This window comes from Nyctereutes procyonoides, unplaced genomic scaffold (assembly GCF_905146905.1).
Source record: "Nyctereutes procyonoides isolate TBG_1078 unplaced genomic scaffold, NYPRO_anot_genome, whole genome shotgun sequence".
In the NCBI taxonomy this organism is placed as follows: Eukaryota; Metazoa; Chordata; class Mammalia; order Carnivora; family Canidae; genus Nyctereutes; species Nyctereutes procyonoides.
The window spans coordinates 5,201,037-5,485,177 of record NW_026575052.1 but is presented as its reverse complement, the minus strand read 5'-3'; the positions used below and the strand labels follow the sequence as shown (position 1 = coordinate 5,485,177).

The window sequence follows — 284,141 nt, the reverse complement described above, 5'->3', positions numbered from 1 at the left end:
TTGCCAGAGCAGGTCTCAGAGGCAGCAGCTTTCAGGCTGCAAGTTGAACAAGAAGAAGCCAGCGGGAATCCCATTGTGGGTCCCGGCGAGGGGTTTGGATATTCATTCTGGGGTCCTGGGAAGCCCAGTGGAACATTCTGCACAGAAGAAGGGCATGCTCCCCGTTGCATTTGCAGGAGTTGGCCCCAGCTGCTGTGGGGAGAGCGTGCGCGTCCCCAAGGGGAGCCGTAGAGGCAGGGAGGCCAGCCAGGAGGGTCCTGCAGTAACTCTCGGCAGCCGCACAGGAGGCACAGGAGGATACAAGCACCAGGACGTGTTTGGAGGCCCAAGCACCGCATTTCCTGGTGGATTGAACGTAGGAGGGAGTAAAAGAGATGAACTGAGTCCTCGGGGGTTTGGGCCCGAGCGCCGGGTGGAGGTGGGGACCGGCTCCTTTCCGCTGAGAAGCCCCGAAGAGGCCCTCTCGGCATGGTGAAGCCGAGGGGAGGGCGTGCTGCAGGCTTTCAGTTTGCAGAGACTCCTGGCTGTGCCTCTTCAGGTTTCTTTAAGTTCCACCCGCGGGGTGGGCTCTACAGGGGCCAGACCAATTCCTTGGGCTTCTGTGGCGTGGGAGGAGAAGAGAGACGGAGGAAGAAGAGCCTCTTGGCTCGAGGTTAGGGACTTGGAGACACAGGGGAGAAGCCAGGCGAGCACTCCTTCCAGGCCTGAGGACGGCAGAGAAGGCCAGAGTGCTGCCGTGGTCCACGTGTCCGGCTGATGGAGAAACACAAAGGGCTTGGGATTCTTTTGTAATCATTTCTGGTTGCTGGGCTGGGTTCCTTTGGCCATGGCCTTGCCATGAGACGGGCCCCCGGTGGCTGCTGTTTTATGAGGGTGACATATGTAAGCAGGGAATGATCGCTAGGGGCTCTTCCCAGCGCCACGTGGGGTGGGGGGAGCACGGAACCAACTCCCCGGGAATCTGCACCTCCAGACCCTCAGTGGCGGGTGGAGGTCTGGGCTGACCACTCTGAAGGGGGTCCACCCGGTTCTGCAATGCCCTGACTTCCTCACACCTGGGTCTGGGCAATGTTGAGGACCCTCCACCTCCAACACACACACACACACACACACACACACACACCCCAAAGCCTTAGGGGCACCTGCGTGACTCAGTCCGTTAAACATCCGACTCTTGGTTTGGGCTCAGGTCATGATCTCAGGGTCATGGGATCCAGCCCCTCATCGGGCTCTGTGCTCAGCGGGGAGCCTGCTTGAGATTCTCTCTCCCTCCCCCTCTGCCCACCCCTGCTCATGCACATGCTCTCTCTCTAAAATAAAATAAAATCTTAAAAAAAGAGAGCCTTGGCTTTCCATTTTTATTAAGAGGTTGTAGCCAGGACACGTTTCCTTCCTTGTAGGTTAAGATCGGGAGCCCCCACCGAAGCTGGGGGCAGGTCGGGGAGAGGAGGGCAGCGGGGTATATGGTGTGATGGGCAGGGCAGGGACCAGGGTGAGGCGAGTAAGGCACCCAGGCTCTGCAGTTTCCCCAGGTGCCCACTCTCTGGGGCCTGAACCTGCAGGTAAGAGCCTCCCCGAGGTTCACATCCTGGATGCCTCATGTGCCCTGCTGGTCCCGGTGCTGCCAGTGGGAGAGGAGAGGCACAGTGAAATACCCTCTGACCTGCGGGAAGACAAACGCCTCTCAGAAGTGTGGTTTTTCCATCTGCAGAATGGGGGTGCTGACACCTACCTCTTGGGGTCCTTGTAATAGTTTCTAACCAATGGGAGGCCTCATCAGTGAGGAGAAACGTGAGGTGGGAATTATTTTCCTCTTTTACAGATGGGGAAACAGAGGCAGAGAGAGGTCAATTGACTGGCCCAGGTGTGCACAGCCTGGGGACGGCACGGCTGGGCCTTGAGCACACACTCTTAGCCACTACCGCACGAGACTTCTCTCACTGGGGCAGATGGGAGGAGACGAGGTTCCCCCAGGCAGGAGGGGGCTTTGGAGGTGGCCGGGGGTGGGGGCCCCCAGCAAGAGACCCAGGATATTGTAGGTGCCCCTCTGAGTGGGCCACCCCTTCCTGAAGGCAGGCAGGGGCATTTTGTTTTAGATGTAGGATTTATTGGTGTTCGGAGTGGTGAGGCCAAGGGATCAGGGGGTGACTGCCGCTAGCAGGCACAGTCGGGGCTCCCAGAGGAGGGAGCTTGCCCTGCGGGGCTGTGGAGGGAGTGCCAGGGTGAGCCAGGGGGCAGGTGGGCAGGTGGGCAAGGGGCAAGACTGCGCCACAGGCTTTGTTGTGGTCAGGGAGGAATGCCTGAGGCAGGCCAGGCAAGCTAAGCAGGTTTGGGGTTGGCCAGTAGGAAAAATTTCAGCAGACTGTGGGGCGTAGGGAATGCCCCTGGGTGCCGGGTACCTGACCCGGGTGACTGGGGCAGGGGGTGACATGCAGGAGGCAGCTGGGGGCATGGCTCTTGGTTGGCCCACGTGCATCGTGACAAGCACCCCCTGAGGAGGGCAGATGTTCGCTCCACGAGGGGATGGGCTGGCCCCGGGAGGACCTGCATCTCCGCTGCCAGGAAGGCCCCCAGGGTGTCAGAGCATCAAGAGAAGGAGAAAACTAGAGGACATGGTAAGTTAATGCTGATGCACGTTTCTGAGCCGGGAAGTGCTTGCTCGTCTGGAGAGTTTGAGGAGGAAAGAAGAGAAATAAATGTTCGTGCTGTAGAAACACCTGTCAAACACGGCACATCGTCTGGTCACACTCCTCGAGCATTAATCAGGCTGAGTGGATGGGGACACAGACGGGCAGCAGCAGCACAGGCAGCCAGGGAAAGCGCACAAAGTGGCCCGCAGCTGCTGGTCCCACCAGGTCACAGGCCTTCCGGCCATGCACAGCGGGGCCCTGGCTGTGGGCTCAGGCTCCCTACACGTCCCGTTCAAGGTCGGCAACGGGCTCGTGGTTCTGGAGTCTGGACCAGGCTGTCCGGGTTCCGTCCTCACGTCAACCGTGATTAGCTCGGTGACCGTGAGCGAGGTTTAGCAACCACTCTGTGCCTCGATGTCGTCATCTGTAAGATACAGATGGTGACAGCATCGGTCTCAGGCGTGGTCGTGATGATCGCGTCAGTTCACGTGCAGGAGGCCGTTTATGTGGATGTGGGATACAAAGCGCACCGTGGACACGCGCCGATGTGGGCGGCTGTCATTGTCAGCCGTGCAGATGGCGATCGCTGGGTTGGACGTCCACGGTGCCATCACGGGATGGGGGTCGAGTGAGACTCAGATGGGGTGATGCATCAGCCAGGCACAGAACATTCAGTCCGGGGTCACTAATCTTACAGTCATCATGCCGACACTGACACTGACTGCAGTCGTAGCAGTAATTCCAGTGGCTTCTCTCCCTGGGTCACCCAAAGCCGGCGACTCAGAAGAGGAAGCAAGAGCAGAGCAGCGGGTGCAGGAGAGGCTCAGTGGGGGAGGCCCTTGCCTTTCCCACCAGCAGGAACCCCCTGCGGAACGGCTCTCACCCTCCCAGGGCACAGTCCGAAAGCACAGGCCACTCAGTGGCCTCTTCCTCTTCCTCTTGTCCTTAATTAGCATAGAAACTTCCAGGGCCTCGGATGCTCATCAGTAAATGAGGATCAGAATGCCCAGCTGGCCAGGGAACGCTACGGATGTAGGAGGGACAGAGGAGAGAGCGCACAGCCCGGCGTCTGGCACCTAAGAGCCTCAACAAATGTTCTTTTGGAAAAAAAAGAAAAGAAAAGCAAGCAAGCAAGCAAAGGCGCTCTGTAAACAGGGGTTCTCTGCCCGCAGAGGGGATTGCTGCTGGGCAAGTGGGGAGCTGACGTGGAGTCCCCGGGGGGGGGAGGAGTGGAAGCCGCCCAGTCCCGGATGTTTGGCTCTGGTTGGGCGCAGTGGGCTGCAGCTGGGCCGCATTGTTGGGGTGACCGGGGCTCGGGGGGAGGCGGAGTTGGGGCGGCGGGGTGCCCATCATCTCCCCGAAGATGGAAGGCCTCTGCCGGGCGGCCACGGCGGGCTCCCGGCGGAGATTCCAACATAAGAATCAGGGTGATGCTGGGGCCCATGCCCCTCTGCCTGCTTAGACTGGGCACAGAGATGGGGCTGCTCCAGGGACGGGGACCGCACCTCACCACGACAGCGCTTCTGGGACAGCGGGCTCACCCCGGGGGCCAGAGCTGGGTGCAGCCACAGCTCCAGGACAGACAGGTGCCTGGAGGATGACAGTGAACAGGTGGGACCCCTGATCAGTGGCCTGAAGGAAGACCCTCTGCCTGCCCTGGGCCAGGGAGCTGGAGAGGGAAGATGCCAGAGGCTGGGAGGCCAGCCGGAGAGGGCGAGGGCCTGGACAGCGGGGACAGTGGGGACAGCAGGGACAGTGGGGGCGGAGAGAAGAGGCTGGAGGACTGGGAGGATGCAGATGAAGAGAAGGAAGCTGCCCAGGTTGGCGGCTGGGGCATGGGGGAAGGAGCACTGAGGCTCTTTCAGAGGGGGGAGGGCACAGGGCACTGGGGGTGGTGGTGGTGTTGGAGAATCCATGGAGCCATCGCTTGGACGTGGCAGTGAGGAAGAGAGAGGCCCCCGGAGGGACTCTGCTGCTGGTGGAGCAGTGGCCTTTGACTGAGGTGGGACCTGGGGGAGTGGGCAGGTGGGAGGTGCGGTGGGGGGGACTCCAGTGTTGGCCTATGACGGGCCCATGGGAGCACCCAGGTGGAGGTGGTGGCTCCCGAAAGCTACTGCCTTCCTGGAACCTTGGGGCTTCCTCAGGCCACCAGGTCGTTCCGGGAATCTCTTGATATAAATCAGAACTTCTAGAAGGACCTGGAAGGGCCGAGGGCTTTCCACCACAGGGAGGGACAAAAATGCCCCATGTGGGAGGTGGGAGCATGACCAGGCTGTGCTCTTCCCTGCTCGCAGCAGAGAACCCCACACTGTCAGCCGGTGTCCCCGGGCCCCTCTTTCTTCTTGAGGAAGAACTCGTGGAAGTAAGGTGCGGAGGGGCTGGAGGGCTTTCACGGGGGAGGAGATTTGGGGGGAGAGGGGCCACAGCCAGAGCAGGCTACGAGCGAGTGGGAGGCAGAGCAGGAATGCTCATCAGCTCCAGGACTAAATTTTGGGGCGACCTTGAGGATACCTTGAGAGACTCCAGTCAACAATATAATTACTTTTAATTATCTCTGGCGGCTAACATGAGTTTTGGCAGTTCAGCGTGGCTCGGGGATTAGGCCTGGGAGGTAACGGAATAGTAACAGGGCCCTAGTAATTATAACTACTCCCATTTATTGAGGGTTTTCATGCACATGGCCTCCGGCACCAGACCGCCTCGGACTTCATCCCAGTGAAGCCTCAGTTTCTCAACTAGGAATGGGGGTGATAATACTAGTGTTTTGATTGTCTACTGCTGTGTAGCTATCGCCCCATGACTCTGTGGCACTGAATACCCACCGTTTTATTGCTCTGGGTTCTTTAGGTCAGGAATTTGGATAGGGCAGAGAGGGGATGGCTTGCCTTTGAGATTGTGGCTGGGAAGACGTGAATGGCTGGAGGCTGGCTCCTCTGGGGGTGCTCCGCTTAAGGACACCCCCATTGGCTTCTCCATGTAGCTTGAGCTTCCTCATAGCATGGCGGCCTTGGAGGTACATTTCCTACATGCAGACCAGAGCTCTGGGAGCCAGTATTCCCACCCGTGAGGCAGAAGCTGGCTTTCTTTGGCTGATAGAGTTTTGGAAGCCACATGGCACCACTGTCTATTAATTGAAGGAGTTAGAGGCTCGCGTCTGGATGTCAAAAAATTTGCAGTCAAGTTTTATTTTTATTTTTATTATTTTTTTATTTTTTATTTTTTTTTTTTTGCAGTCAAGTTTTATAATAGCCATGAGTGCTTACCTCATGGAGTTGTTGTGGGGATTAAATTAATTAGTACATGGAACGGACTCAGAGCAGTGCCTGGCATCTAGGAAGAGCTCAGGAAATGCCAGCCATCACGAGATCGTCATCGCTGTCCTCTACCCCGAGGAGGAGATGGGCTCGAGGTCAAGTGCAGGGTGGGTAATCTGTGCAGCTTCCTTTAGCCTGAAGTCCGTCATCCCCAGTGATTCCCTTCAGACCACTCCTCAATCTGTACTCACCCTTGGTGTCTCTTACCCCCTTCTGCCCCCGAGGCAAGGATGCTCTGGGAACTGCTCCTGGCTGACACATCCAATTCCAGGAGCACCTCAGATCTGCAGCATCGTTGCTCCTAATTTTGCTTCATTAAGGCCCAACCATCAGCAGCAGCTCCTGGAGCAGGTGGACAGTGCTGCTCCAATTCCAGCAAATGAAACTTGCTGGGTGGGCTATTCTTAGGGGAGGACTTTGGGCATTTGTCTTCGGCCTCCTGGGCCTCCTTGGTCTCCCTGGCCCAGGGATGGGGTGCTGGGACCCTGGCCTGAGCCGTGCTGCTGGGGTCTGGGCCACACTCATCCCCAGCTGGAGAACCCGGTTCCTGACGGTGGTCGGTGGCTGTGCTATGTGTCCCTGTTACTCAGGGATGCGGGACCCTGGACATTATATCTGCATCTCAGCTCTGTAGCTTCTGAGCTGGGTGAGCTTGGACAGGTTCTCGGCACCTCTAAACTTCAGCTTCCCCAGCTGTGAAAGGGAATGAACATTGATTTCTGACTGGAGTGCTTGCTAAAAATGTAGATTTCCTGGTTCCCACCTCGTACCAACAGAATCGGGTCCTCTTGTCCTGGGACTGAGGGCCGGGATGGGCAAGTTATGACCCCCCTTAGCCTCAGTCTCATCTCGGTGCCAGAGTGTGTGCATAACACCCACCACGGGGTTGTCCTAAAAACTGTAAAAATGTGTGAAAGGTCATAGCTCAGTGCTGGGTACACGGTAAATGCTCTATCGCTGTATACGAGCTGAATCGATTATTGTCCTCAGGAGGCACTGGGAGGGTTCCAGGAAGGAAGGGAACTTTCTGCTGGGTGGAGACACAGGATGGGGGGAGTGGACAAAGGCGCAGGAATCTGGGCTCTAGGATCTAGACAAAGGACATGAAGAGGCTGGAGAAGCACTGGAAACCCCAGAGGACAGGAGCCCGTGGGAGGAGAGGGCCCTCTTTCCCTCTTTCCTATAAATCTAGTTTCGGTTCATTTGGAGACTTGAATGATGGCTGCTGGTAGCCACATGGTCAAGGTAGGTAGGTCCCCCTCTTCCCTTGGGACCTCATCTTGTTTGGGCAGCCAGGTGGCCAATGTCAAAGTGGTTCAATCATCTTAAATCTCCAGCACAACTGGCTCCTCCTCAGCATCCCCCCCCTCCTCCCAGCCGGAGCCCCCTGCCCTTCACACAGAGCAGAGCAGGGATGATCACAGGCTGTGGTGGCTTCGGCGTGAGTCCCAGCTCTGCCACTTTTTTGAGCTGTGGGTGTGGTCAGGTGGGGAGAATTGTTTCTGGCCTCCCAGAGCCTCAGGCTGTTGTGGGGCCCAGCAGACAACAGATGTGGGCTCCCTTAGCAAACTGGCAAGCCCCTCGGGATGAGGCTAAGTAGCAGGGACCCAGTGAGCAGGTGACCAAGGTGAGGGGTCTCACCTCTTGCAGAGGTCACTCAGCAAGCTGACAATGAGCAAAAGTGTCACCTCCTCCTCCCCAAGGTGCTCCTCCTGCCTCCCCGGTCCTGAAACCCCTCCTGGAGGAGGGTTGGGGTGTCATTAACCTGGCAGGTGGGGCCCCGGAGAAGTGTGAGTGATCTCCCAAGAGCCTGATGCAGAAGGAAGGAGGAAACGGAAAGCCCTAGACTCTCAGAGCAGAGGGAACACAACCGACCTAAAGAGCCCCTTACAATCTCAGAGTCGCCCTCGCTGTGCCCAGCACCCTCATGCCGGTCAGTCTCCCATATAAATGTGAACATTATATTGGTGTGCACCAGCTTACCCCAGTTTGCCTGGGATTTTCCTGGTTTAATTGAATGTCACAAGGTGCGGGCAAACCAGACAGCTGGTCACCCTGACATCATAGCACCCTGGGTAAAAGCACAGCTCGGAAGCCAGACTCCCCGGGTTTGAGTCCCAGCTCTGCTACTTGCTAACCATGCAATTTGGACAAGTTACTTACTTGCCCTCTGTTTCCATGTCCTTATCTGTAAGATGAGATAACACACCCACTGCGTGGGGACCCTGCTTGTTGGCCAGACCGCACATGGACCATGCCCTTAGCACAGGGTCTGGCATCCAGCAGCTGCTGTGAAATGTCAGCCGCGGTTTTCTTTCAAGCCCTCCTTCGCCCAGGGGAGATGATATGGATACAGACTCACTCACCTTGCCAGCACCCATGGGTGCAGGCCCTGCTGGTGGGGCCCAGAGACGAGGATGCCCTGATCCCGCCCTCAGCAGGGAATGGAGCGCTGTAAGTGAATCCTATCCATAGCCTGAAATCAATACAGGTCAGGTCGGGGTATAAAAACAAAGGCTTGATCTTTGAATCATTCACTTAGAACAGGTGAATTTTATGACGTGCAGATTATACCTCAGTAAAGCTCTGAGAATAAAACCAAGCCAAAACCAATAAACAAAGGCCCTGGTGGCCTTTTGGTACAGGAGGCGCTGGTTATGACCAGGGGGGTGGTGATCATGGAAGGCTCCCAGGAAGAAGGGACGTTTGAACTGGCCCTCCGGGAATGGGGAGAGAGAATCTGGACGCTGGAGATGATGAGGGTGCAGGGACACGGGACCAGCGTGAAAGTCCAGTGTATATCCATACGCTTGTGTGACCCTGGGCAGACGGCTTTACATCTCTGAGCTTCGATGTCCCTCACCTATAAAATAGAAAAGGCCTTGAGGAGCACCCAGGACAGCCCCACAGAGCACCTGACCCAAAGGTGGCAATTGTTCAGGAGCAGGACAGTCAGAGGAGCCCACGTGGGAGGTGTTTTGTTCAGTCAACGGGCTTTTCTGCTGTGTGCCTGAGCCATGCCAGCTCGCAGAAGCTACATTCCAATGGGCATCCAGCAAAGAGGACTAAATGGAGGAGGGCGAGCATTTCAGATTGGCTGGAGCCCAGGGGTGTATGGGGGGGAGCATGTAGAGAGGATAATGTTGGGGAGAAGCCAGGGTTCAGTGAGGGTCTTAAAAGTCTTGCTACGTAGCTTTGATGTCGCTCTGCGGGCATGGGGGAAGCAGAGAAGCATTTGGAGAGTAGAGGAAGATTTGTCATGAGCTTGAGATCGACTCCATCCCCACCCCACCCCCCTCCTTCCCTCCTTCCCTCCTTCCCTCCTAAAATGTTCCGTGCCAGCCCCGGGGGTGACCAGACACCGTCTATCTTCATGATGCTCACTCCCAATGGGGGAGGCAGACGCTAATCAAATAATCCCTCAAAGAAATGTGAACTTCGTGAAATTGCAACTCTGATTAGCAATAAGAGGAGAGGGGTCTGGTGCTGGGAGAATTTATAAGAGCAGGGGGTCCGGGGAACCTTCTGGCAGACATGGCCACGGGGCAAGATCTGAAGGATGGACATAAGCTACAGAGCAAAGGGGGCTGGGAAAGGGACTCCAGGCAGCAGGTGCAGCGCGGGCAAAGGCTCTGCAGTGGGAAGGTCATGGGCACACCGGGGCCTGGGGGGCAGGGTGCACCTCGGGAGCTAGGGCTGCAGGAGTCAGAGCTTTCGGGCTCCTGGAGGCCGCTTTTGGGGTTTTGCTTTTATCCTGAGAGTCCTGGGAAATCTTGGAGGGTTTAAGTGGGGAGATGACCAGATGTGTGTTTGTGAAGATCGTGAATACAGTGAGGAGAACGCAGCGGAGGGATCCAGGGTGGAAGCTTGGGATCACCGAGAGGCAGAGCCAAGACAAGGACTCGGGGGCAGGGAGGTGATCTGGGAGCGATCCCCGGGAACAGGGGTAACCAACCAGGGAAAGCAGGACAGCAATCGTTGGGATGCTGCTCCCGGCAACGGGGGCTCCATCCTGTGAGAAGGGAACCCCAGGTCTCCCAGAATTGCCCATCCGCCCCTTAGGGGTGCCGACGTGCCCTCACTTCCGTGCTGGGCATGAACACAGACATCCCAACATGAGTGGTGCCCACCAGAAAGACAATTTTGGCGCACACCCTCTGAGAGTGCGGTGACTCAGACCTGCGAGGCCCCCTCCACTCCCCCCCCTCCGCCCCCCGAAACCGGAGGAGAGGCTGAGAGGATGGCAGGAAGTGTCTGCTACCTGAGGGGCCACTGGCATCACCCAGGTGAGAGAGGAAGGTCTGGGGGTGGGCTGGGTGTGTGGGGTGGCCGTGGGTAATGGAGGAAAGACACCTGTTTCCAAATGCTCAGGAGAGAAGGCCCCAGGTCGCGGTGATGGATCTGGGCCAGGAAGCTGCCCGTCATTAACAGGATCCTGGGAGGACCAGTCTGAGCGCAGGCAGGGCAGGGGGCTGGCGAGAAGGTCACATTGAGTTGGAGGTGCCTTTGCGACATCCCTGAGAAGGTGTTGAGAAAGGGGCTGAATATATGGACGGGGAGTTGCGGGGAGAGGTCCTGGCTGGAGCCATAAACGTGTGAGTCATCGGGATCTGGGTGGTAATTGAAGCCATGGGTGAGCATGAGATCACCTGGAGAGAGAACAGGGCGGAAGGAGCCTCCTGGGGGGATGGAGTCAGGCCGGGCTCCCTGCCCCCCCCCCCCGCCCCCCCCACTCCCCCATCCCCCTGCAGCCCCGCCTCCCCATCCTCGGCTCCCCCCAGGCCCCCCATCTCCTGCAGGCCCGCACTCCCCACAGCACCCACCTGCCACCAGCCCCCCACCCGCCCCTGCCGCCCCCCAGGAGGGAGGGACATTTCAGCACTTGTGATTCTAATTGAATTTAATTGTCTCCTCCAAGTTGAGCTAAAACCTTTTCAAAGTCCCCTGAAATTAGGGAACATCGATAACACCACTCCTTGGGGTTTTAATCTGTGTCCTCCCTGAGAACGGTGATTAATTTTTTACAAGCTAATCATATCTCTTAGGCAGGCTGTCAGCAGAGGACCCGTCATCTCTCATCAATAATGAAGCGGTCCCAGCTCCCGCTTCTCCTGCAGCCTCCTGCATAATTCACCGGGAGGGCTTCAAACAAAGAAGCCGAGGGCCGGTCCTCCTCCTCCTCCTTGGTGTCCTTCCTAATTAGGCACAGGTGCTGGGAGGGTGGGGGGGGGCAGGGTGGAGGGAAGGGCAGGGGATATAACAGCGGGTTGGTCAAGGGGCCCCCATCTGGGTCCCCTTTTCATCTGTGCTCTCCTCGCCTCCATCCCTGACCCTTCTGCCCACCTGGTCCTCTCCTGCCTCATCCCTCCTCCTCTCTCCAGGCCCTGCCCCTCACCATCAGCTCCTTTCCTCCTGCTCCTGTGTGACACGACTGCACATCCAGGCTTTGTCCTTGGGCCGCATAGCCAAAGTCCCGTGAGATGTAATGGGCCCCATTTGACCGATGAGTAAACTGAGGCCCAAAGAGAAGCAACTTGCTTAAGGTCACAGAGCAGATCAGAGGCAGTCAGGGCTAGATCTAGTTTGGGGTCTCCCAGGCCTGGGCTCTATTCCCCCAAACCTTAGGCCAAATGAGTGCACAGGCCGCCCCCATCCCTCTCCCAATACCGGGTCTGTACTTGGATGCTAAAGAGGAACCACCCCCAGCTCAGGCCTCTCCTGGGGGCGCCCAACCCAGCCCAGCGTGCACAGCTGGCCTTGATTTCTGTCACTCTTGTGGTCCATCTCTGAGGCCTAAGGTCAGAAGCAAACTTTGGTGGCTGGAGACAGAAACAGAAACAGAAATCGCTTGCCCTTTCTCCTGTCTGGTGCCATCGGACCTGCACAGGTTCCAGAAAGGAGGCAGAGGCCTGCGGAAAATCCCCCATGGGAACAGGATGTCTTGCATCTAAGCCTTGAGCAAATGCCCTGAGGCCAGTAGCTAAGATGTCATCCAAAGAGAAGGGTCTCTGGGGACCCCCTCTTAGCAAGCAGGCTCTTTCTGTGCCAGCCCTATGCTGGGAAAGACCCCTTCCTTGCAATGGTCCCTCTCCTGGTGTGGCTCCTCGGCCGAGCAGATCCCAAGGGCTCCTCTGTTCCCAGTGAGTGAGCCCCAGATCCGGGCCTCTGACCTGACCCAACTTGACATGTCAAAAACTTTGTCCGTCAGCCTCCCTGCCCCCTCCCCCCTTGTCCCTCTGTCCCAGTTTTGGGTCATCACTAGGGCCACCAGTTGTTCTGCGTTGCTCAAGATGAGAGGGTTGCCAGGGACACGGGACTTAGTTTTAAAACTGGGAAAGTCCAAAGCAAAGCAGGAGGAGGAATTTTTTCTTCTCTCCTAGGCACCCAGGCTGGAGATGTCAGGGTCCAAGAGAAGCAGGGCTGGGGGTGGGATGGGCAGCAGGCTCCCCGTGTTTGCCACCCGGCTCCACCTCTATACTCAGTTTAGGTGCAGAAGTGGAAGCCCAGAGAGGTCAAGGCATGTGCCGAAGGTGCCGAAGGTGACGCAGGAGGCCAGTGGCAGAGCCCTGAGTGGGGCTGAGGAGTGAGGATCTCGGATGAGACAGACTTGTTTGAGTTCAAGATCCGACTCTGGTACCTTCTCCATGAATGACCTGGGCAGGTTCCCCAACCCTGGCCAATCTCAGCTTCCCCCCTTAGAAATCAGGATCCTCAGACCTACCTTCCCGGGGCCTGGGGGGACAGGGGTAGAGAATAAACCGGTTTATTCTCCACCTGGCACGCAGCAGGTGCTCACTAGAACGGACCCTATTGCTATTGGCTTGGCTTCAGAGGTAGGTCCTCCCTCGCTTTCAGCTCAATGGCCATTTCCAGGCCCTGCGTTCCCAGGCCCTGAGTGGTGCCACACACGGTGGAGTCTGGCCTTCCTGAGGCTAGGAATTGAGGCCCGGCTCCAGGATTTCCCAGATGTCTGTGCGTGTGTGCATGTGTGCACGTGTGTGCATGCATGTGTGTGTGTGTGACCTTGACAAGGTCATGCTGCCTCCTGGGGCCAGAGGTTAACAGCTGCACACTGACCCAGGCCAGGACGGGGTCGCGCGGGGACCTGCCATCCATCACCGTGGTCGGGTCCCCATCATCCCCTGGCCTGGGTGCCCACAGCACCCCTGGTGTTCGGTGCTCCCCCGCCCAGGAGGCCCAGCCTAGTGGGAGCTACCGGACCTGGTGACTGTACGGCGTTCCCAGGGCAGTGAGGCTGCATTTGCATTTAAATGGAGGTTTGGAAGTCTGTAAATCTCCATTTCCCTACCGCGGAGGCCTAATGGTTGTTTAATCATGTTTAGATGAACCCCCGGAGCACTGGGGGTTGGTGCATCTTAAATCCTTAAGCGCCGAGACAAAGATCAAATAAGGGGTGTTCAGGCCACGGGATCGTCACCATCCTGGCCGTGGTGGGCCCCGTGAGCCAGCCCTGCCTGGGGAGGCGGGAAGGCGGGCAGCCCGGTGGACGTCGGGTGTCCCGCCCCTTCCAGGAAGGCCTCTGGGCTTGCCCACGTGCAGCTGTCACCACAGTTCCCCGCAGCCTCCCCTTCACGCTGCCAAGAGGAGAAACCACAGCTGAGATGTGGCTGCAGAGAGACGGGGCTGGAAGCCCGACCTGCCTCGGGGACCCGGTGGCCCTGGTTCCGCGTGACCCGTTTCCTCCCTAGAACCCGAGGGGAGCGGGCTTCCAAGTCATGTCTAAAGATCCCCCCACACTGTAGGGCTGTTCAAACGGGAAGGCGGTATAACCCCAAATTCCCTTCCCCTGGAGATGGGCTGGCCTGGGGTACACCTAGGGGACTGGACGGCTCCGTGGCGGGGATTCGGGGGGGGCCCCCGCAGGGTCTCACAATAAGGCCCGATGCCACTGCACACAACCCCACGGGGCTCAGAGAAAGCCCCCCAGGCCTTCTAAAGGTCACACAGGGGGAGGGGGGCTCCAGCCTGGTGGAGTCCCCGCCTCCAGGGCGGCTCCTGGGTCCTGTGTCCCCTCACCCGGGGGCTCCTCTAGGAAGGAGCTTTTTCCTTCAAAATTCATTCATCCCTCGGGTGACCTGTGACTTCCAAGCACTCTGTGCCTATTTCTGCAGCTGCTACGGGCGGGGGGGGGGGGGGGGGGGGGGGGGGGGGGAGGGGGGGGGGCTTCAGGGCTCTCACCTCACCTCAGTTCAAGCAGCCGCTCTGCTTCTGTCTGGGGATTTGGCATCAGTGTCTCCCTCCCCCCTTCCCTCTCTCATTCTCCCCTCCCTCCCCCTTCCCTCCCTCCTCCCCTCCCTCCCTCCCTTCTCCCCCCCCCCCCTTTCAGTAGTTCAACAGCAAAGTCGAGGAGACACAGATGTCCTGTATGCTCCCGCCCCGACGCGCGCCCAGGCTCCTCCACCCAGTGGCATGTTCGTCATAACCGATGATCCCAGGCTGACGCACCACCATCCCCCGACGCCCACAGTTTACATCAGGCTCCACTCGGTGTTGTTCATTCCCAGTGTTGACGCACGTGTCATTGCATCATATGGGAAAGTTTCACTGCCCTAAAATCCTGAACCCGGCCTACTCACCCTGGCTCCCCAGCCCCTGGCGACCGCTGATCTTGGTCCTGTCTCCACAGTTTGTCTTTTCTCGAATGTCACGGAGCCAGAATGGCACAACTTTCCGGACTGGCTTCTTTCACGCAGTGATATGCGTTGAACTGTCCCCTGGTGGCTTTTCATGGCTTGAGAGCTCATTTCTTTTTAGCCTCGAATAATATTCCAGTGTCCGGATGGACCACAGGTTGTTTATCCACCTACCTGCCTAAGGGTGTCTTGGTTGCTTCCAATTCTGGCAATGACGGGGAGAGCTGCTACACGTGTCCCCTGTCCCCCAGCAGGTTGAGGGGAGCACAGGTTTTCAGCTCCCGTGGGTAGATGTTGAGGGCTGTGACTGCTGGAGCCACTGGGACGACTGTTTAGTTTTGTGGGAAAGTGCCCCACGGCCTTCCTACGTGGCCGTGCCACTGCGCGTCACCACCAGCCGTGGAGGAGGCTTCCTGCTGCACCCCAGTCTCACCGGCACCTGGCGCTCTGGATTTGGGCCATTCTACTGGGTAGGTAGTGGCATCTCGTTGTTTGGCTTTTCTTTATTTTTAATGAATTTATTTTTTAAAGATTTATTTATTTATTTGAGAGAGAGGGTGCATGTGCATGGCAGGGGGAGAGGCAAAGGGAGAGGGAGAGAGAGAGAAGCTCCAGCAGACTCCCCACTGACCGCAGAGCCTGACACGAGGCTCGATCCCAGGACCCTGAGATCATGACCGGAGCTGACATCAAGAGTCGGACGCTCCACACACGGAGCCCCCCGGGCGCCCCTGGCTTTTCTTTAAATCCAAGTTTTGGGGTCTCTGCGGTTCCCAAAGTCCCCTCTGCTCAGGAATCATGTGGCCAGAGTCTCCAGGCGGGTGGGGTCCTGGCAGCCAGGGACCCACTCACCTCTCTCTCCACCCTGGTGCACAGCCGGGGACGGGAAGTGTTTGCTGAGCTGGATCCACTCGACTCTGTTATTTCAGAAATGACACAGTGAGTCCCCACGGAGGGCAGAACCCACTCAGAGGCGCTGGTGCCTGGAGGATTTTTTCCTGAATGAGAGAGTAAAGCTCCTCTGGCACCTGTTCCCCGAGGGAGGCTGGGCCCTCAGCACAGGCCAGAGCTACGGGGCAGCAGGAAGCCCTTGGACCCCAGGGTTTGGCCAACGGGGGTTTGAATCCTGGCTCCTTGCCCGACTAGTTGGGAGAAGGCAGTGACTTTCTGCTTCCCAGTGTCTCAGTTTCTCCACCTGCAAAATGGGGATCACGAGAGCATGAAGGTTGGGTGAGGTGACACCCGCGGAGCAGGTGGCACAGAGCCCAGCTCCTGTCCTGGCAGGTGGTCAGTGGCGCCCGTGAGTGTGATGGTTATTGCCATCCCCTGGTCAAAGGCCTCGGGGGGTGGAGCAGCATGTGAGGCGGCCTCTCCCCAGTGCTGCCCTCGCTCTGGCTCTCACAGAAATGTTCCCTGAAGGGCTTGTCCCTAGAAGGCTGATCCCAGGGACTGTGCACCGGTCACAGGGGGCTCCCGGGGTCAGATGGGTTTAGGGACCCGTGGGTCCAGGGGCTCAGCGTGGCTAAGCAGTCTCCTTTCCTGCAGAGTCCCTCAGACACCTGCACAGCTCCCAGAAGCTTCCCAAACTTCCTTGGCTGTGGATGCTGCTGGTCTTGGGACGTCTCGTCAACCGGCTCGGGCCCTGGAGGAGGCTGGCACTGGGGAGCAGGAGCGGGCCTCGGGCCAGCTGGCAAGGCCCACCCCGCGTGGCATGACTCCTGCCGCCCTTCCCTCCATGGCCTCCGTGTCGGCCCCACGGCCCCCGTGTCCCAGCCACTGCAGGCTGCTTGGCTGATGGAGGACGTGCTCGTGACGGCCCCCCACCCCCGAGGACCTTCTACACGCGGCTCTGTCACCCTTTTTCCTGCCCGCCCAGTGCTCAGCTCCAACTGAGCTCAAATGTGGCCTCTTCTGCGAAGCCCGTCTTACTTAACATGCACAGAACAAGGGCCCGACAAACAGGGGTTGTTGTTTGGACCTGGGCAGTAGTATTCAGGGACATCGTCTAGCTTTAGTGGTTAAAGGTCTAAATACCGGCATCAGTCAGACCCAGGTTTGAATCTCAGCCTTAACCTTTATTAATTGTACAAATGTGGAATAGTGATGTGCTCTCTCTGAGTCCGGGTCCCCCCATCTGTGAAATAGGGGAAGGACTCCACGCGCTACACGGGGCTGCTATGATCTGTCGCTCACGAAGCGTTGTTGGCGCAGCGCAAGCCCTCGGTCAACCCTGGGCTTGTTGGCTACGTCGGCCCTTGGTCTCGGCGTGCGAGAACCAACACTTTAACCCGCGCCTTCAGTAAATTTAGTATATGCTTCCATTTTCTCACCCGAAAACCGCAGATGGGGGTGCGGTCCTGGGGTCATCGTGCTGACTCAGTGGTTCGTCCGGTGCCTGGCGTAGCGTAAGCTGCCAGTAAATGGGAGATACTGTTAACTCCTGTGGTTATTGTTAGAGATCCGGGTGTAGAGTTTGCACACCCAGCTTTCCCCACCCGGCCCTTGACTCTGCCCTCTGCCTCCCCCCCGGTGGGGGGATGTTGGGGGGCTGGCACCCCCGTGTCTGCAGCATCTCCTCTCCACCCCTGCCTCCTCCCCCCACCCCCAGGTCGGAGTCCACTGCTCCCGGCTCGGCTCCGTGTTCCCAGCCATCAGTTCTGCTCCGCAGCCCTGACACAGCTGATTGGGAATTTGTTTTATTTCTGGGCCTGCCCCCTCCCTCTCTCCCCTCTGAAAAAGCAATTAAACTTGTGTTTACCGGAGTGGGCGGCCGTAATCTGCCGTTTGCCCATCTTATCCTGTCGAGCTGCCCCACTTCCAGCCTGCTTTGCTTAGGCCAGGACTGGAGATTTGCATAATCAGTGGAACTCAGGAAAGGGGGAGAGGTGTGGGGTTTCAGGCCAGCAGATTTCGAGCATTACTCAGGAGACCCGGATGGACCTGGGAGGGCTGGCGGGCAGATGGGGGGGGTGGTCTCCTCTAACTCGGAGGTCACTTTGCAGGGTCTCATCTTCCTGTCCCTATTGGGCAGGGCAGGTCTTCATCTCTGTCCCAAGTTGGTCCATTCCCAGGGGCCAGGCCAAGGCTCAGAGGGGCTGGCATTGTCTGCTGATCATCCCCCTCTCTGCCTATGGCTTTCAATGGCTCCCCAGAGCCCCAGCACCATGTTCTCACCTCATCCTGTCCTCCCCACTGCAGTCCCTCCAAGGGTCAACACGGTGGAATTGAGCATATGGTTGGGATCCCCACTCTCAACTACATCATGGTCCCCGGCTGACCTTGAGACAAGGACTGGGGTGCAGGTGGTGTCTCTGGGAGGGAGTTCCAGGAAGCTCAGTGAGGCAGCAGGGAGAGTGAGCCAGGGAAGAGAGAAAAGTCTATAAAGGACACTTGAGGCAGTGTGCTAAGGGCACCTGGGCTCAAACCCTCCGGGGACTCTCTGAGAGCCCACGTAGAACACCTAAGGACTGTCCCACTGAAGCTTGGAAGATGGGGTCTCCACTGGGGTAGATGGAGGGTTAATACCACCCCACATGACTCTTGCCTCGCTGTGTCCATGACCTGGCCAGAGGCCTCGTCCACATGGATACTTTGACTTAAGAAGCATGTGACCGTTAGGGCTGGCCATCCGGGGACATGCCACCACCATACAGGCCCGGGCTGTCCTGACCGAGGGGCCGTAGGGAGGAGCCTGGGGCACCATCCCCCACTGCTGCGCCCAAGTGCCCGACACCTGGGGCCGTCCCGCCAGGGCAGCTGCCGGATGACCACAGCGGCTGGGCGACAGCCTTCCAGCCGGGCCCGGCCCAACCGCACGATCACCCGCACAAAGGTGACTGCGTGAAGCAGCCAGGTTTGGGGACCTTTATTACTCAGCAGGAGAGAATTGAGGCATCCTCCAGCCCCACCAGCAGGGACTGCGGTCCCCGCCCCCCACCGCCCCTACTGTGCCCAGCCCCTGAGAGTGTTTGCTGCATGAACCACTGAAGTGTAGGCCGAGTAGAATTCTATCAGGTGAGGAGGGAAGCGGGAGACACCCCGCAGGAACAGCACCTGCCGCGGCCAGTGTGGGCCAGTCGGCGTGGAGCGTGGGACAGAGGAGACGGGGCTGGGCAGGGCCTTGGAGACCCCAGGACGCTCCCTGATGGAGGCCTCCTCACACTTGCTCTAGGGAAGGTCTGGAGGGCCCCCGAGCCGGAGGCGGGAGGGAGGAGCCTGGGGAGGCCTGGCTCTCGGGACACCTGCTTGGACGGATGGTAGGTGGGTCCCAGAGCCACCTGGGAGGGGACATCGAAGGTGGGTCGACTCATTAGGAGCTCCACAAAGCTTTGCTTGGGAGCCACCAGCCCCATCTGTCCCTGCCCGCCCTTCTCCCAGATGCACCCCAACAGGGTCTTACCGGGAAGGCTGGACCCACCGTCCCCCGCCGGGTGCCGCCACCCTGGGTCCCAGGGCACTTTGTTCCCACATCAGCTCCACCCACACCTCACCACAGGGTCAGCTTGCAGTGGGGCTGGGCTCCTGGGGGCCTCTCCCTCCTATGTCTCCCTCCCCCTTCCTCCTCCCTCCTTCCTTACCTCCCCACTTCCTTCTTGCCTCTGCATTCCCTGAATCTGGCACCCAGCTCCCGGTCAATATTAACCCCCACCCCTATAGCAAAGAGGTGGTGTGGGGAAGGGGAGACAAAACAGGATTTGGGTCTGGGGTAGTCTGAGTTTGGACCCAGCCCAGCCCAGCCCAGCTGCTTCCTAGCTGTAACTTCCTGTCAGCCTGAGCCTCAGTTTCCACCCTGTAGGTGGCATGCGCACCTTATGGGACCAGCAGAAGGAGAGGCCATAGCCTATGCAGCACCCTGTAGATCCTTAGGCCCAGAAGCCCCGTCTAGTCCTGCCAGAGGCAGATTTGGTCGGATGGGAGGAAGCGGCCTTCCACCTCCTTCCCCTTGGAATGTGCACATCCTGCTTCTCTGAGCTGCTGGAGCATCCCCTTTTTTAAATGAGAAGCTGGGCTGAACCAGCTGTCCTCCTGGCCTGGCTTATGTCCCATTTTCCCTCTTTCCTTTGTGAAGCCAGTTAGGAAAAGGCCGTCTTTTTTTTTTTTTTTTAATTAAATTGGAAAAATTCTACAGGAATCTTTGAAATGTTCCGATCGGTGGCTTTTTAAAATAAAAGGGAAGATAAAGGAAGCTGTCCCAGTCCGTGGGTCACGCAGGAATTGTGTGGCCCCAAACAGTGTTTGAAAGGACAACCGTTGCCGCCAACCAGGGACTGGCTTTGTTGTAGAGAGAATCCTAGGGTTTGTTATAAGGGGTTTGCCCCCCGAGCCCTCTCCGGAGAGCACTTCCAAGGAGCTGTGCATTTTATATCCATTAGAGTTTCACTTGTCAGATCAGGGATGTCATAAAAGCGGTCTCCGATGCTTCACAGAGAGTATTATGTGAGGACAACTGGAGGAAGTTAAAAGTGTTCTACAAATGTGAGGTATTATTTGGTGGTGGCTGGGATGCCCCGAGAGGGCAAGTGATTTTCCCAAGGTCACAGAGCAGGTTAGGAGAGGAGCCAGAGAAAGCAGCAGAGCCTCCTCTTCATCCCGAGGCTCGGAACCTGTGTGGTTTCACACTCATGGTGTCCAGGTCGCCCAACACAAGGTCCGGCGCACAGTGATGCCCCATAAATCTTGTCCAATGGACCAGCGAATGAATGAAGCTCTTACAGTCCCAGGAGCATGAGGGATCACTGTGATCCATCCCTCCGGGACCCTCCAATCCCATAACGAGCATCCTGGACTGGACTTCATGGTCTGCTTCCTCCTCGGCCTCTCGCACCACGGAGCAGCCCCCTTCCCTCCCTGGGGACCACCCGTAGGAGCCTGTGACTCAACCTCACTCCTTCAGCCCTCCCTACATCCACGCCCTTTGCCGTGTGACCTTGCCGTTTGTCCCATTAAAAGGTGGAGGATATCCTCCCCTGTGGCCTTGTGTTGGGCGCAACAACTTGCTTTGGTGGATAGAATGAGGACTCAGGTTCTTTTTCTTCCCCTTGGTCTTCTGCCAGAGTTTCAAGAGAAACATGGCCGAGGTAGCCCGTGGGCCCCAGGAGGAGGCCGACAGGCAGGTGGAGCAGAGCAGCCCTGGTTGGGCCGTCCCTGCAGGTGAGGGAGCTTGATCAGTGCTTTTTGTTGTATATCATTGAGGTTTGGGGGTTGTTTGTTACGCGGCATAATCGAGGCCATGGTTAACTGATACACCACTCAAATCCTCCAAGTCTTCTCCAGCCTGGACCAGTCTTTGCCTCTTTTAGGAAGCCCTCCCTGACCTCCCCAACTGCTTACATTCATTAATGCACTAGTTCATTCATTCACCAAATGCCCACCATCTGTCAAGCCCAATGCTGGAAGCTGGGAGGAATCAAGAGATAGAATATGGAGAAACCCTGAGGATCTCCAGACCCAGGGCAGGGTGCGAGCCAACAGATGTCGCTGTTATTGCTCTGATTATTAATGTTCTTAATATATTAGCTACCATTCGTTGAACATTTCCTGTGCAAAGCACTTCGTATACATTACTTCCTGTAATCTTCACAATAATTCCGAAAGACTATTTTATGCTCCTTTCACAGCTGAAGGTCCCAAAGCTCAAAGACCTTAACTCACTTGCTCAAACGATAAGTCCACAGAGGAGCAGGGATTCCACCAGAGTGAGCCTGGCTGCTGAGTCTGTTTTGCTTTCACGATAAATGTGGTACAGGTGTGCCCAGGGCTGGTGGCCACGGCCGGGAGGCTGTGACTGGCTGTGTGTAGGCCAGTCCGGAAAGGTGTGCAGGAGATAGCCAGGCAGTGAAGGGGGCGACCCTGAGATGGAGGACCCTGCAGATGCTAAGGCCTGGGAGTGTGAGATCACGCAATCCAGGCCTAGGGGGTGTGAGGCCAGGCAGGAAGAACTGACTTCATCCATTGCCTGAGGACCCTGAGGTAGGTGGGATCCTGGGCTCCCCTCCAGGAGAGCTCGGGGCAGAGACTGGGCACCTGCAGTTCTGGGGGCACGGGTGCACCTGTCCCCAGGTGAACCTCCTGCTCCTTTCCACTAAAAAGCCTTTCCACCCTCCCTATGTCAGCTCTGCAGGTGTACCCCGTCCCCTTCTTCTGACCTCTCGTGACTCCTTGTCATCGTCCCCTAGCTTGGCATGCATTTGCTCCCTGAACGTGTCCCAGGAGCCTCTTATCTGGAGCCAGACAGTGGGTCCTCGAGGGCGGGCCTGGGAGGATTGTGCTCATTTCAACTCTGAAGTATCTGCACCTAGCCGGGTTTGTCACTTGATCGCAGCAGTCACAGAGGTCGAAAACATTGGGAAGACCATTTCGAGAGGCCTAGAGTCTGTGTAGGCACCATCGTTGTTTAAAAAAATACCGTAATTATGGAGCGCTCCCCCCCTCCCCCGTTGCTTTAGGTGCATTTTACATTGTATTCATGACTTCATTTCCTCCTTGCAGCCATCTTATGTAGTAGGTAGTAGCTTCCCCATCTGTGAAATGGGGACAGTGATCGCTTGCCACAGTCTCAGATGGAGCTGGTACACCAGAGCCCAGGGCCCCTTAACCTCTGTAACTTCCCTCTGAGGCAGGGGGTTTGGAGTTGGGGACTCCGAAGCAAGGAGCCTTTCTGAGAAGCGTTGGGGTCAGGGGCAATCAGCCTCCAGTCACCCCTGGCTGGAGCTGTTGGATAGCAGGGAGGGCGACTAAATAGGTCAGAGCCCTGAGTTCCAGTCCTGCCTCCATCATTAAACAGCCAGGGGACCCTGTTCCCTGCTTCGGTTCCAGAATCCGAGATAAAGAAGGTGATGATTGCACCAAGGTTCTCCATGCCGACCTTGCAAAGTTCAATGACCTTGCGATGTTCACACTCCCCAGGAGCACCTGGCAATCAGAGAAGAGGAATCTACACACTCTGTCCCTTGACGGGGTCGGGTGCCTTCCCCCGGCCCACCCGGGTCCCTGGTCTGGCCACCTCAGTGTGGGGGACACCACCTGCTCGCATCCCCCATCCCACTGGACCAGCCGCTCTGCCAAGGGCATCACCCCCGTCCACCTCCCTGGCTCACTTCAGCTCTTTGAAACACAGGGCTTAGGTTCGTGGGGAGACAGGTAATCACTTATCTGGGTTGTAGCATCAGCCTCTGGGTGGGCTTGCAGACATGGGTGGTCCTGGGCTCTCTGCACAAAGGCAGGACAGAGGCAGGGTATCATGGACTTGTTGCCACTGGGACCTCTATTCCCTGAGCTCCTTTGCAGACACTGAACTCAGTTTACCTCTTGGTGATCAAATTTGCCTTTTGGCTTTGGCTGGGGAGCCATCCTGCAGATTCGTTGTCTCCCCTGACCCGACTTTCAGGCCACGGCTAGGCCATGTGAGGCTCAGTTGCCCCTTTCAGATCAGAGGCGGTGGAGACCTCACCCATCGCCCAGATTCGGTGACAACCTCCCCAAACTCTATATCCGCCTTCTGGGCTTTGCCTCCCTCCAGAGCAAGTGCTCCTGTGTGAGAAGCCCGTATCACAGGGGTGGGGACGTTGGCCTGTTTTGCTCACCGCTCATCCCCCGAATCTACCACAGTGCCTGGCACATAGCTGGTGCTCCGTGAGCACTCGTTGAATTAATCGGTGCATCAATGTGGCTCTGCACAGTGACAAATAAAAAAGGTGCTGGTGCCGGTGCCCACCGGCCTCAGAAGACAGCTGCAGGGGTGAAGGTAGAGGGCTGGGGGAAGCTCGGCCTGCGCAGAGCACAGACGCCCTCCGACGCACGCAAAAGCTGACAGCGGCGTGACTGCCTCGACACGGCCGTGTATTTCTCTTGGCTGTCTTGGTGCTGATGAGCACCTGGAGAAGGATGTTCATTTTGCCAGAGATGACCTTTGATGGTCCTGGTCCCTCCAGCCCGGGGCAGGGAGGGCGGAGCCCCTGGCCTCCTCCTGTCGCTGCATCTCCGAGGCTTTTCTCATCTCCAGTTTCCTTGGCAGCCACTTAGACCCTCTCCTCCCACCCCTGCTCTCCTCTCACCTCCTCATCTGACAGCTGCCAGGGTGCGATTAGGGAAGGAAACCCTGCCTCTAGCCCCGGTGATGTGCGCCCAGGACGCCGAGGCAGCCGCATCAAAGCGGCGTCGGGTCCAGGCTCTACACTCCCATTGGGAAGAGCAACGAAAGCAGGAAATGGTGCTGTGGTGCCACAAAGACGCCTTCGCCAAGTTTCCTGGTCGATTCTCCTGCCCCACGGTCCTCGGTGGGTGGCTGCGGGGGAGTTTTCAGAGGAGGTGCCTCCCCGGCCCCCCTTGATCCAGGGAGATGTCCACCATAGAACAAGTCAAGGGTGTTTCTCAAAACAAAGTGAGCAGACCCCTGAGCCAGAACCACCCAGAATGTGTGCAAACCTGCAGATTCCGGAGTCTCCTCCCAGACCCAGGGGATCAGAATTCATGGGGTAGGTGAACCAGAATCTGTGTTGCAGTGCCTCCTCGGGTTGGGGGACCCTAAGGCCGTGTCCAGCTGGACGATTCGCTAGGACGAGCCACAGGACCCAACACACAGTCGTACCCGTGGTTTTGACGGACCGTGGAAGGACATAGAGCAAAACTGGCAAAGGGAAGAGGCGCACGGTGGAGGCCAAGGAAAACCAAATGTGAGCTTGGGAGAGCCCTCTCCCCGGGGAGTCACTCACGACGTGCCGAGTTCCTCCAGCAGCGACTTATGAGTACACACGTGACGTGGTGTCTACCGGGGAGGCTCATCAGAGACAGGTTTTTACCGGGAGCGGGTCCTGCAAGCCCCTTCTTTCTGGCTCCTTCCCCAGTTCCAGGCCCTCAGAAGAGAAGCAGGTGTTCAGCACAAAGCACAGCGTTTGCCCGAACCGTTCAGACCCAGCAAGCTGCTCCTACCAGCTGGGGAGGTGAGTGCCCTCCCCAAACCCAAGTTCCCAGATGCTCCCCAAGGGCCAACCCGGCAAGGACGGCATCTCACCCGGCTCACAGGTGCAAACACCTGTCTGCACCACCCGCTTCCTCCCAGGGGATTCTTACACACATCCTCGTGTGAGACTCACGGGTCAGGTGGATAAAGTTGGGTCAGTCAACTCCATCTCAGGCTACTGTGTGACTCGTGAAAAATTACTTGATCACCTTGAACCTGATGTACTGATTTGCACCAGAGAGGATATGTTTCCTCCCAAGGAGCTTAAATTCAAATCTTGGATAATGTCTTCCTCAGCTAAGCAGAAAGGAGGAGACTCCTCTTTTAAGGGGTCCTGCTATGCCTTGGCTGCTGGGGCAGAATTTGACCGTGGGGATCCCTGGGTGGCGCAGAGGTTTGGCGCCTGCCTTTGGCCCAGGGCGCGATCCTGGAGACCCGGGATCGAATCCCACGTCAGGCTCCGGTGCATGGAGCCTGCTTCCCCCTCTGCCTGTGTCTCTGCCTCTCTCTCTCTCTCTGTGTGTGACTATCGCAAATAAATAAAAATAAAATAAAATAAAATAAAATAAAATAAAAGAATTTGACCTTGGCAGGGATGGAGAGAAGCAAGACTCAGGTGCCACCCTTGAAGGCTGGGCCAGAGTCACAGATGGAGAGCTGGCCGGGGTCAGGATCTTAGGACAGACAGCAGGAGGGATGCTGTTCAGGCATCGATGGGACCTGAGACCTTAAACAAAAACCACCTTGTTGAAACCCAGTTGCCTCCTTTTAAAAATGAGTCTCTCGGGCTTAAGACCTGAAGAAAGATTTTAAAAGATAACAATGACTTTTTGAAAAAAAAAACATAAAGCATAATTTCGAAAGAGCTTTATGAATGTGACAAGTGAGTTGCAGAATTATGTGTCTCTGCTCCTCCTGCCACGCTTGACAGACAGTGTAGACATTACGTCTTGGCCACCATGGAGCCCCTGGAAATCATCTAGAGCAGATTTCCACCCACCTGACCTCGGTCCTGAGCAGAGGAAAGAACACTTTGTTCACATTTAGGGCTGGCTCTGTCACTAATTTTCCTGCTGACCTGGCAAGCCTCTCTCCCTCCCTGGGTCTCGGTTTCCCCATCAGCAGAACAGGAACAGTGACACTCCCGTCTATCATCTTATCACCACTGTAGGTTCTTTCCTTTTTCATCTTGTTCCAGAACTGCCTGAGACACTTCTGTGGTCAGGGACTTGGACCAGCATCTCTTTGAGGAACATTCCAGAGTGGGAAACATTATCTTGGAAGGGCCTTTCCTGGGACCTTGTGGGGTTACATTAGCATCATAAGGGCTCTAACAAGTCCTGCAGGAAGGAAATTGTCTCAAGCTCCTATGCTCATGGACCTCCTTTGTGTTGAATACTTATCAGCACCTTAAAGAATAGTCTATGGGGATCCCTGGGTCACTCAGTGGTTTAGCAACTGCCTTCGGCCCAGGGCATGATCCTGGGGCCTTGGGATCGAATCCCACGTCAGGCTCCCTGCATGGAGCCTGCTTCTCCCTCTGCCTGTGTCTCTGCCTCTCTCTCTCTCTCTCTCTCTCTCTCATTCTGTCTCTCTCTGTCTCTCATGAATAAATAAATAAAATCTTTTTTTTTAAAAGAATAGTCTATCTACAGATTTCTCTTGGTAGGTTGGCAAGGAGGACTCAAGCAAGCTGAATCCCAGTTGTGTCCACCAAACCCAGCCTTGCCAGGTTGGTGGCATGCCATCTTTGCCCCTGGCCTCAGTCCCCCTTGGGAGGTGACCTAGAGGCTGGAATCACAGTCTCAGCTCCAGCTTCTTCAGCGCTTTTTTTGCTCCAGATGCCTAAAAGTGCTGCTGGAGCTTAAATTCAAAAGATATGATGAACCAGGTTCATTTTCGTGCCTTGGCAATGAGCAGGAGTCTTCCCTAGTGGGTTGCTTGGATAAATGAGTTAATTTGTCCAAGCTCCAAGTGTCTTGAGAACTTTGGTGCTGAGGGTGTACATATGCGTTGGCGGGCAGGTGTGGGCACAGCATGGAATGTGCTTCGGGGTCCGTGGGGACCCAGGAAAGGGGAGCTGCATACTTGGCTCTGCGAAGAATGGTGCAAATGATGGTGCATGGGTCAGTCCCAGGCAGGGAGCTTGACAGGTGGGGGAACATTCCTCAGAAAAGCCCGTATCAGCAGCTTCGCAGGTGGGAGTCGAGAGAGCCCTGGGGCCTCATCCTGAGGCTCAGCAAGGTGGTTGAGGGCACCAGAGGTGGGAGTGGTGTCCTTCTGGGGGCCCTAAGCCTGAGCAGAGACAAGAACAGGGCTTTTGAGGCAGACTGTGTTGGGTCTGAACCTCGGCTGAGCCCTGAATGAGCTGGGTGTCATCGGGCAGGCCCCTTAGCCTCTCTCCCGGAGCCTCAGTTTCCTCCTCTGCAAATGGGCACCATAATCTCTCTCCCTCTCGAGTAACGAGTGGGATGACTTGGGCAAAGTGCCCAGAAATATCTGGCATATAGCAGGTGCTCCGTGAATGCCACTTCTCTCCTTGTCCTTTGGTTAAGCGCAGACTGGCAGAGGCTTTTTTTTTTTTAACTTTTAATTGAAGCATAACATGCACGTAGAAAAGTGCATAAATCTTTTTTGTTTGTTTCCTAATTTGAAATTTATTTCAACCCTCCTGGGGCTGGAAATGTAAAATCTTCAGGTAAGTAACATGTCTTGCCTTTATTGTTTTTTTTTTAAAATAGCATTAAAAATTATTTTGAAATAATTCAAGACTCGCAAGAAGTTGCAGAAGTAGCGCAGCGTCACCCCGTACCCTTTATCCAGCTTCTCCCGATGACATCGTGCAGAACCGCAGAACGCTGTCAAGGCCAGGAAGTCGGCATCGGTTCAATATTATAAATGAAAATAAAAAACGTGCATGTGTTATGTGTACAGCTCGATGGGTGTTCACAGCCTTGAAACTGGCACCCAGGTTAAGAACGAGAGCGTGACCAACACCCCAGAAGTGTCCCCTGTGCCTCCTTGGGTCCCCTTCCCACCCCCCCACACCCCCCCCCCAGGGGAACCACAGAGGATCCTGACTTCCTGTAGCATAGACTGGCTTTGCAGGTGTTGGAGCTTTGTGCACCTGCGCTCCCCCGTGTCCGTCTCCTGCTCCCCTCGTGTCTGGGCACCCATGGTGGGGTGTGTGTGTATGTGTGTGGAGCTGCCTCTGTGCAAGCAGAGCTTTAGAAGGGGTCAGTCCTCTGTGACTATGGGACAGAGCCCGACCCCCTGTCCTCAGCGAGGTCCTTTGCTGCTCTGCTCCAGGGAAGCCACAGGAGTTGGCAGTGTGGCCTCTCAGTCTAGGGGCTGTTGTGATGGGCTGTCTCGTGTTCCCCACCCCAGAACTCGTGTGAGCGTCCTGACTCCATGTCTCAGTGTCTCTGGATTTGGAGATAGTCCTTTAAAGAGGCAATTAAGATGCAATGAGGTCATTAGGATGGGCCCTAATGCAGTGTGACTGGTGTCCTTATAAGAGGACATTATGGCACAGACACATACAAAGAGAACCGTGTGGACACACAGGGAGAAGGTGGCCACCTGCCACCCAAGGAGAGGGGCCTGCACCCCGACCCACATATTGGACTTCCCACCTCTTGACTGTGACCACATGACTGGGTCCTCGCACCGCCCAGTCTGGGAGCTGAGCTACGACAGCCTGAGCACGCCGACCGGACGTCCACTCCCTGGCTGCCTTCTCCCCAGGTCGTGGCCCTCCAGCCGCTGGGCTGGTGGCCACCGATGACAGGGCCTCGCGCCTGCTGGGCCGGGTGGAGGTGGAAGCAGCTCTTTTATCCAAAGTCCCAGCTCAGCACAGGGGCGGGAGGAGTGGCAGCTTCTCTAATGTTCCCTCGACCCCACACAGGGTCAGGGCCACCCTGCTTAGGCCTCTGGAGGGTCCGCTGAGGCTGGTCTCACTCTGGCTCACCCTGCCCACCATGCTCCTTCCTCTGCCTTCTTCTGACACCTACTCCTGTCCTGTTCACCCCCACCGCCCCGACCCCTCAGATCACTGCGCTCTCTCTTGAGCCAAAGCAGCTGAGATGGCAGAACTCTCTAGGATGCCAGGGGGAACGTGCGCCTCTGGCTTTTTGTGCATCTCCCTGGGTTCCCCCTTTCTCCTGTGGGATTGGGGTTGGGGCAGGGGGGCCGCCCAGCTGTTGGAGGAAGATGTGGAAGGGACACAGGCGTGACCCACATAGGGGGGCAGTAGGAGTGTGTGGGGTGCAGAAAGGCGCAGGCCCCTCACCCCGTCTCCCCCACACCTCCGCCCCCACCTGGAGGCGCGCAGAAGGAGGAGGAGAACCTCAACATTGGGTAGGGCCTCGGAGCGGAGGCGACTAGTGTGTATGGTGAGTCCCAGGTCCCTCCCGAGTTTGTGTGTGTGCTGTGGGATGTGGAGTGGGTGGTAGGGAAACAGATAGGAGCTCAACGCAAGTCCGGGAGAGGTGTGTGGCCCGGGGCTGCGGGCGCTGGGGCTAAATCAGCCAAAGGAAAGCATTTGATGCAGATGTTAGTTAGAAATAAGACTAGTGGTGATTAATAGCAGGGAAGCTTGTGTCGCAAGAGCAGGACTTTGTCCCCTGTCCTACATTTGATCAGGACAGATTGATCTTTGTCTTTTTCAAAGACGGGCGTCAGCTATTGCTGTGTAACAAACCACCCAGAACCTCAGTGGTGTTTAACAAGAAACCTTTCTTTCTTTCTTTCTTTCTTTCTTTCTTTCTTTCTTTCTTTCTTTCTTTCTTTCTTTCTTTCTTCTTTCTTTCTTTCTTTCCTTAAAGATTTTATTTATTTATCCATGAGAGACACAGAGACAGGCAGAGACACTGGCAGAGGGAGAAACAGGCTCCCTGTGGGAGCCCGATGTGGGACTCGATCCCAGGACCCCGGGGTCACAACCTGAGCCGAAGGCAGACCCTCCACCCCTGAGCCACCCGGGTGCCCCAAGAAGCATGTGTTTCTAACTCATGGTCCACTGGGCTTCAGCTGACCCGGGCTGGCCGTGGCTGCCTGGGCTTCCGGCTGAGGCCTGTGCTCAGGTCTGCTCCACGCATCTCTCCCTGTCTTTGGACTCAGGTACCCGAGGCACATTCTCATGGTGATGGCAGGTGTGCCAGGGAGGAAACCTAGAGGTCAAGCATATTCAAGCCCCTGCTCGTGGCATGTTCGGGAGCATCCCATTGGCCATCCCATTGGGCATCACACGGCCATGTCCCACCCCATCAGGACACAGGAAGGGGAGTCCGCGTCATCTTGGAGGTGGTGGGGAGGGAGAGAATATTTGCTGCACAATAATCTGACCTGGACATTCAGTAAGATTTTGCACAAGAGAAGGGATTTTTTTCCCCCTTAAAAAACTCAAAAACCACTGGTTGGGATGGTGGCATCCAGCCAAACTTTCTGGAAAATCATCTTAGGGTCCTTAGCCTGCACCTGGAGTGTAGACGCTTTCCCACATCCCACCAGGCCCCAGGCTCCCTACTCACTCACTGCCTCCCCCTGCTGGCAGAGGAGGGCACTGGCCAGGCCTGACCTGGACAATGGACCTGGGTCATTCCCCTTACCAGCTGTTAGGAGAGAGAGAGACAGAGAGAGAGAGAGAGAGGGAGAGAGAGGGAGACTTTTTAAAAAGCCGCGGGGGGTGGAATGGGGGTGGACAGCCTGGGTGGCTCAGCGGTTTAGCGCCGCCTTCGGTCCAGGGTGTGATCCTGGAGTCCCGGGATCGAGTCCCACGTCGGGCTCCCTGCATGGAGCCTGCATCTCCTTCTGCCAGAGTCTCTGCCTCTCTCTCTCTCTCTCTGTGTCTCTCATGAATGAATAAATAAATAAATAAATAAATAATCTTAAAAAAAAAAGCCACGGGGGTACAAATGCTGAATCTGCCACTTAGTGGCTATGTGGCCTTGAGAATGTCCCTTGGCCTCTTCAAGCCACAGGTTCCCTGTACATAAAATGGGCACCACATTAGAATTTTTCTCTTGAACTTCTCGTGCAGATGAAGTTTGAGCAAGAAGGCGAAGCCCGTAGTCACCTGGTGAGAGTCCAGGGAGCATCCGCTGGGCATGAGGGCACAGCAGTCATGCCCTCCCATCGAGACCCCCCGTGGCCTAAAGGGTAAGTCCTTTTTTTTTTTTTTAAAGATTTTATTTATTTATTCATAGAGACAGAGAGAGAGAGAGAGAGAGAGAGAGAGAGGCAGAGACACAGGCAGAGAGAGAAGCAGGCTCCATGCAGGGAGCCCAACATGGGACTCGATCCCGGGACTCCAGGATCACACCCCGGGCTGTAGGCAGTGCCACCGGGGCTGCCCACTGAAGGGTAAGTCCCATGAGACTGGCATTCACCAGCGAGCTGACTGGCTCCCGGGGGCTGCCCAAACCGCTCCCCGTGTGCTTCACCCAGAGCACTGACCCCAGGGCACCCTGCCTGTGTCAGCTGCAGAGATGCCTCTCCGTGGGTTCTGGCCGTGCGTTCCGGGACAGAGCCTTGAATGCCATGTCCACTTTCAAAGCTGCCCCTCTCTGTGGGTCATCTGGTCCCAGCTTAGGATCAGAAAAGCCGCCTGGAGGCTGCCCGGCACGCACCTGGACGCTGTGGGCAACGTGGCCCGCGTGCCGGAGTGGGCAGTGGTCCATGTGCCCAGCCTGGCGCGGCTCAAATGTGCTGGCGCACTGCAGTAAAACTGCCTTCGACTTAATATATGCTAATTAGATTTTAATGGTATTCAGATTTCCAGCAGTAGTGCAGTGTTAGCCATGGTAAGTTATAATCATATCTAATTGGTAATTCTAACATAACAAATTTCTTGGATAAATTATTCTTAGTTAACAGTCCCCCAGGAACAACCTCAACACGCACGCACACACACACACATGCGCACACACGCGCGCTTGCGTGCACGCACACACATGCCTATATTTTAGGGGGAATTGAGAAAAAGGGAACAAGGTGGGGAGCAGGCTCAGAGTGAGGCGAAGTTGTCATCTAAAACCTGGACTCCTCAGGACCTCAGCCGGAGCCTCCATCAGAGGCTTTGGAGTTGTTAGAATCCAGAGCACCCGGAGGCTGGGCGCGGGGCTACTTCCAAAGTCAGGGCTACTGTCTTTGAGGTGTGGACTCTGGTAGGCACCCCCATCCCCAGGGAGGGGCAGCAAGAGGGCTCTCAGGCTCAGGCCTCAGCCCCTGCTGGGGACATGGACCTTATCTCTGGGGAGCCCTGCCCTGGCTGCAGAAGCTCCTCCCACTGCCTCCCACCAGCAAGATTGGTCCGCCAGGAAATTCCTTCCTGGTACAGATTTCCAGATCGCAAAAGGAGCAAAAGGGGGCCCCAGTGGCTGGGTTAACATTTCCTTTACCAGGCAGAAATCGGTCAGTTGAGTAATTCCAGAAAAAAAAAGGATGGACGGGGCCGGTGCGGTGCGGCAACCCAGCTTCCCCATCATCACCCTGCTGCTAACCTGCAGTAACCCTGGGGGGAACGGGGCTGCACCTCAGCTCTCCCAGCTCTAATATGGGTTGAAACTCAACATGCTTTGCTCTCTGGCCAGAAGGAAGAAGCCTTTTCTCTGGTGTTGTGGTGAGGGGTGGACCTTATGTAGCACGCAGAGGGTCTGCCCTGGGCATCCACTGAGAATGTTCTCTCCTGTTTCTTTCGGGCTGGCCCTGGCCACAGGAGGGTATGGCACTCGCCCCGGCTGGCCTGGCCGAGGCTCTGGCTCCCTACTGAGTGGAAACAGGAAAAGGGGGAGAGCGAGAGTCACCACTCAGCCATAGCTGTGTGATCCCGGGCAAGTTCACTTCTCATCCTACTTTATTAAACGGGTCCAGTTGTATTTATGCGGCTGTTGCATGGACCGATGGAAACAACCTTGTAAAGAGTGTGAGTTGGGGACACCTGGGTGGCTCAGTGGTTGCGCATCTGCCTTTGGCTCAGGTTGTGATCCCAAGGTCCGGAGATCGAGTCCCGTGTCGGGCTCCCTGCATGGAGCCTGCTTCTCCCTCTGCCTGTGTCTCTACCTCTCTCTGTGTGTCTCTCATGAATAAGTAAATAAAAATCTTAAAAAAAAAAAAAGAGTGTGAGTTGGTAACTGAGTTTCCCTCTCCATTCTTTTCCTTCTCCGTCCCCCTTCCCTTGTGCTGGGATGATTTGAAGGCACAGCATGACCTTGGGGAAGGGGAAGGAGCCCCACGAGGTCTCTTTTATCTAGCACTAAAAACTGGAGACTAATGTTAGCATCTGGTGCCAAGTGAGTAACGACAGGTAATATTTACTAAGCACATACTAGCCGCCAGACAGCTTTCTAAGTGCTTTATAAACGCTCTCCTGGTCAGCCCTAAGAAGCGCGGGCAGTTATTATCCTCCATGTAAGGACAGGCCACTGAAGCACAGGGAGTGTGTGTGAAGAGCCTAAGGTCACACAGCCAGCCGAGAGCCAAGCCAGAATTTGAACCCGGGAGGGTTTGGCTCTAGAGCTGACCTCCTTCACCACCCCACAGGACTGCCGGTCGGTTGTGCTGACCAGCTTGAGGTCATTAGAACACGTAGGAGCACCATCTGTCTTGGTGGAGCTTTCAGGGAACAAGAGAAGAAAGGGAACGGAGTTCTCGGTCTGCACCTGGCACCACGCTGCTCACCTGCGGAGGCAGAAGCCCTCGGTGCGGTCAGCGTAGGTCCAGATCTAGCTCTTGGACTTCCTCGCTGTGTGAACCTGAGCAAGCGACATAACCTCTCTGAGCCTCTGGTTCCTTTTTTTTTTTTTTTTTTAAGATTTTATTTATTTGTTCATGAGAGACAGAGAGAGAGAGAGAAGCAGAGACACAGGTAGAGGGAGAAGCAGGCTCCGTGCCGGGAGCCTGATATGGGACTAGATTCTGGGACTCCAGGATCACGCCCTGGGCCAAAGGCAGGCACTAGACCGCTGAGCCACACAAGCTTCCCCCGAGCCTCTGGTTCCTCCTGCAGGATGGAGCTAATGCTTCCTCCGTGAAGTTCAAAGGCGCTGATGCTGCGGAGTCCTCTCAGCATGGGCCTGGCACGTAGAGAACATCCGGAACCGTGGTAAATTCTTAAATACGGAATGTCGGTGTGTACGTGAATTCTTGCTTGTGGAAATGCTGATATTTAATCTATTGAACACATCCTGTAGGTGAAGTGTAATTATCCCCGTTTCGTAGTTGGAAAAACTGAGTTCGGAGAGGTTGAGCAATCGGCTCAAGCCCTCACCGTGGGGATGTGACAAAGGTGCGGCTTGAACCCGCAAAGCTTCCTACCCCGACGTCTTTCCAAACCCTGGCCCTCGCTATGGGTGGGGTGAGCTCGAGAGCCACCTCCCCGGCTCTGAGGCTTCCTCCTGCGGGGCCCCAGCCCACTCCTGCCCCCGCCCTGTGCCTTTGGACCCTCATCTTCCTCCCAATGAAGCCCTTTTCTGGGTGACATTCACTTTCCAGTCTGGACCAATCCGGAGCTTCCAGTGGCTCCCCCTGGGGCTGGGCTCAGGCTTGCCTCAGGGTCAGGAGCTGGTCTGCTAGGCTGCGGGGTGGGGGGCTCCCCGGATGTCATCCCTCTTCACCTCTCTCCCTGCACGCATTCTTGGGTTTACAGCCACTCCTCGCCCCTGCTCTAGGGGCCCTCTCTCCCTTTCCGTAGATCTCAGGGGGGGCTGTGGGGAGCCTGACAAGCCCAAAGACAGTCTAGCAGATGCTGTCCTTGCCCCATTTCAGTCACCAAAGCCCCCCTTCCTCGGGGGAGGCGGAGCCACCTGCGGCTTTATGAGCCTTTAGCTTCCTTGCGTAGCATCTGCTCCTCTCTATAGGGGGCTTCTCTGGCTGCAGGGGTGAGCTCAGCCCTCAGCAGGGCAGCCAGAGGTGCAGGGGCTACTGCTCCAGTGATCGGTGCGTAACCATTCCAGCTCCCTTGCCTCTCAGCAGGGCCAGTCTGAGGTCTGAGAGGTGTGCTTGTACAATCTCAAGGGTCCCATTGGAATAAAGCCCCAGTTGCCCAGCTGGTAGCTGGCGCATGAACCACCCTGGGTGGGCTTCCCTCTCTTTCCTATCCCGGCTGCCTATTTCTCACTGTGCTTCCTGGATCCCTTCCCAAATAAACTACTTGCACCCAACCCTTGGCTCAGGGTCGGCTTCGGGGGGAACCCACATTAGGACCTCCAGCCACGTCAAGCGTGGGTCATCCGTGGTTTGGGGCAATGGCAGGGTCGTGAGCTCTTTATGCAGGCCGATGTAGGCAGATCTCGGAGCCGGGCCTGTGGGCTGTGTGACCTCAAGCAAACGACCCACCCTCTGAGCCTCTACTGGCTCATCTATAGGATAGGGAACATCCATCCACAGAGCCCGTGTGGTGGAGCGCCTGGCAAATGGTCGGGGCTTAATGCATGTTTGCTGCTCTCGAGGCCTATGATCCCAGATCCGCGCTTCTCTTGAGCCCCAGACCTGCTGGATGTCGCCCTGAGCACGGCCCTCCTCCCTGAGGCTCACCTTGTCCAGGTTCAGCTTGTCACTTATCCTCATTCCTGGGCCTTTATTCCTTTGAGTATGCAGGCCAAGGACCTCTGGCTCGTTACCCCCGCCACCTCGTCCTCACTACCCACCATTCCCGGAGGTCGGGGGGGCTTCCTCTGAACCTGCCCTCCTCTAGCCTTACTACCTGGCCCTGCTCCTGGGATCAGACCTGCCTCCCTCCCTCCCCGGTGCTGCTGCATGCGGCATGGGCGAGTCACACAGCCCCTCTGAGCTTTGTCTCTGAATTCGGGAAGTGCAGGGCAGCATCGTTTTAAGGGCTAGAGCATCCAGCCTAATGCGTGGAAAATAATCAAGTCTTGCACCCCCTTTGGCTCCAGCAGGCGCTGCTGACCTTCCTGGAATCTCCCGAACCGCTTACGTGGCCGCCTAACTGGCCTTCTTATGCCAAGAGCAGGCTCCTCAAACTTGATGAGGAGCACAAGCACCTGGGATCTTGTTAAAAATATAGAGTCTGGCTCAGCGGGTCTGGGGTGGGGCCTGGGTTCTGTGTTTCTATCAGGTCCTCAGGGGATGACGGAGCTGCTGGTTCAGGGACCACACTGAGCAGTGAGGATCTAGAAGTCTTCCCCCACCAGTGCTCTCCTCTCGGCTGCTGAGCATCTTCCACGATTCTGATGCTCCCGCCTCTGACTCGAACACTGTGGCCTGTTGCCTTATGAGGATGACGAGCCAACACTCATGGCAGACTTCGGGTGTGCCAGGCCCCCCGCTCCAAGTAGGAGCTTTCCGATCATCCTCCATTTATCTCTCTGGGATGAACGTCACGAACACCAGCAGACCCGTTTCACAGAAGAGGAAATAGAGACCCAGAGAGGTTAGGCCAAGTGCCCACGTCACGCAGCTCATGACAGGGCTGGACTTTGGAGCCAGGTCTTTGTGCCCCCCTCTTATGGGGGGGGTCCCCATCCGCTCAGCCTGGGATTGCAGGGACTTTCCCTGTGGTCAGAGAAGGAAGTTCCCTGCACGAGGTGGAGGTGGAGGCGTGGTGGGGGGGCGGAACACCAGCTTCGGAATGGACTCCTCTAAAACTCTCTCTGGGGCTCCTGGGAACTCCAGGGTCAGCGGGTGCCAGGCATGGGGGGGAGTGCGGGCCTGAATGGGAGGGGAGGGGAGAAGGGGGGCCGGCAGGGGGCACAGGCCAGGCTGGTGGAGGGAAGCTCCACCCCAAGGTCCCCGCAGCTGGCAGCCCGGCTCCGTCCTGTGTGCTGACATTTAGGCCTGACAATTGAAGCCATTTGACAAAAATGCATGTATTTTGCACATCTATTTCCTTCCACCCATCACTCAGGGCTGTCGTTCCCGGAGGAGGCCAAGGGCATAATTGGCAACATAACAGCTTAAGTGCTTTTTGGAAAACTCACTCCCCCACTCTGGTCTGCGCTCCACCTCCCCGGCCGGGCTGCGGGGCCAGGCTCTCCTGCTCCATCTGGGTCCCCGTCTCCTTACTGTCTCTCTCTGCCTCCCTCTCTTTGTGTCCCTGTCCGGACTGGCCTCTCCCCCACCACTCCCCTCCCTCTGTGTGGCTCCTCCACCCCACCATCCCCTTCCCTCCATCTGTCTCTCTCTCTCTCCTCTACCTCTGCTCATCCCCATCCTCACGCTGCTTCTTCCTCTGTCCTCGTCTCTTTTAGTCCTGGCGTTGGTCTCTTTCTGGTTTGCAGGAGCCCCACCAGACTGCAGGGTTCTCTTCCAGAGTCTTCCCGCAGGGATCCCTGTCTCAGTCCCCCCCCATCCCTCACCTCCAAGACCCTCTGAGGAGCTTCCTGTCTCCCCAGGATCTCTGATCCCAGGCGCCCCAGGCAGCCTTCCCCGGGTCACAGCTCCTGTACAGGGGTGCAGCCAGGTTCGAGGGTCAGCCTGAGGCTGGCACCAACCCTGCAGGGGCAGACCCCGGGGCCCTTGGTTTTGTTTTCCCAGCTCTGTGTGCATTGGTGCATGGCATACCACCCACAGCTTTCCTGAGGTGGGGCTGTGGCTCTGAAACCCTGGGTCCCCATCTTGTGCGGCACAAGGGTTCCCTGCCCCGCATCTCCCCACGGACAAGGTGGCCGCGATCCTGGGCAGGGGTGCGGGTGGTGGAGGTGGATCTCCAGATCTGCTCCTGCTTGGCCAACAGCCCAGCCAGGGTAGATGCAGGAAGTGGGGGGATGTCTCCAGTCTGCAGAGGCACCTAGAGCCATGGAACTCCCCTCAGGGGTGCTGAGGAGCAGATGGTGACAAGGGACCCCCAGCAGAGCTGGCACAGACCCTCCTTCCCAGAAGGGGCAGTGTTGGGGTGAATGTCGGGTGACCTGAGGGACGGGGGTCAGCGGTGGGGAACACAGCTGATTACAGCTCGAGAACCGAGGCCAGAGGAGGGTGATCCTCCCACTCGGACCCACCACAGGAGACAGCAAACGACAGCTGCGGGAGCTTCCTATTGGCAAGGCCAGCTCTGAGAGCCCCAGCGGGAGGCACTGACACCCTGACCCATAGGCTGGGGTGGGGCTTGGGAGCGGCCCCCCTGAGGCCCGGCAGGGTCCTCTGCACCTGGCTGGTCGGCTGGGCACAGGGGTCAGTGGGCATCACGGGCTCAGCGACCGGGAAAGCAGTCGACCAGCCTGAGGGTCCTCTGCAAAACCTGAGCACCATGGGGATGGAGGGTCGCCTACAGATGGTGCATGGGGATCAGAACTCACTTGTGGCTGGGAAGAGCAGTGGGCAGAGATAGAGCTTCCAGGGGGTCAGGAACTCAGTGGTCAGGCTTTTTTTTTTTTTTTAAGGCAGATGCACTTTAGGGGACACAATGCAAAATTGCAGCCTCTGCTTCCTAACCCTGCAGCACTTGGTGCTTGAGAGTCAGCTCCAGTACCTGGAGGGACCTGTGGCCCAACTGTGAAGGTTGCAGAACTGACTTCAATGCCTTCTTCTTATCCTTTGAGGCCTGGCTGCAATGTCACCACCTCCGGGGAGCCTCCCCTGAACAATCTTTCACTCCTTCTCTGACCCCACTGTGCTCTCTCACACATTTATTCTGACACGGGACTTCAGCCCTTTCCTCCTCGGCCTGTCATTCCAGATGGACGGGGGGGGCTCTTTGAGGGCACGATCTGTGTCTCCCTGCCTGGCACAGGCCTGGGCCAGGGGGATGCTTAGAGTCTATCAAATGAGTGACTAGGCGAGCAGAGAAAGAAACAAAGGATCCATCTGCCCTCTCAGGCTGGGCTCTGCTCTCCTCATCCCTCCTTCCCTCCCTTCAAACCCAGGTTGAACAACCCCAGGCTCTGAGTCTGCTCAGAGCACAAAGTCCTTAAATTTAGAGCCCAAAGCGGGCAGCCAGCTGGCTTTCTTCGGGCGTGTCCCCTGCCACTTTATGCAGTTCATCCACTCGCTGCTGAGATATTAATGCACTTTAGGGGTCAGTGGAGCCCGACGACCACACTGTTAATAGGGCAAAGCAATTCCAATTTCATGCCTACATGGGCTTTCCTCTATTAAGGCAAAGAGAGGGAACAAATCTTTTTTTATTCCTTCCGGAAAACAGCATTGTGTGAGAGAGGCTTAGGTAAGATTGCTGGAGGGTGGCGGTGGGGGTCGGGTGGGGGGAGGAGTCAGGAGGTTCATGTGAGACAGAACAGAGCTTTGGGGAAGAAGGAAGTAGGATGAGGAGGCTGGTGGCACTATGTGGTTGTCACCTGCTGATCTGGCCTGGATGTTTCTATACTAATGAACATCTATTGGAGAGCCCCCAACACTCGGAAATCATCTGCTTCGGTGTTGCTAACAACCTGCAAAATGCAGGCCGGCAAAGGTTTATTGAATGAATGGATCACGTTAGACGGCAAACCTGGCCCTATGTCTGCCGCCTGCCCTGTGGTCACACACTGTGCAATGTGACTTTCAGCTCTTCTCATCAAAAAGTCCAATCTAGGGATCCCTGGGTGGCGCAGCGGTTTGGCGCCTGCTTTTGGCCCAGGGCGCGATCCTGGAGACCCGGGATCGAATCCCACGTCGGGCTCCCGGTGCATGGAGCCTGCTTCTCCCTCTGCCTGTGTCTCTGCCTCTCTCTCTCTCACTGTGTGCCTATCATAAATAAATGAAATAAAATAAAATAAAATAATTAAAAAAAAAAAAGTCCAATCTAGGGGCGCCTGGGTGGCTCGGTAGGTTAAGTGTCTAACTCTTGACTTCAGCTCAGGTTGTGATCTCAGGGTCATGGGGTCGAGCCCCGCATCAGGCTCCAGGCTCGGTGTGGAATCTGCTTGAGATTCTCAACCTCTCCCTCTGTCCCTCCCCCAACCTGTGCAAAATAAATAAATAAACAAATAAATAAATAAAATCTTTTTAAAAGACATCTAATCTATTTCTCTACCCCCTTGAAGCTGGGCTGGCCTTATGACTTGCGTTGGCCAACACAATGTACTAGAAGTGACAAGAGTGCAGGTTCCCCTGGACCACAGGAGGCCTGTACGCTTTGGCTCTCTCTCTCTTGCTCCTCTGCCTTCCGGGAGCTGGCCTGCTGGAGGATGACAGGTGATATGGGGCAGAGCGCAGGCGGCCACCAGCTGACTGCAGATGCAAAAGGGAGCCCAGCCTCAATCAGCTAACCCTGCCTCAGATCAGCTGCATAATAATCATAAATGACCGTTGCTGTTGATGATTTGGGATGTTTGTTATACAGCAGCATTGTGACATTTGATAACTGCTACAAGAGCCACACGGCAGTGTTCCTAATGAACCTGCAGCATGCATCACACTCTTTGACCCATGGCACATGCTTCGTAAGTATTTGTGGGATCAGTGAATGTACTCTTGGAAGCACTGATATAACTACTTGTCTTTCCCCGCAGTACGCAGTAAATGGTCCTGCCTCTATGCCTTTGCTGATTCTGATCCCTCCTCCACTCTCTGCCTGGCCAACCTCTCTTTTTGCTTCTGGCATCTGTTCTCTTTGGTTTCCTCTGACCTGACCCCCCCACCCCAGGAGAATGAATCTCTCCCACCTCAGTGCTCCAGAGCCCTGGGCAGGTGTTGAACACTCATCACACTGACCCACCTTGGTTAGTTGGGCAAATGTTCTTCCCTCACTGGACCATCAGCTCTTCAGGATAAGAGCACATCTTGCTCATCTCTGTAGCCTGGATGCCTAGTGCAGGGCCTGACCCACAGCAGGCCTTTGAGAGGTGCTTTTCCCTACTTCCTTCCTTCCTTCCCCCTTCCTTCCTTCCTTCCTTCCTTCCTTCCTTCCTTCCTTCCTTCCTTCCTTCCTTCCCCCTTCCTTCCTTCCTTCCTTCCTTCCTTCCTTCCTTCCTTCCTTCCTTCCTTCTTTCCTTCCTTCCTTTTCTTCTTTCCTTCCTTTCTTCTTTCCTTCCTTCACTCATTCATTCACTCACTCACAGTAGTTGTTCAGCACCCAACACCTGCCAGCTAGATCAGTTGAACTGCTTCATCCTGAACATGAACATAATCATAGAGACACCTGGGTGGCTCAGCAGCTGAGTGTCTGCTTTTAGCTCAGGGTGTTATCCCAGGGTCCAGGATCAAGTCCCACATCAGACGCCTTGCAGGGAGCCTGCTTCTCCTTCTGCCTATGTCTCTGCCTCTCTGTGTCTCTCATAAATAAATAAATAAATAAATAAATAAATAAATAAATAAATCTATCTTTAAAAAACATAATCATAAATGCATGTTGTTGCATACCAGTGATGTTTGGGTTGGTTTGTTATGCAGCATTATTGTGGCAAGAGCTGACTATTACACTTGGCCCCAAGGAGCCTTGGATTTCCTGAGAGTATCCAGCCACTTCCCTCATCTGGGCGCGCTAGGACTGGAGTGGGACGATGAGGTGCAGCTCTGCTTCTCTTCCTGGGGGAAGCCTGTCTTCCATCTCTTCCATCACCCCCCCCCCCCCCGCTGTGCTTGTCCAGACACTGGGTGCCAGGGGGTGCCAGTTGTGGCTACAGAATAAGTGAAAAATTCAGAGCCACAGACGAAGGTGGGGAAAATTGTTCTGTTTTAATTAAACTGACTGAAGAAGCCAAGACACAGACAGAAAGAGACTAAGAACATACTGGAAATCGTTTAGAAAAGAAATGAAAACCGATCGCAGAGATGTCAGTGCTGGGCAGAGCGGCGGGAGCAGGGGCTGAGCCTTCACGTCAGCTCCAGGACCACTGTTAGGGCGAGCACCAAGGTGAGCCGGACGCCAGGGGGGCCAGAAGCGGAACCTGTGCCGGGCAGCAGGGAGCAGAGTCAGGGAGTAGGGTCAGGGTCAGGGTCAAGGCCGCCGACCCTGATGGGCACGGCAGGTGCGGATCCTGGAATGGCAGAGCTTCAAAGGGCCCTTGGAAAGTCTAGATTCAGCAACAGGATGTGCTAGGTTCAATCCCAGTACTGCCGCCTGTCCCACCAAATGGTGTATGACCCTTTCCCTGTCCCAGGCCCGCTGGGCTGAGCCTGGTGGCCACTGGGACCATCCAGCGGGGACTAGGTGCAGGGGCCTCCGTTGTGAATGTGCGATGGGCTCAGTGTGAGGAGGGGAGGGCGAGTGGGCTGGGGAGCAGTGTCTGGGCCCTATGCAGTGGTGCTCAGGTTAGGGGCAGCTCAGAGAGGGTGGTATCAAAGTCTCCAGCCGAGGCACATGTCTGTGCTCCCCACTGACCTATGGAGGGGTCCAGAGCCTGGAAGGTGGGGGTCACATGTGGGGCCCATGGTCAATGCCAGACACATCCTCTTGGGGCCAGGGCACTAAGTTCTCTGAGCTAAGACAGCTAGAGTCACGGGTAGAGGTGGGGGGCAGGGAGCACACTAGGTCCCTGGAAATCCCTCTTGGCTGGCTTGGGGTGCTGAGCCCTTCCTTTATTGCCTCAGCACCCACCCCTTATGACCTCTGACCCAGACTGCTGAACTAGAAGACAATCGCCTGCCTGGACTCCAGGGAAAGGCAAGGGCACAGGCACGGGCGGCCGGGGGACCGGGGCGTCCTGATGCCTTGCACATCACACGCTCTTAGGCAAGCAGCTCTGAAAGCGAGGACTTACCATTGGAGTCCTCTGTTCCTCTTGCAATATTTGGGTTTTCTGTTGGAAAGAACAGGATGAGAATCAGATTGGGGGGAGGCATTCAGAGCTCGGTAAAGGAGCTCCCCTGTATCCAGCACCTGCTGTGTGGTGTAATGCATCTGCTTTCAGAGCAGCTGAAAGCCTCCCGGGGTGAGTCGTGTCAGCCCCATTTTACAGATGGAGAAACTGAGGGAAGTTAAGCAGCTTGCCCACAGTTGCCCAGCTGCCAAGTCATGGATCTGGGATTCGAACCCAGAGCTCCCTGGTTTCCAGTGCTTCGTGTAGGGCATCCTCTCAGGGCACATTCAGGGGCCCCAGGCTCTTGATGCTCCGTCCTCCTTGGGACAGCTCCAGCCAAGGCCGCCCCCGCTAGTCCTCCCCACCCCCGGTCAGGGCAGCGTACCGAATACGATGAGCCGGGTGTGGGTGTCGGTGGAGCCCAGGGGGTTCTGGGCCGTGCAGCGGTACATGGAGCCGTTGAGCTCGGCAGGAACCCGCTCCAACACCAGCTCCTTCCCGTCAAACTCGGTGCTGCCGTCCAGGAGGCGGCTTCCGACCCGCGTCCACGTGAACATGGGCTCTGGGAAGACTTCGTTCTGTGTGGGTCGGGACAGGGGAGAGCCGGGTCACAGGAGGAACCAGTCTGCCGGAGCAGGGTGGGGCCGGAGGCCTGGCCTGGCCTGGCCCCAGGGCTGAGAGCACAAGGCCATCTGATGGGTTGGGAGCGGCTGCCCGGAGCCCCAGGAAGAGAGGGGCCCTCAGACCGGACACGACGTCAAGGTCCGCTGGCTGCGCCTGCTCGGAGTTCTGGATGGAAGGGCGAAAATGCGTGCACCTCTTGCCCTTCCTCATCCACAGGCCAATCCTGCCCCACAGACCAGGAGACTGAGGCTCGCTGGCCGCGCTGGGGGCCAAGGGAAGGCTCTTGGAGCACGCTGCCAGGGATGCGCGTGTGCCCTGCTGCCCCCCCACCTCCCACCACCCTTCCAGATGCTCAGAGAGAGGCCGACCTGAAATCCATGGACCAGGATCCTCACTGTGTCCCCGACCCGGGCTCTGCTGGGCGTCATCATAATTTTGGGTCCTTTAGGGGCAACTGCAAGGAGAGGAAGGCCAAGTGAGAGAGGTGTACGTAGGTATGGGAAAGGGGTGGCCAAGCGAGGAAAGGAGGCGCAGGGAAAATGGAAGAGAAAGTTCCAGTCCAGCGCTGTGCATCCTTGGGGTCAGCTGCCACCGAGCCGGGAGCTCTGAATGGAGTCAGGCCCGCGTTCATTCGCACACAGCCCTCGAGCCCCTGCAATCAGCCACACCCTGTGGGACATGGGCGCTCAATGTGCACAGAACAGGATGCCTGCCCTTGTGGGGTTCACCCTCAGTGGGTGACTGGGGTCAAGTCAGAGAACCCAGTGGATGGTGCCATCAGGGATGCCCAGAAGTCTCCCCAGGAATGACTCAGCTGCCATTGGGGGCAAGGCTGTTCCTGCAGCCATGACTGCTGAAGCACCCCCAAACTCCCACCCGCACTAACCCCTCCCTGGGGGGGGGGCTCCACCTTTACCACCCTCCCATGGCTGGGTTAACTAGGCCCAGAGAGGGGACGCGACTCGCCAAAGGTCCCACAGTGTGGAGGAGCGGGGACAAAACTCAAGTCTCCCTTCTGCTCCAGTGCTCCTCCTATTAGGTAATCTGCCCAGCGGGGTTTTTCTGGAATCCCTGGACTGGAGGGGGCGGCGAGGGGAGGGGGTAGACAGGTGTGGAGGGACCATCTCCTTCCTGGGGCTTGGTCCTCCTTGCCCCCTTTCCTCACATGCCTGTACAGCTTCTTTCTGGGCCCTTTACAGCTTGAGTCCTTGAGGGACAGGATGCCGGGGTCCTTGCTGTCCGGTGCACAAGAGAGCAGAAGGGCTGGAAGAGCCGCTGGGACCTCTGAGCCTGTCCCCACAGGTTCAGATTGGGAAACTGAGGCGCATGAGCAACAAAGGGGCTTAGCCAAGGTCATCCACAGAGCTAAGTTTCCTTGTTTCCTGGGGCTCTTTCTCCCAGATTCATTCATTCATTCATTCATTCATTCATTCATTCATTCGGTGATTACTGAGCCGCTCCCGACACTGACTTCGGCGGCGCGGGGGGCGCGGTGGGGAGCAGGTCGGCACCTGGCCGCTGGGGGCTTACACGCCAGTAGGGCAGACGCTTCTCGCACAAGCAAGTGTCCAGGAATGAGGCTGTGGGGAGCGTTAGCGTTTTGCGGACAGGCACCCCGAGGGTGAGCGGTGGCCACAGTCTCCCAAGGAGGCGACATTTCAGCCGGGACAGGAAACCCCCGAGGAGGGATCTGGGGGAGGAGCACCCAGGACCTGGGGCTGGGGCGCAAGGTCAGGGCCAGGGCGGGAGGGGCGTCCCAGGCTCGAGGAAGGGCCTAGGGTTTTGATCAGAGTGCCACGCTCAGGCCTTCTCTGTGAACGTCCTCCAGGGGTGGCAGCTGGAGAAGAGCTTTGTCCCGGGCCCTGGGGCTGGCCCGGGATCTCCCCCCAACCCCTCCCCGGCCTCCTCCTGGCTCCTCCCCGGCCTCTCCTTTGGCCGCTCAGCTCTCGGAGCAGGAATCAGAGCAGCCGGCAGATGTGGGTGGTCTCCCAGGCACTGCCAAGTTCATTCTCTGAGAAGGAAGCTAAAGGACTATTAATTAAACCACGAGCTGGTGTCTGAAGTGCCACATGGGGCTGAGGGAAGACGCATGGGTGGGAAGCAGGGGAGTGCAGGGAAGGAAGCTAGGGCTGCCCGCCTCCGCCTCCACCTCCGCCAGCTGCTGGAGGTCAGGGCAGATTCCGGTCTAACGCGTGCGCCCTTGGGCGAGTCACTTCACCTGCATCCCCCAGGTGCACGATGGCAACACCGAGAACCGTCCCTGACCCCCCGCCCCCATGCTGTTTGTTTGGGCCAACATTTGCCGAGAGCCTGCTGCGTGCCAGGCCAACCCTCTGCATCATCCCTGTAATGAAACCAAGGCCTGGGGTGGGTTGGAGTGGGGCGGGGGTCTAGTAGCTTCCTTGCTGTCTTTACCAGCCCTCCAGGACTGTGAAGCCGGCTGCAGGTGGGAGCTGGGCACAGGGCAGTGTGGCCCTGGGTGGTTTTGTCTACGTCTCGTGTCCCGCTGCAGGCAGCAGAGGGCACACAAGGGCACTGCACCCCGGGGATCAACCCCCTTCCCGGCCAGGTCAGATTCCTCACCACCACCCCCTAGTCCTCCTAGTGACGGAGGGGAGACGGAGCCTCACGTGCACAAGACCCCATTTTAGGCCTATCACCCATCCCGGTGCTTCTGAGGCTGGGGACCATGAAAGCCATTTTGCAGGCCAAGAACCTGGCCCTCTGGGGGGTTGTGGCTTGCAAGAGGTCACAGGGCAAGGAAGTGGCAGGAGCAGGGCTTGATGGCACAAAGGGCTTCAGAGGAGGCCCGGAGGCTGGGGGCCGTGGGGAGGAAGGGGAGAGTGGGAGGCTCTCTTCCACTTGGGCAGCCAGACTCCCTCCCTGGCTTTCTGAGCTGCCAGTTCCCAGGGGCTCCTGTGTGGAGCTGACCCTGAGGGACACTGGGGGGCAGGGGAGGCCTCTGCTCTGCCCTCACTCTGAGCTCCCTCCTGGCAGCCGCTGACCTACCAGGGCCTTTGCAGCAGATGGGCCTCTGCACCCCCACCCCACCCCGCCCCCCACTGCCTATCCAATGCTGCTTTCACAAGCCAGGCCCACTGCTGTCACCCTTCCCACTTCCACTCCCACCTTGAGGGCCACCAGAAGGTCCTGGCAGTCAAATTCTGGGCCCCCTTGCCTGCTCCTATGACACAGCACTGAGAGTGTCCAATAGGAGTGTTCTCAGCCCCTGGACTTCCCTGCTGTCTACCCCTGGGTACACAGAAAGAGAGGGGGTCCAGGGACCCAGAGGTGGGGCCTGGCCTTCTGCTCTCTGATGGCCTGACTTGGATGTGTCAGTTCAAGTCGTTGAGCCTCAGTCTCCTTACCTGTAAGTGGAGAGAATAGGCTACTGCACTACAATATGAAATGTAAAGTCATATGCATCCGACCAGGGCGTGCAAAGATCCTGATTATATGAGCTTCCCTCCTTACCTCTCCTGAGCAGTCTGCTCAAGAACAGCTTTGTGAAATCCCATGGAAAAGCCCCTCTAGGCTTCTCCAGGAATTTTGGGTGCTCACTAAAATATCCATCCATCCACCCACCCACCGACCCATTCACCCACCCACCTACTCATCCATCCATCCATCCATCCATCCATCCATCCATCCATCCATCTATCCATCCATCCATCCAACCATCCAACAACCCAGCCAGTCATCCATCCATCCACTTATCCAATCATCCACCTATTCACCCACTCATCCATCCATCCATCCATCCTTCACCCACCCATCCATCCATCCTTCCATCATCCATCTATTCACCCACCCACTCATCCATCCACCCATCACCCATCTATCCATTCATTCATCTACTACATGCTCATACAGCCACCCATCCATCCATCCATCCACCCACCTACCTACCTACCCATCCATCCATTCATTATCTATACATCCATCCCACTCGCTCATCCATCCATCCACTTATCCATCCATCTATCCTTCCATCATCCATCTAATTACTCACCCACTCATCCAACCACCCATCATCCATTCTATCCACTCATCCATCCACCCACCCACACAGCCACCCATCCATCCACCCACCTACCCACTCATTCATCCATTCATCATTCATCTATCCATCCATCCACTCACCCACTCATCCATCCATTTATCATCCATCTATCCATTCATCCATCCACCCACCCATCCATGCATCCACCCACCTACCTACCCATTCAGCCATTCATCATCTATCCATCCACTCACCCACTCATCTATCCATTCATCATCTATCTGTCCATTCATCCCACTCACTCATCCATCCATCCACCCATCCGCATATTCATCCATCCATCATTTCATCATCCATCTATTTAACCACTCATCCAACCACCCATAATCCATCTATCCATTCATTCATCCACTCATCCATCCATCCACCCATCCACTTATCCATCCATCCACTAACTCATCATTGCCCCCACTCATCCATCCACCCACCCATCCACCCATCCATCCATCTTCCATCTATCCATCCATTCCTCCACCCACCTACTCATCCATCCATCTAAACATCTACTCATCTACCCATCCATCCATCTACCCACTCACTCATCATCCATCCATCATTTCATATCACTCATTCATCCACTCATCTAACAATTTCTCATCCATCCATGCATCCATTCATGCATCCATCCATCCATCCATCCATCCCTCACACCCATACCCATAAACCTACCATTCCACTCATCCACCTACTCATTCATCTGCTTTATACATTTAGTTTTTTATTGACCTAATATATGTCAATTATCCTGCAGGGCAATATAGAGGATACAACGATGAATAATAACAGTAGCTTGGGACACCTGGGTTGCTCAGCGATTGAGCATCTGCCTTTGGTTCAGGGCGTGATTCCAGAGTCCCAGGATTGAGTCCCACATCGGGCTTCCTGCATGGAGCCTACTTCTTCCTTTGTCTAAGTCTCTGCCTCTCTCTCTCTCTCTCTCTCTCTCTCTCTCACTCTCTCTCTCTCTCTGTCTCTCATGAATAAATAAATAATTAAAATCTTAAAAAAATAACAGTAGCTTGTATTTACTGAGTACTTACTCTGTCACTATGCTAAGCACTTTGTACGTATTGCCTTATTTAATCTTCTCAGCAACCCAGAAAACTATGAATTAATTATAAAACAGGTGCTCACTAAGTAATATGTTAGGGATAGTTGAGAGGCTTGCACCCTGTGAACAAAGCAGATAGAGACCCTGCCTGCATGGACTTTAAATTCCAGTGGGGGGTCCAGGGAATAAGGAAATACATTATATGCTTGCAGGTTGAGATAAAGGTGATGTCAGAAAATAAAGCAAGGTGAGCGGTTGATGGGGCCAGGAGGAAGAGGCTGTTTGAGATAAGGTGTTCAAGGAAGGATCTTCTGAGAGGAAGATTTGAACAGAGGCCTCAGTGACAGAGGCCTTGAGACTATCTGGAGCAAGATTATTTCAGGCAGAAAGGAAAGCCAGTGCCAAGTGACAGAGGTGGGCCCGAGCTGGGCATATTCACAGAAGAGTGAAGAGGACCCCGTGGCTGGAGCAGATGGAGCAGAGGGGAGGGATGGGTGAACACCGCTGGGACACTGCTTAATATGCTTATTGGCCCTTTGTGTTTTGTTTTGTTTTTTTAAATTGAGTTGTCGTGTCATTATTGATCTATAGTAGTTCTTTATATATTCTGGATACAAGTCCTTTGTCATATATCTGTCTTGGGAGTATTTTCTCTAGATCTGTAGTTTGCCTTTTCGTGTTCCTAAAGGTGCCTTTTTATGAGCAGAAGCTTTGAATTTTGATTCAGGCTAATTTACCCATTTCCAATTTTTCATTTGTTGTCTTTTGTGACCTTTTAAAGAAATCCTTGCCTACCTGAACGTCACAAAGCTACATTCCCACGTTTTGCTTTCGAAGCTTTATGTTGTTGGGTTTCACATTTAGGCCTGAGATTCATCTCAGATTAATTCCTGTGTGTATGGGAGGTAGGGGACTGGGGTCATTTTGTCCTTAAGCTTGTCCGGTTGTTCAGGGCAGCCTGTTAAAAAGACTTCTCTTTCCCCATTCAATGGCCCGGGGGCCTTCATCAAAAATCAATTGACTCTCTCTATGTAGGTCTATTTCTGGACTCTATTCTGTTCTATCAGTCTATTTGTCTACCACTGGAGAGTCTGGGGTGGGTGTGTATCTGTGTCATGATCTGATTTATATTTTAAGTAGTTCAATCAGGACAAAGAACAGAGAAGGAGAAGAGTGGGAGCAGAAAGACCAGTCTGGGGGCCAATGGAAGAATCCAGATGGGGCCTGGCAGTGCTTGGGTTGAGTGGTCAGAGGGAAAATGGTGAGAAGTGGTTCTGAGCCAGGGCTTGATGCTGGCTTGGATGTGGGCTACGGGAAAAGAGCAGGAGAAGCAGGTGACTCCAAGGGTTCTGACTCCATCAATGGGAAGAACGTAGTTGCCACCTGCTGAGATGGGTTCTAGGAGCACCGGGCATGTCTTCTTGTGGGGAGTGGCTACGGAGCCAGGGAGGACATCCTGGCAGAGGGAACGGAGGAGTCACAGGGAGGTGTGCTCTGATCTTTGTCGGCCTGACCTTCAAAGTCCCCATCAGATGGCTGGATTCTGTGCCCCGGGCTCATCTGCCCGCCCATCCCACTGTCTCCCCACCATGGCCAGAGTGCAGGGTGCCCCCCACTCCCTTGGGAACCCTCCAGCTCATTGCTCTGTCCATGGGTCATGCCAATGCCCACTGGCTCTGAGTGTCCTCACCGCAGCCCCAGCAGGTGGGCAGTAGAGCACAGTGGTGAGGCATGTGGGCCTGGGGTCAGACCTGACTGGGGGACCTACGGGGAGGCTCTCCAAGCCTGGCTCCTATTACTTATGAAATGGGAATGATGACAGCATCTCTCACTGCCCCAGAGGCGTATTGCACAGGCGCAAAGAGATCTCACGAGGGAATCATCTTGCATAGAGCCTGGCTCCTGGCACTTACGAGGTCACAATTATTGGCTCCCTTCAACAGATCAGAAACCCAACGCTCAGGGACCCTGAGGCCTGAGGTCACACCAACACACAGCGGTCAAGGGTGGATGGGAAGCCAGCCCAGGATCTCTACTCCTTCACCCAATTTGGCCCCTGCACATTGGTGGCCCTGCTGTGTCCCCCACTCTGCAGGTCCCTGGGGCGCACACACAAGCCCATGCATGGGAGCCGGCCTCGCCCTTGCTCTAATGATGGGGTGGAGTGCACACACCAACATGGATCCAATCAAGGGACCCGCCTGGGATCAGGGACAGGGCAGGCGAGCCCTTTAGTCTGGCTTGGGGTGTGGGTGGGATGGGGGAGGGACAGGCCAGTGGCAGCACCCCTCATCACCCGGGTGTGAGATGTGAACTGCAAGCTCACCTCTCCAGCTGCTGCGAGGTCCTTGTCTGGTCTTTCTTGCTCTCGGCTGGGGGGTGGGGCAGGGCACCATCCCAGGGAAGCCAACGTTTGGGTCAGGGGGGAAGGACACGGCTTTCCCGGGGTTGAGGCTGCTCTGGCTCCCAGCCGGGGAGGTTCAAATTCCAGAAAGAACAACGGGAAGTGCCGAGGGTCCACAGAGTGAGGTAGGGGCAGGCTCTGGGTTGACCAGGTCCCAGCAGCCAGCACAAGGCCTGGTTGTGGGGGTTCCGGTGAAGTCTCTCCAGAACGACAAGTGGCCAGCACTCAGTTGGCAGTGGCCCATGACACTGGATGTGCGAGGAGTGAGAGGCTAAGAGCAGTGAGAGGCTAAGAGCGAGACTCTGGGGCCGTGCTGTCCGCCTCTGAGTCCGCGTCTGCTTACCTTGAGCAATTACTGGTTCTGCAAACTTCTCTGACTCTCGATATTCTGGATCCCCACTGACCAAATTCCCCTGACCTCTTGCCTTCCTGACTCTGTCCGGCATACTCTCCCGATGCCCCTGTGACCCCCCGTGCACCCCAACCCAGCTCAGCAAACCTTCTGAAGAACCTCAGCTCTGGCGGCGCCTGGGTGGCTCAGTCGGTTAAGTGTCTGTCTTTGGCTGATGCTAAGGTCATGATCTCGGGGTCCTGGGACCGGTCCCCGCATCGGGCTCCCTGCCCAGGGGGGAGCTTGCTTCTCCCTCTCCCTCTGTGATCCCTCTCGCTCTTGCTTGCTCTCAAATAAACAAATAAATCATCCTAAGAACCGCAGCTCTGATCTCTGTGCCTGACGCCCGTCTGCCCCACCTCCTCCCCACGTCCGTGGTGGCCAGCAACCCAAGCACCCCACACCCCCGGCTCCTCGCCACCCAGCTCTGCAGGGGGCCTGCAGCACGGCACCCACCAAGTCTTACCCAGCGTGACCTCTGCCTGCATGGGCATCGACAGCGCTGGGTGCTTGACCTCACAGCTGAAGAGGGCCTCGTTGTCGATCTGCGGGTTGAGCGTCCAGGTGAGCAGGGCGCGCACCTCCACTGTGCCGTCACTGCCTGGGGTGTGGCTGTGGCGCAGGAAGTAGATGGGCTCGTTGCTGTGGACCCAGCGCGGGAACTCGCGGCTCACCACCGTCTCTGGGACGTTCTCGGTGGTGGGCTGGACGAGGGTGCTGGGGTCCGGGGTCAGGCTGCGGGCGGGGCGCTCTGTGTAGGGACGCCCACCCCGGCTCTCCGCGTCCAAGAGGGACAGGGACCTGTGCATCTTGGTGTCATCCAGGTCGCGGTGCAGGAGGCTGCGGAAGGGCCTGCTGTCCTGGAGGGGGCCCGAGCTTGCAGCCGGCGGCTCGGACAGGGGCACTGCCTCGATGGGTTCCCCGTCGCGTTTGAAATAAACCTGAAAAGGCAAGGAGGGTGTGGGAAAGAGTTTGTGGGGATGACCCGGACCTCCCCATGGATCTCAGAGGGGCCGGCCGCAGAACGCCAGTTCTCCCGGGACCTCCCCCTCCTTCTGGATGGACACCAGCACCCCCAGCACGCCACGTCAGCTCAGTTTGGGGGGGACACACAGCCCCTAGCGGCAGTGCCGGAGCCCATCACGGCCTTTGCCCACAGGTGAGCGGCTCTAGCTCCAATTTCCTTACTTTTTTTTTAATTTGTTAAATTAAATTATATTTTATTTTATTAAGATTTTATTTATTTATTCATGAGAGACACAGGCAGAGGGAGAAGCAGGCTTCCTGCGGGGAACCCGACATGGGACTCGATCCCAGGATCAACCCCAGGATCATGACCTGAGCTGAAGGCCGACGCTCAACCACTGAGCCACCTGGGCGTGCCTCCAATTTCCTTACTTTTAAAGGGGACTAAGAGCACCTCTTCCTCGGTGGGGCTGTGGATGCTTAAACGACACAGTGTACCCAAACAGGGGCCGCCCCTGCAGCAGCCACCTGGGCTCCGGGGACCGCCCGTGCCCACCTGGGGCCGGCTTGTGGAAGAGGGAGAAGGTGGGTGGGCCCCGGAGAGTAAACTGAGCCGCTGTCGTTGTTGGAAGAAAAATGAAGAGAAAAGGATCTCCACGTGGGTGCGACAGGGAGGAAGGACACAGGTGCAGGTGTGGGAGCCAGCGAGGGGTGGGGATGAGGCGAACTGGCGCATCTCCTCATTTTTTCTGCTAATGGAGAATTCAAGTTTTGAGAGGCGGCAGTTAATTTAATTTGCTGTCTTTTTATTTTGGAAGGTGTGCCCAGAGGACTGTGGGGATGGGGTGTATTTTTTAATAAATCAGGTAAATAAATGGATGGGAGACATGGAGAGGGGAGGGCAGGAAGCAGCTTTCTGGGGATGCTGGTGCAGGTGAGGGGAGGGAGGGGGCCTTGGGGGAGGGGGAGGGCGAGGGGGAGGAAATGTGGGGCTGGGAGAAGCTGTCAGGGTTTACAGCTCCAACGAGGAGTCTCCTATGCACATAACAACCTGCTTTGGATTTTTCTTTCTTTCTTTGAAAAGTGCTTCAAATGCAGGTTTGTAATTTATACCAAAGATTTCTTTTTAAGTTCTGATCTGACGTCCCAGGCAAACGTAAGATGCCTGGAATGTGGGGAATTAAGGATCTTGTGTGTGTGGAGAGAGAGACAGAGAGATAGAGACAGAGAGAGAGATGTCGTTTACATCTCTATATTCAGCTACATATAGATACGAAATTGAATATTTTACTGCCGTATCTTAAATGTCAGGAACAGGTGGGGGCTGGGGGTGGGGAGTCTTCCCTCAGGCCCGGGGGTAAGGAGCCTTTCTTCATGCTCCTCCAAAAAGAAATTGTTCTTTGGAGAAAAAGACCAGCTTGTCTGATTATGGGGAGGCCAGACCTCTTTTGGGCTCCAAAGGGGGAAATTCGGGTGCCATGTCCTGCTCTCACCAATCGCTGGGTTTGAAATTGCCTTTTTATTTGTCTCCTTGGAAGTACAGGTGGAGGGGGAAGGGCCTCACCGAAGGCTTGTCTCTGCAGCCCTGCCTACTGCCCCACCTGTACCCATGGGCACCTGCCTACTGCCCACCTGTGCCCGTGGGCATCTGCCTACTGCCCCACCTGTGCCTGTGGGCACCTGCCTACTGCCCACCTGTGCCTGTGGGCACCTGCCTACTGCCCCATCTGTGTCTGTGGGCACCTGCTTACTGCCCCATCTGTCCCCATGGGCACCTGCCTACTGCCCACCTGTGCCTGTGGGCACCTGCCTGCTGCCCCATCTGTGCCTGTGGGCACCTGCCTACTGCCCCACCTGTGCCTGTGGGCACCTGTTTACTGCCCCATCTGTCCCCATGGGCACCTGCCTACTGCCCCACCTATGCCCATGGGCACCTGTTTACTGCCCCACCTGTGCCTGTGGGCACCTTCCCACTGCCCTGTATTGAGTCTTTCTGCACCTGTTTACTGCCCTGCCCTGAGAAGTGGATCTATCTGGGCCTAGGCCCTGAGGTGAAGCTGGCCTGGGTCCCTAGGTCACCCCACTGCATCACACTTATGAGACATTCAGGGTCTGCAATGCGTGGTCTCCCCGCCTTGGACTCTAACCCTACCCTCCTCCACTGCAGCCCCAGCCCCTCACTAATCCTAGTGATGGATGGAACTCACAGGGGCAAGAGTAGTAAACAGTTCTCTTGGAGGGGGCCTGGGGAGCATGTAGCCCATGGATCCCAGTACGGGTCAGGGAACCCTAAGGGGCCCACACAGGTGCTCCAGGTATCAATAAGGACAACTTGCCCCTCCTTCACTTCTAAATGTCTTATACATGAGGGTTCATATAATTCATGAGACCAAACAGGTCCTGTTGCTTCTAAAAAAGCGGAAAATTTTGGGGCTCCTGAGTGTCTCGGTCAGTTAAGCATCTGACTCTTGATTTCAACTCAGATCATGATCTCAGAGTCTTGAGATCAAGCCCCATGTAGGACAGGCCACAGAGAAGGGTGGTCCGGCAGGGGGCGGGGAGGGGCTGGGCACTCCAGGGGGACTCACCATGGGGGCTGGCTTCCCTCCGGACACGATGCAGACCAGCGTGAAGTTCTGGGCTTGGTAGCGGCTGAAGGGGGCTGGCATGTCCGCGGCCACCACTTCGATGGAGGTGGGGGGAGCTACCGGGAGGGAAGCACAGCGACACAAAGGCTTTAATGGAAGATTTGGGAGGAGTTCACTGACGACCTAAGATGGGCCAGGTCCCCTGCGGCTGCTGGGAGCAGGAAGGGGAGGAATGCGGCACGACTGCACCGGCATCAACCATAGTGAGAGCAGCGTCGGGGCTGGGCGCACAGATGAGGGTCCTGCATCACGGGGCTCACAGCCTCCTGGGCAGGGTGAGCCCGAATGGAGCCCAGGGCACAGGTAAAGGTGTGAAGGGCTTCAGATCCCGGGAGGTATAATGGGTGTGAAGGGGTCCCCGGGAAAGCCTGAGGAGGTGACTGTGCTGCTACCGAGGAAGCAAGAGCCGCTGGAGGACAAGTGTGGCAGGTGGAGGGAACAGCAGCGCATGCAAAGGAGCATGTTGGCCCAGGGCAGGGGCTGGTGGGAGGCAGGCCGTGGCAGCGGGAGTGGGGATGGGGGGATGTGGTGCCCGGGGGCCTGGGGGCTGCAGGGAAGAGCTGCTGACGGTAGGTTAGCGCTTGCAGGCGTGTGCTGGGGCCGGTTCCTAATGGCTCATGAGGCTCAAATGTGCCATTTTCAGGACTGTTGTCAAGCAGTTGTTGAACCGCTGGTAGCCCGAAATCAGCCACAGCGGGCATCTTTACACCACGGAAATTGGCCGCCACTATAAATCAGGGCTTTTTGTGTCTCTCCTTCTTCTGCCGCAGCCCCCAGAGAGGGGCTTTCCCAGCACACCACTGGTTATGGGTTTTCTTCTTTGTCCCGGGAGCAGCGGGGAGCCATTGAAGGTTGTAGGCAAGAGCAGAGACATGCTCCGAGTTGCATTTTGGAGACTGAAAACACAGAGTGTGACTCAGGCTACACAGGCTGACCATTTAGAGCGGGGTGAGGGCAGTAGAGATTAGAGGACTTTGAGAGCTATTTAGAGTCAAGAGCTGCTTCTTTCCTTTCTTCCTGGAAGTTGCCTCCTTTTGGCTGGGCCTGCCTCCCGCCGGCTCACGCTGCTCTGTTCACCGGCCACCACCGGCTGGTGTGACAAAGCCAGAGCTCCCGGGCACCGTGGGGTGTTGGAAAGGACACAGATGGAGCCATCAGGAACTCCGAGGTCCAAATCCCAGCCACGTCACCACATCTCCATGTCCTTGGGCAACTTACCAAAACTGTGAGCCTCCGTTCCCCCGATTCTCTAAATTGGGGAGCAAAGCCGGGCAGACATATGTGGAAGGACGGGCCAGTGACGAGGCGTGCGAGGGCTCAGCACATGGTAGGGACCTGCTACTCTTCGGATTCCCACTATTAATCTCCCCGGCCCCCTCGCACTCAGCCAGGAGCCAGAATCTGAGAACTCGACTTGGGGAAGTCTGTCCAGCCTTGGGTCAAGTGCGACGGGGGAAGCAGAGAGAATGGATTGCCGTGGGCCTTTCCTTCCTGCAGGGGGTTTTCACTCTGGCAAAGTTTAATTAAGTTCCAGAAACAGTTCCTGACACCTACTAGATGCCGGGCATGGCGCCAGGCACCTGCTATAGGCGCCCCGTGGTGAGACACGGTGTCGAAAAGCCCACAGGCTGGGGGCGGTGGGGGGGTGGTGACAGCCGCCTGGCAACTCTATTTTAAGGCCTAGCGCGATGAAGCCAGGTACGAGCCATTCATCCATTCGGGCCGCCGCCGCGTGCTGTTGTGCTATTGGCAAGGGAAGCGGCGCGAAGGGGAAGCAGTGGGCAAACAATAGACGGAGAATTGTAATTAAGTGTGAGATTGTATGAAACAGATGGTAAGTGGGGTTGGAATTCGGAGAGGGGAAACACACGCCGGAACACGGCCATTACCCAGCAGCCCCACATTCTGCAATCCGACTTTTCCCGGACTCCCGCAAAACACCTGGGGCCCCACAGCCAGAACCTGCCGTTGGCCAACGCTGAAGAGCCAGGAGCGCGCTGTTCCAGGCCCGCCGTGTGGTGAATTCGTTTCAGCCTCCCCATCAGTCTGAGAGGCGGGTTTATTTATGCCCATTTTACAGATGGGAGACGGAAGAGGCCAAGGAAACCGCCCGGGGTTCCACAGAGTCGGGATTGGAGCCCGAGCTCGATGACTCAGACATGGGGCTGTGCCGCCCCGCTCTTCGGAATGAAGGAAGGAGCTCGTGTGTGTCGGCACCTCGAGCCCTAAGGATGCACCTATGGAACCCTCATTTACTGGCACAGCTCAGCCTCTGTGGAAGCCCGGCCATGCAGGTCCCTGGGTCGGCGGGGGGGTCTCCTGTGGGCGGCTGTCCTTGACTGGGCTACCCCAGAGACGAAGGGGCCGTGCCAATTAGAGCTTTAGCAGAAAACTCTTGGCGCTACCCATGGTGGTGCACGCGCAGGTGTAAGTAGACCCTCCAAGAATCCGACAGGCCCAGAAATGGCAGGGGCGTCTTCAATGTCACTCATTTTCCCCTCACTTTCATCGAGAGCCTTAGAACCTTCCTCATAGGACTGCTTTCAGGAGCAGATGACAGGATGCTTACAGGATGCCTTGTCAGCTTACCAGATGCAGTGCCGCGGTGCTCCTTACCGTTTGCATCGCCGTCATCCGGGAGGTAGTACAGGGCAGTGGTTAAAAGCGTGGGCTGTAAATCAGACGACCCAGAGTTCAAAGACTGGCTGTACCACTTGCTACTGGCTGTGTGACCTTGGGCAAGTGGTTGAACCTCTCTGAACCTCGATTTCCCTACCCCCAAAACGGAATCACAGGGTCCCTGCAACGACTGGATGAACGGTGTTCTGAAAGCCCATCCAGTACGTGTCAGTTGTACTCATTAGCGGGATTATTTACTAACATTCTTTCTTGAGGTTCCTTGCTACTGGCCACGAGAATTAAAGATCTCTGCCTTTGGGGCCTTCATGGTTTAGTGAGAAGAACAGAAGATGCCCTAGACTGGCACCTTCCCACATAGCGGTCAGCTCACCCCCATGAGGCTGTTGAGCCCTTGAAACGTGGCTTTTTTGAGCTCCCGTGCGTAATTGTAAAGTACACGCTGCCTTTTGAAGGCCATTTTAAAAAGAAAGTCAAATACATGACAAATATTTTATATTGAAATGTAGATTTCAATATGAATTTTATATGTTGAAACTGTGGGCTCTCCTGGACTTAACACATATATTATTAAATTTAATTCACCTTTGAATACTTTTCTCAACGCGGTGATTAGGAGACTCAACAATGACATATGTGGCTGGCAAGTGACGTTTCTGTTGGATGACACGGGTCTAGACCTTCTATCTGACGAGTAAGCAAACTGAGGTCAGAGAGAGGGACAGACTTGGAAGCCAGTGGCAGAGCCGAGACTGGCACTCAGGACTTCCAGACCCCGGCCAGGGTTCCTTGCAGAGCACGGGTGCCCCAACCCCCCCCCCCGCACATCTGCGCACGCACACATCCCCGTCCTGGAGATCTGCACCCACGTCACGCACGCCGCCCACGCGGGCCCTGATTGGGAGATGTGTTCCTGTCCCTCGTTATATTTCTGAGCAGGTGTTAGCAGTATGTACAGCTAATCAAGCTCATAAGACAATAACAGATTTCAGTTGTATGGACGATGACACAGCAGAGCTGCTAATATCAGCGTGGACAGCCCCGGCTTCCTATCTCCCCATCAACATATTCCTCAGTCGCCGTGTCCTAGGAAAATGTCACTCTGCATCTCGCCTCCTGTCTTGCGGTGGAGGGACCTGAGTGCAGGCAGTCAGGGAGCCGTCTACACCTGGGAGTCCCTGGCTGTTTACGGATGCTTCCCTCCACACATCACATCACCCTCTCCCTGTTCCTCCTCCCCTTCCCGTCTCTCCACTAAGCACAGCTCTCCTCCCCCCACCCCCCCACCCCCGGCTGCATCCTCATCCCTGCCTCCCTCTGCACCTGGTCCACTCCATCCCCAGCTCCGCTCTCTTCCCAACTCGTGTGCCTTCCCATCCTCATCTCTATTCTCATCTCCATGCCCATCCCTCTTACAGATCTGACCAAGGTCAAAGCAAGCAACCCCCTATGTGCCCCATGCCTGGAGTAGACCCTGTGGTCCCGGGAGCAGTGTCCAGTCAAAGGCAGGTGACCTGCGGCATGCACGCACGGGCATAAATTCCACGCAACCGTCTGGAGAAGAGTAATCTCCGAGTTCCAAGCCAGGCTCCAGGATCACCTGGCTGTGATCCATGTGGCATATAAGGCAAAGAATCCACAAAGAACCCAGTGCACCCACTACGAGTGTCTGGTCCCTACGGACTCCGAGGATGCACCTTCAGGGGTGTCTGTGCTGGTGCAGTGCTCTCTTAGGTGGCCGGGGGAGCCCACCCACACCATTTACCCGAAAGGACCCTCCTCAGGGGAAGAGACACCAAGCGGGTGTATTTGGATCGGGGAGGGGATAAATGGTAGCAGTCCTGGCGGCGAGAGCCCACACCTGAGCAGAGCTTCAGAGTTCACAAGCCGCTCCCAGACTCGTCGCACACACTCAGCCCTGGGCAGTAGGAAGCCCCGCACCGGCTCGACACGTCCACGGCCAAATGGGCGTCCCCTGAGTCCCCCCGATCCCAAGTCGAGCCAGTCAACTTCCCAGGTTTGTGTGACTTCGTCTGAAGCAGAGAGGATTGCTGCTGGAAGTTTCTCTGACCCATTCTGTGTCGCATCAGCCCGTCGGCCTCCTCAGCCCATGTCTGCGGCCCCGGCCCACGCTCGTCCCCGGACGCAGGGCTTGCGGTTATTTTATTCTTGACAGTGAGGCAATGGTCGGGTGATGGGTTTTTATGAAATTAACTCTGAAATATTGCCCGTCTTTATCTTGAAAGCAGAACTTCGTTTCGGTCATCGTGACTCGCTTTGAAGATAACGCGATGGTTCTTGGCGCAGTAGATGAGCCGGTGGCCTTTGAAATGTGAGAACACAAACCTGCTCTTACACAAACCCCAGCAGGCCCGTGTCTACCTGCGTCTACGGGAGTTAAGTCCTCTCCTCGCCCGTGAGGTCCTCCCCGGCCCCCGCCGGACTATGGGCTCAGACAACAGTCCCACCGAGGGGCCAGCGCCGGCTCTGCCGCCAACAGCCCGTGGGACCATGGTTGACCCCCCCCAGACGGGCGACGATCTTCCAATCTGCAAAATGGGTTCAATAAACCACAACCTGCTAACGTTTCTGCTTCCGGGATTTTTGAGAAGAGCCAGCAGACAAGAACCCGCTCTAAGGACGACAAAGTGCACAAACGTAAAAGGATTACGTGCATCACCCCTTCGACTGCCCACAGCCCTCCCCGCGCTGAGGGAGCCTCTTTCCCTTCCAGGAGCGGCCAGTGTCTGGAGGAGACGACAGCCGCCCCTGTTCCCTGCATACCACCGAGCGTTGGCGCCGAGCCCACGCCTGCTCTGAGTGTCATTTATCACGGGGTGGTAATCAATTAGATTTGGGGAGGGGTGGGGGAGGGAAAAGACAAGTTCAAAATTATATTATTTGCAAAAATCCATTCTTTCCTCTCAGCACGCCTGCTCTATTGACTGCCTTCCTTTCAATCAGCAACCGGTCATTAACCGTATTTCAAGAAAAAAAAAAAAAGAAAAAAAAGAGAGCCACCCTCTTAATATAAAAGTGTCATGTGTGACTATAAATGTCCCCCCATGTTCCCTATTTTAATTTTTTCCCTTTTTTTTGGGGGGGGGAGATCCCCCATCTCCGTTTCTTTCCATCCTTTCCACCGGTCTCTCTTGCTCAAAGGAGCACCCCCTCCAGGCAGCCGCCCTGCTCCAGCCGGGCTGAGCTGCCCAAGGTTCCCTGTGCACCCCCATGGCCTTCCCCTGCCCTGCGGGAACCAGTCCTTCTGTTGGTTAACTCCGCCTCACCCGTGAGGGCTGGCCTCCGGCGCTGCCTCCTCCAGGCAGTCTTCCGGGACTTTGCCAGTCTGGGTTGGGGCTTCTGCTCGGGATTCCCGGGGAGTTCTGTTCTTGTCATTCTCACGGGTGCTTGTCACTGTGTCCTGGGTCTGCGTCTGTTTCTCCGCGAGGCCGTGCTCCCCGAAGTCTGGAGCTTTGTCTTTGCTCCACCTGACCTCAGAGCTGGCGCAGGCCTGACACATGGTAGTTCAAGTTCAATTCCTGTTTCCTCCCTTTCTTCCTTCCGTCGTCTCTCCCGGCACAGGCAAGCACACAGCCTGCTTGCAGAAGGAATCCCAGGAGACCCTATAATGCTGTGGACCCTGCCTTGCCTGGACCGAGGCCACCTTCCCCTCCCTGTGCCCCAAACACGCCGAGCCTCGGGGGGTGGGGGGTGGGCCATGAACACCCTCAACGCCTTTGAACCCCCGGGCCTTTGCACTTGTTGCTGCCCTCCGCTCAGCTTTCTGCACGGCTGGGTCTTGCTCATCTTTCAAGTATCTTGCTCAGATGTCACCTCCAACCTAGGCTGGGCCCCCCATTTATTCTCTGTCACAACGCTCTGCCATTTCTTCACAAAGCACATTGCATGTTCCATTCGTTCGAACGTTCGTTTGCATCTGGGCTTTCTCGCTGATGCCCCCACTAGAATGAGAGCACCAGAGGGCAGGGGCCGCTTCTTGTCTATGGTCACATCCCTAGTGCCGAACACACAGGGAGTCGCTCAATAAATATCTGTCCCATGAACGAGGGACAGTCCCATGAGTGGGTGGGGAGGGACCCCCCGGGTCGTGCCCTCCAGTCCCTGCCCAATTCGGAGGGGCTGAAATATCTGGGCCTCCGCCCCAGGACCCTCCTTCCGACAGAAGCCCTAGGAGGCCCACCAGTGGGAGGGGGAGACTCCAGCAAGAAAAAAGATCGGGGGAGAAGCATAGCTCTTTGGTTTATGGGAAAATTAAATATTGAACTGAGTAGTAACAGCAGCCAAGGGAGAAAAAAAAAAAAAAAAACCTCGACAAAAAGCCCCCAAATGGAGCCACCATCAGTGACAAGAGAGACAAATGCAGCGTCTGTGCCTCTATGGGCTGCAGCGGGCCCTGCTACGTGGCAGCTGCTCGGGCCCCCACCCCCTCCAACTTGCCAGTGAGTGGGAGCCCACGTGCTGATGATGCCACGTGAGGGGTAGGGACCTGGGGTAGGCCATGGCCAGTGTGGGTGGGCACGACCTGGGACCCTCCCTGCCCGGAGATGGGGGCCCTTCCGAGTGCACAGGGTCTCGAAGGTGGGTGGTGGTGGGGGGGACCTTCCAGCGGCTGCAGGCCTAATCCATCCCCCCACCTTCCCCTCAGCACCCGTTCACCTGCCTCGCCCCTCCCCTGCCAGCTGTTGTGCTCTCGCAGTGTTGGAAGATAAAATTAACAACCCCAAGTGGAGGCCCTGGCTGGCTGCTCTGGGTGGGGGGGGGGAGCCGGGAGGGAGCGGGGAGCCCGGGAAGCAGAGAATCGGTGAGGCTGGGCAGAGCGGGTTCCAACTCGGGTTATTGCTGATGGAGAAATAAAACCCTGCATGCACGTGCGCGCGCACACACACACACACACACACACACACTCAGAGGGGTGGTGGGGAGGCCGGGCCACAGGTTTTAGCGTCGGAGCTGGATTTGTATTCTGGTGCAAAATCCTACACTACACACCTTTAACCTGGTGGCTCTCGAAGTGTGTTCCCTGGACCCGCAGCATCGGCCTCACCCTGGAGCTCGTAAAAGGCAAATTCCTGATCCCGCTTCCAGACCTGCCGGAACCACCCAGGGAGGGCAGGGTGGGGGTCCAGCCACCTGGGTTTTAAGAAGCCTTCCAGGAGGTTCTCCAGCAAGCTCAGTGGGAGAACCACTCCTCTCTGACTTCTGTGAGCCTCCGTGGGTTCATCTCCAGGGTAGGGGTAATACGACCCACCCCCTGGAGGTGTTCTGTGCACCAAGAGCTCAGTCCGCCGCGGGTGCTCAGGAAACAGCGGAAATTATTGCTGGCTGGGAGAGCAAGACTCGGGGAGAGCAGACAGGGCAAGGGGAGCACCGTCCGGAGACTCCAGCTCTCTGCACGCAGCCGAAGGACCTCAAATCCCTGAAGCATCCCCCGCCCACCCCCCCATCACAATCGATTTTAACTTTGGGTTCATGCCCCGATTGGCCGCTGCGCCAGTGCTCGCAGTTTCTGACTGGGCTCGGAGGCCGCCAGTCCCCCGTGGGCCCTCCCGGGGCCCGGGGTTCCCTGGCTGGAGGCGGCCTGCCCAGAAGCCGTCCGCAGCCGCCGTGGGCGGCGGGCTCAGCCCCTCCACGCCACTGTAGTTGATGTGGCAATAGAGCAAATGTGTTCAGGCCCATGATAGGTGCCATTTCTGCAGAGATGAAATCTATGGGGTGTGACATGAATCCGTTCTAAATAGCAGCGGGGCTGGCTCTTCGGAGGATGTTTTCAATGTCTCCCAGAGGTATATATTACACACATGGGCGATTTCACCAGGTGCCACATCCGCCGCTTTATGAAAGACGCCTGCGGAGGCCTGCGGAAGCCTGGGAGGCCCTGGCAAGTGGGAAGAAAGCACGTCCACGATCTGGCCGGGGGCAGCGGCACCCAGCTGAAGTTCTTTCAGCTGAGCTCAAGTTCTGCTGGCTCTATGCCTTCTCCCCCACCTCCGTGCCCCCCGGAGAGCAGCGGGCGGGAGCTCGGAGATGCTTAGAGACCTTCCCTTCCCCCCCTCGCCCGCCCCCGGTCAGCAGAACTGACCAGCCCCCCCCCAAACACCTTTGCATTCTGGGGCTCAGAACAGGGCTCACCCTTGACCTCGCCCACCCAGGGCCCGGGGCCCCTGCCCCCGAAGTCCCCACCCTCCTGTCCACAGTCAGTGTAACCCGTAGGCAGCTGCTAGCTCCCTGGCCTCGTCCACAGAACGAGATTGACACCGGTGTCACTGGTCCACGCGGGTCACTTGTGCGAACGGAAGAACACGGCAGGTGCCACCCCAGCCGAGCTCCCAGCAGAGCCCCAGCACCCAGCTCGGAGCCCTCTCTCCCAGCGGAGGCCTCTGCAGCGGCGTCTCCCTGCTCTCTCAGCATCTCAGGATTGATTTCCGGAGTCAGGGGGCAGGCAAATCATTCTTGGAACTTGCTTCTCATAAAGCAAATTCGGGGGTGGGGGACAAGGTAGGAGGGGGGAGGAGGCATGGAGAATGGGTATTGGGGCCACAGGGATGGTGCGTGTTCTCTCCCCGACATTTTATGATGGAAATTCTCGAACCCAGGCAGAAGTTTACGAACTGGCCAGGGAGCACTCCCACCACCGCCCAGGTCCTCCGGCCAACAGGTACCGGCACCTGTCACACGTCTGTGGGATGTGTCTTTTTTTTAAAAGCTGGGTGAGGCCGAGCCAAGTGTCAGTCCCCACAGGAGCAGCTGTGGGCAGGGGTGGAGGGGCTCAATTTGGGGGAGGCCACCTCTCGCGCCGGCCTGGCCGGGGCCTCATGTGCGGGGCCTCGGCCGCCTACTCATCTCTGGCCCCTCTACCCTCAGCAGGTGCATTCCCACCTCGGGACCTAGTCAAGGTGCTAGTACCTAGGCATAGGCCCTAGTACCTAGACACGGGCCCTAGTACCTAGGCATGGTCTCTAGTACCTAGTCACAGGTGCTAGTACTTAGTCATAGTCACTAGTACCTAGGCACAGGCACTAGTACATAGGCACAGGCAGGCGCTAGTACCTAGTCACAGACTCTAGTGCCTAGTCATAGGCGCGAGTACCTAGTCAAGGCGCTAGTACTTAGTCACAGGCTCTAGTACCTAGGCATGGGCTCTAGTACCTAGTCACAGGTGCTCGTACTTAGTCACAGGCACTAGTACCTAGGCACAGGCTCTAGTACCTAGTCACAAGCACTAGTAGTTAGTCACAGGCTCTAGTACCTAGGCATGGGCTCTAGTACCTAGTCACAGGTGCTCATACTTAGTCACAGGCACTAGTACCTAGGCATGGGCGCTAGTACCTAGTCACAGGCTCTAGTACCTAGGCACAGGCGCTAGTACCTAGTCACAGGCCCTAGTATCTAGTCATGGGCACTAGTACCTAGGCATAGGCGCTAGTACCTAGTCACAGGCTCTAGTACCTAGTCACAGGTGCTAGAACCTAGTCAAGGCGCTATACCTAGGCACAGGCTCTAGTACATAGTCACAGGCACTGGTACCTAGGCACAGGCATTAGTACCTAGTCACAGGTGCTAGTACCAAGTCAAGGTGCTATACCTAGGCACAGGCTCTAGTACTTAGTCACAAGCACTAGTACCTAGTCACAGGCACTGGTACCTAGGCACAGGCTCTAGTACCTAGTCACAGTACCGATGAGTCGCACAGGCATTGTGAGGCTGAGCTGAGCTTGTGTTTGTCAAGTGCTTTACAGGTCGCCTGGTGTGGGCGAGTCCAATTCCCACCGGCCACCGTATTTGTGAACAGCGACTTCCGCCACTGGTCTGGAACAGTAGCTGGCCTTTGCCTACACCGCTCAGCTCACTCTGGCTGCCAGCCTGAGAGCTTCTCATGCTGGGGGCTGGGGACGCGTGTTCATTCTGCTGGCCGGGGTCCCGGCACGGGGAGTACAGGGCAGTTCTCAGCCAGTGTGCACTGAGCGGATGTTTGCAGGGTGACGGGGAGGCGGGGGCAGGTCTGCTCAGCGAGTATCCCCCTCTGTACCCGGCACACAGTGGGCAGGGCTGAGGGCTGGGGAGGGCACTTGACCATCATCCGCACTCACTGGGGGTCACCCGGGGCCAGGGTCCTGGCTAAATGCTTTAATGCATTCGAGCCTCACATAACCCAGGAAGCAGGGGCTATTATCCCCGTTTTACAGAGGCAGACAGGTTTCCAAAGGCAGAGGTCCACAGCCATTCGGCCGGTGAGGGCCAGGGCTAGCCCTGGAACTGTGTCGGGTTCCCAGCCCAGGTCCCCAGCCCGGGCTCGCGACCCTGCGGGCACCACCTGGCCCTGCTTCTCACGTGCCATCGGCTTTTGCTCAAAGCCTTGGTTTCGTCTGTGATGCAGTGATAGGGCCGGATCACGTCCCTGCTCATGTCTGTGGCTCTGAGGGAGCAGGTCTGGAGAGTAGCTACAGCAGGAGGCTTCAAGGTTAGAAAGGAGGAGACAGCCCTGAGCAGCTGTGACACAGGGGGACTGGTTGGCAGAGCAGGGCCAGCCTCCCCCATCTCGGGAGGATCCTCAGGAGTTGGGGTCTCTCCTCTGATGAGCCTGGGGGGGCCACAGGAGAGTCAGCTTGTGGGAGGGTGTGGCTGGAAGCATCGTGCCCGGTGAACACCTCCTCCTCTGCCCTAACTCCTCTGCTCCCAAATCCCAGGTCCATCCGGCTCCCGGGGCATCCCTGGACACATGTCACTGGAGGCAGGGCCCTGCTCTGGCCTCGTCTCTCCTCTCTGCCTGTGGCCAAGCCAGGTGGACAGAGGGCAGGCGGGGCCTGCACCAGCCCAGCATGAGAGAAGAGCCTCCCCCCTGCCCCGACTCCCGCCAGGACTCGGCACAGCAATTGGCTGGATATGGGCTCTTGGAGCCACACTGCCGGGTCCTGGCCCTGCCACCTCTTGGCTGGGTGACCTTAGCAAGTCACTCACCCCCACTGTGCCTGTTTCCTCGTCTGTAGCATGGAGATCATCATCTCTACGTGATAGGGTTCTGAAGTAAGTATTCAGACCCTGGCCTGGCCCCTGGCAAACGCTGAATAAATGTCATTGTCACCAGTGCTGCTATGATGACTGTCATAGCTTAGTGCCCACGCCTTACCCGTGCCTTGGGGTCCTGCCACACAGGAGTGCTCCCCACTTGCCAGGCTTTCCTGCTCCCACACCGTTGCCTACAGGGCTCCTTCTGCCTGAAATGCCCCTGTGGGTCTGCCCCCGGCCTACGAGGCCCAGCTGTATACCACCTCCTCCATGAAGCCTCCCCCTGGAAACTCCAGCATCCCTCAGCTTGCACCCTACTCCTCCCGGCCCCCCTTATTTTCTTCCTCCTGGATTCTGGAAACCTGTGTCCTTGTCTGTCTCCCTCATCCTTCAGGGACTCCTGCAGGGCAGACACTGGGTCTCACATCCTTCCATTGTCCCCGGAGCCTAGAGGTCAGGCTCTGGATGCAGAGACGGGGGCTGAGCATCTCCATTGGTCGCTCACTAGCCTCGGGATCGCAGGGAAGTTGCTTCCTCTTTCAGAGCCTCACGCTCCTGGTCTGTAAAATGGAAATGACTCTAACCACACTCTCACCAGCACGCATGCGCATCAAACAGAAGAATGCTCCTAAGGGACCTGGGACGCTGCCTGGCACGTAATTAGCCCTTGGTGGGTGCTAGCTTTTGCAATTAAGATGATTGCGATTATCAGGATTATTTATTCTGAAGATTAGCACTCCCGGGGTGGGGGGGTAGGTAATCCTGCCTCCTTAGGTACAGATAGGAAAACTGAGTCCAGGGGTGCCCTGCAAGCTGACAGCAGAGACAGGACTGCTGACCCCCAGGGCAAACCAAGCTGCAGTGTGGAGTTGGCCTCAGTTTCCCCTCCTGTACACGAGGCAGTGGGATTCCTTCTGTGTCCCCAGGGGTGTCTGCAGGGAACAGACCCGCGCCAGGGGCCGGCTCACTGCCTCCCACAGTTGCCCTGCCCTCCCTCCCGGCTCGCACACAGCTCTGTTAACACCTGTACCCTCAGACTCACGCCTGCTCCTTAAATCACTGGGCCCGAGGCACTGCAGTTTCAACAGCCACATATCACTTGTAATTAAGGGGCCTGTCCCAGGGAGGGGAAGTTTACCTTCTGCCGGAGACACTAAATCCAGCTCCCGGTGGTGGAGGGGATAAAGCATTGCCCTGACCTACCACTTGTCAAGGTTTAATGATGCACCTGCAGGCCTGCTCCAGTGGGGTCCGGGAGGCTGCAGCCGAGAGGGGCAGGTAGTCGGTGCAGAGAGGCAACCCTGCAACAAGGCCCGAGCCCCCGGGTCTGCGAGACCTGAAAGTCAAGGATGCTGGCGAGGGTCTCGGGGGCGGCAGCCACCTGTCCGGACAGTCCCGAGAGCAGAGGAGTCTCTCCAGCTTGGCTCGGGAGGGCACAGAGGGCCATTCTGTGAGAGGCTATGCAGAGGCTCCTCAGCCAGGCTGTTTGGGGTTTGAATACGAGCTCCGCCGCTCGCTGGCTGGGTGAGCTTGGGCAAGCTACTTAACCCCTCTGGGCCTGTGCCCTCCTGATCATAATGGGAATGATACAAGTACCCATGTCCTGGCGTAGTGAGCATCAAATAAATTAATGAATTCAATATATTGGAGTCACGTTTGGCACCCATAGCTGCAAAATTCACCATTATTCTAGCCTGGCTATCCCACGTGAAGAGGAATGTCTCAGTTGTTCCCCCAAAGCAAGTACCCACGTCGTGGGTACTTATAATAGTGGTCGAAGCAGGACTTGTATGGGTGAGGGACGAGAGGGCGAAAGGTTTGGTTCCCTCACACGAAGGCTGGTGACATTCGCTCTGTGGCCCAGTGGGCAAGATGCAAAAAGCAGCACACGCTGCTCAACTAAGCCCCCTGCTCCTTGCAGCCTCAGTTACGGGCCAGAGAGGTTAAGGAACTTTCCGAATCGCACCCAACGGGCCCTTCGGAGGCCTTGTCTCCACCCCAGCTCGGGGCCTCGGGTCCCCGCAGGGGAAACAAATCAGAGAACGTTTGGGTCCGGGGTCATACTCCAGGCTTCCCTCCACGAGCAGACTCGGCTTTCTCTTCTGTAACATGGGGATGCTGATCTTGCTGACTTCCCAGACGGCTGGGAGGAGCAGCTGACAGGGCGGCCCGAAGGCTGCGTGCTGTCCCTGTGCAGAGGAGCGCTGGTGTCCGGCCCGGGCCCATGCGGCTGCCGTGTTGCCCCACATTCTGTCTTCCTGGCAGCCTCGTGTAGCGGGAAAACCGGGGGCTCCTCCTTCCAGAAGACCCGAGCTCGAATCCCAGCCCACTCACTGCTGTGGGATGTGGGGTAGGTTCCCCGCCCTCTCCGAGCAGTGTGTCCCCTGTAACTGAGGTCGCGTGGGGCCAGCCTGGGGGCGGGGAGCCTAGGGGTGGGACAGTGGGTAATGGAATGTGCTGGGCCTGTGGCTGAGGGCACAGAGTGGGCTGCAGTCAACGGCATGGCTTCTTGGCAGGGCCGTGTTCAGACAGGGAGGGATGGAGGATTCTAGAAGCCTGTCCAGGAGGCGGTCAGCAGGCTCGGGCCTTTGGGGCAGGAGCTGGGAAGTGACTGTCCTTGGTAGATGACCCAGTTAGCTCCAAAGTGCTCCTCCGAGCCCCAAACCCATCTGTCTGGCCCCTGTCTGAACTGGCTCTCAGCCGGTGCCCTAAGCTAGCGGCAGGCCTGTGGGCGGGCAGGCGGGCAGAGCGAGCATCCTTCCTCCGGGTCCCTGGCCAGGTTGGGGCACTCAAGGCACTTAAGCGCACGTTCCCCGAACATGCTCTTCGGTCCGGCCTAGAAGACCCTGGCCACCTGGCCCCGCCGTCTGAGCTGCAGCCCCCTCCAGCAGCCGACGCCTGCCAGCTGTCTCGGGCCCCTGCTGCCCATTGCGCTGTCCCCGCAGAAGCTCCAAAGAGCAGGGAGGAGGCCTGCAGACGTCCCTAGGACGCAGCCCTGGCCTCTCCACCCCAAAGCGCATTTCCTGCCGTCGCCGTCTGCTGAGCAAGACCACAGTTCCCACTGGTGCCTTCTCAAGGACTGTCCCCAGCAGGGCCAGGTCCTGCCATGTTCTCCACAGCCGCTCCCATCTTCCCAGTTGGTCCTCACGTCCTGTGGCTTCTGTCTGGAAACACCTCGCATGTCTGGCCCCTGCGGCCCAAGCCCCGGGCTGGCTGGTGCCATCTCTCCCCCTCTGGCTGCCCGCCCTGCCCTTGGAACCTGCCAGCAGACCCAGGCCACCAGCCGCCACAGCCCCGTGGGCCGGGGACCTCCACACCCCCTTTTCCAGATGCTGTAACTGGGGTTGGGGAGGCTTGGACCACAGCTGGGACTCTGCTCTTGCCCGGCCCCCGCTGCCGGTGCCAGTCTGGGACAGTCCTCGCCGCCCGGCCTGGACAGCTCCCCCTGGCTGGCGTCACTCCCTGCAGCTCTGACCCCGTCCCATGGGGCCCACTGACATATCCAAGGTGGAGGTCAGGACAAGTGCCTCTTTTAATAGCACTCTCTGTGAGCAGAGCTCAGGACATGGGACTTTACGTTTCCTGTCCCAGCAGTGGGATGCTACTGTAACCACCATTTAGCAGATGGGGAAACAGGCCCAGGAGATGAAACAAACCACCTGCCAGTGCAGGGTGGGGGCTCTGCCGAAGGCTCTGGAGCCAGCCTGCCCGGGTTCGAATCAAGTTCTCCCCTTGCTAGGCCTGTGCCCTTGGACATGTGCCGTAGGCTCTCTGCTTTCACACTTGCACAAAGGGGAAGGTAATCGTGGGCCCTCCTTAGGGGGCTGTTAGGCCAGGGAGTGAACAGGTGCAAAGCAGAACCATGCCTGGCTTGTAGTAAATGCTCAATAAATACTTGCTGCTTTTATTATCGGGAGTTCCAGAACTGGGCTTAAAATCTATGGCTGGATCCAAGGCCCACCCCCGTAACCACTCCCCAGCTCTCTAACGGAATAAACACTTTTTCTAGTCAATCTCCCCAAATAGAGGACTAATTCTTCACTGGGGACCACCCAGCCTTCTCCTCGTTCCGATGTGGAGGCCCTTGGGTACTCACTGTCACCCACCCAGAGTAGGTGGGGTGGGGGCCAAGGAGGGCAGGGGGCTCTCCTGCCTGGAGAGAGAAGTGCCCAGGCCTGGTCCTCAGGACCCTGGGGGCTTCTGGGGTGGGAGATGGAGATTTGGGTTTGTGCACTCTCTCCCTCTGCACCCCAAGCTCCTCTGTCGCTCTGGCTTGGATCCCAACCTGTCTCCTCCTCCTATTTCTGCTAGCAGCCTGTGGCCACTGCCATCGCCTGGGGCCAGTTCATGTAATTAGTGTAAGCCCAGCAGGCAGCATCCGCTCAGGCTCCAAGACAGGGAATGAACCGTTCATTTCCCACCCAGCAGGCATCATGGGCTATGGAGAGGGCTTTGTGGCAGCTCCGAGTCTCGAGTCTCGCCTCCCAGACACCCCACTTGGGGCGCCCCAGGGATTCTCAGACCAGCGGCCTCCCTCCATTGACCTAAGCTGTTCCCTGGTCTGCCACATACTCGGGGCACGTGCTGGATCTACCCGGGCACATCTCGCCACGGTTGTCCTGAGCACAGGCAGGCTTCTCAAAAGGGGTTCTGCAAACCGCTGCCTGCTTTCCCACTTAGCGTCCTTCAGAGACGCAGAGCCGCGTTTCTTCTTTTTGCTCAGATCCATGGAAGCAACACCAGATCTTTGAGGGGTGCAGGCTCTGCCCTCAGCCCTCAGAACCCCACCCACCTTGGAGCCATAGACATTTCTCCTTTCCAGGTCAGGAGAGGTCCTTGACACTCCAATTATTGGTCCTGGGAATGCGCTCCTTTTTCTAGAGATGGGCACCAGGCTGGATAGGATTCAAGAATCTGGCGTTAGAAAGCAGAGCTCCAGATCTCTGGAAATCCTAGGTTCTGGCCTGGCCTCATGGAGGTGAGCTCAGCTCTGTCACATGGTGTAGGCTCCTCTCCCCTGGGAGCACTGACCAGCCCCAGGTGAGCATCTCTTCATGGGAAAGCTCGAGGAACCAGCCCCAGGAGGACCTCCTGGGGACTCACTGCCCAAGTCACACAGCAGGGGAGCAACAGAGCCAGTCTGGAGATGGCCAGATGGCTTTAAAAAAGCATCAGAAGTACATACAGAAGGAGAGACGTATAGGTCAACGGAATAGAATAGAGACCAGAAATAAACCCTCACATTTATAGTCAATTGATTCTCAGCACGGATGCCAACACAATTCAGTCGGGGGAAAGGAGCCTGTTCAGAAATTGTGCAGGGACAAGTGGACATCCACAGGCAGTTGATGGAGGCAGATGCCTCCTCCACAGCATGTGCAAAAATTAATTTGAAATACATCATAGTTTTGTCTCTCCTCTAGCATCCAAGATGCCGAAAGGAGGTGAAGGGGAAGAAAGGTGGCCCAGGGGCCCTACTGTTGTGAAGAAGCAGGAGGCCAAGAAGGTGATCAATCCCCTGTTTGAGAAAAAGCCCAAGAATTTGGGCATCAGACAGGACATCCAGCCCCCAGGGGACCTCACCTGCTTCATCAAATGGCCCCGCTACCTCCGGTTGCAGCAGCAAAAGGCTATTCTCTACAAACGTCCAGTTCACCCAGGCCTTGAACCGCCAAGCAGTCACTCAACAAACACAAACCAGAGACAAAGCAAGAGAAGAAGCAGGGACTGTTGGCCCCAGGTTGAGAAGAAAGCTGCCGGCAAAGGGGAGGTCCCCACTAAGAGGCTACCTGTCCTTCGACCTGGGATTCATATGTCACCACGTTGGTGGAAAACAGGAAGGCTCAGCTGGTAGTGATCACACATGCTGTGGATCCCCCGAAGCTGGTTGTCTTCCTGCCTGGGTGGCAACATCCTGATCTGAAGTTGGCGGCTCACATCGCCAAGTTGGAAAAGGCAGAGGTTAAAGAACTGGCCACCAAACTGGGCTGGGTAGACGCCGTTGAATTTTCCGTACATAAAAGTAATAAAAAGTTCTCTTTTGGCTAATGTCAAAGAAAAAAAAAGAAAGAAATAGATCATAAACCTAAATGCGAGAGTTTTAAACTATTAAAACCCTTAGAAGGAAAATAGGAGTAAATTGTGACCTTGGGTTAGGCAAAGCCTCCTCTACTATGACACCAAAAGCAGAAGCAACAGAAAGTAAATAGGTGGAGTGAACTTGGTCCAAAAGAAACCCTTTCGTCCTTCAAAGGACACCAACAAGAAAGGAAAAGATAACTCACAAAAGAGGAAAAGATATGCAAATTGTACATCTGATGGGGCCCTTGTATCTGAAATAAAGAATGCACACAGCTTAATGATGAAAAGACAACCTAGTTGAAACGAGCCAATGATCTGAAGGTATTTCTGCAGAGAAGGTATCCAAATGGCTAAAAAAAGCACATGAAAGGATGATCAACATCATTGGCCATTAGAGAAACACAAAGCACAAGCACAATGAGGACCACTTCACGTCCACCAGGATGGCTGTAATCAGGGAGACAGGGAGTGGGAGCTGGGGAGGGTCTGGAGAGATGGGGACCCCCAATGACGCTGGAGCCAAAGTAAAATGGCGCAGCCGCCTGAAGTCCCTCAACAGGTTAAACGCAGAGTTGCTATTTGGTCCAGCAATTCCACTCCTGGGTATACACCCAAGAGAACTGCAACTAAACGTTCACACAAAAACCTGTCCGTGAATGTTCACAGGAGCAGTACTGATAACGGCTGGAAAGTGGACATGTCCATCCACTGGCGACTGTATTAAAGGACTGTCACGTATCAATGGAATATCACTCAGCCATAAAAAGGACTGAAGGACTGACGTGCGCTTCGATACAGATGAAGCCTGAAAATCTTACACTAAGTGACAAAGACCCCATATTACTGTATGATCCCATTTATAGGAAATGCCCAGGCCAATCCATAGAGATAGAAGGGAGATTGGTGTAAGGCACCTGGGTGACTCAGTCCATTGGGCGTCCGACTCTTGATTTCAGCTCGGGTCATGATCTCAGGGCTGGGGATCGAGCCCCGCATCGGGCTCTACACTGAGCTCCACGGAGCCTGCTTGAGTCTCTCTCTCTCTCTCTCTCTCTCTCTCCCTCTGCCCCTCCCCATCACGTGTGTGTGTGTGCTCTCTTTCTAATAAAAACAAGAAAAAAAGAAAAGAAAGGAAAAGAAGAGGAAAAGAAAAAAGAAAAGAAAAGAAAAGAAAAGAAAAGAAAAGAAAAGAAAAGAAAAGAGAAAAGAAGGAAAGTAGATTGGTGATTACCTAAGCCTGGGGCAAGAGTTGTGAGATGGGGAATCATTGCTAAAGGGCACAGGGTTTCTTTTGGGGGCAGCGAAAATCCTCTAAAGTTGGTCGCACAACTAAAAGCGTGTGCACAACTCGTGAGTATGCTAAAAGCTATTAAATTATATACTTTGAGTGAATTATATGTTATATGAATTATAGCCCAATAAAACAGCTTTAAAAAAAAAAGAAAAAAAGGCACCAGATGCACTTAATAAAAATTCAGTAAAACATACTGAAAAAAGATAAAAAGCGGGCTGTGCAAAGTTCATTAACAACTCTCCTCTGGAGAGGGACCCGTGTCACCTGGCTCCAGAGTTGGAAAGCATTTGGTGTGGTTTGGTGCCATGATGGCCTTGGGTTCCAAAATTCTACCTTTATCTGCTTGGAAGTCTACAGAAGAGAGACGGGGATCCCAAGATAGAACATTTTTACTAATGCTCATTAATATGTTATGACTTCCAGTGGAGCAGAATGGGTAAGTGTGTAGGATGCCCTGGCCCGTCTCTACCCCTGGCGGGCCGAGTATCCGAGGCAAGTGGCATACCTATCACTTCCCTCATCTGGCAAGGAATTGGCAGTACCCATCTTCCAGAGCTTTTGAAATTATTTCATAAGTTAGTATATGAAGACCTTAGCACGGTGCTTGGCACATTAGCAAACGCTCAGTGAAGGGCAACCCGTGTGGTTGGGGGCAAGGGTATCAGCTTCAGAGTCAGATGCAAACCCTCCCCTGTTACCTCCGGGCTCGGTTCCTGTTGTGGGTCACATTGTGTCCCTGAAAAAGATGTGCCGAAATCCAAACCCCCAGCACCTGCGAACGTGATCTTATTTGGAAAAAGGGGCTTCGCAGTTGGAACCAAGTTAAGATGAGATCATCCCGGGTCAGGGTGACCATTGGTTCACGGCATCCTGGAGACGTAGCCCAGATCCCAAGCCTGGGGTTCTGCATCTGTACCGTGAGCTATCGATCTCTCTCGACGGCATCTAAGCTCCATGAGGCAAAGACTTTCCTTGTTCTCCCCCACATGCCCAGCACCCAGAACTGTGCTTGGTCCTGGGCAGCTGCTGAGTAAGGCGGCGTGGGATCAGGTGCATGAAGGTCTCAAGTCCACGTGCTCAGGTCTCACCTTCTCGCAGGGACCTTGCAGAGCACCCTGTTCGAAACAGCCCACTTGGGACACCCGGGTGGCTCAGTGGTTGAGCATCTGCCTTTGGCTCAGGTCGTGACCCCAGGGACCCGGTATCAAGTCCCACACTGGGCTCCCCACAGGGAGCCTGCTTCTCCCTCTGCCTGTGTCTCTGCCTCTCCCTTTGTGTCTCTCGTGAATAAATAAATAAAATCTTCAGGGATCCCTGGGTGGCGTAGCGGTTTGGCACCTGCCTTTGGCCCAGGGCGCGATCCTGGAGACCCGGGATCGAATCCTACGTGGGGCTCACGGTACATGGAGCCTGCTTCTCCCTTTGCCTGTGTCTCTGCCTCTCTCTCTCTATCTCTGTGTGTGTGACTATCATAAATAAATAAATTTAAAAAAAAACCTCCCTTAAAAAAATAAATAAATAAAATCTTCAAAAAAAAAAAAAAAAAACAAATAAAACAGCCCACTTGTCCTAGGCTGTGCCTGCATCTGCTTTGCTCGACCACCCTCTGACATCCACGGGCTCCAGCGAGATCTCCTTGTCGGGGTGCCTCCCTTCCTGCACCGCCAGGTCCACGAGGACCAGGAATTTCGTCTGGCTCATTACTGAAGCAGAATCCAGCACCTACAGCAGCACCTGGAAGGTACTAGGTGCTCAACAGATGTCTGTTACATAAGTGAAGAAATGAAGGATGGAGGAATGAATGAATGAGGTTAGGAATGCCTGTGCGTGGACATCCAAGTGACCTTCTCATCCATTTTAAGAAAAAAAAAAAAAAACGAACCACTCTGGTGTCATTTTCCCTAGGACAAAGGCTCAGTACTGGACTGTCCATGCCACAAGTGGATGCTGACCAGGATTTGGACACAGGTCTGCTGGACTCCAAGTCTGGTGCTCCTTTCAGAAGGTTTGAGTGCCGAGTGCTCCTGGTCAGGGCTCGGACCCATGGAGGCCCGCACTGTCCTGGCTCTGCACACCCCCGCCGGGGCCCCATGCTTGACATTTGCATCAAATGTCAAATATCAAAGGTGGGGACGCGTCCCTTGGGAGCTGGGAGTTGCTGTTAGGTGCATGAGCTCTGGTCTCGGGCAGACCTGGTGGGCGCCCCCAGCTCTCTCACTCAGGTCGGGGAACACTTTAAACGGTCAGAACCTCCTTCCCTCATCTGCGAATGGGGAGGACGGTGCCTGTCTCGGGGGACACCCTTGAAGGTCGTGTGATTAACAGCGCGCCTGGGCGCACAGCGGCGGCCACGCAGCCTGTGCTTGATGGAAGGTGGCCTTGATTATTCGCTGCGGGCTGAAAGGCCCCCTCGGTGGCAGCCGTGTGCAGCGAGGGTGGCAGAGAAACCTTGCCTCTTGGTCTTCCGGGGGAACCAGGAGAGCAGCGTCTTCGGCTTTGGCGGGGGTGGGGGTTCTGGGCTCACATTTAATTGATTGTAACATCGCACCCTGAACATGCTCCCCCGCGTAACCTGCACCCCCAAGAAGAGCCTCTGCAATCCTTCCGTGACTGTGTTTAATGCGTTCCTGGGGCCCAGCACGCAACTTTCAAATTGGCTTACAATTTATCTGCAGCTCGGATAAAAACATTTTAATGACTGTGTGCGGCACGAACCCTCGGTGTCACCCACGGGGCTCCCAAATGTCTTTTCCCACCACATAGCAGGGATGTTATAGGCGTGAAATTACAGCCGCTCTCACATTTTGATCTGCACCCCGAGGCCTGTGGAAACGGTGCGTTAGAATGTGCTGGATGCAGATGCAGGGGCGGCAGACGGGAGGCCGGCTCTCCCGCACAACCGCTCGGCGCTTGTGATGCACGTGGGGCCGTGGGATGTGCCCCGCTCCTCGTCTCCCTTCCCCCTTACTATCCTAGGAAGCTTCCCTTTGACCCCTAAATGGAGGAGGGGGCTAGTTGCCCCACTGTTGGTGGACACGGTCCTTAGGGTCCTGTGTCCCACAAGCTTCCAATGGCCTCCACTTGCTTGGAGGGCGGGTGTTGGCGCGTGGGTGCATGTGTGACGAGGAGGGGTCTATGCCATGTCACAGGCCCAGACAAGGAGCAGATTGTGGTGCTTGACACCCGTCCTGACATATATTTAAAGGCGGGTGTCAGGGAGTGGGTCGCAGAGTCACAGAACCTTCAAGTCTTTCTTATTGTGCCTGACGTGTGACTGTCATGATCCCTACCCGTCAGGAGAGATACTATTTATCGAGCACTCGGAACGTGCCGGGCGCTGGACTCAGTGCAGTACTGTCTCCTGGGGATCATCTCATTTAACCGCCCGAACTTGGCCGACCCACGTCCTTCTCTGACCCTGGGTCTGGGTGACAGGTACAGGGTAGTCCCTGCCGCATAGGCTGACGTGGCTGCAGGAGCACCAGAGCCCCACAGCAGAGGTGACCTCGCACGCAGCCCCCAGTCTCTCCCAGCAACCCCACTACCACGCCCGACCTCCGGAACCTCGGCGAGCCACAGCAGGCCCGAGACAACGGTGCTGAGGACAATAAAGTCCGGCCTATTGAACTTTTGGCTGCCTCGTCTGGGCTAAGTGCTTTGCAAACGTTATTTATTTATTTAAAGATTTATTTATTTATTATTTTAGAGAGAGAGCATGCAGGGGGGAGGGGCAGAGGGAGAGAGAATCTCCAGCAGACTCCCTGCTGAGTGCAGAGCCTGATGTGGGGGTTGATCTCACAACCCCGAGATCATGACCTGAGCTGAAACCAAGAGTTGGACAGCTAACCGACTGAACCATCCAGGTGCCTTGCAAACTTTATTTAAATAAATAAACTAAAAAAAACAAAAACAACAAAAAAAAAAACCAACCTTATTTCCACTCTATATATGGGCATAGCCACCATTGTCCCTATTTTACAGATGGGAAAACTGAGGCCCAGGGAGGCTAATGAACACAATGAGGATCTGGGATTCAGCCCGAAACCTGAGTGTCCTAACTTTGCATAAAAGGGATTATAACACCTCCTGGCTCACAGGGCTGTCACCAGGATTCCGTAAGATAATGCCCATGAAGCCAGAAGCTCATGCACTGTGAGGCACAGGCCGGGGGTGGACAGGAGCTGTGATATGGCTCAGCTGCAGGCTTAGCAGGCACGGGGTGGTGACCTGCCCAGGGACACCCTGAATTTGCAGAGGCCAGAGCCCCTCCCCGAGTCTGGGGCCACTGGGTGGTCCTGCCCCTCCCTGGTCTCCCCGACAGCCTCAGCCTCCTTCGGCCCTACCCCAGATGGCTGCCACCTGCATTGGGAGGAGCCCAGACAGCAAGATCAGAGGAGAAGAGTCTCAGCCGGCTGTGCCCCAGGCAGAGAGAGGAACCTTGCTCAGGCAGGCCCAGCAGGTCAGCGGTGCCATCTCAGTTGGCCCCATAAGATGGTAATGGATGGTACGAATGTCAGGGCGAGGAGGGGGCTTAGGACCATCTTGCTGCACCTCCTCATTGTACGGAGGATGACATGGAGGCCACAGAGGGAGGCCAACCTGCTCAGGGAGCTTTGGTGAATTACTGAGGAGTGTGGGCCTCACGGAGGAGGTGGCTTTTGAGGCCTCTGTTCTCGCTCACATAGAGAGAAACCTCAGCTGGAGCCACGGTACCACTTCCAGGGTGGGGGTTAAGATGCGTGGCTTCTGGTCCTAGCCAGGGCTGCAATCACAGGAAGATTTTGTGATCCCGGCTGTGTGACCTTAGGCAGGTTGCTTGCGTTCTCTGTGCCTTCATATCTGCGTCTGCAGAATGGGGCCAGTAACACTGGTACCCGCCCTCGGGTGGCTTGTGAGGACCGAAGGACATAACATGGAAGGCACAGCCCAGCAGCCCCCGAGAGGTCCTCCTCGAGTCCTCCCCCTGAACTAGCTGTCACCCCACCCACGGCTGCTCTTTATCCCATCACCCGCCTGATTCTCTGCCCAGGATTTAGCACTGCCCACAGCTGCCTCTCACACGCATCAAAGTACGTTTGCTGCTGGTCTCATGCACCGAGACAAGCCCCCAAGGACCCTGTCCCATCGAAGGAGTGTGTCCATTGCCTACTCAATAAGTATCCCATGGCTAGATGATTACGCACGTGTCCCTCATCAGACTGGGAGCCCCTTGACGGCACAAACTGAGTTTTGTTCTTCACCACATTCCCTGGGGTGGCCGGCCTGGGGCTGGGCACCAAGAACACTGTGGACGACCGCAAGAGGGAGGTTAACCTGGCACTGGCCCATCCCCCAGGAAGCCAGAACACACCGCGCGCTGCCGCTGCAGGAATCAAGGTCCCTCTGCAGGTCTGGCCTTTGGAGGTTTTCCATTTCCCCAGAAGCCGTGGCTTTCCACGGGGCCTTTATGCTTTCATTGATTGCCTGACTACGACAAGCTTTGTTTCCCTGGTAAATATCATTTGATAAGAAAATCAGAGAACACTGGGAGTCGGGGCCAAGTCCCGGAACTCCGGAAGCAGAACTGGAGAGCGGGCCCGACGAGGACGTCAGCACCCGCAGGGGTTTCTGAGGCTGCACGGAGCCAGGCCCTTGTCCTAAAGTGGAGAAACCGAGGCTGGGGTGGGGTGGGGGAGACACAGCCAGCCAGAGACGGGCACTCCCATTATTATCCCCACCTTGCAGATGTGGAAATGGACTCACAGATGCAGGGTCCGAACCCAGGACATCCTGACACCCAGGCCACTGCACTTTCTCACTGATCACTTGATGCTTCCGTGTCCCAAGAGAGGCTGTGGGAGGTCCAGGGTCAGATTCACTCTCTGTAGCCAGTGTGTATCGCTCCCGGGTTGTCCTGCCTCCGAGGTGGGGGGCTTGCCCCACTGCATGGTCCCCACGGGCACGTCTATGAATGTGGCTCTTGGCTTCAGGCTGGAAAGGCTCCCCCACAGCTGCCCCCATGCTGCCCAGCACCTCCCTCCCTCCCTGTGTCCTCACTGGGTCTCAGGGCCCGGAGCTGGGAGTCCACGAATGGTCCCCCAGGCCCACCTCCCATCCCTGCCTTACAGAAGTGGACACTGAGCACCAGGACTGCTGCTCCCCCCCCCCCCGCCCCGGGAAGCCCTCACTCCTCCTTCAGCTCCTCATTTGTCCCAGCCAAGGTGTCAGAGCTCCTCCAAAGTGCCCAGGCCACGGGGATCCAGGGCCGAGGTACAGCCCTGCCTTCCTGAGGTTAGGGTATCAGTGCTGGTGGGAGAAGGGCTTCCCGAGATGGAATCCTCGGGTGGTAAGGCCATACCCATCTATCTCCTCATTCTTCCAGGCAAGAGTGGGAAAGAAGAGGGTTCGTTGCTTCCCAATGGATGCTTTGGCAGGTGGTTCCCAGGACAGTCCCTCTGTGCACCCACACGCACGCCCATGCCCACGCTCCTGACTGTGACTCTGGGGCCGGGGGCCCTGTACTCACCCATGACGTTGAGGAAGATGTTGCCCGAGGCCAGGACCACTTTCTCTCTCGTGGCGCGGTCGTAGATGCCCACGTGGCACTCGTAGGGACCGTTGTCTGAGATGCGGACTTCGGGCAGCCTGTAGGGGAGGCAGAGGGGCAGGTTGAGGGCCTTTCATATGGCGTTGGATGGCACAGCGTCCCACCCCCCAAAACAACACCGAGCCCCACTGTTCAGCCTTTGCTCCACAAATGCTTCCAGGACCCTCACATGCTTCTGTGCTGTGCTGGGGGCAGCAACATTTATGGAGCACCGACTGTATGCCAGGCCCTGTGTTCGATGCTTCGGGAGGTGAAGGGTGGGGGCTGTGTGTTCAACCCGAATTGTATCTGTGCTCCTTTCAGCTTCTGAGAACTGCGGATGGTCATGGTGCCCAACCCTAGAAGCTCCGGGTGTGACCAGGGTAAGAGGCACCTGATTCGTGGCACAGGCTCAGAACTGTGTCCTAGCACGTCCCCTCCCTCAGCCCTCTACACAGGATCGCTATTCCCATCGTGGACACTGAGGCTCCAGAGGGGGCACCTCTGCCACCAATATGGCTAAGAAGAGCCATGGTGGGGATTTGAATTCTTCTTTCTACACTGCCTTGCTGTCGCTTTATGTTCGGCCTTGGTGGCTTGCGGAGAAACACAGTACACTCCTTATCTCCAAGGAGCCCCGTCCCAGCCGAGCAGCACTCCCCATCACTCAGAGGGTGAGCCCATCCGAACACAAAGTGGGGAGCAGCTGGTTCTCTCTGAGGTCCTTGGGAGGGAGCTTTGGCCCGGAGGGAGGGTGGCTAGGTCGCTGCCGCATCAGGGACATCTGGGGTCCTCCGGCACATTGCAGCTTTCTCTGGGCCTGGCCATGGGGCCAAAGGGGACCTCATCAGGCTTAGAAGAAGTGGGGTCTCTCGGTTTGGGTCTCAGGTTGTCACACTGCAGCACAAAAGTGAAGAAGCGCTCGGTCATGGTCACGGAGGCCTTACGCACCCCGCTGGTCCCCCCAGGCAGTGCGATCAGAGAGGGCGGGTTAAGAGCACAGGCTCCAGGTGTGGGTCCCGCCCTGCCACCCCGAGGAGAGAGGTTCCTTCCATCCGGCTCTTTGTTCCCACCCCCTTCGTGGACACAGTGGCTCTCAGCCGAGCCACGTGCTCCCATCTGCCTCTGCTGCGCGGTCCAACCTCAGACTCACTCCCTTCTCTCCTGTCCGCTGCCCCCCCCCCAGCTCCATCCGCTCCTGACTCAGTGCTCCCCACACCTGGGCTCTCAGTCTGGGTTCCAGGCGGCTGGCTGGCTGGGTCCTCGGGGAGCCGGCACACATTAGCATAAACAAACACCTTCATTTACATAGACTACAGAGGTTGACATCTGGTCTACCGACTGTCATAAAAGGACTGGGAGAATGGAATTTTCACCAGAGAAACTTTGCGGGGTGGGTGGGTGGGTGGGTGGAGAGGCTGTCTTCCTCTCCTCCCCCACCCACCCGCGGAGGAGCACCCTGTCAGTGGGAACAGCAGGGGACTGTCTCCCCTCGGGAGCTATTTTGTTTGTTTGTAACCCAGCTAGGCTGGAAAAGCAGCCCCTCCACCAGGCTCCGGTGCTGAGTGACAGTCGCCTACCGTGACATGTTTAGGTGACACTCGTAGGTATCAGTCATACGGGCGACCTGTTTAAATGACTTGTGGAGGTGACATGTGTGCAGGCGACATGCTGAGGCGACAGCCCTGTAAAGAAACAGGCTCAGGAGACACGTGTAGCTGGCAGGCACCCAGGTGATGTAATGAGGTAACGGCGACAGGGTTGGCACGCAGGTGGAAATGCGCAGGTAACTGCCATGCGGGTGACACAGGCAGATGTGTTTGTGTGACAGCAACGCAGGTGACACGTTCAGGTCACTGCTACACAGATGACGTGCTCACGTGACAGTAACATAGGTGGTATGTTTGGGCGACTCGTGTAGACGACACAGTGCAGGTGGTTAGAGGACTGCCCAGGGGACACCTGCATGGGTGCCTTGTGAAGAAGGCAGCTTGCCGCCTAGGACTCTGTGCAGAACCAAGTGTTCCTTCACTGTCACTGGGCTCCCTAGCTCCTCCAATGGCCCCAGTCCTGCTCCTGGGCACCGTCCTCCATCTCCCCGACCACACGCGGTGGCCAATCCTGGGTGCTCTACCTCGTAAGTACATCCCGCACTACATCCACTTCCTTCCATCCCCCCTGCCACCACCTTTTCTCACCTGGAACGTGGGGAGGGGTGCGGGGGTGGAAGGTTAACCGGTTTTTCTGCCCCTGCTATGATCCACTCAACTCCTAGAACCCAGATCTTTTCAAATGCCAATAGAATTAATGGCACTTCTCTACCTAAAGCCCTTCATAGACATCTCTCTGCTCTTAAGAGTAAGACCCCACTGCTTATCTTGGTCAACAGCGTGCTTGCCTCCTGCCACATCTCCAGCCACCCCTTAGTAGCCCTGCCCTCTTCCAGCTACAACGGTGTTCCTTCCAATCCTCTCAGGTGCCAACTGCCTTCTTTAAAAAAACAAAAAACAAAAAAAAACCTTAAATTTGGAATCATTTCCGATTTATGGAAGAGTCGCATGGAGAAGAGAGCATTTCCATACGTCCCTCACCCGATTTCCCTCATTGTGAACATCTCACACGACCGCGGTACAGTTGCCAGACTGAGCAGCCAACACTGATAAATCACTATTAATTCAAGTCCAGACTCTTTCCAGATTTCCCCAGTTTTCCCACTAAATGTCCCTTTTCCGTTCCAGAATCCCATCCAGGACCCATCAGAGACGACACAGGCATATTTAGCCCAGTGCCCCGTGTGATGCAGCACTTTGGCCTGCAATAACCCCTTTCCCTGGGAATGATGCATTTTCTTCCCTCTGGCTGCATCCTTCAAGTTACAAGGGGGCGGTCACTTTCTTGGTGACCACCTGGACCGGGTGGGTGTGGTGCATGGATGGCTAACAGCCTCCCGGATCCATGCCTCTGGCAAATTGCCTTTCAGTTCCTCTCCTCTGAGGGTGGAGTCTCTTTCCCAAGTGATTTGCTTTGACCAGTAGTATGTGTAGGTATGCAAATTCCCAGCCAACATCCCAAAAGAACTGTCTCTCTCTCTCTCTCTCTCTCTCTCTTTCTCTGTACCCCTGCTGCTCTCTCCTCCTCTCCCTCCCTTTCCCTACTTCGTCCCTGAGAATAAGCCTCTGATGTGGACAAGAGCGCACAGAGACATGGAGACACCCCCCAGTTGTCCCAGCCATGCCAGCCAAGGCCACATGCGGGAGTGAACCTAACCAACCCCTAGACTCATGAGCAATAATTCATGGTCATTGCTTTAAACCATCCAGGTTTGGGATGGCTCGTTACGCAGCAAGAGCGAACCCATACAGCAGGACTTGTCTAATTGTCACTTGATGACTTACGCCTATGACTCCCGAACTCACCCTCCTCCCCTGCCACGCACAGTAAGCTCTGGGAAGGCGGGGCCTTGCGTGGCGCTTGCTCGCCATCCTGGTAGGTACTCAGTCAACACTCAGTACACGGGCGGCAACCACCCCAGGAGGCCGCGGAGTGCGCACGGAGAACCCTGTCTCCGTGTGTGCTGGAAAGCAGGTGCCAAGTCTACTTCTTACCTACAGACCCAACAGTTTGCAGGGCACAGCTCTGCTTTGGACCAAACGCCTCCTTGTCTGTGCTCTTGCGCTCAGTGCTATCCTTCTAAAGTGGATTAAGCAGCCCAGAGGCCTCCTCTCCCCAGATGTGAGTGACATTGATCTGCATGCTGGATAAAAGGCCGTGCACAGATAGCAGGACCCTGAGGGGGCTGGGGCAAGAAGACCGACTCTCATCAGCAATGGGCTCCGATCAATAAACTATTAATAACTGCAAAGGTTTCTGGCAAAATCAGTGTAATGCAGTTTAGTGGCTGGAATTTACCAACGTTGACGGCGGCCCTGAAGGGCATGTAATCATGTTTTTGAAAAACCAGACAGAGTTGGTGGGGGTCCTATGGGCTCTCCCTGTGGCCCCCGTGGCTCGGGTGAGGCCATGCAAGGGCTGGTCACTGCGGCTACTGCCAGGCCCAGGGGCAGCACCAGTGTGTAGGCCTACTGTGTGCCGTGCCCCGTGCTGAGCCGTAGGTGAGGGGATGATACAGAGCCACAACGACTGGGTTCCTGCCCCCGTGACTTTGCCCGGGCTGTGACCCTTGCATCCACCCATCTTCCTTTCTTGTCCACATGGCAAGGCTCTAGTCAGCTTTCAAAGCCCAGCAGGTGAGTCTCCGCCTGTGATCCCAGCCCATCGGACAGCTGAGAAGATGACATAATCCACAGGGCATAATTCAAGAGTTTAGCTCAGAGCTGATACATCGGAATCCAGGGGACTAGAATCCTCTATGCCTTGCAATCCTATATGCACAGAGGCAACACGACCAAGGTCAGAGAGTAGGCAACTGGACGCCATCCCTTGAAGTCAAGCCTGGAGGACGCCAGAGCCGCAGAACTGTCTTTGGGGCCCATCGCCACACCCCCTACCGCTCCTGGGATCTTCCTTCACCAACTATCAGGTGAGCTTGAGCCTTCTGGTACCGGAACTCGCCTCCACTGCTCCGGGGCGTATTTCTATTCTGAGCCCCACCACTATCCAGGTAATGAGAGCCATCTGCTTCCTGCCTGCTGGGAGACACGGGGAAGGTCTTTTAGTTTCCTTAATTCCCTTCCCCCAGCTTCCGGTGGGCCCCCTAATTCCCTAATTCGGCTGACTGCAATTCCCTGAGCAAGTTGTGTTCACATCCTCCACACCTGACCCGGCCTCACAGCCTCCACTCGTCTCTCCTTTCGTGGCTTTGTCTCTCCACGGGGAAGAGTCCTAGATTCTCACAGAAGGGAGGTGGGGGACTTGGGAGCAGGGGGCAGGACTGGGGGGGAACAGAAGCATCGTTGAGCTTCCCTTCCTGTATCGTGGGGGAATCCGGTGATCCAGAGAGTGGCATGTGCTGACACCGGAAGCCTGGACGGCTGAACAAGGCAAGTAGGCCCTGAACAGAGCCTGGTGGCGCTTGTCAGATTCTTCCCTCTACACTGTTCCATGATTATTACATTTTAAAGAAATTATCAAGTGCTGACCAGACCCCGAGGCACGGTTTGGGATGTGAACTATGGATCCTGGAAGGCAGGGCAACACTTTTCAATAGCAACCCTGCGGCCCTGTAACACATCCTTTCTATCCAGTCGGCCTATAGGTCTCCCCACATCTTAGAAGAAGTCGGCTGGACTTTAATTAAGTTGCTTTCGGATCAAGGTCAGCATGACAAACATCCATCTCATCCTGCCACGTCTTAGGCGTAGTGCCACGAGTTAGGTCGGGTTGCTCCTATACTACATACAGGTCCCCTGGGATCCTTGCCTCTTAATTTTTTTTTTTTTGTCTATGACTTTATTGAGGCATGATTTTTTTAAAAAACTTTATTTATTCATGAGACACACAGAGAGAGGCAGAGACACAAGCAGAGGGAGAAGCAGGCTCCCTGCAGGGGAGCCCAATACAGGACTCGATCCCAAGACTCTGGGATCTGACCTGAGCCGAAGGCAGATGCTCAACCGCTGAGCCACCCGGGCGCCCCAAGGCATGATCAACAAACAATAAACTGTACACAAAGTTTACACATTTGAGGGCTTTTGACATATGTAGACACCATTGAAACCATTCCCACAATCAAGCTAAAGAACATATCTGTCATTCCCCCCCCCAGATTTCCTTGTGCCCATTTGTAACCCCCCAGTTCCCCAACTCCAGGCAACCACTGATCTGCTCTCTGTTCCTATAGATCACGTTTCCTAGGATTTCAGGGAAACGTATCTGCTCTATGAGAAAAGTATGCAGGGCGTTTACTGTAGGTGCTTCTGACCCTCTTTCCTTCAATCTCTCAGGAGAGGGGGTTGCAGGGCAGGCGATGGACACCTGCTCTTCTTCTTTGCCTCCCTCTGCCCATTCTGCTGTGCCCGCAACCTCTCCACCTGTATCCATTCTTGTCAGCTCTCCCTGCCAGAGGCCCCTCCAGGCCATCCCCTCCCTACCCTGCTGCCAGAGTGACCTTATCACAGCGCGATGCGATCTGACGGGCCCTCCCCCAACTCAGAACCTTCCCGGGGCTTCCATCTTCCAGAGGATCAAGCCCAAACTCAGTGAGACCGACACTCTCTCCGATCTGGACCCAGAAAGGAAGGAGGAAGGGATGGAGGGAGGAAAGGGAGCGTGTGGCCTCACATCTTTTGCCAAAACTCAACAATTAAATAAGAAGACTTGTCAGGCCCAAACTTTTTATCATCTCCCCTACTTAAAAAAGCATTTTGTAACTCCGATGTCTTCATTTATCTACGCAGTTCCTCATTCTGGGCTAATGGAGGAGATTCAGGTAGCGACTGGTCCTTGGAGGTTCTGCTTTAATGAAGAGCAGAGAGATCCTTTTCATTTGTGTAACCATTGTTTGCATGGAAACGGAGCTTCCGAGGGGCTGGGAGACAGTTCCTTCGTGCAAGTAGGTTAAACACACCCCCTACAATCTTATTAGCCTAGTGCCTGCCTCAGCTCTGCTCCCTGCCATCCCTGCTGGAAAGATCTCAAGTGGGAAGTAATGAAGTCTTCCAGTTCGTGCATCTGCCATGGCTCCCTGATTGGCTGCCCCCACCGAGAGAGCCCTGCCTCAAACACCTGTTCACTCTCCCAAGCTCAGGGTCACGCTCCCACAACGCTGGGCTAACTCGTGTAGGACGTCCCACTCCATCTCCACAGAGCCTGGAGGCAGGGCTAATAAAAATGGCCATAAAGTCTCTGGCAGCCATGGGTGGTGCCTTTGGGATGTTTGCTAATAAGACACTTGGAAAGGGTTTGCTGCTCTCTGGGAAGGGCGGGGCAGCTATTGGCCTGCCCCCACACACACACCTGTGTGTTTGGCCTAGTGGCCCAGGTGTGCACCTGCTTAGCCAGCTTCGGCTGCTCCCCCTTCCCAGCTGCCCTTGCTGCTTCTGGCTTTCCCTTCACAGCCCTGGTGCCTGCGTGGACCCCCCAGTACTAGGAGATGGCCTGGCTACCGGGGGTCGTAGCCTTTGTGGCAACTGGCAGACGTGGGAAAGCAGCCAGGGACAGGTGAGAAAGGGCCTGGTCCAGGGGTGGGATCCTCTACCGGAGACTCTGGGAAGGTGCGGGGGTTACAGACCTCAAACTTGAATGTACTCAAGAATCCCCCCACTGGGGTCTGGTTGAAATGCAGATTCTAGGAGGTCTGTGCAGGGCCTGAGAAGGTCTCAGAAGCTCCCAGGTGATGCTGTTGCCACTGGCCAGCAAACCCAAGTCTCAGGTTCTCGGTACCTTCTCCCCACCCCATAGGTCCATCCGTCCACTTCACGCTGCCGCCTCCCACCAGACACACTCAGTGGTCCCCTTCCATTGGCTTCACCAAACCCCGAATATCAGAATGCAGAGCTTGGAAGGCCTTGACATGGGTGTGTCCGTAGTGAGTACCATTGAGTAGAAATGATCTGAGGAGAGATCCTGCAGCTCCACATGGGTCTTTAAACCACCAGGGGCTCCCACAAAGCTGGCTGCACACGGAGCATGGCCTCCATCCCTCTCACTCTACCCCCCTGAGCCAGACCCTGCACCTGCTCCTGGTCTTCCAGCCTCTGAGAGAGATGATGCTTTCTCAATCTTTCCTGGTCCCCTGAGGGTGAGTCCAAGCTCAATCTCACCCCAGAAAAGTGGAACCCAGACCTTGGACTGAGATCAAGGACAAGTGGGGTCTCATTCTACTTGGTGGGAACTTGGCTAATGTCACCTGAAGTGATAAGACCTGAGCCACCTGTCGTCATTAATACCTTCCTAGGGAGGCTGCTTGCGGGGGAGAGAAGGCTCAACCCCAATGGGATGGGGATGGGACATTCTGAAACCCAGAAACAATTCCCTCACCTCCTTTTGGTCAATTCCTGGGGGTTCTCCTCCAGCAAGCCCTTGACAGGAGCAGACTGGGGAAATGTGTCCCCTGGGCAGGCAGCCATGGGGACTGTACACGCAGAGACGCTGATGGAGGAGGGAGACTTGTCCTGTGCGCACAGGATGTACATGGAGGAGGCTGGGGGTTTTGCCCCTTTAATATCAGATTTCTTCCTTTTTTTTTTCCAAAGATTTTATTTATTGATTCACGAGAGACACAGAGAGTGAGAGAGGCAGAGACACAGGCAGAGGGAGAAGCAGGATCCCCACAAAGAGATCAATGTAGAACTTGATCCCAGGACCCTGGGATCAGACTTGAGCCAAAGGCTCAAGCACTGAGCCACCCGGGTGCCCCTAATAGCTGATTTCCCAATCCAGCCTGGTCTCCTTAACCAGGGCGACCAATCAGTCCTGGTTCGTCTAAGACTTTGCCCGTTTTAGCACTGCCATTCCCAGGCTCTAGGAACCCTTCAGCTCCAGGCAAATCAGGCTGCTGGTCACCTTATATTTGACAAATGAGCAAACTAAAGAGAGAGGAGAGATCTGCCCTAGGCCACACAGCAGTTCATGGCAGATCAAGGATGAGAGGCCAGGCCACCTGTGCCAGCTGATCCAGAGAGGGACCCGGGAAACGGGCCGCAGAGAGCCCGCCGCATGGGGGCCCGGGGACTGTAACAGCCTTACGGACCCCTCGCACGGCGCACTCACAGGCTGCTCCTGACCTGTGGTCTCTTCGAGCCGGAAGCCTCAGTGAGTCGGGGGCTCAACAAGCCTGAAATACCTGTGCCTTTTTTCACAACACAAAGCTGGAGAGTTTGGGTCTGACTTCTCTTGCCCCCGACCCAGCAGGAGAAGGACCTCTCAGAACTGCTCCCAGGAAGCCCAGAGCCGCCCCCCATCCCCTTCCAGGCACTTCCCCCTCCCCCCAGCTGGGGAGCCAGCCAAGGGTCCGGGCAGCTCCATGTAGTGGGCTCATTTGAGAATCTCTGAGCAGCACCACTTAGGGTTGAACAGGCTGTCTCGAATTGGGGGACCCAGGGACCAGGTGGGGGGGGGGCGGTGGAGAAGGTGAGGGAGCTCCAGGCAGGAGGCCTAGGGCTGCCAGAAAAAGGCCTTTAGCTAAGGGCCGAGCCCCTCCCTGGGCTCTGAGAGTTTCATTACCTTCTTCCTTGTGTTTTCCCCTTTCTTTTCTGAAACTGCCTGAACTCTTTTTTTTTCCAGGGCCTTTGAAAAGCCATTAGTGATTTTCATCCCCCTTTCAATCTGAAAATGGTTTCCATCATAAAATGTCTCAGTGGGTGCAAAACATCTGTGGCTTCCAATCAAATGCAGGGCTGGTAGGGAGGGATGATGGGGAGCAGCGGCAGAGGAGGGGAGAAGTTCCAGAACATGCCAGCCCCCTCCGGCCCTGCCCCCAGCTTCCCTCCACAGGCTGGGGAGTCTGGACCCATCTCAGGCCCTGGCTGGCCCCAGACTCTGTGGGTTGGCAATCCTGGCTGTGAGCACTTAAGGAGGTATAACTGGGACCCAAGTGCTGTGGGTCTCTGGCCAGCCCCGCATTATAGCGACAGCGGAAGGTGAGGCCCCAAGTGAGGTCCCCGGTGAGGACTCAGGTGAGGCCCCATTCTGACCCTCCATGGCCCTTCCAAGGGAAGGGGCTTATCTCCCACTGGTCCACTCCTGAGCTGCACCCTCCTACATTGTAGAATTTCACTCCCTTCCTCCTGGACCGAAAGGCGCTGGGTGCTCATGCCAATCCAGCTCAGGCTGCCAGGTCTGTGTGACCTCAGGCAGGTCACCGCCCTCTTCTGCATCAGGGCTGTAGGGAGGCTTTGTTCTGAGGCTCAGAGGTGGTCACCGTGGAAGGCCCCTCATTCCTGCCGAGATGGCAGCTGTGACTTCCCATTGGGCACCCTGGAAGTGGCCTGTTTCCAAGGTGGGAAAATGCCTCTCAGCAATCAGATTTTATCTTCCAGTGATGCATTCTCAAAGAAAAATCCACAGAGCCTGGCCTGAGATCCCTAGACCGCCCATACTGGGGAGGTTAGTAACTGGGACCGTGGAGGGTGACAGATCTGGGCTCACTGGCCCCTGCCGCTCTGCCTCCTAGACGCCCAGTAGGTGGAAGGTGGGGGTCACTGCACTATCCATCCTGGCCTTTCCCACCGTGTTCAGCTGCTCCCGGGGGCCCAGAAGCCCACTCCATCCCCCCTCTTGCTCCATCCACCCCATTTTCCTGACTCTCCGGCCAGCCGCCTGCCCCTCCCCTGGCCTCCCCTTCTGACCCTCCCTCCCCACTCTCCCTCCCCCTCCTCTCCTGGCCTCTCCTCCCCAGCCTCTTGCTGCTGCCATGGAAACCACTTCTTCCTCCAAGTTCTGATTGATCCCTTTCCCATGGTCAGCATGCTGAACTCAGGGTCTGGGTGGGGAGGTGGGCAGTGGGGGGAAGGGGAAGAGGCCAAAGGTTCAGGATGTTCCTTCCACCTGTCTTTACCCCACACCATCCCAGGCCCAGCAGGCACCGGGCAAGGGACAGGTGCTGCCTGGAAAGACACTGGGCGGTGGGGAGCCAGAAGCCAGGCGGTGAGCCAAAGGGACCACAAAGAAAGCTGGGTGATGGGCATCTAGAAGTGAGGCAGAAGGGTGGGGCACATGGCTGTGCCTGCTGTCTCCTTTCTATCCCTGTGGAAGCTTTACTTTTTAACAGAAATCTCTGCCTCTCTGTCTTTGCCTCTCTGCTTGGCAGTGGACAGTTGGCATCATGAAGACCCCGAGTGTCTTGGAGTCAAGCCCGCCTTGAGCAGAAGTGGGAAGGCATAGAAGGTGGCCTTCCAGGGCTCTGCACGCTTCCTGGCACCAGAGATCACTATGGTCTTGTTTAGTGAACACAGCTGACCTGTGTCAAGGAACTCTAGGGGCCCCGACCATGCATGCCTCATTCATCCCTGCACGTCAATGGTTCATTGAGCATCTACTATGTGTAAGACCCACCACTGGGCACTTTGATCTCTTTCAGCCCTCATAGAAGCCCTCTGAAATAAGATATTAATAGTAATAATAATAATAGAGCTTCCTGTGTGCCAAGTACTCCCAGTTTTCTCATGCTGAAGTTTGAGTGATCTGGGACAAGTTATTCTATATCCGTGCCTCAGTTTCCCCATCTGTAAAGCCCCATTCTCACAACAACCCCATGAGGTAGGTATGAGTAGCATCATCCCAAGTTCACAGATAAGGAGACTGAGGCACGGGGCTGTTGTTCAGAACTTGACGCTCACTCAACTGGAGGATGTCAGAGCTGGACTCTCACCCTGGCAGCCAGGGTTGATGCCCTGAACCCCCAAGCTCATTGCCTTTCGAGTGGCAGTGACACAGGTTTCTGCACGGTCACTGGCCAGTGGCAGGGTGGACGCAAACTCTGCAGCCTGGAAAGAGAGGTGAAGCGGGAGCAGGACGCGCGGGTCCTCGGAGGCAAGCAAGGCGGCAGACTGTGGCTTTAGAGCAGTGGTTTGGGCTCTGGGCCTCCTGCCAGCCGAGGCAGCTCATGGCCTGGCTGTGCCTTCTGGGGACTGAGAACAGACCCCCTCGTGTGCAGGGACCACATTCTTCCTGGAAGCAAACTCCAGCAAGAATCCATCACATGGGTCCCTCTACTCTGGGACCGGAGTGGCCCCGAGGTCAATCTCTCTGACCACAGTTTGACAAAAGGATCAGAAAAGAGGCTCAGAGGCATGGTTCCTGACCCCTGGACAAGCAGGCGGCACGCCAAAGCACTGCAATTCAGAGAGGCTTCGTCCGCCAGGCGTCCTCGGCCCCCCCCACCCCCGGCCCTCCCGTGTGGCCATCAATCAGCCCAGCCTCCTGCAGGGAGACAAGCGGGGGAAATGTCCTCAGAGTCCGAGATGGACACAGCAGCCAGCCGACATTCTATCATTCAGCACCTGCAACCGCCCGGCGAGATCAAAATGACAAACCTCTTAGCAGATTAGGAAACTGAGGCCCAGACAGGCCAAGCAATTTGTCTGAGGTCCCGCGGCCGATGCCGGGAAGACCTGGGGCAGGAGCGCAGGTCTGTCTGGCTCCAAGAGTCCAGCGGGAGGACAAAACATGAGAGGGTGGCCTGCAGCTCCCTCTCTCCTCTGGGACGGCCCCGGGGCTGCTGCAGAGCAGGACCAATTACCCAGGTTGAGTAAACGCAACCTCAACTCTCCCTGCAAACCCGCAGCTGGGCCTGGGGCCTTGCGGGAGGCCTATCCCAACCAGGTCAGCTGATGGGTGACCCGGGGCCGAACCTGATTCCTGCTGGTTCATCAAAGCTGAGCTAAAAACAGCCTTGCTTTGGCAGTGGAAAATTGAAACTCCCAGCTTCCTCTTAAGGCTCTTAAACAGGTCAGCCCACCAAAAAACCCAATCCTTCAATCTGGGTTCTCTTAAAAAGTAGGGCAGGCCAATTATGTTTTACTGTCCTGAGCCATGTGGGGCTGAGTGTGGGGAAGGTCAGGCCAGGGCGCCTGGGGCTGCCGGCAGATGGGAGACGGAGGAGCCAGCCAGCCTCTCCCATCAGCCCCTTTGTCAAAACAAAATTAAAACGCCTGGACTCTCGCTGGCACCGAGATCCCATCCAAGGTAATAGGTATTTATCTTAGCGGGTTCGGTTCTGGGCTCGATGCCACGGGGATGTGGAAACTGGAAGGGAGCTTGTTCCCTGCTCTGTCACCCCAGCGCCGTGCCTTGCACCGAGCAGACATTCTAGAACATTATCTGTTCACTCAGACATTCACCCGGCGTAGGCTTCCTGAGGACCTACTATGTGTCAGGGCCTGAGGTGCCGGGATACGGCTATGAACAGTACAGACAAGAATCACCGTCTTCCTGACGCCGATGTCCTAGACGAGGCACACGGGCCACAGACGAAGCAAGCTTTGTCGCTTGTTGGTGGCTCTGTGCATATGAAATAGACGGGACAGGGATGGGGTGTGCTGGGAGTGGAGGTAGGGGGTTCGATTTTAAGTGTTGAGGTGCAGGGTGGTCAGGGGAGGGGGCCCTGGAGCAGGGACCCAAGGCAGGAGCCAGGGAGCCACGTGGGCCTCGGGGACAGGAATGGATGCGATCGACAATCACCCCGCTGACATCAAGCACCACAAATCTTCCTCGGCACGGTGACATCCAGCATCTCCTTGCGGATTCCTTGGGCCGCGCTTTAGGAGATGAGCAACGGGGTGCAAATTACGGAGAAGTAGCAGAAGCTCAGAGACAAAGTCAAAGACAAAGTCTCCCCTTCACAGGCTGGCCTTCTGGGTGAGGACACGAAAGGATTCAACAGCGACTCTCTTTCCCTAGTAATAGAACCCGCGAGAGCGGAACCCGCGGCTGCTCCAAGCAAAGACTACATTTCCCAGCCACCCCCAGGACGGGGCTGGCCATGTGACTACCTTCTGGCCAATGGGGTGGGAACACAGGTGTTCGGTAGGGAGGTCCTGAGGGCTCCTGGAGGGAGGGGCTGTGCCCTTCTGCATCCCCTTCCTGGTCCCCCTGGCTGGAATGTAGTCCCGAGAGCTAGAGCCAGAGCAGCCTTCCTGCGCTCTGAGGTGACCTGGAGGATGGAGGCCAGGCACCGTGGAGCCCCGGGAGCACAGGAGCCTGAGTCCCTGCCTCCATGGAAGGCCCCGCATGCCCTAGACGGGCTACCTAGACTCTCAGGAAAAAGATACTTTTATCTAGTTTAAGACACATTTACTTTGGGTTTCTGTTGCACGTAGCCCAAACGAATACTAACAGATATACTTTCAGACAACAGAAAGTGGGTGCACTGCGGGGGGCAGGGGGAGGAGAGATGACTCCCGGGTGTAAATCCAGCCACTACTGATGGCAGTAGATTGCTACAATTGGAGAATTAAAGGGCACCTCTTTGGCCTTTTTAAAGAAAAGCCAAAAATAAAGGCATGGATGTGCAATCTCCCGATTTTCCAAAGTTTGCCATTGATCTAATTTTTCAGAATTTTTATTTAAAAAAAAAAAAAAAAAACTCCCAGTGTTGATCAAACAGAACTTGTTTACTGGCTGGCTTTGGCCTGGGTGCTCCTAGCTTGTGCGTGAGAATGCCAGGGGAGGAAAGACTTCCAGGGGGAACACAGCAAGCGAGTGAGGGCAGAGCTGGGGCCGTCCGGGCTCAGGTGAACCTGCTGTTGGAAGCACTGAGGTGATAGCCACCTGCGTGAGCAACTTGCTTCGAGCCTTGTTGGGTTCGAGCTCCCGGAGTGGGCACCTTGGACCCCCACCCAGGCCAAACAGGAATAGTCCTGCTCAGCCCAGCACCCACCCCCACCCCCACCCCTTCTCAGCGGACACAAGGCCTGCAGAAGTGAGCAGTGGCCTGGCAGACGGGCGCATCTGAACGGACACGTCACTCTCCACCAAAGGCTTCACCATCTGTTCCTCGTGCTAACTGCCAGCGGAAGGAGGAGACGGGTTCTTGGTGGTGATGTTGGAAACGCGAGAATGAGGAACGGGGCAACTGTTCACCCTGCTGGGAGCTTGGAGGGGGGCAGGGGCTGTCCCTCAGGCCCATGGCAATGTCATTGAACGGTCGCACTGGCCCAGGACGACACCAGCAGCTGGGTGTGGGGTGGCCCGCGATCCTGGTCTGGGGGGAGCCACCTAGAGCCAGTATGCCCGCCCCCTGACTCTGGGGAAGGCCTTTAGCTTTACAGGGGACCTGTCCCTGTGCATTCTCTGGACCTGCTGTCAGCGCCCGCGTGAATCCCATGGATGCTCAGGGCACCGGCTCTGAACCCCAGCTCCTCCACTGACGCACCGTGTGACCTCGAGCAGGTTACTCTACCCATCTGTGCCCACCTTTCCCCACCTTAAAATTCAGGACAGTAATAGTACGTTTCCTGTGGGCTTTGGGCTTTTGGAGGGTCTAAACGAGATGGCACAGACCAGCCCTGCCCCAAAGCTGCCTTTCTGCTTTTATTCCGTCATTAGCATTGGGGTTTACGCTGCCTGCCAATCACTCGGCCCTCCTCGGCTGCTCCTTGAGAGGCCTGCATAGGGATGTGGACTCATGCCCAGAGACCAGGTGGGGAAAGACAAGGACCAGGAGGTCCCAGAAGACAGCGCCGTCAGGGCGCGCCCGGAGAGAACATGGGTGCACGCTGCTCTCGACAACACTCAAGACCAAACACTGAGAATTCATTTTCTCCAACAGGTTTTGGATGTTCGAGGCTTTGTCCTGGCCTCGAGGTCTCTTGAATCTGGTGGTTCTGATTCTCAGAGTTAGGGAGTTGGCTTAATGGCCAAAAGTACAGGTGGTGGCATCTGAGAGAGGTCACCTGAGGTCAAATCTTAGCTCTGCCACTTGGAAGCGCAGTGACCTTGGGTAGGTCTGTGCTCTGCCTCCCGATCTGTGCAAGTGACTGATAGGATGTGACTGTGGTTATAGGATGCGGAAAGACGGAAGTTCTTTCCCTGTTCACAGACCCTGGAGCAGAGGGGTGGGTGCCGGCCCTGGAAAAAGCTGGCACGAACGACACCACCATGTATGGCGAAGGTACTGGTTCTAAGTGCCTCACTTATTCCATCTCTTAATTGTCACCAAGACTCGGAGGGGCGGGCACCATACCCAGGATGAACTGGGGCTTCAGTGAGGTTCCCTGAGCTGCCCGAGGTCACCCCAGAAGACAGTGGTACAGAGAGATGTCATGAGCCTTGCAAAGTGGAACAAAGGGTGGGCCCCATCCTTTAACGTTAGCTCCCGTCGATGAGCCAATCTGTCCCTGTGTCCCTAACATCTAGAACTTTGCTAGGCACATACAGGTGGTCAGTGAGTTTGCTGAATAATAATACAGAACACACAGCACTTAGAGTGTGCCAGACACTGTTCTAAATAAACACTTAGGGGATGCCTGGGTGGCTCAGTGGTTTAGCGCCTGCCTTCGGCCCAGGGCGTGGTCCTCGAGTCCTGGGATCGAGTCCCATGTCAGACTCCCTGCATGGAGCCTGCTTCTCCCTCTGCCTCTCTCTCCCTCCCTCTCTCTCTCTCTCATGAGCAAATAAATAAAATCTAAAAAAAAAAATTAAATAAGCACTTACACGGGCTGACCCACTGAATCCCCTAATCACCCTGTGGTTGTTATTATGTAGTCTGTCTATGTGTCTATGTGTCTGTCTCATCTCCATTTTACAGCTGAGGGAACTGAAGCACAGAGAGGTTAAGTAACACGCCAAAAGTCACACCAAAACTCACTCTCTGGCCCTCACAGTGCCCCTGCCTGGAGGAAGGGACAATGACAGCTCTGCTCCGACAGGGCCCAAGTTCTCCAGGGCACCCCACCCCCACTGCTCCGCATCATTGGCTGGCACAGCCCAGGCCCAGTGATGGGCACAGGCTGAGGACCCCAACTAGTCCCTGGCATACTTCTGTCTCAGGCTGACTCTGGGTCTGCGTTTCTCATCAGGGGCCTGGACTTTCAGAAAGTGAGCCTGAGAGGCAAGCACGGATCTCTGCACTCCAGAGTGTGGCAAGGCTTTAGGTGCTTCCAACCTCACAAACACTGAAGGACTTTTCTGTTCCAGATACCATGCTGCGGCCTTCTACATAGGACTTTATTAAATCTTCAGTGCATCTGTCTGTCCTTTCACCTACCCATTCATCCATCTTTCCATCTACTTCTCTGCTCATCCATCCATCATCCATCCATCCCAGTATCCACCACTCATCCATCCATCTATCCAACCATCCATCCATCCACATATCCAACCATCCATCCATCCACATATCCAACCATCCATCCATCCAACCGTCCATCCATCCATCCATTCATCCATCCAACCATCATTCATCCCTCTAACAAGTCTACATTAAGTGTCTACCATGAACCACTCAATGTCCTTGATGTAAGCATCACCACTCCCATTGTAGACATGAGGAGAGGCCTCAGGGAAGTTACATAATACACCCTGGTGCTGGGCCTTTCCAAGTTCTTCTCTGGCAAGAACAATATTATCAAACCCTTGGATTCAGGTGTGGCCAAGCGTGCTGGCCAGAGCCAGAGTTTCCCTCTTTTCTTGGTTCTAGGTGATTCCAGGCAGGCCAGCTTGTGTTGGCTCATGGACAGCTCTCAGCTGACGGTGGCATCATCTCCTTGGGGCTGAGTGGGAATAGCCTGGGAGGGTAGAGCTGGATCAGAGCAAACGTGCCCCACTGCTGAGATTCCTCTCACATGGTACTTCACACTCCCCTGCCTTCACTCCAGCCATAGATCTCTGGATGCCCCACTGGCCTTTGTCCCTGCTGTGCCCCCCTGTGACTGGAAAGCCTTCCTCCTAATTCGTTGGCCATTTCCCACCAAGCATGGTCTCTGATAAACCATCCGAGCCCCTCACCCCCCTGCACCTCTGTCAGCCAGGCCCGGTAGATGCTTGTGGACTCCTGGGCTATGAGTGCCTCCCATAGCTCGAGAAGTGTGTCTCACTGCAGCCGGAATTCTTAGCCACTCTCCCAGGCCTGGCGCATCACTGGCCTCTGTGTAAGTGTGCGGAGGGACAGGATGGTGGAGAGATGGCCTCAGACCACCCCAGCTGGGTCCTGGCTCTGCTACAAGTCATTCTCTGTGTGGCCTCAGGCAAGGCACTTGACTTCTCTGGTCTCCCGTTTCCTCATCTGCAAAGCGGGGCTCATGAGGGGGTGACCCTCACAGGCTTATTGTGAGGCTTCAACGAGCTCCTGTACACAGAAGCCGGGGCAGAGGGCCCAGCCCACAGCAGCGCTCATACACACTCAATAAACGTTAGCACCGTTACTACTATTAATGAGGCACGAATCATCTCTACACATGAAGGATGACCTGCTAGCCTCCAGGGAATGAGTCAAATCTCTAGAGCTGGAATGTGGTGAGAGCAGCCAGGCTGGTCTGGAGGGGGGGAGGAGGAGGAGGAGGAGGAGAAGAGAGAGGAGGCGGAGGAGGAGGAGGGGGAGGTGGGGGAGGAGAGGAGGGGGAGGAGGGGGAGGAGGGGGAGGGCCCCGGCTGAGTACACAATGTCTTTGTTTAAAAAAAAAAAATTGAGGTACGTTCAGGAGAAGGCAGATGCATGAGAATAGGTTTATCAAGGTGGTTTTCAGCTCCACTGTAATTTAAAATAAATAAGTCAATTTAATGTTTACAGAGTGAGTTATGCCTTATTAGGGACACGGTGAGCTGAGGAAAGTTGGCCAAGGCGAAATTTGAGAAATTGGCCCCGGCCGTGGGAGTAATTATGGCCACGCGTTAGTGTGTAGTCCTGCCCGATGATATTTTCATTCTGTCTAATTTATTAGTTTATTAGCTTTATGGGGATTGTAGAAAGTTATACCACAACATGGGTCTAATTTGATCCGAGCCCAATTTTCACGTCTTCCCGAGATGGGCCGTAATAAGGCAAGAGACCCCTGCTTCAGAGCCGCTTCCAAGTTTTCCAGAAAGACTCAGGGCACAGTTCCAGGGCTCTGGGCACCAGGGGTGTGAATCAGGACACGACAGAGGACAGGGGTCCGCGCAGAGCGCAGACTGTCCAGTCTTCCAGGCCGGCACCTCTGCCTTCTAGTCACATGACCGCCAGCGCTCGGTGCAGCTCAGTCTCAGTGTTCCCACCTGTGAAATGGGAGCAATAAAGATCCCTCCCCCATCAGTGGTAATGGAGAGCCCTGCGGAAGCAGGGCCTGGGTGGCGTCGGTCACCACTGTCTCCTGAGGGCCCAGCACCATGCCCGGCTCATCACTGGCATTCAGTAAAGGGTGCGGGGTGAATGTGTCAGAGGCCGACTGCTGTGTAAGGTGCGTAGCCCTTAATCGTCACCCGCTTCTACTTCCTGTGCCCTGGGCCAGTTCCAAGAGCTTTATGAACCCATTTAAGCCTCAAGAGCATTCTATGAGCTAGGTACTGTTATCGTCAGTCCCAGTTTAGAAAGGGGGGAAACTGAGGCCCCGCCTAGAGTCCCATAGCCAGTGTGGCGGAGCTGGGATTCAGACACCAGAAGCCTAGCGCAAGGGGACCCTATCATGTCATCTCCTGTCCCAAAGGTGTCTTATATTTGGCTTGATTATGCCCAACAAAGATCCAGTTCCATGATACCCCAAACCCTTTCATTTGGAGCCCGAAACCCGCATGAGCTGGCCACCTCTTCCCTCTCCAGCTGCAATGCCTTCTGCTTCCTCTGCCCCATTGGCCTCCTCCTCCCCAGACGCCCCCCTTCTCTGCCCAGGTGGTCTCCATGCCGGCCCCACACAGCACCCAGTGGGTCTGCTCCATTCAACAGATGCCTTTGAGAGGCTCAGCCCACCAGGCCAGCCCAGGACGGTGGGAGCATGAGAATGGATGGCAGGGCTTCTTGCTCTCAAGGAGTCCACGCCAAGTTCCTGAGCACCTACCGTGCACCAGACCCCGGAGGGGGAACCGGTGCAGAAAAGAGGAAGGGGCTGGTCCTTGCATCCTACACATGGTCAAAGGGCCCTCGCAGATGTGGTTGAGGATCCCGAGATGGGGAGACTCTCCTGGACTATGAAATCACAAGAGTCCCCAGCAGAGAGGGACAGGAGGGGCAGGCTCGGGAAAGAAGAGGTGGTAACAAAGGCACAGGTTGGTGCAATGCCACTGCTGCAGGGGGCTACAAACCCAGGCTGTGGACACTTGCAGTCGCCTCAAGAGGCAAAGAAACAGGCTCTTTCCTGGAGCTTCCAGAAGGAACTCAGTCCTCCTGGCCTCTGATCTTAGCTCAGGGAGACCCATTTCAGACTTCTGACGTCTGGAATTGTAAAATGCGAACTTGTGGCATTTGAAGCCACTAGGTTTATGGTGAACGGTGGCGGAGGCGGTAAGACAGTAATACAGCAGCCACGTGGATGGAGTTAGTTGCTACTGTGCTAGAACCTGACCGGGCGAGATCTCATTTCATCTCCCAGCAGCCACTCTCCTCAGGCAAGCAGGTGCTCTCACTCCATTCTACAGACCCCGTTATTCACTTATTTAACAAGGACTTATTGATTGCCCAGGCAACCTTCCAGGTGCTGGGGATGGAGCAGGAGAGCAAGAGAGGGGAGGAACGGTGATTTCTGGAGGGCAGAGGGACACCATAAACAAGCCTACTTGTACGTATGGATCACATAACACCAGGAAGCTACATAGACATATTCTATGGGGGAGGGGGGAGGCAGAGTAATGATAGTGATGCGTTGCTGTTTTAGACAAAGTGGTTATGGAAGGCCTCTCCGCAGAGGTGACATCTGAGCAGAGACAGGGACGGACCGGAGGAGGAAGACTTGTGGACATCTGGAACATTCCAGGCAAAGAAACTGCAGAAAGGTGAGGTACTTGTTCACCTGGGTTTGGAGACAAGGGAGGGCCTATTTAGCCTGGGTAGAGGTCTCAGGGCCGATTCCCAGGGGCAGAAATGTGTGAGTCTGTTCCGGAAGGATTGGTGGAAGAGGGCAGACAGGCGCAGGTGGTGGGTGGCAGAGAAGCACAGTGGGAGCTTTAAGAAATGGGATCACCCTTGTGGCTGGACCAAGGGTAGGAATGCATAGGTAGTGGGGGCATCTGGAACTTTCAGACCTTGCTGGCGGGGCTCTGAAAAGGGGAAAAGCACTTGGGGAAACAGGCAGTGTCGTAGGTTGAACTGTGTCCTTCCGAAAGATCTGCTGACATCCTAACTCTCGGTACCTGTGAATGAGACATCATTTGGGAATAGGATATTTTGTGGATGTAATGGAAGCAGAGGTCATCCTAGATTAGGTGGGTCCTAATGCAGTGTCTGGTGTCCTTATAAGAGGGAAGTTTGGTCACAGAGGCACAGACCCGGAGGGCAGATGCTACTGTGAGGACAGAGGTGGAGAATGGAGAGAGGCGCCCATAAGCCAAGGCCTCCCGGCCACCACCGGATGCTGGGAAGGGGCGAGGTATGACTTCCCCAGAGCTTTCAGAGGCAGCATGGCTCTGCTGACACCTTGGTTTCACACTTCAAGGCTCCAGACCTATGAACACATAAACTCCTGTTGTTTTAAGCCACGCAGCTTGTGATGGCAGCCTCGCAAATTAATACAGGCTGCCCCACTGAAGTCGGGCCTCAGCCTCCCCTACGCTCCTGCATCCCCTCTCCTAGGGATGCATCCGAGAGATACGAACACCCGCTCACGTTCAAGGCCACTTTACTACTCGTCATTGCTCAAAACTAGAAGCAACAGGGCAGCCCGGGTGGCTCAGCGGTTTGGCGCCGCCTTCGGTCCAGGGCCTGATCCTGGAGATTCAGGATCGAGTTCCACGTGGGGCCTCTCTCTCTCTCTGTGTGTGTGTGTGTGTCTCTCATGAATAAATAAATAAAATCTTAAAAAAAAACCAAAAAACAAACAACTAGAAGCTACAACCCCAACGTCCCCGCACAGGAGAACGGATAAAGAGACTGTAATTTCGCCACACAATGGAGTAGTTCACAGCGATGAAAAAGGATCATCCATGGGGATCCCTGGGTGGCTCAGCGGTTCAGCGCCTGCCTTTGGCCCAGGGCACGATCCTGGAGACCCGGGATCGAGTCCCACGTCGGGCTCCTGGCATGGAGCCTGCTTCTCCCTCCTCCTGTGTCTCTGCCTCTCTCTCTCTCTCTCTCTCTCTCTCTATGTCTATCATAAATAAATAAATATATCTCAAAAAAAAAAAAAAGGATCATCCACTGACACATGACCCGGCCCTGCAGACAGGTCTCCCAGACGTCAGGCCGGGCCAAAGGAGCCGGACACAGAAGGTGCAATCCTATGTGTGTGCAACACGAGCCCGGGAGAAGCTAGTCAGAGTTTGTTCAGAGGTTAGAATCGCGTTTCCCTCTTGGGGGAAGGACACCGTGTGGGATGCTGGGAATGTGTTACGTCCCCGCACGGCGGGCGGGCACTGGGCCATACGTGTGTGGTTCCCTGAGCCGGGCCCTCTACATTAAGCGCTGTATGTGTGCATGCTATATCTTCGTGTAAAAGGGAAATAAATAGATGGGGACCCCCAGGGCAGAGCCTCAGAAGTTGGACGGAGGCATCTGGAGTTGCTTCTGTTGGCCTCTGGGTGGCTGGGGATGGAGGGCCGCTGAGCAGAGGGTGAGGTGCAGGCAGCCATGGCCAGGGCTGGGGGCACTTAGCGGCATCAAAAGGAGATTTATGATGAGTCCAGGGTCCCCCATGGCCCATCAGTAGCCAGAGCAGCTGGCAGGGCCTGCGTGTGCCTCTCCCCACCCTGGATCTCATAGGCTGGCATCGCAGCCTGGGCAGGCGAGGGAGAAACAGAGCGCGGAGAGCTAATGGTGCAGAGACACAGCCCGGGCGCGCTCTCTCCCCTGCAGGCCTGTCCTTATCGGCTCTCTGCTGGGCCCCGCTCTGTGCTCATCAGCTCCGTCCCTCCCGGGGCGCCCTGGTGTGTACGCTCAGGCCTCTGCACCTGCACGCCGGCTGCCCTGGGGCCCTGCCCTCATCACTTGCCTCCTCTGCGGGCCTGTTGTTGGGCAGCCGGCTGGAGGCAGGGGATGGAACGTCACCCAGGGAAGGACTGAGCATCTTGTCATGGGAGGTATGATGTGAGACCAGGTACCATGGCCCGCAGCTCCCAAGGGGCAGCCCTGTGCCCCCTATTCTGGTCCGCTTAACCCCAGAGCCTGGCCCCTTCCTCCAGACTCCCCAGGTGCTTCGCTCACGCGGCACACAAACAAGTGAGTGAACTCACAGGCCAGCAGTGGAAGCGGTGCTGTGGTCTAGCCTGGCTGTGGGCTGCCTGGGTTCAAATCCTGGCTCTGCCCCTTGCCCTGTACTTAACCTGGGGCAAAACATTTAAGCTCTTGGGGCCCCAATTATCCTATCTGTGAAATGGGACAAGTGACATTTTCTCCATGGCAATGAATTTTTACCAGTGAAATACTCGGCCTTGGCACATAGGAGGACCCAGTGCTACTATAATTTTTGTATAATATGATTCGTGTTGTGGCTCCAAAGATGAAAGCAACAAAAGTCACAACTCTGCTTGGGAGGAGCCCTTGGGGGACCCCAGATCCATAGACAGAGCCTTTGTGGGCACCTCCTCCTCTTTCTCCAGGACTCACAATGGGGAGAAGCTGGGGCAGAGGCCAGGGTTCAATGACGGCAGAGGAATGGGAGCTCAGGGGTCACAGCAGAGAGAGGGGCCCCCTCCCCGGGCTGGTGGGCCCCTGACGCAGAGGCCAGACAGAGCTTAGCCACAGCTCCTCCAATGCAGCAGTGCAAATGTGAGGAGCCCTCGCTGCCAGGCACCGAGTGGGATCCTGAGCCCCCCAGCCTGAGCTCCAGCCATTCCCTGCTGTCCTGACCCAGCCTGATACCTGCTTAAAATTCTGGGTGTGCCCTGCGGGGGTCTTGGGTTTGGATTCGGGCCAGAGCCCAGTGTCCTGCCTCTTACCTCTCCTCTGGCTCAGCCACTCACGGGGTGTGACCCTGGGCAAGTCCCTTAACCTCTCCAAGCTTCATCCTCTCACCTACAGATGAGGACAGTAATAGTACCCTCGCACCGAGGATCTGCAAGTCAATGTGTGGGAACTGCTTACAACAGTAAGAGCTTGAAAAACACTGGCCTTGGCTTTACTGTTAGTCCTCAGATCTCAGGGCTCTGGCTGTATCATCACCCTCGTGGGGGAAGCAGAGGTCCAGGGAAATTAAATTAAAGTGCCTGAAAGCCCCTGGCAGGGTTGGCGAGTGGGGGGAGAGTTATGACTGGCTTTAGTCCCAGGGTCCCCACAAAATACTCAACATGCCCAGGAACATTAACTTGCCCAGGGAAGGGAAAAAGAACGACACAACCAAACAAATGCCCTGTCAAGGAAGGAAATATGTAATCAATTAACTGAGCCTCCCCAAGCCTCTCCAAATAATAATTAGGAGTGTCGGCCCAGCTCACAAGGAAATCACCATTGCAAGGACTTGCCGCTCCCCTGAGAATCCAAACGCAAGAACACAGACCCCATTGGGCACCGAGGCGGGTTCCCGGCACGTCTCAGAACTGCAGGCATCTCCCAGGCCCCAGCCCTGGCTGTGCACCGAGCGCCGTCACCCCGGGGACGGGGTCCACCACCGGTTCCCATCGGTAGCACAGAGGGGAAGTGGCAGACAGGGACAGAGCTGGGAGGGATGCCCACCGCCGAGGGCTCCCTCCCATTCGTGCCCTGGAAAAAGGACAGTGAGATTCAGAGAAGCCGAGTCACACGCAGCCTCCCTGCAGACTCACTAGACCGCTGGGCTCTTGTCTCAGTGCCAGGCCTGTGGTCTAATAAGCCGACCCTCTGACCAGGAGCTCATGTGTCTGTATAAGAAGTATTTGCTGGGGGATCCCTGGGTGGCTCAGTGGTTTAGCACCTGCCTTTGGCCCAGGGCACGATCCTGGAGTCCCGGGATCGAGTCCCACATCAGGCTCCTGGCATGGAGCCTGCTTCTCCCTCCTCCTGTGTCTCTGCCTCTCTCTCTCTCTCTCTCTCTCTCTCTCTCTCTCTCTCTATGTCTATCACGAATGAATAAATAAATAAATAAATCATTAAAAAAAAAAGAAGGATTTACTGGCCGCTAGCTATGGAGCTGCCTGGCATCGCCTGGACACTGTGGGAGCACAGGAGAGCTGGAAGGAGCAAGCCCTCACCCCCAGGGTTGCATGGGGGAGGCAAATGGGAAAACCTGGATCCAGATGCATAAATGAGGGAGTCTCACCAGACAGTAGTCAATGCCATGAAAAGCCAGTAGCCAACAACCAGGAACAAAGTGATAAGGGATTGGGGTGAGAGGGAATCCCTGCAGAGGGGGGTGTCGGGGAGGCATCTCCGCAGACATGACGTCTGATCTGAGACCTGGGATGGGGAAGAGCATACTTGGCAGAGGAAAAGCACGAGCAAAAGTCTGGAGGCGGGAATGAGCTTGGCCACAAGGCTGAAGGTCTCAGAGGGTGGCCAGGGAGCAAGAGGGGTGGGTGATGAGGCCGGCCAGGGGGTTGGGATCATCTGGGACCTTGTAGCCCTGAAGCTACAAGAAACTGGGATTCTCTCCCGTGGAGCTGGGAAGCCTTTGCAGGGCTTCAGGTAGCAGGTGCCATGATCTGAAAGCTCCCTCTGGCTGCCGGGTGCAGAAAGCACCTGGGCAGCGAGAGACCAGATGCACCGAGAAAGGACCCAAGTAAACAAAAAAAAAAAAAAAAAAAAAAAAGAAAGAAAAAAAGAAAGGACCCAAGCTGTTGGGAGCTGCAAAGAAGCCGCTAGCCCTTGACTGGACCCCTGGAAGCCTGGGCCCTGGCTCCTCCACTGCTCCTGGACTCTGTGACCTTGAGCAAATCACTCAAGGTCTCTGATTGGCTCTTTGCTTTTTCTAAAATGAGAAAGCCCTCCCTGCCCCGCAGCCTCGCGTGGTGTTGCTTCATCATCTCGGTTGTGGCCGGTGTCACTTGCAAATGGAGGTGACAGGTGCGTATTTTGTACAAAAGGCTGATGGCTTCCACCACCTTCCCATTTATCTCTCTCCAGGGCAAGTGGCAGGTGACTCCTTTTCCCTGACTGAGGCTTAGCTCTGCAACCACCCAGTGATCCGGCTGGGCACTGCCCCACCGTTCACTCATTGTCTCCTCCCCCCGGATTCATTCATTCATTCATTCATTCATTCATTCCATCCTCCATTCATCTGGTCACCCGCCATCACTGCACACTTGCGCGTGCTCAGCAATGCGCTCACGTCTCCTTGCCTGACTTTCCCGGGACCCTTAGGCTCACCAGACCTTCCATTCACCATCAATCCCAACCAACCCTCACCTCCTGGAACAAAATTACCTTCTGAGGCAAAGAAGGTTCTCCCAGAACTTGGGAACTTTATTAGGCTGCAATAATATATTAAAGAGGAGGCCTGAATCACCCGGAGCAAATTCTAATGTGAAGAAATACCACGGCGACAAATACTTTGTTCTGAACCGTTTACTAAATTAAGCCTTTCCTGGACATTCTTAGCCTTCAATTTTTTTTTAATACTCGCAATAAAGCAGTTGCATAATTAGTAATAAAGCTGACAGCCCAGTTACTGATTTTTTACTTAGAAGGAAAAAGATGTGTGTGTGTGTGTGTGCGTGTGTGTGTGTGTGTGTGTAGATAATTTCTAACAGCTCTGGTTTTCTGACTGCAGATACATAAATGATTTGTCTTCTCAGCAACTCTGTCCCACGGGCTGGGGTCCAGGGGAAGCCGCGCTGAGCTCCGTGGCACGGAAATGCTTCCCCAGGAGCCAGAAGGTGGGCCCTGGTTCTAGAGCTGACTTGGCTGTGTGACCTCAGGGAAGTCACCCACAGCCTCTGGGCCTTGGTTTTCTCATCTGGAGAATGAGGGGGTTGGTCTGGGTGATGCCGGAAGGTCTACTGGCAGGTGTATCCTGAGTCTGGGGGGGGGGGGGGGACGGTGCCTTTAAATGGCATCTGTGTGCGGGTGGCTCCTGAATCTGTCTGTTGATCTGTCCCTTACCCTGTGTTTCCATCGACCCACTTGGCGTCTTTGCTCGGGTGTCTCAGGGACACGTCTCACCTGGCGCAGGTCGAACTTGAGGATTCTGCACCTGCCCCAGCCCCAGCCAGTCCTTGCTGGGCTCCCGTCTCAGGTCTCAGGAGGGAGCATCCCCCGCCCCCCCGCCCCCCCCCTCCCAGCTACGTGCTCTGGCCATGGTCCTGATGGCCTCCAGCTGCTTCTCTCCCTGTGATGGCCTCACCCTCCAGTTCGTCAGCTCTGCTTCCAGACCCTTCTCCCACCCCACTGCTCCGGCCTGGCCAGCACACCCCTTACCTGCCCAGCTCCCCAGTGACAGGTGCGTCCTGCCTCCACTCCCGCATCCTCCGCAGTAGCTGAGGCCGATCTTCTCACAACCCCAAAATAGGAACAGGACCAACTCAACGACTCCTCATCCCTTCTAGGATACACCCCAAACTCTCTCTGATCGCCCAGAATGTGCTACAACAGTGGTTCTCAAACTTGCCTGCCGCCGGGAATCCCCTTGGGGAGCTTTGGCAAACTGAGGCCTGTGTCCCCGAGGTTCTGACGTCACCTGGGAGATGATCAGAAACACAGGCTCACAGGGTTCCCCGCCCCCACCCACAGAGTTTGAGCCAGCAATGCCTGTGTGCAGTCAAGTTCAAGAGGCCTGGTCCCCGAGATCCGGCCTCTGCAGACTTCCCACCTCTCCTCCCCCACACTCCTTGCAGGGCTCATCACTTGACAGCCACTTGGCTTCTCTCCGCCCTTCAATGACACATCAAGCTGGCTCCCAGCTCAGGCCCTAGCTTTCCGCCTCTGCCAGAATACTCATTCCCTGAGCTTTCCTTTGCGTGGTTGCTTCATCTTTCCTCCAGACCCCAGAGGGAACCTCCCCCGACCTCTCCCTGTGTCCCCCAGGCACAGCCTGGGGAATGTCGGCTCCAGGGGCACCGGGACCCTACCTCCCTTGTTCATCTCTGTTTCCTTTTTTTTTTAAGTTTTTTTTATTTTTTTTTATTTATTTATGATAATCACACACACACAGAGAGAGAGAGAGAGGCAGAGACACAGGAAGAGGGAGAAGCAGGCTCCATGCACCGGGAGCCCGACATGGGATTCGATCCCGGGTCTCCAGGATCGCACCCTGGGCCAAAGGCAGGCGCCAAACCGCTGCGCCACCCAGGGATCCCTCATCTCTGTTTCCTGATGTCCACAAACAAACACTTTTTAAATGGCAAATGAATAATTAGGGCCAGCCCTACCGGAAACATCACAGTGCACGGGACACATCATAAGAACTACCTCTCCCCCACGACCCGGGGCATTGTCTGACATGGGTCTGCAGTTCCTCGTGGCTGGCAGTGAAGACGCTGTCTCGGGAGGCCCTTGGTAGAAGGCAACTTGTTCCCCAGAGGAGGGGAGGGCTACCCGGGAGGCCCCCATTCCATCAGCTCGGGCCCCATTCACTGCGGAAATCGCCCAGGCCAGGAGCTTTCTGCGTGAGACAGGGGAGCTTTCCCAGCTCTTGGGCTCTTCCCCTCCCTGCCTCCCTGGGCCGAGCATAATCTCCACAAATAGGGTCTGAGATCTGCACTCTATAGGTCTGTCGTTAGGGTTTAAGCAAATGATGGATGGGAAGGAGTTTTGCTGACCGTTTGAAATAGTAATTCCACATTTGGGTAACCTGTCAGATCATTAATTTAACAAATCTCTGCTGACATTCTGTGCTGGGCACTGGTGCCCTCGAGATGCAGAAAGGAAGGTTCCCGTGCTTAAGGGATAAGACCTATCCTGGGTGATTGGGGGGAGGGGGCATAGGCCGGGGACCCCCCATTGCAATACCCCAGTGCATCACCAGAGGGCAGCAGACAGCTTTGCAAGCACTTCCCTTGGGGTGGGGGGAGACCTTTGAGAGGGGCCGTTCTGGGAGCCCCAGGGGCCCCCCCATGGGCAGAGGGGGTGGGCAAGGAGAGAATGGGGGCCGTGGGCGGGGGAGAGGCTGCTCAGTGGAAGCTGCCAACTCAACAGAGCACATCTCTGTCCCCTGCATCAAAGCCGTCCACTCGCTACCCCAAGACCCAACCATGGCGAGGTCCCTAACCCCTCACCTGCCCCAGTGTGGCCAGCGTGGAAAGAGGACCCACTAGAAGCTCCCGAGGCCCCTGGGCCTTGAAATCTGAGGTCCTTGCTGCTGGGGAGATTCTGGGGCCTCTGCGGGACTCCATCCCAAGAGATGTAAGCTATGTGCAGGGGGAGGGAAGCAGAGTGTGGTGTGTGTATGTGTGTGTGTGTGCATGTGTGTATGTGTGTGTGTTTGCGTGCATGGTACAGGAGGACGTGGGAAGTGCAAGACCGGAAGGGGACAGAAAGAAAAGAAGAGATTTGAAAAAAGAAAAATTCTTTCAGAAGGAACGACTGAATTCAGGGAACAAGGCAAGAGGGCCTACCTTTACCTGCAGGAAGTCAGGGCCCCAGGGAGACGTGAGCTCAGGACCAGTCTGTGGGAGTAGGCCCTGCTGGTCTGGGCGGCCGGGGGCCTGGGTGGGGGCAGTGGCGGCATTTGTGTGCGTGGAGAGCGGCCACCTGGCACGGGAGAGCAGAGGTGTGATGCACCGGGTGCTCCCGCCACATCCCTGCCAACGGAGTGCTTCTGCCCCAGGGAGGAAGCTGGGGTGGGGGTGGGGATGGAGGGGTGGGGGCAGGGGGTGCGTCCCGCTCAGGGCAGTGGGAACACGTCAGGTTAAACGGAACTCTCAGCCAGTCAATGGGGTTGATGCCGCCGGCCGAGGAGACGGGGGTGGCTCCTGGAGTCCCACTTCTAGGAGCTGGGATTGGGCACCACTTGGTCTCCTTGGCCAGGGCACCCAGGGGCCTACAACCCTCGGGCAGCAGCCAGTTTTAAAGTGGAGGCTGACTCTGGCAGCTTCCTACCCAGAGGCACCAAGCATCTTGGGCAACAGATACACCGTACGTGCGTGCGTGCATGCACAGGTGCATCCATCGTGAGTGTTGGGAAGGACACACAAGGTCACGTGCCCTCCCTGCTAAGTTACCTGGGTGTCTAGGGCCTGGCAGCGGTCCTGGAATGGGTGGGCACTCTGCTCCCAATGGCCCAGAGCCCCATTCTGGCTTGGTGTGTGAACCCAGGCTTCACCACGTGTCTACCGTGTGACCTTGGACAAGTGACTGCACCTCTCGGTTCTTCTGTGTCATCATCTATACAACAGGATTCGATGAGGTGTACTCCATGGGACGGTTGTTAGGGTGAAACCAGATGATGGGTCGGAAGAAAGTTCTGCTGGCTGCCTGAAATGGTCATTGCACATTTGGATAACCTGTCAGTCTACTGCTTCAACAAACCTTTGCTGAGGCCCTGGGCTTCCACCCTAGGCTCTGTGCCAGGCACTGAGACCTAGAGGGGAAGGAGGGTAGGTACCCCCGCTCCCCCAAATGCGTCCCCGCCGAGAGACGGGCTCAGGGCCTGACCCAGGCCAGTCTGGTAACTCCTCCTTCTCTGACTGGTGCTCTGGGGGCCAGAGGCCTGGGACTGGGTCCAGGGGGGCTTTGGCTCAGAAAGCACCCTGCCTTGGGGGAAATGCCGGGGGGGCTGCTCCTGGGCCCCCTTGTTCCAAGTCAAGGCCTCATTTTCTGAGAAGCTTAGACAGGGTCATGCATAGACCAGCTGTTCTCATTCCACCAGTAACTAACTTCCAGCTGGGCGTGGGGGGTGACCCAGGCTTGGAACTGGATGGGGCCTGGGAGATCACTGCCTGGTCAACTATTTTGTCGTCTTCAACCCAAATGAGTCTGGTCCCAGGGGCCTTAGGACAATCGTCTAGTTGCCAGCAGCAACTAGCATGATCTGTGTCTGTGGCTTCCCACTGAATTCTTAGGTCCCCTGGGCACGTTGCAGCAGGTGGAAGGTGTTGCACAGAGCGGATGCCCCCAGCAACTTTGTCTGGAAGACTTTTTAAAAGATTAATCCCCCAGGCTCCGCTCCAGACCCCTTAAATCAAATTCCATCTTGGTGGACTCAGGAACTGATGTTTTAAAGCAACTTCCAAGGTGATACTAGTGCAGGTGGTCTGGGGACTGGCCTGTGGTGTGGCCAGGCCGAGGGAGGCTTGTTGCTCAGGCACCCTGCAGCCCAGGCTCTGAGAGCGGAAATCGCCCCCGTAGCTGGGAGAACTGCAGTCCTCGCTCCTAAAATAATCCCCTAGTTTTTAGATGGGGACCCTTGGGGTGTTCAAGTCAGATGTGACCAAGAGGTATAATCTCTCTCTTTTTTTTTTAAAGATCTATTTATTTTATTTGAGATAGAACGCAACAGAGTGAGTGAGAGAGCATGAGCAGGGAGGAGAGGGAGAAGCAGGCTCCCCACCGAGCAGGGAGCCCGATGCGGGGCTCCATCCCAGGACACTGGGATCATGACCTGAGCCAAAGGCAGACGCTCCACTGATGGAGCCACCCAGGCGCCCTAAGAGGCATAATCTGTTCTGAATAAACTTCAGAAAAGGGTTCAAGGTTGTCCTCACAATGTCATTCTGGTTCTTTCATCGTCCTGGAGGCTCAGTGGGTGCGAGAGAGGCGGGGGTTTCCGGCCGGTCATGAACTGAGGGTAACCTGGCACAAGCCCGGCACATTCCAGCTACTCGGCGTGTGTTTGCCGAGGGGTCAGATGAGTGAACAAATGAACGGCCGTTTCTGTGCAAGCAGCAGGTGCTCTGCATATTTCGGAGGAAAAGGATGCACGGCTCACGATGACATGCAGAAGGACAAGGAAACCGTGGACCTCAGACTCAAAGCCCCCGGGGCCAGATGGCCCTTTGCTTTGTACCAGGACCAGAGAAGAAGTTTGCCCTGGACCTTCACAGGTGAGTCTGCAGAAGGGCCTAGGTGACCTTTCAGAGGGAAGCAAGCCCCTCTGCTCCTTGGACCAAACAGTCAATGTGTCTATTTAAAAACCGGCACAAGGGCGCCTGGGTGGCTCAGTCGGTTAAGCACCCGGCTCTTAATTTTGGCTTAGGTGGTGATCTCCGGGTCCTGGGATGGAGCCCGGCGTCGGGCTCCGTGCTCATCGGGGAGTCCGCTTGAGGATTCTCCCTCTCCCTCTGCCCCTTCCCTCTCTCTCTCTCTCTCTCTCTCCAATAAATAAATAAATCTTAAAAAAAAAAAAAGAATAAACCGTAGCATAACAGTCCATCCAACAGATTCCAGGGAGCCTCCACTTGGCAACCTCTGTCTGCCCGCGTGGAGTGGTCCGCACTCCTGGCCGCGCCTCCCGCCCTCCGGGCCTCTGTCCACGCGGTGCCCTCCGCCTAGCCCGTCCGCTCCCCACTCCGCCTTGTCTGAAACCCACGTACGCGCCCAGGGCCACTTCGAACGCCACCTCCTCTGTGATTTCCCGGGTCTCTCCAGCTCCGATTCCTCACTGCATTACACCCGAGTCTCTGCTACGACAGCTATCACTTTATTACTCGAATTGTTAGCTATTTATCTCCATGTTTTATCTCCCCTTTCTCTCCCTTCCTTCCACAAATATTTATTGTTCGTCTCTAAATGCCGAGCAGGGTCTGGGGGGTTACTGAGATGGAAGAGATGGAACGGAGCCTTGGAGGAGCTTCTGGGCACTAGGGCATGGGGGGAGGGGCAGGCTGTAAGCTCGGAGGAGGAGGAGGAGGAGGAGGAGGAGGAGGAGGAGGTGGGGGAGGAGGAGGAGGAAGAGGAGGGGGAGGAAGAGGGGGAGGAGGAGGGGGAGGAGGAGGAGGGGGGAGGGGAGGGGGAGGAAGAGGGGGAGGAGGAGGGGGAGGAGGAGGAAGGGAGGAGGAGGAGGGGGAGGAGGAGGAGGGGGAGGAAGGGGGGAGGAGGAGGGGGAGGAGGAGGAAGGGAGGAGGAGGAGGGGGAGGAGGAGGAGGAGGGGGGAGGAGGGGGAGGAAGAGGGGGAGAAGGAGGGGGAGAAGGAGGGGGAGGAGGAGGAAGGGAGGAGGAGGAGGGGGAGGAGGAGGAGGGGGAGGAGGAGGGGGAGGAGAGGGGGAGGAGGAGGAGGAGGAGGAGGGGGAGGAGGAGGGGGAGGAGGAGGAGGAGGAGGAGGGGGAGGAGGAGGGGGAGGAGGAGGGGGCCAGGGCTGCATCCTGACCACCTCGGAGCGCTGTGCCCCAGCCCTGTGCCTCGGATGCAGCAACTGTTCCATATGCGCTGTGGAGCGAATATGAGAGCGAGCTGCATCTCGAAGTAATAAAGGAAGTGGCATTTCTTTCCGTGTCCTCTTTCCTCCAGGCTCTTCCTTCATTCACTTGATTTCTCCCGCGTCTCCCTCTCCTGATAAATATGAATTAGGGAGGTGTAACTGTGTACTCCCGCTCTCCATGAAGCCCCCCAGCTCCTCCACCCACCCAGCTGTTCTCTACCTCCTGCTTGCGGCTCCTGGGGATGGGCACGGAAATCAGAGCGGGGTGGGGGGGCGGAGGGAGGGAGAGAGAGAGAGAGAGAGGCGGTGGCTCTTCCGGCACCCCTTTGCCTCCTGGTGCCTCTGCCAGCCCTATACTGTGGTCCAGCGCCCTCTCCCACCTTGCTTAGACTTGGAAGGTAAGTCCTGGGGCCTATGGGGAGACCACTCTCCCCCTCCCAGTTGAATCTGGGGAAGCTTTGTCCTCCTTCCCTGGCGCCTCCAATCCACCCTCCACGTGGTAGCCAGAGTGAGCTTCGCAAGACCCACGTCGCATCAGACCATGACCTCCAGCAGCTTCCAGGACACGCAGAATAAATGCCGGCCTGCTCCCTAAACTCTGGCCACGCGGGCCCTCTGGTAGCCCTTAGGTCACGTCCAGCTTCCTTACCTCAGGACCTTTGCACTTGCTGTGCCCTCCACCTGGAATGCCCTCCCTACCCCAACCCTGCCAGGATAACTTCCTGTTATCCTATAGATTGCGCTGAGATGTCACCTCCTATAAGAAAACTCACCGCCCCGCTCACCACCCTCCCACCACCTACTGCATTATTCTTGTCATCCTCTGTCACGTAACCTTATTCCTTCACACACTCATCACCGACTGTCAATATTTTTCCTTATTCTTTTAAACATATTTTTATAGTCTGTCTCTCCTCACCCCCTACGCTGCAAGCCTCACAAGAGCGGGTCTGATTATGTCTTCCTCTCCATTTTATCCCCAGCACTGTCCCTGACATACAGCAATTGCTCAATTCCTTTGTGATGAATGAAGGATGAAAACGTCGGAGAAGGCTCGGGGTGGGGGGGGTGGGGGTGGCGAACTGCTCCCTCCTCCGTGTCTCCAGCAGCAGGGAGGCTGTGATGGGAGAACTCCATAGCTTCCGCCACTAACTCATCGGCCCGCAAGCATCTACACCTTGTCCTCAATGCTGTGGGGTGGGGGTGGGGGTGCTGGGCCGGGGGGGCCGGGGAGACCACGGTGAAGGCCTCAGGCCCAGTCCCCGTCCATGGGCTTTGAGTCTAGAGCGGGAGGGGCAGACCTTGAACACCTAGTGTCAGGGCAGTGAGGATGTGGAGGGGATGAACCCTGGGGTACGTGACCCAGTCTCGGCAGTAACGACTGGCTTCCTGGAGGAGGCGGCGTGCAAGCTGAACCTGGATGGATGAGTAGGGCCTTGGCAAAGGGAGGTGGGCAAGGCATGGGAAAGGCACGTACCCCCTTGAGTTTAGACTTCCCTCGCTGCCAAATTAGGGCCAGTGAAGGCTGCTTGGTGCTCCTCAGGACATCCTGGGCACACGGAATGGGACGAGGGACGGCAGAGGACTTTGGAACATGGATGGGCACACTCTGCAGAGATTAATGGGTATGTCCACACAGTAACCTTCCCCTCTGTGGGGGACCCCATCTGTTTGCTCCACCTGTTCTTGGCCTGGTGCAACAGGTGTGGGGGTGCCGAGCTGGAACAGGTGTGGGGGGGTTAAGGCGGAACAGGTACGGGGGGGTCGAGGAGGAACAGGTACGGGGGGCTGAGGAGGAACAGGTGTGGGGGGGCCAAGGTGGAACAGGTGCGGGGGGCTGAGGTGGAACAGGTACGGGGGTCGAGGAGGAACAGGTGTGTGGGGGCCCAGGTGGAACAGGTGTGGGGGGCTGAGGTGGAACAGGTACGGGGGTCGAGGAGGAACAGGTATGGGGGTGCCGAGGTGGAACAGGTGCGGGGGGCCGAGGTGGAACAGGTACTGGGGGGGTTGAGGGGGAACAGTTGCAGGAGGGCGGAGGCACAGGCATGAGGGGGGAGAGGAGGAGGATGGCGGATGGCGATGTGCAGGCCAGGGGGCAGGACTGTCACCCAGATCATGCCTCCCCTACTCAAGGGGACCCCAGGGAAGCAGAACCTAGGACAAGGATTCAGGAGCCAGTGGCTGGCTGATTTGTGAGGCGTCCCAGGAAGCTGGGAAGGGAGTGAGGAATAGTGGGGAGGAAGAAGCCAATAGGGATGCATCACAGAGGTTACTCTGGGGGAGCCTCTCAGCCTCCGTCCTGCTGGGGAGCTCAAGGAGACAGTGACCACCCATCTGAGTAGTCCCACCCAAGGGCCGGGGGGGCTGGGAGAGCACCCAACATCTCCATCCACAGGGCTGCTCTGGGAACGCCCACCCTCTGGGGATGCTCCCTGCCCCCCACCCCGCCCCGTGAACAAACTGAGTGGGGCTCTGGTGGCCCCAGAAGCCCGCGGAGGGGTGGAGGATGCTGCAGGTGGGTGCAGGGCAGGCCTCTGCCACATGGCCCTCCTCCTTACCATCGTGGCCTCCTCCCATCCCTCAGGCCTTGGCCAACCATGTGGGGCGCCCCAGCACGGTGGTCCTACCCTGGCATTGCACCCCGCTCTCCCCCCCTTACACAGTTGCCACAATTCACACCTCTGTGGAATGGGTACTGATAAATTTACGTATGCCTCCCTTGCCTTGTTGACTGTCTTCTCCCCATGAGAGTTCAATGCCGGGTCTTTTTTGTTCCCCGCTGGATCCACCATGCCAGGCTTCTAGTAGGTGCTCAATTAAACATCCTCTGAGGGAATAAATGGCTGTCAACTCCAACCCGGGAGGCTCACTCTACAGACCTTTGATAGATGGGGCCTGGGGGGGGGGGCACTGGGAAGGGGTGGCGACTTGCCCAAGGTCATGAACTGGGGTGGCACACGTGCACCCCACCCCCAGGACGCAGAAGCCCTGTCATGCCGCCCGCGGCCCACCCCTCCGGGAACCCCACCAGCGGGAGGAGATGCCCTGGGAGTCCCTGGAGCTCCTTTCAGCTGCCTGCGAATTGCTCTCTGCCAATTCTCAGTGATCTCAGCCTCCTTCTCCCCCTGACTTTCCCCAGCTGAAGAGGAAGCGGCCCAGACAGCTGTGGAGCTGGGACTCTCTCTAGTTGAGATGCATTAATTTGTAAATATCTTCATTTATATGTAAATGCGGAGTCCCGCGCCCCGCCGCCAGCCCTAATGGGGCCCTGCAGCCTGGAAACGCAGCCTCCTTGGCTAGGAGGCTCTCCGGGATCCGATTAGATGCCTTCCCTCCTTCCCTTCCTCCCGCCCGTGGCCTCCTGGGGCTTCTCTGCCCCCGTGCGCCGGGCCTGGGACATCAGCCCTGGAGCAGAGGCCAGGGAAGGAAGGAGCACCGGCCACAGGTCAGCACTGCCATGTGACCTTGGGCGAGTCTCCCGTCGGTCTGGGCCTCAGTTTCCTCAGCTGTAAAATGAGCAGGGCCGCATGGTGGAGGCTCCGGGGGAGGGGGCGTGGGGTCTGCTGCCCTCTGTGTCATTCCAGCAGCGAGCCCTTGGGGCAAGTCCCTCAACCTTGCTCAACTTTGACCCTGCCTGTACAGGGAGGCTCGAGCCAACAGTGACACCTGTGAGCATTTACAGGGATGTTCATGAGGATTCGAAGAGCCAGAGGACACACAGGGGGCCATTATGGGATCTGGATAAAGGTGAGGAGAGCTTTGTTTTGTTTTGTTTTGTTTGTTTTACGGTGGAAGAAGGGGGGGTTTTCCTGGGCAAGGACAGCAAGCATGCACAGCTCAGCGCCTGTGGCAGCACTTTAATACGGATTAAGCAGTGAGCTGCTCGCTATTGTCATTCCCTTCTGGAGATCGTGCCACTCGGGCACAGAGTTTCCAAGCCTGGGTGACACTAACACAAGGGGGCAGAGGGGCCAGGATTGGAACTCAGGCCAAGGGCAGAAATCTCACTTAAATCCCACCATGATGGTGTGAAGCTGATCCTATTAAGTCTGCTTAATTGGAAGAAGGAGGAGAAGGAGAAGGTGATGGAGGAGGAGGAGAAAGAAGAGAAGGAGAAAGAGGAGGAGGAGGAGAAGGAGAAGAAGAAGACAACGACGACAGAGAGGTTAAGGACGACAGAGAGGTTAAGGCCCTCGTCCAAGGTCACCCAGTGGGAAGTGGCTGAGCTGGTTCTGCACCAGGTCTTCTGGTACGGGCTCGGGCTCGGGCTTGGGTGCTCCAGTGAACACAAGAGGGTGGGGGTCAGGGCTCTGCTGGTGGTCTTGGGCCTCCTTCCTGGCTTAGGGTGCTGGTGGGGGGGGGATGATGGGATAGGCTGGGGGGGCGCTTCTCAGAGACTATGGTAACCATGTGGGGGTGGGTGGCAGCAGCGGGTTTCTGGGAAGCAGGGTAGTGATCTGAGTGCTCACTTCTGCAGAACCATCGGTGGCTCCCAGGACGATTATTTTCTTCTCCAAAATGAGTTTTTCATCTTGATTGTAACGGGCTTGTCTTAGGTGTGCTTTAATATTTTAAGGAGCCCCAGATCCTTTTTGGAAGCAGGTACAGGGGAAAGCATAGGCATGAATGAAGGCATCTGTGCAGCCATTTGCTCGCCTCTTCCGCGTCCCCTCGCGCCCACATGCTCACCAGATTCCCCCAGCAAGGCCTGGTGCTGAGCTCCTGGCACAAAGCCCAGAGAGGAGGGGCACCCAGAAAGGTCGTCCAGGGGAGCACAGTCACCTTCCATCCTACAAAGCGTGCAGGGTAGGATCACCTGCCAGGTTCCTGGGTGAGCCCCGTGCAACCTTCCCATCTCATTTCCTAATTTTTTTTAAAGGTTTTTATTTATTTATTCACAAGAGACACAGAAAGGCGGAGACACCAGCAGAGGGAGAAGCAGGCGATGCAGGACTCAACCCGGGATCACGCCCTGAGCTGAATGCAGACCCTCAACCACTGAGCCACCCCGGCACCCCTCATTTCCTAATTTTACCCATAGGGAAACCGAGGCCCAAAGGGCCGAAGAGCATACCCAAGGCCACCTAGTCAGTGTGCAAATTTCACTGTGCACCTACTACGTGCCAGGCCTCCAGACTGCTGCTTTCTGCCTGGAAACCAGGCAAAGCATTTGGTGTGTAGCATGGAAAAAATGCACATACATGTGTCTGAGCACATGCGTGTGTGCAAGACTGTGCCTGGCCAAAGGCTGTGTGAAGCTACTTTCATTAATGCAGTGAGACTCCCCCCAGCTCATGGGGGGGTAGGCCCTGGGGGCCCAGCAGCATCTGGCTTTGGGGGACAGTCGTTCTGCTAGGGTGCAGGGGAGTGTAAAGAAGGAAAGCCACAGGAAGGCCTGCTCGGGCGGGCCCTGAAGATTGATGAGGAGTTTGTGGGGGGCACCTCAGGGAGGGGGGCACGGCAAGCGCACACAGGGCCGGGGCCCTTCAGAGAGGACACAAGTAGGGTGCGGGGCCGTGGCACCCTCACACCTAGAACATGGCAGGGCATGGACTGGGATCTGCCACCTTGAAGTTTTCTAGAAAAAGGCTAGAAGTGGAAAATATGAAGTATCTCCATCCCCAAGGGTGCTTCCCTCTTGTCCTGCTGCCCCTCCTGTCTTGGGGTCCTGTTGTTCAGGGTCTGTTTTCCTGGCTGGGGCGGGGGGCTCTGGGGGACAGAGGAGCGTGTTGTGTGGGCTTCGAAGCCAGGCAGGACTGGCTCTCGTCCCCAGCTCCGTCCCTCCTGGCGGCAGGACTTTGGGCACACTGCTCACCCTCTCTGGACCTCAGAGTCCCCACCTGGAAAGTGGGTTTGGAAGACCCACCGTGCAAGGACTGGTGGAGGAGTGGGCTGGGGAGGCCGCTGCGGAGGGTCTGCTGCCTGCGGCGGGCGTGCGACTTGACCCCTCCCTGCCCTTCTTTGTGTGTGTGGGGCGCCCCTCGAAGCACGGGGTGCCCTTCTGCAGCACCGCCCCCGCCCTGCCTTCCAAGCCCGTGGAGGGTGGCCCGGGGACCCCCAGGCATCGCAGGGCAGGCGGGAACGGGCCGGGGAAGTGGCCGCGGCCGCCGGCGCCTCACCTCACGGTGGACTGATAGACCAGGTCCTCTCTCTTGCGGTAGTTCTCCATGTGCGAGTAGTTGGTGGAGAACATGGCATCGAAGGTAAAGATCTTCTGCTTGATGGTCCCGCCGTCCGTCACCTACAACAGAGCACAGAGGCAGCTACAGGGGGGCGCTCAGCCGCCCAACACCCCGGTGCCCTGGGAGAGGCCTCTAGGGGACATGTCACTGCCATCACCAGAGCCCTCCCGGGTCATCCCCGCTGCACTGAGGTGTAAACCGAGGCTCTGGAGTGACTCCCCGAGGTCCTGGGCCAGGAAGGGGCAGAGCTGGCTCTTCTCTCTGGCAGGAATTTCTGGCAAATTCTGTCAGGGGTAGGTAGGCATGGGATGGCAGGGGAGCCCAGGCAGGCAGAGGCAGGGTAGTCCCAGGGGGCTTCCTCGGGGAAGCGAGGTCTAAGTTGCCTTCTGGCAAAGGGTGGGAGTGCTCCGTAGGCGGAGACAGCAGGAGCAAAGGCCCTGTGGTGGGAAAGAACAAGTATGTGTGGGGAAAGAAGCCGGCGTTCAGAGTTCCGCGGGGGCAGAAAGGAAATGGTGAGAAAGCAGGGGCGCCAGAGCCTGGAGGGCCTGGTCGGCAACGCAGCTCAACGGTCCCTGAAGGCAACGTGGTGGAAGGTCACCTTGGATGGTATTTCTAAGCTCCTTCAGGCCCTAGGGCGAGGCCCGTCTGGGCGCAGCAGGTCCTCCAGGAGCCTGGGGAGCACCCAGCCTACAGACCTGGGGGTGGAGGGAAGGGGACAGCCCTGGGGACAGGCCAGCAGGGAGGCCCAGAGAAGTCAGGACCTGGGGAGGTGACAATAGGGCCTCTGCAGGAAGACAAAGGCCGCGGGTGCCGGCTCTTCTCGGCTGATTGGGCGTCGGACCCCAGCGTCCCGCGCTCCCCGCCGCCCGCCGCCTCCCCTCGCCCGCGCTGCCTCCAGCTAATGAAAGTGTTACTCCACAAAGCAGCAAGGTATGTGTTGTCACTGTTTCAATTATTTATCTGTTTACTCGGCTGCAGTTTTCCCTACAGTTTTCCGCCTGCGTCAGCAACTCTATTATAGACCGGAGCTTGCAGCCTCTCGCTGCTCAGCTGGGCTCCGCGCTAACAGCCTGCGACCGGGGAGGCCTCATGCCTGGGCCTGGAGAAGTGGAATTAACTCCCCGCGGCTCTGCCTGGCGGAGGCAGGGGGCCGGCTGGGAGGGCGGCGGCCGGGGGGCTTCCTCGGAGGGGCTGGGGGTGGGGGGGGATGCGGAAAGCTGCTTGGATCTGCAGCCTTCCCGAGACGACCACAGGCCTGGGAGCGGCTGGGCCCCTCCGGGCACCTCTGGACCCAAGCTAACTGGCACCACATCTGTCTGGCCTACGTGGCGTTGACGCTGGTTTAGGGGACACGGGCTCAGTGCAGTGCAGCTAGCATATATCGAGTGCCAGCTGTATACCAGGCACGGCCCATGTCAGTATGTGTCACCACCACCCCCGGCCTCAACCCCCACCATGATCTGCAAGCTCATAAGGAGTAAGGAGGCCCTTGAGAGTCCCAGGGGTTGGGGGGCGGCCCAGGGAGCCCCACAGGCTGGGTTAGAGTGGTGATAATCTCCAGGACCCCGATGGGGGGGATCAGCGGTGGGACTCCCCACTGCACGGTTTCTCCTTACTCCTCGCCAAGCTCACGTCCCTCTGACTCCCCTGGGTTGATCTCCAGCTCACTCTCTTCACTTGTTTTTCCCTGTGTGGCTGTGTGCTCTCAGCAGCACCGGCTTCCCGGCGTGGGGGGGGGGACCCCGACACTGGGGCACGAGGGAGGAAAAGGAGCAAAGCAGGGCCCTCAGCAGTGGTGGCGGGAGGGATGGTTTGACCCACTCCCTGGGCCGGTCGGCAAGGAGTGGAGCCATCCTGGGGTGTCACAGCCTTGGTGGGACGGCGGCTCGGTCCAGGCATCTAGTGACAGAGCAGGGACGCCATAACCATTCTACGATGCACAGGATGACCCCGAGAATGATCTGGCCCCAGATGAGAAATGCGCCATCGCTTTGTGCAGACCTACAGTACCCCCGGGGAAGCAAGTGGAATGGACCACAGCTTGTCCACTTTGCAGATGAAGAAACCGTGGCTTGGAGGGGAGATTCAGCTGAGGGCACACGCGGGGGCTCCTGGTGTGGCTCTGGCTCCCGTGGTGGGGCCGCCCCCCACCCGCTGGTTTGGGCCCCCAGGGGCTGAGACGGACAGAGCAGGTGCAGCTGCTCTCAGCGCCCCTTCTCCTCCATCCCTCCAGCTGGGGGAGCCCTGCGGAGGCTTGAAGAATTTTCTCCCCAAGTCATAAAAGTGGAAGGTGTCCTGCCCTGTGACTTGTGGCCTTGCCTCCTTCAGGTACTGCTTTTTTATCTCCTCCTAAAATACGGCAGCCCTTATCGTCCCAATCTCAAATTTCACTCCATTTTTTTTTATTATACAAAGGAGGAAAAAAAAATCTGTCAGTAAAACTGTCTCCTCAAATTTATTCACCGGGACGGAGGATTTTATTACTAGGAAAATACACCTGCACCCCACACGTCCACACATACCCACACACCCCAGATAAAGCACTGAAGAATGATCTCAGCCGTAAATCACTGTTTTGGGGCCGAGGCACAGGGGAGTTTCAAGGACGCACCTAGTTTTCCTTTGGTTTTATTTACATCTTTTTCCTGGGGCTGCGTCTGGGGCCTCCCTGTCAGCTTCGAAGTAAATCACTCCTTCCCCTTAAAGTGGCCTCCGGCAGCCCAAGACAGGTGCTTCTGTCCCCAGCTGTGACAGCCCTGCAGCTGGCTCGACGCCCTCCCTCCCTCGGCCTCAGGGAAGGCCCGGCCTTGGAACACACCCTCAGGTCCCAGGCCAATGGGCCAGTGGCTATTTGCAAGGAGGTTATTCTGTGGTTCTTGGTGGTGGCAGCACCAGATGGGACTGGGTTGGGGACAGGGGTTATCACAGGCTGTGGGACAGCAGGCATGGTGAGGGACACCGTCTCTCTAATTCTAGAAACACTGCTGCAGGCCTCAGACCTGCAGAGGCTCCAGACCCCTGGGGAGAGGAAGAACCAAGTTTCAGACACGCGGTTGCAGCCGATCCGGAGCCAGCTCACTCACAGCCTGCTGGGGAGGCATGGCCCACAGGTCACTGAGACCAGAGCCTGGGAAAGCACGGCTGTAGCGACAGATATTTGCCAAGTGCGATCTGATGCCCATGGAGGAGCCAAGGATTCTTTTGGGGGGAGGGGTGGTCACAGAAGGCCTCCAGGTGGAGGTGGGCCCCTCTCAGAGGGCTTAGTCCCAGGCCGGTGCTCCCCGCCTCTGGGAGACTCTCGAGCAAGCCCCAAGACTGATGTCATCCACCCTCAGTAGAATTCTTGATTCTGTTACTAACTCTGTGCACGTCACATCTCCAAGCCTCCACTTCCTCGTCTGTAAAATGGGATAATGCGGTACCTCTGAACCTCTCGAGAGGATTAAATGAGATGAGGTTTGTAACAGCACCCGATGTGTGGTAGGCGCTCAGCACAGACAGCTATTTCTATGCATATTAACATGTTTTCTCGGCCATCCCTTCTTCTGGGGCCCTTGCCACCCTCCAGGACTGGGGCTGGGGAGCAGAATGATTCTTACTGGAAAGTCCGAGGATGCAGAATGTCCATAAATGAAAGAAGGGGGCCCACCTGGCGAGCAAGGACTGGAGGGCTGGTGGGGGAGTGGGAGCAGAGACCGGCGGTGGGGGGCCTGGGGTCTGGCTAGCAGTCATTAGAGCAGCCCAGGGAGGGAGCTGCAGGATGCTCTGGGCCAGTTCCTGGAAGCAGGCTGGTCCCAGGGGCTCTAAGATGCTCCCCTGGTGCCATAGTGGCCTGAGACCATGGGGTCGCGGCAGGCAGAGGACAGCAAGGCTGCCAGGAGCGGCTGAGATGCCGTCCTGGAAAGCCGGGGCCCAAGGTGTGGGGTCTCCCTCTCAGACGGAGTTCATTGACTCATGCAACAGATTTCTACGGACTCCATAAATAGGTCCTTGAATGTGAGCTACTCCTCGAACATAAACTCTACGAGGGCAAGGTCTTTATCTGTCCTGTTCATTGCTCGGTCCGCAGAGCCTGGCACATGGATCTCACTCAATATTTGTTGAATGAAAGAATGAATAAATGAATGAGTGAATAAATGAATGGAGTTGGGTCCTTACCACGTGCCGGGCACTGGGATACCATGAAGAGCTAGGAAGACACTTCTGCTCCAGGACAGCCCACTGCGTCCACACCACGACCTGACTGCGGCTCCCCGGGAGGAGCGGCCTGGTCCAGCCGGGAGGGCGCCTCGACCATCCCCGCAGCCACCATCCGGGAGGGATCGGCAGGCACCTGAGCCGCAGTTTCTCCAAGCTCCACCACTACAGGAAGGCATCCCCATTGTGCAAAGGGCACACCGGGGCCAGAGAGAGGACGCTGCGCACGCGCTTGTGCCAAAGAATCCAAGTCCTAACCGGCATGTGCCTGGCTTGACGGTGTACACGGTGTCCGTTATGTTGTCCGGGTTCTCAGGGCCACGCGCTATAGGAATCGCCTCCCAGCGCCTGGCATGGGGCCTGGCACACAGTGTGTGCCCAACAGGACCTGCCCGGGAGACCTGTGCATCTTGCAGATAAAGATACCAAGGCCGAGAGAGAGAGAGAGAGAGAGAGAGAGAGAAAGAGAGAGAGGCAGGTGAACTGCCCGGGTCACGAGGGCCGGAAGTGGTGGGGCTGAGCCCTCAGCACAGATCGGTTGAAGAGAGACGGGTGGGGGATCCATTCTGGGGTTGAGGACATGGCAAAGCGCAGAGGCGTGGGGGTCACGCGGCCCTAGACACTCCGGGGCCAGCTTTGCCACTTGTGGCTTAAAGCTGTGTGACCTTGGAGACGTCTCCGTGCCTCCACCTCCTCACCGGCCACATGGGAGCACCCGAACCTCCCTGGAAGGCCCCCGTGTGAGGATGCGGCGCACACACGACCGCACGCACAGCACCCCCAGGGGCTCGCCTGGCACCTGGTGGTAGGAAGAGCCACAGCCAGCGTTCCTGGGTGCTTGCCGCGGGCCACGCACTGTTGGCAAACATGAACTCGGGTAATTATAAGAAAGCATTCGATGCATATTGACGGCTATTATTTGTTTCACTTGGGTACAAAGCGGGGCGGTTGGTTGGTCGGGGGGGGGCAGACTCCGGGGAAGGCCGGGGGCACACAGTAGGTGCTCAAGAATAAGCGACCTTCCCCCACCCCGACCGCGTCTCAGCCACGATTTCCCAGAATGATCAGCTGTGCTGCCTGGAAGGGATGGAGGACACAGAGCCCCGGGTTCTGTATGCCACGGGCTGGCCCCCACACCGCCCCCCTCTCTGAGCCTCAGTTTCCCTAGGTGCTCAACGAGGAGACTTGGGGCAGGGTGACCTCTGAGGACCATTCCTACTCTGAATGCCCAAGTCCTCTGATTCTAGAACAGCCAGCCCGGAGACCACAGCTACTCCCGCTCTGGCCTTGCTCACGGGGGCTCAGCAGCTGCCCAGACCCTGCCCCAGCGCCCTGCCTGCCCCCCACCCGTCCACCCCCAGCAAATCTGGCCTCAGCCGGGCTGGGGGCTGGGGGTGATTTTCAAGCGGAGCCACCAAAGCGTGGCAAATGGACGTAGTCCAGCCAGCAGCATGGCCCGCAGGCCGGCCGGGGTTTTTCATTTGAAAAACAAATGCCTCCAAACTCCGTGTCCTCACCAACGTCCCCGGGTGCCATCATCCGGAAGAGAGAGGGAGAGAGAGAAGGGGGGGAGATCACCTCCTCCACCCCCAACCTCCTTCTCTTTGTGTTCCACAAAACCAATTACAGGTTGGAAATAGCTGTAATAAACTTGATATCCCACTTATGGGCCAATCCCGCCGCGGCTGGAAAGTGTAATAGTGGCGGGGAGTGAAAACCGCTGGTGTATTCGCCCGAGCTGTTTAAATTGCCTGCCTACATTAGCCCGGCTCCTCTCCAGCCGGGAAGGAATTTGCTCTCCTGGAAATGGAGCAGCTGAGGTCTCTGGGGCTGGGCAGCGAGGAGGGGGCCGTGCAAGGAGGGTGTTAATGAACTGATTAGACACGGGAGAAGGAACGGCGCCTGGGCTCTTGGAGCTGGGCGGCCCGGGGTTCGAATCCCCGCGCGGGCAGCTTATAGGCAGCACGGCCACCACGATGAGCACGAGCCATGCCAGCCCTGCAGGGTGTGCTGTCGGGGGCAGGAGGGACATTTAATTGGCCAACGCAAGTGTGCCCAGCACCGGCCGGCATGCTGCGCCCAGCGAGAGTCTCCGGTCTTGGGTCTGCGGGGATCGCGGTCGCTGCCTGGCCTGAGTCCGTTTCCTCATCTGCAAAATGAGGGATGTTAACTGAACCTGTGCCCCAGGGTTGTTGGAAACACTCACAGGAAGGAATATCTGTGAACGCACCCCATAGCATGTGGACTGACTGCTCTGTTCCTGGCACTGTGGTAGGTGCTGAGCGTTCCAGAAACTTCTGCCGTGAAACCATCGCCTAGGAGTCCCTTCCTGCCCGCTCAGCAACACATGCAAAGAGGGCAGCAGGTCAACTAGCATTCCCAACCGGCTTACTTAGGTCAAGTCAAGAGTAGAGCTCAAGCCGTCGCGCACTGGAGCATTCCTTTATCGACTGAGCTCTTTGCTGAACTGCGCTTGATTCGGGAGCAGAGCCGTGAACACAGCACAAGTGACGGCGAAGAAACGTGACCACCTCACTTACATTTCTGCAGCGGGGTGTTTTCTGATTCCTCTGCGGAGCCTGAGCTCAGGCGGCTTGGCCTTCATCCCGCTCCATGCCGTACCCCCGACTCCCAGGGCCCCGACTGTCTAGCACCCAGGGGACTCTGGGCCAGTGTTTTTATAGGAATGAGCAGCGTTTCGTTAGGCGCAAAAACTGGGGTCAGGGAAGGGGCCGCCCCTAGCCCAGGCTGCCCAGCTGGTAAGCGGAGGAGTGGAGATTCGAACCTGGGTCCAGAGGGGAAGTGATCCGGACAGCAGAATGGGATGAAGTGCTGAGTCGGGGGTGGGGGGTGCATGGAAGGGAGGGGCGTCTTGGGCGGAGAGAAAGGAGGGCAGGGGCACAGGGCAAGAGGCCATCTGCTCAGGGAGGAGGGGGAAGACAAAGGGGGAAGGAAAGAGGGGCCAGGGAAGCAGCCTCCCCATGGGCTGCCGTGTAGGGCAGGGGCACAGGGCGCCAGGCTTCTTGGTTGCCATGGTGACTTGGGACCACTCTTCCCCCCCACCTCAGACCCTGCCCACCCGCTCTCCACGTCGAGTCTGCTCTTGTGGCTCCTGGGCCAGAGAAGCAGCCCCAGAGAGGGGAGGGCAGGCTCCCCTGAGGCAGGGGGAGGAGGACACTGGGGTCCCCAAGGACAGAAGGGAGGGACATCCCCGAGGCCGGTGCCACCTACGTCTCTGGATGGCCAGATGCCACCCTGCTCCAGCCCCCTTGTGAGCCCAGGCTTCTGGCAGGGCCGGGCTTGGGGTAATTGGCTTCCCCCATGTGTGTGGCAGCTCCGGTTTTGACAGAGACAGCTGGTGTCATAAATTGCTCTGTCTCATCTGGTTACCGTGCGATGGCAGACAGCAGCTCAGGAAGGGAGTGGGGCGGGCTGGGGGCTCGGAGGGCCAGTGAGCATGGCAGGCGGGAGAGCGGCTGCTGGCTCGGTGGGCAGGTGCATATGCACGTGTGAGTGTGTGTGTGCAGCTAGTGTGAGGACAGGGCTGCCTGGGGCCTCGGAGGCCAGCTCATGAGGGTGAGCACCCATGTGAACAAGAAAGCTTGTGGTCCAGAGGCTGTAGGTGTATATGTGCGTCAGCAAGGGGGAGTATATGAATCCACATGCTTCTGGGCTGCATGTAAGGATGGGTGTGCATGCGTGCATGTGTGTGTAAAGCAAAGTACTGGTGAGAATATTTGCTGTAGTTCTTTTTTTTTTTTTAAAGATTTTATTTATTTATTCATGAGAACACACAGAGAGGAGAGAGAGGCAGAGACACAGGCAGAGGGAGAAGCAGGCTCCATGCAGGGAGCCCGACGTGGGACCCGATCCCGGGACTCTAGGATCACGCGCTGGGCAGAGGCAGGCGCTAAACCGCTGAGCCACCCGGGCTGCCCTGTGTGCTGTAGTTCTAAATGTGTGGGCTTGTGGGTGTGTAAGAGAGACAGTGTTCCGGCTCAGGGGTGTGTGTCAGTTCATGGATTCATGGGGTGTGTGCACTCATGTGTGCATGAACCATGCCTGCACCCACCGCATAAGGCCAGTCCACACACCCTGCTCCCTGCCCTAGCCCAGGGGGCTGGAGGATGTCAGCGAGGGCGGTGGGTGCGGTGGGTATGTTGCTGAGAAATGCCGGGCCGGGAGACACCATCACGCCAACCCTGGCCCCGTGTGGTCTCCCAGCCCCACCTGCCAGATGCAAAGCCACAGGTCAGAGCCCGACCACCTGAGCCCCCCAAACTCCGCCAGACACAGGCTGCTCCCTCCGCATCTCCTGTGCACCCCAAACCCACGCTGTGGGGCTAGCAGCCGAGAAGCGAGGGAGGCAGGGAGGACCCGGGTACATGCTAGGTGCTCAGACTTCTATGCGCAGCAGAATCACTTGACTGGGTGGGATTAGGGTTTGAAAATGTCCATTTCTTTGAGAGCCACCCTCGAGGTTGAAATTCAGTGAGTCCTGGGTGGAGTCTGGATTTTGCCTTTTTTTTTTTTTTAAAGCTCCATTGAGCCAGTTGGATGCAGGGGCTGGGGACCACGGGAGGGACACTCTGCCCTAACCCTGGTACCTCCCCCAACTAGGGCCACTTTGCAGCTTTCACGGGCGGCTGCCAACCACCAGACCCATGGGGCCTGGGGAGCAGGAGGGACCCTGACTGACCCATCTGGACCTCTTACTTTACAGAAGGCTGACCTGAGGTCCACCGAGGAGAGGGGCATGCCCAGGGTCACCCAGGGAGCAGGTGCCAGGGCCAGAGGAGCCAGGCCCTTGACTTTGAAGAACCTCCTCTTTGCACCACACACCTTTGATGCTTGGAATCCAGACCCCAGAAAGCAAGGGTCCCCACTGAGTGCTGTGCAGCTGTGGCACCTGTGACCTTCTTGTCAGGGTGTCATATCCTGCTCCCTGCTGCCTCCTGACAATAAGCCCGAGCATTAGAGATGGGCTTCGGGGTCATGCGGATGGTCTCTTTCCCAGCACAACTAACGCCCTCCTCTGCTGCATTCTGGACGGTGGTGCTGGGATGGAAGAGGGAAGAGGGATTTCACCCCATTTCTCTCTCCCCAAAGGCCACTCCTCACTCCCTGCCCTCGGTCTTCAACTCCTCGTTTGTTCATTCATCTGTTTGTTCATTCAGCACCTCCTGCGGGTCAGGCCTGTGGACAGTGGGTGGCATCGGACGCGGGTCTGGCCCTTGAGGAGCTCACAGGGAAGGGTCGGCAGGGGCATCGCAGAGAGAAACACAAACACCAGCCACCTGCGCTCGCCCCGCCACGGCTGCCCGGCGTGCAGTGAGCTGTGCCTTGGCGGGTGGGGGGAGCCTGCAGGGCAGGGGAGAGAAGCAGGACCCTGGAGCCCAGGAGACAGCCCTGTAAAGGCACCTGGAGGATGAGGTGCAGGCGAAGAGTGAGCGAGAGAGCGCGGCGTGGGTTCCAGGGGACGCGGTGGGGGTGCAGGGACTCGGGAGCCTGGCGGGGAGGCCGGATTGGGGCGGGTGGTGCTTCACACACATGGGATCTGGGGTTGGTGCTGGAGGTCAAGCCCCCAGGTCTAAATCTCACCCAAGTCATTTCTCATCTCCCTGCCTCAGTTTTCTCTTTTATAAAATGGGGATAAACCTTAGTGCCGCCTCATCGGTGGCTGGAGAGTGAGCTCAATTCTCCTCGGTAAAATGCCTGAAAAAGCGGCTAGCGTGTGGTCAATACGATAATTACGCGTTAGCTTGTTAGTTGTAAAATGCTTAGCATGGGGGATATTACATAGTAAACATTATTATTGCGATGATTTTGTGGGAGGGAGATAGGGAACCCTGGAAAGCTTCCAGCAGGGGAGGGACGGCTCCCGCCAGGGCCAGAAAGCCCCCCTGGTGGGAATGCCAGGCTGCAGGGCGGACAACAGATCCAGGGGCCAGCGGGCCTGCCCTTGGAAGAGGCCACCAGCAGAAAGAGAAGACGTCATCTTCCCAGGCCCCTTTCCAGGGTTGCAACTTGACCTTCGGGTCCCACGAGCCCAGGGCGGGGTGGGGGGCGGCAGGTGTGTGTTGGGGTGGGAGCGCGGCCGAGTCCAGTCTGATCCCCACGTCTGGGTATCCATGTGGGAGGCTTGGGCCCCTCCCGAACCCTGCCGGCGACACCCCGTGACGTCCCTCAGGGGCTGCGCTCAGCACTCGGAGCCCCTGCCACCTCTGGGGCCACGTGCCAGCGAGCACACCCGTGGGCCGGTGGCAGGGCTGGGCGCCCACTTGAGCTCAAGTGACCAACCAGGGCAGGTGGGCAGGGCTGCTGGTCCTTGGGGGGGGTCCTCGGCGCTCCACAAGCGCCGCCGACCCCCCGGCCTGCATTGGCATCACCAGCCGCCGGTGCCAGCCTGCCCACCTGCTCAGCGAGGGCCGGAGCGTGCCGGCCGACCCTCCCTGCGAGGCTGGCTTATCCTGCCCGCCGTGATTAGCGGGGGCCCGTCCCTCCGCCTGCCGCCAGGAGCCCGGGCCTGCCTCTGCTCAGCCGCTGACCCGCCGTGGGTGCTGCAAGTTCGCATTCCCTCTCAGCCTCCGTTTCCTCATCTGTTAATGGGGTGGAGACGGCTGACCTCTAGACCCGCTTCCCGCTCTGCTGTGCAGGTGGTGCTAGCAGCAGGCCAGCTCCGGCCAGCGGAATTCTGCAGGCAGGCTTAGCCGGCAGCGTTCCCCTGTCCCCTCCTTCAGCCAAGGCACGTTGAGTCCCTACTGCGGGCTTGAGGCTGTCTTAGGGGCAGAGGACAACGCCAACAGCACGAAGTCCCTCTCTGCTGGAATCTGCACTCGGGGGCGGGGGGGGGGGGGATGGAGGCACGTAGCAGATTGGGATACGTGTCCTGCCGACAATTAAAGGAGCGAGTGTGATGGGTGCAGGGGGTGGGGGCCGCGGCATGCAAGGTGGCCCGGGAGGCCCGTTTTCAGGACGCCAGATTTAAGCTGATGTTCCACTGAGGAGCAGGGTCAGGCTTGCTCAGGAGCTGCTTTCCACCAGCTCTCTAGGAAGTTTTCGTTGTTCAGTGCTCCTGGCTCCTCATCTGGTCCCGAGAGAGGCCCCGATGGCGCTGCCTGCAGTTTACAGCCCGGGCTCCAGGGGCTCGGGGAAGCCGGTGGGTTTGCCAGCGGGTCCCCAGTCCTGACCCCGCCTGGCAACTGCAATCCTCCTTCTACTGCGCCTTTACAGCTGACGATCACCTTCCCAAAAACCAGTCTTCATGTTTGTGGAAGACTGAGTGACCTTCCCTAAGTCACTGGGGCCCTCCTCCCTGGCTCGGTCCCATCGCCTCATGTTTTATTCCCCCAATATTTGATGGTGAACATTTTAAAACATACAGGACACTGTAAAGGATTAAAGACCAACACCCGGGGGATCCCTGGGTGGCGCAGCGGTTTGGCGCCTGCCTTTGGCCCAGGGCGCGATCCTAGAGACCCGGGATCGAGTCCTGCATCGGGCGCCTGGCATGGAGCCTGCTTCTCCCTCTGCCTGTGTCTCTGCCTCTCTCTCTCTATGTCTATTATGAATAAAAAAATAAAATCTTTAAAAATAAAAAATAAAAAGATAAAAATAAAAACCAACACCCCTGCTGCCTAGGCCATGCTCGCTGTGTCACAGACGGCCCCCTTCTCCTCATCCCTCCCCGTCCACCTGCCTGTGCTCCTTTGAGGCACTCCCAATTTGCAGGCACCCGTACCCTCCTCCCCGAAATGCTTCAGCACACATATCACCACTTAGAGCTCCGTAGTTATTTACCGTTCTCTTTTGTGAGGGTTTGAATTTGTGTTCTACGAACTGCACCGATCTCAACGGCAACACACACACACACACACACACACACACATCTGCGTAACCCGAATCCCTCTCACAATGGAAGACATCACCATCATTCCAGAAACTTCCTTCTTCCCATCCTAGTTGATCGTTGTCCCCGGAGGCCGCCATTATTCCAATTTTTCCATTTTTCTCATGCCATGTTTTCCGGTTCTAGAGTTTCATAGACGTGGGATCGTACCGAGCATGGTTTTTAGTGAAAGCTCTGGGCTCCCAGCATATTTCTGAGATCCACTGGTGTTACTGTGTGTACTCACAGTCCATTCCTTTTTATCACCAGGTCATCTTTCACTGGAAGAAGACAACACCGTCTGTGTCCTCTTGCTAGGAGACACCTACACAGTTCCCAGTTTGGCTCTCCATGCACACAGCAGCTAAGGGCATCCTTGTAACCTGGTTTCTTGGTGGACATTTGTGTTTATTCCATGGGTGCTTTTTTGGCCAAAGGGTCGGTTCAATTCAACAAGCGTTTCCCGAGAACCTACTATGTGTCAGGCCCTGTGCTAGACCCCGAGGGGAGTGACCCCAGCCTAGGGGCGGGGGTCTTGGACTCTGATAGCTCCAAGCCGTCACAGCAGGCCAGAGTGCATGGGACTCAGTGCTCTGTGCCTGTCACCGCATGCCAACCACTCAACAGCTCTGTGGGGTGCTTATTGTGACCCCATTTTTCAGAGGAGGCAGCAGAGGCCAGAGTAACAAAGTGACCTGTCCAAAACCCGTCCAGACTTGGAGTGACTCTAAGCCACGCTCTTTCCTTTGTCCTGCATGAGGCAGGAGCAGCAGCCCCAGGAGGCCAGGTGGTCTTTTCAGGGTCACAAAGGCAGTGTGGTGACAAAAACATAGGGCTCTTCCTCAACACCATGCTGGCCCCATCTTGGGGACCTTCAGCTAAGGTGCCCGCATGTGCTGGGCCAGCATTCCCTTCCAGAAACAAGGCTGGGAGAGCTGAGTTGTAGAAAAGCCTTGACTATTTGGGTGTGTCTGTGTCCCAGTGCATGAGCCCATCGGAGCAAACTTGTCGCCTCCACCCACCTTACTGGGAGCATGAGGTCAAGGGCCCCAGAGTGTGAGCCTCTGGCAGACACAGGATGTGGGGAGTCAGTGTTGGGATGGAGAGGCTGTGCAGGCCCAAAGCCATTTCTTTTTTTAAAAAATATTTTATCTATTTATTTGAGAGAGAGAGAGAGATTGAGAAACTCGAGTGGGGAGAGGGGCAGAGGGAGAAGCAGACTCCTGGCCGAGCAGGGAGCCCTGACTCAAGGCTCGATCCCAGAAGCCTGCGATCATGAGCTGAGCCAAGGTCAGATGTTTGACTGAGCCACCCAGGTGCCCCGAAAGCCATTTTATTAAAAAATAAGCCCCCCGTCTCCGTGTGTATCACACCGACACAATCAACAGGGCACATTTGGCCCCAGACAATGGCTTTGTGAACCCAGCTCTAACCAAATGATGAAGGTGATGATAATTAGAGGAGGGGGGTTAGAGATGGAGCCACTCCTTGGACACCCCCACGGAGAGACACAGGCATCTGGGCTCCCTCCCTTTGAAGCCGGGGACGTTCTTTGCCCAGTGGAATATGCAAAAGTGGTGAAAGTGTTCTGGTTTCCACGTCCACGCCTGAGGAGGCTGGGAGCATCCACTTCTGTCCCTGGCTACAGTCCTGCACGTGGACAGGGACAGGACCTTGCCGGGCCAAGCCTTCCAGCTGTGCTCCACATGCCGCGCACATGGGTGAAGCCGCCTGGACCCTTCCAGACCAGACCGCTACCAACTGCATACTACCCCGTGCCCCCAGCTGACGCCTTTGAAGCATTAGAACGGCCCAGCCGAGCCCTGCTTGAATTCCTGGCCCGTGTAATTGCACAATACAATAAAGCAGTTGTTGTTCTTGAGCCGCTGTGATTTGGGATGGTGTGTCTGCAGCGATCCCCAGAGCTGCTTGTTCAGCCTCCTGCAGAGGGGGAGCCCGGTGTGAGCACCCACCTGCACAGGAAGTGCCGGTCCAGGCTCCATCTGGGCGTGAAAGCCTCTATTTGGAGCCCCAGTGGGTGGTGGGGAGAGATTGTGTCGGGCAGGGTCCGGCAGGAAACAGATGGTGCGTGCACAAAGGGGACAGGGCGGGGATCCCAACAAGGCCTGGGTGGCCCCTGGGTGGGGGTCAGTGGGAGATATTGCTTCTCTAAGGAGCAGAGGGAAAGGTACAAAGGAGTGGGAGTTTCACTCGCATCAAGAGAACAGCAGCTGAAGCAGGATGCACCCCCTCGCCCCCCGGCACAAGCTTAGGTGGAGGGACCCGGATCTGCCCCAGAAGAGCTGCGTGAAGACCCTGCCCTCCCATCACCCGCAGGTGCCTCCCGGCTGCCTAAATGCAACTGGAAGCTGGCGGGCAAGGAGGCCCAGTGATGCCGCCGGCCCAGGTCTGCCTCCCGGTACAAAAGGGGACAGAGAAAGATGAGGTGAGACCAGGAAGATGTCCACAGGGGGACAGAGGGCACGGACCTTAGTGTAGGGCCCCAGGGGGCTGAGCCCGAGTGGCCACCGAACTTGGCGGTTTCCAGTAGATGTTGTTCCTTGTCTGGCTGTCCCCGGCTGAGTAGAGCAGGGTCCCTTTCCCCACTGCTCCCCTCATCTGATGGTTCCTGATGAACACGCTGAAGTAGCACCATCAGAAAGATGCCCATAAACCATCATGTCTCTTCCCTGCCTTACATCTGATCCCCATGGGGCCCCCCACCGGGGAGACAGAGGCAGGCCCATCTCTGCCGTTTCATCACAGCCAGGCCCTGCGAAAGGGCGATGCAGGAGAGCCGATGAAGCTAGGCCGGTCCTCCACCCCCTGGGCTGGGGGCTTGGAGACTCAGAACCATGACATAGAGCCCCAGGGTTGAGATTTTTCCCAGAACCCCTCCCAGGACAGTCTTTGGGTGTTCCATGGGGGTGGAAGGGTGTAGCTCTGCAGCACCCATCCACGTGCACACATGGTTGACTGCTCTGCCACTGCCTTCCTGAAATCTGAAGTCATTTTTGAGGGAAGGACTCCACGATTTCTTTTCACACCAGGCCATGCACGTTAGGTAGGCGATCCTATTTCTGAGCAAGCAAGGGGTTTCTGGGCCTTCCCTTGGGCCAATTCTTTTACCTATCCTGGGACCCCCTGTTTAGCAAATCTTCTGTGCTTGTAAATATTCTAGAATTTTCAGGCTATCCAGTCTCTGTCACACTCAATCAGCTTTGTACGCACGGCACAAGAGTGGCCATAGACAAACTACCAACAGATGAATGGACGGGGCTATGTTCCAACAAAATTTTATCTGTAAAAACAGATGACGGGCTGGATTTGGCCTGTGGGCCATAGGTAGCCACCCCCTGGCCTGGATTGTAAGCCCCTCCTCTCCTTGTCCTCCTGTCTCATTCTGGCTCATTCTTTCTGACTCAGCTCAAAAGTTTTCCCTAACATCTTCAGGGAGAGAGTTCCGCAAGCCCTCCCGCCCCCATCTCCACCAGCAACTGTGCATATTTATTTCCTGAGCCTGAGCTAAAAAGCAAGCTCTATGCTAAGCCCTGGGGTTACAGTGGTGAGCAAGGAAGCATGGTGGCAGCCTTTGGTGGAGCTTTGTAGTCAATAGCTGGGGAGTCCTAGGGTAGATGCTGCAGGAGTGCAGGGCTGCGGCCAATTTGTTCAATGCCCTATATCCCTAATCTTAGCATAATAATGTAGCAGCAAACTGAGTGAACCAATACCCAAATGCACGGCCACATGCTCACAATTCTGTCCTTCGAGTTGGATGGCTTAAGCCCTTGAATCATCTCTGGGATGAACCTAGAAAATGTCTTCACCATACAGGCTGGGCAACTTGCCCTAAAACACACACAGCAGCAGACTAGTGACAGAGGTGGGATCCAGACTCTCAGGCAGCCCCATTTTCATCACACCCAGGAGTCGGACTTAGGCACTGGGTTTCCTGACAGAGCCAGGAGAGCAACACGGGCACCTGCTTTTTCGGGTCCCAAGGAGGGTGTGTAGATAGTCCCTCTCCCCAGTGGGTCAGTAGGAGGGCTGGGTTATTTCCTCCGAGGGAAAGAAAATTGAACTCTGGTGTTGGGTCTTATTACAAGGAAACTGTCCAATAAAAATCACCCAGTATATTAAAAAAAATCTTTACCTGTGTTGAATGAGCACTTGATGTTATTACATCAAAAAAAATCCCATTAGCTTTTCATTATAGATCTGGTTGTGTTTTGTTTTCTTGTCCCCAGAGAGCATGGATTTCACTGGCTGGGTGATTAAAAGAGAAAAAAAAAGAAAAAAAGTAAAAAAAAAAAAAAAAAAAAAAAAAAAAAAAAAAGAGTAGGCTTTGGAGTCAGAGAATTTTGTGTCTAAACCCCAGCTTGAGCCCAGACTCATTGAGGGACTTAGATCATTTAATGTCTGTGAGCCTCAGTCTTCCTGCCTATAAAGTGGGGCTACTGCTCCTGTTTCCCAGGATGGAGGGAGGGTGAGATGAGGATGTGGCCAATAGTGACCACTCTGTGCCAAGCACTTCTGTGGGAGACGTGGCCCCTGTTCTCAGTGAGCACGCGTGGTTCTGAGAGCCCAGTCGTGCACACGGACGTTAGAAAATCCAAAGAGCGAGTTGGTTTTGAGCAAACAAACCAGAGCGTCAGGGGCCAGAAGGCTCTCCTTGCCCTGGCGGGGGATCTGGAGAGTCCAGGGGGGGGCCTCTCTCAAAAAACCTGAATGATAAGAGAGACTCGGGCTTTGGAGAGGTCAGGAAGAGGAGGACGCCACGCCGGGGTCATAGCAACTGCAAAGGCCCTGAGACAGATCAAGCCAGTTATGAGGGGAGAGAAAGGCAACTGGAGGGTGGAAGTGGAGTGAGCAAGGTGGAGAGCGGCCGACCTGCGGTTCGGAGAGCTACCTGAGGCCAGATCACGTAAGGCCTTGCAAATTGGGAGAACTGTATTTTTGTTGCAATGGAAAGATGGAAAGACATGGGAGGACCTTAGGCGGAGGGGGGGTGGTGGTGGTGGTGGTTGTGGTGATCTGACCTGATTTACAAATTTAAAAGATCCCTCTGGGCAGCCCGGGTGGCTCAGTGGTTTAGCGCCGCCTTCAGCCCAGGGCCTGATCCTGGAGACCCGGGATGGAGTCCCACGTCGGGATCCCTGCAGGGAGCCTGCTTCTCCTTCTGCCTGTGTCTCTCTCTCTCTCTCTCTCTCTGTGTGTCTCTCACGAATACATAAATAAAATCTTTTAAAAAAATAAAATAAAAGATCCCTCTGGCTGCTGGTGGAGAAGAGATTGCAGGGCTTGGCGGGGTGGGGCTGGAGACCCCGCCGGAGGCTCCTCAGTCATGGAGCAGAGAGTTTTCATCTGAGCATGGAAGCCAGGCCCCCGGATCTATTCCTTTTGTGGTTCTGTTGTTTCCGCCTGCATTTCCCTGTCATTCAAGAAAGTTTTTTTTTTTGGTGGGGGGGAGGGAGGTGTTTATTTTAAGATTTTATTTATTTATTTGAGAGAGAGAGAGAGGGCATGAGCAGAAGGGAGGGACAGAGGGAGAGGGAGAAGCAGGCGCCCCCCCCCCCCGGGGCAAGGAGCCCAAATGAGCCTCCCAGGCGCCCCTGAGGAGGTTCTAAAGACCAAATGGAGAAGGTCCAGGAGGATCTTCAGACCTCAGGTCACTTGGGATTAAAATGTCTCAGTTGTCCAGTCAGCAAGACTCAGAAAGCCCCTCCCTGCTCTAGGCAGCCAGGCCCCCAGCAGGGGACCCAATTTCCTTCAAATCACTCATTCCAATGCTAGAAAATGCAAGAACCAACTGGCACGGACATGTGGGCGATGGGCCAAGCAGCATCGATGTCGCAATGACGCGACAGCAGTAATGACAAGGGCAGAGACGTGCTGCGTCCCGTGAGCTTACCCAGGGCCGGGCACTGTGCGAAGCACCTTATGTCACTTGCTCACCAGATCCTCCAGTTACCTTGAAGTTCCCACATTACAGACAGGGAAACCGAGGCCTCGAGAGGTGAAGTGACTGTCCCAAGGTCACACAGCCAAGATGTGGAGGAACTGGGCCTGGAGCCCAGGCGAGAAGGGGAATGGCACTGCCCGACCTGTCACTCAGGCCCTGGTGGTGCATCCACAGTGGCCTCCGTTTGCGGCCTCACCTGCCAGCCTCTTGGGAGGCCCTCCTCTTCTGCCGAGCAAGGGCCTGTCTGATTCTATGTCACTCACAAAGCAGAAGGAACACTGATGAGTTGAAGTTACCAGGCGACAGATGCCATCAATGTCAAGACAGCCCTTTCTAACTGTCAGAGGCACGGAGATGGAACGGGGTGTGGACAGTGGCTGGTGAGCTCCCCGTCACGGAGGCATGTAAATGACAGTTAGAGGCTACTTGGTAGAGAGCCCCGAAAGCCCGTCCTCTGTCTCTGACTGTGAAGTGGGCCCAGAAGCGGTGTCTCCGAGCCGGGCTACACAGCCAGGACCCCTCCTCACCACATTTTAGCTTCCCTTGGGCCTGCTGTCAGAAGTCGACTCCATGCCTGCTTTTCGCCATGCCTCACCGGCCCACTAAGTGAGGCCTGAAAATTACTTGCACGGTCAGGTAAATATTACAGCAGTCAAAGGTGCGGCTTTGGTGGGGGGAATGATGTGTAATTTGCAGAAATGCTACCAGTGCATCAAATTACACACGCAGCCCAAGAGGGGAGAGCGGTGATTGGCAGCTTCGATAGCACCAGTTTGGGCAGTTGGGTTTTTTTCTTTTTCCTTTTAAAAAGCGCTCATAGACACTGATATGTAGGAGATGGGAGCTCACCCCTCTGGGGAGTGGGGGGAGTGTGCCCAGAGGGCAGGAAGCCTGTTCCCACCTAGCCGGGCACCTGTTCCCAGAACAGCTGACCTTGTGTGCTCCCTGGTCCTGACCGTAAATCTGGTCTCTGGTTAGCGGTGGGCCCTGAGTAGCCCAAGGGCGCCTGCTTCAGGCCCCCTCCGTGGGGAAGTAAAACACCTACTAGGTGCCAGCTCCGTGCCGGTGTGCCTCGACCTGAGTGATGACACAAAGGGCCCCCTGTAGCACCTGGCCGCCCCGGAGAGGGATCAAGCAGGTGCCCATTGTTAGTAGAATCTTGGGGGACGTGAATCATCCAGGTACCCAACCCCAATCCTCTTCCCACCCTTCCTAGAATATCTGAAACCGGGGAAGAAGGAAAATCGAGAGACCTCGCTGAGCGAGTGGACTTTCTCAGGATTGTTTTCTCTCTTGATTAAATTGGGGGCTTCAAAGAAGCCACTTCCCCGAGCTTTGGGCGGGTGAGGGGACAGATGGGGTTTGGAGCCTCTTGATTTGGGCTCCCTGCAGGGCTGGTAATTCAGCCACCAGGAAGGCTTGGAGCACAAAGAGGTGGGAAATGAGGCTGCCGCCAGCCAGCGCGAGAAAAGATGCAGCCAGGCTCAGCCTGGGAGCCAGAGTCCTCGAGGAGGGAGCCGCATGAAGGTGGAGGGTGGGGGGCAGGTGCTGCAAGCAGGCTTCCTCCGGAGGAGGACGAGTGGCGAGTGGCAGGAGTTCACAGAGCCAGAAGTGCTTCTGGAATGCTGGCAAGCCTCTTGTGAGTGCATGGGGGAGACTGAGCTCCAGAGAGGGGAGGGGATGAGCTTCAGGTCACGTGGGAAACAACAGCTGCTAACTCCATGGCTGTCCTTGCCTTCTTGGAGGCCCTCTACGCTTTCTCAATGGTCCTGTGGCCCTGCAGGGAGGTGAGGGCCTGGGATGGTCAGCAGAGAGCAAGGGGGGGCTCTCCTTGCTGCTACATGATGGGGGAGATGCATCCTTGACCGGGGAGACTCAGCACCTGCCCTCTGGAGGCTGCTGGTCTGATGGCACATATGCCCTCCCCAGTCCAGGGGATTTGTCAGACTGATGGTGAAAACACAGCTCTGACTCTAATGGAACTCCCAGTCTGATGTGGGAGACAGAGTTCTGTATGCACAGGTGCAGCCTCTGGATTTGGGGAAGTTTCCAGGCTGAGAGAGGACCTTTTGTCCAGGGCTGAGCCTCAGCAGAAGGGAGCCCGCGGTGACCTCTGCCCATGAGCTTCCTGATACTCCTCCTCCGGGAAGTCCTCACCAAGACTTGCATCCCACCCCTCAACACATGATCTAGGTGGTCTGGATTCTTCTTTCTCCTCTAGGAAGGGACTGATAGTGACCCCAAAGCCTGGGTGAGTGCCCAAGCAGTCCTTCGGGGTGCCCCACATGCCCCAGGTATTCTCTTGACCTGTTACCAAGTCCCATCAGCATTATGCAGCCTCCCCCACCTGCAAATGACGTTAGAGCCCGTCAGAGGCTGCAGTCACCCCCATTCCACTAGACTCCCCGCCCCCCCCGTAGGGTGTCCAGGCCTCACAGGCGCCTGAAACAACCACTCCTCTCACACCCTGACATGTTAATTTACAGCCCGTTTGCTCCTGGACCAGGAACTTCATTGGAGGAGCTGGGGACATCAAGGACAATAGGCCAGCTCAGGAAAGAGATGGTTCTGAATTGACACAGGTGAGGGATTCACGGCACCGAAGGCCCGGGAGCTAACGCAGCACGAGGCACACCTGCATGCATTTCAACCTGTAGAATCTGCCATTGAGAGGACCGAGGAGGGTCCCTGGCTTGCATGGCACCTGTGTGACAAATGACTGTCTTCCACCCAGATAAACCTGGGCGACATTATCCAGCTGCTTCCCCTGCCCCCTCCACGCAAGTCCCCCCAGGGCTAAGGCTGGCTGCAGGCTTGATGCCTCCTGGACTTCTGTCTGCTTCTAGCTCTGGGAAGAACTAATTGGTTTCTTGTTTTGTGAGTTGGTGACAAGTCGTTTACTCCATTCCTAAGTCATATGAGCGGCCGCCCTAAGCAGGGCTGGAAGAGAGACAAATCACAGCCCGGGCCTCAGGGTCTCCCACCTGAGTGCACCCCACGGTCTTCTGGACGTACCACAGGCAAGCTCAGGGACCCATCACTGCTCCAGCCTCACTCCCCAGGAACCCGGGGGTCCCTAATACCCCCCCGCCCCCCAACAGCCCCAGAGGATGTGCACCCACTGGGCACCTCCTGTAAAACACCAAAGAGGGAAACTTCAAAGGCGATCGCTCAGTCAATGGGGAGGGAAGCTTTAGAACCTTTGAGGGAATATTCTAGGAGATATGAGATGTGGGCCAGGAGACCTGGGTCCCAGGGCTGGCTCGCTGCTGACCGGCTGGAAGACTAAGGCTGTTCACCTTGACCTCTTCAAGTTCTGTTTCCTCACGTGTGAAATGAGGGAGCTGGGCAGGCAAGGGGGCAGCATGTGTTCACGACACATTGATCAAGCACCCACTGTGTGCCAGGCACTATTCTGGGCGCCGGGGACAGATCAGTGACTAAAACAGACCAAGATCCCCACCCTCGTGGAGCTCGCGTCCTAGAGCAGGCCACAGGGTTCTCTGTAAAGAGCTGGGTGGAAGCAATTTTAAACACTACAGGCCACGTGGTCTCTGTCACAACTACTCGCTTCTGCTGTTGATGAGCGTAGACAACATGTAGTGCACGAGCATGGCTGTGTTCCAATAAAATCTTAGCTACAAAAATAAGCGATGGGTCGGATTTGGCCTATTTGCTGTGGTTCCGTCTACTCTAGAGGCTGCTTTGAGGGGCCCAATTGGAGAATTAGCTCTCGTATCTCCAACTGATGGGGCCAGGCACAGCCCAAGGAACAGAGCCTCCACCCTCTGAGAGCTTGCGTCTTGGGGGAATTAGCAGGTTCCAGCTGCAGGGCCTGCTCCCCTTTCCCTCCCCTGCCCTGCCCTGCTGCCCCCTCTCCTCCCTCCATCAGGTTTCACCAGGGTGCTTGGGGCCTCCTTCTCCAACCCCTCCACACTCTCCTTCCCCATAGTGGCTGCTGGGGAGAGAGGGAGGTAGAGGGAATGCAGAAGGCCCCGAGAGCATGGGGCAGGGTATGTAGGGAGCCCCCAAAAGACCAAGGTGCTGAGAAATTAGCTCCTCCATCCTCTTCCCCTGCTCTCCCCGACTCCACCTTCAACCTTGTCCAGCTGGGAGTTTCTCCTGTCTCTCTGTAGGCAAGCCTCATCCTACAGGATGCCCACCCAGAGTGACTCTCTTGGACCAGGTCTTTCCTGTACGTCTCCCAATCAGCTGACCCTCCAGGCACAGTGACATTTGTTTTCTGATTATATGAGTGTCCCACCTCGCCCTTCAGCCCACTAGTTCCCATTAGGGTGAGGGCAATGTCCAAGCCGGCCAGCAGTCAGCCAATGCCCAGAGCATGTGAGCAAGCACAGCCAAGAAAACAGAGCTGCCTTGCTCATCACTCCAGATGTATGAGCGAAAAATGCTGATTGTTGTAACCACTGGAGCTTCGTGCTTATTTGTTACATGGCATCGTCACAACAATAGGCTGCTGATACATTTATGGTGACAAATGTGGGCTCTGGAGTCCAGTGGCCTGGGATTGGCTCTTGGCTCCGCCACACACTAGCTGTGTGACCTGGAGGGAGTTATCTAGCCTCTCTGGGCCTCAGTCTCATCATCTACAAAGTAAGGGTAATGATAGAGCTCACCCCATAAAGTGTTGAGAGGACTGAATGTGATAGTTCATGTAAAGTGGTTAGAACAGAGCCTAACACATAGCAAGTGGCCAAGAAATACTCACTCGGGGAGCCTGGGGGACTCAGTCGGTGAAGCGTCTGCCTTGGGCTCAGGTCAGGATCTCAGGGTCATGGGATCCAGCCCCACGTTGGGCTCCCAGCTCAGTGGGGAGTCTGCTTCTCCCTCTCCCTCCACCCCTCCTCATCGGTCGTGCACATGCTCTCTCTCTCTCTCTCTCTCTCTCTCTCTTTCTGTTGGTCTCCCTCCCTCTCAAGTAAATAAATAAGTAAAAATCTAAAAAAAGAAAAAGAAATATAAGCAAAATTGCTGTTCCAGAACTGTGCCAGAACCTGCAAGGATACATATCCAGGTCCTTCTGGCCTCCGCACAGTGACAGGAAGGGACTCCCACGCCCTGCCGCTCGGGGCTCCACCAGCAAGGCCCCGAGGGACGGAAGCCCCTTCCTCAGTGGCTGCCTCAAGCCCTTAATCTCCGTGGCTCAGGAGAAAAGCCTGCGGGACAAAGTGCCAGGGGAAGAGGATCCCGGACCTTGGCCGGATGCGATTGGCGGGGCTTCCACCTGCTTCTTTTCCGTCTGGGAGCTTAAGGAAGGCAGCAGGCTCGCCGGGGAAACGCACACCTCTGTTGTGAGATCCCCGGCTGGCTGCGTGGACCTGGTGCCAAAAATTCTCACGAAGAGCAGGGACTTCAGCCAGCGGCGCCGCGTGGGGAAGGCAAGCATGTGGGTGTCACGCAGGGCAGAGGCCTCCCCTTCCAGCCACCTGCTGAGCATGACCAGCGGTCTAGAAGTGGCGATGGGGCAGCCTGGGAAGACGGGGACCCAGCACCCCGAGGAAGGGGCTGCCCGGGGATACAGGGCTGCCTAGTGCCTGTCGCGTGGCAAGGAGCTGTGTGGGTAGGGGCCCTGAGCTGGGTTTCCATGCATGTGTCAGCGAGGGGACAGCTGTCGGAACCACGATCTGCCAAGAGCAGAAGGTTGCAGGAGGCACCCAGAGAACACACAGGGCTGAGGCTCTGTGTCTGACTGCAACCCCAGCCCCACAGTCCCCATCCGGGACCTTGGAGCCAGATGTGCGTGGGACTCAGGCCTCGTTCTGCAGGAAGGTGATGTGGTTCTTTTTCAGTACATGACATCATTCCCCGGGGTGGGGGTGCTGAGGACTCGCTGTAATCACCCGCATCAATATCTCTGCAGTGAGACGTCTGGATGGAAACACTAAATGAGACACCATAAATAACCTCCCATCGGCCCAGGTGAGGTTTTGCCACCAAAGTGGTTCATATCGGGTTCAGTTTGGCCACCAAATGGATCACGAAAAAAAAATTAAAAATAACCCCCCCAAATCTTTCAATTTTCAGATCTTTTTGGATTTCCAGGTTGCAGGTAAGGGGCTGCTTTGCAGGCTTGTGAAAACAAAGTCAGAATGAAGAGGTTATTTCAGGGACCACCTCTGGGGGCTCCATGTGTGTGGGGGGGTCACACCCACCACGAGTTGGCCCTGCACATAGGTCAGCTGGAACATTCATCACGGCCCTAAAATGCGCGCGTGGACTTTTCTGCTTGGTGGAGAAGGGGAAAGGTAAAGATGCCAAGGTTATGGGGGCGCCTATGTCGACACAGCTGGTAGGAAGACGCAGGAGCGTAAAAGAAGCAAGTTGCGCTCAGAGAATCATCTAGAATGACGTGCCCAGGAAGAGACAGGTTTAGTATGAACTAAATCGTCCATCAGTTGGATTTGCACCTGCCTGTCTGCTTCTGTTTCTATACAGAACATACAGAACACGAGGAAGACGAGGCCCTAAAGACATCAGACCCCTTCCCCGGGGGCTTCCTACCATATCTCATCCTCCTGGAAAGACTTGCCAGCCCACCGACCCCTCCTCTGGGCTCGCTCTGTCCATATCTTCTCCCCCTACTCGCAGCTGGAGAAACTGAGGCTCAGTGTACGGCGTCCTGAGGGCACACGCTGTCTTAGTGTGACAAAGATCATGGCATTCGAATGTCCCATCTACCACATTATTAATAATAGCGTTATGCATTAGTTGGGCACTTATATGCCCGGCCTGGTTCTCTGTGCCTTACGTGTATTATCTCATTTAATGTGAGCGCTGGGGATCGGACCGGAAGCAAGCTTGCTAAAAGCGGTTTATACACGCGCGGCTTCTCGCTGGTGGGTTTGAACAGGACGCTCGCCAAACAGGAGATGAATCAGAGATTAGACCCCAGGAGACAGGGGGAGAGGGGGGAAGAGGACCGCCCCCTCATTCAGAGGGAGGGACGAGGGAGGGCCGCGCAGATTCCTGGCAATGTAAGATAAATGAACAAGGAAAGCAATCACTTTCTTTAAATGAATTGAAGAATATTTGGCTTCACTCTGTAAGAGGAAGCCGTTAAGGGGTTTTATTTTATTTTGGGCCCTAATAATATTACAATCTCCAGGCTGGTTATTATCTGTCACTTTCCAGAGAAGATTGAAAAGAAAATAGTTTTATGCCAGGCAATTGTAACCCGTTCCGTTAGATAAGTTGTTGTTCCCACTTAGAAATTACATGCACCGGTGTCGGTGACCCGGCCCGGCTGGGTGGCTTTGTTTAACTGGTTACAGAAGAGAGGAAGGGAGAGAGAGAGAGAGAGAGAACATTCTCCCATCTTTTCAAGAGGAGTTCTCAAAATGTGGTGTGTGTGATAGTCCCAGGGAGGGGCGGGCAGGGAAAGTCAAAGCAAGCCCCCCCCCCCGCAGGACCTGGGAATCTGCACTTTTCGTCGGGGCTCTGGGTGCTGCGGCTTGGGGCCCTCCCTGAGCCCGCCTGGCGGGGGGCCGTGTAGGCTCTGAGAGGCGTCCAGAAGGTGACGATTCGGAAGCTGTCAGGGCAGGAAAGGGGTTCAGAGAGAACCCGATACATTCACATCATGGGTAGAAACCAGAGCTCCGCAGTCCCACAGCAAGTAAGAGGCAGACTGGGGCCAAAACTCCGAGGTTCAGAGCCACGGTGGTTCCAGGCGCCAAGACACCTAGTGCGGGAATGAGAGGCCCTACATTCTTCCTTCTTCTCGCTCAGGCTCATCTCAGCAAGGTGGCCATACGTGAGGGCAGAACCACTCCGGGAAAGCACAACCCATCCTGGGTATGTGGGGCCATCCCCCAGGCTGGCTCTGAGCAGCCCCCGAAGGGGATGTCGGTCGGTGCTGGGTTCCCGGCTCTGCCATGTCTACCCCCCCCCAGACAGACCCACACACCTGGCCCATGTCTCGCAGGTGCTGACCCCCCACCGTACAGCTGTCCAGAACCCTCCCCTTTATGTCTCCAAGATGCTGAGGGCAGGGAGGGCAGAGGGATGGCTGTGGGCTGGACGGGGGTGGGAGGGCAGGTGGCTGATTTGTCCCATTGCCACATCACTCACTGTGTGGCTGCAGCTGCGAACCACCACTCAAGACGCAGACGCGCCTCAGGAGCCCCACTGAAAAGCACGCCGGGTCAGGAGGCTGGGTGTCTGCTAAAGCTTTCCTGAGATGGAATGGACTTGGTGCTTAGCCCATAAGAAGACCCTCCCTCAATGCATGATTTAGTGCTCAAGGCGGTGAGGAGCCAAGCAGGAGCACAGATGGCACTTGCACTGGTGTCTGGCTTCCAACCCTCTCTAGGATCCAAAGCTTGCTCATGCCCATCCAGGCACAGTGCTGGTACGCAGTCAACAAACACATATTGTGCACCTACTATGTGCCCCCCACACACACACACACTAGACTAACCTCATCAATCCCCATAATGACACTAACATTGGAATTACCAGCCCATTTCCTGGATGAGGACACCAAAGAGACTTAAATGTTGCAGGTCATTGGTGATAGAGCCAAGATTCAGACTCTGACTTTGCAGCAGATGCCCACTCGCTCCGTGCCCACATCTACATGCCCATTTGCTGCCACCCCCTGCCACCCTCTGCTCCAGCTTGAGTCTTTGGTTGCCCCAGTTGCGGAGTGTTCATATCCCGGACACTGTCCTCAGGAACGGCAGGCAGGGAGTCGGCAGACAGATACCCAGGGTCCCCAGCCCTGATGGGGCAGGGTCACCCGGTGTGTGGTCTCCACCTCTACTCCACGTGTGGTCTCTGCAGTGCAGTGTCAGCATCACCCGGGAGGTAATTAGACACGTGAACTCTTGGCCTCTGTCCCGGACCTAGAGAATCAGAATCTCTGGAGGTGGGACTCCAGAATCTTCCTTTAAAATCCTCATCAGGGGAGCACCGGGTGGCTCAGTTGGTTAGGCAACTGCCTTTGGTTCAGGTCATGATGATGGAGTCCTGGGATCAAGCCCGCGTCAGGCTCCTTGCTCAGTGGGGAGTCTGCTTCTCCCACTGCCCCCCTCCTTGCTTGTGCTCTCTCTCTTGCTCACTCACTCACTTGCTTTCTCTCTGAAATAAATAAATAAAATCTTAAAAAAAAAAAAGTAACCCTCATCCAGGGATTCTGATGCACACTAAGGTTTTAGCAGGTCCTCCCCTACAGCGTCTCCTGAACCCCTTGCAGGGGGCGGGGCTGCTGAGCCTCAGCGTCCACCTGGTCAACAGCACCCTACTTACTGGCAGGCCTCCCTTCCCTGAGCCGTGTCCCCACTCTCTGAAAACACCTCCTGGGATCACCTCCGGAATGGAATGACTTGTAGTCCAATGGTCCCGCAGGGGAGCGGTTCAAGGGAAACCCACCTAAGGCAGACCCGATACCCAGCTCTTTCTGTGGCATCTTGGAGACCAAGGTGAGAAGAGCCATCTGGATGCTGGTAGTGAGGATGAGTTCCGAGGGGTGCTAGGTCCTTGCAGTCCAGCCCCGAGTGCCCTGACTGATGCTCCTCCTCCTCCTCTTCCTCCCCCACATCTGACATTTACGGGGCACTTCCTCAGGGCCAGCTTCACATGTATCACCTCCTTTAACTAGGCCATCGAATCCCTGGAGGCGGTGCAGCGATTGGCCACCTGATAGGCAGAGGCTGAGGCAAAGTGAGGTCAGCTGGCCAGGGTCCCCCAGCTGGGCACCGCAGGGTCCCCCGGGGCACAAGGGAGCAACAGTTCGCTGTGAAGTTGCCTCTGGCTGCTTCTGGCCTGAAGGCAAGGAGATCACCCCAATCTTTACACCTGGGCTCCACCTACTGATCCTCAACACCTTCCCTCACGCAGGTGACCTCATGAGCATCGCGTGGCCGAAGCCCACACTAGCCAAGGCCAGCCCGTGTACGTGAGCTCCAAGCTCGAAGCAGAGCCCCTGCCGGCTTCTACTGGGCCTCTTGGTTCTTGACTGGCCTGGGGCCCCCGGGACCGATCACCCGGGGCTTCCCCTTGACACGGACAGGGAGTCATGACACTGGGCTCTTTCTTCTCCTGGGACCACCTCAGCATCGTTCCTTCCTGCCCCTTTTGTGACTCTTCCCTCACCCGCTTCCACATTCCTCCAGCCCAGAGAGGAAAGGGAGCTCACCTTTTTGGAGAACATTCGAAATGCCAAGCACCATACCAGAAGCTTCTCTGAAACCCACCCCAAATGGATAAGGCGGTGGCTGTTCTCTCCATTTGAGAAGAGAGGAAGTTGAGGCTCACAGATGACAGGGATCTGACCAAGGCCACACACCAGCATGTGACGGAGCTGGAGTCTGGACCAGGTTTATCTGTCAGCAGAGTTGATGCGTTGCCCAGGGCGCATCCTGCCCTACTGTGCACGCTCGCATCCCTTCCCACGGCCACCTGTCCGCGGGGTGCTAGAGGGGTCCTTCCCTACACCTGCTGGGGCCCTGCTCCTCATCACTTCCCACCTTGGCCACCAAGCGTTCCTGTCCACTGGCTCCTGCTCCCCAGCCCACAAACAGGGGTGGGGCCTCCAAGTCCTAAACACACACACACACACACACACACGCACGCACGCAAACCCTCACACTCTTGTCCTTCCTGCTCTTTAATAGGAAATGTCAAGAGAGCAGACCCTACCAGTGGCATGGGGGAGGCTAGAAGCTTCCGAGGAGATGACGATGGAACGTAGGCAGCTCATGGGTGGGCTTCCACCAGGAGCTTCATGGGCACCGAGTCCACTGGCCTTTTTCAGACCTCCTCTTTGTCCCCTGAAGTTAACACAGATGATTTCATTTACAAAAAGCCCCTCTTTTGTTCTGTGGTCTTGGGGGCTCCTGGGAGAGGGTGAAGTACTTGCTTGAATTGAGCACCGTGAACTCCAGAAGACACTTTCTCTCTAACCCTGACCACTGTACAGTGGGTATGGATCTCCTCATTTCACAGGTGAAGAAACTGAGGCCTGGAGCGGTCCCCTTCAGCATCACAGAGATGCCCAAAAGGAAGACTCAAGAATGTAAACTCGGGGCGCCTGGGTGACTCCGTCGGTTAAGCGTCCGACTCTTGATTTCAGCTCAGATCATGATCTTGGGGTTGGGGGCTCAAGCCCCCACATTGGTCTCCACACTGAGCGTGAAGCCTGCTTAAGATTCTCTGTCTCTCTGTCACTTCCCACCATGTACTTGTTCTCTCTCATTCTACAAAAAAAAAAAAAAAAAAAACCTCAAACTCAGGCTAGCTTGGCCCCAAAGTGCCTGGTCTTTGCAATAAGCTAAATTTTCCCTCATAAACTGGCCTCAGCAGTGCGTCCCAGCCTCAAGGGGTTCTGGCGGATGCCCAACTCTGGGGCGATCTTTTCAATTTTGCTATTTTATTTATTTATCCAAAGACTCGGCAGCCAGGCCCATTTCCTTTCTTTCAACATTTATTACTGTTTTACCTGCTTTCCAAAGGGCCTCAACAGCGGCTGAGGGGAGAAGGGGGGAGGAAGGGGCTGCGCCTGGCTCCTTGCCTGGTTCTGTCCACCGTGGAGCTCAGGTGAGCACTCAGGTCTGGGAGCACCATGGGATTTGGTTGCAGAAAGCTTCTCCAGAAACCAGATGAGGAGTCTTGAGCTCTTACCAGGTACCAGAAACTTGATATCAGTGTGCACCCAATCCTCACAAAATCACATGGAAGGAAGTATCTCCCCACTTAATTGATGGAGAAACTGAGTCTTGAGGAAGTGGCACAAACTGCCTGAGCTTACACAGTGGCAAATGTGACAGCCAGACTCTACTGTAGGTCTCAACTCTTCCTGCATAACACTCCCTGTACACATTCTTACCCTGGAGTCTTCATTTCACACATGGGGAAACTGAGGCTCAGACACGCCCAAGCTCAAAGAGCAACAAAGATCAAGGCTAGGTTTCCCAGCTCCCAGTCCTGTGCTCTTTCCACCATCCTTTCTGGCTTTGCCCAAGGCACCGCCTGCCAAGGTCAGGGTTACCAGAGTCCCAGAGATGAGAGGGTCCACTTGGCCCTTAAGGGTCATTGAGCCCCTTCTCCTGCTTCTGGAACATTCTGCCTCTTAATCAGCCTTGAAAGAGAAGAGGAGCAATGAGTGTGGAGGACAGAAATCCTTTTAATTCCCAAACATCCCCTGGAAAGGGTTTTGCAGAGAGCAAAGCCCAACGCAAGCCCTCTCCATCCCTTCCACCTTCGCTGGTGCGTCTTTGGTGCGTGTGCGACCTTAGGGAGCTGGTGGGCTTGAGGCATGTCAAGGAGTGTGGCTGTTCTGGGGGATGGGCAAGGACCAGCTGAGCTGCTCTGCCTCCCCACACAAAGGGTTCCTGGGTTTTGCAGGAGAGCCTGACACGCTGATTTACAAGTTGTACAAATACAGCTCAGCAGTCCTGCAGCCTCAGTTCCATGAAGAGCGTCATTCACTTGGTAAGCGAGCTGGAGACCCTCAGAACACGCAGAACATGCTCAGGGGGAGGGGAGGGGAGGGGAGGGGAGGGGGGGAGCAGGCTCCCATATCCTCCATCCTGCTACTGGGCAAGAAAAGGACACTTTGAGCTAAGAGGTGCCTTCCTCTTGACTCTTTGTCCATCCCCTTTTCAGCAGAGGTCTGTGGTCTCCACTAAATCCCCCGGGGCTGTAATGTGTGGATGGACACACAGTAGGCTCTCACTAAAAGGCTCACTGCCTGCAGGCTGGGTGCCTCTGCCACACAGCAGGTTGTGGGTGAGTGTCTGTTGATCATAATCGAGCTCGATGAGTTGGCATCAGTGTCTCTATTTCTGGCTCTATCCACACCTCAACATAGGCCCTGTTTGAGCTTCAGGGGTCTGGACTGTCACTTGGGAGAGGTGCCTGTCCTGGGTGCCTATTGTATCCCATGGGTGAAAAAAAATGAGATGTGCTTTATACAGATAAAGTGTAAAGCATTGTCCTTACCTAGGGCTTTCATATGCATTTTCTCTTCTTGCACTGTGAGGAAGCCCTTCCTAAGGTCTGACTTCCATCCTGTCTGCTTCGGTTTAGTTGGGATCTATGTTTTCCAGGAGACGTAGGCTTAGTGCACCCAAAATGGGTCTGCCACTATTGGTCAAAAGGAATGTGGAGATAAAAATAAAATGTGTCTTCTTTTAAAAAAAAATAGCTTCCTCCACTTTCCGCGGCTGTTCAGAGTAAAGTGTATAATTTGCTTGACTGCCCTGGCCCATCGGCTTATCACCGAGGGCCTAGCAACTCCGAGAGGGGAGGATTATGCAAATAGAAATCAGCTTTCAAGAAAGTGGGCTAATCCAATATTACAAAGAGGGCTGGGTTTGAGAGGAAAAGGGGAAAGCAACTGAGATGGGTGAGTTATAGAGATAGCGAGCCGGTTCCTGGCACAATGTGGAGCTGACTGGAGAGGGGGCCCTAGCTGGCCCCTGAGCCAGGGTTGGAAGAAAGAAGATCTGGTCTCCATTTCCCCGATACTTGGTGGTGGTGGTGGGGGGTAGGCTAGTGGATAGAGAAACTCTTAAATTATTTGTTGCTGGGATGGCCCCCTCATCTCAGAAATCTGGCCAAATGCCAAGAGGTAAGTGCGGAGTCAGGAGGCTTGAAGCTCTCCCACTGAGCTTTTCACATAAAGGCAGACTCACATTCACCAGGTGGAGCAGACTGCGAATTCAGGTCAGACCAAGGCCTTTCCCTCCCCCGTGGGAAATATCCAGGAGCACAGGGCACCTCCAAGAGGACATGGGAGCAAGGACATTAATGTCCTTAATGACACAAGGGAGCCCGCAGCACCGCGGACAGCTCCCAGTAATGGCTGTAGGACCCGGTTCCTCCTCCACTGGGACCCTGACATTAGGGATCCACCCTAAAGGGCTTTCTTTTGGGAAATTGGAAGCCTATTGTACCCTAAGCCCTTGTGAAGACAGACAATAAAACAGGCAATTCAGATTCACTTTGGTAAGTGCCCTGATTTAGAGGAAGTGGAGATCGTGGAGACACAGAGCAGGGCATCTAACCTAGGTTTGGGAGGGGAGAGGAAAGACTCAAACTGAAGGGCAAATCGGAACAGGCCTGGTAAGAGAGGAGAGTGAGTATGTTCCAGGGAGAGGAACAGCACAGGCAAAGGCCCAGAGGTAAGGGAGGGCGTGGCTTATTGAAGAGCTGAAAGAAGCTCCTTAGGGCTGGAGGTCAGGTGGGGGGGGTTGCTGCTTGGGGGCTGGCACAAGACGGGGTGGGGAGGTGGGCAGGGGCGGGATCCTGTAGGGCTCTCTATGGCATGGAACAGAGCTGGATTCCATTTGGAGGCCAACAACAGGCTGCCTTAGGGCTTTCGGCAATGGAAGGGTATGATTAGATTTGCATCTTGAAAGTTCCCTCTAGCTGCATAGATTGGGGCCAGGCAAGCCCATACTACTGGGCAGGTCAGGAGGTGACAATCATTCTGACCAGGCTGATGGTGCAACAGACTAGCAGATGGGGCCTCAGATGGGAGGCAGTGGACATGATTGAGAGAGATTTGAGAAATAGAATCGGCAGGGCTTAGTAGGAGTGAGGAGGAGGGGGCTTAAGGATGAGCATCAGGGTGTGTGGGCACAAATAAGAAGAGGGATGCAGAAAAGGGAAATGGGGTAGAATCAAGGGGAAGGTACAGAGAAAGAGAGGGAGTAACTTAGAACTGAGATGGACGTGGGCACAGAAATGAGAGTGAGGAACACAGGGAAAGGGGAAGGCCATGAGAAAGTGTGGGGTGTGATAGCATAGTCAGGATTAGTGACTTGAGTCTTTATTTTGTCACCTGTGTGTCCCATCAGGATGTCTGCCCATAACCCACAGGGCTTGCTGTGGGTCTGCACAGAACTGTGTGCAATATCGGGCTTGACAAAAGCTCCTCTGCTTGGATGTGTGAGAAAACCCCCATAAGCCCAGCAGAGGCACCAAGCTAGGTGGGCACTGAGCAGATGGCCGGGGGACTGAGTGGGATTTGGTTCTTGAATGCTCAGCCCCCCTCTTCCAACACTCTATAATATGAGGGTGGGGGGACCCTTCAACCACTTCTCTATAGCAGAAAGGGCTAGAGACTCTAAGGTCAGTCTGGACAAATCCATGTCTGTCATTTGTCCTGGGGTCAGTATATTTCACTTAGTTGTTCAGAGCATCTATCATTTGATAAAACATAAAGGGAGATGGACTGTGAACTAACTTCTCCATTTTCTAGAAGGCCCTCGTCTACAGTGCCAAGGGTTCAGTGTAAGGAAGACAAGCTCAATGGCTCAAAATATGTGCTGGATAGATGGGTGGATGGATGATGAATGGAGGATGGATGGATGGATGGATGGATGATGGATAGATGGATAGATGGATGATGAATGGATGGACAAGTGGATGAATAGATGGATGATGGATGGATGGATGGATGATGAATGGATGGATGATGGATGAATGGATGGATGGATAGATGAATGGATGGATGGATGGATGGATGGATGGATGAAGTGAATGGATGGTCAAACACCTTAATGGTCACCACATTTTTATGTGCTCTAGACATAGACAAAGTCTCTGGAAGATTCCATACATGGGACAGAGCCACTGGCCTTAGCCTATGTCCAGCATTAGTATAGGCAACAGTCTAAAGGTCTATTTGGTGGTTGATGAGAAATTTCAAGACCATCAACCACAACCACTTGGCTCAAATTCCTTCTCCTTTGAGAGTAATACAGTTTCCAAAGGTACCTGCTAAAACAGCTAGTAAGAGGAGCTGGGGTCTATGCCAGGTCAGTTTAGATGGTAGATCTAGATCTGGTGAATGGATGGATAGAGAGATAAATGAGTGGATAGCGGCCCTTGGGAGGCTAAGAAAGAGGGCCATAGGGACCTCTGGGCTTCAGATAAACACAACTCTACCAGCTTCACGAATCCCATGCTCATGACCCTGCCACACCTCTCCTTCTACTTCTCAGCCCAGGGGTTAAAAGCAGAAGTGTGGGCCATCTGTCTGGGGTCTAGTCCGGGTTCCAGTCTAAGCCTCAGTTTCTATACATCTATATCAATAAAATGGTGACAATAACAGAACTTACATCACAAAGTTGTTGGAGAGATTAGAGATCATTTATAAAATGCTCAGCACAGTTCCTGGGACACAGAGAGAGCCCCCAAATGTTATCATTTGGTCCATTAACCCTGCCTTTCTCCCTGTAGGGCTTCTTTCCACTTTGCCCTAACTGGATCCACCTTTCAAAGCCCAGCTTAAAGCCTGCCCCTTTCAGGACACCCTCACTGACCAATCTCACTCCACTGTCTCATGTCTCTCCAGTGCTCTGAGAGCTCCTGAGGATAGGGACAAAGTCAAGGAGTCTTTTGGCTTCTCCATGGAGCCTTCGGTGGGAGGTGCCTGGTAATTGTAGGCAGCTGTCCTGTTCAGGGAAGTTAAGATGCCTGCCCCAGAGTCTTCAGTGCCTGCACCTCCCCTGTGCCTCCTCTTCAAAGATAAAATGCTAGTAATAAAGTCATGTTGAACTGGCCTGTACCTTTAATTGGTGCTTTGGCAAAGGCTAGATTCCCTGCTAAGCATTAAAAGGCTTTAAAATTCTCTTTATTGAACTACCTCTAAGAGCCCATGCTGGATCCCAGGGACTAGCAGGATCCAGCCTGGAAGTTGGCTGGTCAGGACCATGGAGAGATGAAGGGGCCCCTGCACCTGCTAAGAGGATCCTATACCCTCTAAATTTGACCCAGTGCAAACGACAGAAGCCTATCTAAGGACATTTGGGTGCCAGAAAATAATACAGCCCCTTAGACAACTAGGGAAAGTTTGGGTTTGGCCCCTCTGAGCTCTAGACATGGTGGCAAGGATGCTCAGTCGCATCTTACTGCAAGGCCCAATGGATCCCACATGGTGGATACTTGGGGAAGGGGGAAGCATTCATCATGGCAGAGTGAGGTCCTAAACTTGTTCTGGTCCTAGAGGAGCTTTGGCAAGATGATACAGAATCAGCACCCAGGGTCATGGGTGTGAGGGGTAGGGACAGAAGGAGGCTTGGCAATTGTTCCCAGTAATTATTCCCACCTACCCTCTAGGTGCCAAGCTCTGAGCTTAGGCTTTTTACCTATACTATCTCAACAGTCTTAATGACAACCCCATGAAGCCATATCATTAGCTCCCTTTTCTAAAAAGGTTAAGTAACCAACTGGAGATGTCATGGTGAGGAGGTGACGGAGGGCGAATTAGAACCCATGGTCTTTCTCACACCCCATGTTGTTTCTCAGGAGCACAGGGACAGGGAAGAGAGCTTCAGCAGACCTGGGTGAGCAAGCCCCAGCCCACCCCACCCCCTGTCTTTCTCCCCTTCCACTCAGGTCTCACTCCTCCAGCTCTGGAAGCTGAGGAAGGAGAAATCTAGATGTCACTTGATTGCATAGAAAGACACATGGGGTATGCAGACCTGGGCCCTGGCTCTGCTTAGCTAATGACCTCCTCCACAGCTTCCTCTGGGCCACTCTTCCACCTAAGAAATGCAGAGAATGGACTTGGACAACTCTAAGAGCCATGCCAAGGCTAAGGTTCCAGGGTCTTATGATATGTCTTTTTTTTTAATTTATTTATTTGAGAGAGAGAAACACATGTAGGGGGAGGGGCAGAGGGAGAGCATCTCAAGCAGACTGCCCACTGAACAGGGAGCCCAATATGGGGCTGGGGCTCAATCCCATGATCCCTGAGATCATGACCTGAGCTGAAACCAAGAGTTGGAAACTTAACCAACAGAAGTCACCCAGGCGCCCCATAGGATCATGTCTTTTAAAAGCGTTGGTCAGACAGTATCTCAATCTATTAGCCTCTGGAATCAGAGAAAAGGACACTTGGGAGAATGTGACTCCGTCCTTTGAAGGAACATCTAAATGTTTTCATTGTAAGGGATTATAATAAGGGTGATGGGTTAGTGGAGCTACTGGTCCAGCATAGTACCAGCTATTTTACCAAAGTTACACTGTCTGTCCACTTCTCTGCATCCCCATCACCACCACCCACATCCAGGCCACCACCGCCTCTGGGAGGCTGTGAGAGCCTCCTAACCCTCCTCTCTCCTGGATCCTGTCCTTAGCAGAGACAGTGCAGGATGATCATCAAACCTCATTGTGCTGTTCCCTTCCTGCACAGCCAGGAAAGCTACACTTCCCAGCCTCCTGTGCAGCTGCAGGTATGCGGCTGGGTGCTAGCCAACGGACTACGAATAGAAATGACCTATGCTACTCCCAGACTGGCCCATAAGAGCAGTCTCATGACTCTTTTGCTCCTGTGTGTCCCCCTTTGGTGGTAACATGCACAAGGGGAGGGTAGAACCACAATATGAGATGAGCCTGGATCCCTGAGTCACCTCATGGGGGAGAGCTGCCAGGGAGAGGTGAGACCCACACCCAACTTTCTGTGAAAAAGAAACCTTTGCTACATCAAGTCACAGGGCCTGGGAGGTTATTCTGTTAATGCACCACAACCAAGGCTATCCTGACTCACACGCTCTCCTGTAGTCCGGTTTCTGCACAACAGCCAGAGAATTCTTTTCAAAACATAAATTTGGATCTTTTTCAAAACATGTTGCTCCCCATGTGACACTCTCCATAAGTCCCACATTCTACAGAAAATCTACAAAGTCCTGGAAGCAACCTGAATATCCACCTACGAACAAATAGGTAAAGAAAATGTGGTGTGTGTACACCCACACCCACACACGCACACAGGGGAATATTACTCAGCCATCGAAAAGAATGAGATCTTGCCATTTGCAACAACATGGATGGATCCAGAAGGTATAATGCCAAGCGAGACGAGTCAGACGGAGAAAGACAAATACTGAATGATTTCACTTATGTGCGGAATCTTAAAAAAAAATAAGACAAATGAACAAACAAAACAGAAACAGACTCAAACACAGAGAGCCAACAGGTGGTTGTCAGAAGGGAAGGGTGTGGGGGGGTGGGGGGTGAAGGGAATTAAGGGGTACAAACTTCCAGTTACGAAACAAATAAATCTCCAGAGAGGAAAAGTACAGCATAGGGAATACAGTCAATAATAGTGTAACCGCGTTGTAAGGTGATGGAGGGAACTACACTGACGTGGTGAGCATCTTGCAACCTATAAAAACGTCGAGTTGCTATGTTTTACACCTGAAGCTGACGTGATATTGTACGCCAATGATAATTCAATGAAAAACTCTTTTTTACATCCACAAAGCCTTATGTGAGGTGTCGCTGCCTCCTCTCTGACTTATGTTCTCTCTTCCCTCTGCCCTCCAGGTTCCAGGCCACAGGTCTGATCTCCGGAGAGAGCGCCCCTGCTCCTCCCCTCCGTAGGAGTCCTCCCTGCGTCTCCTAGGTCTTTGCGTGTCTTCTCGTCCTACAAGCTTCAGTGTCACTCCCTAAAAGGCACCTTCTCGGACGAGCCAACCTAAGAAGCCCCAGTTACCTTCTGCACATCATCCTGCATTACCTATACCGCACTTATCACTGTCTGATATTTTCTTGCTAATTGATTAATTAATGGTCCGTCTCCCCACCCCAGTCCTACCGGAGCAGGGACATCATTTGTATTGTTCACCATTAGATTCCAGTACCTAGCAGAGTGCCTGGCACCTGTAGACGCTCTGTGTTTGTGGACTGGGAACATTAATTTTCAGAGCTCTGTGAGGCGGATGTCACTACTGCCCTGTAGCATAGAAGGAAATTGAGGCCCGGAGAGGTTGAAACCAGTAAGCGGCAGAGCTCAGAATTCCACCTGCAGCCTCTAATTCCACGGGCATCCTCTTTCTGCTCCATAATTTTTGCTTCTTTCAAAGGTATTTTAACTACGCAGGGTTTATGATCCAACACGAAGAGAAGCATCTACTCTGTCTTTAGTAATTTCCCTTCATTAAGTCCTTGCCCTCACGGGTTCCCGGTCTGATGGAAGAGACGTGGTCCCTTTCTCCTGAAGGGACACACGGTCTGAGATTGAAGCCAGCGGCTGAATCACACGAGCATTTACAAAGCAACACGTAGGGGAGTGCCAATGGGCAGAGCATGCGGCAGCTTACAGGGCCTCCCCAAAGTCTCATCTGTGCAAAATGAACTGAGAGAGAGAGAGAGAGAGAGAGAGAGAGAGAGAAGGAGGAGAGACAGAGGGAAACAGAGAGACAGAGAGAGACAGAGAGACAGAGATACAGAGCCAGAGAGAGACAGAGAGATGGAGACAGCGCTGTGAGCCCTGGGCTGCCCCCCCCCCCCCCCGCCGCCCCGGCAAGGAGAGCACGCAGGGTCACAGATGAGCCTGCAGTCTCAGAAGCGGCCGCGGCCTCCCAGGCACAGCCGTGAGTGTGCGGACACGAGGGGAAGGAGGTTGGGAGCCCAGGCCCGGGCTGCAGGCTCTGAGCACCGTGGACCATCACAGCACCAGCTGCCCCCACCCCTCCTCCGTGCACCAGGGTGGGGAAGGGGAAGCAAAATCTAGGATGAGGACGTATGGTGACAGGTGTTCTTTTTTAAGCCTGGAACTTCTCTTGCCATGTGGCTCCTGGCCCGTTCTGGGGTGTCAACCAGACAGATTAGGCGGGACAGGGCGGGGAGACATGGGCCTGGGTCTCCAAGCGGCCACCCAGCTGTGCCGGCCAAGCCCCCCTGAGCTCTGAGAGGCTGGCCCAGACAGCCACATGCAGCTGGCCCTGCCTGGACCCTCTCTCCATCCCCCCCACTGTCTCCGCCTGGTGAATTGGTGGAGGCGCCCACGCCGCCAGCTTGCCTCAGCCACCACCTCCTCTCTTCAGGTCCCCCCACAGCAGCTTTCTCCCCCAGCTGGGCATCCAGCGAGCCCCTGGCCATTAATCCACCCCCTGCACTCCTCCCCACCTCCCCACCCCCAGCCGATTGCCTAACTCAGGGTCACATCATTGCTCCCCTGGATGGCTGCAGGAGCCTCCCACCGCCCTGGGCTCCCCAGCACCCCCAGTCCTTGTTCGGTGACCGCACAGCAGCCAGCAACCATATAGGACTGTGCACCTCCTCTGTGTCCAAGGGGGTGGCTCCTTTGCCCTCGGGGTTAATTTCAAGCATCTTAAGTTGATGAATATGTGGTCTAGGCCCCGCCGTCCCTTCCAGGTGTGTTCTGCTTCTTGGCCTCTCCTGGCTGGCTCCAACCAGACAGCCCCCACTTTAATTTTCGGGGTGCCACAGTCCCTCATCTTTGGAGGCTTGCCTAAGTTTTCTTCATTCTTCAAACCATAGCTTACATTTCTCTTCCTCTGGGGAGCCAACCCTGACCACTCGAGTCTGGATTGGGGGTTCAAACAACACACCTAACATTTGACAAGTGACTCCAGTCCATACCCTCTGTATCTCCCAACACGGTGGAAGCTCCTGGGGAGCAGAAAAAACTCATCTGCCTTGCTCAGTGCTGTATCCTTAGCATCTAGCACAGGGCCTCTGGCACCCCTCATGCGCCCAGAAATATTTGCTAAGTAAGCGAGCAACTTGGGATGTTGGATAGCGAATGAGTTTCGCCCAGAGCACCTTGCACGAGGGAACTCACCATGTGGCATCACTGGACCTCGTCCTACCAATCCCTGTGTCCAAGGGACCATGGCAGGCAAAAGTGAACCCCGTAAGTGAATTCCCAAGGCCCCACGGAGGAGGCTGTCTGTCTCCTTTGGTAATATTTTCTCAGGCCCCTACCCTCTGACCTTCTAGAAAGCCACAACAGCAAGCTGCCCCGTTCTAATGGAAATTCCCAGCATCGCTTTTCTATCAAGGCAATCTATAAATCACACGGCAGAGCTACACCAGCTCTGCAGAAATCAGCCGCTGACCGTCTGCCAAAGCCCCCACGTTGTGCAAAGTTTGGAGCTGCACAGAAGGGTTTAGTCCAGCTGCTCGAGATGAGCTGCAGTGTCTCCTTCAAAGTCAAGTTGGCCAGCACAGGCAGGGCCCCAGTGTGTGCGCAGCCCCAGGAAGGGAGCACAGCGCTGAAGGGATGGAGCAGGGGTGGGTGGGGGACCCTGACTCCACTTGCAGGAACCCAATCGTCCCAGCGAGCTGACTGCCTCCTCTTGGGGCAGGTGGATGGGGGCATCTCTCCCCAGGGCCGGGGAGCAATCCTCCATGCGGCGCAGACACGTCTATTCCTGGGCTTGTCCATTGGAGTGTTTACTTTTCCTGGCTCCCGACTCCATCTGTCTGGGCAGGCGGCGTGGGGGGAGGACCTAACATGTGAAGTACTCACTAAAGAGCAGCGTGGACGCCGAAGCCAAACCGCCAGGGGCCGAATCCTACTTCTGTCGCTTACCAGCTGCATGGTCTTGAGCGAGTTTTGGCTTCTGAGCCCCAGCCCTCTCCTCTCTAAAGCGGGACAAGGACGGTGCCTACCCTCGGGGTTGCTATGGGGATTAAAGGAGCCAGTATGTGCGAGGCGCTTAGCGTCTGGCCTATTGTCAGTGGCCTATAGTAAATATTAGCTTCTTTTATTACTGCTGTTGATACTGTTTGCCAGACACTCCAGCAAACACTTGTCGGAACCGTATCATTTCATCCCCCACAATACCCCACAGGGGGCTATTCCTTCCCTCATTTTCCGGGAGGGGCCAGTGAGCGGCCACCAGACACCCAGGCTGCTTCCTGGCTGACGGCTCGTGGGCTGGGCCTCGGGAGCAGCGCAGGGAACTCACTCCCTGCTTCCTGGCATCTCCCGGCGCCCACCTCCGCCAAGCGCTCTGGAGGCTCGTCTTCAAAGGACAATGCCCTCGTTCACTGTCACCACCCAGGATGACAAAGACAAGCAGTGGGTTCTGATGAGGGGGAAGGAGGGGACACACCTGCTGCTCCGACCCGAGGCACGGCCCGGAGCACCGTCTCCAGGAGCCTGACCAAGCCGGCTCCAACCTGGGGCCGTCAGGGCCAGCAGCCCCTGTGAAGGGGACGATTCTCACCCTCTGAATGTCTCCAGGGAACAGGAGAAAGGCCAGAGTGGGGCTCCAGAGTCCGAAGGATTCGGGTTCGAATCCCGACCCTGTAGCTTTCGGGAACTCATGTCATAAATCCGAGCCTCAGTTTCCCTATCTATACAATGGAGCTGCTCATAGCTCTCGCTTCGGGTGGCACGTGGACAGCTCAGCTGGCAGGACGTGAATAATCAAGGAGGATTCCTTCTGTCCTGCTCGAGTCCCACGCAGCTTCCAAACCTGGCTTCAGCAGCTGCTGGATTTCCCACAATCTTCTGGGAGCCTGGGGGTGGGGGGGAGCTGAGCCCAAGGGCTGCCTGGGACCCTAGGAGGCTCTCAAGCCTGTGGCTTGTGTGGGCAGGACAGCTCTTTGGTGCCACATGCGACACAGGCTGCCACAAACCCACACAGCGGTTTGGTGTGAATTAATAAAAGTGTCTGAAGCATGGGGCTCGCTGATTAGAGCCCACGCCGCGTCAGGCAGTGGGTAGGGCACACGCCTAAGGCCTCCACTGTAGGAAGCCCAGGAGCAGGGGGCGTGGAGGTGAGGCTGCAGAGGGAGCATCAGGAGGCCAGGGCCGGGGCGCCTGCGAGGATGATGAAGCTGTCCGGTGGAGGTGAAGGGAGAACATGGGGTACGTGCTCCTAGGGGTGCATCCGTCTGTGCAGGATGAGGTGGGCTAATTGGCTAAAACACAAGGGCAAGATGAGAACAGGCAGGAAGTGCGAGGCCTGGGGCGAGCCGGGCAGGCACTGCAGCCTGCTGGGCACCGAGATGCCAACAATCTCTTAGGGACACTCACTCGGGGAGCAGCGGAGGGTCACCCAAGGCTTGGGTCGGTGGTGGGGGCGGGAGGGAGGGTGTTGGGAAGCCAAGGGCCCAGGCATGCTGCAGCTCCAACTCATGCCTCCCACAGCTGAGATGCTGCTTGGAGGGAAAAATCAGAACAGAGACATTTGCGCCTTTTTAGTCCAAGCAAGTCCCAGACGCAAAGGCCAAGAGGGACGGTGAGCTGGCCCGTTCAAGGCCAGGTTTGAGCGCAAGGGCATCTCTCTCCACTTTCTCTTTGAGAAATGACCCGTGTTTTTCAGAGGTCTGGCTTCTCCTTGGGGTCAAGGTTAATTCCTCCTGCTAACCCCCCCCCCAAAAAAGGAGAGGAGTCATCCTGCAGGAGGCCGCCTGGCCTGAGGGTTAATGGGGTTTGAATCTCGATCAGAACCAAAGGGGCTTGGGGACCGGAAGGGATTCATTCTCTTCCTCAAATCTCAGAGGAGAAGGTACCCCGACCACGTCACCTGCCAAACGGTGACAAGAGTCAAGTCATTGAGGAGACAGAGGCTAGCTCAGTGCCAGGCACATAATAGGCAAGCAATACGTACTTATTCAGGGATGAATGCAATATATCTGAAAAGTCCACGAAGGAAAGAAATAAAAATGTCAGGTGAAGAGACTGAATGCCCAGACAATACAAGGAAAGCCACCACATGCTTATTAGAGAGAATAAATGAATTCATCTAATTTGTAGGATGCAAGATAAAGCCACAAAAAAAAAAAATCAATTGTATTGCATTCTTACATCCCAGAAACCCACAGAAAATCCAATGAGAAAGATTCCATTTATAATAATAAAAAATAAATACTTGAGAGTTCTTTTAATTTGGGACACAAGATATTTGTTTAAAGAAATTATAAAAACCCCATGGAGGCTTGATATTAGGAAAACCATCAACATAATTCATTACATTAGTAAATTAAAGGAGAAAAACCATATGATTACTTCAATGGATTCTTAAGAAGCATTTAATTAATTTTTCTTTATAAAAACTCTAGGTAAAATTGGAACAGAAGTGAACTTCCCTTATATGACAAAAATAGTATTTATCAGAAACCAGCAGGAAAATATCATATATGTGCGACGTTAAATGCAATCCGACAAAAAACAGAAACAAGACAAACATTTTACAAGTGCCCTGGAGGTTTCAGATATTAGAATAAGGCAAGAAATTATAGTAAGTTCAATAAGCAATGACAACACCAATATTCCTGTAGTGCCGGGCACCATCCTAAGTTTATTTGGGGAAATGAGAAAAATGGGCGCAGAGAGATTCAGTAACTTGTCCAGAGTCACACAGCTTCTACCTGCCAAAGCTAAGGCTTGAATCTAAGTGATCTGGTCCCAGGATATGTCCTTTTATATATCATGAGATACTGTGTCTCGGGTGTTAGAAACGTTCCATTATTTGCAGATAATATAATTGCATTATTTAAAAAAATCCAAAAAAATGAAATAAAATAAAGCCTGTGAGAACTGACACGTCAGTAAGATGTCTGCATAAAAGACAAACATGCCAGCGTCACCAGTTTCCTTTATTCCACTAGGACAGAACTTCTACAGCAGCGCCTAGCACCCTGCCTGAGACATGCTGGGTTCCGGACAAATATTTATTGAAAGACGAATCGACGGGGAGCACGCAGCTGTTTGGAAAGAGCAAACTAGGCCAGCGGTGCAGCTGGGTCTCTCCGAGGGATCCACTGAGGGACTTCCCTCCGGCCTCCAGCTGGACCCCCTCTAGCACGTGCTCTCAGATGCGGGGCGGGGGGGTCTCCCCAGGGTCCTTGCAACAACCCCTTCAAACCTGCCATCCCTCCCCGTCCCGTCTCAGCCTGACAGCTGGGTGGGATCACAGCACGTTGTCCCTGCTGGAAGGGGGGAGGAGGGTGCCGTTCAAGTCCGCACCCTCTTAGTCCAGGCGGCTAGGCGCCCTCCCTTTTTCCACCAATGCTCAGTGTCCAAGGACCATTGGCAACGCATGGGGCGCCGTCCTTGAGTCTGTCCCACAGCTTGTGTTTTCAGAGACCCAGAGGGCCATCGTGAACGCTAACACAGGAAAGGTACGGGGACACCTGGGTGGCTCAGCAGTTTAGAGCCTGCCTTCGGCCCAGGGTGTGATCCCGGGGTTCTGGGTTCGAGTCCCGCATCGGGCTCCCTGCATGGGGCCTGCTTCTCCCTCTGCCTGTGTCTCTGCCTCTCTCTGTGTCTCTCATGAATAAATAAATAAAAAATATTTAAGAAAAATTTAAAAAAAAAGGAAAGGTACTTCCCGCAAGCCCAACTGGCAACGGTGTGACTTGTCATCCAAACCAGGATACTTTTGAAGCAGACAGAGGGCTGCTCTTCACAATTACCCTGGGTGATGCCCGGCACAGTCGGGACGGTTCCAGGCAAACTGGGCTGCGTGGCTACTCTCCCTGCCCTTCCGTTTTACAAACACCGATAGGGAGGCTCAGAGGTGGCGGGGGCAGAAGGGGAGCCTGGGACTGACCTCCGATCTCAGCCTCCAGCACCCTCGGCTCAGCGGCTTCTTCGCCTCTGGTCCACACCTTCCTTGGGGCACAGGCTGCTTTTCTTTGAGACACCACCAGACACAAGGTCTTGCACACGAGGAATCGAATCGGGTCGGCTTGGACCTTAGGAGCCGTGGCCTTTTGGGGGTGTTTACAGAACCCTAGGCAGGCTGCGGTTGTGGAAGGCGGCAGTGGGGAGGAGGTCAGGGCCCAAGTGGTGCCTCAGGGGTGATCCTGGGGTCCCCGCGTCCCCCTCTGCCTCTCTCTGTGTCTCTCATGAATAAATAAAATAAAAATCTTAAAAAAAAAAAAGCTACGGAATGACTTGACCTGGTTCTGTCTCTAAAAGGGCATTCTGGGGGGGGGGGTGGCGCCTGGGTGGTTCAGTCGTTAAGCATCTGCCTTCAGCTCGGGTCATGGTCCCAGGCTCCTGGGATCGAGTCCCGCATCGGGCTCCCTGCTCAGCGGGGAGTCTGCTTCTCTCTCCCTCTGCTGCTCCCCATGCTCATGCCCTCTCTCTCTCTCTCAAATGAATAAATAAAATCTTAAAAAATATATAAAAGGGCACTCTGGCTGCTGTGTAGACATTGCGAGGGATAAGACTGGAAATGGAGTGCAGTTAGGGGGCTGCCAATTCTAGGTGGTGAGTGATGCTCTGCAAGAGAAGGGTGGCCAGGATGTGGGAAGAAGCAAGTGGATTTAGGGCATGTCTCTGAATTGGGTAAAATGGGAGGGCTGTAGGGTGGGGTAGGGGAAGCGAAAGGAAAGGAGGAAGAGGAGGAGAGATCCCTGGGTTGTTGGCCTAAGTAACCTGGTGGATGATGACACCATTTACTGGGATGGGGAAGAATGGAGAGGAATGGATTTGGAGGAGAAATCCAGAATTTTCTTTTGGCCGTGTCAAGTCTGAGACGCTTTTCAGATATCTGTAGGGGGAGTGTCCCAAGATTTGTAAAATTGTCTTCTGCTGCTCTGTTGCTTAAAATTCTTCAAATGCTCCCCCTGTGGCTATAACCCAAGTTCCATTACACGAGACCCCAGACGTGACACGTCCTGCTTGAGTCCCTGACGGCCAGCAGCCTCCTCCCCCTGCCCGGGGCCCCCATCCTTCACCAGCACCTGATGGGATTCCAATGGGCCAGTCCTCTGGGCCTTTGCACCTGTTCTTCCTCTGCTTCCCATACCCTCGGTCCCCTCCTCCTTCCAGAACAGCTGCAGACCGGAGTGGGGGCGCCTCATCTGTGCATCTGTGACATCCTGTCTCTCCCGGCAGAGGGTGAGCCAGGGACAGCACCTCTGTGTGGCGCCTGCACCCTGCATGGGTTTCCAATGGGAGTTCGTTCTATCCCAGAAGGAAAGGCCTGGAAACCTCAGTAAGTCAGCGTGCACGCATTCAGACAGGCTTCACTTCTCTCTGTCTCCCTGCGTGATTTGATATTCATAGAATAAACAGGGTCAAAGGGGAATGTTTCAACCACTTCAGGAAATAAGCAGCTTTCCAACACCCTCAATTATTTTGGAAACACCTGCTCACATATAATTAATGTGCCAATTAAAATGATTATTATCACCATTAAAGCAGGTCCCCCAAGAACCACTACTTGACAACACTTGTTTAGATTCATTTGCATTCCTCTACTGCTTGCAAAATAATAATAATAATAATAATAATAATAAAAAATTTCATTTCTTGAAGAAGAGTCTCCAACTCAGATTTCCCACTGCTCCAGGCTGCCCGTCTCCCTATGAACATGGTTCCCAAGGGCTATGCACCATGATTCAAAGAAGGCCTTGTCCTGGACGGGACCACCAAACACTTCCCCGCATTTGCCAGAGGAACTTGGGCAGCTGCCCTGCGTGACTGAAGAGCCCCAGGGGGAGATGGGCTCCACCTGTCTGCTCTGCACACACCTGTCTGTCGCGGGGTAGGTGAAGCATGCTGCTGCATCATCTCTGCAAGTGGAAATTGTTCTCCCTGGGGTCCTCCTTCCAGGGTGACAGCCCCTGCATGGCTCTGCAGACAGGCCTCGGCTGTGTCACGATGAGGACAGCCCCAAGCTGCCAGACCCAGGCTGTTCCCGCCCACTCGGCTCACCTGGCCAGCCTTCTCCCTGTGGAGGGGTGGGGTGCTCAGAGCTTCCCCAAGGGGGATCCTGGTGGCCCTTGCCAGCTCCGTGGACCAGCCCTGGCACGGGGAGTGTCGAGCTGTGGGGGAAGTCAGATGGGCCGGTGTACAAACCCGCTCCATCTTATTATCCTTGAGGCTGGGGGCCAGGTGCCTAACCTCTTGGATCTTTGGTGGCCTCAGTTCTAAAGTGTACAATGGTACCAGCATCCAGCGGTTTCTGCGAGAACTCACGGGGGTGACCATGAGCAGCCCTGACATGCCTTGCCCTGTACCACAGTGATGGCATTAATGGTGATGATGGGGAAGGGACAGGCTCCCCAGGCCCCCAGGGCTCAGCCTTTCTGAGGGTCCAGCCCTGAGGTTGCCTATCACTGGGGGGAAATCCCTCCCACTCCCCCGTATGGCATTTATGGCCTTCACTGGAGCATCCCAGAAAGTGTTGCTCTGGAGTCAGGCAGCTGGGTTCAAAGCATGACAGGCCACTCTGCCCTAGCACAAGTGTGCCTAATCTCAGGATCCCAGGCTCTGAAATGGGAACGATGGTGTTCAGGCTGCAGGGTCTGTCCTGCCCTCCCCCAGGTCACCCTCTTCCTCCCGAGAGCACGGGGAGACCAGCCTGGAGAGGAGGCAGGGGGCACAGCCTCCAGCCACAGCCGAGATTCTGGTTTCCATCCTGAGAGCGATGGGGACGCTTCCCTGATGTGCAGCAGGCAGGGTGACATGGGCAGAGGGGTGCCGACAAGAGCCTGGGCTGCACAGTGGTCTTCTGGATCTGGTCTTAGCAATTTCCTTCACATTCTTCCCCTCTTTTTGGCTCCCTGCTGCTTCATCTGCTTTGAAGGCTCACTCAAGGGTGGGGCACCCACACGAGTGTGATTCTCAGAACATCCATAATCCACCCCCCTCCCGGGGAATCTAGAACTTTCCGGAACACATGTGGGACCTCACCAAGTTGGGTGGATACTCCATTCCCAACCTTGTCGTGATGTCCTTGCTGGGATAGAATTCCAGAGCTGGAATGGGCAGCGTCGTCCCGCCCTGTGCTCACTTGGCCCACAAGCCAGAAATCTTTTCTATTGCATTTTTGACCTGTGACCACGCTAACATTTGCTTAGAGACTTGCAGGGCTGGGGGATCTCTCCAGTCTCCAAGACACTCCATCTATTGTTGACAAGCTCTAATAGAATATTTGTTAGCTCGTCAGCTTAGAGTTTACTTCTGTGTCCTTCAGAACCGCATAAGCCATCACTCCCTCGCCCACTCACTCACTCACTCACTCACTCACTCACTCATTCATTCTCTAGGTATGTGCTTGGCTACAAAGACAAACAGGACATCTGATCCTTACCAAAAGGGGTTATATTCTTGGAGAGAGAGAGACATTCCACTATTATAACTAATCACCCCCTTGTGAGCTCTCAGCTACCAGACACCAAGCCTTTTTTTGGGGGGGGGGCACAATGACCACAATTTCAAAGCATTTCTTTGATAATCTTTCACATAACACCCATTTCCCCGCTGAACTGCAAGCGCCGTACACACATGGCCATGTTGTTAGGTTGTTCTTACTCAGTGCTCTGTTCCAGGTCCTTGGTGCATAGTGGGCGCAAGAAATACCTGCCTCATTAATGAACACCTGAGTCCAGGGTGCCAAGTCTGGAGGTAGACTTGTGAGTATTTTGAGGTTTGTTACGAGAATCTTACTCAACTTGGTCACGGGTTGAATGGGGAAAGAGGCTGGAAGGGGAAAATAGATGGGGCAGGGGGAGGTCTCTGGGAATGACCTTGTAGCTGACCTTGGTGAGCAAGTGGAGTTTGCCAGATGGAGCAGGCCCAGGATGATACAGCGTGTGCATCAGCACGGGGGTGGGAACGAGCATCGGCACCGTCCGGGGACTGCAAATAGGCCATAAGATCGGGTGGGGGCCCCACTTGGGAACGTGGCAGGAAGCACTGCTGAAGAAATCAGCCAACAGAGATTGAATCACGAAGGACCCAGTGTGCTGAGCCAGTGACCTTGCACATTGTCCTAAAGGTGATGGAAGCTCTTGCGAAGGGTGGGGTGAGAGGTGGGAGTGCAGTCATGCTCTCATCAGCGATCAGCTGTGTGTTTTGGAGAAGTGCCAGGCTCTGCCTGTCTGCAATGGGGAGACTGAGTGACTGCCCACGGGCGTCTCTGAGTCCCCTGGAAAGAAGGCACAGTCCCCCTTTCCATGGGCCAGGAGGTGGGCTGAGGACGAGACCCGGGGCTGGAAACATCCCTCATTTCAGCCACGTTACTTTTCATCCCAGGCGTGCTGGAGCACAGTTCACCTTTAATCCTTCTGCGACAAGTTAAGTCAGCCCCTTGTCGCTGAAACCCAGCAGGGCTTAAGGCAGGCCAACGCCACTGAAACCACACTCTGGGCTCAATATAGCTCCCAGCGTCCACTGGCTCAGAGCCTCTCCGCCTCTGATGAGGAGCACCCTGAGCAGGGAGCGCCAGCCTCTTCCCCAGCTTAGTGTCCTCTTAGGGAAGGAGGGAGGCTGGTCGCAAGGTGGGAAAGAGCATGTTCTATACAGACCTTCCCACTTCACCCTTTTATTTTACTGATGGAGATCCTGAGGCTCAGAGAGGGAAACTGGTTTGCTCAAGGTCACACAGCAGGATGTCTGGCCCCAGTCCCCAGCTCTTGTCTCTTCTTTGCACTTGGTAAGTGAGGACAGACGCCCCAGACGGAGTCAAGTCATCAAAATGTTCACCTTGGGTCTTCCAGCCTACCGTGTCTTTCACAACCATCCGATGTGACGGTTTATAGCTGGGGGTGTCCAAGTGGGGCCTAATAGGACATCTTGCTATTTGGGTGTCCCTCTCAGTAGTTTGGGAGCCAAGGGCTCTCATCAGTCCTGTATGAAAGCTTCCGGGCAGAGAAACAGTCTCATTGCCAATATCAGAAATTTGATCTTAATTCCCCAAAGAGGATGGATTTCTCTGGTCAGAACATCCCGCCTTGGGCCAGGAAGCACAGTGACGCGCTGCCACAGCAAGCCTCCTCCCTTCCTCCATCCAAGGGCGTCTGTGCACACATCCAGATGGACCATCCTGCGGCCTCTGGGCTGAGCCCAACTGCCGGATGCTCTTCTCCCATAAGGCTGTCTATGGCACCCTCTTCCCACCAGATCCCCGGAGGGCTCGTGGACCACGGGCTCTTCGACGCAGGCTTGCAGCCCCTTGGTCTCCTAGATCTGTCCTGAGTGTGGTCCCATCTGACCCGAGGGTGGAGGCCCTGCACATTTCATACTCACGAGCACCTGGACACCTGCCGCTGTTCTTGAGCTTTGCAGGGGGACGTCACACACCCCTCTGAGGACATTCAGCCCCTTTTCTCCCCCCCCCCCCAGAGCCATGTACAACATTTTGGACATATGCTCTGGGGTTTCAAGCAGAAGCCCCAGAAGCTTATCCAACTACTCCGTGGGGATCCAAAGACTCCATGTAAGGATCCTGGCCCAGGGTCTGCCAGCATCACAGCACATACTGGAGAAGCAGATAAATAGAACTCCGCCACAGACACAAAAACGAGATGAATAAGTAAGATACCAAGTGACATCTCTCTAATGGAAGTACGTACAAGATGCTGGGGAGCTTCACAGGAGGATCTCTTAATTCCATCTCGGTGAATGAGGTCAGAGGCCTCACAAAGGTTTGGCCAGGCACAAAGAGAGGATTTAGTAAGCTAAGCGAAGCCTCTTTCCCCTGCTCTGTGGGTGAAGGAAGCAGCTTGTCTGCAGGGCGTCTCCTCTGTTTCACACAAATCCCTGTAAGATGCTTGGGGGACGGCCATCAAGCCTGTTGGCCAGATAAGGAAACAGATCTTCACGATTTAATGAAGGCTGACCGGACTGGAAGCTCTCCCCTTGGGGTAACTGCGTCCACCTGGCTCTTTTGGTCTCCAGCCTTGAGTACCATACCGAGCAGAGCCTCGGGGAGGTTGTATGAATGGCTTTCATCTGAAAGCCACCGAGTTAATTGGGTGGTAGAGCTGGATCTCTGCTCCAATACCACATGCATTGCTGAGTTACTCTGGGATTCCCCCAAGCTCTCTGGGATGCCACCTTCCCATTCTCCAAGAGGAGAACAAGGATGCCCCCAGGTCTGGGCTGCAAGGCTGGGCAAGATTGGAACAGATGAAGTAGCTGGTAGCTTAGGAAAGACATACAAATGGAGAGGGACCCAACAGAAGCGATCGAGTCTTCATATTACGGCAAAAGTTTGTCCAGAAGATCAGAGTCAAATCCACTGAATCGTCGAAACCTCAGGGCCAAGCTACCACTAGCCTCAATGTCTCCTTCTGCCCCGCTAACTCCAAGGAGGCTGCCCTTGTCCAGACCCCGTGGGCTCCATGTCACAAATGCATGGTCATTTCTTTGTTCTTGTCCTAAGTCGTCTTGTGGCACATTGGACACAGCTGGCTCTTCTCCCTTGGGACCTGGGATACGTACACACTTTCCTCACATCCTGCTTGCTGCTCCTTCTCAGCCTCTTCCCTGGTCTACTTTTCTACCTCTAATTTTTTTTTTAAGATTTTATTTATTCATTTGAGAGAGAGAGAGTGCGTGCACAAGTGAAGGGGAGAGGCAGAGGGAGGGGGAGAAGCAGGCTCCCTGCTGAGCAGGGAGCTCGATGATGATGTGAGGCTTGATCTCAGGACCCTGAGATTATGAGCTGGGCCAAAGGCAGACGTTTAACCGTCTGAACAACCCAGGCATCCCTCTATCTCTAAATTTTGAGCACCCCAGGGCCCAGCGCTGAGTGCTCTTCTCCTGCCTTCCTCCCCACCCCCTGCCCCGTCACCTCGTCCAGGCCCACCATCCATAGCTGTGACCCCCAAGTATAAATCTCCAGTCCTGACCTCAGTCCAGAGCCCCCAACTTGTAGGCTCAGCGGCTGCTCTGACAACTCCATCCCCATGTCTTAGAGGGACCTGGAACTTAACACAGATAGCAGAGAATCCCGGCCAGCCTTCTCCTCCCCTCCTGTCTTCCAGGTCTCAGGGAATAGCACCCTCCCCACACCTACCTGCTGGAGCCTGAAAGCCAGGAGTCACCCTCAATCCTTTTCCCGCCAACACATTAGCAAGCCCGTTAGATTCCACCTGCAGGGCATAGCAGTACTTTCCTTTCCACCGACTCTGCTGCCACCACCCTAGTCCTTACCCAAGCCGCTGTCACCCCTTGCTTGTCACTGCTGTGACAAGCTCCACGCAGTCCCTCAGACTCTAGTCTTGTCTCCCTTACAATCCATCCCCTTCCCAGAAGTGACCTTTTAATAAAGTGAACCAGATCCTGTTACTCCCTCTTCCAAACCCTCCAAAGCTGCCCTTGGAGTAACCCCAGGCCCAGCACCCCGGAGCCCTGCTGGTGGACTCTCTTTCTGTTCTTTGAACATATGAAGCTTGTTCCCAGAATAGCTCCTTTCAATGTACTTCTCTCCTCTGCCCGGAATGTTCCATCTCCTTCCCCTGGCAAGACAGGTTCCTTGTTGCCTTTGAGGTCTCAGCTTGAACAAGTCTTTTCCTGACCACTCAATCCCTTTCTATCCCACCAGACTATTTTAACTCTATGCACTTGCCCCTATCATTGTCAGGTACACAGTACCACTGTCTGGTATTTTCCCTGTTTATCTTTTTTTCACCTCCTCCCCCCAGCTAAACTTTGGGAGTTCAGGATCTTGGTGTCCTATTTCCTGATGCACACCCAGTGCCCAGAACCATCCTGCTCAGTAACTGCGTGCTGAACTAATGGAGCAGCCAGCTCCTATCAGAGTTTCCCATGTACCAGCACATGGTCCCTGGCTGGGCCAAGCGCATTGCAATCACCCAGGGAACTGGTTAAAAGTAAAATGCCCTGAGGTCCCTAACCTCAACTACTGGCATATTTTTATGGACATTCCATGGAGCAGCTGCAGTGGGCAGCTCCTACCCGTTTCCTGCCAAAGTGATGCCAAAGACCTGGGATTGGGGCCACAATGCCTGCAGCCCACACTCTGACCTCTAGGGAGAGCCTCCCGGGTTTCTCCATCACTCCACCCCCAGAAGGAGGAGCTGGGTGCAGAGGGTCTGGGATGCATTCAACCCGTCCTGAGTGTGGCATAAAAAAATTGCAATGGAACTAGACGCAGAAATGTATTCTTACTTCCTCTTTATGCGTTAGAGTTCTTCAATAAGCAGCTGTCCTTTGGCAGGCCCACTCCCTGGCACACCGACTTTCCTCTTACTCAACTGGGGAGGTGAGATTGGGCATGGGGCATTCTTCATCGGAGACAGCCTGCCCCTTTGAAAGGCCAGGGGCAAGGGAGGGAGGCCTAGACAAGGCAGCTCCAGCCAGCTTGGCTCTGGTTCTGTGAAGAACGTGTCTTGTCTTTCTTACTCTCTTCCTCTTCCAGATTCAGGAGCTGTCAGGATGTGGATGTGAGTCCAGGGGAGGAACACAGAGCAGCCCGGTTGGGTCCAAGCCAGGGGGGGCGGGACAGGAGGCAGGGGAGGCACCATCCGGCTCACTTCTCCAGGACTTAGGTCTGGTCTCTACTCATCACCAAGAGTGTACCTGCCTTCTCACCCTTGATGACATCATTGGACCGTAATGTCCCCTTATGCTCATCACTTTCTATTTTGGTTTCAGACAACAAAGCATTGTCAAGGACTTACACTAAAAGCGAGCCAATGCCAGTAAAACCATTTCGAAATGACTTCTTGCTTCAGGGAGAGAAGAGCTAAGATATACTGCAATGGCTTAACTGGATGATGACATTTCCATGAGCTGAAATCCGGCGTGTTCACCAGCATAACCACATAGACACAAGGAATATACCATTTTAAATTGTTGTCTCCGCCTATCTGCCTCGGGAATGTAGGTGGGAGGATGCAATTCAAGGAATCCGATGATCCTTGGTGATCTTCCGAAAACATCTTCCACTCTCAGTTTATAATTTCCTTTTCTCCATCCCTTTGAGCTACCAAGACACGTGCTAGGACAATGGCCACCATTTTGAATAGGTGCCACAATGAGTCAAGCCCTGGGCTTATTTGGCTGCGGACCTTATCTGTTGAAGCCTACAATGTAGGTGTTTTCATGCCTAATTCCACATGAGGTTGCTAGACTGCAGAGAGGTTAGGTCACTGCCCAGACACATACCCTGAACTCATATGCAAGTATCCTGACACCTCAGTTGTCTATCTTCCTACCTCATCCTTCCCAGCCTCCTGGGCCAGAGCGGCCACAGCCCCACTGCAGAGGCATCGAGCAGAGGGCCTTGGGGTGGGAGCTCGCCCCAGCCAGGTAGCATCATGAAGGAAGCCCTCGTACCACAAAACAAACACCCAGGTGCATGCTCCCCGCAAGGTGAAAGAAGCAAGATACCGGATGCTGAAAGCAGAGCATTATCACATTGTTGATCAATCTCCTCCTCTCTCTGTCTTCCTCTGTGGCTCTCTTTTCTGTGGCCTTGTAACCTGGACCCAGCACAGCTCTTGGGAACAGATTGTGAAGGAAAGAGACAAAACAAAGGAAAGATGATAAAAACTGCTATGAAAGGTTAAACTCCCATGATTCTCTGTGGCTGTTTAATGGATTTCTATGATATAAACAGACCTTTGGCTTTGCCTGCTGGGCAGGTGACCTCCAAATAAATGAGTTTAGACAGTATCCCCTAATAAGAAATGTTCCTTTTTTACCCCCCACACTCCACAAAGCCCCTTGAGCATACAGAGACCCTCTCTCCCTCTCAGACAGATACCATGGGCGGCACACACACGCCCATCTGAAATACAAGTGGGCTGTGTGGTATGGGTCCGTCAAAACAAGCACATGCATTTGCATTTATACCTCATTTGTTCACTTAACAAACATTTACAGAGGTGACTCTGCACTAGACGTGGTGGATACGGTGGGGAAAAGGTCTGGCCTTGGTGCTTGTGATGTTCACAGTCCAGCTGACAGACGCGGAGAGGTAGGTAAGAGCCAGAGTATAGACCCGCAAAGAGCAATCATGGAGGAGGGAGTGTCTAGAACTCTGCACACGTCAGAGGAGGCAACATGAACTGAGACACGGTCTCTTTGGATGGCCTCAGTTTCTTCATCGGAATGTAGGCGTAACAAGAGACACGACCTCACAATGCCAACGTGGAAATGAAAGGTAGTCACGTATCCAGGGTCTGGCACGTGGTAATTCATACTTGCAGCATTACTAGATGAGCCCCCAGTTAGAGATGTGAATGGATAGAAACGATTAAGCCAAGGATAGGATCATTCATTTGTTTTCTAGAACCAAGTCCTGACTTTTATGTGAAGGGTAGTTTGCTTTTTTGGTGACCTTCCCCCTACTGTCCAAGTATGGAGTCGCACCCCTGCTCTTTTAGCCACTGCTGCATATTTCTAGGGAAAAAGCATCAGTCTCCGGAAAGTCAAATGTGGGAGAGGAAGCCATGCAGCAGTGGGGGAAGCACGGGGAGATGGAGAGGAGGGCTGTGAGGCATCCTGAGGATGAGCAGGGCTTTGACAGATAACTAGGATGCCCAGCACATAAGGTGCCTGACAACCCTCTTGACATCTCTGTCTTCAAAGAAGTCTCCTGAGAATGACAGTCCCTCTGCCCATCCCTCTCAGTCTAATGATGAGACTGAGACCACCGCCCCCCAGTCTAATGATGGCATGTTACACAACAAATACAATTCATTTTTTTTCAACTTCACATTAGAATAAGCGTGCCTGGAAAATTGGCTCTGTGACCAGTCACTGTTCTTCCCTCGCCAGGAAAGCACAGTATATTCTAGAGGTCTCAGAAAAACTGCCAATATCTATAGCGGGCTGTCTTGTAGAACTTTCTGTGATGATGGAAATATTGCATCCCTACTCCATCCAATATGGTAGCCACCAACTGCATGTGGCTAGTGAGCTCTGGAAATACGGCTATTCTGACTGAGGACAATGAATTTTGGATTTAATTCAATTTGATTTAATTTAATTTAGATTTAAATAGCCACATGTGACTAGTAGTGGCTGCCATACTGGATAGCACAGACCCAGGGGCTCTCCTTGTATACATTTTCTTGAGTCTCTTCTATAGTTCTGGCATTTTCTTCTACAAACTGGGCAGGCTATGGGGCAAAGTGCCCATGCCCAAGGTGCAGGCCCTGGCCACCTCCTCCTATCCCCTGCCCCCACCCCATCCCTAAGATACCCACATGGCAAGACCTTCCCAAATGTTCAGCCAGAGGTCTTGTTAGCCCCAAGGGAGTGAGTCCTTTTGCTTCAGACAATTTCATCAGCTCTACTAATCCACCCAAAGAATCCAATCCGTTCATTACATTTCTGAAAGCTCAGGACGATTCCACTGCTAAGATAATGTCTTTAGGGCCAGAGGGGAGGCTGCTGGGCTGTACACGTCTTGGGCCACTTTGTGCCCACTGGGCTGAGCGGGCAGTGGCAGCCTCCCCACAATGCCCTGCTTTTCCCTTCTAAAGAGATTGGAGACACAGCCCTGGCTGGGCCTGTGTAATCTATTCATTTCCTTCCAAGCTGGGCTCTGTAAGCTCATTCACAGAGGACGGGCAAAGGAAGCTGGGGAAGCAAACAGACGTACAGAAAACAAACAGTGCTGGGCAGCTCCTTGTTTTGGGGGGGCTTCTCTGCTTGGGGGGGGTCTGACTGCAGGAGAGTGGGGCTCCCATTGCTGCTTCTCCTGCATCCTCTAGAAGCTCTGCCCTCCTCCCCCCACCCAGGAGCCTTGGTCCCTGCAGCCCCCATCTTGGTAAGCTCTTATCTCTCTCCTTTCAGCTGGCTCCTTGGGAAAACAGGCGATCAGTGAGGGGAAGGCCAGAGTGGCAACAGGCAGAGAGAGAACGGGCAAGCATGGACCACTTCCCTGCAGTTTCCCCCATCCTCACCATCCCAGACGGGGCATGCGAGGTTCCCCTGGTCCCAAGGAGACTTCCAAGTCAGCTGAGCCTGCTCCCTCAATCCAGCTACAGAATCACAAGGGCCCAAACATTTGGCTCTGGTGGGCGATTTGCATGTGATTTGCATACATCTGCATACCCCCTCCCCACTCCAGAGGCGTGCAGTCAAAGGATGTGAAATGAAGTAAAATAAATTAATTAGTGCAGCCTACCATAGCCCAATACACAGGGCCTGACACCGTAAGAGATGCAACTGATTTTCAAGGCAATCAACATGATCGCAGGCAGGCTAGGGTGGAGAGAGACGGTGAGGTTGGTGATGGGGATTTCTCAGCATTGGCAGCAGAGAAGGGGAGGGAGGGAAAGACCGTGTCTGAGCCAAGAGCTGGGCATCTTCGTCCTGCTCCGGCCCTTTCCCCCCATCTTCAGGGGACGCAGAGTGGAGCCGCATGGAAGCCAGCTTCTGGTTTCTTACACCTGGGCCTGGCGCTGGCATTGCCCCCACCCTGGCGGCCACCTCTGCAGGCAGGTTTTCACCACCGACACAGAAATCCCTTTTCCAACCAGAGTGAGGATAGTTGCTTCAAGGGCTGGCAAGGCAGTGAGGTGTCCACTGGTAATTCCCTGTGTGCAAGTGCCCTCCCACCATCGCCCCCATAAACTGTGCCCATTGGGTCTCCGTATTTCTCTCTGCCAGCTGGGCGGGTCTTTCACTTCCCCTCACTCCGATCCCATGTACGGATGGTTGAGCGAGAGACAGTCCCATCGTTAGCAGCGAGCTGCAGTTAATTTAGCACAGTCCTTCTGCCAGGTGCTAATGAGATGCTCGCAGTGTGTCAGCCAAGCAGCTTCCATATCATGTAAATACGCCTCTTAGTGATTCAGTTCATGGCACTGTTTAACATAGGCCTTGACTTTCTCTAGGCCTGTTGATCTATCCGGGATGGCAATCTCATCTAAACTTGGGGCCCCGCGGGGTGTCGAACGTCAGGTTCACACCTGTGGGGCTCAGGCGGCTGCCTGGAGAGCTTGGGTACTGGGGGGTGGGGCCCTAGAGGCGATTTTAAGTGGGAGGGGCTACAATGCTAAGATGGAGAACGATGATTTTGGTTAAAAGGAGCCCAAGTCACAGCCAACAAACCAGCAAAGGACGAATCAAAGGCCAAGAATGCAAGAAGGACCAGCAAGGACAGGATGGTCCAACCAAGGCTGGAGCCAGAGCAAGACTATTGAGGAGCAGGGAGCCGGGTCAGAGTGGTGAGTGTGCCCCCCGGGGGATCCTCTAACACAGGGTTTCCTAGCACTGCCCTGTGCAAGTGGTGGGAGTGTGAAGGAGCAAAGGAACCAGTTCTAGAAGCTTGATCATCAGGTTGCCAATGCTACCCCCCCCCACTCCCCGCTCTGCACCCCCCACCTGCTCGCTCCATCCGCTCCATGCAGAGCAGTTCCACTCGACTGTGTCACCTCCTGGTTTCATCTGAAGAAAGGGCAATGCAGCAGACAGAGGTTAGAGAAGTATTGTTTTAGATCAGGGGTTGGCAGACCATGGCCGGTGGACCACATCAGCCCATACAGCCTCTTTCTGTACAGCCCACGAACCAAGAATGGCTTTTTACTTCCCTAAATGGTTGCAAAATATACACGTATATATATATAAAAAGAGGAGTATTTTACGACATATAAAAATGGTATGAAATTCAAGTCCCAGTGTCCATGAATACAGATTGGAGCCCAGCCATGGCCTCCCGGTGACACATTGTCTGTGGCTGTTTTCACACAATAACAGCAGAGCCGAGAAGTTGTGACAGAGACCATACGGTCCCCGGGAGAGGAGGATATTTACTCTCTGGACCTCACCGAAAAGTGTTGCCAAACCCTGTTTTCTTTCTTTCGATCGTGGAAGGGGAGCTCTCTGCCTCAACTCTTGCTCTTGCACCTTGCTCTGCATGGACCTGAGTGTGGCACTGCAACGCTCCAACCCGAACTTCTCCTGAGCCCGGCCAGCCCTGACTCCCTTGTGGCCAAGGGACACCAGGCTGGGGTGCCCGGTTGAGACACATGAAGGCTCCTATCAGTGCCTGAAAAGGCCAACACTTGTGCCAGTACCCAAGCCGGTCCGCCTGTTGCCACCAGCCGGGCGTGGACAGGTGGGCATCTGTGTGCCTCTAAGAGCCCTGCACCTCGGACCCAGCTCAAGGTGCCAGACACCACGAGAGTCCTACACGTAATCGAAGTAGAAGGAGGACCATCTCTGGAATTAGTTTCAAGAAGGCAGGACGCCGTCCTGGTCTTCTCTGTGCTCTGCCAAGAACATTACCCAAAGCCTCATGCCCGGAATTGCAGCCTTTGACGTTCCCTGGTTGTTACACAGCACCTAGGCCCCACGGGGTTCTTCATGACTCCTACTTGGTGCTGCTGGGGTTTCCTGAGCACAGGGGCATATTAGGGACACAGAGGAGACCAGAAGGAGAGAGAGACCCCAAGGCTGGAACGAAGTGGTCTTGGAGGAGGGTTTGGGCAGAGGATGGGAACCTGGCTGAGGGCACAGAACAACACAGAGCTGGGTTAGGACCGAGGACGCAGCCAAGCCTGCAAGGGTCTCCAGAGGGGCTCTGGGGACTCTACCTCCAGCCCTGGTTGGTGGCGCGGAGGAGACAACTGCGGCGACTTACCCGGTACCACACGATCTCGCGCATGCGACCATCGGTCTTGAAGTTACACTTCAAGGTCACGGCATCACCAGCCACCACGGGTGGGAGAGGCTCAATGTTGACAGTCAGGTAGCCTATGGGGAAAAGGAGAAAGCGGAGGTGAGGGCATGCGAGCACCAGAAGGGTTGGGCCGAGTCGGGCGGGGTGGGGGGAGGGCTGGCACCGCGGTCCGGGGTGCCGTTCGCACTGGAGCCCCTGCGATTGGTGCCGGGCTCATCGCTCCCTTCCTCCTTCTCATTGACCTCTCCACCCTGAGGACCTCCCTGGCTCCTGTGGGTCCCTCCAGTCCTGAAACATTTCTTCTGGGCATCAATTTTCCCTTGAAAGTAAGACCCGCTGGCAGCTGGGGGAAATGCCTCAATGTATTTCTACGGGTCGTCCCAGAGAAACAGTCCTGCGGTCACACACTATCCCTCCCTCCTCCCTATCACGGAGCCTCCCTACGCATTGGCCAGTTGAGCCCCACGGGAAATGAGCGTGCCACAACCCATCTAACCCGGCATTCCCAAACCTACGTGACTACCGGCCTCTTAGGCATCCCTGAAGCCCCATCGGCAACCGGTGCAGCCAGGGTCCCATGGAACCCACACTGGGAAACTATTCTAGCGCCCCGGACTCCTCCGTTCCCAGCCTCATAACCAAATTACTCCTGGTGAAAGGGGACGAGCTCCCTGAGGGGCCTCTGAATCTCCCATCTCACATGCTGTGCCACCCAAGGGGGAGGGAGCTCCACCCCAAGCCCACACCGGTGGAGGGCTGATTATGAGCTGACCGCCTAGGGACGAGCCCAAACCACTGCAAGCACCAGAGGCTGAGTCTCGCCCACCAGCAGCCCCCGGAAATCCCAGGAGCGGGCACCCTTAACCTGGAAGCCGCACCCTAGGGAAACACTCCTGTCTCCACACCGGAGTCCAGCCTGGTGAGGCCTCTGACCCTCTCCGCCACCTCCCGCAGCCCCATCCCAGAATCCCAGAAGGCCAGGCCCCGCTCTGGCTCGGCCGGAGGGGACCTCATTCTTGGGCTGATCGTCCGGGCCCATCTGATTGGCCTCCCGTCGGTTGATGTCCAGCCATTGATCTGATGGATCAATCCAGTCCGATTGTCTTAATGAGAAAACTAGCCAGGATGGTTCAGGGATTTCAATTGTGCAGGCAACCTGAGCACACGGAGCTCAGGTGCCTGACCCCTGCCTGGAGCTTAATAGTTACAACACTCCCCGGGGGTTAAAGAAAAAAAAAAAACAACCAGAATTGACCTCTTCAGGATCAATTTGGAAGCGGGAGTCAGGATCGACTTGTGTGGTACCAGCCTTCAGGTTCCAACAGGCCGGGGAAAGGGGAGTAAGGCGGGAGGTTCACCTCTAGGGAGCCCCAACCTTAGGCTGGAGGTCAGACTCCCAGGGAGCCCCGAAGAGCCTGTGTGGTCCTTGAGAGCAGCGACAGGAACCAACTGGAAGGACATCTCTGCCTCCCGCTCTCGTCATTCATTCAGCCTCAGTTTGCTCCCACCTGCTCTGAGCAGGGCGGTGACCCGGGGAGCAGGATGTCCCAGCATGGCCCTGTCTACTACGCATGCACGGTTTGGGGACAGATTCACAACCTGGTCACACTCCGTGGGCGGGTGGTGGTGGGGGCCGCGCAGGGGAGGGAAACTTTCCAGTCTGGACCATCAGGGAAGTCCCCAAGCCCAGGCGTGTCCCAAACCATGACAAACGAGGAGTTCGCCCCTCAGAGGCTGGAGCCCAGTGACAAAGAGGACTCTGGGCAAGCCAATCCTGAGCAGGACGTAGTAATAATGGGTGACATTTCCAGGGCACCTACTCCGAGACAGGTGCTGGCCTAAGCGCTCATTACACACTCATTTCAGTGTCCCGACAATCCTAGGGGAGAGGAAGCAGTATTATTCCCACTTTCCATAGGGAAACAGAGAGGCAAAGTAACCTAGCAGGGTCACACAGCTGTCAGGGACAGAGCTGGGACTGAAGCCCAGCCTGCTGATCCGTTCTGACTGCCACGCAGCCTCTCTGATGATGGGAGGGGAGGGCAGGGCGGTGGACACTCCACATCCAGCCCTGGGGACGAGGGGGACGTGCTGCTGGCGGGCCGTGATGGAAGCCCAGGACCTGATCCTGCCTGCTGCCATTCCCAGTCCTGGGCAGACCCCCTGGCTCACCCGTCTGGTGGGGGGCGGGCGGCTGCCCTCCTCCAGGGTCTCACCTCGGAAGCTACAAGCCAGATGGCTGAGAGCTCAAGACCAGAGAAGGGCCCCCTCCCACCGGAAGGAGGTGGGAAGGACACACTCTGGGATGGGTAAATCCTGGGTGCAGATGGTGTGTGCATGTGAGGCGGGCCAGGGAGGGATGGAGGTGCCAGCTTGCAGGGTCGCCATTTGTTGGCAAACCACGGGGGAATTATAGGTGTGACTCTGGAGGGGACCAGGGGGACGAGCAAAGCTCTGGCAGCCAGTGGTTGTGTTAGGAGCACCACAAGGTGTAGCAGATGTCCGGGGCGTGCATGGTGAGAGCTGTGAAGAGCCCCCTGCACAGCAGCAGGGGTGGGGACAGGGTCACAGGGGACACACGAAGAGGAGATTTAGAAGGTGAGCACCTGAGTAGAGTGGTTTGGATGCCTTTAGACCACATTTTCCGGAGTGTGGAGAGAAGAGGGAGCTTCTGATAGATGTTTCAGGCAAAAAGACTTTTTTTTTTCTTTTAAGATTTTATTTATTTATTCATGAGAGACACAGAGAGAGGCAGAGACACAGGCAGAGGGAGAAGCAGGCTCCATGCAGGGAGCCCGATGTGGGACTCGATGCCAGGACCCCGGGGTCACGCCCTGAGCCAAAGGCCAACATTCCACCACTGAGCCACCCAGGCGTCCTGCAGGCGACAAAATTTCATTACCAACACTGCGCTGAACAAAATTAAGCACGTTCCTCCCCTTCAAGACTTCTCTCCTTCCAGCTTCCTGTCTTGCCTTCCTTCATAAAAATAAAAAAAAAATCATTTGGAATCTACGCAGTGCCGGGCACTGCTCCAGGCACCGGAGACACAGCAACGGGAAGGGGCAAGTCCTGCCCTCACGAAGGTGACGTTCCAGCAGAGGGGGCAACAGTCAAATAAGCGAATGAGGGGACATAAGGCAGGTGGTGACAGATGCCACGAAGAAAACAGACCAGGGTAAAGCAACAGGGACAGCGGGGCAGGGGTTGCTCCAGACCGGGTGGCCCTCGAGGCCTCTCTGGCGGGGTCAGAGGGAAGGCAGGTGTCTAGAGGGAAAGCACTGCGGACGGAGAACGCCAGGTGGGCACACGCCCGAAGCGGGAGTGTGCTCGGGGTGCTCACTCAGTGTGGCCCAGGGTAGGAAATTCCTTCCTAACCCCGCAACCACTCTGGATCCCATCTTCACCTCAGCATCTTGCATGAGTAGAACCAGGGCAGGGGTGAAGGGGAGGTGCCGGGCTGAGGGAGCGGCTCACCCCACCGCAGGCCCCTGAGTCCCACCTGCCTCCCCTCCTCCAGGAACGGGTCCCTAACCCCAGGCGGGAGGGACTGTGTCTCACATCCCGAGGTCCCCCTGCTTGGGGGTGGGAGCTGGGGGTGCGGGCTCCTCGCCTGGCCACCCTGGGAGCTGAGGGAGGGGCTCCGGCCACCACGCAGTGCCTAAAACCTCCTCCCTGGGCATATGGCCCGTTCCCACCGCCCCAGTGCCCGGGCTCCTGTTTGTGCAGTCACCAGCTCTGGCAACAGCCCATGAGACGCGGCGCCGCTCGCTGCGTGCGTCGCGCTGGAGTGTAGTTGTCTGCGCATCTGCCTCTCCTTCTGGAATGCGAGCTCCATTAGTATCAGTCGGGTATGAAAATGAGATTCGACAAGTGCTGCTTTCGGAGCTTTCCGACGTGCAGGCGGTGCCGATCCTGCCACCCCCCCACGCGTGCTGCTCCGTCGCGGGGGAGGACTGCGGTTAGGGGTGCCGCCGCTTCCTACCCGAGGCCAGCACAAGGCTCGGGTGACGTGCGGTGTGTGGGCATCACCTTGGGTCCAGAGGGAGGACCACTAGCTGGGCGGTGGGGGCGGGGGGTGGCGGGGAGAGGCAGGTGACAAGGCAATTTTCTGAGAGATGTACCAGGCGAGGACGGCGTCAGCGCCAATCAACACCTGGATCACAGGTGAGAAGTCACCTTCCCCGCCGCAGACGCACACACGGGAGGGGACGGCGAGGGCTCGTAGCCAAGGAGCCTTTTGCAAAAGAGAAACACCAGAAAAGTTCCCCTTTTAGGTCGGACGAACACTGCTCCAGCTCCCGTTTCACCAAATTCCCTCGCCTTCTGAATGCCTTGCCCTGGTTCCTTCTCCGAAAGTTCCTCCCTCCCTTCCCTTGCTTCTCCCGCCCACAGGCCTCCGACCAATGTGAAGCCAGTTAACCTGGTTCAAGTTTCTTGCTCCACCACTCAGCAGTGACCTGGGCAAGTTGTGCGGCCTCCAAGGGACTCCGTTTCCCCATGTGCGATGTGGACATGGGACTAAATCCCAGGGAGGTGAAGCATGTTCTAGGGTATCGTTCCCCACGAGCCCTGCCCACATGGGGAGGCGTCCCTGAGCAGGGCAAGCTGGCACCAGGCCTCCTGGCCTCCCAGACCTCCATTCCTTCCCGTTTCCCACCGGCCAGCCGAGGAAAGATGGTGGGAAGAGTGGAGTCTGACATCTGGAAGTTGGTCAAGGGGTAGGAGAGTCAGAGGTGACCGGGGATCAGAGCCAGGAGACCCACGTGGCATCCTTCCCCCAAGGCAGAGGACAGAAAACCGAAGAGAAGAGATGCGAGCAGGACCCAGGACCCATGCCCCCTCCCTGCTTCCTGCTACCGCCCAGGTCCGGGCAGGTGGGAAGGGGCAGCTCAGTAGGTAGGGGTTGGGGGAGACGGGCTCATCCCTCAGCCAGGAGGCCGCGAGCATAGTCGGAAGAGCCTCCGAGACGTGAGTTCTGGTCTCAGCTGTGCTGCCAACCAGCTCTGGTTCCCCTCTTTGGGCCTCAGTGGCCTTGTCTCTAAAATGAGGAGTGAACTGGATTTTTAGGGCCTTCCAGCTCCAATCAATCCCACGTCAGATGTTAACTGAGCCCGGTTCTTGCCCCCTTCCTTCCTGGTACGTCTCAACACCATTTCTCCGACAAGTGAATCCATCAATTAATCAGCCACCAGCTAAAGACGGAGCTCTGTCTTTCTCTGCATTAAATTTGCCACCAATCAGCCTTTTGCGTGAAGGCCCCCAAGCTCGGTATCAAGAAGCAGGATCAGGAGTGGAGCTGGATCCATCTTAACTAAGCAGTTCATTATCCCGTATGGGGCCATCACTCTCCCCCTCTATCTCTGACAGCATTTACACCGCTCCCGTTAAGATACATTTAGCAAAATCGCAGGCAATATTTAGGAACCAGGTGCCCTCCCCAACGAGGTGATGACAAATAGTTCCTCGGCCCGGAAGCTCGCCTTGTCATCTCCCAGTGCTCCTCCTCTCCCTTTTCCCTGCTCCGAAGGGATGCTTCCACAAAGCCAGCTCACGTCTGGCCCCATGGGCCAGCGAGGGTTGCCATGGGAGGGGTCCAGACCTGCCTTGATGTAGAGAAAGGAGACAGAAGTTATATTAGGGTGACCAGATGTTTCAGTCTGGATTTCCTAGGACAGGGGTTTTCGACACCGACCAAACCAAACCACAGGGGTCACCCTAGTTACCGCCCCGCCATGGCCCATGGATGGCCCTGGTACGTTGCTTAAACCTCTCTGCCTAGTTCAACAATGAGGGTGACCACACCTCCCTTGACCAACTCAAGCACTGGTGGAGTGAATCTTGTCTCCTCCATCCTGGTGCCTGACTCCACACGGGTTCAGTAGACTTGGGTTCTAAAGGGAGTAACTTGTGGATTGGGGTCCGGCTTGGACTTCCTGCATCCGTTCATGCCCTTCCAGCATCCTCTGCCAGCAGCCAGGCCGCTTTCTCTAGAACGCACACCCCTGGCCTTCCTAGGGGCCTTCGGAACTGCCAGTCGCTCCATAGGAAACATCTTGCATCCTCCCCGGGGGAGGAGGGTCTGGTGCTCGCCCGGCTCCAGCTCTTCCTCACGAGCACCCCGTCTCTCACTGCTGGGTCCTGGCACTGGTGCTCCCCTGTCCTGAGCCCTCACTCTTGGCTTGGGATGCTGCTGTTCATCCTTCAAGGATTAACGGAAATCTCACCTCCTCGGATGACTTTTCCTGACTCTCCAGGCTTTCACAGTCCCCGACATTCCCCCTTCCTCCCTCCCATTAAGGCCCCAGAAGAGGGCTTGTAATGATGTATTGAGGGACACCGCCGCGAACCATATCTAGGTGCTGTGGCACCCATGTGCCCGCAGCAGGGCCTAAATCAGAGTCTCTGTTGGATGAAGGAACAGATTAGCCCCTGCCTGGGTCTTAGGCTGTTCCATGGGTAGAGGGGGTGGTGTTCCCAGGAGGGCCCTCGTGCAAGCAGCTTGTCTCTGCATCTGCATGTGATGCACATGCCCGGGGCCAGGGTTCTCCATGGACTCAGGTGCCTTCTGCACCTGTGTCTCCGGCCACATCTGCCTGGACTGGCATCAGTGCCCCCTTAGACTACCCAGGGGCCTCTGGGGGGTCCAGGCAGGGGGACTCTGTCCAAAAGAGGAAATGAGCAGTGGGTGGATGTAAGACACACCAACTGGGTCGCAGAGAGTATGACCCGGGGCCCCAGAAAGGGGGTGTCCACACAAGCAGGGTGACTGCCAGGACTGGCAGGCTCGGTGTCGGGGGACGGAGCTACTGCTGCGTTCTGAGCCGTGTCCTGCTTGTCCTGGGAACACTGTGCTGAGCAGGTGCCCTGTCTCCCTTGCTTCTCCTAGGAGCCTGGCTGTCAGTGGTGGTGACCAGGGACCTCGCAGCGGATGGGGTAGGGACCCGGAACGTAGGACACCACACTACTGCTTCATGCAGCCTTGCATGCTGCAGCTACCTCAGACAAACAGGTCCCAAATGGAAGCGATGGATCCCCCCACTTGGCTAAGGGGACACCCGCACACACGGCAGTCTCTATCCAACTCCCTCACCCCTGCACTACTACCTCTCTGGGTCCAGCTGCAATCATTTACTGCTGGCCCACCGCAACGCCTCCCCACCAGTGCCCTTGCGCCCTTGCTCCCCCACCGTTGCCCAAACCCACCTCTCTGAGTTCATCTCGCCCCCTCCCCTTTCTCCTTTCCTCCACCCACCCACAATGAACCCTACCCCTCCCCGAATACTCCAAGTATATCCCCACCTCAGGGCCTTTGCACTTGCTGGTCCCGCCTCCCAGAACAGCTTTCCCTCGATACCTACGTGGCTCAATCTCTCAGCTCTGCTGCTCAACTGCCATCTCCTTAGGGAGGCGCCTTTTCTAACTATCTTTAAAAAATAGTATCCCTGTCATTGTCTTGCTCTTTTGCCCCCTTTTATTCTTTTTTAAACATTTATTTGGTTTATACTGATTTGGTTATTGTCTACCAATATTCCCTCCCCTTATCCCCAAAGCCAACGAAGCTCCACGAGAGCAGAGCCCTGATGTATGCACGTGTGTTTCAGTCTCTCCCTCCCCCAGAATTCAGACTGGATGATTTCTGTTGATCAACTTTAAGCTCATGGACTTTTCCTCTGTCATCTCTGTCCTGCTACGGAGTCCATCCCGTGAGGTGTTGTTTGTTTGTTTGTTTGTTTTCAGTTATTATATTTTTCAGCTCTAGAGCTTCCATTCGGTTCTCCTTTTTTACCTTCTACTTTTTTTGCCAAGCATTTCTATTTTAATATTTGTTTCAAGACTATTTGTGATTGCCTGTCCAAGTATTTTTTTTTATATATAAAAGCTACTCCAAAGTCCTTGTCAGATCATTCCAACACCGGTGTCACCTCATCACTGCTGATTGTCTCCTTGTGTGAATTGAGATTTTCATGGTTCTTTCTGTATCGAGTGATTTTAGTTTGTATCTCGGACATTTTGAGTATTACCCTATGAGAGTCTGGTTTATAGACTTGTTTATACTCATTCTTTCCAGGGCACTTCAAATCCTGGTGTTCTTTCCCCAAGCCACCTGCTAGTGTTTATGTCTCTGATTTTCCACATAGGTGTCCACACATTCTGTCCAGGTCTCACAGTTGTATAAGCGGGAGATAAAGGGAGGCTGGTCTTCATCACATCACACCAGAAGTCCTTCACTTGTGTGTGTGTGTTTTTTTTTTTTAAACCATGACTTTATCCCTAGAAACTAGAACAGTTCCGGGCATTTTATTTTATTTTTTTTTAAGATTTTATTTATTTATTCATGAGAGACACAGAGAGAGAGGCAGAGACGCAGGCAGAGGGAGAAGCAGGCTCCATGCAGGGAGCCCAACGTGGGACTCGATCCAGGGACTCCAGGATCATGCCCTGGGCCGAAGGCAGGTGCTAAACCACTGAGCCACCCAGGGATACCAGTTCCTGGCATTTCAATAGGAATTGCCATATATATGTGTTGAAGGCACCAAAGCTGAGCAAATACATGTGATTAGTGTTTGGTGATTTTCAAAGGATACCTGTAAATATTAGCTCACCGATCACCATGGCAGCCCTGTGGGTCGGTGTACCCATTTTACAGATGAGGAGATGGAGGCGCTGGGATACAGAATGACTTCCTCATGATCACACGGAGGCAGGCTTGGCAGGCCAGCCCTCTGATTCTGAATCTGGTACTCTTTTGCCATCCCTCCCACAGGAGCCCCCTGCCCATTGCTCTCAAATGGCAAGTAAGCTGAAGACAGGGGTGAGTCGGAGGGTCAAGCGCCCACAAGGACCTGGAAACCTTGCTCTGGGTGCGCAGGGTCAGACGCCAGGCAAGATCAGCAGGACATAACACCTCCACAAGGGACAGCAGGATGACTGGCAGGCAGCTGAGGCCATATTCAAGTTCAAAGCCAGCAGATGATGCTAGGAAGGCCAGGGAGATGTGTCTGAGACCGTTTCCAGGGCAGTGAGAGACCCAAGCCTGGATGGATGAATTTATTCTATCACAACCCTAACATACAGTCCCCGGATCCCAGCTCCAGACATTTACCTTAGTCTGAAAATGCTGGTTTGGTGTCACTCAAACCATCACTTTTTGATGTAAAGTAGCTACAGAAGAATCAAAGGCCATGCACTGTGACTTTTCTATCAGAGGCAGGGGCTGCACCTGCCATCAGACTAGGAGCTCCCTGAGGGCGGGCAGGGACAGTGTCTCACCTCCTTCTGTGGGTATGAGTGCAGAAGTGATGCAGGGACTCATGGACCCCACTCCCTTGGGAGAATCAGCCTAGATTCCCAAGACGTTCCTGGGGCAGACAGTCAGGTGGTAGCAGCAATTCCACCAGCTGGATTTAAGACCCTGCTGGGGTAGATGATGGGAGTCGGGGTCACATAAATTCCTGATGACACCCTCCTCTTTCTGTGGGGCTGGGATTTATCTCCATGTGATAGGGAGCTCCATGCACCAGCACTCATGAAGAAAGGAGGTCACCCCATCTCATGAAGATAAATACCATAGCGTGGCACTGACGACAGCCTCCCTGGGCTCCCTGTGCCGCATAATTACTATCGTAATAAATATTATTACAACAAAACAATTACTGCAACCAGATCTTTCAGGCAGGTACAGAGGGTTCTGTGAAATACACTTTCCATGCTGGGCTAACAGGTGCTCCCAGCCGGGGACCACGGTGAGAGGGTGGAGGGGGCCTTTTAAGAAAAGAAAGCCTCTGAGCAAAGAGGAGAAGTTAGCAGCTCACCTGTTTCTAGGATGGATCAATTCTTCCTCTCAAATAGCTCTCAAAATTGTGTCTGCCCAGCACCAGTGCCTGTGGTTTGGCCCCTAAAATTCCTCCCCAGCACCCTGTGCAGCCAGCTTGCTGGTGTCCATCCTCCAGCCTGGGTCCTCCAACGTACCACCACCTGGGGTCTCACTGGTGTCTCTAAAATGCAAATATAATGACGCCACCTCGCTGGCTAATGCCATTCAATTTCCCCACCCCATTGCCTTCCAATTCAGGATCAAGTTCAGACTCTGTCATGGCCAACCAGGCCCCTAATGATCTTGCCTCTCTCAGCCTCTCCAACTCAATCAGTCTCCCGCCGCGTCTGTGCCGCCGAGCAACCCCATCCGCCACCCCTTCCACAGCCCCTCGGGTTCCACTTTCCTCTTCCTGGAATGCCCTTCGCGGAGTTCACCTAGGGAAATCTGTACATGTCCTTCTAGGTTCAGTGCAACGGTCACCCCTTCCTGGATTTATCTGAGTCTGAAACTCCCTCTTCTGGGCTCGTACACCCTTGTAAACATCTCAATCATAGCCATCCACACCAATCGTAATGTAACACATGGTCCTCTGTGTATGTCTCTGCCATCAGACTGGAAGCTTCTTAATTCTTAAGGTCAGGGGCCTGATGTGCATCTCCAGTTCCCTGCATGATGTTTGGTACGCGGCGGGTGCTCAACCAGCGTGCTGCACAAATGAGGCAGTGAATGAGCCATCCCACGAACACTGCATGTGACAGTGCTTGGTGAGCTGTGTAGCCCTGGACAAATGAGGATTATGCTATAGCTTAGTGTACTGATGTCACGCCCTGGACCCAAATCCTTCTTTGTCTCCCTACTGCCATTGGGATGAAGTCCAAACCCTTTCTCCTCACACTCCTGGCTTGCCTCCTCCTCAGCTCATCTCTGGTTTGTCTTCTATATGCTGAGCCTCAGCCATCCTGAATTACTTAGTGCTCCGCAAATATGCTAGACCTCATGTGGCTACTGGGTCTGCCCACATGCCCTGCTTCCACCTGCAACACCTGCCATCATTTTACCCTCATCATTTTGATATGCCCTCAGAGCTTAGCTTAGAGACATCACTTACGCTAAAGGCCTCTCCTGACACTACCCCAACTTCACCTAACTCAGAGCCAGCACCCCTAAGCTGGGGTTCAGTGCCTCTCTCAGAGCATCTACCATAGCCCTAACACACTGTATGGTGACACCCTTTGTGGCTAATCTGTTTCCCAATACCGTGGATGATGAGCTCTTGGAGGGCCAAAAGCATACCTCAGTAACTGCATTGTTAGGGCTTAGCATGCTATTGACTACACTGTTGGCATTAAAGGCATATTTACTGAATGAATGAATGAATGAATGAATGAATGAATGAATCCATGGCTGAACAAATAAATTCTACCAATAACTTTAACTAGTCTAGCCTTGGCCATAACATCCAATTCTGTTGGGGCTGGAAGGTTTTCTCTGCCTCAGTGGGCTATGGATTTTTATCCTAAAATTTGGGCCATGAAAGAAAATCTAGAAGGGAAGTCCCTACGCTCAGACTCCTGGTTCTCACCTCCCCCAGCCCATCTTGGAGCCACCAGGAGCCTCAAACATTTTGCAGGCTTTGCAGGGAGATGTGCTTGCTACTTTTGGGCGTCCATCCCGTGCCCCAGCCTCCAGGCTCTTGTGAAATATTCCCACTCTGTGATCTCCAGCCAGCTAATCAAATTCCCCTCCGTCAGAGGCAATAGATGCTCAAAAGCCTTGTAGTATTAATGTATTATTCATGACCTATGTATTATTTATCATTAGTTTGTTTATTTATTATTAATTTGTGTTTCATTATTGATAATGATGTGGTTATACTATTAATAAGAAGGTTGGAGAAAGCTGTTCTGTGACCCTTTGCAGGCACCTGATGCTCCTCCAGTTCCCTAGAGAGCCATTTTTCTTCCCATTTTGTGGATGGGAGACACTGAGGACGGAGATAGGCAGGATTTGTTCAGTCAGTCCCCTTGCCTCTGAGATGTACGTCGGAGAAGTGATTGGACTGGGGAAAGTTTCACGAGGCAGCATGTCCTGGGTTGACAACAGGACACTGACAGCAGGATGCTGATGCTGGACCAGCCAAGCAGGTCTCCATCTGGAGCTTTGTGCTCTGCCCCTCCCAGGCTCTTCCACCCGAATCCACTCCAGGGTCCAAAGCTGTCTTTGCTCTGTCTTGTACATGGTACCTGTTCTGCATGTGTGCATGCTCACCAAGCCCTCTCTCTCTTCCTTTGTGTACCCAGATGACACTTCCCTGCCTCCCTTGCAGTATGGTGGGGCCATGTGTCTAATGGCAGCAGAGTGTGGCGCCTAGGCCTGGGCCCTGGGAATGGCCTGTGCCATTCTCCACACCATCTCTGTGCCAGCTGCCTGGATGGAGGGGACACGGAGGACCTGGAGGGAGGTGGAGTCATAAGGGGGAAGAACCTGGGCCCTTGAATGACAGCATGGAGGGACATCCTCCCGCAGTCCCCAGTGGACAATGATATGAGCGAGGAATAAAATCTTATTGTGTTAAGCCGCCGAGATTTTGTTATTCCCACTAGTACAGTGCATAGTAGGTACTCAGAAGGTTCTTGGTGGAACCAAAGTGAAGGGGCAGGTAAAGAAATAAGCAACAAAATCAATCGATGGTTCTAGCCACACCGTCATTGAGCTGGGCTCCCAAGCCACGCTTCTCATCACAGATTATCACAGGGAAGTGGTATTCTTCATCTCGAATCAAAAACTTTCTGTTATACAGATGAGTAAACTGAGGCCCAGAGAAGGGAAGGGCCGTGGCCAGGGTCACAGAGACAACTGACAAGCAGTGGAAGACCAGGACCCAGGCTTCCTGCAGCATGGTCCTGTGACCCCTCTGCCACAGCATCGTCTTCCCTCCAGCTGCCTTCATCTGACAGCCTGCCACCCCCCCGCCCCCCCGCTCCGGAACTTTCTCTGTATCCTTGGGTGTGGGTGAGGGAATCACCATCCCTTTATCCCTGGGTCAGTCCAGCATCCAAAGAACAGCTGGACCTGCTGGGAGGCGGGAGGCCGAGAGATATGTGATGTAGGATGCCCACGGGATGCCCGACAAGCCGTGGCTGCCTCGCTGTGCCCTCTCTGGGGACCAGGGCCAGCCCCGTCAGGACTGGCCGTGCAGCTGCCGATGTGGAAGCCGCAGGCAGCGGCAGGAAGAAAAGGAAACAGTTCTAGGCTTTGAAGCTGAAGACTCGGCTTGTCCTGCCATGGACACGGAGGGCAAGTCCCCATCCATCTCTGGGCCTCAGTGGTCTCCTCTGATAAAGGGGCTCATGATGCTTGATGCTCCAGGCCATGGCGATGCCAAACATAAACCAGGGGCGAAAGCGATCTGAAAAGCACCATTGGAAAAGGCGGCCTCCTTTGTATGGGGATGTTACCAGGAGCCACTGGTGTTGAGAGGTTATAGCCTTGGGCTTGGGAACCAGGCAGCTGTGGGGACAGCTTCTGACACTGTCACAGCCAGCTCTGCAGCCGAGTAAGCTGTTTCACTGCTCCGGGGCTCAGTTTCCACCTCTACCAAATGGAGATACTCATTCTTCTTTCTTAGGGTTGGGAGGGGTGGGGACAAGTCATATACAGGGAGACCCATCCTCCCCCTGCAAGGAGCCCAGTACAGTGCCCGGCACCTGGGGCAGGAGCAGGTGCCTCCAGCCTGGCCATCGCCCTCCTGCTTCGGCCGCCCTACTTTCCCACACCCTCTGCCCTCTTCCACCAAGCAAGACTGCTCTGAGGACTTTGCTAGAAAGCTTTGGGGCAGATGGCCCGTTTTTCGTTGGCTGTTTGATGAGCCTCAGGAGCACCCGGGCCGAGCAGCACTAGCCGATGCCTCCCTGTTTCCTCTATGGGGGTTTTTGAAGCAAAGCACACAGAGGGCCTGGCAGCCTTGCTTCCTCCGACATCACTCAGGATCACGAGGACAGACTCGTGAGCCACAGGGAGGCTTCTCTGACTTAGAATAAAAGTTAAAATATGGATGATAAGTTATTAAGGAATATTTTAAAAGAAAAATAGTTATTACTCAAGGAACACAGTCTAAGCTGGGTTATAAACTGGTCTTAATCAGTAAAACGAGGCAACTTAATGAAAAAAATTACAATTTAAAATAGGCCTCCATTAAATAATAATGCCTCATAAACACAGAAGTCCTTTAGCATCTAAGAATTAATTGCTGGGCTCGGAAGCTAAAGGCACAGTAAAGGAATCCTTAATTTTTTGATCTTTTATTTTTCTCTGCCAAAAAGGCATCCTGCGTTAAGGACTAGATTTCCTCACTTCGGCACCGAAGGATCTGGAAGTTTGCAAAGGGAATCTGCTCAGTAACAACCGATTCCCTCAACCTGTGATTTGATAATAATTTTTTTTAATTTATTTACGATAGTCATACAGAGAGAGAGAGAGAGAGAGAGAGGCAGAGACACAGGCAGAGGGAGAAGCAGGCTCCATGCACCGGGAGCCTGACGTGGGATTCGATCCCGGGTCTCCAGGATCGCGCCCTGGGCCAAAGGCAGGCGCCAAACCTCTGCGCCACCCAGGGATCCCTCAACCTGTGATTTGAAGGCATGCTCTGAATGGGTGTGGCTTTGCTCGCTGGACCTGCGCCGGTGTCCCACACGACAGAGTTTCGCACTCATGACTTGGGGAAATGGGTTCATTTTGCTGAATCAAAGCCCCTACGTTAAGATTCTTCGGTGGGGCGGCTCCGTTGTCAGGCTCCCAGCCCTCCTGGTCCATGAGATTTCAAATCTTCATTCCGGAAACCATTAGAAATAGTCCCATAAAACAGAGCGGTCTCAATCGGGGCAATGTTTGTACCCCCCTCCCCTCCTTGGGGGACATTGGGTGATGTCTGGAGGTGTTTTTGGCTGTCACAGCAGGTGTGGGGGGGTTGCTACTGGCATCCACTGTGCGGCGGCTGGGGATGCTGCCAAACATCCTACAGTGAATGGGATGATCCCCTACAACCAAGAGTCTTCTGGTCCCAAATGTCAATAGTGAAGAAAGCAAACTTCTAGAAGGTCATGAATATGCACTCACAAGTTTGCAGCCACGGGAGACCAAGACCAAGAGAGTCTCCAAACATCCAGCCATCTGAAGCCGGGGATGTAGATGGTCGAAAAGTTGTCCCTCAACATGCCCCCAGCACCAGCTGCGCCTAACACCCGACTTTCACCCAAGCTTCCTTACCACCGACATGGATCAACTCACTCCGTCAGAGCATCTTTCCTGCCCTCCGGAACCTCTATTGATTTTCTGATACAAGAATCCTAGGAGATTCTCCCTCTGCCTGTGTCTCTGCCTCTCTCTCTCTCAATCTGTGACTATCATAAATAAATAAAAATTAAAAAAAAATGGGGATCCCCGGGTGGCGCAGCGGGTTGGCGCCTGCCTTTGGCCCAGGGCGCGATCCTGGAGACCCGGGATCGAATCCCACGTCGGGCTCCCGGTGCATGGAGCCTGCTTCTCCCTCTGCCTGTGTCTCTGCCTCTCTCTCTCTCAATCTGTGACTATCATAAATAAATAAAAATAAAAAAAAATAAAAAAAAAAAGAATCCTAGGAGAAAGTTCTTTACGATCACTCTTGGCAAAATGCATTTATTCCGCAAAGTAAAAGAGTCCTAGCCTCACGGAGGAGAGAGTCTTCAGGGCTCCTTCCTCCCCGGAGACCACTCAGAGCCTCCCTCCTTGCTAATCTCGCTCTGCTGCTTGGCAGGAGAAGCAATCTGGTCTTCATATTAATACTTTATTAAATGCACACGTCTTGCAAGATAAACATCAGCCTATTACAGCTGTTCGGTTATGGAGTGACTTCTTGTCACCCGAAGGCTATTCGGGCCTGATTCGTTCACCATCTAACTTCTTCTTGCTGCAGGCCAAGGTACAGATTGTAGGCATCTTATTGAGTGGACGGGTTAGGTGGGGAGCAAGTGGGTCGGCGCCGGGTGAGCAGGAGACACTTTATTCCCACCCTCCAGGGCTCGAGGCTACCAGGGGAAGACAGAAAGGCCTCTGGGGAAGAGTTGCATGGACCACGTTTGGGGCCAGTTTGTCACCAGAGATAAAAATGCAAGAACAGAGCAGAGCACACGCCAAAGATGGTTCTAGTTCAGCTCACACAAGAACGGTAAACCCGCTGTGTGCAGGCACGGGGCACGCCTGCCCGCCTTTCTGGTAGGATCGGGCTTGAACACACATTGGCATCTTGCTCGGACGCTTCCTGGCTCTGGGAGTGCGAGGCTCCAGCCTTTTATCCAACCAGTTAGGAATCCGGATGCCTGCCTCCCGGGGTTGGAGGGAAGAGATGTACAGCGCTAATGCATCACTCAATTCTTGGTTGACACTACCACGGTGGGCACCATTTTATTTCTTTTTATAGGGAGAATTTACGGTAAAATGCACAAATCTCAAGTGAACAGCTTGATGAATTTTTATATATCACACACTCCTGTAACCACCACCCGGATCAAGATACAGAACGATCCCGGCCGCCCTGGAGTTTCCCTCCTGCTCCTCGCCAGGCCCCCACCCCCACCCCAAGGATAACCTCTATCCTGGCGGCTCCGTCTCAGATTAGCTTTGCTTCTTGGCCCTCGTATAAATAGAATCATGCGAGCTGTGCCCTTTTGTGTCCGGCCACTTTGTCTCAGCACGGTGTTTGTGACATTCATCGCTGCGTTGCATTTATCAGCACTTCGTGCTTAAGAAAAAAAAGAGAAAAAAAAATGTTCCCTGGGTAACATTCTGTTGTATGAGAGACCACAATTCATTGATCCATGCTACCATCGAGGGATGTTTTAGGTGGTTTCTAGTTTTGGCGTATTATAAATAAAGCCTATTGTGTCATTAAAAAATTAATCTTAGCCCCAAAGGGACAACTGGCCAGCCCCCTGTCGTCCCAGGGGGACTGCTCTCTGTCCTTAGCCAGCTCTGGGCAGGGAGGCCAGCTGGTAGGTAATGAAGAAGACGGAGGTAGCCTTCAGCATGCCCAAGCGGCCCCCTGGACCCCTGCCCTTCCTCCCAGGGGCCCGTCAAAGCGGATCTCTGACACCTCGAACAATAGATGGCAGGACATTTGAACCCGCTTGGCTTTTTGCAAACGGAGGAGTTCTCCTGTGTCTGATCTTCGCACAACCCTCTGGGGAAGCGTATGTCCCATTTCCCAGGGAGGAAAACTGAAAACACGTTGATTCATCCACTTGTTCACTCCCTGGACAAATATTCATGAAACACCTGGCAGCTGCTGGGCCCCGGCATCTGAGCAGAGCCCAGGAATCAATTTGGTGGGAGATGCGTAAACACAGAACCATACCTCCTGGCAGATTCTTCTGGCTTCTGCATGCCTCAGCGCCGAATGCCCTTGTGTTCTACAAAATCCACTGCTTGCTTTCTGCACCATTAATCCCAGCTCCCCGGAGAGATGAAATTTTCTTTTTTTTTTTCCCACCCATAATCCTTCTATATTATACAGCAAGTCTTAGGAGTACAGAAGTGTCTAATAATTGCTCAGCAAGAGGGTCAGGGAGACTGGAATTGTCGAACTGACTTTGTGATTCTGGATCTTCAGGTTCTACAACTAGGGAGACGCCTGCATCTACCCATGTAGCTTCCCTGCAAGTAGACATCACATGTGTGTAGGTAGAAGGTCAAGGTCCAAGAAGGGCTCTGCATGACCCCTGCTGGCCGAGGAAGGAGTGCGGATGGCCTGCGGGAGCAGAGAGCAGTCCCCACGGTAGGCCTAGGCCGGTAGGCCGGCAAGCAGACACACACCTCAGTCCCACACCCACAAGGCACTGAATTCTGCAACCACCTGAATGAGATGAGAAGCGGCATCTCCGCCAGGACGCCGACACGTTGGTGTGGGCCTTGTGAGACCCGGAGCAGGGAGACGAGCCCAGCCCGTGGGGCGGGCTGGACCTACAGAAATGTGAGATAAGAGATGGGTGTTGTGCTAAGCTGCTGATACAACATGCTCATTTGAGGCCACAGCAGCCGGGGAGCCTTTTGAGGGATCAACTGGATCACGCCACTTCCCTGCTCCAAGCACTCTCCCGGCTTCCAGCTCACTGGACGGCAAGAGCCAAGACCTTCTCATGGGCCCGAAGGCACCTTGCTTCTTACCGCTCCCTCTGGCTCACTCCATTCCAGCCACACCTGCCTCTTTGCTTTTCCGTAAATACCCCAACTTCATTTCTGCTTCAGGACCTTTGCACCTGCTGCTTCTTCTCCCTGGAACCCTATCACCTCCCAGCTGTGTGTGAGGCTTGCCTACTGGTTTCATTTTGATCCCCGCTCACTGTCATGCCCGAGGCCTTCCTTGACCACCCAGTCTAAAATTCTCTAAAATTCCCACCTATCTTCTTTCTCTCCTATCCCTGAAACTGCTTTACGTTGCATGACTCTGTCGCCCTCTGACACGATGTTTTAATTTACGTGTAATTTGTTACCAGTAACTAGAATGTCAGCCCCTCGAGGGGGTGGGCTTCGTCTGTCTGTTTGCTGCAGTGCCTCCAGCACCGGGAACGGTGTCTGGGAGTCGCCAACGTTTTACAGCACTCACGGCGAGCAAGGCCCTGCATTAGATGCCACCCGCTGCTTTACTGAAAACAAGTCGACACGACCGTTCTTCAACATTAAAACAGATCATCTTACAGAACAAGCTTCAAGAAGAAAGATCCCATAGGTAGGAGCCTGTACCTTCCTCAAGAGCCCTTGACAGCACTCGGGGTTTTTCCCGGACTCGGATGCGGGACTCCATCTGGATTAGCATCCTGTGTGTAGGTCACCTTGAGTCAGCCAGTGTTCCTGGGGTTCAAATGGGGCTCCAAGGTGTCAGCAGAGCTTGGAATCAAAATGCTCGAGAGACCCCCCCGCCCCGCCCACCACCCCAGCTACAAAGCCGAGTCTTGTGATTACTTCTCTTCACGATGGGGTTGCTTGAGTCATGCTCCTGTGAGCTTCACTTGCTCAGAACCCCCTTCTTCCATCCTTCTCCTCGTCAGCAAGATAAGGAGTCGGGGAAAGGCCGGGATGACAAACACCCCCTGCACAGATGGGATGGCTTTTCCACGGAGAAGGGAACTTCCCCCACTGGGTTCTGAAAGGAGAGACGCAGCCTGCTCTTATCAATATTTTTATCTTTAATGACCTCCTGTTGGTGACTTCAAGAACATTTGTTTATTGGAGAAAATAAACAATACCAGTAAAAGTACAGAAAACAAACAAACAAACACCCATCCCATCCTGTAAACCAGCCCATGGAGAAAAGCATTACAGGAATCCCAGCCTCTATCTCCCCCATCAATGTTTTAGTGGCTGGGGGTGGGGGGGAGGCGCCTTAGTGGCTCAGTGGGTTAAGTGTCCCCCTCCTCTCTCTCCCTGTCCCTCTGCCCCACTCATGCATGTTCGCTTGCTTGCTCTCTCTCTCTCTAAAAAAAATAAAAATAAAAATAAAAAATAGTGGGACTCTGTGATACTGGTATCCCTGGACACGCAAATGGTAATCATCTCCTGCCCAATTGTGAGGGTTACGCGCATGTGTCAACTTGGATGGGTCATGGGGTGCCCAGATTAAACAGTATTCCTGGGCCCGTCTGTAAGGGTGCTTCTGGATGAGATTAGCATTTGAATCAGGGGACTCAGTAAAGTAGCTTATCTTCCTCCTCCTCCTCCTCCTCCTCCTCCTCCTCCTCCTCCTCCTCCTCCTCCTCGGTGTGGGTGGGCAGCATCCAATCCATGGAGGCCCAGAAACACAACAAAAGGCAGAGGAAGAAGGAATTTGCTTCTTTATCTCCTGCCTCACTGGCTCAGCTGGGACATCTCCTCTCATGTCCCCCTGTCCTTGGCCTGGGATTTACACCACCACGGGCTCCCCCCAGTTCTCAGGGCCCTGGACTCGGACTGAATCACACCACCGGCTTTCCTGGGTCTCCAGCTCATTGACAGGCAGGTCATGGGATTTCTCAGCCTCTGTTTCCCTGGGGAACCCTGACTTTCACAGGTTTCTAAGCCCCATAGGGGTCTAGAGGATGAGAATTTTGAGGACGAGTTTTCTGAATTGGTTCTGGGGTTTCTGGAACTGGCTCTCTAACCTGGTTAGATGCAGAGATGCTAAGGACGCTATTTATTTCTGTCCTAGGCTGTTGGGACTGCTCTCGCGGAATACCATGGACTGAGTGACTTTCAAACAACAGAAATTTGCTTCTCCTGGTTCTGGAAGCTGGGAATTCTCCAATCAAGGCTCTGACACATTCAGGGTCTGGTGAGGGTGACTTCCTGCGGCCTCCATGGGCTCTTCTCTCTGTGTCCTCCCCAGGTGAGGGAGCTCTCTGGGGTATCTTTCACAAGGACGCCGATCTTCTGATCTTCATGAGCACAGCACCCTCCTGACCTAACCCAGGGACCCCCACCTCCTGCTACCATCACCTGGGGGTGGGGGGAGGGGGTCAGATCCCAATATACGAATTTGGGGCCAACACAAATATTCCATCCGTAACGCCAATACCGTAATCATCTAAAATTTTTCCAGACTTGCCCAGAGAGAGGAAGCTTTTGTAAAGCCTCTCAGATCCTGTATCTCCAACCTCAGTCTGTTTTAAGCAAAATTGAACAGGGGGGTTTTGAACACTCAAACTGTAAGGAGAACATTAAGACTGTGAAGTGGTTTTTCCTGCAGGCCACACACTCCCAGCTCAACAGGGAAGCAGGATGCCTCCCAGAGAGAGCAATTTGTCCACTGCCCTGCCTCCTGGATGAAACCAGGCCATGGATTGGACGTGCATCCCATTCTTGCACGATCTCCCTCCAGTTTCTGTTCTTGTCCTCCTTGCGTCTTTGTTTTCAGGACGGAGAGAAACCAGTTCTCATGCTCCAAAGGCGACCAGACTCCGACCGCTTCGTCTGCACATTTGCACATCTGAGTGACTCTTTTACGAGGCTCAGCCTTCCCCAGAAGCCTCCTCCCCATCACCTCCCCTCCGTCGTCCCCGCCGAGCTGGTGCTCAGAGATGTCACACCAAGCAGGTGTCACTCAGGATGGAAATTGGTGGCCGAATAACACTAACACATGGACAGCACACCCAGATAGGGGGCTTGTGGGTCGCCCGTTGCTTGGAGGTGACCTGTGTCCTTAGGCCTTCCTAAGTGGGAAGGTCTCTTTGAGCAGCAGATCATGATGGTTAAGTGCACGGTCTCTGGAGCTCAACTCTCTGGGTTCAAATCCCAGCTCTGTCTTGGGCAGGTGACTGTGCCACTCGGAGTCTTGGTTTCTTCATCTGTAGGATGGAGATCATAGCAGTACCTACTTCATAGGGTCAGAGGAGTTCACGAATTCATATTCTCAGAGCAGTGCCTGGGACCTGGTAAGCTGTTCAAACCACAGAGCATTTAGGATTGTGTTGTTCTCATGTGCTAAACACTGTCAGAGAAACACCTTGTATCCGGACAAGTATCGCCTTGTATGGACTCTCCACGACCGCCCATAAGACAAGGCCTGAGCACATCTTACAGAATCAGGACACAAGGCTTGGAGCAGCACTCACCAAACCATGGCCCCCAGGGTTCAAATCCTGCCTGTCGCCTGTTTTGGTAGGGCCCACCAGCAAAGAATGATTTTTATATTTTTAAATGTTTACATTTAAAATGGTCATCTAAGTCCCCACATAATATCTTCAATTTTACGTCTTGGCCTGCGAAGCTATTTGGTTCGTTCAGAAAGTTTGCCAACCCCAGGCTTAGGAAGGGTTTAAGACTGGGGGTGGGATGCTGAGCCCCAAACGTGTCCCCTTTCATAGAGACTCTGACGCACTAGTTCTAGTGAAGGAAGCCCCTTCAGCCCACATGAAGGGGATGCAAACAGTATTCACCCATTTATTCACTCATTTATTTAGCACGGGGGTCACGGACAGGGCCAGCCATGTCCCTGTGCTCATGGGGCTTATGTGGCTCCATGCCCAGGGAGCTGAGCCTTACCTCACCCGAGCACTGCAGGAAGGAACAAGGGTTCCCTACTGAAGCTCAGATTGACCAGAAAACTGCTCTGGTGGTTGATATCTTATGTCCTCCAGGGAAAGCCCCCTCCCCCACCAGAAGCTCAGAGATTTGGGGTCACCTGGGTGGCTCAGTGGTTGAGCGTCTGCCTTCAGCTCAGGTCATGATCCCTGGGTCCTGGGGTCAAGTCCTGCATCGGGCTCCCTGCAGGGAGCCTGCTTCTCTGCCTCTCTCTCTCTGTGTCTCTCATGAATAAATAAATAAAACTTTTTTTTTTAATTTTAAAAAAAGGAAGCTCAAGGATTTAAAATTTCACCATCACACGTCAGCCCAATGCATCCTGTTCCTTTCAGGAGCCCTAGAATCCCAGAGAACTGCACGAGTGGTCATGCACAGCCCAACCCCACGTGGGGCCAGTGGGGCGACCAGGGCTTAGGGGATGCCTGCCCTGTGCCCTCCCTTAGAGGGTGACACTGCTGCCATCTGTCCCTTGCCTTGACTTAGCAGCCCTGCAGGTTTTGATGGTGCCGATCAGAAATGGGTATGTGACTTGGGCACCGAAGAAGAAGGGCCACCAAAGTGTAACGAAAGTGGTCGTCCAATCATGGAATGAATGATAAAGGCAACGCGGATGAATTTAGGCACCTGATGTTCGCCTTGGGCCGACGTCCTGTGCCAGCCCCCGCCAGCCCCCGCCAGCCCCGCCAGCCCCCGCCAGCCCCCACCAGCCCAGGGAGTGTGAGATACCATCACTCAATCTACTCTGAATACATGGAGAGCTATAATAGGCTTATGAAAATATGGGTGTTTACAGCCTTGTTCTCCTCGTGGGAAAATTGACATTAGGAAAGTGCACGATAGAAATCTTACATACTTTTCAGAATGTAAATAGAGTTAGGAGTGAGGCGGTCGGTCGGGAGGCGGCGGGGCACGGGACAGAGGGGTGGGTGGGCCCGGAGCGGGGATGCTCCAATGCCCCATGCTCTCCGGGACCATACTGGCCACTCTCCTGCGGGGCAGAGAGGGAGGGGAGGGGAGGGAGGAGGGAGAGCCGAGACCACAGATTTAATATCTGGCTCATTTGTGGGTGGGTTTAATCAAGGTCGGAGGACAGAAATAAATGATTGCACTTATGTACAGGGCACAGAAATGGATGCCCGGGCCTTTGGGGCCTCTCACTGCTGGCTTCCGGGAGGTTCCACCAGGAAAGCTGAAGTTTGGAGATAAAAGTGAAAATTTGGGGAGTGGGATGGAAGAGGGTGGCCCATGAGGAAGGGCTGATCCCTGTGGCCTGATCAGGGGCAAAGGGGACAGGCCCCAGGGATATGTGCCCCCCTGGCCTCTTTCCTGAGGACAGAGGACAGCCGGGCCCCAGCTCCTGGATGTCCTGGGTCAAGTCTGATGTCCACCGTCGACGTGCAAAAGGAGCCAGGACCAGAAGGCTGAGTTGATGCGGCTTAAAGACCTGCTGGCAAATTTCTGGTCGACAGCCTTCTCTAGCTCTTTCCATTTCTAGTGATAATTATGTCCCTAGGTAGGAGAGCCTTCCCTTGGCAAAAGCCTTAAAATGTTTTTGGCACTGGGTTAGTCCTGTGAGCCACAGTTGTGATGCCACCATTTTTCTTGCTCCACAACCTTCTCCGGCTCCCCAGTGCCTGCAGGCTCAAGTCTGCACTTCTCAGCCCTTCCAGGTGTCAGTCCAGCTGCACCCCCATAGCCTCTCCTCCAGGGACCTCCCTCCCCCTTCCAGTAAACATGCAAGTCCCAGCCCCGGCCTCTCGGGGCGCCCACCCCCGACCCGGACAGCTCAAGTGCATCCCTTCTTCCAGCCCTTTGCTGTTCCTCTGCCCAGAATGCCCTTCTCATCCTTCTGTATTCTTCTGGGCTCCATTAATTGGTCCCTTGAGAGCTTTCCTAATTTCACTTCCCCTTGATGCAGAAGGAACACCGTGTCTCTGCCGCAAACGCTCGTGTCTCTGGCAGGGCCCCCGCTGCACGTGAAGACTATTATCCGTCTACACCCCCCTGCCTGCAGAGCACGGAGAAGCCGCCGAGGAGGGGATGGGGAGCCCGTAGCTGCATGTCCCCCACGGGGCCACGGTAAGGTGGATGAGATGAGGACGCGACCCTGGCAGCGGGGCGAGGCGGGGGATGTGGGCTGGCTCCAAGGGCACTAATGATCCCTCCCCTCGGAGGAAGGTCTGGCCAAAGAGTAGCACTGGGGAGATGGGGGGTGAAATGTGTCCCCCGGGGAGAGATGCAAGGGGTGCCCTTACCCTTGGCACCTGTGAGCATGACCTTTCTTAGAAACAGAGTCTTGGCAAACACAATCAAGCTCCGACGAGGAAGGACTCCAATCCGGTGTCAGGTGTCCCTCCAGGAAGAGGGAAACGGGGACAGGAGCACACAGACCCTCAGAGGGAGGCCGCCAGGGGAGGACGGAGCCAGCGCCGGGGGCCGCATGCCCAAGCCAAGGACGGCCGGCAACGCCAAGGAAGGATTCTTGCCCAGGGCTCTCAGGAGGAGCGCGGCCCCCACACCCTGATTTTGGACGTGTGGCCTCCAGACCGGGGACAGAACACATGTGCGCTGTCCTGAGCCACTCTGTTACACCAGGTCTAGGAAACTAATACAGGAAAGAGGGGTGACGGGTCACCTACAAGGCACCAGAGGCTGATGCTGTTTTTCTTACTTTCTGGGCCGACCAAGAGCCAGAGAAGGGAAGAGACGCGTGCGCATCACACGGTTAGGAAGAGGCAGAGGCAGCACTCGAACTCAGAACCCCTGCAAGACTCCCCACCCCCCCACAGCCGGCAGAGTCTCCAGGGGCCCCGAGCCCGGAGGGGGTCTTCGCCAGGAGAGCCCCCCAGCCCCCGCCCATCCTGCTGCTCTCCCTCTGCCGTCTGTGCAAAGGCCCAGGGGCCCATTCCCGAGGGAGTGGCTTCCCCAGCACGAGCCCGGGAGGGGGGCGCATCCTATCTGACGAGGCAGGGAGGGGAGCCTGGCTCCCAATAAAACTCTGCCCACTTGTTACTGTGTGTTCCAAGCCCAGATTGCAGGCGCCAAGCAGACAAGGTGGACCATGGCCAGTGCTGTGGCTGTGCCCGCCTGAGACGAGAGGTGGCGACCGGCGGGGTGGTGGGAGCCCGGGGAGGGGCTGCGGCCCTCTCCTTCTGCTCATCACCACAACCACGGGCAAGGTGGCACAATTTCCCATCACGCAAGGGCAGCGTCGCCCAATTAGAGACCCCTGGAGTCGCCGGGTCCGGGATGCTGAGGACTTTAGAGCCACAGGGCACTCGAGGCGACTGTCACTCTGGGAGACGGGTGGACCCAGACCCCGGACCCAGGGGACCGGGGAGGGGTCGGGACACCAGGGAATCCCCGTTACTGTGGGGGACACTGTGGTCGGGCACCTGTTCTGTCTTATGTCATCTCCGGTGTGTGAGATCAGTTCCAACGCCGTCTCCATTTTACAGGTGAGCGAACAGGGGTCAAGTTATCCTAACACCTCCCCCGCCAGCCAGTGTCAGGACCTTGGGGGGCACCTCACAGATGGGATGTGGAGCCCCCGAATCCCTCTTTAACTGGAGCAGCTCCCTGATATCTGTCTGGCATGTTGGGGTACCCCACAAGGCTCCACGCACAAATGTGTGCTTCAGGAGGTCATCACCTGGGTCACGTGGTGCGTGAACAGGCACAGGGGCACGGAGCAACTGCCCTGGGTCGGGGCCTCCTCCCCACCGACACCCCCCAGCATCTTCGCCCCCAGAAAGCTGCTGCAAGGCCTCCTCTCCTCGATGCCAGGATGTCCATCTTCTGTTGGGCACCGTCCCTGTAGGCTTCTCTGCCCTGTATGCTGTGGCGTGGTGCCCGCCGCTCCCTCTCTGCTCAGCCCTTGGGTGCCCCTGGACTGTGCTCCTTTGTGCTCCCTCCAGGACGCTCCTGTCTGAGAGCCCCACCCAGCTACCCTCACCTGTCCCGTGGAGCCTGTCACTGCAGGATGCTTCTGCTCTTGGTGAGCATCCGTGGGGTGGGGGGGCTGGGGCATTGGGGGGCCACAGGGGCCTTCCCATTATCGGTCTATGCTACTTCTTTGCAAAATGCAAAGCCTTTTTCCTCCATGATCTCTCTAGAGCCTCACAACACCCCAGGAGTTAGGTGGGGCCGGGAGGGAGGTGATAGGCCTGGGGTCACCCAGCTATGAAGTGATGCCCTTTCCTCAATACTCTGCTCTCCCTCTTGATCCCACACATTTTATACTGCTGGCCTAACTCCCTAATTTTAGAATTTCTCCCAGCCAGGGAGGGCCAGGGGTTTTGCAACAGCATGAGGGAAGTGCCTTGGCCAACATCACAAACTCATCTGGAGACCGTCCTTATTTTTAAAGTCCTGGCTGTTGCCTTCTCTGTGTTTTATAGGTAGGAAAATAAAGAGAGAGAGAGAGAGAGAGAGAGAGAGAGAGAGAGAAATGATGAATGTCCTCCCCTTAGTAGCCTGGGGGCCTGGCTTGTGCTCTCCTGGGTCTGGCTGTGGCAGCCGCTTCCCTCTCTGTGCAGGTGGGGGGTCACCCTCCAGCCCATTGGCATTCCAGGAGGAAGGGAGGGTGGGGCCCCTGCCCTAGGGGCACTGGAGCTGGACATCCGAGAATGGGGCACATGCTACACCCTGGAGCCTACTCTGGGCACTCTCGCCGAGCCTTGACCTCCACGGGCTCTCACTCCGGTAAACAGACACCCCCTCCCCCAGTTGACCCCTATCATAGCCACGCAGAAAATGGGACATTCTAGTTAATCCAATACTGATATTGAGCTACTTCATCCTAAATGGTCAAAGATTACAAAACATCATCACCACTTAGAAGCTGAAATTTCATTACAAACCATCTTTGTGCACAAAGCCCGAATAACGTCCATACGGGATTAGGAGCCTACTAAGTGCCAAGTATTTTAAGTACTTTGACCTTTTAAATCCTTATTCCCTCCTATGGACGAAGAAGCCGAGGCTTGGGCAGGTGAGGGGGTCTTCCCATCGCTGAAAAGCAGTCATCAGGACAATACCCAGGCCTGCTGAAGCCCCGTGCACCTGCCAGGCATTGTTCTAAGCCCTTTGCTTTCACCACAGCCCTCCCACGAGGTAGTCTTGGTCATTTCCCCACTTGCTAGATGAGGAAACAGGCTCAGGGTAGGGAAACCACGAACCCATCACACAGCTCGAGTGGCAGAGCCAAGATGGGAACCCAAGCAGGCTGCCCAATCCAGATCCTGGATCCAAGCACCGCTCTGGTGAGCTCCGAGCCCACCCTCTTCCCCTGCACCCAGTGGCCTCTCGGGAAATTCTGCAGCCTGGGATTCCGAGTTGTCAGTTGACATCAGGCAAGCCCACTTATTAGAACCTCTGGCTGGATGCAGGGCAGAGCTGAAGACGGCGTTCGTGGGGGGCTATGTCGACGGAGGGATTCCCAAAGGTCCCGAGAGGCTAAGTAACCTGCCCAAGGTCAGCCAGCTTACTGCAGGCGGACGGAGACCTGGAACCCCAGGCCACCCCTCCCCTGCGGCCCCCACAGCCTCTGCATCCAAGGGACCCCTCCTGAGCCCAGAGCCCCCCTGGGCTTGCCGTCCGGGGCCACAGCACCTCTTCCCTCTGGGCCTCGCTGCCCTCCGGGTGCTGACAAGGCCGGGTTGCCTGCCCGTGACCTTGGGAAGGGACGGGAGTGGTGTTAGCAATCTAAACACACTCCTTCCTCGCATCAAGACGCCCGGGCACTGAGTGATTTGTATGCTCTGAGCACGTCACCTCCTTTCGGGAGACAGAGAGGCTGCCTGAAAAGTCATTTTTCAGCATTTGACACAAAGTCTCTTTCGCTCTCTCGTGAAGCCAGATAACCATCAGCAGCCAGGCCGATTAGAAAAAATATATACTTGGTACCGGGAAGCCAGGGAAAGAGAGGAAGCCAGCCCGTCAGTCCTCCCTCACTCATTTGGATGGGACGTGGCGCGGCTGTCCCACTCGGCTCCGCGGCTCCGGGCAGAAGGTTATCTTGCGGACAGATCACCGTCCTCGGAAAACAGCATCTTCCAGGGGTGGTGGCACAGACCCCGGCTTGGGAATCACGAGAACAAGGGATCCAGTCCCGGCTCTGCTGCTCCCTGGGGGTGCGACCTCGGGCAAGTCACCTCCCCGCTCAGCGCCTTAGTTTCTCCCTCCGACAAATGGGTATAATAACGGGGCTCAATGAGATGACGCCCAGGGCTCTTGCACCAGAGTCTGGTGAATAGTGAGTCATCGGTAAATGTCAGCTCCGACTGGGATTCTCAAAGGGGGCCCGTGGGGTCCCCTGCTAAGCTTTGGCTGTGAAGACAGGCCCCAGGCTCTCTTCCTGACGTCTGAGTGCAGTGGCTGTTGAGCTCCGGGCCACCCACACCCCTGGATTCTACAGACACAGCTGCGGGCCTCATGGGCAATGGAGAGGACCTGACCTCACCGGGAGTGGCAAACGGAGACCATTTCCCTGCCTTCCCCTTGCACACCGCCACCCCCAGCCCCACGACAGAGAGGACCCCCTACACTCAGCAAGGACCCAGGAGGCGTCCAAGACATGGCCCTTCCTCCTTGCAGGGAGGTCACATCGAGTCCCGCAGGTCAATATAGAATTCGGTTCAATGGGGATTTAGTAAATACCCAAGTCTCGCCCCTCACGTTCCCCTACCACTACTGGCATTTTCTATGGGACCACGGGATAGCCTCCTCCCTGCCTCCCTGCCTCCAGCCTCGCTCCACTCTGCCACCAGTAAGAGCTCTCCAGACCCCACTTAGACCCCCTGATAGCGACCCCCACTCTGATGTCTGTCTCAAGGGGAGGGCAACTCCAGGAGAAAGCCTCCATGTCCTCATCCAAGCTTCTCCACCATCACTTCCCCTTCCCACCTTCTCTCTGGACACACCTGCCAGCCTCAGCGAGTGCCTGCAGTTCTGGAAGGCTCTGAGCTCTCACTGCTGCTGGCAAGAGCGATGCACCTGCTGCTCACCCCCCTCCCACACAGCGACCTTCCCTCTCCTTTCCCATCACCGCACTGCCTCACCTGTCACCCTGCCCCTGGACCGGGCTCCCCACTGGCTCCCACGATCTCCTTCGCGTCCCCCATGGACAGTGTCCGTCTTTGTGTCTGTCACCTCACCAGACGGTCTCTCCTTCCAGGCTATGTCTTCAGTTTCCAGCACCTACCTGTGCTCAGTAGCTATGTGCAGAATGAGTGAATTTACGACACACCTGCAACGTGCCGCTCCTCCAGGGGGTTAGGGATTCAAGCCCAGCGCCTTGCCTGGAGGTCAAGACTAAGCACCAAGGTGAACGCGACTTCCCGACACAGAACGTAGGGTGCAGAGAGAAGAGAGTTGGCTCCAGGGAGACACAGGCAACAGGGCGGGGGCAGCTCAGAGCAAGAGCTGACCCAGCCTAACAGGGCGAAGGGCGTCTGGGAGGCTTCCCAGGGCAGGTCCCTGGTAGGTTTCGAGGGATCCAGGAGGTGGACAAGGAGGGGCCCTGGGAGCCTGCGCCAGTCCTCACTCCAGCTCCCCCGCAGCTGACGTCCCGCCCCGGCTCGCTCCCGTCCACCCGTGCAGCTGCACGCACCTCTGGTTTCCACGGGCTGTGCCACCGGCGGGCGTGCCAGGCCCACCAGGGGAGCCAGCCTCGTGGTGCGCAGCAAGAGCGAGCCCCGTGGAAGACGCTCTTGGGTTCAAATCCAGATCTGCCACTTGGTCCCCGTGTGACCTTGAGTGGGATGTTTCACCTTCTGGAGGTTCTGTGAAACCAGAGTGATGCTCTCACCCCCTTCAAGAGAGTGGGCGTACTGGGTCGAACAGCGTCCCCCCCTCCAATGTTCGTGTCCACCCAGCGCATCAGAGCGTGCTCTTCTTTAGAAAGAAGGTCTTTGCAGATGTCATTTGTTATCATGAGCGTCCTTATAAGAAGAGACAGAGACGGCCACACGGGAGAATGCCACGTGACAACGGCAGAGAGGAGCACGCAGTGACGTGTCCACGAGCCGAGGGACGCCAAGAACCGCTGGCAGCCACCAGGGCTGTGGAGGCAAGGAAGCCTCCCTCCCCGGAGCCTCTGGGGGGAGCGCGGCCTGCCGACACCTTGATTTCAGACTTCTCACCTTCACGGCTGGGAGAGAATAAATTTCTGTTGTTTTTAGCCACCCAGGTTCGGGTAATTTGTTAGGGCAGGCCTAGAAGACGGATGCAGTGGGCGTAAGAGGCAGGAGATGGAGTTCATGGGAAGTGGGACATGGAGCCTGCGCACAGTAAGCGCCCCCAACACGTTAGTGCTCACTGGTTCTTTTTTTTTTTTTTTTTAAGATTTTATTTATTTGACAGAGAGAGAGCAAGAGAGCACAAGCAGGGGGAGCAGCGGAGGGAGAGGGAGAAGCAGGCTCCCCGCCGAGCAGGGCGCCCGAAGTGGGGCTCGATCCCAAGACCCCGAGATCATGACCCAAGCCAAAGGCAGATGCTTAACCGACTGAGCCACCCAGGTGCCCCTCTCGCTGCTTTTAATTAATTCAGCTGCCACGCCTCCTTCCTCTCCCTCCTCCAGCAGCAGAGACCTCAGGGTGGAGGAAGGCAATTCCCACGATTCCCCTGCCCCGACCTGCCTGCACGGCGAGGTCCACACGGGGCTTCTTCCTAACATCTCACATTCGCTCATGGTCCGGGGCCTCGGGAAACAAGCCTCGGGATCGTTTCTTCCTAAAATGAAAGTCTCTGGGTCACAAGGCATCTCAGAGGCTGACTCATCCAGTTCTTTTCTGACTCACGAGTGTCCTCTAAACCACGGCACCATCTCCGTAGGCTCACAAATACCCTCCCTGCGTGTGCCTGTGTGCATATATGTGTGCACGCGCGTACGCGCAAACACACACACGTGGGAAAGTTCATTTTCCCCCAGCTCGTCCCATGGTAGGCTAACTAATACTCGTGTATGACACGAGCACAATGGACAGACATCCCATCAGATCGCGCCCGCCTCTAAAGCCCCCCATGGTTCCCATCTCCCTTTGAGCCGATTCCAGCCTCTGAACCTGGCCCACAAGCCCGTGCACACCCACCTCACCCCACCATGTCCCTGAACAGGCCCGCCCTCCCACCTCTATGCTCCACGTCTCTCCACCCACATGCCATTGCCCCATAAGTCTGCGAGATTGTCCCCGTTCCTTCAGCTGTCATGTCGATGTCACCTGCTCACACTGCCCACCCTGATGGCCCCTCTGGTGTTCAGCACTTATCTTAGCAGCGTGAACTTGAAGAGTCCACCCCTCGGCCCAGGCCATGCTGCCTGCAGCCCTGTCTCGGGCAAAGGCTCTGTGAGCACAGGGATCCTATCTGTCCCGCTCACCCCGGGGTCCCCAGCACCCAGGCGGAGCGGCCCACTCGGTAGGTGCTCACTAGCCTGGTATCGAGCAATGAACCGAATCCGCCTATAGCACTTGGTTTTCTGAACAATGTTCACGTTTATTTTCTTGTTTAATTCTCATAAATGCTTCATGGGGCAAAATCTCAATGTTCTAGCAGAAGGAAATAAAAATTGAATTTACAGTATAGAAGTCACCAGCTGGAGTCCACCCAGACAGTTATCAGCAAAGGGGGAGACTTGAATCCAAGTCTTCTGATGCCCCCGCCATCGCCATACACTCACACACGTGCATGCACATGCACACACACAGATTCAAATCATAAGTAGCAGTACGAGCCTAGCCTGATGGCTGGACCTCCTTGGTCCTCAGTGTGCCCGCTGCAACCTGGGTCGTCGCCTCTGTCCTCTCCGGGCCCCAGGGCAGCCCCAGGACAATGCTCCGGGGCACTAACGATGCTGACGGTGACCATAACTGCACCAGGTGCAGCTCCAGGCACTTCACAGACACAGAACCTCACTGACAGCTCCCATCAACTCTACGAGGATGCTCATTCCCATCTTGTGGATAAGAAAACTGAGGCACAAAGAGGTTAACTAACATGCCCTGGTGGAACCGGGATACAGCTCCAGCACCCGGCCCAGGGCTGTGCTCACCCTGCGTGCTCATCACAGGCAGGAAAGCCCTGCAGGAGCCCTGGGCAGGTGAAACCATCCCCACTTCAAGGAGGCAGGACACAGGCCCCAGGACGCTGAGCTTAGGGAGACTCAGCTGGTGAGTGACAAAGCCAAAGGGCACACCCAGGCTTGCCAGCTCCAAAGCCAGCACTTGGGTGGTGGGGGCCTCTGCTACCTGAAGCCTGGTGAAGGACGGGAGGATGCACCCGTGGGAGAAAGGGAGGCCCACGTGGGCCCGGGGCGCAGGGGAAGAAGGGAAGGTGCCACATGCCCGGAGTCACACAGGGCCAGGGCCTGCCACATGCGACTTTTGCCCTGGCCCCACCCATCTCCCCCGACCTCATCTCCAAGACCCTGGGAGGGAGCCAGAAGCATCTACTGCCCCAAGACCAGATGCCCAGGTTGTAAACAGATCTGAGCATCAGAACACAGGAGGCGGGGACCGGATGGAGCCCCCAACAGATGCCAGGTTCAAAAGAGAATCACAGGGAAACAGTGACAAACGGGGAACTCAGCACAAAAGCATCCAATTGATGGGAGAAAAACAGAGCCAGATGGGTCCGGCCTCCCCAACCAGCAAGCCTGTCACAGGCCAGCTCGGCTCAGGCCGCCTGTTCCCACACCACTGGGGAGGGCCCGCCCCGGGTGCCCCCTGCCCAGCCGGCCTTTGTGGGGACCATTCCCGTCGCCTGGAATGTCCTCTCTTTATTTAATTCCCTCTCTTCCCCCAGAGTGTTCGGCAAGCCCTAGCACGATCGGCTTCCACTCACGGAATCCTGCTCTGGTCCCTGGTCTCCGTCATCCCTCTCTGTGTGCAATCCACGTGCAAGCGTATCCTTGGATCCCACCCTTCCTATGGGCACAAGACCTCAGTTGTCAGGGCGGCTCTTTCACAGTCACTGGTGAGATGTGTTCTTATCCCCATTGGACACACGGGGCTCGGAGAGGGCAAGTGACTGGCCCGAGGTCACACAGCGAGAGGCACAACGGGAAGTCTGAGACTTCACTTGAAGTCCAGCGCTCTGGCCACCCCGAGAAGGGCCTGGCACACAGCAGGTGCTCAATAAGGAAGGGGGAATGAAGGGGGTCACTGAGGTTGATGCAGTCCTCCTCTTATGCCCCAGATTTTCTCCTTCTGGGTTCTTGGAGCTTCTCAGGGTCACCCCACAGTCTGAAACCCTATGGCAGGGAAGAGAGGAGGGAAGGAGGAGCCTTCACAGTGCTATCCGCCCCCCCCCCCGTGGGCCAGCCCTAATGCCCTCCCCCTGCCTCCCCAGCGGCCGTGCCTGCTGCCTGCCCGGGACAACCCCAGCTCTCCCCGCAATCACAGACCAAGATCACCCCATGATAAGGTCCGGCTGAGAGCACCCTTGCCCCAGGGAGATGGCGCGATACCGGTCATGTTTTACAAGCTCACAAATCCGCGATAAGAGCGGGCCAGTCGGCTGGCTCCGGGGAGATAAGGAGATGCCCACCTCTCCCTCCCTCGGCTCGCTGAGCACCCACGTGGGGAAGAAAGAGGCAGCCGGAGCTAAGGCCCCCACGCACCCCCCTCCACTGCCCCGGGCAGACGGACGCTACAACGGCCCCCCAGGACAGGCGGACAGGCCCCAGGCTGCAGATGAAAGGAGGCGCAGTCGTTTGCTCCCCCTCCGGGAGGTCCACCATCAGGGATCTTGGCACGGGTTGCTGCGCCCTCACCGCGCGCAGGGAGCTGGACTAAACACCACGCACGCCAGCCCTCGCTCGCCTCCAACCAGCCCTGGGGAGCTGTGGTCACATCCCCATTTTACAGATGAGGGACGAAGGTCTGAAGAGGCACACGAGGGGCTGGGGTAGGCTGGGCTCCGGGAAACAGACCATGAGGCTGAGAGCCATGTGCAGGGGGCTGGGGGGGGGCCTGGGGGTGTCCTGGGACGGCCCCTATGGGAGCACAGGAACTGTGGGAGGGAAGGCAGGCAGAGGGGAGGGGACTGTGGGTCCCCCGGGGTCCCCCTGGTGGCTCCAGGGGTGAGATGACTCTGAACTGAGGCAAGAGGACAGGGCTCTGGTGTCCCATCAAGCAGCCATTGGGTAGGGGATGAGCCCAGCTGGACCCCATGTCCCTGTGGGCCCTGACCCTGGGGTTCTCTGTCCCGATCCTCACCAGGGTGATCCAGGGGCACCACCAGCCTGTCTCTGACTCTTGCAGGGTTTCCCACCCCTCATCCCTACGACACAGAGAGCCTGTGGGGAACACAGGTCCCCAGCACCACCGAGGATGGCATCAGCTCCACCAACCAAAGGGCAGCGGTGACGGGAAAAGTCTCGAGGGGCAGATGACCCAGGTTCAAGTCCCAGCTCTGACACATTGGGGCACATATGCCTGAGCAAGTGACTTCACTCCTCTGTGACTCAGTTCCCACCTGCCGCTGGAAACGGTAACGACGTCACCTTCTTGAGAACTGGAAGAGCCAACCTTCGGGGAGCATTCGGCGCCGTGCCTGGCACACAGGAACCTCCCGTACGACAGCCATCACCACCACCAGTGTCGCCCCGCCGAGGACGCTGCCGGCCTTGGTGGGAGGGTCTCCACGCCAAGTCCATCCCCATCCCCGGGCCTCACGCTGACAGCCTCCAAGAAAGCCCATGTTCCAACATGTCACTGTTATTAATTTACCTTCTCCACTTTCTCTTCCTCTCCATATATTTATATTTTACTTTGTGAGGATGTGGTAAAGGTCCCCACACCCAGCTAGCGTCTCAGCCTTCCCTGCAGTGATCTAATCAAAGGCCATATTTTACCAGTATGCACTAACCCGAAGGCCGTATTTCATGGGGGCGATCTAATCAGCAAACTGTATTTCCAAGGTGGAGATCTAAACCCTTGGTTATATTTCATGGCTTGAGATCTAATCACGGGGTAATATTTCACAGCGGGGATCTAATCCCAGGGGTATATTTTACGGTTGGGAGATCAGAGCTGTTCATCGTGACTTTTTACCCTTCTTTTTTAAAAAAAAAATTTTTTTTTAAATTTTGTATGTTTCAGGAAAAGGGAAAGTATCCTAGCAAACCCCAAGTTTGCCAATGGTGAGGTCACTGCTAATAAAAAGGAGGGTTTTTGCCAAATGGTGACTCGTTCAGCCCTCTCTGATGTCACAAAAGCCTCTTGGGACCTAAGTGGGTTGACAGGGCTCCTCTCACATCTAGAGGGGACGTCCAGATCCAGTGTCCAAGCAGGACTACAATTCCTTATTCATCCTTTCACTCATTCATTCATTCATTCATTCATTCAGTTTATGGATGTTCTAAGTGCCTGGAATCACAGATCCAGAGGGAGCAAGATATATACCACCTGTATACATACCACCTGATGGTGAACCCCTGAAATTCCTATGTTGAAACTCTAACCCCTGGTGTGATAAGTATTTGGAGGTGGGGCCTCTGGGAGATACTTCGGCTTAGATGAGGTCATGAGGTAGGCCTCCGTGGTGGGATTAGCTCCCTCCGCCACCCCTGTCTCTGTCCCACGAGGAGATGGTGGCCCAAGGCAGGCCAAGAAGAAGGATCTCACCAGGAACTGAATCTGCTGGCTCTGTGGCCTTGGAGTTGGAGCCTCCAGAGCCCTGAGAAATATATGTCTGTGGCATTTTGTTAGAGCAGCCCGAGCTGGCTGGGACGCCTGCCTCGCCATCAGATGTCACTCTACCGGGAGAGCCAGATACTCAGCACGCAGTCACCAGGGGGGTGATGGCTGCATCAGGAGAAGCTCCCTGAAGAAAGGGAGAGAGGCTGTGAGCGTGCAGACCCCAGACCCAGCCAGGGAGGTGAGCCTCTCAGCAGGTGCCCTGGGAATGGTGACCGGAAGGTGGAGCAGGAGCCACCCAGCTCTAGCAGATGATGTGAAGCAGGGTTAGAGAGACCAGGAGAGGAGGGGAGGGAGTTCTAGGTGGTAGGAAAGGCACATGCAAAGGCTCTGAGGTCACACGGAGCCTGTTCAATCAGAAGGACAAGGAGAAGACAGTGGCTGGAGAGGCGGATGGACCCAGGCAGCTGGGGGACTCACCCAATCCTCACACTTCTCAGAGCAGGGACATGGGGCCAGAGACACTCCCCTGGACTGGACTTCAGTTTCCTCACTGGTAAAATGGGATCATAACAGTTACCTACTGCAGAGGATTTTGAACTCTTTTTTTAAGATTTTATTTATTTATTCTTGAGAGAGAGAGAGAGAGAGAGAGAGAGAGAGAGGCAGAGACACAGGCAGGGGGAGAAGCAGGCTCCATGCAGGGAGCCCGACGTGGGACTCCATCCCAGGTCTCCAGGTTCATGCCCTGGGCTGAAGGCGGCGCTAAACTGCTGAGCCACCTGGGCTGCCCCTGAACTCCTTTTTTTTTTTAATACACAAAGGGAAGCCTCCAGAGGATGTGGGGAAGGATCAGATTCACATTTTTCAAAGACCCTGCTAGTGGCCACTTGAAGAATAGATTCCAGGAGGGCAGAAAGGAAGCAAGGGGTCCAGCTAGGATGCTATTAGAGACATTCAGGGGAGAGACACTCAGCTCTGTGGCCGAGGAAGGGGGTAAGGGGGGGGGGCACAGCCATGAGTGACATTCTGGAGAGCTCTTACAGGCCGTGGAAGTTGTATGGAGAGTGAGCTCCAGGTATCTGGCTTTGACAGACAGTATCCATCTCACTCCTCCATCATCCCAGGGGAGGCAGGAAGTGTGCAGAGAGAGAGAGAGAGAGAGAGACTGAGATCCTACGACCCATCTTCTCATCACCTGGCAACTCCCTGCTGAGAGACTCACAACCTGTCCCTTGTGCCCTGCCCCGACAGCTCTGCCTTCCCCAAGCCAGTTTCTAGCAAATCAGTCTCCCAGGTAGAGAACAGAAAGCTCCGAGATGTTCCGACACAATACGTGTTTGGGGACGGGGAATAAAGGCTTCTGGGAAGCCTAGAAATTCTCATTAAATATCACAGCTCATCACTCACCTCATTGCCAGCACATTCACATCACCGGCGCTGTAGTAATCTTTCCAAATGCATAATGCCTTGTCATTTTGCAAAGCGCTTTACACACTTTATTTCACCTGAATCTCACCTGGGAGACAGGTGGCTGTTTGCCTATTCTACAGATGGAGAAACCAAGGCTCAGAGAAGGCAAATGACCTGCCAGGCTATGGGAGACACAGTGGAATGGTCGCTACTATACCAGTGGCAAGCGGGTCCGAGTCCTGGTACCACGGATGCATGTGTAGACATTTCATCGACTCACACTGACAGCAACTTTAGGAGACAGGTATTACTATAATCCTCATTTTCAGAGGGGGAGACTGAGGCACAGAGAGGCAAAGGTGCTCGCCCAAGGGCACACAGCCAGCAAGTGGCAGAGCTGGGATCCAGGAAGTCTCACCCCGAGATCTATCTCTAGTCGCCAGGTTAGGCGTCCTCAGAACGAGGCGGGAGGAATTTAGATTGATCTGCCCCGTGTCGACGTCACAGCACCCCAGATGCCCATGGGCCACACAGCCTGTGAGTTAAGCGCCTGAGAAAGGGCATTAGGAATCACAAAACTGTGTAGATCTTGCTGCCTGGAGAAACTCGGGCCAGACACGTGCTACGTTTCGGTGTCCCTCTGCGATCACTGACTCACTCTAATATTTGGAAACCATGCGGAAGCTCAGTCAGGGGAGTATTTCCTAGGAGGTCGTAGAAATAAGCAGCCAGCTTCCAAACCTGCATTCCAGAGAAAGACAGAGGTGTGGACCGGGCGTGCACCTGGCTTGCTGCTGGTCCCCAGTCCTGGGTGTAGCTCCCAGATGGGCCTGTGGGCCCCACCTGCTGTCTAGTTTTGGGGACACCTAGGTCCCTTTCTGCAAAGGTAACCAGGGAGTCGGGACCTCCCCGGTTTTGGAGTTGTCCAAAGAGATGGGTTCTCAACATTTTGGAGCTCCAATGGAGGGTTAGACACGTTTCATCCAAGACAGGCTGCTTGCTGGTGGCTGACGGACACCAGGGCCTGGGGGAGGGAGCATGCGTGGGTCCACCCACCCCCACAGTGGAGAAGGCACAGGGCCAGATGGTCCTTCCTTCCACCAGGGGCGGGACCCCAACAAAACCGTGGGCAGCCCACCTCTGGGCTGGTCTGGGGTAAGGCTCCTGAGGCCCCAATCTTCTTATCTCGGGGCAGCCTCCCTGCAGGGCGAGGAGCCCGACAGCACGACAGCCCATCACCAGACTGCAGCCTATGTACGGTGGGAGCCCAGAGATGTGTCTCATTTGAATCTCGTCGAGGAAAATGATTAAAGGTTCAGAGGGATTAATTTGCAAGGAAAGATTAAAGGAACTAAATCTGTAGAGCTTGGCTTAACCATGACCGAGATTGAGGACTTTGGGAACATTTCCAAATATTTGAAGAGAGTGGAGACCCCAGGGAGGGGAAGAGGACAGGAAGGAAATGAGGGGAAGGGGCATCGGAGATGATGATGACGATGACATTGGGAAAATCTCTTGCCCTCTTTGAAACAGTGGGTGGCATAGGTGCTCCCTGCATGTGAAGCTTGATGGACATTCCATAATTTAGTAGGCCATGCTTGGTATCAGCTTTCCAGATGGGGAAACTGAGGCACAGCATAATGTCACATGGCTGATGAGTATCAGAACGGGAGCCCAAGCTGACTCTTAACTATTACCCTGCGTTACCCTGGAATCACCCGGACCATCATTCGCCAATCCCTTCTCCCGTTCTCTGTGAGCAGAAGACACTTCCCCACCCATTAATCCAGGGCACGGTCATTTGACTTGTTTTGATCCTAGGGTGTTAGACACCAGCCCAGATGAGTTGCCCCATCTCCCCCTCTCCAGCCACAGATCCTTGGATATTGGGATCAGTGATTGTTTTAAGCCACAAAGTCTGGGGCCGGTTATCACCAGTTACGGATCTCAGGATCATTCGAATACTGCCGAAGGCCTCCCGTGACCAGGACCCCTCCCGGGGTCATCTCTGACCTCGTGTCCGCTGGTCCCATAGGCAAAGATTCTCATGGTTCCTAGAACATTCTTTCAACGGCTGTATATCTTGCTCGCCCGCCTTCATGTTCCCCCCAACTATACTGAGGCATAATTTACACAAAATAAAATCCACCAATTCATAGAGATGTTCTGTTCTCATGGACTTGATGATGTAATGGGGAAAAAGTCCCAAATCTCAGCGATGGTTGGTGCCTCCAAGTTTGTGGAATGAAGCTCCTTTATTTTGTCATCAGTGGGGACACTAAGCCTCGGGTGGGTGGGGGGGAGCACGACAGAGCGGGGTGGCCTGACTCTTACTTAGCTCAATGGTCCTCGCAATGTCCCTACAGCATCCACCAGACTGCCCAGGGAGGAAGCCTCTTCAGCCAGCCAGCCAGGTTCCACACAGGTACCAGGTAAGATCACGCGTCAGCCTGGGAGTTACCCGGCCGCCTCTCTCAGGGGCTTCCGAGTTGCCTTTAGACCATCACCGAGGGTTCAGGTCACTCTATTAGAAAAAGGATATTACCTGGGGGACCGCAGGATGGCTGGGGAGGGGGTGGGATGGCTTCTGGCAGTGGAGCGCACCCAGGGTGCAGCAGGTGAAGAGGGGCCAGGTCGCACCTGCCGGATAAGATCACGAGCGCTCATGTGATTCATCAGAAGGACCAGAGATGAGGACACAGTGGGTCAGGTAGATGGACACAGCGGTGACCCCCACGGGCAATGTCGCCAGATGGAAAGGCCTCCAGCCCCGCTCAGCACACAGAGCCCAGTCCTTCCTATTTGTACTGAGGACCCCCTCCCAGGCAGTCATCGAGGCAGGACAGCTGGATGGCAGTTGGGGGGGGGGGCGGAGGGTGAGAGGAAGGGATTCAGGAATGAGTGGCATGTTTCACTCAGGCATGCACACAGAGATGACCAAGACAGACACACAGAGCCTTCTTTCCCCTGAGACTCACGAATGACCTAATCACAGCTTTGGCAGCTGCTCGGTAGGAGCATACAGGTGTCCCGTGGCAGCCTGCAGCAGGTGGGTGGGACCCAGGCCACCGGTCCAGGGAAAGCCTGCGAGAGACCCTTTCTGGTAAAAAGGAAGCATGGCCTGCCAGACGTTCAGGGCTTTGTGCCCCAAAATAAAGGGTTTTAAAGGACAGAAATGGGGGTGCCCGGGCATTGGGCAGACCAGGAGGAGAGGGGGAGAAGTGAGGAAGGCATGTTTCTTCCCCTGGTGAGAGGGGAGCGCTGAGCCCACGGCCAGTGCAGGAGTCACAGGTGAGGAGTGAGGCCCAGAGACCGGAGACCCGCTCAGGTTCCCCGGGGCAGCTGCTGCGCGGCATCCCCAACTTCCACAGGAGAGCCCAGAAGGCTCCGAAGGGCGCAGGAACTGAAGTGCTAACCCTTGAGTAGGAGAGGGAAACTGAGTCAGCCTGCTGCGCCTCACCCCTCCCTAAATGCACCTCCCAGACCTTCTTGGTTCACACCTTGGACTTTCCAGACTATTGTTTTATTGAGGGATGCTGGATCTGACCGCGTTGCTTTGGGGGCAGGCTTGTTTGTTGGGTTTCCAGGCCCCAGCACCCCCTCTGGGGAGTGAGGCAACACCCCCCTCATATGGGGCGGCAAGGACTCAACACCCCAACGTGAGTTTTGGACCTACCACGTGCCAGAAATGCCTCATTCCCTCATTCATTCAGCAAACATTGTATGGGGCACCCGCTATAAGCCAGGCATTAAGGCTCTAGATCCTGAAGACACAGGATGGATGATGAGACACAGCCTCCGCCCGCAGGGAGCTTAGCGTCTGGTGGACCACAGCCGAGGAAACACGGACACACGTGTCATATACGGCGTCTCCTGCATTCTCTGTTTATATCTGTCACATAATGAGGTTCGAGGATCGAGAAGGGCTATGGAGAAAACTTAGTAGGGTCGGGGGACACAGAGGGAAAGGGCTGGGGGGCTTTGTACATAGAAGGGCCAGGAAGGACCCCACCGAGGCAGTAACGTTAGAGGATAAATCCCCAGGAGCTGCAGGAGGGGGCATCATCCAGATGCTAGAAAAACTGGGTTCCCAGCCCGGGGGCGGAGGGGGGAATGTCAAGCCCGCAGCGTGCGTGCGGCTCCTGAGTACCCAGGAAGCCCAGGCGGCAGATGTGCAGTGAGGTACTTGGGGCCATCATTCTTACTTTTGCTATTCATCGTAACTTATTACTGTCCATTAATACAATGTGATCTGGGCCTGAAAGATAGGATCTGAGCTCCCCAGTCCTCGCAACCCTCCGGTGGCTCTGCTCTCCTGGAGGACCCCTGCCTGCAGGCTGTCCCCTCCTCACTGGTCCTGCTGGGGTCTCTCTCTCTCTCTCTCTGTCTCTCATGAATAAATAAATTATATATATATATCATGCACCTGGCCTGGAATGTATTTGTCTTTATATCAATGTGGCCATAAAACACTTTCTTTAAAAAAATATTTTATTTATTTATTCATGAGAGAGAGGCAGAGAGACACAGGCAGAGGGAGAAGCAGGCTCCACGCAAGGAGCCCGATGTGGAACTCGATCCCGGGTCTCCAGGATCTGGCCCTGGGCTGAAGGCGGCGCTAAACCACTGAGCCACTGGGGCTGCCCAAGACACTTTTTTAAAAAAGAATTTACAACTTTTTTTTTTTAAAAAAGATTTATTTATTTATTTATGAGAGAGAAAAAGAGAGCGTGAGCGGTGGGAGGGGAAGAGGGAGAGAGAGAACCTCAAGCAGACTCCCCCTGCTGAGCATGGAGCCTGATGGATGGGACTCGACATCACGACCCTGAGATCACAACCTGAGCTGAAACCAAGAGTCAGATGCTTAACACACGGAGCCACCCAGAAGCCCATAAAATGTTTTAGACAAAGGAGGTGCCCATGGCCGCAACACTGGTAGGCCTGTGAAAGTCACGGCGTAGGGGATCCCTGGGTGGCGCAGCGGTTTGGCGCCTGCCTTTGGCCCAGGGCGCGATCCTGGAGACCCGGGATTGAGGTCCCACGTCGGGCTCCCGGTGCATGGAGCCTGCTTCTCCCTCTGCCTATGTCTCTGCCTCTCTCTCTTTCTCTGGACTATCATAAATAAATAAAAATTTAAAAAAATCCATATTTATAAAAAAAAAAAAAGAAAGTCACGGCGTGGCTGCCCTCTGCGGGGTGGGGGGGAACACCTGCTCCGTCCACCTGTGGCCGCCCCCAAGCTGCCCCTCTGCCCCTGCCCCTCCCCGGGAGAGCCCAGGAAGGCTGGAGCTACCTGTTGAGCTGCCATGAGCCTCTGCCACCTGCTCATCCCCTCCCCGCTCCCCGGGGCTGACAGGGGGAGCCCCTGCCCAGCAACAGGAACCCGAGACCGGCGGCCTGCGCTCCATGCTTCGCTTCGCCAAGCCACGGGCAGCTGTGTCTCTGGGAGAGCCACTGCCTCCATTTCTTACTGAGTCCCCCCTTCCTTCCTCTTAAATCTAGGGAAGCAGTGATTTAATATTAATATTTATTCATGTACTCAATTCTTTCCCTGTTAAATAATTTCTCAGCTGTCGGAGGCTTCTGAAGGCTAATTTAAAACAGGTGTCACGGTTATCTAACTTATGCCCTCAGATTCTCAGAGAGAAGGGGTGGGGGACCCGCATCCCGGTGCCCACCACCCACACTGTTCCACCTGCTATGAGGGGTCTCAGTCGTTCATGAGGCCGAACCCCTGGGTGGGAGTTGGGGGCTGCCCAGAGCCCCGGCCGGCTGGAGAAGCTGACCCCAGGGCCGGACTCTATAAGGAGGGGGCACTGGCAGGAAGGGGGAGTTTGGGGAGAAAGAGACGAAAAGGGCTTTTGGGGCCGTGGTGAACAATCTACGCACGTAGAATAACAATAACAGACTAATGGCTAATCCTTGCACGGAATTTACTGTGTGCCTGGCACCGCTCCACGCATGTCACATACATTAACTCATTTAATGCTCAGATGACCCCAGTGGGTTCTGACGTATTAATCCCATTTCACAGGGGAGGAAATCGAGGCGGCAATGGAGGGGTTAGATAACGCGCCTGATATCACACGCCGGTAAGAGGCAGATTAGGGATTTGAACCCAGAAAGACAGACAGGGGGGCTCGAACCTGAGTCTCCCCCTGGGCAGCCAAGAGGCCTCTCTAAGGGCCCAATTCCCCACTGAGAAAGCACAGAGCATCATCGCCAGGAGGGTGCCAGGCCTGAGCAGGCCTCCGGGAAATGGCTGGACGCACAGTAGGTGTTCCCAAGACAGCCTGGAGCTCTCTCTCTTTCCAGCCAGCGTCCCCCTCCCTCGCCACCACCTTTTGCTTTCCCCAGCAACCCCAACAACCTCACAACCTCGCATTTCCAGGTTACATCTGTTACAACTGAGGGAAACCTAAGCGATCTCTTTGAAACTGGCCAGTGAGAGCTCGCCACACAGAGGAGGCTGGTCCCGTGGTGGCTCCGTTCACCTCCTTGCCAGGCTGCAACGCCTGGCCTGTGACTCTCTGGGAGGCTTCTCAACCATCACCCCTTCCCCTTCAGCTAAACTCACCTACCTCAGGGGCCTTCCATCCACACATGCCCAACCCCCGGCAGCTCCAAATCCAGACTTTCATTGTCTCCTCCACCGACCAAGGAGTTTGAGTTGCTGTAGGATATGTTCTGGAGATGGCTCTCCAAAGGACACGTGCCACCTCCCCCAGTCCCGTCTCTAAGACACAGGCATCCTCCCCTGCACGGGGTCATTGCTCAATCAGCAGCGGGACTGAGGGTAGAGGAGTAAGACCTTGCAATCCTTCCACGGGCATTATGCAAACCCATGCAAATGAACAGAATGCAGACCACGCCAATGAGATGAGCGTGTTTGTAAACCAGAGATGAGGGGCCAGAGCAAGGCAGTAATCAGCTGGGCAAAACATTTCGTTCCGGGAAGCTTTGCAAATTTTATGCATGTGTGAGGTGAGCACAGGCAGGTTCAGGAGTATGCACCGTGTGTGCACACACACACACACTCACGCGCCCACGGTTCTCACCAGCCATCCCTGGTTGGCGTGTTCGAAGCTCTGCTGGGACTTTTCTGGGCAGAAGCAAAAGCTCAAGTCCTGGACCTCCAGCCCTGGGATCTGGGCCCTTCAGAGAGTGCCCACTGACTGGAATACTCCCGGCCCTCGGTCCTCCGGCCACCAGAGCCCACACAATCTTTAAGTTTATGGAAGGGTCTGTGCCCAAAGTTCACTGACAAGTCAGCCTCCTGGACCAAGCAATACATCTTTCCAGAGAAACAGCGTCACCGGACGCGATGAACAAGGTCGCGGGGCAAAGCACAGACTTTGAGGAAGGCACACTTCAGTAAATCATTGAACCACTCTGCTTCCTCATCTGTAACAAGGGGGAATAAAAATATCCACCAACCTCAAATGGGTTGGAAAAAAAAAACAAAAACAGGACATAATGCATGTCGGTAGCCCGGCACCTGACAAGTACTTAATAAACCGAGGGTGCGGCCCCTGGCATCGCTGCTAATGCTGTAGCTCGATGCTCTCCCCACCGATGGCTGTTGGAGTCCCAGGGTGGCCCCCAGAGCCCTCGGAATGCCAACGGTAGCTGGCGAGGAAGTTCTATTTGTGCTTGTGGTCACCAGTGATTGAAAACAGTGTCCTGGGGGAATTGAGCTGTGTTCTATGTTCTCTGTTGGGTCTCTTCCTGCCCGGCCCGGGGAAAAGGAGGCAAGCCCTCCAGAGCCTTGCGGCAGGGAGAAGGACGGGGGTAGAAACTCGCAAACACTAGCTCTGTGTTAACCCACCATCTGGATGGAGAGCAGGATTTCTCCTTGGGAAATTCATCCTCGCAGAGCATCCACTAGGCGCCAGGAGGTGCCCTACTTACATCGTCTCCTTCCATCTTGATGGCATCTGGGGGGGTGCATTATTACCCCATTTTCCAGATGGGGCTGCTAAGGCTCAGAGAAGTGGGGTCAGTTAGTGTCAAGATCACTCACTAGAGCCTGGTAGAGGCCAGGCTAGAATTCACATCTGTTTAGCTCCAGAGTCGACGCTCTTTGCTAATGTCACCACGATGCCTCCAGGGGTCTAAAAAAACGGAGTTCCATGTGCCCGGGGCCTCACAACTCAGGAATCTGTAAGCTGAGGATGTCTCCCACCGCCCCTCCTGAAGATGTCTGACCAGATGAAGAATCCTCTTTTCCAAAGTAGCTCCCCCATAGACACAGCTTTGAAAATCCTTCTTGTCCCCTCCCCTCTGGACACACGGGGGACCAGAAGCCTGCTTCCTGAACAGACCCCTTGCCATGTCATGTCCATCATTTGGGCCTTTGATGTTTCTGATCCTTGTTCTGTGGGTTCCTGGGATGGACCAGGTCAATCACCAGATCCTTCCTCCTCCACAAGGTGGGGGGGGGTGCACACCTGGGGGGTGAGCCCACAGCCAGGGGGTGCTCAGGGCCTGGTAGAGAGCCAGCATCCTACAGACTCACCGGTCTGGTGGGCATGATCCGGCCCCAGGGGCAGGGAGCGGGTCCTGGCCTCCACCGGGGCCCCCGGCACCCCTCCTCTGAGAGGGCTGGCGGCATTAATATTAGCACAATCATTTTAATCAGGGCATGATTAACAGGCCCATGCATAATTCACCCGGCTCTTCCCTCTGCCTTGCTCTTTGCTTTCAGAGGTGGAGGGAACATGGCATTGGCTCATTAGCACTCCCGCCACCTCATCTGCTACTCTTCTGTGCTGGGGGGAGACAACCTCCCCCCAGGGAGTGGGCTGCCTTGGGAAGGAGGATTTAGAGCAGCCTCTGTTCTAGGGACCCCACATAATGGATGGAAAAGAGAGACTTCTTCCCCGGGTTCTCTCCAGGACACCTCCAGCCAAGAGAGGGGTGCGGAGAGGTTGGTTCCAGGCTGACCCTCCCACGACAACCTTGGACGTCTACACCACACCCCCACCCCCGCTATCTCTCTAGGAGCTGCTTTTTTACTCTATGGTCATCTTCCCCTAAATCCTTTAAGACTCTCTTTTCCCTTCCTACCAACTACTAGGATTAATTCAACATATTTACTTAACCACTAGGTGAAACCTGGTGGCCTGTTATCTGTCCTAAAAGTGCCTTCTTTAACCTTGGACTTTTACCAAATGCTGGAGCTAGAAGGGCCTATTTACATCAAGCGATCCAGTCCCTCCAGACTATAATGGGGGAAACGGAGGCCAGAAAAAGGCAAGTGACCTTCCCAAGGCTCACTTCAAAGCTCCCTGGCTCTGCCACAGACTCCCAAGACAGAGCGCCTAACCCAGCCTCCAGATGAGGGACACACAGATTATCTGAGTGTGTGTTTCAGGGGTAGGGTAAGTGCTGGGAGGTTGAAAACTGGCTTGGCCACTGGCTGTGTGACTTAGGACAGGCTCGTCATCCTCTCTGGGCATCGGTCACATCATTGGCAAAATGACAGTCAAAGGTTGGGTCCCACCTTGGGGCACTTAAGGAGTGATAAGCCTCTCAGGAAACGACAGATGTGGCAAGGTCACAGAGAAAGGGGAACCCTCTTACTCTGATGGTGGGAATGCACGCTGGTGCAGCCACTTTGGAAACCAGAATGAAGTTTCTTCAAAAAGTTGAAAATAGATCTGCCCTACAACCCAGCCATTGCACTGCTAGGTATTTACCCCAAAGATACAGATGTAGTGATACGAAGGGGCACCTGCACCCCGATGTTTATAGCAGCAATGTCGACAATAGCCAAACCATGGAAAGAGCCAGATGTCCATTGACAGATGATGGATAAAGAAGACGTGGTATATACACAGTGGAATACTACGCAGCCAGCAAAAAGATGAAAACTTGTCATTTGCAACGACGTAAATGGAACTAGAGGGTACGATGCTAAGTGAAATAAGTCAATCAGAGAAAGAAAATTATATGATCTCACTCATATGCAGACTTTAAGAAACAAAACAGAGGGAAAAAAATTAAAAAAAAAAGAAAACAGAGGAACATGGGGGTAGGGAGGGAAAAAGAAAACAAGATGACATCAGAGAGGGAGACAAACCATAAGAGACTCTTGATCGTAGGAAACAACCTAAGGGTCGCTGGAGGGGAGGGGGGTGGGAGGATGGGGTAACTGGTGGGCATGAAGGAGGGCGCGTGATGTCATGAGCACGGGGTGTTGTATGCCACAGATGAATCACTGAACGTATCTACCTCTGAAACTAATAAAACACTATATGGTAATTAATTGAAGTAAGTTTTTTTTTTTAAAAAAAAAAAAAGCATGCAGAAAACATCTAGCCCCAAGCCTATGAGACCAGAAGGGCTCACTGAATGGTACCGTCTGGCTCAGGATGGGTCCCCGGAAGCAGACCAAGACAAGGATTCGAGTACGTGCCGTTTATTTGGGGGGCTGTTCCTGGAAACACGGTCAGGGGCCCGGGGGAAGCCAGAGGGAGTGTGTTATGAGGCAGCTTCGGCTGTGGGTGACCAGGGCTCAGTCCCCTGGTGACCCTGGGAGCCAGTGGGGAACATAAGCCTCGGAGCCACCAGGCCCGAGCAAAGCGGGGAAAGGCGGCGGGGTAGCAGGTGGGCAAAAGGGGCTCCGCCAGCCAAAGACGGCCCTGTAGGCAAGGAAATGCACGAGCTGCTGGTTGGGGTGGGCGGCGTGCTCTGAAGTTGGGGGGGTCGGGGGGGAGCTCAACAGCTTCTGTACAACCAGGGACGGGAGGAGGGGCTCCTGGGTCGTCTTATCAGCTCTTCCCCTTGTGCCTTCAGAGCCACGCGCCTCCCTCACTTCAAAGCTCCCGTTCTGTCGGCAGCCGGAAGGGCGGTAATGAAGCATGAAGGTTTGGGACCAGATAAAAGAAGAACTGCCCATCTGTGAAGATGCTTAAACACTGGCTAGGAGGATGTGGGGGGGACACGTAGAGTTGTGTCCCCACGGCGCTTCACGGGCTCTCTGGTGACACCGGGGAGCGGGGGCTGCTGAGATGCAGGGGGTGGAGAGCCACACAGACCCCACAGCCCCCCGCCCCGCCCGAGGCTCTTCCTGCTACCTGCACCCCCCACAGGCACGGGCTGCGGAGAGGATACGCGAAGCGACAGAACACACGGGGCTGCACTTCCTGGAGCATCCACATGCGTGATGCATTATTTTTATATTCGGATGAACCGATCGCTGGTATATCCTTATCACAGAGTAGTACTCAGCAGTGCACAGGAACGAACGACTGCCACTGGCCACCATCGGAGTAAACCTCAGCACTGGGCTGAGTAACGAAGCCCGACCTGGAAGACACAGACTGGATGGTTCCATTCATAGGCAATTCCAGAACAGCGACTGGTTGCAGGTAATGGTTGCCTGGACCCAGGGTGGGGACACTGGGGTTTGAAGGGACTTTTGTGGATAATAGGGTTTTTTTTTTTTTCCCCTGTATCTTGACAGTGGCGGTGTTTGCACGAATGGACACATTTGTCGAAAGTCCTGTGCTTGGACGATTAAAACTAGCGATTTGTGTGGGTAAATTATACCTCCACTGAAGCTGACTTCACCGATAAGAAAAATTAATAAACCCCACGTATCTTAGAGCGAGATGACTCGGGAATCAAGGGCACACACAACACACACGCTCCCCAGAGGTACCTGACAAGTACGGAAGGTACACACCTTGGAATTCAGATTCACGTTCACACCCCAGCTCTATCCCCTCGCAAACTGGGAGACTTTGGATGAGTCACGTCACCTGTGTGTGCCTAAATGTTCTTGTGTGCCCCGTACTGCTATGGACTAAATTGCGTTCCCCCCAAAAGTACTACGTGGAAGCCTTGGCCCCCGGTATAACTGTATTTGGACATGGGGCTGTTCATAATAATTAAAAAAAACTGAGGTTAAGTGAGGCCATAGGGTCAGGTCCTAATCTAATAGGACAAATGGCCTTATGGGAACACGGGGAGATCTCTCGCCACCCCTCTCCACCCACGCCCCGCCGTGAGTGTGCAGAGACAAGGGTGCATGGGTGCAGAGAGAGAAGGTGGCATCCACAAGCCCTTCATCTACAAGCTCTTCAGAAAGCTTCACCTGAAACTGGTCATACTGGAGACCATGAGAAAACCAATGTTACAGCAGCCCCAGCTGACTAAGGCATGGGGCGGGGGGGGGGGGGACAGGTGGCAATTCTGCTGTGTCATTGTGAGGATAACACGAGATCATATGTACATAAGCGCCTTATTCCAGGACACTCATTCGCTTAATAAACTTTAATTATTTAATCCAGGGCGTTAGGTGGGTAATTCCAGCTCAGACTTGGCTGAAACAACGTTGCAAATATGTGATCTCCCATAAGAAATCCTGAGTGAGGGGACTCCTAGGCCTGACTGGTTCAGTGGCCCAGGCCCTCCCTGAGGTCCCAGGTCTCATTATCTTTCTTCCCTGCCCACCTCCCCCCGCCCCCCAGCCTGTTAGCTTAACTCCCCTCATGGTTACAGGATGGCTGCATCCATTCCAGCCATCAGCTGCCATCCTGGGATGAAGAGGGACCATTTTTTCCCACGTGCCCTCTTTGGTTAGTTGATTGACATAAGCTTTTCCCAGAAACCCCCTTGCAGACTTCCTCTCATCGGCCAGAACCGTGTCAGGTTCCTGTGACCCCCTCAGTCCCTGGCAGAGGGATGGGGACAGCTGAGATTGGCTTAGCCTTAGACCAACCGTGGCTCGGCCCTTGGGGCTGAAGGTGGCACCACCTTGGTGAAGTCCACGTCCACATGGAAAAAGGTGGATTTCTGAACAAAAAGTCTTCTTAAAAAAAAAAAAGAGTAAAGCGTGACAGCGGTTGTTAGGCAGGTGGCAGAGAGAGTTGGCGACAAGAAACAGTATTAGCGGGTTTGGTGTAGTGAGCGCCCGTGATGAGGACTGTGCATCAGCTCACCCCGGCGGGTGATGTGAGTTCCCCGTTTTGCAGCAGGGGAAACGGAGGCTCAGAGAGGAAGAGTCAATGGAACTGGCCACGTGGCTAGTGTGTGGCGGAGTCAGAACTAGAATGTTCCACCTGAGGACCGGGCTCTCTGGCTCCAAGGGAACCAAGGAGTCCTTGTGGAGAGAGATGCTTCTAAGTGAAGGGACAGGTGCTCCCATGCGGGGCTGGCCTTTGTACCGTGCACACATTCTCACACAGGCTCGGGAGATTCTGGAGAAGAAGGGGGTCTCGAAATCCCACGATGACCCACTCGGGTCTCCGCATGCTATGCATGGACCAGCGTTTCTCCAGGGCATTTGAAGTCTGCTCTGCGCCCAGCCTCGCCTTCCCTGGAGCCTCCACGAGCCTCTGCCATTGCCCTGAGTGTCCGCTTGCCCTTGGCTTTGCTCACCTGGAGTGCCCCTGACCTGACCCCCTTAGGTCCACCTCCTCCAGGAAGCCCTTCTTTGTGACGCCACCTTCTCTGACCTCTCCCCTCTCTGAATGCAAGGGTGCTCTGCAGACCAGCGCCAGCGGGTCCCCGGTCTGCGGCCCGTTAGCGTCACGGAAGGGAGGGGGGTACAGTAAAATTTCCCCCGCCTGCAGAATGGCCAGGACGGCAGTGTGATTAAAAGCATGAACTCTGGAATCGGGCAGCCTGGGTTCAGGGTGTTCTGACGACTGCTGCTGCAAACTTGAGCAAGTTCCTTGACCTCTCGGTGCTTCACCCGGAGCCCGCCTGTAAAACGGAGACACTAATAGTACCTATACCCGTAGGACGATGGCGAGGATTATATGAGGTTAAAAAAAAAAAAAAAGTAAAGCACCTAAACTAAAGCAACTAGAAGACATCCGATACCTAATGGGTATTTTATGGATTGAACCAGACTCTCTGAAACCTAAACCCTGTATTTTTCCATCTTGTCCCAAATGGGTCTTTTGTGGCCAGCCAGCAAGGGTTCAGGGTTGCCCATTAGAGCATTGCCACTGTGTCTTATCCTCAGAATCCCTATTCAGAGATGGTCATTGGCTCCCCTCTGCCTCCAGGACCCCATTCCTCAGCTAGACAGCTGGTCCCCAACCTCCCACTGCCACTGGTCCCCGCTCCCTTGCCCTCTGTTTGCATCCTCTCATGCTGGATTAGGATTCCCCAGATGCGGCTTGTAGGCCCGTGCTGGGCCCTCTAACTGCCTTCCCCATGACAGTATCACCCACTGGCACCACCACTTACCGGGTGCCACCTAGGCGCCCGGGTTCGCGATAGAGCCTGGGTCTGAGCACAGAGCTCCGCAGCCCCGAGGCCCATGCCCTTGGCCGTTAGCCATGCCACCTCACTGGCACATCTGCTCTGTTGAACCCCTCTGGGTCCCAGCCCCACTCCTGAAGACCCTGCTCCGCTCCTGGCTTGGAGCCCGCACACTCCCAGCCACCCAGCAGGCAGACTGCTCGCAGCGATAAGCAGCAAGCACGCACCCTGTGGACTCCAAACCCTTTAACCAGGAGGCCCATCTGCAGCCTCTGCCTCCCTCCCCGGCACTCTGGGGTTGGCAAAGCTGCTTCTCCCCACCAGACAGGCGGCCGCACATGTCCCCTGGCATCAAGCTCATCTTCCCTGTTTGTCGATGAGACGTAACGAGCTCTGTGAGAACTCCCTACCCTGGGTTGCGGGGGCCCCCGTGGAGGGGGTAGAGGTATTCCAGCCACAAGTAAAGATACCTGCTAACGTGGTCACCTGTGCCACTGTCCACACGATGGTGGCAATAACAGAGGAGGCAGATGATTTCCCTGAGGTCTTACGACGAAAATGGAATGGACTCTTGCACCCGTGCGGTGCTTTTGTGAAAGGGGAAAGGCGGGAGACCCCAGCATAACCAGGCGACCCTGGCATCTCAGACGGTGTTGGAGGGAGGGCTGGAGGGGGACTGCAGGAGAGCAAGAAGGCGGAAAACACTGTCTGGGCATTGTCTTCAGCAGCTCCCGGGCAGAGACGTTAGTCCCCAAGCACGGTGACCGGACTCCAGCCCTCTGTTCTTTGTCTGGCGGGCACCTAACTCCGGAGCCGGTGCCCCAAGGCCTGGCGTGCCTGCAGACACGCCTTCATGTGGGCCTGCCTGCAGGGCCCGGGGCCCTCCGCAGAGGGAGGTCAAAGAGAATGGCTGAGTAAACAGCAATTCTCCCCCAGCCAGCATCGCTCATTAAATATTAACACTGTCCATTGGCTCGCATGAGAGTGCACCTGCTGGGTGAGCGGCTCCCTCGGCTGCAGACCCACTGACAAGCCCTGAGCTCTCCCTTCCTTCCCGCCTCCTGTCCTGCCTTGGTAACCCCCACGGGGCTCCTCGAGCCCCCCGAGCTGTCCACCAGTACCCGCCCCCGCCCTGGCCCCAGCCCAAGAGCCTCGTGTTTCTTACAGACCAGCTCCAGGCAAGGCACAGAGGCAGGTTCAAACCCCAGCTTGGCCACTGAAGAGCTGGGTGACCTCGAACCCCTCTCCTGGTGTTACTGGACCAGACACCACTTCTGTGTAAAAGCAAGGCTCTGGGGCGGTAATACGCGTGCAGCACCTGGCGCACATGCATCAACTCCAATACAGGCAGTGCCTCTTCTCTTCCACCCCGTCCCTCGTGCTGAATGAAGGGTAATTGAGGACAAGGAGGGGCAGACCGAGGAACAGGGTCTCCAAGCGCATCCAGCTGTGGTGACCTCATGGAGATCCAGGGGCCTGGTTCTAGGCCAATCTCTGTCTTCAGTGTCTCTCCTCCAAGTGGCAGTGACTCGGGGCACCGGGAGGGGTTCCGCGCTGCTGAGAGGCGCAGATGCAGAGTTGAGTGATGCTTTGATATCACAGCGATTCTTATTTATGCAACAATGTGTGTGTTCAGCGTGCTGCTAAGTCCTTAAGCTGCCCAGTACCAGCCATAAAAGCCTCCATATATCACCCTGAATTCCCTTCCTGGGTAGTTTAAAAGAATGAGAGGTGACTTAATGGCAGTGTTTAAGGGTTATTATATATAAGTTAACGGCCAGATGCTCTTCCGTGGCGGGCAGAGGGACACGGAGGGGGCTCTGGCAGGAGCAGCAGAGACCCTCCTCGGAGCTCAGAGGGTCTCCGGTGTCTTCGCCCCGCCCGCATCCCATTGGCAGCAGGGCGGCCCCGCTGGACTCTCAAGGCCTCCACCAGCCCTGGGAGACATTCCGGTCCTGGGTGCTGAGCTGGGGGGTCGCCTCCCGAGAACGCGATCTTTAAAAGGAGAGATGTTCCTGTAATACATGTGACGAAGGTGCCAACGCGGAGCAGGGAGGACAAGGGACATGTGGGAGAAGATTCAGCCCCAGGACCCCGCAGCCAAACAAAATTATTCAGAGGGGCACCCAGACCCCACGGAGAGCAAGAGCTCCCTGCCCACCCAGCGCCTCCCGCCATGGGGAAATGGGGAAAGCGGGGCCCTTCCTGGCCTCCGTATCAGCAGGGAGGGGAGGCAGAGGAGAGGCCCAGCATGTGCTCCCCCCATCAGCTCACGAGGGTGAAGGTACAAAGTAGAAAAGAAGGGGTCCTTTTCTCCTAAGAAGGGAGCCATACAGGGCACCCCATAACCGCACACTTGCTCAGCCAAATCCCCCTCCGGGGGAAAGGAGAGGGTGTAGCACGGCAGGTGGTTATAGTTCGGGAGCACCAACCCCCCTGACATGAGGATTCCTGTCCTGACAGTCACTCTCCCTGCCCAAAACCCTTTCCCCAGCCAGCACAGGGGTGCACGGAGAGAACACAGGCACCCTGGTTCTGAGACCCGCTGCTCCATCCGTCCCCTAATTTGACTTTAGGCAACAGTTTCACCTTCGCATCAGTTTCCTCCCAGGTACAACAGGACCCGTAGCATCCACTCTGCAGGCTGGAAGCAAGAGTTGGATGAGATAAAGTGCCAGGCACTGAGGTCCCTTCCTTCTCATTGTCTTGTTGAGCTGCCTCTACCCAGTGTGGTCCCCAGCACCAGTCCCCACCACCCTGCCGATGACTCTGGTCATCCTTTACTCCTGCTGCGACACACCCTGCTCGGGTCCTCAGCGGTTGGTGCCAGGCCGTGCTCCCCTTCGTGAGGGCTCCCCACCGATATGCTGAGCACTGATGCATAACTTGGACATTTGCTCACCCAGCAAGCAAACTCCATCAAGCACTCAGGTGGTCGGCTCACTTCGGGAGAAGGGGGCTCTGTTTCTCCCAGGGACTCCCCCACTTGCAACCACTTCCATTCTTCCCAGCGTGGAAAGAGACCCCCATCCCACGAAGGTGGTCTCCACCTTCCTGCCCCCTGCTCTTGTGCCTAAGCGGCCCTCCCCCTGGCACCTGCCTCCCACCTGCAGAAACCCTCCGCCTCCTCGGAGACTCAGAGCTCAGCCAGCACGCCCCTGAAGGCCTCCCCTCCCTGTTCCAGCTTTGCAGAGCAGCAGGGCCCGGCTGCTGTGTTCCAGCTGCCCCTCCAGACCAGGGGCCTCTGAGGGTGGACACCTGGACACTCTGCACATCCTGGATGCTTGGTAAACATGGGACATCACAACAGCTACCGCACATTGAGCCTGTTGTGGGCCAGACACGGAGCTCCACGTTTTACAGACATCATCTCGTTGTATCCTGAGCCCAGCCCTGCCCGCCAGCTATGAACAGCGTCGTGTATAGGAGTGAGGTCTTGAGATTCACGGAGAGTGACTCGCCCAAGGTCATCCCGCTGCCTGTAAAGCGCCAGGACTTCAGGCCAGGTCCAAGTGACCCCCAAATATGCCACACCCTTCCCCCTGGACCAAGCTCTCTCAGAGGACAAATTGGGAACTTTTCCAGATCAGTCCTCATTTCAGATACTCAAATTCAGGCATTTGAGGAGGCTTCACAATACAGTAAGAGAAAATATACATGGTTGAGAAAGAAGAAAGAAGAAAGAAGAAAGAAAGAAAGAAAGAAAGAAAGAAAGAAAGAAAGAAAAGAAAGAAAAAAAGAAAAGAAAAGAAAAGAACGGAAGAAAGGAAGAAAGGAAGGAAAGGAAGGAAGAAAGAAAGAAAGAAAAGGAAGGAAGGAAGGAAGGAAGGAAGAAGGAAGGAAGGAAGGAAGGAAGGAAGGAAGGAAGAAAGAAAGAAAGAAAGAAAGAAAGAAAGAAAGAAGAAAGAAAGAAAGAAAGAAAGAAAGGCAAACTGGGAAAAAGTATGGAAGACTCTGTGATGGGCTGAATTATGTTCCCCCAAGAACCAAGAATTCATATTTGGGAAACCCTTACCCCAAGTATCCCCGACTGTGACTATAGGAGCCTTTAGGAGATGTTAAGTTCCAGTAGGGCTGTTAGGGTGGGCTCTAGCCCAATCTCATCGCTGTCCTTATAAGAAAAGGAAATTTGGAAACACAAGGGGATGTGTGTGCACGGAAGAAAGACCCTGTGAGGACCTAGTGAGAAGTCGGCCATCTGCGAGCCACGGGAAGAGGCCTCGGGAAGAATTAAAACTGCCGACACCTCGATCTTGGAATTCTGGCCTCCAGAACCATGAGAAAATAGATTTGTGTTGTTGAGGCCACATCATCTGTCGTATTTAGTCATGGCAGCCTGAGCAAACCCATACAGTCTCCTATTACAAATACTACCCTTCACATCTAAAGAGTTCCTAGAAATCAATAAGAAAAAGACCAACACACTAATATCAAAAATGGGCAAATATGATAGGCGTTCGCAAGAAAAAGAAATACAGGTAGCTCATAAACCTATGAGCTCCAGTCCTTCCCCCCACCCCCATCCCTCAAGAGGTGCTTAACCTCATTCACAGCCAATTCAAACTGCGCTGACACATCATCTTTCACTCATCAGACGGACCAGATTTCCAGAGACCTGCTAACGTCACTTATGGCATGAGTGTGAGAGAGCGAGGAGGGGCTGGTGGCAGTGTAAAGTGTGCAAGCCTGTAGATGGCAATTTGGCTGTATCTGACTGAAAGAATGAAGGAAAGGAAAGGAAAATAAAGGGAAGCGAAGGGAAGGAAGAGAGAAGGAAGGGGGGAGGGAAGGCTAAGAAAAGGAAAGAAAAGAAAAAAAAAGCTTGTGTCTCGGATTCAGTCAAGTCTGGGTTCAAATTCTGGCTCTGAAAAAAAATAAATAAATTCTGGCTCTGCCACTGTTTAGCTGAGTAACCTTGGGTGGTTACTTAACCTCCCTGTGCCTCAGTTTCCCCATCTATATAGGGGACAGTAGTAGTGCGTTCCACACAGAGCATCATACAGACGTAGCTGGTATCGTTCTATTAGCGTGACCATCACTGTCCTTTAGTGTGACGTCACTGGGACTTCCTATCGGTGGACTCTGCCCTTTTCCTCTTCTTTGCTTTTTTCCAGTAAAGCGATTTACCGAATCAGTGACTAAGCTAACGGCTATCACTGTATTTCCCTCTGGATTCCTACATGGATTTCCAGGAATCAGGAAACATCCCCTGTTAGGTTCCGAGCCCTGATTTGGGGTTTGGGAGCTATGACCTCCACTTAACCCCAGTAGCACCCCCAGATGTCCTCAGGTGACCTTGGTGAATGCTTGGGCTCCTTCCCCTCTCTGCGGCCCCCCCAAAGGGTGCAGTTCCCCACCCATCAAAGCTGGCGGCACCGGTGGGGCTGCAGGGGAGCTGGCGGCATGCAGGCCTTCAACACGAACCCGAGTGGATGCAAAGTCCAGGCTTGTCTCACCCAGCCTTTGCCTCCTGTTGGGGAAACTGAGGCCAACGTGTCTGACCTGGGCAGGCTTGTCCAGAGCTATTGTTCCCATAAAAGGATCTCCTCCCCAGTGCCAAGGAAAGGAAGGCTTCCTTAGAGACCCAGCTACCCTCCCGCATTGCACCTGCACCTGTTGCTCCCCCTGTCCTCATCCTCTCTTTTTTTTAGAACTTTTTTTTTTTAGGATTTTATTTATTTATTCATGAGAGATGCAGAGAGAGTGAGAACAAGAGGCAGAGACACAGGCAGAGGGAGAAGCAGGCTCCATGCAGGGAGCCTGACGTAGGACTCGATCCTGGGACACCAGGATCAGGCCCTGGGCTGAAGGCAGGTGCCAAAACCCCTGAGCCACCCGGGCTGCCCTCACTCATTGTCTTTGAAACCCTTCCTCCAGCCCTTCCCCCCACCCCCATCCCTCACCCTCACCTCCCTGCCCCCGCCCTGGGGCCATCACTGCCAGCAACACACTAAAAACTACTATTTTCAGAGCATTTACCACCTGCCTGGTACTCATCTTTCCTTTTTTCTTTTCTTTTCTTTCTCTCTTTCTTTCTTGCAACAAAACTACAAAGTAAGCAGTATTATGACCCTTGTTTTACAGTTTAGGAAACAGCCTTGGGGAAGTGAAGCAGTGTCATCCAAGGTCAGCAGAACCACACTCAGAGCCCAGACCTTCTGGTACCAGACTGTGGCAGCACCCGGTCTCTGCTGTGATGTCCCCAAGCGCCATGGAGACCGACCTCTTCAGTTCTGGGGTCACCCCGGAGTGGCCAAGGAGTCTCCCCTCATCTACTTCCTCCCTGACGGCCTTCAACTGGCCTATCCGGTTACCACCCCGCTGGGCCCCTCCCCCAGGGTTTCACCATCAGGGGGTCCTTCTGAGCCTCCGCCTGCCTGTCTTGGCACCCCAAGCCCGAAGCCTCCTCCGGGATGTAGCCCTCCTGCCTCAGGATCTCACTTTGTGTCATCATTCTTTCCATCGGCCTGATCTATAGGACGAACACTGGTTAAGTTTCATATCCTTAGATTGCTGAAGCCTCTACGATATGGGGAAGGAAACAATTTTTCCTGAGTACCTACTATATGCCAGGACCAATGCCATGTCCTATTATATACTAATAAATCCTATAAGATGGGTATGATGGGGGCACCTGGGTGGCTCAGTGGTTGAACATCTGCCTTCGGCTCAGGGCATGATCCCAGGGTCCTGGGATCGAGTCCCGCGTCAGGCTCCCTGCAGGAGCCTGCTTCTCCCTCTGCCTGTGTCTCTGCCTCTTTCTCTGTATCTCTCATGAATAAATAAATAAAATCTTAAAAAAAAAAGATGGGTATGATGACTGTCTTCTGCAGCACAGAAAATCGAGGTTCAGAGAGGTTAAGTGACACAAGGTCACACAGCACTCAGAGGGGAAGCTGGGACTGAAACCCAGACCTGCTTCACCGGCTTGGTCCTGAAGTGTCTGTGCCTTTGGTCATATCACTTTGCCTCTGGCCGCCAATGCTTCATCAATATTTGGCCACTTTTCCCAAGGACAAGAACGTGTCCCCACCACCACGTTAGACGGCTGCCGTGCGAGTTGGGAGCACATCTGTCTGGCATCTGCTTTCCTTTCAAACAAATGGTTTTGGTTTTTGTTGTTGTTGTTGTTTTTTTTTTTAATGCCCATTTCATGGCTTTTCTATCCTTTAAATACCCTGGCAGGCCTCTCAGCCAGGGGATTCCTGAGGGCTCAGCCTCGTTTGTTCTCCTGTCACTGGCAGGGCATCTGGAACAAGTATTTGCAATGTGAGCAGGTGCCTTGGCGTCTGCCTGAGAAGCCCCAGGAAGTGGTCCATAAGGAAGGCAAATAAGGTTCTTGGTGGCTTGGGTACACTTCTGGCAGCCAAGCAGGTGTCCGTAGGCCCAGAGCGGAGAGCACAGAGCCCAAGTCAGAGGGCCTCGGTGGGACCCCCAGCTCCGCGATCTCAGACACGACGCCTGTTTCCTCGTCTGCAGCATGGGGGTGATTACAGCTCCCACAGGACTGCCTGCTGCATACAGAAGGTGTGTAGTAAATGCCCGCTGTCCCTCCCTCTCGGGGCTTGGGAGGACCCCAGGGGCTGTGGGTGCAGAGAGGGTGGCAGCGGTGGCAAAAGAGCTCAAGGCTTTGTGCCCACGATCTCCTCCTGGGGTCCACCTGGGTGTGGGGAGCGCAGGAGGTCACAGCCACCTCCCGGCTGGCCCACCTGTCAGCTGCCAGGAACTGCCGCCTGAACCTGGCACACCCGCCCCGGCGTTTTACAGGTTAGAAGACTGTGCATTGGTCCCTTCTGCCATCTTTGCAATGATCCTGAGCGAGCGTGGATGCCGGGATCCTAGATACCGCGAGGGAGCCGGAGCTCACGGTGGGAGAGAGGCCGCGTGGTTCCCCGGGAGGGGTTGCAGCCCACGCAACAGGAGCACACTCTGAGCGCCAGGCACCTTCTGCACAGTTCGTCATCTAAGCCTCCCCAGACCCCGCGAGGACAGGGCCAGAGGATTCCCAACTCCCCAATAAAGAAATTACGACTTGGGGAGGGCAACAGGCAAGGTCACCTGCGAGCACAAGGCAGAGACAGGCAGGTGCGCCGTAAGTTGAACACCTGTGCTTCTCCCCAGGAAGCTGCGCCCAGGAGAGCCAGCCTGGACTTCTGGAAATTAAGCTTTTTTTTTTTTCCCTCTTTCTCTGTTGTGCAAGACCTACGCACGACACCCCCTATCATTTGCCGATCACATACAACGGGCCGCGAATCTGAACTACTTTGCGTCATTTACTCGTTCAGCACACCCTGTGAGGGAGGTTCAGCCCATTTCACAGATCAACCTATGGAGGCTCGGAGGTTGGCAAAGTCTCAAAGCTAACGTTCAAACTCCGGTGTGTTCTCCCGAGGAACCTGGGCGGCAGCGCTTCTGCTTGCCGGGAACGCGTCTCAAGCCAGCTCTGTGGAATTCCCGGTGAGAAGAGCTTTCCTCTCTCTGCTTGCATCTCATTCACGCTCGGCCTGGCCTTAAGAGGACCCATAAGCGCTTCTGGATTTGTATTCTGGACACCGGGAATCACATCAGGATTCAGATGTTCAAAGGGGAGGGAGGGAAGAGAGAGGAGGCGCAGGGAACCCGCAGAGATGCCACACCACAGTGGCTCATCGGCTCCCTGTTGAGTCCTCCACGGCTCCCTCGTGCCTGGCTTCTCCAGATTCCAAAGGGCACCCTGCCTTGGAGCACCTGCCGCAGCCAGATCCAGCCGCAACCTGGACCCTCTTGCGGATCCTTCTTTCATCGGACAACTCAGCCTCGGACAATTTAGAGGGTCCCGGAGCCATGCCGGACCCAGGCTACCCGGCGAACAAACAGAACAGCCTGTGCCCCAGGGAGCTCACGACTGGACGGAGGGTGGCTCACGCTAAATGTGCAAGGAGAGCTGCGTGTGACAGACGCTACGATGGCAGGGGGCAGGCAGAGAGGCCATCAAACCTGAGAGTTCTCCAACAAACCCGGGGCAGGGCCCCTCGACCAGGTCCCAGCAGCCCCCTAACTCAGGCAGCGCTGAGTTCCGATGCACCCAAACACCCCACATGCCCCTTTTCCTCCAGACTCCCCCTGGGCCGCCCCCTCCCTCCACGTCTCTTGGTCAACGTACCGCTCAGGATCCCCGCTTTTCTGAGAAATGTCCTGTAACTGCACCACCCTGCAGATTTCCCACCGCCGCCCATGCATGCCCTTCAGCACTTAGCCAAGGCTCAGAGAGGGGACAGGGACTTGCCCATGGTCACACAGTAAGTAAGTGCACGGTGGGGCTCTGAGCTCAAGCCCCAGGGCCTCGCAAAAGGCAGAGAGAGAGAGAACGAGCTTCCACGAGCATTCCAAAGGCAAAGTCAGAGGGATGGCCGGCCTGACCCCTGTGCAAGGACAGGCAGGCAGGCTCACAGAGGCGCCGTCTGGCCGCGCCGCCCTGGAACAGGTCGGCAGACACCTGGGCCTGGGCGGGTGGGCAGCACCGGCTGACATCCCATCAGAAGGGTATTAACAAGCCGTCCATCCAATTAGGAGCCAGTAATTAAAATTCATCTTCCTTCCGACCGCACAGTATTAAACCACAAACACTTCATTATATGCCTCTTACCTCGTTGATCTGCATTAATGGGAAGAAACACTTACCAGCGGCAACTCTAATGAATACCCGGGTGCTCTGTGGCTTAGTGGCCTGTTGACAGCCTCTGCTTGGGCCGAGGGCGAGTCGTGCGCGGGACACGGGCAGGGTCACGGGTGCCACTGGTCCTCGGGGTGGGGTGGGTGAGAGGCCACGGGCAGGGATGCTGAGGGACTTCTGGCTTCCCTCTGCCTTCGAGGAGCTCTCACTCGGATGGAGCAGGCACCGAGCTTGCCCTTAGGAAGATCCCAGTCTGATGAGGGGGGAAAAAGACCCACGCTAGGGTCTTCCTGGCTCGGTGGGGACAAGATCCCACCTTTGGAGAGTCCCAGGCTGCCGGGGGCTGCACAGCCTCTGCCCCAAGGAAGCTCACCCGCCTAGTGGCGGAGACAGAGTTTCTGCACCAAGCAAGGGCCTACTTTGTTAGAGGAGCCCCAGCCCTTCCCCTGGGGGACCCTGAGTCTGATAGGGGAAGCAGCCCTGCCCTGGAAGATCCATCCATCCAAGAGGCAATCTGATAAAGTGGGAAAATCAGTGTTTGGAGGCAGGCAAACCGAACACGGGACCCAGGCAAAGTTACTTAACCTCCCTTAATTGCAATTTCCTCATCTGCAAAATAGGCACTTAGCATCCCATTAGTGGCTGCAGCCAGAGAGGAAGCACGGGGCATGTGCACCGCAGCGTCACGGGAGGTGAGTGTGCCAGGCCCGGCCGGGAGGCGGGAAGGAGACCGTGGAGGCCGACGGATCCCCTGCCTGGGTAGTGCCCTGCCCGGCATGGGGGCCGCACTGGAAGGAGGTTGAGAGAACCGGGACTTGCCTGAGCTCACCATGCAGGGGAGTCACCAGGCAGGGGAGTCACCGGGCCTGGGGTCCTGCTCAGCCCAGGCCAGGACACAGACCAGGAGGCAGCGTGAGAGCTCCCAAGGTCAGGTGAGAACCCTTCCTGGCCCCAAAAGGCCCTGGAAGGGCAGAGAAGGCCGGAAGGCTGAGGAGTTCTGGTCTGGGAAGGCACAGCTGGTACCAGGAGGGCCTCCGGGTGCCTGACTCCACGGCCTCGACCCACCCACAGCCTCCTGGCCCCACTCCCGCCGCTCCTCACGCCCCTTGTGCCTCCTGACCGTGCCATGCCTCCCGGGCTACATGAACTGGCTGCCCGAGGAGGCTAGAGTTGCCTGGGGTCCTCCCCAAATCTCTCTATGAGAGCCAGTTCCTACACTTTTACATTAGGGAGAAAGACCCGGAATGCAGCAGACCTCCCCGGGCGTCTCCATTGTAGGGGGTCCCGGGCAGGGGGTGGCTGGTGGCCGCGCTCTCGCCTTTCCCAAGAAAGAGCACCCGGGCCTGGAGCCTGGGCCTGCACCCCAGCTCTGCAGCCCACTGGCTGTGCATCCTCAAGCGAGGTCCTCACACTCTCTGAACTTGTTTCCTCGTCCGCAGAGAGGAGGGGATGAGCTGCCAAAAGGAGCATGAAGCGGAACAATGTGTGAACAGCGCTTCGCCGGCAGCGAGGGTTCGGCCCACCCTGGCCTTCCTCCCTCCCCGGCTGCCACCTCTCAGAGGTCGATGAGAAAGAAATGACCTTCTTTTCCCCCCACCCAGCAGAATGGTCCCCGGGGGGTGCGCGAAGCCAGGAAGAGCCCAGCTCCTCCCGACAGGGTGGCAGCTGGCCTGCTGCGCCGGAGAGGGCCCGGCCAGCAGCCCCGGCCCACTTACCCGGATTAGTTCCCAGCTGGGTAACTATTTACACAGGCTGCCAGGCCGGTGGTACATCATAATTATATATTATATGTATTAATACTTCACCTTTCGCCAGCACTGCATCTGGGCCCGTCAAAACATGAACCAACATTAATCAATTAAGCTTCCAGCCTCCCTGACCGACCGCAGTTATTAGCTTTCCCTTCCTCCCGGAGGGGGCGGGCAGCGGGGGCTCCTCCAAGGTTACAGCCTGGCGCTGGCGGGCCCTCCTCTGGCCTGTCCCTGCCCCACTCGGGGCGGCACCGCTCACCACCAGCCCCCAGGCTGCTCGGGCTTTCTCGATTTCAGGGTTGCAGCCATGTGCTTATACCCTGGTTTCTGGCAGGGAGCTAAGTCCTTCTGTTAGGTACCCCGGCTCTTTGGAGATCCTGGGCCCCACAGGCCCTGTGCCCTCCCCCGCTGGGGGCTCAGCAGCATGGCCCTGGAAGCGTGCGGGGGAGCCGGCCAGGGTCGGGCCCTCTTCCTCTGTCTATGCTACAAGGTACTTCTGGATGCATCCTTAAGACGTACCCAGCCCACTGTACACAGATGCCAGATCCTTATTCCCATGGCAACCCCATAGAGCAGATTGGTATTGTTACTTCCATTTTGTAGATGAAGGAGCAGAGGCCTTGGGAGGCTAACGGCCCATCCAAGGTCACAGGGCCCCAGGACTGAAACTCGGGTCACTCCTGGGACAACCCCAAAGACCGGGTGATGGTCTCTCTGTGCCATACCCTGTGCTGGGCGCTGGGGCAAAGGTCAGCTCTGTCCTCCAGGGGGTCACGGTGTGTGTGTCTGGTCGAGGAGGACACAGATGACAAAGGTAAAGAAGGAAATCCAGGCACATGCAAAGTGCCACCGGGCCGGAGAGCAGAGGGAAGGGGAGCAGGGAGGCAGAGCAGTGGCTTCTGGGCTAGAACTTGGAGGACACACGGAGGGCTTGCAGGGGTGGGGGTGGGGGTGTTCCAGGCAGGAACAACATGAGCTAAGACATTTAGGCCCAAAGAAAATGAGGTTGCCCTTAAGAACATCCCAGTCTCATGAGAGGGGAAAAGACCCATGCTAGGGATTGGCAAAGGTCCTGGAGGGCTGCCTGGAGGAGGAGCGAATCTAGCCATCTTGATCTCTTGGTTCTATCAGCCTCGGCTGGGACCTCAGGAGCAAGAGTGAGGCTCCCACGTACCCAGCCCCTGCCACCACCTGCCCCTCGCCGCTGGCCCTCCCCGGGGACAGAGTCCCTCTCTCAGCTCTGACCATCCCCAGCCCGGGCATCATGCCCAGAGACGTGTGTGTGCATTCTCTCAGCGCAGGACCCAGCACAGAGTCAGGGAGGTGACAGGGCGGACCCCAGCCTCCCCCGTCCAGGCATTAAGGTCAGAGGAGAGAAGCCCGCACGGCCGCTAGGATCTCTCCTGTGCTTCCTCCAGCGCCGAGCAGAAGCGGAGAAGCAGAGGGCGTGGGGCTTTCAGTGGGAAGGTTTTCATGTGGGAGGGAGGTCGGAGCAAAGGTGTAAAGTGCAAGTTGGGGCTGACAGGCCTGAAGGGGCGATGGTGTGCTCAGGGAAGGGAACCGCACAAGGTGGGGTGCTGCCAAGGTCCCCTGGATGGAGGGCCGAGCCAGGGAGGCAAATGCAGGCACTCTGGGACACAAGAACCCGTCGGGGTGGAGGCATTAGGGAGTGGTGGGGACTGGGGTCAGATGGGGAATGTGGGCTCTGCCTAAAGGTATGAAAATTAATTAACACAGACAGATGGTGGGAACACGGACACCCAGGGTTAACTCACCATGCGGTGGTGGCCTCGGTGTCCCCATCTGCTGAATGACTGTGCAGGCCTGATGCTGTGCGGGCACTGCCGACCTCTCAGCAGTCAGTGAGATGGGATAAAGCACTGGCTCCCTGGGTCAACCGTAGCGTGTCATGCAGACGCCGTGGGGGGGCGACTCGAGCCCTCTCCCGGCCGCCATCCCCTCGCCATCCCTAGCTGCGGCATCTCAGAAGGCAGCTTCCCCTCCCTGGCCCTCAGCCGGCCGCCTCGTCTGCAGAGACGACCAGACACACACACGGCAAATGAGGAGCGAGGAAGGCAGTGCCCGTTTGGTACCTGCCTCGGAATAAACACTCCTCCATCCCTGGGTCTCCTGGACTCGCATGCGACTGAGACCATTCTACTGGTCCCCCGCCCCGTGCCCCCTGAAAGGAACCCGGCCACCAGGGCTTGGCTGAGCGAGGACAGCGTGTCCAGGCTGGGGACTGGGCGGTGGAGGCCGCAGCTGCTCAGAGCCCACCCCATCCCGCCGGTGGGGCCTCCCCTGCCGAGGAAAGGCGTGCGTTGGCATAGGCCTCCCGAGGCCCAGGAATGCTACCTGCGGATGGTCACGGGACGGCCGGCTGGAGAGAACGGAAGCACCTGTGGCTGTGACACGGACGGTGCCCAAGCCGAAGCAGCAACCGGGGGTGGTCCTCACCTCTCCCCACCTCCTCACCACCGGCCGCCTCTCCCAGCCAGCAGATGCTTCAACATGCCCCCCTCTCCCTCTGGTGCTCAGAGCCCGCTGCTGCCACTGCTGGGAGGGCCCTGGTGCTCCGGGGGCTCTCACACAGGACCCCCGGACCCAGGGCTGTCACACTGCTGGCGGTTACACCACGAGTGATCAGGGCAGGTCCGGCTGGGGCTGCTACCTCATCGCGACGCGGCAGGTGCTGTGCTGGGTTCTTGCACTGGAAGACCCCTTTAGTCCTCCCCTTCGCCCCGTAATAGAGCCTTTCCTGTTAGCACGTGCATGAACACAGCACGGGCTCTGCGGGGATACATCGGGAGCAGGACAGGACCTTCACGTCCTCTACATGGCCAGAGGCCAAAATACATGGTGACGGAAGCCAAGTCTGAAACCTATGTAGGAGGGATAACGGGTGACAAGCAACACTGTCTGCTGAGTCCCTGCCGCCCGGCCGGGCTCATTCTGACAACACAGCATTCAGACATCGCCTCCACCCTGCAAGGGTACAGGGGCGTGGCCTCGCTCACCACAGGTGGAGATTAAGGTTCAGAGAGGCCAAGCAGCTCACTCGGGCTCCCACCGCACCTAAAAGGCCATACTGGGCCGTGAGCTCAAGACCGTTTAGACCTGAGACGGTGGTGTCTGCTTTCTCCGCACCGCACTGTGGAGGTGTGGACATCACCTCCACAGTGGAGCTGCCCCGACCCCACCTGGAGCCCCTGAATTGTACTACCCCCGATTCAAAATCTGTTTGCCCCCCTAGAGTTCAGCTCTGGGAGGCTAGGCACATCGTGGGCTGAGGCATAGCTGGTCCTCAAACTGAATCTGTGGGATGACCGAGCAAATCCACCCACCCATCCATCCATCCATCCATCCCAACCATCCAACCATCCAACCATCCATCCTGCAACCATGTGATGAGCCCATTATGTGCCAGGCCCCGTCCTAGGCACCAAGGAGATAGCAGTGTATGGCCCCCACCGAGCATGCATCCTAGTGGGGAAGACATAACAAAGACGTGAACAGGGACATCAGTGGTAAATGTGCTGGGGAGACATGAATGACAAAGCGGGTCGAGGGGACAGACAGTGATGAGTCGGGTGACCATGTATCCTGGGGTAGTTGGGCCAATCACATCCAGTGGATAATAACCCTTATTGACCCTTCTCACCTTAAAACTATCCCATTTAGGGGCACTGGGTGGCTCAGTAGGTTGAGCATCTGCCTTCTGCTTGGGTGGGATCCTGGGTTCCTGGGATTGAGCCCCACATTAGGGTCCCTGCTCAACGGGCAGTCTGTTTCTCCCTCTCCTTCTGCCCCTCCCCCTGCGCTCATGCTCTGTCTCTCGCTTTCTCTCTCTCAAACACATAAAATCTTTTAAAAAATAAATAAAATAATCCCATTTGGGTGACACCCCGGTGTCACCCTTGTGACAGGAAACACTATCCAGCTGTCTTTGATTCGGTTGCGAGGCAGAAACTGTTGGTTTTGCCAATATCCAGACAGAAGTGTTTCCCAGCTGCCCTGAAGTTAAGGAGAGCACCTGACTCAGCTATGGTCACCGGAAGGAGGTGCTAAGTGTCACCTGCCGCTTCCGGGCCTGGCCCCGGACGCCCTGTGAAACACTCGGCCACAGTGTGAGTGATTGGTCAGCAAGTACTCACTCCCCTCCCCGGCCTGGCGTGAAGCGACTTCCCTTCCCCGCTGACTGTGATGTTGGGCTTGGCCACGTGACCTGCTCTGGCCGCTGGGATGTGGGCGTAAGTGATGCATGCCGCTCTGGACCTGGTCCCCCGAAAGACCAGTTGAGATGCTTTCTGGATGCTTTCTCCTCGCTCTGCAGCAGGCTGAGTAAAAAGCATCCGATCAGGGGACATCTGGGTGGCTCAGCGGTGGAGCGTCTGCCTTCCGCTCAGGTCGTGACCGGGGTCCCGGGATCCAGTCCTGCATCGGGCTCCCCGCAGGGAACCTGCTGCTCCCTCTGCCTGTGTCTCTGCCTCCCTCTGTGTCTCTCATGAATAAATAAATAAAATCTTTTTTAAAACCCCACAAAGCATTCAGTGGAGAACCCCAGAAGGCCCAGAGGGTGACAGAGACACAACATGGAAGAGCCTGGGACCCTTGAACCACTGTTGAGAGGTGAGTCAACCAGGGGAGTAAATGCAGGAATAGATACTCTCTGACTTTGCCTGAGCAAGAAATACACTTTCATTAAGTCACGGAGAGTTGGGAATTATCTATTACAGCAGTTTGCGTTCATTAACCTGACAACAAGCAGTCGGTGAAGGCCTCTTGGAGGACAAAGCATGTGAACAGAGACCTCAGGAAGTGAGAGAATTGCACAGCGCAGGCAAAGGCCCCAGGGGCCCAGAAGTCTCATCCTTCGCCACCTGGCCCCACTGCTCAGGTCACATACCCTGCCTGGAAGTGTTTTCTGTGGTGTGAACAGGGATGGGCATTGCCCCAGCTTTGTCCCCTGAGGGCGCCAGGTGGGGAGGCTGATGCTGCAGTAGATGCCAGGGGGCTTTGCAGGCGGGCCTCTCCTGCCTCAATGCAGACTCTCCATTTGGAACAGTCCAGAACACACTGGCATCGTGACCCCGCCGGGTGAGACCACGTCGTGGTTGCATTTGCCCCGGTGACGGTGCTGGTGGCCTTGATGGGATAACTAGATCACCTGGTACTCGGAGATTGCAGCCCCCCAGGGAGTGCTACAAAATAAAGATAAACCCCTCGGGAATCCAGGGAGGAGGGAAGGCCCAGGTGTCTGTGGACTGCCTCGTCCCCAACTAGGTGCTTACACATCTGTCCCCCCACCAGCGAGGCTTCAAGGAGGCCAGCATTCCTGTCCCTGGCCACACTGCCTCCAGCACCCAGACCTAAAACAGCATCCGGGGACAAGTGTCTCCAGGGCTGGGCACAGGGACACGCGTAAAGCTGAAACCCAGCTTCCAGTCTCCTTAAGTAGCTTGAGATTCCCCTCACGCCCGGTGCCGGGTGTTACGTACGCACCATCTCTGATTGCCCCCACCACCTCCAGGGTAGGTATCATCCCCATATTCCCGAGGAAGAAACTGAGGCTCAGGGAGGCCCAGGTTCAGAGTGAGCGGCAGCAGGGGTTTCTCCCCTAGATCAACCTGGTTCCAGAGCCTTCATGCATTCTTGCTGCTGCGTAAATGAACACGTGAGTCACTACGGGCACCGCAGCACCCATTTTACAGATGAGGAACTGAAGGCGGGAATGGCTTACCCACGGTCACACGGTTAGCCAGATGGAGAGACGGGTAAATGAAGCCTGCGTCCTACGGAGCAGCACCCTTAGAAAGACGCCCACGACTTCCCTGGCCTGCCCACGGCCCCACGGCAAGCTGGGGGGCTGGCGCCCACCGAGAGCCCATGGTGCGTGGACCAGTCATGTAGCTGAGGGCTGCTGGGGAGGCAGGTCGGTCTCTGGGCACCCAGCCAGGGCGGGGGGAGTCGGGATATATCACCCCTTATTATTAACAACATTAGCTCCGTGATTCGCGCGCATCCACGGTATTGACTCTAGTGATTAGCCCAGCAACGAGTCTGAGCCTGTGGACCGTGCCCGGCCCCTCCCTCCGGGAGTGTCATCCCAACCTTGCAAGGCCCTCGCCCCGAGGCTTTAGGGGCTGTCCCAGCCCCGGTGGCCTCCCTGAGCACCAAGTGCTCCCCACTCTGGCCACACCACCCCCCACCACCACCCAGAGGCTTGCTAGTCCTGACTCCCAGGCCTGGCTGTCGGTTCAGGTGAGGGGAGCCGCCGGGCTACTTCAGAGGACGCGGGGCCCTGGACCCCCTCCACGCGCTCAGCCTGACATGGGTCCCGGGATGGTGAGCGTGTCTCACTGATGCCGTAAGAGGTCACAGGGGCTTAGTTCAGGTATTGGGTTTATCGTCCGGCTTTCCTAATGGGTCTGCACCATTAACGTGTCTGCACGGGGGCAGACGGGCTACTTTGTGCCTGACTAGAAACAAACTCACTCACTCACTCACTCAAGGATGAAACATTCACTTTCTGAACTATACAGGCGTATTTTTTCCACTTTTTATTTCCCCTTATCTTCTAAGCAATGCAATAAGCTGTAAACGGGGGCCTCTCGCTCACTGTGGCCTGCACTTTTTCCCACGACAAACCTGTCTTGTGTGCCTTCTCCATGCCAGACCTTGCACCAGGCACTGGAGATGCGAGGGGCAATGGGGTGGGGATGGGGGGAGTGGAGGGAGTGGACAGGAAGGCCCCCGGCCCCTGCCCTGGTGCAGCTTATCCTCTGCTGTGTGGCCAGAGCCTGCATCCTAGAGCTAGAATGCCTGGGCTCAAATTCTACTTTGACCGCCAACCAGCTGTGTGGCCTTGGGCAAATTACTTGACCTCTCTGGCTTCGGTGTCCCCATGTGTAAAATGGCTGTGACAACCACCTCTCTTGCAGAGTTGTGAATTTAAATGAGTCGTGTATCAACTCCTAGAACAGTCTTGGTATGTGGGAGGGAGAAAGTTTTCAATAATAATTCTAGCAGGGAATCAGATGATGAACAAGCGGACAAATGACCGAGCAAAATATTAATGAGAGCAAAAAGTGCCCTAAAGGATGCCTCAGATGTGTTCATTGAGGGAGAGTGGGAGAGAGTGAGAGAAAGAGAGAGAGAGCATGTGGTTTGATGGGGTGGCTGGGGAGGGCATCTCCTCGGCCTTTTTACTGAAATTGCAGAAAAAGAAGACAACAGTTATGGGAAGATCCTGCTACGAGTGATCCAAGCAGAGGAAAGTCCAAGTTCAAAGGCCTGCTGGCTGGGCAGCTCCTACCCCGGGGAGACGAAAGCAGGAGGGCCAGAGTGGCCAGAACAGCATCAACGTGCAGGCGAGCGAGCGAGACAAGGTGAGGTCGGAGAGGGCGGCCACCGCCGGAGGAGGCAGGGTAAGGAGTGGGATTTGGCTTCAAGTACAATGACGAATCTTGGAGGGTTTTAAGCCTGGAAGCAATCTGATCTGATTTACATTTTAATAACATCTCTCTGGACACCGAGAGGAGCTGAGCGCAGGAGGGTGAGGGGTGGCAGCCACGGAGACCAGCTGGGAGGCCGCGGCAGGCGCAGGCTCAGGCTCACGGTGGCCTGGCCCGGGGGTGCCAACGGCAGCGCAGAAAGGCAGCCAGACCTGGGATGTGTTGGGGGGAAGAGCCGCTAGGACTTGTTCTTAGGCCGGACTCGGAAAATGAGAGGAAGAGCAGGTGACCCCTTTTTTGGTTGTGGTGGTTTTGGGGCATCTGTTAGGAGACACACATGTTTATTTCCGACCCTGCCATTAACTCACTGCGTGACCTTGAATATGTCACCTGACCTCTCTGAGCCTCCTTTCCTCACAAATAAATTCAAAATAACGTTTCTGGCCCCTTACAGGGTTTGCTGTGAGGATCAGTCAAGACATGCCAGAGAGAGATAAAAGCTCTGAACAGAGAAGCAGGGAAGACGGGTTGGGGGTGGCCAGCAGGGATGTTGGACCAGATTCTGGTCCCGCCTGGCACCCTCGGTGGCTCTGACCTCGACCAGAAACGAGTTCCAGCTCCCTCGCCCAGCCAATGAGGCTGAAGGGAATGACCCTCTAGCTTAGAGGACCCACCCCCACCCGGCCCCAGAGCAGGATGTGCCCCCTGCAGGTGTGCGGGGGCAGCCGGGGTGTGGCTGGGCTGGCAGGTGGAGCGGCCTGGTCCTTCCCCGCCACAATCCTTCCCTGCCTTGGAGCCACCACAGTGTGTCCCTGCTCCCCCAAGGGCCCAGGGGAGGGGACTCAGCCAAGGTCACTCGCTGAGTCAATCAGAGGGGCAAAGTAGGCTTGAGTTATCCCACCTCCACAGCCTCTGTCTGGAAAAGAGGGAAGGGCAGTCCCCAGACTGCTCGAAGCCTGCTAGGCCCGGGGCTTCCAAACCCAGGCGATCTGCGACGTATGTGGCGAGGGACCCGCCCTCCCTCACACTTTACCAGCAATCAGGAGAGGATGAAGGGTGGGGAGGACCTGCCATTTATCACGCTTGCCCCCCAGCCCAGCATCTCACTCCCGTGCTGTGTCCACTGGCCTCGCAGAAGCTACGCGTAATTCCACTAAAAGACTAAGCCGGCCTTCTGTCTCTTTTTTTTCCTGGGTGGGCTGGGGCCAGAGATAGAACACAGCCTGCAGAGATTTACTGAAGGGATGAATAAAGGAATGGCTGGAGTCCTTCCCGGTTCTGGCCTCCATCCCCTGACACAGCCTTGACCCCGGCAGGGGAGCCCAAGGAGAGCCCAAGGGCAGCCGGCGGCTGGATTTATCTAACCTCCGTCCTCAGGCTAGCGAGGGCCCCTGCACATTATGAACCTGCTACGCGCCTGCCCTGAGAAGCCGACATGAGGGATGTCATTTCATTAGGTCCCTCCCCACCCCTGTGTTTGGACTCCAAACATCTACATAAATTACAGCCCCAATATTTATTGCTTCTGTGTTGTGCTGGCAAGAGCGTGTGTGTGCGCTCCGTGTCCTGGCAGAGGGGAAGGTCACCCCCAGGACTCTCTCCCTGCCTCCAGGCCTGTCCCAGGGCCCAGGGCTGGCTGGGGCAGCCCAGGAACGGGCGGCCTCGCAGGGCCCGGGAGGGGCAGAGGCACTCGGGTGCCAGGGAGAGGGGGAGGCGGGTTTTATGGCAGAGTTTTCACATGGTTGGTTTTGCCATTAACTTTGAATGTCTTTGTGGGTCTATAAAGTTCCCCATGGTGGTTTATAGGGAGTATGAATCGAGGAAATTGGTGGCAAAAGCAGGGTCACGGGCGGCTTTCAGATACTCATACCCGGGTCAGGGGACAAAGGCAAAGAAGTGCCAGCTTAGCCACAAGAACCACTGCAATGCTAACTTAACAAGAAAAAATTCACATAAATTCCTTTCTGTTTTGCCCTCCAAATTCTGCATCTCCACGCACAGAAACGGCTGGCAGGATAATCACCGCAGAGTTAACAGCGGTCATCTCTGAGTACTGGGATTTTCTTTTTTGTGCCTTTCTAAATGCTCCAAATTATTTCCAGCTTTCGGGTATTACGTTTGTAATTGGGGGGGAAAGTGATTTTTAAAAGTCAGATCATCCAAAACTGCGGGAAGGAACGTTTTCTGAGGCACCCACGATTCACCCACAGAAATAACCCATCGCTGGGACGCCTATTTGAGCATCTCATTTTGTTCTCAACGCGATTCTCCGGCTTGAAGGGTGGGGGGAAACCGAGGCACGGAGAGTTGAAATGTCTGATGCAAGGTCACTCAGGGAAAAGGCCCCAGCAGGAGCCGCCACCCTGTCCACTCCCAGCGCGGCCTTCACCCCTCTCCGTCCACATTCCCTGCTGGCCCGGAGGGTCGGAGGTTACTGCTAACCATCCTCAGATGGGGTGAGAGGCGTCCACTCACCCCGGAGGGTCCCGGGTGTTCTTTTTGGGTGGTCTGAACTAGCTGGGTTATCTTGCATTAATGGAGTTCCCGAGAGATGCCGAATCCAGAAACAGGGAAAGGCACAGAGAGCATCCAGGAGGGCCTCCCTGAGGAGGTGGTTTCTCTGAATGTCCAGCCCAGCTCGGTCAGGCTCTCGGGTTATGGCCACTAACCAGACCGGCTTCCCGCCCCCAGGGAATTCATGGTGTGGAAGAGGAGGGAGCCTGACAAGGAAAGCAGACACTGGACGCCCATGTAAGGGGTATAGGCGAGACCAGGGGTTTGGACTTGATGCCCGGGCACTGGGGAGCCATGGAAAGTTTTAAGCAGGGAAGAGAGGGATCAGATGTGTGATTTGAAAAGATCAGCCAGGTTGCCCGGAGGAAGAGGCCTCGGGGAAGGAGTGCAGGCAGGAGGCCGGGGCCAAGACTGCTGCGGTCATCCAAGCAGGAGGCGACGAGGGACCCGGCCCGAGGGCCTGGAGGTGGAGGATGCTGAGTGGAAGTCCTGAAGCTTTGCACCTCGAGCCCCGCCTGACAGAGGGGTGAGGAGGTTCAGTGCCTGCCTCTGAGCAGCTGCCTGGCTAGGCTCAAGGACACAGCCCTGGGGTCCTCTGCGGAGGCCCGCTGGCCTGCAGGAGCCCTCACAGCTAGACAATGGGCATCTGGCCTGACTAGGTGCACGTGGGGCCAAGGTCAGCTTCGTGAAGCCTGTGCCTGGGAGGAGAAGGCCCAAGGCAGGCCCCGGGATATTCCGGGGTCCCCCAGATGGGGAGAGCCAGAGAAACATCAGGCCACAGCCTCCGGTTCCCCCCATCAAAACACTCAGGTCCTGACTGGACCCTTCAGCTGCCAAGGCCACGGGCCACCCCAGCCTGCTGAGTCCTCCATCTGGTTGGGCGTTTGTCCCACTGGCGAGTGAAGACTTCAAACCAGGCCGTGCAGGGGTCAGGCCGAGGCCCGAACTGACCCATCTGGGAGAACAGCTAATAAGCCCCCCATTTGCATATATGCAAACAAGGCTCTCCACTACCAACAGAGCAATTAGCATACTCTGGGCCTGGCTGCCAGGATTGGCTGCAGTGCCTGGGATCTTCCCGCTGGGCTGGGGGCCTGGCTGCCCGGGTGGGTGCTGGAGTCCCAGACTGGGCCTACTGCTCCCTTCCGGAGGGCAAAGGAGCCCGTGCACAGCTTCCCGAGGAGCCACAGGAGCCGGGCCATCTCCGGCACAGGGAGGGGGCCGTCGGGTCATCCGATGAGCCTGGGACATGAGACCATCCCAGCTCTGCTAATATGGCAAAGGCAAACGAGCTCAGGCTTCGACCCCGAGGAATGTGAGTTCTAATCCTTGATGCCGGGTGACTCTGGGTCAGTGAACTGACTTCCTTGGGCCTCAGCATCCTCATCTGTAACATGGACGCGATGCCTCCCCCTAGGTTATCAGGAGGGTCCCGGGAGTCCTTCCAGGTGAAGCGCCGGGTATGGAGCCGCTGCTCACGGAACGGCATCCCCTGCCGCTGGGCACAGGGACAGAGTGAGAAGCACACCCCCGAGTGTCCTCCGCTTCTCCTCCCCTCACTCTGTTGGTGTTTGTCTGCTTGGTTTTTTTCGTCTCGACGGTGTATTTCCATCCGGGAACTTAGGAAAGGGCTGGTGAAGTTGGCGGGGGGTGGTGGGGGGTGCCCATTTTACAGATAAAGAAACTGACGCCCAGAAAGGTGAAGCCACTCGCCTAAAGTCACCCAGCAGGCTGCCAGTGGCTCAGGGCACCCAGTCTCCAGGCCCCTCACTCTGAAGCGCCTTCGAGCCACAGCACCCTGCACATCTGTGCACCCCCTCCCCCCCTCCTCCCTCTGGCCCCTCTAGCCATCATTCTGCCCCAGGGTCTCTGTTCCCCGCTGTTTTGAGCTGAGGCTGCCGTCCTGCTGACTGCCTGCTGAGAACCTGATGACAGCCAGTCCTGCTCAACCACAGAGTGGGAAGATCCCCCTTGTGTCTAACTGCAAATTCCCTGCTTTAAAACCAACAGGGTTTTGTGTGTGTGTGTGTGTTTTTTTTTAATCATTGGCAGATGGGGAAAACCTTGGCTCAGCGTCCTCCTCATTAAATAACCATTGTTATCATCGTAATAAATAGAACGGAAACAAAGCAGGCCTCAAAGCTTTCAGCTCCCTCTCCCTCTCTGTCTCTCTCTCTCGCTCTGTCTCGATCTCTGTCTGTCTCTCCCCCTGGCCTCCTCACCAGAGGAGACCTTGGTCTTAGGTCCTTTAACCCTTCCTCCCCAAAGCCAATCCTCATCACCTTGGGCGCTCATCCTTCTTCGGGCTTCCCTTCGCCCCAGGATCCTGCCCCACACGGTGACCCCAGGAGGTGGTGAGGAGGGAGGAAGCGTGGGCTGTAAACCATCAGTGCTCCAGGCCTGCTGGGCACCTCGTGTGCGTGCAGACACGTGTCCGGGGCTGCGAGGAGCAGAGGGAGGTGCAGGGCACACACACAAGTTCCCCTCCTCTCCCCCAAGGAGGGACGGTCAGCAGAGGATTATAACCTTGGGTGGGAAGGAAGGAAGGAAGGAAGGAAGGAAGGAAGGAAGGAAGGAAGGCAGGCTGTGGAAGCATGGAGTAGGGATCCCCTCCCTCGCCAGCCAAGTGCCAAGGGTGGTGAAGGAAGGCTTCCAAGAAGAGGTGACTTCTGAACTGAATCCAGAAGGACATCTTGGCATGGGCCAGATGAAGAGGAAGGGAAAGGCCGGGCAGGCGGAGGGAACAGCAGGAGCAAAGGCACAGAGACTATGCAGTGTGTGGTGTGCTTGATGAACTGGGGTAGTAGTTACAAGTAGCACTTGCCTGACGGCACACTCTGTTCTGGGCTTTACGAAGACACACGAAATCCCCACTGTGGCCCCAAAGGGAGGCACTACGATGGCTTGGTTTGGGGTCCCCAAGATGTAGACTCAGATGGAGGTAGCTTCTTTGGGAGGTGATGAGGGAATGTCAGTGAGAGAAGGGAGCCAACGGTGGGCATCTCATCACGCCAGCCCCCGGCTGCCATGTGCAGCTGGAGCCCCATCTCACTGGGGTGCGCCTGGAGCGTCAACGCAGGGCATCCGTCCTCCCACTTCTTGTCCATCCTGGGTTGAGGGCGCTTTCAGGGACACTAGCTCTCTAGAGAACTTTTGGCCAGCCCTGTGCCCAGACTGGGGCTGCTGTTCCCAAGCCGAGGGTCCCTGCGTCCACAGTGAGCAGACACTGGCTCTCTGGAAGGTGGTGGATGGGCTCTGACAGCTCTCATGTTATCCCCACTTCACAGAGGAGGAAACTGAGGCCCAAAACATGTCAGGTCACAAGCCAGTACACTGTGGGGTCAAACCCAGGGCCTGCGATCATAACCACAGAGCCACGACGCCCAGGGGTGGTCTACCCCCAACAGGAGGGCAGGGGCTTATGTGAATGATGAAAACAGATGAGAAGGAGGCCAGGAAGGGCAGAAAGCCAAGACTTGCTGGGCGGAGAGAGGGCGAGGTACCTTACCTAGGGAGCTCCGAGATGTTCCAGGCCCCGGGGAAGGCGTTGGGGAACCCCAATGACCTCATTTAGTGAGGCTCAGGCAGGGCTTCCCCGGAGCCCGAGGTTCTGAGGCTCAGTCAGGCTCCCTGCCCTTGGGTTCGATGACCGCATTTTCCCAGCCCCGACTACACTTTCCTGTTAGAGACATGGCTCCTCGGTGGGAAGGGAAGAGCATATTTATTCATGCAAAAAGTCTCAAAAGGTTTAAACATTCACATGTATTTGATTATGTCACAAACTGTATTGAAAAGGATTTAAAAAAAAAATTACTTGCAACAGGGACCATCCTGGAGAATCTGGAAAACACAGTCTCTGTGCTCTGGAGGGATGAGAGCCCACGCGCACGTGCACAGAGGGGTGCTGAGGACAACGGTTATGGACGTGGGGTTTGTTGTCCTCGCCAGGATGGAGCACACAGCAGGTGCTTATCAGGTGCCTGATAATGGAGTGTCTGGGTCTGAATACCACTGTCCCACAGACTCTGTGCCTCAGTTTCCTGACCTGCAGAAGGTCAGTAAAGTCCATGGAAAGGGGATTTAGGTGCCATAATCCAGGGAAAGCCTTTAGCAGGAGCCTGGCTTGTTGGAAGTGCTCAGTCTACAGCAGTGGGTGAGGAAGCAGATGCAGGGCTGGCGTCCCAAGCGTCCCCACCACAGAGGAGACCCCCCACCGTGAGCATGCCTGGCCCACATGGGTAGGCCAGAGCAGCGACACCCCCAAAGAGACGTGCATTCAGTGATGGAAGGGGACTGGTGGATGCATGTCCCAGCTGCTGCATCCTGGGGAGGGCCATCCTTGGGTACGGCCCACACTGCCTTTTGGGGCGGTCGGGTGGCACCTTGTGCCGGGGCTTCCTTCCTTTTCCTGCCTCTCTCCTTTCCTCCCTGCTGGCGTTTCCTGGGCTTGCTCCCAAATAAATTACCAGTATCCAAATGCTTGTCTCAGGCTCCGCATTGATGGGAGCCCCTGAGGCAAATGCTACAGCCCTCAGCACGGAATACCTGACGCACAGCACCGCCCTGGCTCCCACTTACTTCTCCGGCCATCCAGGGAGTGAGCAAGATAAACAGCAGGACAAAGATGAGGAACAGAAGAAAGAGGCCACATATCCCTCGAGGGATTATTAGATTTCCGAAGTGAGATAAGGGTCTTAAAGCTCACCAATTCTGCAGCCACCACCACCACCCCACCCCCCCGTGGGACGCAGGCACAGCTCTGGCTCTGCTAATCCCACTCGGCCGCCATGCCTGTCACTTAGGGCCCCATTCCCTTCCGCCTCGACCCTGGGCCAGAGGAATGCTCCCCTGAAACGGATCCAAGCTCATCGCCTTTGCTGCGAGACAAAGAACACCCTCCACACGGGGGACCTGGTGGCCCCGGGGCAGGGGGCGGAGGGGTGTCTGAACTAATGGAGGTGACATCCCAGCTCTGCCACTCACTAGCTATATGGCTTAAGTCAGTTCCTCAACCTTTCTGTGCCCCCACTTCCTCATTTATAAAATGGGGGAAAATGACAGAGTCTACCTCGTGGAGTTTTTAATGCAGGTTAAACACATTAATATTTATAAAGTGCTTAGAAGAATGCCCGGCGCACAGTACGTACTGCATAAATATTTGTTAAATAAATACCTATATTGCTTACCTCAAAGGGTTGTGGGGGAATCACCAGGTGATACCTGTATGAAAATCCCTTGTACGTGGTAGAAATCCAGGCACGTCTATTATAGTTATGAATTCTCCTCCGTTTCCCCAGAGGAGCTTCCTTCCATGGGCTTTGTAGTGCGGTACACAGAGACGGGACTTTGAAGTCCCCCAGAGCCAGGCAGGAGATACGGTGCTGCCCCTACGCCATGGGACCTGGAGGGCGTGGCTGCACACCTCCCAGCCTCAGGGGTAGTGATGGTGCCCATCTCTTAGGGTGAGGTGAGCACTGGAAGACAGGTAAGGGAGGCACCTGGCCCAGGGCCCACTTCCCCTCCCCAGCCCTCCCCTCCCCCAGCCCCGAGGAGCCCATGCAGTGTGAGCTTCTTTCCCCCCATTCTCCGAAGGAAGTCACCTGGCTTCTTTGAGGCTCGGGTCCTCACCTGTGATGGGAGCCCCAAACGCCAGTTCACTGGGCTGGTGCCTGTGAGAGTTTGAGCCCAGGCCCAGAGGACAGCATATGCTCAGTGACAGCCCCATTTTCTTCCAGAAAAATCTGTCTATCAATCTAAATCGCAGAGAATCCCCTAATCTCCTAGGCATGGCCGTGGAACTCTATGTAGGATTTCTCTGCCTCGCTGTGATGGACTGAGGCCCTGTCAGAATGTGTCTGTCTAGTTGAGCAGGATGGAGGGGGGAGGTCCAGTCCAGAGCTCGGTCTTGCTGAACAGGGTCCCAGGGGAGGGCTGAGTTCAGGTGCCTGGAATTTTCAGGACCTGTGGGTCAATCCTACAGGTGTGGGCTGGACAGGCCTTTGGGGTCAGAGTCCAGCGAGGAGCACAGGCGAGTGTCTGTGTCCATCCTCCACGGCCGAGAGAATCCCAAAGATGTTTGTCAAAAGGCTCTGGTTCCCAGGTGCCTGGCCTGCTTTGGCCTAATGTGTTTGCCTAAATGCTTATGTCCCAGATAAGAGGCCTGGGAGATGAGCAGATAGTGCCTGTGAGTAATTAACCCTCCCCCTGGGAGACAGCCGGCATCAGAGCCAGACCTACAAAAGAACCAGACCAAGGAGGAGGAGGGCGGTGACAGGATTTCTATCCTGGAAGCTTCCGAGGCCCCTGTCTACAAGAGACTAGAACATCTCTCCCAAACCAAAGGGCATCTCCACCTTGCAGGTGGGAAAACGAGGCCCAGAGAGGGTGCAGCACCCAGCAGGGCAACACAGCCAGAGCGGAACCAGGTCTCTAAACTGTTAGCACAAAAAGTAACTCCCCAGATAACCTGTAGTGGAAATGTTACAGACGGGACTTAAGGGAGACACAAATGGAGAGGATTCTCCTTCCATTCATCCATTCATTTGTTCACTCCACATTCAGTCATTCATTCACTCATTAGTCAACCAAGAGCAACGGGCGGGGCGCTCTCCTAGGTGCTGAAACCTACGTTCTCTCCCGCTAGGTTTGTAGGACCACAGGTTGAACCACACCTGTCCTGTCACTCCTGCCTCCCCGAAGCCCAGAACCTAATAAGAACTTGATAAAGATCTCCCAGATATGGGATTTATCGCACTTAATACCCCCCTGCAAAGAATACATTTCTTACTCTCATTTTACAGTTAGGAAGTGAAGCCCCAAGAGGTAAGGTGACAGGTCCATGGGGTCATTATGAATTCCTTCCATGAGGAATGAAATACAGCCTGCGCACCTACAATGTGCCAGCAACGAGCAAGCTGATGAGATGCCCCGGGGGCTTCCAGGCCAGTGGAGGAGTGGGCTGTGGCCAAAGAGCCAATACGCTGACCGTGTGTGATTACAGAGTGAGGTGGGGGATTGCAGGAGATGGGCCGTTACTTCGTATTCTGAGCTGTATGGATCCAAAATCAGGTAGAAGAGGGAAGGTCTGAAGGTGGGAAGGTGGCATTTGTCTGATACAGAAATCAGGGGCTCAGAGACGTGAGATGGCTTGCCAAGGGCCACACGGCAAGCGTGTGGTGAAGCTGGAGTTCTAGCCCAGTGGCTCTGGGAACTCACTCTCCTTCCACCATATCAGGAAATCAGGAAAGGCCTGAGATGGGCGTTGGAGCAGAAAGGATGTGCTGGTCGGCAGAAGCCAGATAGGGCTGGAAGCCGTGGCTCCCTGAGCTCTGGCCCACACAGGACAGAGGCCTGGCTTCACCCCCAGCCTCAGTGAATGAATGTCTTGAAGCCAGATCCAGCCTTCTCCTCCCCCTCCTCCTCCTCCTTTATGGAGACACTAATTTTAGCCAGCCACAAAGTCAGCCTGAGCTTTTAAAAATGGACTGATTTATGCTTTTCCTTAATTGCTCCAAAAAAGCGCTTTGCATCTAGTGAGAGAGAGAGAGAGAATGAATATAACTCTATTTAGGTTAAAAATTTAAAGCCAAATTCTCACTGGCCTGGCAAGAAGAGAGGAATGCACTTAACCCTGTCTCAGTGGACTCCCCGCCGCCCTTTCTCTGCCTGCTCAGAGCCTCTCTGTCTGCATCACAGGCCCTGCCTTTGCCAGGGAAGAGAGCGGAGAAACACCAGCCGCCTCAGTGGCACTCAGGACAGGGCAGGGCACTTTTTAATGATGCTCTGGAGAAACATGCAAAATCTCCTTTTGTGAGGCCCCAAGAGCAGGGGACCAGAATCTATTGATGGCGGAAAATTCTGCAGTCATTTCCCAGTTTGGGGAGTTTGCACACACCCAGGTCTTCTGGGCCATCTCTCTGCCTGCCCATTGGGGCTTCTAAGCTCTGCCCAGTTTCAAATACTGACATTTTCAGAGGATTTCTAAGAATTCCATTCAACTGAAAACCACTTGCCACCTACCATGCTAAGAGATGGGAATCTAACAGTTGACAAGGCAGGAACGCCCACAGAACTAACCATAAATATTTGGGTTCCCTAGTCTCAGGTCAGTATGGTTTGATTCACTAATTACTATTTCATCCAACCATGTATCCACCACTCATCTATCCACTCATCTTTCATCCATCCACCCATCCATCCACCTATCCATCCATCCATCCACCCACCCATTCATCCATTCATCCATCCATCCATCCATCCATCCATCCATCCATCTATCCATCCATCCATCCATCCATCCACCCATTCATCCATCCATCCATCCATCCACCCACCCATCCATCCATCCATCCATCTATCCATCCATCCATCCGTCCATCCATCCACCCACCCATCCATCTTTCATCCACCCACCAATCCAAATACGTAATAAAAACATGTTCTGTGCTCACAGAATTCTGTGTCACAGAAATTAATAAGACAGGGTAAATAAGACAAAGAGGAACCCTGTCCTTGGTGATTTCATGGAGTGAGTGAGGCAGGTGAGTAAATGGGACATTTACTGAAGCAGAGACAGCAGCTGGCTACCCAACACACATACACACACACACACACACACACACACACACACACCATGTAGCTGACTCCAGGATGCAAATGCCACCTCTCCATAGACAACATTTCTCAGATGCTTCTCTACTTTTCTTTCCTCTCCCACTGGCTGGAAAGGAGAACTATAAAGCCTCAAAGGAGAGGAAGAGCTACAAGATGAAAGGAGCCTGAGTCCTTGAGTCTCCACACAGAGGAGAGGCGCCTGCCTAGAAAGGCACCTGCAATGCAAGCTAAAACTAAACTTCTACTGAGTTTGCACCAGTGAAATGTGGGGGGCTTGTGTGTTACATCAGCAAGTGCTACCCAAATACAAGAGCATTCTGCAAAGCAACTTTCTGTAAGTGAATGAAGGGATAAAATCATGTCATTTGATTCTTATAACTACATGTGGTAGGTAACTGTCACCCCCATTTATGGATGAAAAAAAATTGAGGTTCAGAGAGGTGAAGAAACTTGCCCAGAGTCACACAGCTGGTAGGTGGCAGGCCAGGATTCGAACCCAACTCCCACATCCATGTGTTTTATATGACAGTATGCTCCTAGCTGGGGATACAGACAGGGAACCATGGTCTGGGACAGGAGGAGTTGATGTCTTCGTCTGGGTGTTTATCCTGGAACCACCAGGATGGTTTCTGTTACCAAGACACATGGAGGGAAAAAAAAACCAAATTTGCCTCTGGTGTTTCCCTTCCCCAAGCAGGGATGACAAGTCCCCAGGCTGAGCCCCCTTCCTCTGGCACTTGCTGTCTCTCTGGAGGGGCTTTTCTCAATCCATAAGAGGAGAGAAGAGGACAAGAGGAAGCAAGGACATGGACACACGAGATTACGGCCGCAGGAAGCAGCCGGCTCCTTCAAAGGCCTGGCCCAGGCCCTGGCAACCCAGGCAGACCTCCAAGACATCTTCATTGGCCAGACTGAAGCTGCCAGAGGCGAGGGGCGCTCTGGGTCCCCCATCCAGGCAGTCAGAGCCACATCAGGGGCTGGCTCGGCCATCAGAGCAGGCTGGCGGACAAGGGGCAGCCACACACAGACAGGCCCCAGGGGCAGGTGGGGGGGCTGGAAGCCCCACTGCACGCCCACAGCAGGGCTGCTGCTCTTTACTGCAGAAAGACAGTCTGGCCATCAGACAAGAAGATGGTGTTGCTGTGAAATGAAGCTTTTGAAAACAGATCGGCCTGAGTTAGAATCCAGACTCCGACGCTCACCAGCTGTGTAACCTTGGGCAAGCAACTCACCCTCTAGGAGCTCCTCTGTTTGCCTAACTGGAAAATGGGGTTAACCATGCTTGCATCACAGGGACGCTGGAGGAGAGTAAATCACATAGCAGGCAACTGATCATTTGAGGAGAGAAATATATAGTCTGAGAATGTTCTAGCTGGCAGGGGCCTCAGAGATCTCGTGGAGAAAACGAGGCCCAGAGAAAGTAGTTGTTGCTTGTCGGGGGTGGAACAGAAAGGCAAGTGCTAGGAGTTAATCTGACTGCTTTGGGTTTTTTTCCACCTTCTCCTCTGCATCCCAGGCTCCCTGGCACAGACACCTCCGGTCCCAGTGTGCAGAGCACAACTGACCCCACAAGAGGAGGAGAACGAAGGTGCCGAATCTAAGACCCTGTCACACGTCGAGGCTGGACTTCAAGGGTCTTCCCCCTGCTTTTGTGGGGGTGGTCTGGTGTTCCAGTGGAAAGGACACAGGCTTTGGCCACCCAGAGATGGGGTCAAATCCCAGCGTGGCCACAGTCAGAGTCCCATCCACGCCCAGTGGTTGAACCAATGTCCAACACGGAGCCCCCCAACCCCCTGTTCATGGGGAGGTGCGGGAGGGGTGCAAGGCTGCGACACAGACCTTCAGGAAGAAGGCAGGCGTCCCCCTCTGCTGACTCAGGACAGCTTTCCCACCTCTTGCCCCCTGCCTTTTCCCAACAGGGATCACGGTTCTCCATCCTGATGCCCACCGCCCCCAGATGGTCCAAGCCCCTGTCACTTCCCACCGTACTTCCCATCCGGCCTCGCAAGTGAAGAATTCACCCGCCTTGCTAATAAGATTAAAACATATCTCCCTCTTACAGTATCGATTCATAGCACTGATTTACTGTTGCTTCTCAGCTGCTACAAAAAGGATGCACAGGCCGCCACCTTAATCTCTATCCATCTCCTCACTGCCAGGGAATAACTGCTAATTAATACCTTTTTGCCTCCTGACACCTGCCAGCTCCGAGGGCCATCAATACTCTGGGCTCCCTGCCCTCCCAGCCCACTCGACCCCACTGACCTGGGTTCCAGCCTCAGCCCAGAGGGGCTCCCGCCCCAGCCCAGAGGAACAAGAGGAGGGGAGTGGGCCTCCCACTCCTCGTCCCACTGGGCTCACCAATGTGTACAGCTGGCGAGTGCAAGGTGGAGGCTAACTCAGGGGGATGGGCCCAGGTGGCGCCCCCTCCAAACAGCTGTGACATTTTTATGCACTCTCAGGTTCCTCACCTGCAAATGGAAAGAGCCACGGATCCACCTCCTACGTGGGCGAGAATTCAACGGGAACAGGTCAGGAAGGTGCCTAATGCCTCCTGCTGCTTAGGCCTCTCCCCCGGGGAGAAGGGGCTGCGGTCACGGGCCAGCTGAGTTTGCAGCACTGGTGTCATGGCACAGGGGTGGCCTATTCCTGGCACTGGAGAGCAAGGTACAGAGACAGCCCCGTCAGGAGGAGTCAAAGACAAATGCAGGACCTGGCCAGAAAGACACAACTTGTCCTGCTTCTCTTCTCCTCCCTTTTCAGCTCCAAAGGCACCTCCTCCAAGAAGCCATCCTTGATCACCCAATCTGGAGAAGCCACTCTGCCCCCAAGCCCTGCACCATCCCACCACCCTGTGGCCTTGTCCTCACAGCATGGCACCATCCGGAGGTAGGTTATATGTCTGTTCATTTCTGCCTCACCTACCAGGATGGCAGCCCCATGAGCCCAAGGCTCTGACTCTCTTGTTCTGTGCCATGTCCTCAGGCATACAGCAGGAGATCGGTAAGTCCTTAATAAACGAATAAATGCCTCCTCGCCTATAGTGGGGGATCCCACTAAAAACCACTGCCCCCATCTATAAAACGTCTATTAGGCATCAGATCTCCCCCAACAACATAGGTGTCATCACTCCCATTTTATGGATAAGAAACTGAGGCTCAGAGCAGTCACGTGTCTTGCCCCAGATGACACATCCAGCAGGTGACTCGGCTGCTGTTCGGATCCAGGTGGGCCACGCTCTAACCACTCCACCTGTCCCCCCGCCCCGGGCCCTGATACGGCACACACAGCACCTCACACCTGGAGGATGGGGATGCCGCTTCTCCGCCGGAAATACCCGGACACCAAGGCTTTCCTCCCAGCACCCAGAACGAAAGTGGCAGCTGCTGAGAGCAAGCCATCTCCTGTGGTCGCCGGTGGATATGACATGACCGGCCTGCCGAGGGATGTCAGTCTGATCTGGGATTTGCGCAGGGGAGGGGCAAGAACGCAGGCCCAGGTGCTGCGTGACTTTGGACTTGCCCCCCCCCCGCCGGCTCTCTGCACCAGAGCCCTCCAAGGGTAGCAGCAGGGCCAGATGGGGTTAGGGATGTGTGAACACACAGGATTAGGGTTCTAAGCCCTCCAATCTGTCCTCACCTGCGGGATTCCCCGTTATCTCATGGACACCTGACAGCCCCGCCGTGGTCTGGGAGGGAAGGGGCGGGGGGAGGGATGGGGTGGCAGCTGTCTGCCTCCTCCAGCGGCAGCGAGGGGTGGGGGTGGGGAGGGAGAGGAAGCCCCAGGACTGGGCCTGGCAGATGTGCCAGCGGAAGCCAGCACGGGCACTTTTAATAAAACATAACGAAGCGTGGGATCATAAAATATTTCATCTAACTCCAGGCCCCCACGAGGGTGGGGCAGACCAACCAGGCCGGCAAAGGAGAAAGGTTTACGGGGTGCTCTGGGGCTGGGCGGGGGGACGGGTCTCCCCTCCAGCTTGGACAGGCCTTCCTTCCAGGTGTGGCCCCTCCTGCTAGTGACCCGGGGCCACTCACATGTGCATTTGGCCTCTGTTTCCCCACATGTAGAATGAAAGGAGGGTTGAACCTAAACAGGAAAGCTCCAGAACCTCCTCCAGCCCCGACGGTCCCTCTCCGTCATCCAAAACACTCATTTTCCAAAGCTTCCATTCGAAGGAAGGTTTAAGCAGAAGTAGAGGCGCAGGCTGTAAACCTGGCATAGCAGGGCTCCGGGCTTCCTCTGCAGACAAGGGCCCCCTAGTCTCGACTCTCTCCGCCACCCGCATCCTGGCCTCCCAGAGCGGTGCCAGGGGTGCTGCTGCGGGATGCTGGGGTTCCAAGCAACACGGTTTGAAAACTGACTGCCAAATCTCACCTAGCACCTCCCACCCTCCGAGGCCCAGTTCTGGGTGTGGGCCCCCACGCGTCCCTGCCACACATTGACCGCAGTCCACGATTAGGCTTCTTCTGAGGGCTTCGCTGCCCCAGGGCCTGCACAGGGTCATCAGGGCCGCCCAGACCCCGCACCTCTGCGCGTGGCCACCACCGTCCCCAGGTCTCACGTTTCCTCCCGGCGGTTATCACTCCCTGCCCTTCCGTGGAAATTCCTACTCAGGCTCATGCTAGGCACGCGCTGCGGAAGGTAAGTGCCAGAAGGGTGGGCTTGAGCTCTCCACCCCCCCACCCAAGGGCTCAGGCTGTCGGATGGATGGACGCTCGAAAGGAGGAAGGAGGAAGGAGTGACTTCTCCCTTCCTGCCCTGAATGAGTACAGCCCCGCCAGGCCTGAAGGGCTCACTCGCGTTTCACGGTGTCTCCGGTAAGGAATTCCAACAAGAAGCTCCCAGAAGGCAACCATACCCTCTCTCCAGATCCCACTGCATCGGTGCAGGGCTCTTATTAGTTCCACGGACACATGCTGATGCCTGCTCCGCCCCAGGACCTGTGCCAGAGGCAGGAGGCATGAAGATGGGTCACAAGGGGCCCCCATGCCCCAGAGTGCTGTGAACACGGTAGGTGCACAGAAAATAGTTGTAGAATGAATGAATCAAGCCATGTCCAAGGTAAGACCTGAATAATGAACAGACCTTCATCCAAAGAAGGAGGTGGCTTCCAGCAGAGCAGAAAGCATGTGCAAAGGCCCCGGGGCAGCTAGGACCACAGTGTCTTGGGTGCCGAGGAGGATGGCAGGAGGATGGAGCTCTCTGACCAGCTTCATGTCTCCCCAGCGGTTCCCCGCAGCTGGCATCCGTCCTCCTCTTCCCTGAACACTACACGATAGGCTCTCTCTGGGGCTGTGCTTTCCGGGAGCAGGAGGGAGGGCAGACCAGCTGCAGACACTCCCACTGCCACACACACCTCTCCCGAGTCACCTCCAGGCCCACTGAATGCTCATGTGCTCAGACCCACACACTGCACTAAATATAACCACCACATATGCCTCTTCTGTCTCCTTTCTGAGGGAAATAACGTTGTTTAAGTAAAGCCTGTAAAATTTTAAAGAGCTGGGATGCATGCTCTCCGCGGGAAGCATTTAGCAGCATGCTGGAAAGAAATAATAATAATAACGAGGCCAGAAACAACAAGAGCAGAACCGGGCTGCCACCCCATGCCTGCCAGCGTCGGGAGGGGCCAGGCCCGTGGCCCTCCACCATGGTGCAGCCGTGAGGCCCAGGCCTAGCTCCAGCTGGAGTCCCGGAGCCCCTGAGAGCCGCGGAGGATCAAGGTGGAAGGTCTGGGATCACAAAACGAAAGGATCTCTGGCAGAGAGGCAAGAAGGCAGAGGCCACAGAAGGCCATTAAAACGTGAGACATTCTGGATTCAGAACAGCGCGGCCACTTAGTAGCTGTGCGACCCCGAGCAAGTGGGTTAACCTCCCTGCGTTTCAGTTTCTCCTACTGTAAAAATTGGGGATTGAAGCCACACAAACCTCCCAGGAGGGGGTTAGGAAGACGGTGCAATGAGTCGTTAACACAAACAGGAGCTTCCACGGGGCCTGTGCATGCACAGTGAGTGTTCGGTCCCTGTTTCCTACTATCACCACTTTGTAGGCGACATCCAGAAGGTGCAGGCAGAGAGCTTGGACTACCCGGCCACACAGCGCTGTTGACTTCGAGCCCAGGAGTCTTTCCCTGGATCCACGCAGCTGAGAGAGGCTGCTTTGTAACCAAGTTGCTGTCCCAGCGTCTGAGCCCGGGTTAAGAGGGGCGGGGGGCATCTTTCAAAGAGACCAACTGGGATAAAAATGCCTGTCTGCTTCCAGCCCTGAAGTCCTGTCCCGCCACACACAGCCCACGGCATTTCCCCCTGTCTGTATGTGGCCAATGGCCCCATGAGGTCTTTTCAGTGAGAAAGGACAGCCTCTTGCTTCCCAGAGTGGGGCCAGCAGGCTTCTCCTGGCCCCTGTGAGTGGGTCCAGGCCTCCAAAAGCTCCCTCGTTGTGAGGCTAACCTGCCTCCAGCAAATGCACTTGATCTGTCCCCCGTGTCACCTCCAGCCTTGCTCCTTTCCAGCAACACACACTTTTCATCACTGTCTCCCAGCCCCTCCCAGAAGATCCAGGCCCCCTCCAGCCTATGAGTCTTTGTCCCTACTGTTACTTCCTCCTAAAATCTCTCCATCTCCTTAGCCTGGCAAAATCCTATGCATCCTTCAAGACCCAGTCATGTGTCACCCCTTCTAGGGATATATCACTTCCCCCTGAACCTTAGGCAGATTAGTTAATTCCCTCATCTGCCTTCCTGCAAGGACTTGGTAAGCGATTTCAATTTTAGCATTTCCAATACCACAGCACAGTTTATTTGTCTGCCTGCCTGTCTGCCCCAGGGGACTGTGAACTCCTTGAAGACGGGCCCTGAGTCTTACTCATCCCTGTAGTGCCAGCCCTTGCACAGGGCCCAACCCAGAGCGATGACCGCTGGATGGAACTGATTTGAGGCCGTGTGTGTGCACCAAGGAAGTGAGCGACCATCGGAGGGGTCCCTCCCTCGCGGACTTTGCCGTTTCTTAGCAAGCTCCACTGGAGGCAGGATGCTTCCAAAATTCCCAAAGGCAGAAATTCGAGGGTATTTCAAACATGTCTTAAAGGAGACACCTTGGATGTAGATGAGATTCTCTTTCCCAGTCCTATTACCCATCACGGGATCTCAGAACTGGAATCGTCCAGACTCACCCCTTTGTGTTATGGAGCTAAGACTCAGAAGAGGGGGAGAGCCAGTCACGCAGCAAGTTATTGGAGGAATTGAAATCAGATCCTGGGGCTCGTAAGGCTGAGGCTGGTGCCCCTTCTACCAAACTGATGTTTTCCACTGAGGCTCGTGATGCTGCTGCTGGGCAGTATGAGTAAGCTTTTTTCAAAATCCAAATAGTTACGTGTTATTTTACCACAAATTAAGGGGGGGGGAATACACTTTGTATAAAAAACCTATACATTACGTCTTTACATAAAACAGGTCAGAAAAAAAAGAAGAAATTGATTCAAATTTGATTTTAAGAACATGATGATGTAAATAGTAGCAGGGATGGGATGTCGCCAGGTGGGACAAATGTCGTGAAGGGGTAGCTGAAATTTGGCCATCACGGCAGGGAGCGGTTTGGAGCTGGCCAACCAGAAGGCATCAGCATCCAGGGAGGGAGATAAGATCCAGGGGTGACAAGAGCTCCTTCGGAGACCCGGGATCCCACCCAAGAAGCCAGAGGTGGCACCCTGGCGCTAAGACAGAGGCCCCAAAGCCAGCACAGAGGAAGACCTGGCCTGTGGGACACGGCCCCTATTCAGCTGGAAAAATGAGTTCTCGTCAAAGCCAATTTGGACAGCCAGGTAGACAGGAAGCAGGGGAGGCGGGGCGGGGGGGACAGAAGAATGTCACTGGGGCCAAACTGGAAACTGAGAGCCAAGGGGGCTGTTGGTGAAGTTCTCCCTAATGAGTGTTTATCCCCAGGGAGCAGCGAGTCCCCCTCCCACCCCCCCTCGGAAGGGTGCTGCTGCCACTGAGCCAGAGGGCGGGGCTGAGACCGACCTGCGGCGGGGCTGGCAAAAGACGGCCGTGTCGCCAGATGGCGTGTTGGCGAGGGGCAGGGGCACTCTGTCTTGCCCGGAGCACATTAGAGAACGAGCCAGGGAAGAAATTGCCACTGGTATTTGTCACAGCAATTTCAGCAAAGCACTGAACGTGTAAGCGTCTCATGAATTTCAACGGACAGCATTAGTCCCCATCAAAGTCATTTTGAACAGTCAAGGTAGATGGGAAGAAAAGGGCCAGACAGAGGAACCTGGAGGGCCATAAGGAAAGTCACCTCTGCCAACCGAGAAGCCGGAGGGGGACGGGGGAGCTGATGGAGGGAGCTTTCCCAAGACACAGTTGTCGTCTTGGAAGCCGGCTACTCTCTGAACTCCGGCGACCCCTCCCCGCTGAGAAGATGCCGCTCAAAGTGGCAGTGGCACGTTCAGCTCTTGGCTGAAAGATAAAGAGCTGGGGGTCCAAGGGGCTCACTTTACCCTCCGGTCCTCCTCCCCCTCCTCCTCCACCTGCGAGGATGGAAGCGGCCTCCAGGGCGAGAGGCCAGCAGGTGGAGAGCACCTGCCTTTCCACTTGGAAGCAGGCGAGCCTGGAGCCCGTTCATGACTGATGTGGACCAGGCTGCAAGTGGTGGGAGCCAGTGGGCATGGCAGGAAAGATGACCTAAATGGATCTAAGGAAAAAGAACCTCTCCGTGGGAAATCGGGTGGAAAATAGACTGGAGGATGACGAATTCGGGTGCCCTGGGGTGGGGTAATCCATCAGCGAGATGGACCAGGGGACGGGGCGGTGGAGGGACACTGAGCAGTCCAGAGCACGGATGACACACTGCGAAGGTCGACAGGAGCAGCGAGTGGAGAGCGCAGGCGGGTCCTCTTTGCAAACCGCCAGGTGATCCCAAAGGTACCTGCTGCTTTAAGGTCACATGCTCTTGAAAAGCCAGTTCCACCTTCCTAGGGACCCACGCTCATACGCTCATACGCATCTCAGGAAAATCCAGCCTCGGCACAGGATCGGGCACAGGGGGACGCACTGGATGACTGCTGTTGCCGTTAATATAGAAAGCAACCTGTTACTAGCGCCACACGCGGTCCCTTCCCTCGTTACGGCGACTCTTGTCCGGCAGATAGCACGATCCCCGTTTTACAGATGGGGAAACTGAGGCTTAGCAAGATGGTGCTGTTTGCACGCCACCCATTTTACAGATGGGGAAACTGAGGCTTAGGAAGATGGTGCTATTTGCACACCACCTCACTCTCCTCTGCTTTCCACCCACTGGGTACCTGGGAGACCCCTGCTGCCCCGGATGGGCTTCCAGCTGGGTTTGGTCAATTGGTGGCACCAGGGAAAACCATGCAAAGCCAAGCGGAGTGTGAAGTTGGGGCGTTTCTCCCTCCAGCTCCCCCTCAGGTCCCCGAGGCTCTCTCTGCATGGCCCTCTCCAGGCCATGGGTGGTAGCCACCGCCCGCCGCTCCCCGCCCAGGGTGGCGCCATCCCCCGCTGCCTGCCCTAACCCGCGGGCAAACCAGCCCCTGGGTCAGCCCCCCTCCGGGAGGCCCCAGTTGAGAGCGTGGTGGTTCCTGCCTGCGCCCCACTGCTAGAAAGGGGAGTACCTCGTCCCAAAGCCATAGAGCGTGCGCACAGGGGCGCTGCAACCTGCACCCCACTCTCCGCCCCACTCTCAGTGTCGCTCTGCACTGTAGGCATTCACACCCGCCACCTTCACAGATTGGCCATATCCGTGAGCCACCTGCTCCGCAGCGTATTTAACATTTTTCTTTAACTCGGCTCATTTTTTACTTAAATAAGCCATTTTAAAAAGAGAGAGAGAGAGAGAGTTTAAATCACTGCCCCAAATGGCAAGCCAGACTCCCTTGCCTGAAACAGAGAGTGACTAAAAGAATTACAACGAAAACAAAACGCTGCTTTACTACAACTCTCGCTCCCTTGGGCTCCCCGGAGGTGTGTTGCCCCCCGCCCGTTTTTGTTGGAAAGGCAGGTTAGCACACGAGAGAGGGCATTAAAGACATGATGTCATCCACCTGAGGCTTTCTCCTTGCCACCACTGGAAGGGCAGGATGAGGAAAAAGCCCAGAAAGACCCTCCCTCCCCGAGGCCTTGCTACTTAGGGCCCGAGGAGGAATGTCACCCCGGACCCACGGTGTCCCGTAGAACTTTCTATAACCATGAAAATGTCCTCTTTCCGTCTGTGCTAATACAGGAGGCCCGTGTGGCTCTTGGGAACTTGCAATGTGGCTGCTGTGACAGCAGAACTGAATTTTGTTTCGTTCGGCGAAAGAAAAGCTGAGACACTTTGGGTAGCTGTGACGTCAATGGCAGTCATAGGCCATGGCCACGGCCGCGAAATGAATAGCACAGCCCTAGACTGTAAGCCCCAGGAGGGCAAGGATTTCCATTCGGCTCTGGATTTCTAGGACAGCACAGTGGTTCACTGCCAGGAAGCATTCAATGAACCCTGGCTGCACCTGAGATGGAGTCAGTGAATGAATGAATGAATGAATGAATGAATGAACTGTGCTGCTTCCTGCAACAAGAATTTGCTCTCTCTGCGACCCACCCAGACCATCCTGGGAACCACTAACTCCTCCCCATTAGGCAATGGCAGCCCGTCCCCACTGGGGGCTTGCCTTCTCCTCCCAACAGCCTCCTCAGGCAGGCAACTGGTTTCAGGAACGCGCCTTCCCCAGCCTCCTCTCCTCTGAGCTGGGCCCCAGCTCACTCTACTGCCCCAGCAAACAAAGAAGTCTTTGTGATGTGGCTGCTTTTGTGGCTCCCCGCCCCCCACCCCACTCCCTGGCCCCTGCATGCGACATCAGGCGCTGGGCGACAGTGCACAGCTTATCACCTGCCTCTGCAGAACCAGGCACCTGGCCTTGGGTTATTGTACGGCCCGAATGCCCTCTTGATGGCAGCCTGAGCGCCCGGGCAGTGAGCACCGGCTCTAGATGAGGACGCCATCCACCCTGTAGGCGTGCCAGCCGGTCTTCACCCTGCCAATGCCCCCGAGCCTCCGCGCGGCCCCTCCCCGCCAGCTCAGCACCACGCCAGGGCGGCCCGTGATGGACGCCTTCCTCTGGGGCAGCGTTAGGGAGAGGGGAGGAAGAGATGGTGCTGGGGACATAATGGAGGCGCCAATGATGAGTGACAAACAACCCCATCGGAGGGGCACGAGTGCTTCTGCAGAAAGAGAAACAAAAGGGCAAACGGACCAGCTTGGCAAAGGAACAAAAAAACCCAATGGTTCAGCTGCTTCTCTCCCCGGCGACTCCCAAGCTGCTCTTGTGATTTATGGGGTTGGGGGGGGGGGATGTCGCTCCCACTGGAGTGCCGCCAAGGTCCCCACCCAAGTCTGGGAGACCCTGATGCCTCCCTGATGGAAGGCGATGAGGGTGGTGGGTCCCCCTGACTGAGGTCTGGGATGGTCCCCAGAACTCGGAGGGAGAAGCCTGTGCTCATGTCACACACAGTGTGTATAATGACAGACAGTCATTTCTCTCTGGCCTGTTTTTCCAGCTTAAGATGGGAGGAAGGCGATAGTCCATTTCTCAGCTCCCTTTTGGCTCTGATGCTCCGTAATGCCAAGCCTGGGGACTCGTGCAGGGCTCCATGTGGGCACACCTACGAGGCATCCACTGGGCCGGACACCAGGAGTTGGAAACCCTTCTTCCCCTTCACGCTCAGGGACTTGGCTGTGAGGCAGACATCATTATAAGAGCAGCAGCCACCTCTCACACACCTACTATGTGTACCTACTATGTGATTTACGCTGCCCCGCTGCCCTCACCCCACCAGGCCACCATGACTAGCTGTGTGTCCAGCTGGAGGAACCAAGGCTGAGAGCAATGAAGAGCTACCTGAGTTCACATGCTGGATGAGAGGTGGAGAGGGGATCTGAACCCTGGTCAGATCCCAGAGGCCATGTGCCTGGAGATCTAGAAGCTTCTCCCCGGGAAAAGCTACTCCCATCACTCAGGGTTCAGGCCCAAGGTACACATTCTGGCTGGAGCAGCCCCATTCTGAGCCATGTGATCTTGGTGGGGCCTGATTTTCCTACTTGGCAGATCTGGACACTCCAGGTGAGATGAAAGCCCCCCTCCCTCATGACAGCATTTCTTCCTTTAGGCCATTGTCTCTTTGGGTACCCCCAAAGCAACCATTTATAACCTAACGGAGGTTCCAAACCGTTTCCAGCTTCAGGTGGCCCAGGAAAAACAATTCATCTTCCTTGAACACTGCTCTATGAATGTTCCCCTCCTCTCTTTAACTGCTCGCCTCAGTCCCCGGGCTCGGGCACACAGGCCCGCGCCAACAACTCCAGCCTCATCCCCAGCCTCTCGACGGGCACGTATGCTCAAGTGAGGTCAGCAGCCTCACTGCCTCCCAACCTCTCACACACCAGGACAGCACTCGGACTCCCTCCTCCAGGCCTTTCTGTAAGCTGTTCCCTTGCCCAGGACGTCCTCCTTGCCCGTTAAGATGCTTTCAATCCCTCAGAACTCCTTTAGTCCCCAAAGATTTATCCATGGTATCCCTGTATTGGCCATTTATCATACATGATCGTTTATTGTTCTCAAATGAGTCCGTGCTGTGGGGTTGCCAACAACCTGAAACTCCTTGAGGGAGGTCTCTGGCAGCCCAGCACGAGGCCAGGGCAGCTGCTCAATTCATAGAAGTGACTGGATCAGCCCCTGGGGGAGGGAGAAGAAAGGGCAAGCCCACGTGGCCTATCAGAGACACTCCCTGGCCAAGTGACTCCACCCTGAGGGTCAGGAGGAAGGGAGGGGCCCGTGACTGACGGCTGGTTACCTGCCAAGTGCTCTCCTATAGAATCTCATTTGTTTCAGGACCCTCTCCACATTCAAAAGACAAGGAAACCATGACTCAGAAAGGGGGCCACTGGCTCAAGTATACTCTGCTAGGAAGTGGCTGTGCTGGGACTTGACCCCAGTTCGGATGGAAACCCGGGTCCATTAGCACCAGCTGGCTAGCCAGAGAGACAGTGATTGAGGAAGGACAAGGCTGCCCAGTGTTGTGCTGGCAAATGTCAACAACCAGCTCTGGGTTGGGCGGAGCTCTGATCTGGAGTGTTTGCCAATTTCCCTGGTGTAAATTCTCCTGCCATGGTCGGATTCAGGCCACCACCTTGGAGTTGGAAAGAGGTGTGCAAATTAATGCCTGGGTGTGAGTCCAGCCCTGCCCATCACTAGTGGTGGGACCTTAGGCAAATCACAGTCCCTCCAAGCCTCGTTCCTCATCCATAAAATGGGGAGAATATTACCTCCCAAAGTTTCTGGGATGATTTAATAGGACATCGCACATGAACAAGGTTGGCACAGGCCTGGACACATAGTAGCTGCTCAAAACATGTTTCCTTCCTTCTTTCCTTCTTTTCTTCTTTCCTTCCTTCCTGGGTTCCTTCCATCCTTTCCTCCCCAAACCCTCACCCATCACCAGCCAGGACAGCCCCCTTATACAGGGAGAATCCAGAGGAAACAGGAAGTCCTTTGGTCTTCCCACCACATTCCCCTGTTGGCTCATCCCCAGATGCCAGCCGTGATGCCAGTGTGAGTGATGGTGAGTAGTGCTGGACAACGGCCACCTTCTCACACCAAAAAATACTTCCAGAGGTGACTGGTCAGGGCCAAGAAATAGGCCCAGGTCTAGTGTCTGGACTGAACCACAGGCTTGGGGGGGGGGTGAAAATCATCCATTCATCCAACAAAAATGTCTTGAGGATCTGCCCAGAGCCAGCTTTGTGCCAGGCCTGGGGGTGCAGGGATGCCCACCCTAGATAGTTCTCAATTCAGCGGGGAGACCAGCCCTCAAGCATCTCCAGCTCCAGAAGAGGGTTCTTCTAACAGAGTGTTGCCCAAAGTGCTGCTGCCAACAGTCTTAGGGGACACCTGAGTCGGTGGCAAGCAGAGGAGTTAAAGAGGGCAGAAACTGGAAGGAGGTTTATGGGGAGTCAAAGCTGTTCTGGCTAGGGGCAGGTGTCTCTCCTCTGAGTCAATAAAAGGTGGAAATTGGGGTGGAGGTGGACAAGGTGAAGTTTAAGGCCAGAAACCTCTGAGCAAGCCAAGACTGCGGGGCAGAGAAGACAGTGGGCTCTGGTCTCCCCGCTGTGACCTGGACACACCAGCATCCTTGTTGATGCACTGGGCGTGTAACACCCGCCTGAACACCAGTGGAAGAAGGAGGATGTTACATCTGCAAAGTGCCTACAATAGCACCCAGCTCACAGAACATGCGTTTTGGTCAGTTTACCAGCCTGGAAGCTTCTGGGAGCTGGCCTGTCCCATCCCAGTCCCCTGTGCAGCATGAAGCAGCACAATCCAGTTGCACTCTAGCCACTTCCCACCCCGTCTCTTCACCGCCCCATTCCTCAGTTTCCCTGCTCGATGGGCATGAGAGTAGATGTCTCCGTGTCTTATGGGAGGGCTCGATGACATGCCGGGTGTGGAAGCATTTTGTCAGCCCTCGAGGACTACCAGCAGGGAGGCAGGAGATCTGGAGCCAGCGTCTCTGCCATTTTGACTCTGAGAGAAAGACGAGAGCGTAGGTCCAGGAGCAGAACTTGGCCAGCGGAAAGTTCACCTGTGAGTCCAGCCCAAATCTCACATGCCGTAAGCCTTTCCTAACACGTTTCTGTAAAAAGCCTCTTCTAAACCATGTCTAAAGGCCAAAGATGGCTTACGCACCTAACCAACCAAGCTTTACTGAACACCCACTGTGTCTTCTACGGGGAAGATCTGCTAGCGAGCGACTGGGCCGGCGGGGTGGGGGGGGGGGGGGGCGGCGGCGTGGAGCTGCCTTCAGGGAGCTTCCCAGGTAGGGGACAGGAGGGTCACAGTGACACTGGTTCCATCCCCTGCATCTCACTGGCAGAAACAATTTGCATCTACATTCGGTGTTGGGGAGGGGCGGTGGCAGCGCCTTGCACCTCAAAGGGAAGTCAGGGAGCAAGTGGTAGGGTCAGTCACCCCCAGCTAGTGGGCCGTGAGCGGTCTATGAGGACCATCCCAAGCATCCCCAGCAGCTCTGAGGCTCCTCAAGCCTGAGATGACTGGTCATCAGCGGGGTTTCTCGTTTTGCAAGCAGCAGAAACCAACTCCGGACAGCTCAAGCCCCAAAAAAGGAACTGGTAGGAAAATAATGCACGTTCTTGGAACACAAGGCCAAGCTGAAGCCCCAGGCGCCAGGAGGAGCCATGTGGCTTGAGTCATAGCACCCCTGGCATGACCACGGTTACTACTGGTGATCATCAGAGCGCACGGACTGGGAGAAGAGCTTTGCATGTAATGACTCGCTCCATCCTGTGAACACCCTGGGGGGGTAGGTTCTGTCATTATTAGCCTCAGGGAACCAGAGAAATCCAGTTTCTTGGGGGGTCCCCACTGGCAAGGGATGCTTTCCAGTGGTTCTCAGTCTTCCTCTGCTCTGGATTCAGATCCCAGGGAGAGTGTCCGATGGGCTCATCTTGGGGCGGTTTATCTGATTGTGGCACCTGCCAAGACGGCATGTGGTGCGAGGGGTGCGTGCATGATTCTCCAAGGCAAATCTAGTACGTTGCCGGTAGATGTAGGAATGGCTGGTTGATCGGATTCCTTGCCTGGATGCCACGATGTCCTTTCCTGCTCCTTTGGGCTGCTATCCCGTGCACCTCCAGCTCCACGCATGTTGGATTTATTTGCTCCATCCATGAAATCCTGGCCGGCAAGTCTTGCCGATCATGGGCCCCCCTCTGCTACTGGACCCCACTAAAAGCATAAAGGTGGGTTTTGGGACCTCATCCCCCTGTCCCTTCCCAGGATCTTCATCCTGAAGACACACAGCCCTTAGGAAGTGGTGTCGTGTGTTTTGCCACCACTGATATTTGTTATTTAAAACAGAACGCATTGCATCCTCTAGCAAGTGGTGGAGACTATTGTATTCCTCCTTCCAGTGAAGAAAAAATAAATAGTCTCTCCTCTCCTCTCCTCTGGGAGTAGCAGTGTCTCTGGATTGCTTCAGACCCGAGTTTGAAACTCCCAGTTGTTGCACTTAAAAAGAGATCCTGAGCCTCATCCATTATTTAAGAAAGAAAAGAAACAAAGGAAAAAGAGAAAGAAAGAGAAAGAACTTAGGTTTCTGGTCTTCATCTGCAAAACATGGCTAATGACACTGCCTCACAGATTACTGAGAGCATTTAATGCATAAAGAACACCTAATAAGGTGTGCGATAGATGGTAGCTATCTGTAATATGACTCTCGTTTCTCCTAGTTCTCAACTAGACTCTAGGGAGACCCCTGAGGTGAGCTGGTCCCACCACGCACAGGCTCACCCCTAGTTCTTTGCTCCCGCTGGTTTCCCTCCTGGCACATCCTCCTCCTTTGCCTTCAGGTTTTTTTTAATGTCCTCTCTTTATTTCAAGGTCTAGCTCAAGTTCTCTTCCTCTGTGAAGCATCCCCTTGATACCCCAAGGAATCACTCTTCCCCAAGAACTTCCTGTAGGGGGGATGTCAATCACTTGGCAAGTGTCAACACATTTCTACCTGGACTGTCATTCATCTTCTCAGGAACATGGCCAACCTCTCACCCCACTGGGATGAGGTTCGAAGTCTCTCTCTTTTCTGACGTGCCCCGTCCACAAGGGATGCCCATTTATGGATGCCCATAAAGACGACGAGGGCTTTCAGGGACAGCATCTCCCATCCTTGCAGAAACACACACTGGATAATTCTATCTCAGTGAGGGTTTGGGAGGAGTAAAACATCCAGACAGGGAACTGCAGGCCCCGCAACGGTCCACATGGCTAGAGCTGAGGAAGTGCCCGAGGGCCATTCCCATGCGGAGACACCAGAGTACATAGGGCCTATATCTGCAGCTCTGCTCCCCACTTACTGACTGGGGGGCCTTGGACAAGTCCCTTACCCTCTGCGAGCCTCAGTTCCCTTACCAGCAAAAATTGGGCAAGTTTTGCCTTTCAGTGTGGTTGTCAGGATTAAATGAGACAAAAACGACGGAGCACATGGCAGGATGTGGGCACACGGTGAGAGTTCAAGTAGGGTCAGAGATACAGCCCCTTCCTCCCTCTAAGCGAACAATTCATTTTCCACTAAGCGGTAAACACCATAAAGGCAGGGACTCCCCCATCATGTTCAAGGCCATGTTCCCAGATGTTGCAGATGTGGGTAGAGTGGTGAACCAGGTTAGACACCTACATGGACCCCAGGAGATCCAGTTAACAGAACTAACCAGCCTCTTCTTTATTTGGCCTCCACCTTCTAATTTATGACCAGTATAACCCAGAAACCTGAGAAAGCCACTTACACTACCCCAGGAGTGCTTGAGACAGATGTTCTGGCAAGTCAGGCTAGCCAGGCCAATGCAAGGCATCACTCAGTAGCCTCCCTGCTCCTGCCCAAGGGATCCTCAGAGCCCCATAGAGAGGAACATTAGAAGGAAAGAGAGCACTTGGGGCTGGGCCAGGTGGGAGCTGGAAGGAGCTAGTACTCCTGTCACTAACCAACCATAGACCTCTGAGCCTCAGTTTCCTAGTCTGTGAAAAGAGGAGCTTAAGCCCATCTTGCAGCTGCATGAGGCCTGGGAAGCGGCCAGCACGTGCATGACACACTGCAGCTGATCCACACAATGGGGGCTATTGAAAAACCAGAATCCCTGCCAGATATTAGGAAAAAGAACCAATCTCAGACTGTTTCAGGAGACTTGTGTGTAAGGATCGCTCCTAGTGGAGTCTCATCACCCGCAGGAACCCAGGCAGCTCTCCTTTTGTGCCTGCCATCTTGCCCAAGGCATTAGGATTTTAGGGAGGGGAGCAAGACCATGGGTTCTGACTCTGAAAGGGTCCTCCTGCTTAAAAAAAAAAAAAAAAAAAAAACACAGGAGTTCCAGAACCACCGGAATAAGGGATGGCGGAGGTCGCTTGTGGCTCGAAACATTCCCTGCACTCAAAAAGCAAAACCTAGTTCAACCTCTCAGGAAAAATGCGAGTTTGCGGCTGGGGTGGGAAAGGGGTGGGGTTTATGGCTGGGGGTGTGGCCAGGCTGGGGGCGGGGAGCAGGGGCGGAGCCGCAGGCTCGGGGCTCGGCGGGCGGGCGGGGGGCGCCGAGAGGGAACCCAGCGGTGCCCGAGCCCCCGCCCCGCTCCAGGCCCTGGGTGGGGGGGGGAGCAAGATAAATACTTGAAAGTCTGCACAGCAGCTCGGGCGCGCACAGCCCCCGCAGTCTCGGGGCTGCGGCAGCCTCGGCCCAGCCCAGCCAGCTCTCCACCCACCCACCTGCACCCACCCACCTGCACCCACCCACCTGCACCCACCTGCGGAGACAGAGCTAACCCACCTGGCCCCTGGCTGGGGCCTCCGCCTCGCCCTAGCTGGGCCAGCCCACCCCCTACTCTGGGCGGAGAATTTCCACGGGGCCAGAGGAGGCCCGGCCAAGAACCATTCTCTCCCCTACCTCCACCCCCCACCGTCGCCGGTGTCACAGGCTCAACCGCAGGACCTCCTTCCCAGAAGTGCCCAGGCAGGGGAATCTGGGGCCCCGAAGACTTGAAAACGCCTGGGGGCGGCTCCTGAGTGACCTGGGAGCCAGAGGAATGTGCTTTTCTCCACTGCAGAGTCAGATACTGGGGAGGGTGAGTTATAGGGCCAGAAACTTAAGGCCCAGCCAGTCCTGTGTGCCACGGAGTCCTTCCCCCGATGCACAGACCCACCTCCCTCTCCCAGGTTGAGCCCCTTTGTCTGCGACCCTTGGTGGCACCACCGGCGAGGGCCCGCTAGCCATGCTCCGACTTAGCAGCGGCCCCCCCGCCCCCCCCCCCACTGGCAGGCGTGTTCCGGAATGCCCGCCCTGGATTCCACTCTCTCCTCCCGCCCGGGGCCCCTGGCAGGTGGCCCGGAGAAGCCAGGTGCACAGCTCTCGGTCACATCCAGGAAGGGCGCCCTCCCCCGGCAAGCCGGCCTCTTGCATCCCCTGCTGACCCTTTTCGTACCCCACCCCCCGCCGCCCCCTCGTGGGCGCAGACTTGGAAGGGGGATGAAGGGACCCACCCTCAAGCACTGGGTCTTCCTCTGCGGAGAAGAGGGCCCCCCGGTGGCCCAGGCCCCTCGCCTGCGCCCCGGGCTCGGAAACTTTCCCGTCCGTGGTCCAGGTCGGCTCTTTCTTCACCCTGAGCAGCGGGGCTGGAGATCACCTGGCTCCCCCGGCCCAGATGCGCTCATCACCCCCCTCTCCCTCTCCTGATCCCCCAGCCCCGCACCTCCCCGCAGCCTGCATGGGCAGGCAAGGGGGGCGGGACGCCGGGTCAGCTCTCCGCAGCCCTGCAGCCCCAAAGAACGCGCTCTCGGTTCTGGAGACAGCTCGCAGGGTGGGGTCCAGGCCGAGCTGGTTTCCCAACGTCGCTTTAACCATCCATCGTCAACCCCACCGCGTCTGTTCTGCACATTCTGGGGAGTATAGGGTGCTCCCCTCCTGCCCCAACCGCCAATCCCCTCTCCCTGCAATGTCCAGGTGAGGGCTCCAGTGCCTTTCAACAAAGCCCAGTACCCAGCGCTGGAACCGAGACCCCCTCTCCCATACAACCTTTCCCTCTAGACGCATCCGACGGAGGGAGCCCTCACCCCAAAGTTGGGGGACATTCTGATCCACTTTGGAAAGTCTTTTGCTCCAAGGGTAGGGGGACAAAGTACCGGGCTGACATTACACAACCCCTCCCCACCCCCACCCCCGCCCCCACCAGCGAGACCACCATTCAGGCTCAAATTCTGCAGCTCCTCCCATCCGCAGACCCAGCGCTCTCCAAGCACCTCGGGGCGGGGTTATTTCAGAGGGGCACCCCTTCCTGGCAGGCGCTCTCAGAGCCTGGCGAGGCACCTACCGGTAGGGCAAGGCAAACACCAGGACAGAGTTGACCCCCTACGTTCACCGCCCAGTTGGGCTAGGGGCTGAGATCCTACTGGCCACAGTGGCTACTTTTGGGCACTCTGCACCTCCTCTTCCTTCACGGTGGAGCCAGGCTGTGACTCCAGAGGGGCCGGTTCTGGGCACCCAGGTCCCGTACTAGGTTCAGCGGGGAATCGAGGACAAGGACCCTCTGGTCTCCGAGCCGGCGGCTCTTTGCTGGCCCCGCCTCCCCCCTGCTGGGCTCCAGGCCAAGGTGTGGGCTCACTGCCCGAAAGGTGCCTGGCTTGCCAGGATAAGCCCCGGCACCGTTTACGACCCACCCGGCGGCGGCGCTGGGAGCAAGGCACTCAGGCAGCAGCCAGCCCTGGACCCGGGAGCCCGGAGCCACCGATCGCTTGCTCTGGGGACCCGCTCGGCTTCCACCTCCTCCAGGCTGGTTCAGCCCAGTGGGGACCAAGTCCATTCGGGACACACACATGGCTGTTCACACCTCCTCTGCCCCCGGACGCATCCATACCTCCCCCACACTAAACCCACACGCTCCATCACACGCACACGCACTCCCGGCCCACGACGCAACACAACCCCCGACACATCCCAGATGCATGCACACTCCTGCCCGAGTGTCACACTCCCCGTCTCCCAGGCACACACGCTTCCCACACACACACACACAGAAACAGTCATCCACTGCCACACACCCCCAAAGAGACCCGCACACTTGGGACCCGCGAGACGCACCACACCTCACATGCTTACCAGCTTTGAACATGCTCACACCTACGATGACACAAGCTCTCTCACACTTCACACCTCACCGGGAAGCCGGCACCGGCTCGCATCCCCCAAACACTCTGGCTCACTCTTTCTCACACGCACACCTCCTTCGTGGAACCACTCAAACGCCCCATCGGCACACTCGCATCTCTGAATACACTCCTGCACCCTCTGCGCACACGGCTCCTTCCCGGACACCCTCACCCATGCACGCAACAAAGGCACAGGCTCGTAGACACACGCACACGCGCGCACACACACACACACACGCGCGCGCGCTGGCACGGACCCGCGAGCGCTCGCTCCGGAGGAGACCTCCTCCCTCCCTCCCTCCCTCCCTCGCTCCCTCGCTCCCTCCCTCGCTCCGTCCCCGAGCCCAGCGACCCCGCGGACCCCCGCGCAGGACCGGAGCTCGCCCCCCGAGGCTCTCCGGGGCGCCCCGGGCCTGCGCCCCCGCGCGCGCGCCCCCCACCCCGGGGCTCCGGCCGGGCGCCCGCGCACTCACCGCGCGCCAGGTGCAGGATCGCGGCGAGCAGGAGGCAGGCGCAGCCGCGGGGGCTCGGGGCGGCTCGCATGGTGCCCGGGCGCGGGCGGCGGTGGCGGGGCGGAGGCGCGGGCGGAGGCGCGGGCGGAGGCGCGGGCGGAGGCGGAGGCGGCGGGTCCCCTCGCCATGGGCTCAGGCGCGCTCCTGCCGCCGGCCGCCGGCCCAGACGCGGGCGGGCAGCGCCGGGCGCCGCGGGGGCGCCCCCATGCCGCCGCAGCCGGGCCGCCGGGGCGCCGGGCTCCCCTGGGCTCGGGCTTGGGGCGCCGCGACCCTGCGCTCCGGCCGTGCCCCCGGCTCCCGGCTCCGGCTCCGGCCCCGGCTCCCGGCTCCCGCTCCCCGGCTGCGCGGCCCGGACTCCGCTCGGCGGCAGCGCCGGAGTTTGGAGCCGAAGCGCGCTCTCCGCCCGGCGCCCGCCTCTCCGGGCCGCGCGAGCGCCCCCTCCCCGCGCCCGCCCTCCGCCCCTCCCCCTCTCCCCGCCCCCCGCCCCCCCTCGCCGCGCTCCCCGCTGTATTATACAGACTTTTCTTTAATCCTTTCTGGGCTGTTCGGCTCTTGTCCGCTAAGCCGATTTATTGCAGGGAGAAGGAGAGCTCCCCCCTCCCGCACCCCCTCTCCTTCCCCGCCGGGCTCCCCTCTGCGCAACCCTCCCGCAGCTGCCCTAGCCCCCCTGCCCCCCAGCACCGGCTCCGTCTGATTCCCCTCCACCGAATCCCTTCCCTGGGGTCACCCCCCTCTCCCCCCCCTCCCCCCTCGCCCCCCGCACCACCCCGGCCTGATGGAGAGAGGCAGGTCCCTGGAGAGCAAGCGGTGCCTTTGGTGATGGAGAAGGAGCAGAGCAGGCAGGGTGTGGCCCCAGGACTGGCCTTGGCACCTACTAAGGCTTTTTAGTGGCAAGGATTAGGCGCATCCTTGTTCCCAAACTTCCCAAATTAAGGATGGTTCCCCCCCCCCCCCCAGGATAGCGACAGAAATGTTATGTTTCAGCCTTTCTTCCAAGAGTAGCCACCTTCTTGAATCCAGGTAAGGGTGGTTTTCTCCTGGCAGAGACCACATTTTCACCTTTTTGGCAGGCCTGACTTGTTCCCTAGGCCTGACCATGAGGTTTGGGACTTGTAGCTCATCACACACACACACACACACACACACACACGCACACACACCATTGACCCTCAGGCTGGATGTGAGCATGAGGTTCCCTGGGAGGGGAGAGACACTCCAGTCCTTGGAGTGGGCTGTGGGCACAGCGGAGGTTACATGGGGTTCAGAGCACCAAAGGTCACACCTGGCAGGGAATTACCCCCCTGGCAAACTAAGGCCCAGAGAGGCCATCAACAGCCAGAGGCAGAACTGGGCTCAGAATCCAGGCCTCTGGGCTCTTGACCCAGTGTTCTTTCTAGGACATTCTGTTGAGAAATCGCAGCTTCCCTCTCTGTGAATCCCCAGCTGTCAGGTTGTTGCACAAGGGCTTTGCTGTTTACCTGGATGGGCAATGGGTGTGTTGCCAGTTGCATCTCCAGTGGCCCTTTGAGGGGGTACAGGGAGTGAGATGGGCAGCGGGTGGTTGCTAAGCCTTCTCTTGGCCACTCTTAGGCAGAGATGCCCATGGCGGGGAGCTGCTCCCTCCATCTGCCCTCCAGAAGCCTCAGAACAGGGCTTCCCAAGGCAGCCTTGCTGCAGCTCACGCCCACCCACCCAGGGGAAGGAGCGATTTGCATTTATGAAGATCTGAAAGCATACGTTCACCTGACAGGCTTTAGAATGATCCTCTCAGTAAAATAATAATAATGATCCTAATAAACCCTTATAAATAGGTGTTTGATTACAGTTTGTCCCTACGTGGGTATTTTTTTTTTTTTTTGAATCAGACTAATTGGCTGCCAGGCTGATTGGGCTGGATGTGGCTCTAGCGCTGGAGTCTTAAGCCCTTCTCCCTCTGGCTGGCTGTTCTTGGCTCCACTTCGCCCCCACCTGCCCAGGTCTCCCCTTCTCCAAGTAGCTGAGAGTCAGCTTGAGGTCACCTCTCCCCTACACCCTCTCTCGGGGCTGACCCAGCCGTGCCACGGGGCACAGTCCCTGACTGTCGTCTCCCTACTTCTCCACCTCCCCACCTCTAGCCCAGGAAAGAGCCAGCAGAACCCAGTGCATCCCAGGTGCTAGGCCCTGCATGGGAGAGCCTTCCCGGCTGGGGAGCAGCGGCAAGCTGGGAGGACTCTCACGTTGGCACGCTGGTCTGAGTCCTGAGGGCAGATACCAGGCATCACCGTGTGGGCATTCCTGCTCTACTGGCCCAGCTGCAAATCAGAGAGCTGCCAGGCAGGTAGACGGGCAACAGTTCGCCAGGTGAACGCCTGCTAGGTGAGGCTTCCTGTCTGTGCTACTGCAGCCCAGCCATTAGAGAGGAGATCCAGACATGGGAGGGTGGGGGTGGGGGATCCTAGCTTCTCCATTCCTCCCCCCACCCCGGTGCTCCCCCGCTTCCCCCACCATAATGTCTCTTCCCAGCCCTGGTCAGTACCAGCCAGTCAGGAGAGAAATCCCCAGGGAGCAGCAGGAAGGGGCTCTAGAGTCTCTAGAGTCCCACCTTCATTATGCCAGCGGTGAATGACACCTGGTGAGAGGAGGAAGGGAGGCCTGATACCCAAGGGAGGTTTGCCTCCTGGGACAAAGGATTGGGCCTGGGCAGGGTGGGGGAGATCTCCATGAACCGTCCTTCAGCCCCAGGACTTCCAAATCATCCCCATTCTCTTGCAACATCACCTGGGTTATAAGCACATAGTAGGCCCAGAGTAAATATTTGTTGGATGGAGGGAGAGATGGATGGATGGTTGGGTGGATGGATGGGTGGGTGAATGAAGACAGGGTACTTTGTCCTTCCCACTCTATGCCTCAGCTCCTTGGGCACCAAGTTGGCACTTAGCAACTGCTAGCAGGCATCCTGTGGCAGTGAATCTTTTCAAAGAGCCAACATCCCCCTGGATGGTGTGTTCAGAGACAGGACATCCTGCCCGGGTGCCCAGCTTTTCCCGAAGGGGCGGGGCGGTGAAGTGTGTGTTTATTACCATCTGGTAATCGTTCAGAGGAATAGCACGAGCTCTGCACACCCTCTCCTGGGGAAGCCCACTCCTCCAGCTGCGGGTTCATAAACACAGCTTCGGCGCCCTTCCCTGTGGCTCCAGAGAAAGTCATATGGGAAGCACCGGGAGGCGCGGTGGGCAGAGGGCACAGGAAAAGTCACCCAGGGCAGCCACAGGGTTTTAACTTGCTTAAATGTCCCTCTGTTCCTGACTCCTAATGGATTGGCTGCCAGCACAGGGCCTCCACCTTGCAGTCCTGGCACTCAGACCCATGAGTCATGGAGGGACATGCCTCCCCCCTGGGCAGAGGGTGGAGCAGAAGCCCTGGACCTCCAGGCAGCCAGCCGGGAGTTGTCCCCACCTCCCTCCGACCCGGGTTACAGAGCTAGGCTCTCCCAACAGAGGGCACTACAGCACAAAGCAAATCTCTTCTCCGGACCCTAGGGACCGCCCCCCAGAGGTCATAGAGACCCCTCTGTGACCTCTAGCCTGTTTATTTCCAGGAGAGGGGAGGACTGTGACCGTATCATTATCTCCCCCAGTCTGGCCTCCGAGGGGATGGGCTCTGCTGGTTGGGGAAGGACACCCTACAGCCTCTGATGATAACAGTAGGGGTGGTGAGCATTTACCTAAGTGCTTCTCTTAGCCAGGCACCGTTAAAGTAAACAGTAAGTACAAGAATCTTCACCGTAACATAGGAGGTGGGTATTATCCTTATTTGAATT

General features: G+C 55.8%; 1 protein-coding gene across 1 annotated transcript; it reads right to left on the bottom strand.

Moving 5' to 3' along the window:
* Window positions 1–41,118: 41,118 nt before the first annotated feature.
* IGSF21 (immunoglobin superfamily member 21) lies at window positions 41,119–280,399 on the bottom strand. The gene is made up of 10 exons (XM_055331438.1): window positions 280,304–280,399; window positions 177,877–177,989; window positions 118,719–118,840; window positions 79,881–79,999; window positions 54,280–54,395; window positions 51,192–51,666; window positions 43,185–43,270; window positions 42,578–42,770; window positions 42,154–42,192; window positions 41,119–41,340 (listed from the first exon to the last, which is right to left on the bottom strand). The coding sequence occupies exons 1-10, from the start codon at window positions 280,371–280,373 to the stop codon at window positions 41,267–41,269; spliced, it is 1,407 nt and encodes a 468-aa protein (XP_055187413.1). The 5' UTR covers window positions 280,374–280,399; the 3' UTR covers window positions 41,119–41,266.
* Between the last annotated feature and the right edge of the window lie 3,742 nt (window positions 280,400–284,141).

Excerpts from the sequence above, each read along its gene's own strand:
- IGSF21 (XM_055331438.1), bottom strand. The coding sequence starts at position 280,373 with ATGCGAGCCGCCCCGAGCCCCCGCGGCTGCGCCTGCCTCCTGCTCGCC. Across the intron at positions 118,841-177,876 it reads GCGAGATCGTGTGGTACCGG|GTGACGGACGGCGGGACCAT; the intron begins GTAAGTCGCCGC and ends GCTCTGTTGTAG. Across the intron at positions 41,341-42,153 it reads AGGAACAGAGGACTCCAATG|GTTCCGCTTCTGGCCCCCCT; the intron begins GTAAGTCCTCGC and ends TGCCCGGCACAG.